General features: G+C 47.2%; 1 protein-coding gene across 1 annotated transcript; it reads left to right on the top strand.

The window, feature by feature from the left end:
• The first annotated feature begins 14,397 nt into the window (after window positions 1–14,397).
• On the top strand, window positions 14,398–200,592 carry LOC144752979 (E3 ubiquitin-protein ligase TRIM39-like). The gene is made up of 6 exons (XM_078640787.1): window positions 14,398–14,897; window positions 45,613–45,708; window positions 97,892–98,122; window positions 114,043–114,065; window positions 157,320–157,372; window positions 199,776–200,592. The coding sequence occupies exons 1-6, from the start codon at window positions 14,484–14,486 to the stop codon at window positions 200,285–200,287; spliced, it is 1,329 nt and encodes a 442-aa protein (XP_078496913.1). The 5' UTR covers window positions 14,398–14,483; the 3' UTR covers window positions 200,288–200,592.
• The last annotated feature ends 87,766 nt before the right edge of the window (window positions 200,593–288,358 follow it).

The raw sequence follows: 288,358 nt of genomic DNA on the forward strand, positions 1-288,358 counted from the left end.
AGGTAACTTTGTAAACAAAGTTAAGCATAGAAATCGTATATGTGGCACTCGTACTGTCCAGAGACTAGACCCGATCCAAGAAACCAAGGGTTTGAAAGGGATCAGTGGAAAGCAAATAGATACGATATTATGTACGGAACTAAGAGACAAATGTCCCTTGTAAATAAGGTGAAGAATTACTTCAAAAAGGACAAGCCGATTAAAAGCAGAGAGGGCGTTATTGTTCCACCACCAAATACTCCCGCCTCTTTCATGATGTTTGATCGAGGATACAATACCTGTGTGTGGTTGGAAAATTGGGTAAAGTACACCAAAGATGACGGAATATTGGCTTTTCCGTTAGACGGTACCTTCAATGGTAGGATTTTATTTAATTTGAGAACCCGAATGAATGAATTGCATCCCAGACCGAGACTAACGCAGTATGAGGCATTAGAGGAATGGGAGATTGAGGCTTTCGAAAGAGAAAAACCCCGAATGGACAAAGGTCTGACCAAGTGGTACCCAAGGCTGAAACAAGAGACCAGGGATAAAAAGATTAAACAGTGGAGACAGAGCATGATTGTTGAGGGTCTGTTTCCCATGATGCCAGCCGGGAACCCTTCTGTGGGAGAGAAAAGGACAGAAAAGAGTAAACATTGGGGGCCCCTTGGGGAGTCAGACGATGAATTGTTAGATGACATCTTTACGAGAAGTCCGCCCCCTTATAATGAGGGAGCCCGACCTTCCAGTGCAGGAGAAATTACCCAGCGTCCATCTATTAAGGAGGAGGACAGATCCCTAAGTAGGGGGGGAGGTTGTCAGACACCGCACTATTTTGAGAATCCCGGACCCGCGGAGGTAAGAGATATATATCCTAGAGTGCCCGTGAGCCCGGAGGAAAAATATTCCCGTGAGAGGGTCTTTTTCCCCAGACCTCTTTATGAAAACGAAGAAAAACCATCAAGTTCAGGAATGCCCTTTTTACAGCCTCCATATGAGGAAGAGCGTAGGTCATTTGGCACCGGAACTTTGTTCCCAAAACCAAATTATGGTGGGGGACCGAGTGAAACGCATCCTACTGCCCCGAGTTTTACCCCTCATCTGACCCCACAGATAATACCTGACAGAACTTTAGGGAGGGTACTGGGGGAAAGGGAGCAGGAGGCTCTAGCTAAACAGAGAACAGAAATAATTCAGAAATTCTCCCAGTTAAATACCAGTCCTGAGGCTTTGACTATCCCGGTAACAATTGGACCAGTGGTTCCGTTATATGGGAATAATCAGGGAAATTCAAACCCTCCAGTTATGACCCCAATCATGGCACCACCCAGACAGGAACCCATAATAATAGATGATCAGTCCAGTGAGTGCAAGTCTGAAGTTGTGTTCTTGGACCTGCCAAACAAACCGACCGGGAAGGGAGTGCAGAAGAGGCATAATCCTTTCAATGCGAAAGAAATTAAATTAGAATCAACGTCAGGTACTAGGAGTGTCTCTCTGGTAACTCCGGAAGAAATAGAAAATTGGAGTCGTGAATTAGAAAAACAGACTCCGCAAACGAAACCTTTAGACCTCTACAAATTGAGGATAGAAATAGAGGAATTAATGGCAGGAAATGTGGGATTAGACAGATTAAATACCTACTCTGAAGAAGAGTTGATGTTTATGTGTAAGAGCCTTACCAGAAGTACCAGAGTGCTCCACGAAAAGCTGACAGACACCGCAGCTAGTATGGGGGTAGATATTTCGAAATCCAAGCCCTTGCAAAAACCTTACAGAGCTGATTTCTCAGACAAAGATATAGAGAACCTGAATGTGTCAGGGAAGAAGTTGCAGATTAAAGAGTTGTTAGCAATTTTGCAAAAATGGGGAGATGTGGAAAAATGGAAAAACAGGTGGGCACGAAAGAAAGATGAGGCTCGATCCAGACAAGCGACCCCTGAGTTCGCTTTGAGAGAAGTAGACAAACCTGAGCAGTTATGCCCCATGCGTGAAGTACCAGGTGGGAGGTATGTGCACGTTCCATGGTCCAGACAGGATATTGTGTCCTTTACTAACGATTTCCCGAAATTGCGCGAAAAGCCAGTTGACTGGTACCGGCAGGTGGAAAGGTTCGTGAAGGTGCAAAAATGCCTGTGGAAAGACCTGGATGGGTTTTTCGACATTGTGGTCCCGGTAGATCTATGGACCGAGTGTAAAATTGCCATAGCCTGGCCCAGTGAGGAGTACCCGAGGGACTCTAACACAGGGGAACCGTCGATTGAAGTGATGAAAAAATATGAACAAGTAATTCAGAATTTGAAAAATAAGGTGCCCGCAAAGGAAACTGATTGGACCAGGATAGATAGAACCACGCAGGAAAGAGACGAGACAGTACACTCCTATTATGAAAGGCTGTTGCAGGTGTTTAAAACATACAGTGGTATAGATAACATCGAGATGAAGGATATGACGCATTTTATTTACAGGTTTGTAAATGGTTTAAGGCCCGAGATTTGTCAGTGGATAAAAGATAACAAAATTTGTTGGCAATCCAAAAAGATAGACGAGGTCCTACGGTATGCAAAGTACTGCGAGGACGAAATGGCAGAAAAGAAAAAGGCTCTCAAGGAGAAGGTTATGTGGGCTCAAGTGAAGCTCGCAGAACAGCAGGAAAAACAGTTGAGTGAGATGGCCAAAAACACTCAGAACAAAGGTCCTGGGGGTGGGGGAGGAGGTAAGCCCCGGCCCAGAATGAGCAGAGAAGAGGCTATGAAGAAATTTCCCTGTCACCAGTGCGGAGAAATTGGACACTGGCGAAACGAGTGTCCTTATTTGCCAGATGATAACCCCAAAACACCTGATTTAACTCCACAGACGCAGAAAGAAAGACCGAGAAAGACTCAACCACAGGTAAAAGCGATTCAGGTGCCCCGAGCTCCAAAGCAAGTATATAAGGGAAAATCGACAGAGGGTGATGAGGTAGAAGTCTGGGAAAGCAATGAGAACAGAAATGCAGCAACTTCGCAGTATTTGTTAAACGATACCTTCCTTTGTGATGACCAGTACTGACGGGGCCTGAGAGGGGAGGACGAGGAGTGCGTACTTGGCGCCTCCTTGCCGGTAGACCAGTCTGGACCATACATTGAAGGAAAGGTTGACGGAAATGATGTCACTTTTCTGTTGGACACTGGCGCTACCCGTTCTACTGTGAGAACAGTGGACGTTCCAAACCTACCCCTCTCGGGAGAAGCCATCCAAGTAGTGGGTGTATCTAATCAATTGATTAGTACTCCTGTTACCGAGCCCATGGAGATATCAATTGGAAACTTTAAGGAAATGCATAGATTTGTCGTTTGTGACACCAGTCCAGTGAACTTCCTGGGACGTGATTTGCTGTGCAAAATGAACTGCACCATCTTTTGCACACCAAAGGGAGTTGAAATTCAGACCCCAGATGAAGATGGCATTTATAAATTAATGTTAATCAGACCTGACTCAGAAATTAAACGGATGACTATGCAGGATTTGCCCAAAGAACTCCAAGAAACAGTGAAGCCAGATGTTTGGGACTTTACTGGGAAAGATGTAGGGTTGATGAAAAACGTGGACCCCATACAGATAGCAATCAAGGACAATGCAGTATACCCCAATACTAAACCCTACAGAATGAATGCAGAAGTGAGAGCTGGTGTTACCCTGGAAATACAGAAATTGCTAGAAGGAAACATCATACAGGAAGTAATGAGTAGCCCATGTAACTCACCGATTATGGGCATCAAGAAGCCTAGTGGCAAGTACAGAGTAGTGCAGGACCTAAGAAAGGTAAACATGATAGTGGTTCCCTGCTGCCCTATTGTCCCGAACCCAGCAGTGATTCTGTATCAGATTCCCTGGGATGCTGAGTGGTTCACTGTGATAGATTTATGTCATGCATTCTTTTCCATTCCCTTGCATCCAGACAGCAAATTTCTTTTCTCATTTGCCTTCAATGGTCACGTGTATGTCTGGAACAGGGTCCCCCAGGGGTACACAGAGAGCCCCTCTATCTTTAATCAGATCTTGAAAAAATGTTTGGAAACTTTGGTCTTACCTGGAAACTCTGTCCTAGTGCAATACATTGACGACCTCTTGGTGGCGTCTAAAAGTCATAGGGATTGTGTGATTGACACCATTGCCCTACTGAATCACCTGAGTGAGAAGGGACATAAAGTGGCCCCTGAGAAATTACAGTTCTGTAAAAATTCAGTGAAATATCTGGGGCACCAGATAGAGAAAGGTGTCAGGAAAGTAACATCAGAAAGGGTGAGAATAATTCAAAAGATGCAGTTACCCCGTACTCAGAAAGAGATCAGAATGTTCCTGGGAGTAATAGGATACTGCAGGCAATGGATTCTGGGATTTGCAGTCCTAGCTAGGCCCTTGATAAAAATGACCAAGAGAGGAACACCGGATATTGTACAATGGGATGATGAAAGCTTAACAGCCTTCACAAAACTACGGGATTGTCCGTGTACAGCCCCTGCGTTGGGAATGCCAGACTATACCAAGGAATTTGCCCTGTTCTGCGACACTCGCGATAACTGTGCATTATCTGTCCTGACACAAGAACATGGCATGACCAGAAGGCCTGTGGCATATTTCTCTGCCACCCTGGATCCAGTGGCTGCTGGATTACCAGGATGTCTGAAAGCAGTAGCTGCTACTTGCACAAGTTTAGAGCAGAGTGAGTCCATTGTCATGGGACATCCTGTAACTGTGTATGTTCCACATGGAGTGGTAATTTTGCTGACCAGAACGAAAACTCAGTACCTCACTCCTAGTCGGCTGACTAAATACGAGAGGATTCTGGTGGGTGCTGCAAATGTAAACATTGTCAGGTGCAGTATTGTGAACCCCGCCACTTTGCTCCCCGACCCAATGGATATGGAAGATGGGGAGGAGGATGAGCATAATTGCATTGATTTAACAGAATTCAGCACAAAGCCACGCCCAGACATTAGAGAAACACCATTGCCTATACATGACAAGGAATTGTTTGTGGATGGTTCATGTCTAAGACATGAACAAGGAGGCTTGAGTGCTGCCTATGCGGTAGTCTCCTTAACTAAAATTGAAGAAGCAGGTTATCTATTTGACGTAAAGTCTGCACAAGTAGCCGAATTGATCGCTATGATAAAAGCTTGCAAAATTGGGAAAAACATACGCATAACAGTGTATACTGACAGTCAGTACTGTTATGGAGTTGTGCATGACTTTGGCCAGTTGTGGCTACAGAGGGAGTTCCTGACTTCATCAGGTACCCCTATTCGAAATGGAAAAGTTGTTCAAGACCTTTTAGAGGCAATCCAGTTGCCAAAGGAACTGGCAGTGGTAAAATGTGTCGCCCATAAGAAGGGCATTGACACTGTATCACTGGGAAATGATTTTGCTGATCGAGTGGCTCAATGGTGCGCCAGAGATCGATATATCATAAATCCAAAACGGGGGGGGCCCGGAACCAGCTGCCAACTTCAAGTGTTTGAAGAAGTGCCTACATGGGATGAAGTGAGAGAGTGGCAGCAGGCGGCACCATGGCAAGAGAGAGAGAAGTGGAAGGAAGACGGGTGTAGACCAAGACGTGTGGATGGTGTCATCTTGGGCCCAAATGGTATGCCTGTGTTACCTAGACATTTACTTGGCACAATGGCGAGATTGATACATGAAGGATCACACATTGGTAGGGACGCCATGATTCTAGTGTTCCAACAGACTTGGTACAGTAAAAAGTTCAGTAAAGTAGCAGAGTCTCTCTGCCAGAGGTGCCTGTCATGTCAAAAGATGAACCCAGGCAAGAGAACAATGGTGGAACTGGGGAAAATAGGGAGGTCAGGTGGTCCCTTTGTGAGAATACAGGTCGATTTCATCACCATGCCCCGTTGTGAAGGGAAGCGATATGTCCTTGTCATGGTCTGCCTATTTTCAAAGTGGGTGGAGGCTTTCCCTACTCCCCAAAATGACGCACTGACAGTAGCTAAGTGTTTACTGAAAGAACTGATACCTAGGTTCGGGGTTCCAGTCACTATTGAATCAGATAGAGGCCGACATTTTCAGAATGAGGTAATCGACGAACTCTGTAAGGCCTTTGGAATCGCACAAAAACTCCACTGTGCATACCGTCCAGAGGCTTCTGGAATAGTGGAACAAGTAAACGGAACTATCAAAAACAGACTAGCAAAACTGTGTGATGCATCTGGCATGACCTGGGTGAAGGCCCTGCCCCTGGTCCTGATGGGACTCCGAAGTACTCCAGACCGAAAGACAGGCCTGAGCCCCCATGAAATCCTGATGGGAAGAGTGATGAGACAAGCATGGGTACCAGGAAGCAAACTGTTGAGTATTACTGATGATTTGGTGCTTGAATACTGCAAGAGATTAGGTGACCAAGTGCGTTCTATCTCTCGCCAGATCGGAGAAGACGCCATCCTCAATCCAACGACTCCTCTCCACAAACTGGTCCCGGGGGACTGGGTCAAGATAAAGAAGCATACTCGGAAGAGCTGCCTGGAGGCCAGGTGGGGAGAGAAGCGTCAGGTGATCCTGGTAACAACCACAGCAGTAAAGTGTGCAGGGGTTCCACATTGGATACACGCCAGCCACACCCAGAAGGTATTACCAGACGAAGAGCCTGAAGAAGAAGGGCGTCCAGCAGAGGACTCTGCAGGAGCCAGACCGGAAGTAGCTGACGACGTACAGCCCAGTATCAGTCAAGCTGCGGGAACAGCAGACGTTGGCCCAGGAATAGTTGATAACGAACTACCAAGAGTCCAGCCTGCTGAAGGGGTCCAAGAAGCTGAGCCAGAAGTAGCTGAAGACGAGCTGCCGAGCATATGGCCAGAGGAATGGATACCATTGATTGATCTCACCGAAGACCCCATCAGAACAAGAGAACGACTTTTGGAAGGTAGAGAGTGGACTAGAGAGGAAAAGCAAGGCACAGGCGAAGCACCTCAGGATCTTGAGATTCACATCAAAACTGAGGAAGGAAAAGGTCAGACAGGGACAGAACAAGTGATTGATACTCCTCCACTGACCCCTGATGTCTAGAAGGGACAGACTAGACATAGCGTAATAGTTCGAGCAGAAGAAAATCCAGAGATCGAAGTGCTTGAACAGGATCAGATAGGATTAGAAGAACGCGTTCCGGAAACAGAAACAGAGACACTTGAAAGGCAAACACAAAACTGTCCTGAACAAGGCCAGATTAGTAACCAGGCAGAAGAAGTAGATGCTAGCCCTGGAACTAGTCAGATAGAAGAGGAAGAAACTGAAACAGAATTGCCGCAAGTTAATGAAAATAAAAGGGCAAGAGAAGAAAACGAAGTCCAAGTGCCAACTAAAAGACTTAAGAAAAGAAAGCACATAGAGCCTGGCTTCGTAAAGAAATTGAGGCTAAGGATAAAAACGGTGGAAGAAAAACGTGCAGAAGAAAGGAGAAGTGCTCGCATAGCTGAGCAACAAGAAGGTACTTCCAAAAGAAGGAGTGATCGAATAAAGAAACAAAACAAAAGGTACAAGTCTCCTGAATGGACGCTCGTTTTGGAAGAATTTGAAGATCTTGATATAACTGACGAAAGCGACGGGGAACCCGTCCCTGAGTACTCTGCCGAAGAAGAAGACGAGCCACCGTGAATTTGCACAAAGTAAGCTACTTGTGTTAAGACACAAAGAGGGGTTGAGAAACTTCTTCTGAGCCAAAATGTCTGATTCAAGCGTGAATGGTAGACCTAGTCGCAGCTGTTGCAAAACATGCTGCAAGGTATGTGTATGTAGTATAGTTATATTGATATTAGTTTGGATAGGACTAACTGTCTTCATTCCCTTTGCGGTGAGCAAAAATACTAATATTTACCCTACTGAAATTGTAAATACTGACAGTGAGGAGCTGACAACACAGAGTGTAGCAAGACATGAGAGAGCACTGAAACAAACAAAACGAGACTTAGAAGCATCAGATGAGGGAGGACTACATTATCATGGAGTTAAGAATAAGACACATTTAAATGTTTTCGCAAACTTGTTAGTACATTATGTAGAGACTATGGAAATTGAAGATTGCTATGTCTGCATGAAGCTACCTACCTCTGTAGCTGAAGGCGTGACATACCATCACCTGCCCCTGACATATGGAATATCCTGTAGCATTTTAGCAAGTTTATTTTACAAAAGAGGACCGTTACAGTACTATTACTCTACCAATGACGTGATCTTTTCTGAACTTCCTATACGTGGGAACTTGAATCCTGTACATACCAAAAGTGACGTTACTCGCTATATGGGCGAATACTTTCTGACTATAGGTAATATCGACATAGGTGAAGCACACAGAGATAACTTGACTTGTTCATTGCGTGAACAGGAAAAGATGTTCCTGAACCTGGCAGAGAAGAGGAGAATTAAAATACAAAGAAAGGCAGATGACGAAAAACAGAAAAGGCCAAAATGGGCGGAGAACATGGAAGGCACCTCAAATGGTGGGGCGGGTCCTGCTCTGTTGCTGGATTTTGAAAAGAAAGGCAAGCTATGTCTTCACCGCGAGAAGACTAGCTATTATAATAACATTTTCATTGGTTCCAGTGAATGCGAACATAATTACAAGGTAATTGGAGGTTGGGGTTTCAAAAATGGGTCAGAGCCTGTGTTTCCTGGAATTTATTATATTTGTGGGGACAAGGCTTATTTCAAATTGCCGGATCACTGGTATGGAAGCTGCTACTTTGGCATTGTCTTCCCGAAAATATACCATGTGAATGGAGTTGCTGGAAGCAGTGAAAATACTAATGGCTTAGTGCGTAGTAAAAGAGAAAGTGTAGGTGAAATAATGGGTAGTATTTTCAATGCACTGATACCTGGAGTGGGAGTGGTTCTGAACACTCACAGAATTTGCAAATTGTCCACTATAGTGGATGTGTTGTCTACTGACACAGCTCATGGATTTCTGCTGGTCAATACCGAAATGGTTGCAATCAGATCAATGGTTTTCCAGAACAGAGTTGCTCTTGACACCTTATTAGCAAAAGAGGGCGGAGTCTGCCGGATGTTGAAGGCGCAACATTGTTGCACTTATATTCCGGATAAAAGTGTGCAGCTCAAATGATATGTGAAAAACATTACTAATTTGGAAAAGGAACTCAAACCACTCGAGGTTGACAGTGCCTGGAAGAGACTGGTAGATGGTCTCTCAAATGTAGGTCATTGGCTTGCTAGCTTAGGTAAAAGCTTATTGTTTAAGGTACTGATGCCAATTGGAATTATAGGTCTTATCCTATTCTTCATCTTTGTCTGTTGCAAATGCCGTAAGCACACCAGAAAGCATCAAGTGAATGCGAGAGGAGTGAAACGAAGTGTGGATGAGCTTGAACTGGAAGAAATAAATAATCAGATATACAAAAGGGTGAAAAATTCTCACCCTACAAAAACTGAAAAAGAGAAGCTGAATCGATTGCTGGAAGAGATAGAGCTGTATAAAGTGTGAGAAAGTTGGCATCTGGTTCCATTTACTTTGTGATGATAGTAAATATCATCAAAGAGGGGATTGATGAAGCAAAGCTTCGCATTTGCGACTTGCTTTAGTCATGAACCTCGTACATGTGTAATCAAGTAATAATTTGTACGTCTTACTAATCTTTATTTCATGTTTGAAACAAGGTAGATGAAGCTTGCCTATGTGTATTTCTAATACGATTAATTCAAGTCTTTAAAATGGCCGCTGCTTTTAAATAGCTTCTGCGCATGCGTCAGTCACTCTCACGTGTCATGACGTGTTTGCAGGCTTGGAGGGAAAAAAGATGCGCATGCGTAATACATAGCTTTGGTCATAACGTGGTACTGCTCGTGCAGTTGCTCTTGTGCCTGTGTATATGTAGCTAACATTTAAACTGCATAGTATTTTCTTATAATGATAAGTTCAAAGTACAAAACCAATGTTGTGTTTTCATATCGTTATTTCTATGTATTAATTTGTTCTCGCTTACTTTTCATGTATCCTCGACTCGGAGGGGTGCTGGGCTGGGGAGTCCATCTTGGAGGGTACTTGTGCGCAGACTCGCCAGGAGCCATGATGGCATTGAACTGAGGCCAAAGAAGGTTGATACCAGAGCCACCCTGGGAAGCTGTACCTTCGCCCAGCAGCATCATGACATTGTTCTATTTTGTTGCTAAAATGTATTCTTTCACTGTATTCTGCGCGATTTTCTCATGGGAACCCCAATCTTGCTAGGCGGTACCCAGAGATGTAAATAAGGCCTCCAAATAGTCTGTTCTGATTGGTGTGTTACCCAAATCCTACTTTAGGACCAATCCAAATTGAGGGATTCTGACACTTTGCAACATTGGGGGGTGGTACACCGTCCCAAAACAGTATAACTACCCTGGGTTCACCTAGGGAAATTGTCCGACTTGTCTGGTTTAGCTGACCTGTCACTGACCCAACGCACTCAATAGGTGACTGAAGATACAGAGTACTGCGGAGCACTCTGTCCGAAATTGACCATAGACTAAGGTTTTACTAAACCTTAAAGTGCTGGCGGAGCACTTTGCTGGGAGTTCGCTGACTCAATCGGGGTCTTGATCGATAGCTGCAGAGAGGGTGGAGCACAGGCGTTGCTTCCGAACTGCGGGTGCGGTCCTGTCCTGAGGGGTTCCTCTTCTGAGGTCCTGTCCTGATTCCTAATCTGAGGGTTTCCTGTCCTGTCCTGGGTGTCCATTCTGCACCTGCTGTCCATTGAGGGGTATCCTTCCTAGAGGGTTTCCTGTCCTTAACTGACCCGTGGCCAGGGTTTGGTTTCCACACCAGTCTAGGTAAATATTGCTCTGAAGATCTTTAAACCTTGCACCTTTCTATTTTCCGTCTTTTGCTTTAATAAAGACACACCTTTGCATATGTTAATTTTCCATGCTTTCCGCAACTATTGAAACGAAAAGTCATTTGCATTTATTTCATAACGTGTTCCCATGTTACCCTACCTGCTAGAAATTATATTTTGCATTGCAGTTTGTCATTTTCTGATATGGTCTAGAACCTCCTTACTTAAACTGTCTAAAGAACTTTTGCCCTAAATGCATAATTTTCCCTGTTGCATTCTATATTAGCATTTCCATGATTACCCTGACTTTATTTCTCTATAGTTATGTATTTTTCATTATCCTGATTATCGATTGTCTTATTCTTGTAAATCTCATGATTTCCGAAAACGAACTTTAGATAAACATTTTAAAACTTCCAGTTGTCCGTGGTCATTATACAGAATAATTGAATGTTATTGGTTGGGTTTGTATTTTGCTGCCTTTCCTTTACAGCTAGCTCCCTGATCCATTGTGGTCATAGGTACCCGTATCGGTGGATGGTAAGTCGGGTACGCTGAAGAGTAACAGTAGGGAATTCACACAAATTGGTAGTAGAGCGTGAAGTCACCTGATCAGTGTATATGGTGAATTGAAATATATGGGCCCGAAGCTGGAAGCGGCGAAATTATTGGTCGGGTGACCTCGCGCGCTCTATCAATGTTGACTTTGGTTGCTGTATTAGTTATGTAAGATGTCAATTTAATGTTTCGGTGAAAGCAGGTTCCAAGGTTTCTTGAAGTAAGGGCAAATGTTAGGGTCTGGGTGAAGCAGAGTGGGTCAGTTAGAGAGAAGGTAGCTGATGATGCTGGAAACGACAGGACTTTAGTTTCCGAGAAGTTTAAGGAGTGGGTGGTGGTGAGACAGTCAATCACGCGACTGTAGGTTTGATGTAAAACTAGGAAGTGTCTTCGGCACTCAGACGATATGAGAACCCAAATGAAGACACAATGTCACCAAGGAAGGTGGAATACAGCGAGAAAAGGAGTGGTCCTTTTGATATGCCCACTGGAGGTGGTGGGGCGGGGATGGTGTCTTGGAGTTAATGAGACTCCTGATGACAGTTAAGTTGAGAAAGGATAGTTGTGTCACATGGTCAACTATGCCAAAGGCGGCTGATGGCTCTAGATAGAGGAGCATAGGAGAGAGATGAATGTGATGGCCAAGGAGATCTTATTGGATGGGAGCAATGCTTAACTTGAGCTGGTAGTTTCCTGTGCTGGGCACTGGTAGTTAATTGTCAACACTGGCACTTATGACAGTTGCCCATGGTGGTGCTGTTTGTGCAATTTAGATATGAGCAGAACCTCAATTGGTTATTAATTCATTATTGTATTGTAATTGCATTTATATAACACTTAGTATCTCTGACGAGGCGTCGAAGCGCTTTTTCGGCGAGTAGCACACGACTCCGGGACCCATAATGGATTAGTGTTGAATTAGTATTGTGAAATATGAAAATGATTAAAGTGGTGGATAGGTTAGTCAGTTATTTGGATTGGAAAGGATAGCGGAAGGATAGAAAAGGAAAAAAGGTTTGTATTTATATAGCGCTTGTATACATCAAAACAACTAACTTCCTACCACCCAAGCCAGTTTTTATTGCTTTAGGGGCCTCGACCTGTCTTAATTGTCACACTAGTAGCAGTTTGATGGTTAGTAGTTTTTATACGTACTGTCATTGGCAGCACTGGTAGTGGCAATAGTGTGTGCTAGGTACAGTAGCCTCCTGACGAGGGCCCTTGCACTTATTTTTGTACAAATTAAGCACTGGCATGGGAGTTGGTAGGTTGTTAGAGAAGAGATGGGTGTGGTGACGAAATTAGTTGTTCCTATTTCTTGAGAAGTAGGGAAGTAGAGACACTGGGGATGGTTGAGAAAACAGAGGGGTCAGCAGTAGGGCTTTAAGTGGGCCGGGTCTCGAGGGGTCAGAGCACCAGCAGTTTTTTTTAAGGGGGGCTCGATAAGGGGTCTCTATCGTGCTCTGTTTTGAGCCCTGGCACAGGCGGTCTGTTGTTTTTCCGGACTGCAGTGACAGCAGTTTGCTGTCACTGCAATCCGGAGATAAGTGCCAGGGTGCAAACAGCCTGATAGAGACCCGTTTTGAGACAGCAGGCACGTTGATGTGCGTTGCCCACACTGCACACTTCTCACTAGTGAAGAAGTTACGGCATGACGTCATGCCAGGTGAGCGTTGTGGGGGAAGGGAAATCCTTTGAAGAGTCATTTTCTTTCTGGATTTCCCTTCTCTTTCTAAAACGCAAGAGCAGAAACATTGTGGTAGGGTCACCAGGGCTTTTATTGGAAGCTTTTTCAATATTATATGTAATAACCATAGTTGCAGCTTATTTATATTATGCAACAAATAACCATTGGCAAAGCCAATAGTCCTTACTTCTTGTTGTATCATATATCTGGATGCAATGACAGATACAGCAAAATACAAGTCGGGGGGCATACTATGCTAAACACAGATCTTTAGCGTAAGTGTTTTAAAGCCATGCCCCTAATTACACTGGCCCCTTTGAGAGACCCCCCAGTTTTTTTTATCCCACTTAAAGCCTTGGTCAGCAGTGATCTGTTTATGTAAAACACTGCAGATTTTAAGCAAGTAGGCCAGGTGTCAGAGGTGCGGAAGAACAGAACAGAGAGGTCGGAGAATGGAGGGCCTTGGACTTCAGAGCGAGAGGTTCATGTCCTGAGGGCTGAACAGATGAAGCGCAAGAACTGACAGCCTTTGCCACTAGAACGAGTTCCCTGCGACATGTTGTGACAAAGTGTGAGAAAGCTGGTGGATGAGGCAATGAAGGGGCCAAAGGTCACAAGTGGAAATCATGGCAAGACAGACTCCTGCCTGAGTTCTTTCGAGGGCTGTACATTGAGTGCCATAAATGTGGTAATACTAGTATCTGTTATTTACAGTACTTTGAATCGGCAGAACTGTAGCAGAAAGCGTTCAATAAAAACATTTTATTACTCTGTGATGCAGGAACAATCATAAACTCTCACTTGGCCTGTTCCATTATCTGACGAACATTTGGAGCGCCTAAAGGCGATTGGATTTTCAGGGAGTGCTACACAAGAAAACACACCTGACGTGAGCCAATTTATAATCGCAGCATGGGAGGTGGGAGGTGAGTGCAATGGAATGAAGGGGATTGCTTCTGCTGCGCACCTGGGGCAGCGCACTGTGAAACAAAGGCGGGGGGTGGGGGGGGAGCTGCATCTGCAAGCAGTGAATGGGCGCCTTTCTTTGGCGGCGGGGGAGCTTGCAAAAGCACCCCTCGATCCCCGCAGCCCTCCTCGCCTTTGAGCGGGCCTCTCCTGGGAGCCTTGGCCGGGCCCAGTGGCAGCCGGAGCCAGCGCAAGGCAGGGGCTCTCCTTGGTGAAGCAGTGGTAGTGTTCGCCATTAGATCTTGAAAGCGCATGCGTGCAATCACACGCATGCGCAGTAAACGGGCTGAAGAGCGGGGAGCTTAAAAATACATGCAGACAAGATATGGGGGGGGGGGGTGTAAAGACAGATGGGGTGGGTCTATCGATAGTACACTGGCGCAGTCAGGCAGGGGCAGACGCACAGACACACCCACTGCACAAAGAGAGAAACTGAAACTTACCTTCACTTCCTGCATTTCTGCATCATGGCGGTAGCAGCTCAGCTCGGGAACCTCCAGGAAGAGGCCACTTGTTCCATCTGTTTGGAATATTTTAATGATCCGGTGTCCATAGAGTGTGGACACAACTTCTGCCGCTCCTGCATCACCCAGAGCTGGGAGGGAAGAGATGGAAACTTCCCCTGTCCACAGTGCAGGGAGATATCTTCTGGGAAAAACCTCCGACCCAACAGGCAACTGGGGAACATGGTGGAAATGTTAAAACAGCTTCATCTGCCCCCCGTGAAGCCCCCGGGGGAGAATCTGTGCGAGAAACATGATGAGAAGCTGAGGCTGTTCTGTGCAGAGGATCAGAGGATGATATGCTGGGGCTGCCGGGAGTCCAAGGAGCACAAAACTCACTCAGCAAGTCCCATAGAGGAGGCTGCAGAGGAGCACAAGGTACGTCTGTGGATGATCAGGGATCACAAAGTCGCTTGGTGAGCCGCACCAAGGGGCAGCCGGAGAGCACACGCTGTGTGTGAGAGTGTGCAGAGATCATAAGTCATCCTTACAATAAATTTCAGACCAGACAGCTCCGTGTTACCGGGACACTACTTTTCCATTCCTGGATTTTGCTTTTTAAATATCATATTCATCTGGTGTGTTGAAGCAATGGCGTCAAGTAAAATGAACCAAGACTACAACTCCCAGAATGCACTGATAAGTTAAATCAAAAGCCCTGAAATGGAATACGTTGTGTCCCAGTGGCATGGAGTCATCTGGTCACCCTCACTGTGTATGTCATTGAGGAGGCAGCAGAAGAGAACAGGGTGTGTCTGTGGGTGTTCAGGGAATCAAAGGGCACCCGAGAGTCCATAGAGGAGGCTGCTGAAGAGCTCTAGGTATGTGTGTGGATGTTTATGGATCATACTGCACCTGTGGGCCCCAAAGAGAAGTCTGTGCAAGGAGTGTATGTGGGTGTTCACGATTCACAAGTGAAGACAGTGTAAGTTCTACAGAGGAAGAAGCTGCAGAGGACCACAAGGTATGTGTGTGAGTGTTCGGGGATCACAATTTGATTCACTTGTTAAGCTTTTAGGAAGATACAAAGTATGTTTTGCAGTGTTAAGGGATCAAAATTCACCCCGTGGGTACCATAGACAGTGATGGCCAAGATCACACAGTATGTGTGTATGTAGTGAGGAGTCACACGTACAGACACTCTGTGAGTCTCCCTGAGGATTACAAAATATATTTGTCGGCTTCAGGGATCAGAGGTTGTGCACTATGAGCCCCATAGAAGAGGCTGCAGAGGAGCACAAAGTATGTCTGTGGGTATTCAGGGATCACAATGAACCCTCTGGATCCCCCACAGAAGGCTGCCCTAAAGCACAAGGAATGATTGTGGGTGGGAGAGACCTACATCGGAAGCTGCACAAGAGCACACAGTGTGTGTGTCAGAGCGCTGAGATCACTGGCCGTATACACTTTGAACTACAGAGGCGGCGGCAGAGGATCAGAGGCGTGTGCATGTGTGTTATGGTATCTCAATCTGTATTGAAAGGATTCAGTGTGGCGGTGCAGTGTGTCGTGCATGGGTTCACACAGTCATCGGTGTCAGAAGACGCAATGCAGGGTGTAGCACATGGGCACACATGGTCATGGCACATAGCAGAAGAGGTGCATTAATGCAGGGTGTAGCACATGGGCACACATGGTCATCTGACAAAGCAGGAGAGATGGAGCAGTGCCGGGTGTGACATATGTGGTCATATGGTCATGGCACTCAGCAGACAAGATGCACGAATGCAGGTTGTGGCACACGGGCTCACATGATCATGGAACACAGTAGGAAATGTGCAGCAATGCAGGGTGTGGCACAGGAGCTCAGATGGTCATCAGACGCAGCAGAAGGTGCAGTAGAAGAGCTGAAGCAATGCATTGTGAAGCGCACAGGGTCACAAGGGCTTCAGCGCAGATGACTCCCCAGCAGTGCAGGGTTCATCAGACACAAAGAGGTGCAGGGTCCAGGCGCTAGACTCACATCCTCATTGGACACAGAGTGAAGATCTCCTGTAGCTATGGCTGAAAGAAGTTCACTGGCGTTGGGGACCCCTCACAGGAGGAAGGGCCATCTGGCAGGGCTGCGATCACAGGCTCCTGGTCTGGGGAAGCTCAGAGTCTTCAACCTCCTCACTTTAAGATGCTGAGCACAGGACTGGGCTCCGGATAATCAGGACAAGTACTCTCATCTCAAGCAGCCCACCTAATGGGTCCTTCCTCTGCAGCAACAGAGTTTCTTCCTCAGTCCTGGGGGTCTAGCGCCTCCTGTAGAAGGGAGACGACCATCATTCCCGTCTCTGGTCTTCAGCGTTCTCTTCAGGAGAGGTCCTTCCTGCGTCCTGGGGTCTAGCGCCTCCTGTAGAAGCGAGACGACCATCATTCCCATCTCTGGTCTTCAGCGTTCTCTTCAGTGCTGGGAAGAGCTCCATAAAGTTAAAAGGGGACAGTTTATATCCCGTCTTAGGATCGTTCACTTAAATCCAACTGTGCAATAAGATTTACAGTTAGCCCCAGACTTTTGGAAGGAACCTGTGAACTTGAGAGTGAACCACACACAGTTTCTGCTTCCATCAGGATAGATATTCAACCCAGATGGTTGTATGTGGCCCTAAAAGAATTATAATTGAGGGTGGGGTAGGGGTTGTTGTGAGGAGCAGGAAATGGTGGGGCGGCTACAAAGAGAAGGGGGACTTTACGCACTGACTGTAACTAAGAATCCGATTCACTCCGTGGCCCCCCATTACCGCACACTTGAGCCTCACCTCACATGTTCACAAGCACTGCATCCTTTAGACCTTGGGCTGAAGATACCTGAGCCTGACAGCACTGTGAGCCCATATTATTGGTAAAACAGTGCTATACAGACATGTGTCCCAACATGTTTCCTGCACATACAGGCAGATGGAGCCAGTATATGACAAACTACACAGATTCAGAAGGTAGTGTCAGTAGGCGCTCTCCACTCTGAGTTTGAGGAAACATCTACCCACTTTGATATATGCAGCTGCCACCATTAGTAGTGTCATGGCTGGTCATGGGTGGGGGTTTCACTTGGGTTAAAAGCAGGACCTCTGTGGGTGGACTTCAATCTCATACTTTGCTGAGCAACACGCCGGATGTAAAACACTTGTCAGGGCACTCGTGGTACGAGTCTCCGGCACAAGACGATATTCCGGGCCAGGTTAGTAAAGCCGAAGCAGTTTGTCACATGGACACTGAGCCAAGACCTTTGACCCTACTGTTCACAGTCTCTATCTGACTGCTGCCATCCTGCCTCTTCGAAATGGTGTCTCTAGTTGGCAGTGGTATGCACCCTGTCCACGCAGGAGCCCTCACTCTAGTCAGGGTAAATAAGTTGCATGCGTGGTGCAGGGGAAGTGATGTGTTGTTTCTGAGCTTGATACCTTGGTTCCTTCCTACGGTGGTGGGTCGACGAAGAAATCGGCGCTCAGGAACAATGTATCGGTGATGTGTTGAAAATCAAGTTGTGCGGCGTCGATTCGACAGTGTCGAAGCAGGTGCTGTGTCTCAGTTGGAGTGGTGCGTCATGGACCTCAATTATGCTGTACTCGAGGCACCCGCAGCAGTGGTTTTTTCAGAGGTGCTGCGACACAAATGTGGGGGCCTGCGTTATAGTAAAAATGTTTTAGCCGTAACATTACTTAAAATCTTTGCATTATAAAACACTTGGACAACACCCATCCGCCCTCCCCATGCAGCTTCTCCGCGCTCTGGGAAAAAATGCGCCGTGCCTACGTGTGCCCTAATTACTACTTTCTTCCTGTATAAACTCCGCAGGGCCGAGTTGGAGGTCACCCGTGATGGGTGTGCTCCTTTGTTTTTTGCTTAGATTGCCTTCTTGAGAGCATTTTTTAAATTTTTTCAGGCCCTTTGGTGCTCTTGGCTCCTGAGAGGGTTGTTTTACATCGAGGCTCCTTCTTGTTTGGTAGGCATTTCCCAGGTTCTTCTGTAAGTCCACTATCAGCATTTCCCAATGACTTGTGATGTTCATTGTCTGCCATGTCTCAGTAACCTCCTCCTATGCAGCTAAATACCCAGCAGTCTGTTACTAAGGTTGGCAGTCCTTTTTAGTCTTAAGGGCTATATATCATTTGTCGCCCGAGGTTGTGCCAGCTGTTTCCTGGGATTCTGCTAGTTCCAGGGCCAAACCAAAGTGGCACAGAGTGGCCTATGATCGCTTTCCTCTCTGTCATCCACTTCAAAATCACTCGGCTTGTATGCCTGCATTTCATTGATTAAAATGTTGTCTATGGCTTGGACGGCAGCGGTAAAGTCTGCCGGAACGCGTCGCTCGGCAGACAGAGGAGCGACTAAGGCCGTTTTCAGGAGATTGAGTTCAGCGATTGTCATCGGAATACCGGGTTTCATCTCATCAAACCAGGTGGCTCTACATGGCGCCGCAAATTTCGACCTGAATCGCCATGGGGAAACTGTACCCACTGTGGCACTAGCGGTTCACAATCCCGAGGGATGAAGCCTTAAGATGGAGGCGCAACGCAGATCGAGTCTGTCCCTCACCGGCGCCTATTCCTGGATCCACTGCTCGAACATCGTTCTGGAAAACAGCGCTTCTTCAATCTACCTCAGCGCTACAGGAGGTGGGTGCCCTAATTTTCTATCAGCAAACGCAAGAGTCATGTATTCGACACATCGCTTCACATTGCCTGACCTTAATATGGCGGACGCCCTTTGGCAGCATTGAATATTTCGGCGAGACAGCACTATGCTTACTCTACAACCTACATCATAACCTGCACTCCAAAACCTTTGCTGATGTGGAATTCAGCATAAATGTTTCGTGGCGTACACTTGCCTTACTCGACCAGGGGCACCTGCGCTTGAATTCGAACCCAGAGTCCCCAAGATGGTGGCGCGACACTGGATGAGTCTCTCCCAACCTGGTGCATTTTGCTAGCGTCGTCGTCCCCTTGTCTGCCTGCCCACCATTGCTCTTCTCTTCATTCCTTGTGCCAATGATGGTGGGGGCTCTAAACTGACCAATGATTGCTGTGCCGGCTACCGCTCCCAACGATTTCAAAATGGCGGCATGAAGCAGACGCGTCTTTATTAACCCGACACATAGCCTCAGCAATACCATTCCCGGGACAACCGGCCAGACTCCAGCGCTAAATAAATGTGTCTTTAATCACCAACAGCCGTGGGAGACACACATCTACACCCCTGCTCCACGGTGTTTGTTTTCAAATAGCTGCTGCAGCGAGACATCGTAGAGTTCTCATATCTGCTCATATATGCTTCCACCAAGACCTGTGCTTATAAAGGACATAACTGTAACAAATCTATAAGAGACCCCGCAATCCTAGGCCAGTAGAAACGTGGACTTCCCTTTCTCAGCCGCAATTTGATAGTGTGCTCTGGCCGTGTTACAGCCTTTCTACTGCAGTCTGACTTAATTTCCACATTAATGACCATACAGCAAATAGGTAGTCTGCTACGGTGGTGAACCCGCTGATCTTGCCTGTAACCTACCAGTTGGGGATCGAATGCCAATAATCTGCCTCGACATTCAGCCCCTGGTGTCTGCCTCTTTGCAATCTCTACCGCCTCCTGTTGCCTGGTGTCACCCTTCAGGCAGGTGAGACACCAGTGATCTGACAGTGAATCACTAATTGGCCCATTCTGCCTCACTTCCACTATCTGTGCTCAGATTTTCACAACTGATGTAACACCTGATGTAAAACATAATTCAAAGTGGCGAGCGAGAGCGACAAAGCGAACTGTGGCGAGTTCCCACACACCATCAACGGCAACCACATCAACTCATTTCTGCAAATACCCTAATTCGGTCGAACAATGGCTGACGGACAAAGTAGGACCAACAATAAGAAGGTGTGTCCGGAACCTTCTCCCTCAGAATCCCCTATCAAAGCCAGGTTGGACATAACAGCCACTATGGATATGTTCCTAAAGAAGCTTGCAGAAGTCCACGATCTAGCTAAATCTACCAAGACCAACACTGACACCATGCAACTTGAGCTTACGGCAATCAGGGCGGATATGAGCACTATGAATAAAAGCATCAGTGATATAGAGGACAGGTCCTCTCACTCATCAAAGATAATAAAGCACCTCCAGCGCACCACAGACGACCTCGGAAGACGAAGCGCCAAACTGGAAGATCGTAATAGAAGAGGGAACATTCGCATCTTTGGTGTTCCAGAGAAATCAGAGAAGGATGCAGGATCTTGTGTGGCATTCCTAGAAGCTTGGATTCCAATGATAACGGGGATCACATTCCCACACGGCCTAGAACTGGACAGAGCACATAGAATACCAACGTTCAATGTCCAAGGGCGGAAAGGCCCTCGCCCTCTGATCTGTAAACCTCTCCGATACCAACATGTTGAAACTATTCTGCAGTTCACAAGAAAAAAACACCACGTCTCCTGGGAAGGCCACCGTATAATTTTCACCCGAGACTACTTTAAAGAAACTGTTGAGCTAAGAAAAGGGTTCCTCATCCTGAGGGATAAGCTGAAGGCGAAAAATATCCAATTTTCCTTTGCTGGTCCATCAAAATTTAAAATGATCGAAAATGGTAGACCACTTTTCTACTCAGATCCTCATGAACTTGCACGACACCTGTAAGATTCTCTGACACAGAGCATGGACCTATGAAGTGGCTCTACCAACAAGAGAAAAACGGATACCCAGGACTCCGCCATCACCTGAAATACCTTGTCACTGTCCACCACTGGTGCTGTTGTATATTGATTACTGACTTTGTTGATTTTACCTCAACAGCATACATTGTGCCTTCCTTTAGTCAATTGGCTATCTAGTCTACTTCCTATTAGAGCTCTAGATTCCCATAATAGTTCCTGCTAACTTTTAGTGACAAAGACCTACAGAGCCAACCGTCCGTTTTCATCTATTGACAACTGTTTTCAATAATTACAATGTTAATGTCTGTTACCTAGTATTCTGATGTCACAATGTTAACGATTGTTGCCTAGGAATATGATTACCATAGGCCATTATCTGCCCATTCAGGGCAAATATATCATTTTATAACAACATACTAGAATTTCTAGGGTCAGGTTAGACCATCTTTATAGGCCATGTAATTCACTTAGTGTGCACATTTTTCCACATCGACACCGTTTGCATTGTTCGTGGCTCAACTTTTGCTCTAAAGGTATGGCTCTCCATATCCTTGTTATCACCTATGCCCATTGTTAATTTCCACATGCTAAATGAGGTGTAGTTCTAAAACCTTGATTCTCATGAAGCATTAATGTTACATCCATTTTCTCTGTGCTACCCTCAGACTGGACTGCCGTCGCAGCTCCTAAGTCCGAATCTTTTGGGAGGGAGGGGGTGGACTGAGAGGGATGAAGGGATAAAGGAGGGGGGAGGAGGGGGAGGTTCGGGGCTGGGGCTGGGGATAAATATTGTACTGGTTGTTTCCCTTTGTTTCTTTTTCTGTTTCCTTTTTTTAATGAGAATTACCCTTCAGTAGTATCCCACAAGGCGCGTATTGCTGACAGTTCCCAACCTAATCTCCACAAGTGTCCCAATAATAAGGGAAACCCACAAACTCCACAACTAGCTGGTCTCATACCTTGCCGAAACTGGTACGCAGAAGGCGGCACTCCAGTTCTACATTCTTCCTGCTACAAATCCAAATATCTACTACCCTCTCGGCGACCAGCACTCCCTAGATGGCTAAACCCAAATCACTACTATAAAATCTTACTGTAGTCTCCCTCAACGTCAAGGGACTCAACCAACCAGTGAAAAGACAGAAGTTCTTTGATTACTTATCAAAATCTAAAGGGGATGTCATCCTACTCCAAGAGACTAAGCTCTCAGAGGAGGATATAAGTTATATAAACCTCAACTGGATTTCCCACACACTTTGCTCCTCGGCCGTCCACAGGTAAAGGGGAGTGATCACCCTAGTCGCAAAGAAATCAAACCTCTCAATTACTTAACACACTCATGACACAGATGAAAGGCTATTAATCACCCACCTGATGAGAGACGAAGACCCTATTCACGTGGTTAACATATATGGTCCTCACTCGGACGACCCAGATTTTTGGGATTCTGTCTCTTTAGCCATAGAGAACATTCCACAAGACGAACTCCTAATTGTAGGCGGCGACTTCAATCTCCCAATAGACCCCCTATTAGACCGGCAATCAAAATGCACATTCCACCCATCTCGCTCTCACGAATCACTCACATGCCTGTGCACCAAATTTCTCCTAAAAGATTCATGGCGCCTCCAACACCCTGATGGGAGGGACTTTACATTCTACTCAGCCCCACACAATTCATACTCCAGAATTGATTACATTCTAATTTCTAGCCCTTTCACCCACCTCATAGAAGAAACGGACACAGCACCTAAACTAGTCTCTGACCATTCTTGTATTAGTATTAAACTCGCGGGCTCTCACTCTATTCTTCCCCCAAAACGCTGGCGTTTTAATGAGGAAATACTTTCGGATCCTGAGGGCAAGCGACAAATAGAAGACGCCATTAAGGACTATATCGCATTGGATGATTCCCCAGACACGAACATCTTTCTCGTCTGGGACGCCCTGAAAGCCACAATAAGGGGAGTGATTATTGGCTTGAGAGCAAGGACTAATAATAAACTAAACGCAGATCTCGACACTCTTGAAAAAGATATAAAGGCCCTAGAAACTGCCCTTTTAACTAACCTGGATAACAAACTAGCTCTCGATCAACTAATCAAAAAGAAATACGAATATAACACTATTGTGAGCAGATGCACCGGTGAGTGGATCAATAAATTTAAAGCCATGAAACTATATGAGGGGAATAGAGCAGGGAAATTGCTTGCGTCCTATCTCAAACATAGACAAAAACTACTTACTATACATCGATAAAAGACTCCGCTAATAACATCCACACCAAACAAAAAAACATTCTAGCCTCATTTCAGGCCTTCTATGAGGACCTCTACAAGAACAAAATGTCTTTCGACTCGGACACATGTACTAAGGATCTTGACACTCTGAACCTTCCCAAGCTCTGACAAAGACAGTCGGCGCTAGGGTCCCCCATCACGGACAAGGACATTTTTACCTCTGTTAAATCCCTCAAGAGCAACAAAGCCCCTGGCCCAGATGGGTTTTCGGCGGGCTTCTACAAAGCATTTGACAAGTCCATCACCCCCATACTATTAAAATTATTTAACTCGATTGCTACTTCAGGCAGTGTCTCTGAGCCAATGGGCGAAGCCACTATAATAGTTATCCCTATTAACTAAAAACTATCGTCCTATTTCGCTCATAAACCTGGACTGCAAAATGTATGCGAAGATCCTGGCCAGCAGACTCTATGCCGTCCTTTCCAAATTAATTAGTAATTCTCAAGTGGGTTTTCTAAAACACCACATGTCCAACGATAATACAAGACTATTGTGCCACATCCTAGAGAAAGCTAAAACAACACCCACCCCATCGGTAGCCATCACCTTGGACCCGGAAAAAGCATTTGATAGAGTATCTTGGTCATTCTTAGAACAGTGCATGAAAGCCCTTAATCTGGGGAACTCTTACACTAAGATGGTAATGGCCCTATACTATTCTCCATCCGCTTGAATCGCCATAAATGGAACCCTATCAGACTCATTTAGTTTACAACAGGGCACCAGGCAGGGCTGCCCCCTCTCGCCAGCTTTGTTTCTCCTGGCCCTCGAACCGCTCTTATCAGAAATAAAACAAAATAAGGACCTAGCGGTAGTGAAATTCGGGGGGGGGACAGGTGAAATTAGCAGCCGACGCTGACGATATTCTAGTAGTTACTGAGAACCCAGAGACCTCCATCGGAGCTCTCATGTCTACTATAGAAAGATACTCTTTACACTCTGGTTATAAATTGAACAGGGACAAATCAGAGGGCAAACACCTAAATGTACACAGCACCAGGGACATGCTTGGTAGCTCATGTCTCACATGGCAGACTGGTTTTATTGAATACCTGGGTATTGAATTTTGCAGCTCCCTTCTCGAAACCCTTCACCACAATGAATCCATCACACTAGATAAAATTAAATCACAACTTGATGGCTGGTCTCCCCGTTTTATAACTTGGTGGGGAAGGGTCGAGACCATCAAAATGATGATCTCCCCCTTAGTTAATTACCGTATTACCATGCTCCCTCCTACCTTGTCCCAAGACTTCCACCATAAGCTAGATCCTCTACTCTCTTAAGTTCCTATGGAAAGGGGAAAAGGCAAGGATTATCTTAAAAAAGCTACGCCTCGACAAATCCCTGGGAGGGGTCAATCTAGCGGATTTTCAAAATATATCAGACAGCCTTCCTTGCCAAACAAGGCTCTTACTGGCTATCACCTCCCGCTGACTACACTCCTGTGTGGTTTACCGTAGAGAAAGCCCTTTTTAGAAATCTTGCACCAGCGTCCATCCTTACTGCTAATATGAGTACGGCCAATTGTTCAAAATCCATCTGTAAAAATACAAGACTCGCCCTGTTGAAAATTGATAAACTCTTGAATAATAATATCAGACGTTCTGACTGGGATTCGATATGGTGTAATCACTCAAAACTCTACAAAGGAAAGCCACTATACAATGAGCTATGGATTAATAAGATATATTCTTCCCGCATCAACTGTTCAGTAATTCTTACCCCCTCACCTTTAAAGAACTCCAAGCCAAATATGACCTAGACTCGTTGGAGTTTTACAACTTTTTGAACATTAAGACAGCGATCTCCAAAGCAAAATTGTCCACAAAGCCCCCCTCCCTTCTGAGATATCTGTCTAATGTTAACAAACTGGGACACCAGGTCTCCAGGCTCTACAAACTCCTACAGCCACAGCAATCCAATCTCAATAAAGATCTTATACAGTACTGGGAATCGCACTCCTCATTACCAATTTCAGACTTGGATTGGTCCAAAACCTGAGAATTGACCATGAGACATAAAATAAGCCCTACACTCTCCCAGGCGAAGTTTTGGCTTCTCCATAAAGCTTTTTGGACACCGGCGCATCTCTTCTCACATAATATTAGTGACAATGCCATTTGCTGTAACTGTAACGAGAAAGATGGTGACCTAGTACACCTTTTACTACAATGTGTATGTGTTGCACCCTTTTGGGACAAAATCTTCGTATTCCTCACAAAGGTTTTCTCCTTTTCCCCTGCCAGAGAGCTATCCGCCTTGGTACTCTGCTTTTTAAGAGACGATTTTCTCACAGATAATGACAGGGCCCTAGTTGACCTTCTTCTCACCGCCGCTGTGAAGATGGTTCGGAACAATTGGAAAGACACTCGCAAAGCCTCTTTCAAATGTTGGTTAAATTGGGTCACCAATCTGAGAGGTGCTGATAACATCTTGCTCCAAAACACTCCATGGCGACCTCCTCATAGACAAATGTGGGTTTCCCGTGACAACTATTTTAGTGCACACAAACCTCCTTGAACTCCCCACACACTCCCTCGTCCCCAGTCCTGTACGATCACACACTCTCTTTATACTGGGCCTGACCGGCAACATACTTAACTGCCCCCTTTATGCCAATCCAGCTATTCCAGCAATCTCGAGGACTGTACTACCTGAGGTCCACTCTCCTTGTGTTGATACTTCATATATGATGTATATGACTGAGGTTATGTTGTTTATCTCTTCTTTCTTTTCTGTTGACCTTATTAATACTTATTTTATTCTGGTCCCCCGTGACTCATCGCCCACGCAGATATTTTCTCACTTATAATATTGTAATCACCCATCACCCTGTTTGTACCCATCAGTGTCACATTTGTTTTTATTATTTGTTCATGTAACTGGAAACAACAAATAAAAAGTTTTGAAATAAAAAAAAATGTAGTCTATGCTGGATATGTTCCTAAAAGTTGACTTGGGAGTCCATGAGGGGCAGCTGATTTTTTTAATTCTATGGGTGGATAACAACTTAACATGTTTAAGAAGGGCGATCAGCGGCCCATACTTTTCCCGGTCCTGTGTATAGCTGGTATGTGGTCCAGGCATCTCGTGTGGAAGTTTCCAGAAATAATCACGTTATGGTGTTCAACTTTAATGAGAACACCTTCCAGAATACTGATAAAGGTTTCCATAGCGAGTAGCGTTTCACACTTTGTTAGCTTGTTACAACAGTTTATTAGCAACAGGTGATGGGGCTGTTGCCCCTTTCCCAGCCCTTCTATTGTTATGATTTGGAGGTCGGGAGTTTCCACTTTTATGGCTGTGGTTTTAAGTTTGCAGGCGTAGCTTAGGAAGATGGATAAACCTCCTGACGGGCGTCCGAAGATGGTCTTTTTTGTCGCAGGTGTATGATGTTCATAACAGTCGCCAAATTGGGTTGTTGACTTGGCCCAGGTCTTGTGAAAACACAATATATCCCCCTTTGCGAGGTAATCTTGCATGGGCTTGTCCCTAAAGATGCTACTTAACCCAGCGATGTTCCATGAAATGAGGGTTAATTTGCGTTGTTGATCACAAATTGAAGGTAAACGTCCTCTACTGTTGTTGCTATCCCTTTGGTTAGGGACGCTGTTGCCATGGATCCCTCATATGGGCCTGCTCTTGCTTGTGTGTCTGCACTCTGTGCTGAATGACACTGTATGAGATCCTGATTTTTATTGGAGTTCTTGGTTGTTCAGATTTTCCTGTTCGTTCAGAGCTTTTATTCATTGTGCCTTTAAGAATGGATGTAGGCTCCCGCCTATCATTTTTAGGAATAAGAACGGGAGGGTATTTCGGCAAGCTGAGCGGGGTGACTTCTATGCCCCAGTTTGCGAGATGTGGTGCTTCGCCTAGGACCGTCTGTTGTACGTGCTGTTGGGTGAAGCCAACTGAGGTGGAGTCACCGTGGGTGTCACGGTCTAGCCTTCTGAAGTTTACCCACTCGATGTTTTCAGAGGTTATCTGTGCCAAGCTATCGATATGTCTGAATAGACATAAGATGTTAGAACTATTTAGAATATTGTAGGAGCCTTTGGCTGTGTACCTGGGGGTAAACAACGCCTCATGGATTACTGGATGGTTTTAATGCTTGACCGTAATCAGTGTTGATCTATCCTCTCCCAGGGAGAGCCGCTGGTAGTTCTGATTTAGCTGGTTATTAAAAGAGTCTCTTACCTGGTGTCTGCCTGTTACCCCATTTGGCAGTCCAGCCCTTCTTTCATCTTCATGCCTCTCGCCCTGATTGAATTTAATGTGCTTCACCGCCCTGTGTGAAGGCTCCGATCCCGGGGAGGCGGCAGCCCTGACCTGTGTGCTGACAGGATCCTGTAATGTGGGTTGCCCGACTGCCTCTTCCTGAGTCTTGTCTGTAATTCGCCTTGCTATTTGTGGAGCCTCCCAATGTGTGAATGTCGGCTTCGATCCTCTTTTACCACGGCATTTTCTTCCCTTGTCACCTCTGCCTTATTTGGCTGTTTAAAATTGAAAATGGGGAAGAATGGTTTTAAATTTTTTATATTCGCTGTGCTGTCGGGGTTCAACATTCCCGGTGGTACTGATCTTTTAATTTTCGATTTCTACAGTTGTGTTTTCACCTTTTTCTTAACCCTCCTTGACAGAGGAATTCCGTTTTTACTAGTGCTCCTTCTGCCTTCTCAAAGAACAAAACAGTTTGCCATTACTGCACTGATACTTAACCATTAGTAGAAGCGACAATGAATAAAACAATTGCCCTTTCAAACCAATCTTATGGTTGGAATTTAATCAAAATGAATTTTATTTATATTTATCAAAAATCTTTTATAAAATTTTTACAATTTTCTCTGGTTTCTCAAAAGCTAGAATTAACTAAATTTGATTTTTTTTGCTTATCTTGGAGCCCCATTATAGAAATGAAATTCACAATCATACTCTAAAAAACCTGCTTTATATACACCATATATACAAAGTGACTCAGTATACACTTGGAAAACTATTTCACACATTCGTACAAACACTCACACACCATCCATACACAGAATGCCCGCCCTGGGAATGTTTTGCTAAACCCTAGTTTTAGTGCGGCATTACCAATTCACTAAAACGAAATTTATAAACACAAGGCCATCCAACAATATAACAAAATTCAAGTATTCGCAAACAAATGAAACAATACAGTTTGGCCTAAAGCATGAAATAAGGTCTACACGTTTCGAATCGCCCTCCCTAAGCGGATTCTCCTCAGGACCAAAGAAGTTTCTTCCTATTCTGGAAAAGGAATTTCCATGGCGAAATTTTGGTGAGAGTTCAAGAAGGGATCAACCTTCGAGTATGACGCCGTCAAGATGAACTTCTTAAGCTTGTCTTTAATCGTTCTCTGATTTAGATCGTGTGGTCTTTTACTTTTTTTGGGATTGCATTCAAGGCCGATGACATCAATTCGGACCTTGTTCGTGATCCAAGGCTCCCGAACGTGGCTACACGGGTAGATAGCCTCCGTTTGTTTCCTCAATGGTGGATTGACTTCTCAGCAGGAGCTGCTTCTTCATGTGCGACGTCAGCTATTGTACTGATTAATGATACCGCTAAGCCCCTCTTCCCTTCCCTTGGGCATCCGCGATGTTTATGTTGCTGGGTCCTTCCTGAGGTGCTTTGATTATTCGGCTATTTGCAAGAAGGTAGTTTCCAGTTTTGTCTGGTTTTACCTTCGTCCCAGCTAATCTTTTAGGGGTTGTTTGCTTTGGAGGGAACATCTCCCCCTGTCCCTTGGCTAATGCCACAATGTCCTTTAATACTTCTGGTAGTTCCGCCCATTTTTCTATGATGTCGGCACAAGAGCTTGTGAGATCTGAGACAGGTTTATGAATTTCGAGGGTGGGCTCTAGTTTTCCAACTTATCATCTTGTACGCCAGATGCTGTGCAATTGATTGTAATAGATCAAGTTGAACTAACAGGTTTAGAGCCTCTTGGGGTGCTTGTGTCTCATCTTGCATGACTTCTTGGCCCATCAGGCTCCAAACCTCTGTGTGGGGCTTCCACTCGTCTGAATTCTTTCCTAATTTTTTGGGGGTTGAATCCAAGGTTCTTTCAATTGCCGGCTCTAGTTTTTGTAGGAAAGAAGTGGTACATCGTCTATTCCTGGGTTTTTCCCGGATGTCGCTGTTAAGACTGGTCTTGTAAAAACTGTCATACAAGGGTTGGCAACAAGCACCTCTTTGTCCTCTTTGGGCCACTGGTGGATTTATACTGTAATCAAATGTGGGGCTGTTGGCCTTAGCTGCAGACTTTAGAGAGGAGAGGGAGAGGAGTTGGCCTAACAGCTAGGGCGGTCCACCTCAATTCTGGGGAACCGGTTTCGAGTCTCGGCAATGACGCTGAACATCCTGTGATTCTGGGCAAATCACTTAATCTTCCGTTGCCTAACCAAAATGAATGGGTCCTTATGTAACACAATTGGTGCTATGTTAAGCACTCTGATACCCAATACTGGGTCAAGTTCGCGCTATATAAAACTCAGTAAAAAAAAAAGTGTTCTCGGGCTCCCTGTTTTTGTGTGGCGGCGGTCTTTCGGGTGCCCACACTGGAATGGTGTCCATGCTGACCCTGGTTGTCCCCTAGAGATCCTATTGGTTTGGTTGTGGTCTCTGCCTCCTCTTTCTCTCCTTCCGGAGAATTGTCCGGTATGTTTTTTGGCTGCCTGCGGCTTTAAAGAAGTGAATAATAAGCCCTTGATGGGGAGAGTTGACTTCGGTGTGCTCCTGGGATTGTAAAAGGGCTGCGCATCTTGTTACCAATTTTGTGCAGATCCTGCGGGCTCATCCTCCAGCGGGTCTAGACCCTTGCTGTTTAGTTGTTTCTTTTTAAGTGTCATGTTTGTGTGCCGTCGTCTGGAAATACGTGGTTCGTACCTTCCTTCCTCCTGATTGACTTGTGCCTTTGGCCGGAGCACGGGATCCTCGTGGGATCCTCATGGTACTTGCGGGTGGAGGGACTCAGTCTACCTTCCCTCCAGCCCTCCCTCCTGCTGTGCCAGCTGAGTGAGGCTCTCCGGCTCGGTTGACAGACCGTAGGCTTTGCTCTTTCTACTCCGGCCTTCTACCTTTGCAGCTCCTTGCTGCGTTTGTCCCTTTTCCTTATTCCTTGTTGCTGTTCCTCCAGCTTTCCTGTTTGGAGTTTTGCTGCACTCTTCACACCCGTGCCTTTCTAAGAGCAAGAACATGGAGGTGGCAAGCAGAGGCGGGTGTGGCAGGGTTGGTGGGGTATGGTGGGAGGTGTGGGTGTGCAGCGGGCTTTACTTTACGTGCTTGCGAGGGGTGGGGCTCCAGGAGGGGACAATCGCTGCAGCCTGCTCTGGCTGCCTCAATTCCACCCTAGGAGCCTTACCTACTATTGCTTTTGAGGCTGCTACCTTTGCTCCTTGCCTCACTTCGCAGGTTGGACAGGTGGACAGGTAAATGCCAAGGCGTCGTTGTTAAGGCAAGGAAAGGAGCCACAGCGCTGTTGGATCCGGTAGCCGAAATCAGGAGGAGCAGGGAGATCTCTCGGCCTTTACACTGCCTCTGCCGCTGTACCCCCGCTGTTCACTATGGTCCTGCTGTTTCACCGCCCAACTGCTGATGTAAGAGGCGGAGGTCGGTGCTGCTCCTACGTCTGCCCTGTCAGCAGAAATGGCTGAGGGTGGAGGCTGGTGAAAGCAGAGAGCGGAGTTACCCGAGCAGGAGCTACAGGGCCACCACAAGCAGCACCCAGACCTAGCTGAGCCGCTTCTGCGGCTCCCAGTTGTCACTCTGCTGCGGCCGCTGCGCCGTGGCTCTCAGGACCCTCCATGTCGAACTCCGCCTCCTATAGCACCTGTAACGCCAGGAAAGCGGAGCCCTGTGGGGGCTGATGCTACTCAAAACCCCCATCGCTATTCCAGTCCTCTGCCACGCTGGGCGGGCTGGACAAACAGGAGAAAGAGTTCCACTGGCTCTAACAGACTGCTATGCGCAGCATCTGACTCGTCAACCGCTTACCCGTAGCTGCGTTGTAGTCATGGTCATTGCTTCGTGCGGGGACCACCCTAGGGTGCAGGCAGTGGTGGTGCATCAAGTTTTGTGATGATACCCACATTCTGAATGACACTTGGAGTCGATGCTTTGATTTTTCTTCTTGGTGCAGCAGAACTCGCTTCCAAGGTCCTAGGAACTAAATTTGGCACCACTCGGCAAGGCAGGGCTCACAGCAGAAGAGCCCAGATGCTGGTAGGTGAAGTCTTTGATGGCCCTGAAACCTCCAACAGGAGGCAAGCTGAACTCTATCCCTTTTGAGAACCTTAGAAAGCAGGATGTAGAACTCCCAGCAAAGAAGCAGCAAGCAGCAGGCCAGCTCAGCAAAGCAAAGAGGCAGTCCCGCCTGACATCAATACAGTTCTTCTTCCTAGCAGAATATCCTCAATCAAGAATTGTTCTGAGTATATGGTGTCATACATCCAGTACTTATACCCATTTCAGCCTTTGAAGTAGGCAAACTTCAATGAAAATTCTTTGTAGTACACAAGACCCTGCCCTTCCCTGCCCTGGCTCCAGACACACTACAGGGGTCGAAACGTCTTGTGTGAGGACAGGCAGAGCCCTATTCAGGTGTCGGTGTTAACTCCTCCCACTACTCTAGCTCTGGAAGACTCATTAACCTGGTGATGGGCCATCAGGATATGCAGAGCACACCTCAGCTCCCTTTGTGTGACTGTCTAGAGTGAATGCACAAACAGCCCAACTGTCATCCTGACCCAGACGTGTATTCAGAGACAGTCAGAGTCACAGAATGGTTAACGTAAGAAAATGGCAACGTTCTAAAAGTGCCATTTTCAGTTTTGCCCTTCAAAACCCAACTTTACTAAAAGATGTATTTTAAATTATGAATCCCGACACACCAGGGGCGTGGCTTGCGCGCCGCGGTGACATGGCGGTCTGCGCTTGAGCTCCGTGATGAACAGGGGCCCTCAGAGCTTTTTCAGCTGATTACAGAAACCCCATATCCCAGGAGAGACGTCTATGCCTGCAGGAACACGTCGTGTGTTATTTACGATCTTTCTCCGTCCTTGACAGCTGGTGGAATGCTGTTTCTCTCCGGCTGTTTACACTGCTCGGCACTTCTGACGGATGGTCGCCATCTTGCATTCCTGTGACGGAGATCGGAATTTCTCCTCAGCTGACAGCACGCTTGTCACACATTTGACAGAAATACGTCGGAACAGACTCTGGTTGGTTATTCTTGACTCCTTTCGTGACTTTTTGCGATGTTTCTCATCTGGTCAGTGATTTTGTACCTTTTCAATAGTGCATTTTGACAGCGCTTTATTTTATTACGCAGTGGCTTATTTTGGAGGAGTTCTGCTATATCCTGTTTTTTCCTCGCATATATTTGGCAATATATTTTGCTCTGCCCTGTTGGTTGTGGAGGCGCTTTATTATTGCTTTTGGCTGAGAATTTCTTCGAGTGACGTGGGCTCCTTCCCACTCACCTTAATCTTTTGCTGTTTTTAGATATCTGCAGTGTTTGTTACGCTGTTGTTTTTTGGTTCTTTACCTGTATGGCTGAGAATATGGGCTTGCCCTCAAATGCCAAAGATACTAAAGCCTCTTTAAAGAGATTGAAACAACCATCTCCCACGCCTGAGTCTTCTCAGAAGGACACTGCGTCCACGTTAGAGACTATTCTGACGCGTTTGAATGATGTTCATGACATTGCTCAGTCAACCAAAACAAACACGGATATGCTGCAAGTTGAGGTGTCTGCCATCAGGAATGAATTTAAGGCTCTTTCCCTGCGTGTCTCCCGCACAGAGACACGGATTAGCGGTGCAGAAGATGTTGTGCAGAAACACTCTAGATCTATGGGCCAACTAGAGCGTTCAATGGCGGCATTGAGGAGAGACCTCACTGAGCAAGAGGATCGCAATCGTAGATCCAATCTACGCATTTTTGGCCTTCCTGAGGAAGTTGAGAAAGAGGCTCTCTCTATGATTGATTTTATATCCAATTGGCTTCCGGCTACATTGCAAATTTCTTTCCAAAGAGACTTTGAGATAGAGCGAGCACATCGTGTCCCCACCTTCCGCTCCAAATCGGCCTCACAACCAAGGGCTATAATTTTTAAGCCACTACGTCATCAGCACACGGAGCAAATTTTGGCGCACATGAGGAAGGTTAAGAATGTTTCCTGGAATGGCCATCGTATTTCCATTTCTCAAGACTTTGCCAGAGATACAGTGATAAGAAGGAAGGGCTTTCTAAACCTACGGAAGCGACTATCTGAGATGAATATCCCCTTTTCCTTCTCTGGTCCCTCAAAGTTTCGAATTACCTTCAAAGGCCGTTCCTGAGTTTTCGTTGAGCCTGCTGACCTGGCATCCTTTTTGGATAATCAGATGGAGCTTCAGATGGAACTTCAAATGGACGCTTCGCGTACTTCTAGTACTTCCGGCACTTGAGATAGATGTCCAGGCCTGTCATGTGTTTGTTCTTTCTCAGATCTCTTAAGTTTGTCTTTTTAGATCTGGGTGGTGGCATGATGGTCCACCGTTCTTACTGCTTCTCTGTGTTCTGAAGTTTTCTGTTTGATGTTCTCAATTATATGTGCGATATGTTTTCTTTCTTCACTCTCACTCCTCTTCCTCCCTTTCTGCTGTTTCATTCGTTACCACGTTTGAGATATTCTCTCATTACTCTCTATACTCTCCTGTGGATTGTTTGTTTTCTATATTGCCTCTATTGTGTTGATTACTCCTGTACCTCTCTTTTCTCTTGGTGCAGACAGTTCTGCAACTAGTGATGTCGTTTATACCTGACGCCTCTGTGCCTGCGACAGTATATGTCAGAGTAATGTGTTTGTCCTTTTAAAGAGCTGTTAGGTTTGTTTCTTTCCTTGGTGTAGTGGTGTCTGGGTACACGAATATTGTTCTGTTTTGAGTCACTTAACTTAAATACGATGTTTTATTTTCCTACGATGATGTGGTTCTTCTTCTTTTTCTTTGTTCTTTTCATACCTGTCCCCCTCTCCCTTTATGTTACAGGTTGTCCATGGCTCGGTGTACTCTCTTTGTGCCTTTTTCGAATCTTTTTGTGGTACTGCTTAACTTTCTAGGTTAATTTGACTGTCCTGTTAATGTTTCTTTGTCTTTCTTGTTTTATTTTTGGTTACCAGTGGTTTATTTTAGTTTTCTTTTTCTTTCTTATCTTTATTTATGTTTTGGTTCATTCCTTCTCTGCAGTTTCCATGATATTTCTTTGTCTTCCTGTTTATAATTGGCCTTTCTTTCCCTTTGCTCCATTTAATATGAGTTGGATTGATATATTCTGGTGTTCCTTTTGCTGTTCTGTATTTTGACTCTTCCATCATTTATTTCTTTCCGGTACTGTCTTATGGATTGTTACTGGTATTGCTACAATGATCCCTATTTTTTCCAGTTATGTTTTTAGTGATATGCTTCTTATACTTGTCTATTTCACTTATTTATTTTCTGCTTGTTCACTCAATGAATGTATATTTCTTTCCTTAATGTATAATTTTATTGGATTTAAGGATTATGTCAATAGTGCAGTTTACAGTTCTTTAATATTTTATTGAATATTCAGGTACATTTGTCATATTCTCCTATGAATTCCTACATCTCTCATAACCAGCTTTACGTATTTTACGTCCATTGAGTGATTAATTGTTTTCTCTTGCTTCTTGCATAGTGCGTAATTGATATAACTCCTTCTATGTATTTTTCCCCGATAGATATATAGCGTCTTCTGGATGTGCTTTATTTACTCTTAAACATGTCTTTATACCTATCCATTATATTGTTACATGCATGTTATACGCAGGTTGTTCTCATAGAATTTCATGTTGATATATCTTATAATCGTCTAATTTCACTTTATTCCATAGTCATGTTTTATCTCTTCCCTATTAATTATACTTCGTCCTGCTACACAGTGGGGCTGTAAATTGCTGATTTCTATTCTATTTGCTCCTTATGATGGCTCCCCTGGTTGTCGTCCCACGTTCCCCCCTAGTATGAATTTGGTCTTTTTCAGACCCTCTCTGCTGGCTCTTCTCTTTCTTCTTCTTTCTTTTCTCTTTTCTCTTTTCGGATTTCCCCAATGGTTTTTCCTTTTTAGGGCTCGCCTGGCGTTGGAGCGCAAAGCGCTCCCGCCAGCGAGTTCTATAGTCACCTTCCTCCCTGCCAAGGGAGTGAGAGCTGTGAACGAGCAGCTCCAGACCTGTGAACGAGCCGACTCAGGTCCGTGAACGCGCGGGAACGTCAATGTGCACGTTCACGCGCGTCACGCTCCTGTCCTCCCGCGTCTCTGCCGAGGCGCGCTCCAGGCCGACTTGCGGTGTGCGTCACAGCGTGTTCCAGCGGCCGGAGGTAGGTAAGTGAGGGCCGGGGGGATTTGTTTGCTTGTTTGGAGCATTGAAATATTTTAACCAATGCTTGTCCCCGGTTTTAAGTCAAAAGTGGCACTGTTGCGATCAAGAACACGCTGCCTACCTCCTTGCACAGCATTTGTAATATTCCCTTCTTTACAAAACGTGAAGAACCTGGTTGTTCTTTATTCTGTTCTTCCTTGAAGATTCTTTCACATGGAGATGAGCCCTCTGTTTTTCTTATAACCAAGAACCCATGTTTGAGTGAAAGTGCTCCATATAAGAATATCTTTGTTTACTCGTAAGATGTCAAGTGGGGTAGGAAGCTCCAGGAATTTTTGAGATCACAGCACTACTTAGGCTATAGTATTGTACTCGCAATCTTTACTTTTTGTATGCACCTTTGCCTTTGGTAGAGTATTATTTTCCATGGAACTCATTTAATTTCTGCCAGTTTGTCTGGCGTGCTATCTTGCCAGAAGTCTTCCTGTCAGAATGCAATTAGCAATTCTGGATTTTAAAAGTGCGCATTTGATGAACTGCCGTGTGTGCGCTCTCCGAGGCAACACGTGAAATGTAGGTCACATTTACTCCTTATTAAAACATGCATTAGGAAGAACTTGTTTAATTGAAATGCCTTGTGTGCAGTTCATGGTTTTGTAATCAAATCCGGAACCAAAAACTTGTGCTTCCTCCCCAGTTTCCAGTTGAAGTTGCCGTGGAGTAAAGCGAAGCCACATTATTCACGAGTGTGACTGGAAGGAACCCTACTTGTCTGCCCGTGAACACTGAGGCATTTCTGGCAAGGGTGTGCGCAATTTTGGAGGCTAGAAACCCCCCTCCCCCCTTCATGGTAGGGTGACCAAGTGCCCTCAATTTGCTCCTAACTACAGTTTTTTCAACATCTGGTCTGTCATTTAAAAAAATGTTTTACATTTAGTAGAAAATACGTTTTTAGAGAAGGTCGACGGGACAAAGAGGGAGCCACGTCCCAATGTGTTTTAGAGCAGAATTACGTAGCAGTACCAAACAGACTTCAATTTACTTAACACAGATAATACTATGTTTCAACTTAGCATTTAATTTCCTTTAGTGCCACAATATCTGTGCTTTCAATATTGATCAATGCCATCAGTTAAGTCATTCTTCAATCCTGGGTCGTACAAATTGTAGTCCTACTTCTATGTTGTTGGAATGACTCATAGTTTCGGTCACCCTATCTCATGGCCACCTGGGTTTTTGCCTGTGGGCATTGGGCAGTTAGGAATATTACTTGGTAGCTCGGAGCACCACTTCTTTTGGTACCTCAAAAGTACCTGTCCTGGGCAGTTAAAAAAAATTCTTCCTGAAAAATAGTCGGCTGCTAAAATAGAACATTAGCCACCAATGTGCTCATTTTGAGCAGCGTGAGGGGATCCTTCTTAGTCAGGACTGTGCTTAATTTGTGTGGCTAGGTTTTTGCAGAAGTTACACTGCTGCAGCTCACTGGCAGAAACTATTCCTAGCTAGGAACCTACTCTCTTTTGACATTGGTGAGGTTCAATGTTGGCCTAGCCAGGAGTTTTGTTGTGTTTAAAAGCACAACCCTTACTAGACAAAGCTCTGCTGTGGAGCCTGGAATGCACCCTTCATAGCCTGAATCACCCCCGCTTTGAGCCGTTGCTGCCTAGGCAGCGGAGTTCCTACTTGGCAAATTTTCAACATGCTGCATAGCTTACAGACATTGGCAAAGCCAATAACTCTGGCTAATCACTTATAAGGTCCCAAAGGCGAGACCTATTGGCTATGCCAATGCTTGTTGGACATTGTTGTTGAATGCTTGGACGGTTGTCTTCATGTGGGTTGCTTTCTGTCTATTATTTTTAACCTATGTTATTGTTTGCTATATTAGTCAATGTCTGGCTTGAATGTTTTATCCCTTAATGTTAAGGGCTTAAATCATCCTGTGAAACGATCCAAGATCTTGGATTATTGCAAATCTCTCTCTTCAGATTTAGTCCTATTTCAGGAAACAAAAATATCTACCAAAGAAGCATTATTCTTGAAGAAGGATTGGGTTTCAGACGTGGTTTGTTCTGATGCGTGTGGCAAAAGAAATGGGGTTGTCACTTTGATTTCCAGGAACTCAGGTTTGTCCATAGTTTCTTCTGATCACGATTCTGAAGGTCGTTGGTTATTAACTAGATTGGCTGATGGTTCTTCTGATCTTTATGTTATGAACATCTACGCCCCTAATAAGGATGATCCGGCCTTTTGGAAATCAGTTGCCAAAAAATTGAATGATACGCCTCATTCCGGTAACCTTGTTGTTGGGGGTGATTTTAATTTGGTAATGGATCCCATTCTTGATAGGAATTCAGCTTTCCAATTTCGTCCTCCCAAATCTCATAAACAAATGCTTAATATGTGCTCCCTTTCTCATCTGCAAGACATATGGCGCCTTCATAATCCTACTGGTAGTGATTTCTCCTTCTTCTCTTCACCTCATTCCACTTTCTCTCGTATTGATTACTTACTAGTTCACTCTTCCCTTGTTCCTGCTTCCTCCTCTCCGACTATTCATCCTATTCTGATTTCTGATCATGCCGCGGTTACTTTTACTCTCTTGTCCTTTGCTCCCAAATCGAACGCTAGGTCTTGGAGGTTAAACACAGAACTTTTATATGACACTACCCAGGTTGATGAATTTTCTAGCGCGATTGACACTTTTTTTCTGGAGAATGAAGGATCAGTTTCCTCCCCGATTGTTCTCTGGGACTCGTTCAACTGCACTTTCCGAGGCCAGGCTATCAAATGTATGGCTAAAAGGAATGCTGATATTAAAAAAGAACTTGCAGATCTCGCTACCAACATTAAATCTCTGGAATCTTCCTTTCGTCACTCTAAAGATACATCTTGCCTACAGTCAATTAAGCTCCTAAAATACAAATACAACACCATAGTTACTAAGAGAGCCTATATTGGGGTTCAAGCTCAGAAATCCAAAAGGTTATGGTTAAAAAATAGAGCGGGAAAGATGCTCGCAGCTACGTTGAAATTCCAAGATTCTTCCTTTAAGTCTTCCCAAATCTCTTCTATTACTAATCATCTAGGTGTTAAAAAATTTCAGACCGGGGAAATTCTTGAGGTTTTTCGTGATTTTTACAATAACTTGTACTCACCTTCTGATCAGGCCTCATTTGAACAATGTCAAGAATTCTTAAAATCTGTTCCTATGAAATCGGTTTCTCTGGAAGATACTACTCTTTTGGGTGGCCCTATCACTCCTGATGAAATTACTTCCGCAATTAAGGCTACTCGCTCGGGGAAAGCTCCAGGGCCTGACGGTTACCCTATTTTTTTTTTATAAAACCTTTCTTCCTGTAATTGTTCCCAAGCTTCAGTCTGTGTTTGATGCTTTTATTCAGAATGGATCTGTCTCTGGTACTGCGGCGGATGCTACGATTGTGGTTATCCCTAAAGAGGGAAAAGACCATTCAGATCCCAAAAACTTTCGCCCCATTTCCCTTTTGAATATGGAAGCTAAGATCTTTGCTAAGATTTTGGCCAAGAGATTAGAATCCTTCATTCCTACATTGGTACATTCCTCTCAAACTGGCTTTGTGAAAGGCCGTCTTGCACGGGATAATATTCGCACATTCTGTCACATTCTTGGAGCTGCCAAACGTTCTACTCTCCCTGCTGCGGCCTTGGCGCTTGATGCTGAAAAGGCCTTTGATAAGGTTTCTTGGCCATTTCTGCGGGCCGTCTTATATGCACATAATCTTGGTGACTCCTTTATTAACATGGTTATGTCCTTATACGCCCAACCCAGAGCTAATATACGTGTTAATGGTGCTACGTCTTCTTTTTTTAATCTTCGCCAGGGCACCAGACAGGGTTGTCCCTTATCCCCTCTTTTATTTTTGTTATCCATTGACCCTCTCCTTAGATTGATTGAGCTGAATCCGGATATTAAAGGTTTTTCGTTTGGTTCTCACTGCATCAAAACTGCTGCATACGCAGATGACGTCCTTATTTTTTCAGATGATATTGCAGTGGCTATACCTGCTATCTCAGATACGATTGCCCTTTTCTCAAAGGTTTCTGGATACACCTTAAATAAAGAGAAAACAGAGTTGTTTCCTTTGAATGCCTATTGCTTCCCCACACATATGGGTTCTGCTGGCTTCAAATGGCAGTCTAAACACTTAAAATACTTGGGTATTTATTTCTGTTCTACTTTATATGACACAATTGCCTATAATGAAAGCCAGACTATTCTTAAAGTGCGCCGTCTTTTAGATACCTGGTCACCGAAACACATTTCTTGGTGGGGTCGTCTTCAGACTCTTAAAATGATGATTACACCTATTGTTAACTTTGTATCCTCTATGCTTCCGGTGAAACTTTCAGATTCCTTTTTTCATGAAGTTGACGTTCTGACGTCTAAATTTTTATGGAATGATAAACGAGCGAGATTGGCTTATAAATTCTTACGGAAGCCCTATGATATGGGAGGGGTTAACCTGCCTGACTGGGATAAATACCAAACTGCCTTTTTGGCTTCCCAAGGCGCTCTTTGGTTTTCCTGTCCCGTTAGTCACGTGCCTTCCTGGCTGTTCATAGAACAGGAATTGGCTTCTCCGTTACCGACTGCATCTTTTAGCACTGCGTCTACCTTATCTATCCCTTTTTCCCGCTCTATCATTTTAGACACTCTGTCTGCGGTTCGAAAAGTGGACAAGTTGGTAGCGTTTCCACTTCATAAATCTAGATGGACGTCTATTTGGCGGAACTCTAAAATTAAAATTAATATTGATCCTTCCTTGATTTCATACTGGGCGTCTAAAGGGATATCGTTGGTTAAACATCTTTATGGTCCTAACGATGAGCCTCTACCCTATTCCTCTTTAGCTCAACAATTCTCCTTAACTAATTTCGATTTTTATACTTTTCTTAAAATAAAGGTGGCACTTGCTAAAGTACGTCTTTACCCTACTTCTTCTACGGTTACTCTCTTTCAAATTTGGTTAAAATCTGGTCATGTTGCCTCAAAAATTTATAAATTTTTATCTACGCCTTCATCTTCCCCTCATACGGTTGCTCAACATAAATGGTTACGTCATTTTGAACATAGTATCATTGAACATATTTCTCCAGATACATGGCAGATGATTGGCAAACTTTCTCTTCGCAATAAAATCGCCCCATCGTTAATGCAATCTAAATTTTTCTCTATCAATCTTCTTCATTGGACACCTGTGCGCCTACATTAGCTCAATCTCAAAGAAGACAATCTATGCTGGAGTTGTGGATTATCGCCAGGAGATTTTGCACATATGTTTTTTAACTGCTCTCTACTCCAACCCTATTGGGACCTCATTCATAAGCATATTATGCTCATCTTTGATATTAAATTCCAACTTTCTCTCCCATTAATTTTATTGGGCCCTCTTGCGGCTTCATCTCCTCTCCCCTTAGCACCCATGGAGCTACAATTATTAGATCTTCTCTTGACCGTCGCTGTGAAAGTAATTCTTATGGAATGGAAATCCTTCTCCTCTGTTTCGTATCATACTTGGTGGGCTTGGGTTTCCTTCTTACGCAGTGCTCATACTTCGGTTGATCAAGCTCATCTCTCTCCGTCGATTGCTAGTGGGGTCTGGACCGCTCTCGACAATTACATGGATTTGTCCTCACAAGGGTTGGTTGACCAATATCCCTTTCTTATGTCTGGTTGAATGGTGTCTTGTTTGTTCAGATTTATTCCTTATTTTTAAGGTTTATTCATTGGGAAATCCTTCTTTCCTTTTTCCCCTCTTTCTTCTCTGTATCCTCTTTTTTCCATCTGCTCCCTCTTACTCTCGCTTTTCTTCCTTCTTTTTCTGCTTTTTTCTTCTTCTGATTATATCAACTGATAGTGATACATTTGTGAATGGTTTACATATATGCTAAGCTGATTGATCTTCATGAATGCCTATTTTTATTTCTAGCAGACTACTTTTATTTATTATATATGGATGCATTTCATGTTTTATTATTGGATGTCATCTTCTGATGGTCTGTTATATTGCTCACAAATGTATCACTTTATTTACATTCTGTATCTTCATTTGTTTATTTATAACAATAAAATCTTTTGAAAAAAAAAAAAAAAAAAATGAATCCAGACACACCGAACTCTAATTTTCTGTCTGCTCCCAATGGGACATTAAACTCGAAAGATGTTTCAAGGCAATCCTTGTTAAACTACGGGAAAGATAGGTCTTGCTTTAGTGAAAAACGAAATTAGCAGTATTTCACTAATAGTACATTTAAAACACAACAGTACATGCCTACCTTTTAAAAACACGGCACCCTGCCCATGGGGCAGCATCCGCGTACATTAGGGATGACTTATTTGTAACAAAAGGGAAGGTTTGGGCCTGGCAAACGGGTGCACTTGCCAGGTCGAAGTGGCAGTTTAAAACCGCACACAGACACTGCAGTGGCAGGTCTAAGACATGTTTTGCTAGGCTACTCATGTGGGTGCACAATCAGTGCTGCAGGCCCACTAGTAGCATTTGATTTACAGACCCTGGTCACACACAGTTCACTGTACTAGGGACTGACTAGTAAACCAAATATGCCAATCATGGAAAGACCAATTACCATCATACTTTAGACATAGAGCACTTGCACTTTAGCACTGGTCAGCAGTGGTAAAGTGCCAGAGACCCAAAACCAGTAAAAAGGTCAGAAAAAAACAGGAGGAAGGCAAAAAGTTGGGGGATAACATTGCAAAAAGGGCCTGGTCCACTACTGCCATACACCCTGCTTGGGGTCGGTGACTGCTCTCCTGGCTGCCTGTTCCTTGTTGCGGACTCTGCATCAGCATGTTGCCTGCTCTCACTAATCCTGCCTGATCCCAGCTGCAGCCCTGTAAAGGCTCTCTCATTTTGGCAGGTTGCTTGTCACAGACCCTTCATGAGTCTGTTGCTTGTTTTCTGTTGCAGGCCCTGGAAGAGGCTGGTGTCTGATTCTTGTTTCAGACCCTGTAAAGGGTTGGAACCTGCTCCTCCTTGTAGCAGACTCTTTCTGAGGGCAAGTGCCTGACTCTTGTCATAGACCCATACAGGGCTTGATGTCTGCTCTCTCTCTCTCTGGGTGCCTGTTTCCATTCTTCTACTCTGTAAGGTGTCTGCTGTGTGTTTTCTCTGACAGACCCTGTATGAGGCTGGCACCTGCTATTTTGTTGTGACTGTGTGTTCTCTGTGACAAACCCGGTATGGGGTTGCACCTTCTCTCTCTCCCTTTAGCTGTCTGTTTTTTCTGTCACAGACCCTTTATGAGGTTGGTTGCTCTCCTGCTGTTCCTGTCTGTTTTCTCTGTCATAGACCCTTTATGAGGCTGGTTGCTCTCCTGCTGTTCCTGTCTGTTCTCTGTCGGAGATCCTGCAAGTGTCTGGTAACCTCTATCCCAATATGTCTATTCTCGGTCACCAACATCTTCTCTTTCTCTGACTGTTCTCAGCCACAGACCGTGTAAATATTTAGTGCCCACTCTCTCATTTCGGTTGTCTCTTCTCTGTTGCAGACCCTGCCTGGGGTGGGGTCTGCACTCTTCCTGTGTCAGATTTCTGTCACACTCTATGATCATTTCTTTGGGTGTCTGTTCTCTGTCATTGTCTACCAGGTCACCTGGGGTCTTGTTGGTGAACTCCTTACGTGATGCAGCTGGCCATGAAGATGATCTGGGCTGGAAGGGGAGCCAGTGTAGGACTTTTACTGCTGTGTTGATTTGATTTCTTCAATCCCTTGATGAGCTGCGCCTTTTCATGTATGCTGCCTTTCAGGGGTGCTTGGGTGGTGTTGAGGAGACCGATGAACAGGGCCTTGCCTCTGCCCCATGGGAAAGGACTTATGCATTTGTTTTGAGGTCATCTTCCAGGAGAAACCCCTTCTTTAAGAGGGAAAATTGGAAACCTCAATAGAGCGTTACTTTGTGTTGGGATGCTGATGAGTTATTTTATTTCCACTGTGTTGAGAAATATGTACAAGGCTTGATTTTGTGTTGGAGTTGCAGGGAAGTGGATGCCTCAGCTCAGAGGAATGAGAGATGGCTGTGTTGGATGGAGGCAGAGGTGATGATGGTTGAGATTTCTTCTATTAAGTGCTTGTTTGGTCTGGGTCATCTGTAAATCCGTTAAAAGGATGCTAGTTTGGAGATTGATAGAGGGAAGTGGTAAGGAGAGGAGTTTGAAAGAGTTGGGTATGGTAGAGTTACTAAGAGTGAAGATCAGAATATCCTGTGTATGACTTCAAGCCCCCCCCCTCCTCTTTTTTGAGTATGTGATCTACGTGTGGAAACGTTTGATTTAGGGATGAGGACATCCAGGATGTGCCTGAAAAAGGGTGTGAACCAGGTCAAAGGCGGGAACTAGGTTAGATTGCTGTACAGCATGCATTCATTAGCATTAATTAAGATATTCACAGATAATTGACCTTTTTCATGCTTTGAGTCCCAAAATGTTCTGTGCTAATATTGGTATATTAAATATATTATTATTCTACCCCCTCTTCTCTTTCTCTCTCTTTTTGTATGGTGATTGGAACCAGTTGTGGAGATATTTAAGCACAGAAAAAGTATTGGAAAAGGAGATCGGCTGATCTCTGTTTATTAAGGTAACTGAGGGAAACACAGAGTTGTTTTGTGGAGTGTTTGGCTTTGGCTAACAGATAATATTATAATGGAGTGTCATTGTTATTCATGCAGTTATTGGTCCTGATGAGAACCCGCTGCAATATCAACTGTGTTTGAAACGCGTCGACCACGTAGTTTTTTTTACAAGTGCAGCAAAACGAAAAAATTCCCTGTGTCAGAGAAACAAGACATTAAGTCAAGAGAATAATTTGCTCGCACAGATGGATATCAAAAAGAGGCACTGTTGTTTCCATGATTGTACAGTGAAATTTCGAACAAATAATCTTTTTTTTGTACATAATAATTTGTATATGTGGTTTTGTTTGTATTTTGAAAATTGTTTTGATTTCTTTTGTCCTTGTATTGTACCTAGGTAATGTCTGAAATGTCATTTTTTGCTGTTTAATGTGTATATATATGTAAATTGTGGGTGGGGGTTGTAGATATGAAATTTGTAGGAGTCAAAGAAATTGTTTTGATACTAAGAAAACAAACAAAGAATTGAAAAAATAAACAAATGAAATGAGATAAGCTTGGTCGGGTTAACATTGATTCATGGGTGTGACCTAACACATGAAGTAAGATAAAAAGTTATAAGCAGTATTGCCATTTGTAGGGTTATTTTTGTCTAATGGACCGAGGCCGAACCTTCGTATTGTTAACAGATATTGGTATATTGGCAGCATACACGGTTATTGCACTTAGTTTGGTTCTGTGTTGGTCTGGAATATTTCATTAAGTCTCTAGGGCAAAGTTTCTTCTTTTACGTAGTGCCTGGTCTAAATGTTTCTGTGTTTAGGCATGAAGTGGGCACAAGTCAAGTAGCAGTAAGTGTCAGTGATAAAGCTAGCAAGGATTCTGGTGTTAGGTTCTTCTAGGCAAGAACAGGGAGAACAAGGTGACATCACTGACTGAGTAGTTCTCTGTGATACTTGGGACTGGTCATTATAATCTGGATATGTGTGGCTTACAATATGGATACTGGTGCCTACAGTCTTGGCACATGTGGCAGGACTGTAGGGACTCTTTTTTTTGTAAGTAATTCCACACTCTACCAATCTACACTTATGATTCTTGCACTCTCATCTCTGCAGGTAAAACTTCAAGAGGAGCTGCGTTTTCTGAAGAAAGTGGAGGAATATTTTCTGGAGTCTAAAGTCAGGGAAGAGGAACAATATAAAAGCATGAGGGTGAGTGGCAGCTGTGAGTGCTGTGTCTGCATATGTCTGTGCCCAGTCCTTTGTGTGGCCTCTTAAAGTTCAAGACACACCGAGCCGGATGAGTCGCCCTACAGACTAGGTCATGGTCCCCACCAGACAAATATACGGACTGGAGTCCTTTCACTTGGTTGTTGGGACTAAACTTGGCCAAAGGCTCGTCCTAAAATAATTAAAAGCAAGAATTACTCTTCTGACCTTAAGGTAGTACTTACATTGTTGCAGGGATTCTGCTCCTACACAGAACTGTGCGCAGAGACCCAGGACCTCAGTGAATTATGGTTGACCAAAAAAACTCACCTCAGTACCTGGAAACCCTAACCAGCTAGAATCGGTGTCACATTAGCTCTTCGTCCTATAGCAAAGGAACTATTGATTAGACAACCCAGAACATGCGACTTAGGTTATACTCAGGAATGGTGGGAAGCAAGAACACCCTTTTGATATACTCTCATACCAGTCCACAATAGGAGTAAACAAGCATTTACAATGCAATAGGTCTCGCAGCATTAAAGTTTGAGTTACTGGCATTGTAAATGACAATGCTTTGCATTAATTTTTTTTTATTTGCAATTGGTATATAAACATTGTTTGTGAATGGTTAGCTGTTGCTTAACAAAAGACAACAGTGGATAGAGGGTCTACAGGGGAACAAGAGTGTAAAGACCTATATACACCCTAACCCCTAATCAAACTAGTAAGAAACACAAAGGGGTTCTATCGGTCTGTAATGGCTAGAAAGTGTTGGTTTTCTAATAGATGAGTGTATGTATAAACTAATAAGTGTGACAAAGGGGAGAGGAAAGAGTAAGAAAAGTAAACCCATCAGCCCACCCATTGGCGGAACATCATCATCTGGGATTTCAGAATACAAACTGGTATCCACTAGGTGCCTCACCATGGAATATTGTGAGGGAACTCTAGTATAGGATCCACCAGTGATGGAAAGCCAGCAGTGTATCATGAGCTGTGGGAAATGAAAAGTTGCAGTGCTCAAAAAGAATATGTGCTAATAGGAAGTGTAGGTTTAAAATTGACTAACATGGTGCCTAATGACTAATTTTATTGAGGCTGTCACCATGGTGACAAGGTTAAAAGCAGAGTGTGGATGGTTGAAAACAAATATTACCATCCATAGATGAATCAATTGGTCGACAGGTTTCAGCCCAAAATGGCTTTCTTCAGGACCTATTATTATACTACTGCAACTGTGTAGAATAGTGAAAATTATGTACCATGCAAAAGCAATAGACCTACCATTCAGAAGCCATATGGTCGAATTTAGAAGGAAAGTAAAAAAAATTTCTCCACATTAGTAGTCCAAATGCAAAATCCATCATATCGTAGGTGGTAAATGCATTCAGTCAGTACACAGTCCGCAGGTGTGCTCAATCCTCAGAGGAAGATAAAAGTTTAGATTAAACCAATGCTAGATCGTGTGACAACAATAGGGTCTGACGTCAGGACAGGTGCCATTAGGTGCTAAATTGAAAGAGAACGACAGGGGGAGGGGCAGGAAACGGCAAGAGGTGCTTACACAGTCAGTCAGTCAGAATATCTTTATTCGACTTATTCAAAGTCATACAAAGAAGCAAAAGCAATAAAACATGACATAAAAAACATAATTAAATTTCCTAACATCTAAAAAGCATCATACTCGATGTACATTATAAATACTATTTACACAGTTTAAAAAGATACATTTATATGTAAGACGATACACATAATCTCATTACGATAAATAATCTTTTAGGGCGGAGATTGGCCAACAGCTTTCGCCCTCGCAGCGGCGACTAAAAAATTTGCAAGACTAAACGCTGTGCGTGGGTTTGTCATTAGCTGTAAATGGAGCAGCGCGGGGCGCACCTGTGTGAACCCTGCTTCTTTAAGTATGGGGAGCAAATATTTTTTCCTCTGCTCATGGTATAAACTACAAAACATGACAAAATGCATTGTGTCCTGCACAGAGAAATGGTCGCTTACACGGAATCTTAATGCGCTGCTTCAACGTCAGGTCTGACACAGCTTACGTAGATATTTATAACATGCAGACTAGGTTTTATACAATACTTCGCAGTCCCCGAGGCCCTGCTGAGATGCTCCTTGCTAATTTAATTTGTATCTTAATTGGGACTTGAGATTTTGTAATTTTATTTGAGGCACTGCATGGAGGGTGAAACTCTTGCATGCTCGGACACCACCAGACCCTGAAGAAAAGACACCCACCAATCTCAGACTGTTACAATGGAAAATGAAACGTTTCTACATTTTCTACTTCAGTCGTGGGTTCTTTTCTGTAAAGTAGATACTGTGGGTTAAAATGGTTTGTATGTAAGGAAAAGCACCCCTATCAAAAGTTCTGTGTATTTGGACACACCTCAGGAATCCAGATTGTAGCCGTGTCCGTTAATTAAAACGCAAAGGACTGGGTCGATTCAGATTATATGCTAAGCATAAATAGTTTTTCATGTCAGTTTTCGGTTTAATACACAGAGCGAAATACACAAGGACGCCAAGGCCGTACAAAGATGTAGGCACTGGGGGCAGCTCCTACCGGATACAAGGGATACGAACCCCACCGTTTGCTTTCATACAGCACCTGCGGGTGTCGAGCTTTCTGGGATTTCAGCTTCGGCATGGGATTATCTGTTCCATGTTTTAGGAAATATGCGCGTTGGCAGACTCAAATTTGCGTGGATTTTCTACCTGTATAACGAACAAACAGCATGAGCGAAAACATGGAGGAGAGGGGGTCATGGCAGCAAAACATGATGTCGATCAAATACAAATCATGTCCGCCCTTGTAATTGCAGGCTCTCTGTTCGTTCAGGAGTGGGAGGAATGGGACGAGGGTAGGAGGAGTGTGCGTTTCATTCTTCCTTTTATATGTTACTGTGTAAAAGCTACTGTTTTATTCTGTACAACTGTGCGAGGCTTGCTTGAGGAGTTACTCGGGGCCTAGTGATGGTGCAAGTTATCACCCGGTGGCCCCAGCGGGCACCCACAGAGCAGCAGTGGCAAAAGTCACCTTCAAAACAGACGCCTGGACCTAGAAGCCTCTCGGAAATAACTGACCACACGAATTTGCTTTAAAAATAGCATTCCTATCCAAACTTCCCTTCACTCCCTCTCTTCAGAGTAATTATGGGCGGGTTTAGGCGCCACTCCTTCCGGCGGCAAGGTATACTTAATAATCTAACATGCGTTTCAGTGTCACATAACTAGATTTGAACGATAGATACATATTAAAACATGGCTGCCGCTTTGAATCCCCGTGGCAGATGTTAAGTCTTAGTTCACCGTTAAATACAATAGTATGTTGTGGTAAATGTATTGTGTGTTTCTTCCGATTGAGGATGGACGGGAAGAGGCCGGCTGCGACAGAACTCTCCCATCACACGGGCCACAGCTGAGACTGCTTGTCACACATAGAGCGCCCCCTGCACAGGAAAAAAAACCTCCTGGGTTACAAGACACATATGTTTCATTATGTCTGCTGACACCAGCATCGCTCCTCTCCCCTTCCCCGCAGACTGGATCACCTCATACATATGCATGTCCATTATTTCCTTTCTGCTGTCCGGGCTTTGAGTTAACAGGTGTTTAGTTCAAGTGTAAACCACAGGGTGTTCTTGTAAGAAAGGTTTCTGATGTGTCCACTGGACTTAATGGGTAATGTCTTGTTAAAGTAATATGTTAGATTTGTATTAAAAGCAGTTAAAGCACAATTTAGGTCACTTGGCTTGACTTCAGTGGAGTTGGTGGCAAGGATATATGTAATTAAATCACTTGCTCATTGGTTAAAGAAGCATCTCCAACATCTGTCTGTTGTTCGGACCTTCCTTCCTTTGGTTTTCATTGGTTTAGATGTTTGAGAGTGAAAAAGACTTTGTGATGGTCTAGCTGTGGTAACAATATACAAAGGTCTATGGTGCACCCTAGGTCAGAAGAGGCAAAAATTGCAACTAAATGTACTGGAAGATAAGCGGTTAATTGTTCATGAGTGATAGATTGCATATCTTGAGCTTTTAAAAAAAATACAATGTTCTACTGCAACTGGGCTTTCTAAATGATAGTTGAAGTTGCTCAGAACAATGGACTGATCATTATCAAGGGTGGTACGTGATATACCTTCTTTATTGGAAGTGGAGACTTAGGCAGAAAATTGTGTGTGGTGTGGGGGAGAGGCGATAAAATCAAAGCAAATTTATTGTTATATGCCCAGTTTAGCATTTGCATACACAAACCTCTCCTTCAAATCTTCTTTGAAAACTTTTGGGTTAATATCTATGTTCTTCTTACAAAGAACAGCTACCCTGCCTTTGGGTTTATGGGTTTATAAGCTTGAGCACCTCTGAAGATCTAATAGTTAGTTGGTAAGAGTTGGTAAAAATGTAATCTGAATTTCCCTGTACCCAAGAGTCCGCTAAGCATCAGAGGTCAAGACTTGGAGATTCACAGTGATAAGCATTTGAAGGATATGTGTTGCCACTGACTGCACATTGTTCAACATAACCTTCAGATTGTATGTGAAGAATGGCAAAGAAGAAGATGTTGTAGAATTAGGAGGCGAATAGAATGACATTTATTTTTTACAGTGGAACAGTGTGGTATGAATTCTCAGAATTGTGAGACCTTTTGCTAGCATGAGAAAGCATATGAGATGGAGGTAAACAACATATGTAATTCATTTACGCTAGAGATAAGAGGGTGAGCTACATCACCATCAGGATTTCTGATCCCTGCTAAAAGTTGCTCGGTTGGGCAGCATGTCGGGAGGTGGGTAGGAGAGAATGGTAAGATTCTGCATGGCTCAGAGAAACAAGGTAAAATGAGTTTGCAATGACTGAGCTTTTAAAAAAAGTAGACTGCAAGAGCCAATGGTAAAAAGTAGAACTAATCGCTCATCACTATTGGGATGTCAAGCAGGTAATGGAATGGCCATGTACATCTAATTTGTTCGATCCTGTACCAATTTAATTTCACACCAGCTAGGTGAATAAAGAGACTGTTGCGCCACAGCCAGGGCTAAACAGTCACTTCTGACTCGACAAATCGAGAGCTAGAGCATGACAGAGCCAGAGAGTGCTGAAGCATGATACGCCTAATACAGCGAGCACAAAAAACGTGAAGGTTCCGCACTGCTTGAGGACAGGAGAGTGGGGAGTTTACAGTTCCGGAATCTCAGGGTTTCCGAGTGATCGGGTTGCTAGGGTGGTGCTTTTCGTTTTTGTTTTTCTTGCAGATTTATACAGCGCGAACTCGACCCTAAGGTATTGGAGCGTTTTCCATGAGCAGCAGTTATGGTACACCAGGGCACATTCGTTTTTTTAGTAGGCACGGGGAGATTAAGTGATTTGCCCAGAATCAGAGGCAGATGAGCACCCACCGAGGCTCGAACCTGCTTCCCAAACTCCAAAGTCGGCAGTTCTGGCCGCACAGCCACATCCTATCCCAATTCTCGGGTAACGGGCTCAGTACTGGGAGAGCAGCAGGGCTATTGCAGGTAAGGGACGAAGTGCATCTGCAGAGCGGTGGGTGTGTCTCTCGGTGCGGCAGTGCCAGGTGTTCCCGGGATGTCTCCTGCTTGCAGAGTGCCCGCCTGCTGACGTCCTTGCCCATACGCCAGTACCCTAGAAACACAATTAGCAACGCCATCCAATCAGCGCTCCAGGATCACCTAAACCTGTGGGGGCCACTCGGGCTCTAGAAGTCATTACAAAACCGTTTGACACTCACCGGGCTGTTGTGTGGACGGGGCCTCCTCCTCCCGTGGTGTGGCAGCGCTTCTCCTGCGGAGCTTCCCATGGCTTCTGGGAGCCCCGCGCTGCAGTCGGCGGCCTCGCCGCCAGGTCTGTTCACCCGGGCCCCTCCTGGGACCCGGGGCTTGCTCCCTGATGCCGGGGGTCCACGGGGCTCTCTCCTCACTAGGAGAGCCTCCGTACACCGGCAGGGACACTTTCGGCGCGGGGCTTCCCTCTCCTCACGGGAGCCCCGCGCTGGCATCGGCCGTCGTCCCCCTTCCCCCGGACCCCCTCCTAGGACCCGGGGCTTCTCTGGGTATCTCCGGTCTCCCTCGGCATTCGGGAGACCGGAAACGCGGGCAATGGCTTCCCCCAGGCAGGGGGAAGCGGAAGTGAGTCACTCCCGGCCCCGCCCACAGTCAGGCAGGCGCGGGCCGGACTTCCGGTTTTGCCGCGGCGGCGGCTTCTCGTGTCGGCAAAAGGGGTGGGCACCCTTAGTAGGTAATAAAAATGTAGAAGCGAGGTGGGCACTCGCTAAGGGTGTGTGTGCGGCGGTGGGGGTGGTGTGTGTCTCTCTGTATGTGTGCGTGCGTGTATGTGCGCTCGTGTGTGTGCGCATGCGTGTGCGAAAGCAGGGGGAGGTGTGGCTGTGTGTGTTGGAGCTTCCCAAGAGACAGGAGATGTGCACACGCGCGCGCGGCCCGCTCCGTTTCTGGAAGATGCGCGTGGCCACCTCTTGTCTCCTGGGAAGCTGAGCCGGTGACTATAGGTCTCTGGCGAGACCGTGCTTCGGGCGGTAATCGCCACAAGACCTAAAGAGAGACACCGGAAAGGTTAAAATATTTGTTTTAACAACGTGCTCTACGATGCAGTATCTTTGCTAACATAAGCAGACACATGATTAGAAATAATATGAACAGCATTGTTACAATTCCATAAAACACAAAAGGAGAAATCATATTACAATGATGATGAAAAAAGGTCATATAGGGCCTAGTATCTCACCCTCCCTAGCTAGGAACTAGGGGGTCGATTAGGATGGCGGACGGAAGGACGACCACCGGCCTGGAGTAGGCGGAAAATGCCATTTACAGTCCGCAACCCACGGATAGTCCGTCCGCCATATTAGGATGGGAAGCACAGCCGAATTTCCGTACGCCACGGAAGAGCGTGATCCGCCGCGTAAACACATCCGACCCAGCGGCAGACGGAACCAATCCAGAGACACTGCCGTACGGAATGACGTCTCGACCGTCCTCAAAATCACAATGGCGGAAACCACACAGCAAATCGCTGCGGAAAAACCACCAGCCCGAACACGGCGGAACCACCACAGCTGAGAGAATAAACATTGCAGAGATACCCACCACAGCCAGGCCACCGTCATGGACCCAGCTCTACACGCATTCCCGGTACTCTTCGTGCTCCACCACCAGCAAGTCATGGACCGACGACGACGCAGGTACGCAAACACACAACACACACACCACGCACGTGTCGAAGCCCCTGCCCACAACAGACCCCCAGGCTTGGACATGAACACACATACATACACCCCCAGCAAAACCACCTGGACAGAACCCACCCCACGCACCCGCGAACAAACAGCCACACCACGGACGATGCAACGTAGCGGAGCTGATGACGGAAACCATGCCTACAATCAACAAGGCAGGCAGGAATGGCGAGGCCACACAGCTCATACCATACAGAAAAGGGGGTGGTGATGAACAGAGTGTCTGAATTAAGCAGACCACTCTTACCCAGTCCAAAGATCAGGGCTTGATCCATCACCGTTATTTATCTCACTGCCCCATCCCAGCTCAGAACCTGGCTATATGCAAATTAGTCTGTCCCTGGCCCAGTGCATCATGGGAACAGGGCAGACCAAACTACCAAGCCAATTCTTCACCAGAAAGGAGACAAGCTACCGGGGACCGGTTTCTGGCATTTCAGCCTCTTCGGCCCGGCTTGCTTGAATCCTGATGGAGCAGTGAGAAAGGGACTCATGTCTGAGTATACCCTGCCACACCTATAGTGGCCAAAAACGATACAGAAAAGGGGGTGGTGATGAAGAGAGTGTCTGAATTAAGCAGACCACTCTTACCCAGTCCAAAGATCAGGGCTTGATCCATCACCGTTATTTATCTCACTGCCCCATCCCAGCTCAGAACCTGGCTATATGCAAATTAGTCTGTCCCTGGCCCAGTGCATCATGGGAACAGGGCAGACCAAACTACCAAGCCAATTCTTCACCAGAAAGGAGACAAGCTACCGGGGACCGGTTTCTGGCATTTCAGCCTCTTCGGCCCGGCTTGCTTGAATCCTGATGGAGCAGTGAGAAAGGGACTCATGTCTGAGTATACCCTGCCACACCTATAGTGGCCAAAAACGATACAGAAAAGGGGGTGGTGATGAACAGAGTGTCTGAATTAAGCAGACCACTCTTACCCAGTCCAAAGATCAGGGCTTGATCCATCACCGTTATTTATCTCACTGCCCCATCCCAGCTCAGAACCTGGCTATATGCAAATTAGTCTGTCCCTGGCCCAGTGCATCATGGGAACAGGGCAGACCAAACTACCAAGCCAATTCTTCACCAGAAAGGAGACAAGCTACCGGGGACCGGTTTCTGGCATTTCAGCCTCTTCGGCCCGGCTTGCTTGAATCCTGATGGAGCAGTGAGAAAGGGACTCATGTCTGAGTATACCCTGCCACACCTATAGTGGCCAAAAACGATACAGAAAAGGGGGTGGTGATGAACAGAGTGTCTGAATTAAGCAGACCACTCTTACCCAGTCCAAAGATCAGGGCTTGATCCATCACCGTTATTTATCTCACTGCCCCATCCCAGCTCAGAACCTGGCTATATGCAAATTAGTCTGTCCCTGGCCCAGTGCATCATGGGAACAGGGCAGACCAAACTACCAAGCCAATTCTTCACCAGAAAGGAGACAAGCTACCGGGGACCGGTTTCTGGCATTTCAGCCTCTTCGGCCCGGCTTGCTTGAATCCTGATGGAGCAGTGAGAAAGGGACTCATGTCTGAGTATACCCTGCCACACCTATAGTGGCCAAAAACGATACAGAAAAGGGGGTGGTGATGAACAGAGTGTCTGAATTAAGCAGACCACTCTTACCCAGTCCAAAGATCAGGGCTTGATCCATCACCGTTATTTATCTCACTGCCCCATCCCAGCTCAGAACCTGGCTATATGCAAATTAGTCTGTCCCTGGCCCAGTGCATCATGGCAAGCTACCGGGGACCGGTTTCTGGCATTTCAGCCTCTTCGGCCTGGCTTGCTTGAATCCTGATGGAGCAGTGAGAAAGGGACTCATGTCTGAGTATACCCTGCTCTACACGCATTCCCGGTACTCTTCGTGCTCCACCACCAGCAAGTCATGGACCGACGACGACGCAGGTACGCAAACACACAACACACACACCACGCACGTGTCGAAGCCCCTGCCCACAACAGACCCCCAGGCTTGGACATGAACACACATACATACACCCCCAGCAAAACCACCTGGACAGAACCCACCCCACGCACCCGCGAACAAACAGCCACACCACGGACGATGCAACGTAGCGGAGCTGATGACGGAAACCATGCCTACAATCAACAAGGCAGGCAGGAATGGCGAGGCCACACAGCTCATACCACACATAAGGAGACATGCTGGCCCACCCTCAGCAAACCGCACACCTACCCCACCAACAGACAGGGGCCCATACACCACACACCACAAAAAACAACCCTGCTGCACACACAGCAACAACCAACACACACACTATGATCCCTGACATGTTGACTGACCAAGGGGAGACTGAACAACCTACTGGGTAGCCACAAATCATGAGTGTGAAATGCACCATATGAAAAACATCCACATAACCTGCAGTGCATGGGAAGCCACTGTTGTCCCAGAATAAGCCTCAGAGTGCCTCCCCCACCCTTACACAGTCCACAGCCATATTGTAATGACTGCCACCCCTGCCAAACGAAAGAAAACAGTGCTGGGCAATGGTCATGTGGAAGTGGAAGACACAACATGTACGACAGCAGCAATATATCAACAATGCAAGGAGACAACCAGGAATGACACAGATAAACCACAACACAGGATTAACTTGCTTTATTGCACAGCACAGAGGTTGACCTTGTGAGTAGCCAGGAGCATGCACATTGGATATAACAGAGCAGGTACATCTGAGGCAGCACATGACAGGGCCCATTGCAGCATCAGAACAGCAACAGGGCAGTGTTCACAACAGAACAGGTACATCTGAGGCAGCACATGAGAGGGGCAAAGTGCATCAACAGTCCATGGTACAGAACAGAGCAGGTACATCTAAGGCAGCACATGGGAGGGGCAAAGTGCATCAACAGTCCATGGTACAGAACAGAGCAGGTACATCCGAGGCAGCACATGAGAGGGGCAAAGTGCATCAACAGTCCATGGTACAGAACAGAGCAGGTACATCTGAGGAGGCACATGAGAGGGCACAATGCAGCATCAGAAGAGCAACAGGGCAGTGTTCACAACAGAGCAGGTACAACTGAGGCAGCACAAGGACGTGTATCATACGGACAGTCCCATGGACAAGAATATTGCAAGGGTGGTTACCATGAACAGTCCAGACATAAAGTACAATGAGAATTGAGTGATGGAAACTGCACCTCACAGCACAGAATCAGGTGGACTGTGGGACCTTGTAGTTTCGAACACAGTGGCAGGACCTGATACAGGAGTGTGAGAAACTGCCACAGCTCCAGTGACTGACACATGAGCGATAGACCCTGAAACACGGGCATGACCTGATACAGGAGTGTGAGAAACTGCCACAGCTCTAGTGACTGAAACATGAGCAATAGACCCTGACACACTGGCAGGACCTGTGCCTGGACACTGACCAACAAATAACATGCCAGCATCTGAGACATGAGAGTGAACTGCAGCTGACCCACTTGGATCACTGAAATGATGTGCCACAGGGCTGTATGGGCCAGGAGGCAGGGTGGCTCTGGGAGCTGGGGACAGCTGTACTGGAGCGACATTGGGGTGTTCAGGTGTCACCGGTGTGTGTTTTCCGTTTCTTTGGGATTCGGAAGGGCACCCTGGACCTGACTGGACTGGTAAGTGGTGCGGGCTCATCTGAAACATCACCCATCAAAGGTGGATCATGTGCTGGTGGGGGTCTGCTCTCTGAGGACGTGCTGGACCCTGCTTGACGCTTGCTCTGGCCCTGCCTTCTGCCCTCTGTGAGTACCTTTTGAGGGGGATGCCTGTGTGTCCCGTGAATCTGTGTCCCCCATCACACCTTGAGGGTCCTGTGTGTCATCTCCAGGGTAGCTGATGTTGTGTTCTGGGAAAGAATTCCTTTTCCCAGGGGATGGTGTCTGTGGCCTCCATTGCCTGACTTGCTGCCTGTGCCTGTGCCTGCTTCAAGTGCAATACCCTGAAAATGAGGCATGGTCAGAAATGTCACTCTCCCCTGAGACAGTAATTGGTGTGGATGGGGGAACTGAAGTTGAACCTTGTCCATGTGACTTTTGAATGAATGCAGACACTGTGTTGGATAAGGACTGTACTGTCCTGTGTAGACCAGCAACATCACCATGCATCGCCTCCATGAATACTACCATCTGCCCCAACTTCCTATCGTGGTCCAGGAATACATTTATCATGTTGGTTTGCCCTACACAGCTGTCGCAGCAGATCAACCGCCTCAGCACTAAGGGCAGTTTGTGTCACAAGGGCAAGGGCAGCGGTGCCTGCACCAAAGGCCACTCTGCTCCCCCTATGCTGGCGAGCACGAGCAGTACTTGTTGCAGTTGGTGGCAGTGTGGGCCCAGTGTGCTGTGTACCAATTGAAGGTGTTGATTGTCCACTCCCTGTGTCTACTAACAGTGCTGACTCACCACCGCTGTCTGAAGATGAGGACGATGGTGTCTCCACATGTGAGTCCTCAGGGATAGTTCTGTCCCCCTCTCCGGGGCTGCTCTCTTCCATCTCAGTCTGCGTTTGTGTGGGCTCTGATCCGGATGCATTGCCACCACTTCCCTCTGTCGTTTGTCTGTCAGTGCCTTCGTCCAAAGCTGAAAGAGAGAGATCAGAGGTATACCTAAGTGCCACGCTTACTTACAGCAAATTACAAAATCCAAACTTCCTTGACTGCTGAACAACATGTCGCACCCATCCTGCACATGAACCACCCTTCCCAGACGTCCTCATGTCAAAGAATTAGTGGTTCCTGTCACACATGTACATGATACAAACAGGGCAAGTGCATGCAGACCACCACACATGTGATGCCATGGGACCACAGACATGAATGGCATGTCCTGTGCCCCTGCACTACAATGCATCTAGTATGTCCAGCTGGCTGACATGGATGCTGACATTCAATCTGCTCACCGCTAGTTTGCTGCTGCTCCCCTCTCAACCGTGCGGACAGGTCAGGAAGTGTCACAGCTATGATACATAGCATCAGAGTGGTCATGGTACGTCGTGCAAGCCTGCCTGATCGGTCAATCAGCCCCAGTGTCATCTCTGCCACATTCTTACTGAGCCTGGAGATGTCGTCCCACCGTTTGTGGCAGTGTGTGTGTCGCCTGTTGCACACCCCCACTGCCCGTACATCACGTGCTATGGCCCTCCACCCGGCCTTTCGATGGTGCAGCTTGACCTACCATCATGGGAGACAAGAGGGGGCAAGTCAGTGAACAGTTGGCCATTCACACAGATAGAAGGTACAAGTATCTGTCAGCAACCATGCACAGTACAACATATGTGACTGACCGGACAATATGGCATTAGTTCATCATGGACAGCAGGTGATGTACACACACACAAGATAGCTGTGATCTGTTGTGACCCAGCACAGCCACAAGACTACACATGTCATGTTTATGACCACTCAAAGATAACACTCCGCAGCATAGAGGTCAATCAGTCAGTGACAGAACCAGGAACCCATCACAGCGTGCCTGGCCTGCTGGGGCATACCCACACTGCCTCCCACAGAACACCGCCCAGATTGCAGGGGTCAGGAGTCATGGTCCACCTCATGCACACCAACATGTCCCCCACTGCACTTACCACCTGTCCTGGGGCACCGTAGAGCCGTTCATAGTGGCGGAGCACACCGTCCACAAGGACCTCCAGCTCCTCTGCACTGAAGGGACGGGAACGATCTGTCCAACTCTCTCCATGGCAAGGTCCAGGACACTGGCACAACAGCAGCAGTTGGTGGAGTGGGCAGCAGCAGCAGCTGGAGGTGATGGGTTCAGGCAGCAGTGGCTGGAAGCAGTGGATGCATGTTGCTCAAACTCACACATTTATAGGGCCCTGAGCTGACATCAGTGGCACACGTCTGCAGCAATTGGTGTTCCCGGGCTGCCTCATTCAAAATGAGCCAATGACTGCCACCGCCGTGGCGGTGCACGACTCCGCTGTTTTTGAAAATCGCTTACCCGTCCCGCGGTACCTGTTTCCATTGGCTGCATGTGCAAGGACCATCACGGTCACACACCGCCAACCGCATGTGCGCGCTACCGCGATGGTGCATCATTTGAAAATCATCACGCGCTGGCATCGCAATGGCGGAGCACGCATTCCGCGGGGGCGGGGCAGGCTAACGGATACATTTGAATGTGCTAGTGGCAATGGCAGTTGGTATCCCCATCCAGTCACATAGCGGCACCCACCGCCCGGCCCCGGCGGTGGCTGCCGCTATGTGTATTGATGTTACCGTGGCATTGATGCCCATGGGCGGTCACCCACCGCCCGGCCCCGGCGGTGGGTGCCACTATGTGTATGGATGTTACCGTGGCAGTGATGGACAAGGGCGGTCACCCACCGCCCGGCCCCGGCGGTGGGTGCCGCTATGTGTATTGATGTTACCGTGGCATTGATGGCCATGGGCGGTCACCCACCGCCCGGCCCCGGCGGTGGGAGCTGCTATATGTATTGATGTTACCGTGGCATTGATGGCCATGGGCGGTCACCCACCGTCCGGCCCCGGCAGTGGGTGCCGCTATGTGTATTGATGTTACCGTGGCATTGATGGCCATGGGCAGTCACCCACCGCCGGGGACGGGCGGTGGGTGACCGCCCATGGCCATCAATGCCACGGTAACATCAATACACATAGCGGCACCCAACGCTGGGGACGGGCGGTGGTTGCCGCTATGTGACTGAATGGGGGGATACCAACTGCCATTGCCACTAGCACATTCATATGTATCTGTTAGCCTGCCCCGCCCCCGCGGAATGCGTGCTCCACCATTGCGATGCCAGCGAGTGATGATTTTCAAATGATGCACCATCACGGTAGTGCGCACATGCGGGTGGCGGTGTGTGACCGTGATGGTCCTTGCTTGTGCAACCAACGTTACGCACAATTGCAGTGGCAAGGATCATTTTCTGTGATGGGGGACCGCGTGCCCTGACGCGGTGTGGAGACACACTGCATGTCTCCGCACACATCTAATGGTAATAGGTGTACACGTGTGTCAGGGCATGTCCGTATGCCTCCAAACCCATCATGTTCTGTCAATGGCCCGTGTCCACGTGTCAACAATGTCCATTTGTTGCATGTATGAGCACACTATTCACATTGCCAGTGGTTGTCAATGGCCAGTGATGTGAGCTTAAGTTGCGTCAGATGTGCATTGGAATGTGGTGACATCTTGGTTTTGAGGTCACATGTTTCAAACTGTACACATCTCAACAGTCCATTAAGGCTGTCTGCCCACAGTCTGATCCAGTCGTGAGTGTGTGTTTTGTTTGTGCAAGATGCAGTGATGGGGGGATACATGCAGTTTGTGTATGCGTCTGTGTGTCGTCTGTTGTATAACAATGCCTGTCATGTGAGCATGCACAGCATTGTTGGTGGTGTCATGGATGCATGAAGACAAGGAGGGTGTGTTCCAGGTTCGTGTTGTGAGTGCACATCCATGTGTGTCTGTGGGGATGCTTGTCCACACATAGGCCCTCCGTCATGTGATGTTGGCTGTACTTGCAACATGTGTGCACGTAGCATTGTACATATTTGCACACAGGATGTTGTTTGTGGGTGTACATTGTGTGTGTTGTTGGCTGTAGTGCCTTATAGTTATGTCACGTCACACATACAATCAGTGTCTGCAACATGTATTTTTTTGTGGTGTGTTGGTCAAGATGTGATATTGTGGTTCAGCTGTGCCGTGTCTTACATTTGACATCTGCTCCCATCTACTCCCACACAGGAGGGCTCCAAATGTGCATCGACCATACACTGTGCTGGAGGACATGGTTGAAGAGGAGGTGATCCGCAAATTCCGGCTTGACCGACCAACATTGCAGGACCTTGTGGCACAATTGGCACCGCACCTGCAGCCACGCAGGCCATATCCTGGAGCAATTACACCCACAGCAAAGGTGATGGCGGCACTTCACTTCTTCGCTACGGGCACATTCCAGTACACAGTTGGTCATGCCGGGGGGATGTCCCAATCCATGTTTAGCATGGTACTGCGGGATGTGCTGGAAGCCATGATGCATTACAAGGATGATTACATCCATTTCCCACGTCAGGCAGAGTTGGCATCCGTTAAAGGGGACTTCTATGCCCTGGCCCAGATTCCCCACGTAGTGGGTGCCATTGATGGCACACATATTGGTTTAGTTCCACCCAGGCACGTGAACCCATCTATCGCAATCGGAAGCCCTACCATTCAATCAATGTGCAAGTGGTGTGCCTGACTGACCACATCATCTCCCATGTGTGTGCCAGATTTCCAGGATCCGCACATGACTCTCACATCCTGCAGAGCAGCATTGTCCCCCAACTGATGGCTAATCTGCGTCAAGATCGTGTCTGGCTTGTAGGTGAGTGTGCTGTGATGACTACTGTGCTGTATGTGTGCCATGCTGTTCACACCAGTACTGGTACTGATGTATGTGTCTGTCATCCCCCACCTAGGTGACTCTGCGTACCCTAACCGCCCATGGTTGTTGAGCCCCATACGGAATCCAACTACCCCAGGTGAAATGCGCTATAATGAGGCCCATGGGAAGACACGTCGTGTGGTGGAACGTACATTTGGACTGCTGATGTTTAGGTTTCTCTGCCTGGATCAAACCGGAGGGACTCTGCCATACTCACCCGGCAAAGTATGCAAAATCGTGGTTGCCTGCTGCATGCTCCACAACCTGGCCTTGCGCAAGAATATTGAAGTGATCCTGGACCCTGCAGACCAACAGGTTGCTCCACCTCCCATCCCACCCATGTCCAGTGATGAGGATAGTGGGGAAGACGAAGGTGTGGACCAGAGGCGTCAGCTCATTGACCACTACTTTCCTTGAATGTGAGTAAATACATCTTGTGCTGCTGTTCAATGCGTGATGTATGTTTGCTGGTGATGGGTGGATGTGGTGTGTGGATGCTGCCTGTTCTGGTATGTTCTGTTGGCACATGGGTGTGGAACATGGTGTACATGCAATGCTCAATGAGGTGTGCCCTGTGATCCTCTCAATTTGTGATGAGTGTGGTTTGTGGGATGTTGCAGTACGGTGTGGCGTGATGGCTGTGATTCCTTTTCCTTACCTGTGCTTGTTGTTCTCTCATTATCCCTAGGTCACTCCCACAGAGCCATGATTCCAAACAACATTGATCCCTGCACCTGTTAATGACAACAACTAAGACAGACCTGTGTATGAAACATGGAGGTCACACAGCCTTGAGTGTTTCCGTGGTGTTTATTTACAGGGGGTGGATTATTGTTAGTACATATTTACAAAATGGTGGTGGAGGGGAAGAGTGAGTTGAAGGTCATGTCAGATTATCCCACCATGTAGACACCACATTGTGTGGTGTAAACCTAGTCCAACAGACATGTGCCAATGCTTGGCAATGTGGGGCAAGATAGTTCACAGCGTGTATGCCAGGCTCAATGAAGAGTGAAGACAGTGCCGGCTCCTCTTCTGGCGGTTGGCTGGTGCATTGCCACTGCTCCGTCCTGGATCCAGCCTTGGACGGCCCTTCCGTCATCGAGCCGGAGTGGACCCAGCTGGGGGGCAGCTTGTTCGGGTGACACCTCCCTGTCAGTGGTCTCAGGTGATGGTGGTGGTGGTGGTGTCCTGTCCCGCTGGCCACTTGGGGAGGGGGAGGTGGTGTGCTGCGGGATAACCACTCCCTCCAAACAGATGTTTGCTGTCCTATGAGGTCCACCATTTGTCCCATACGGCTGTCCATGGACCTCAACATCTGGCGGGTCTCCAGTGAGTCTTGGCAAGCAAGATCGGCCAGTGCCTGCGACCGCTCGTACAATGCATTCACTCTTGCAATGGCATCCAGGGTCTCGGACCCAGTATTGGGTGGGTCTTGTCCCCCACCTGGCCTTGCACCTGCCCTCCTGTCACAAACCTGGGACCTCACCTGTGTCTTCACACGTCCACTCTCCCTGCTAGCCTGTGATGTTGTTGGTCCGCCATCGTCCAATGGGTCAGGGTGGGTGGCACAGGCAGGAGTGGTGGTGGTGGTGGTGGTGGTGTTTGCTGCACAGGTCCCAATGGCAGGAGTTGCTGTGGTTCCACTGCCCAAGGTGGTGGGGGCAGGGATGTCCTGGGAACCTGATGTCCGGGGGAGTATAGGCAGCCCGTCATCGCCCTCCGCATCCGAAATGTGTCCTGGGACTCATCACCGGAGAGTCCATGATGTGAGGGGGTCGACTGGTGCTGGCGGTTGCTGGCTACTCCTGCCAGTTGTCGGTCACCTGAGGGACAAAAATTTGAGAATCAATGCTGTGGACATGCCTTGTTTGTTGTTGTTACTTTTCTAATTTCTAGGGATTCAGGACATGGTTATTGATGTCATCACATTGGTGTGGTACACAGTACTGGGCATTAGGGTGGTGTGGAGGTGGGGAGACAAAACATGGATATGTGTTGTGCTTTTCTGATATTTGATGTTAACCCTGGACTCTGTGTAGTTTTGTAGTCATTTTGACATTGTTGCTGTGGCTCAGCAATGTGGACTAGGGCATGTTCACCAGGGCTGTGGACAACTACCCTGCTACTGTACCTGGTGTAGTCCTAGTCAAAATAGGAATATGTTGGTCTTTCATGTGGATGGTCTACCTTGTGTTAGGGACAAGCTTTGGACATTGCATCCATGTGCCTTGTGTCAGGAAACACATTGTACTTGCTGTTGTGGGTATGCCAAGTCTCACATCATGCACAGACTGCCTACTACATGGATTGTATGGACTGCCACCATGCCCAAGTTTCCCCTTGCAAGTTCTTTGATGTGTGCAGATGTGACGCTTCTCTTCCATGTGTCCAAGGGTCTGTTATTTGTGTGTCCTTCTGTGGACATATGGTACTTGTTTGTTGTTAGACAAATGCAGTATGCAGGCACTGCATACTCACCTGTCCCATGTTTGCTTTCACATTTTAACCATGGAGTTACTACGAAGCCATGTGTTGTTTTGCTCGTCGCTGCAATCATGAGGGTGGAGGGTGCACATTGGAATTTGTATTTCAGACTTCCCACTCAAACCAACCCCTCCCTGTGAAGATTACTACCTACCTGTAAGTTTGAAGAGGGAGATGCACTGGTCAGCACATGGTGGGGGGACTCCATCTTGCTCTGGGGTGGGACATGGGGGCCTGTTGGGAGTTGTAGTGCTGGCCTCTCACCCACACCCACCCTCCCTATGGACATGGGGGCCTGTTGGGAGTTGTAGTGTTGGCCTCTCACCCACACCCACCCTCCCTGTGGACCTGGGAGCCTGTTGGGAGTCCCACACCCACCCTCCCTGTGGACCTGGGAGCCTGTTGGGAGTCCCACACCCACCCTCCCTGTGGACCTGGGGGCCTGTTGGAAGTCCCACACCCACCCTCCCTGTGGACATGGGGGCCTGTTGGGAGTCCCACACCCACCCTCCCTGTGGACATGGGGGCCTGTTGGGAGTCCCACACCCACCCTCCCTGTGGACCTGGGGGCCTGTTGGGAGTCCCACGCCCACCCTCCCTATGGACTTGGGGGCCTGTTGGGAGTTGTAGTGATGGCCTCTCACCCACACCCACCCTCCCTGTTGACATGGGGGCCTGTTGGGAGTTGTAGTGCTGGCCTCTCACCCACACCCACCCTCCCTGTGGACATGGGGCCAGTTGGGAGTTGTAGTGTTAGCTGCTTGTCCACATGCATTACTGGGAACGTAGGGGGATACATTTGTGGTTGATCATGGTGGGTGCATTTGAGCCCTGGGGTTCACATTTGGGTGACTGTGTGGTCCACATGCATGGATTGTAGCCTGGGAGGTGTGTCTTAGCTGTTGTGCACGGCAGGACATGACAGTGTGATGGTGGTCATTGGTTTGTACTTACCAGCCTCCACTCCCTCATCTATTCCTTCCAGGCTCTCGGGGTGCAGTGTGTGGCTAGCACCTTCTCCTCCCATTGGGTGTATGGTATTGGATCCATGGGGGGGCCACCGCCAGTCTGGTGTGCCCGTAGCTGGTTCTTGGCCCTGATTCCTTTCACCCTTGCCTTGAAGTCGTGCCACCGCCTCTGGATGTCGTGTTTTGTGCGTGGCACGGTCCCTGAAGCATTCACTCTGGTCACTATCCCGTCCCACATTGTGGTTTTATTTGCCAAGGTGGTCTGCTGGACTAGGGTACCGAACATATGTGGTTCTACACGGATGATTTCATTCGCCATGACCTTCAACTCACTCTCTGTGAACTTGGGGTTTTTCTTGGGGGCCATGGTGTGTGATGTGCAAGGTGTTGGGGGTGTGCAGGTGTGCAGGTGTGTGGTATGTAGCGATGGTGTTGTGGGGGTTGGTGTGGTGGGTGTGTTGGTGTGCAGGTTGTTTGTGTGTTTGTGTGTGTCTGTTGTGTGCGATGTGTGCCTCTTTCTTGCAGCTGTGCTGTGATGCAAAGGATTGTGGTAATGGGAGGGATTCCTTTTATACTCTGTGTGGTGGTTGTGTCCCAATGGCTTTTTGCAGTCAGGTGTTCTGTGGGTGTGGACACTTGGATGCTGTTGTTTGTGCTGGAGGGGTGTCAATGGGGCGTGTAGTTGTTGGGGGTGGGTGTTCCAGGTAGGTGTGTGTCCTATTTTTTTGTGTTCACTATTTACTTCCGTCAGCCATTTTTGTTTCGGTTTGACGGTAGGGGTGATGTTAGTTTGGTCTTTCCGCAGACAATTTCCATTTGTCGAAGCTTTTTTTTCCGCGGCGGTCGTGGACGGTGAGTGAGTTCCGTTGGGATGGCGGGGTTGTCCTAATCGTGCGGGTGGTCCCTCCGCAGGCCTAGCGGAGGTAGGGCCTCTTTCCGCGGGCGTTGCGTCCGCGGCGGACGTTTTTTCTGTGGTACCGTCCACGTTCGGCGGTCTTTGGTGTGATCCGTCTGCTGCGGTCGGTATGTGCTGGCGGAAAAATCCTAATCGCACCACCGGTTTCACAGCGGTGCGGTCGGGAGTATATTTTCCGCAACCATGGCGGTCGGACCCATTTCCGTCCGCCATCCTAATCGACCTCTATGTTTTATAAAATATAGAAGGTCTCTTAGGCTTGTGTGTGGGACCCCATACCTCCAAGATCAGCAAGAGTGAATCACATCAGGATCTGCAAAATCTCTCTGTCTCTCCGGAAACAAAAAACCTTCCAAGTGCTGAAATCATGCTTACAGTGCAATATTAAAGGCCCCAGAATCTCCGTTGGACTGCAGCTGCATGTATGTTATGTCTAAAACGTGAGCCAATCAGCCCTAGCAACAGCTACCTTGTTATGATAATCTTGGAGGCTTTAGCACTCACTGTGCAGACTAGGGTCATGATGTAAGTCTAGGGAGGCTGAAAACAAGCCTTTCTCATGTGAAATAATTCACGCAGCCTAACTTACAACAGCTATATGCGATGTTGTGTGCAAAAGCAGCAAAATGTAAAATGTCGTTTAAACTTTTAATAAGCCTATGCTAATATAACAATGTGCGCAAACAAGGCTCAGCCCTCACTACACCCTCCCTTGATCGGTGAAAGCACAATAAGTGGGGGGGGGGGCAATTTGTAGAACGCAAAGTTCAAGTTCGAATGAGACAGAACCAAGTTTAAAATTTTGCCAAACTGGATAATTGGGAGTAAATTCCGAATTAGTAACCATAAAACCTATGAAACCCAACAGGGGGGCATAGTGTTAAAACACATGTAATGCGTAGAGAATAAGAATGAAGGGAAAAATTCAGGAGTCCAGTACGTGTCTACGAAGCAAGAGAAAAAATCGTCCCTTCAGTCCAACAGCGTATAGGCACAGTACGTTGCAACTGCCTCTATTAGGAGCCTCTAGCACCATCAGAGGACAACTCGGATGTTCTTTGAGATAAGTGCGTGCCAGAAAATCATGGACTACCGTCCATATATTCCAATTGCCTAGGACCCCATGCGCTGCTGCGCAGGCCATAATCCCGACACCAGAACAGTCTAGTTCATGAGCTACTAAGGGACTCCGTAGTAGATCATAATCCGGGTTAGGAGACACCATATTGCAGAGACACAAATCCAGAGACCATTCAAAATTGCAATCCAGGCATTGGAAAACTGGCTGCAAGCATGTAAAGTACAAAAACCGGAAAGATAAACCATGCGCCACACTCCAAGTTGCCAGAGGCAGCGATCCATAGAATTCAAGCATCCGGTCACGAAGTTGGAGCAGCTGGGGTAGGTCATCGTGGGGCACAGGATGTACAACCATTCTGGAGTAAGCAAATTAACAGCAGTACACCAGCAGCCAAGGCGAGAATTAACGGTAAACCACCAAAGAGGCTGGAAAAAATAGAATGAAAAAATGCCGGTATCACACCAAATATAGTTTGGAATGAAGTCACAAGGCCGGAACTCACCACTTTAAAAAAGTGCGCCAAGCCCGAGGTCGACGATGCATTGAATATAGTGTGAATCAGTGCACCAAAATGCAGGGGGAGGTCTGTATTTAGTAAAGCATGTACCTCGGTACGAGTATTAGCCACGTGAAGGCCGAATGTTTTATGTGCGGATGTGCGGGCCACTTTCTTTTTAGACAAAAGAGCCTTTATTCGACTCATCTTGTTGAACTCTGCTTTCAAGGTCGGAATGGAAGGTCAGATGGATACATCGAGCTTCCCATGCGGAGCAGGAAACAGCACATTCTTACAATAGACTACACGTTGGGAGACAGTCACTATGTACGGTGTTCCTGCCAGCATGCCACAGCAATCTCCATTATTTATTAATAAATAACTACTGTTTGCTAACAACGTGAAAGTAGGTGTAATAGGGGCGGGTGTACCTTTTAAAATACAGGCTAAATTCGGGGCTTCTGAATTACACGAGCCGTGCAATTGTATATTCCTGCAGACCAATGAGTGATCGGGTGTGGAAGTGCAATCTTCACCTTTCAAATAAACTTCTTTACCCTCCCTCAGGCACCTGAAGGTGAATGGAAGAGACCAAACTTCATGGAGATATGCGCTACCTAATGGTTCATATCTGCCTATGGCAAAATGCTTCATGCATGCTTCAAATTTAAACAGTGGAAAAGGTAACATTATTAAACCATGAATAAGCCAAACTGCAGAATTTGTTTCAGCAACAGAAAACGGTGAAGGTTCTAACTTTTCAATATGCAATAGTAAAAATTTAGCATCTTTCATTGACATGGACTGTTGTTTAACAGTCAGATTAAATGGTAAAAACAGTGAAGAAGTGTTCATACAGTCCCAAGACACTTTCCCAGCCTTCAACGTTTGTAAAGTCCATGCAAACTGCATAATAGAACGCAGTTGATTTTGACCATGGTCAGAACTGAGACATCATCTTGCACAATATCAACGACAGAAGAAACGATGTTATCTAATGTGTAAATGTGGGAAAAAAGTGTGTTAATGCTATTATCTACAACTGCAAGCAGCTTTTCTAAATTAGCTTGATCAATAGCCCTCAACCTAGAAGCAGCTTCACTTTGGGACAGTTTCCAAACTTCGTTGTAAACAGCGTAAACCCATCTCTTGAATCTGCCTGTGGGAGGACCTTTCACAAAGTCATTTAAATCAACCTCGTCAGTCAATTAGACAAATGAAGCTTAAGTGACGCTAAAGTGTAGTGTTTGAGCCAGTTCTGACATAGCTTGCCTACAGAATAGTTAGTGACAGAATGGTCACTCTCGAAACGGGGATCCACCCTAACCTTTGCATAGCCAGGGGCCAAACCCAGAAAACGATGTTGGCATGAATCTGCACTCTTTTGCCATAATAACCAGCCATGGGGATCCAAACTGGAAATGTTAAAGGACAAATTCTGTAGCAGAGTCTGTAAAATCAGTAAGGGACCTACTGGTGTGATTATTCCAATTGGTGTATCCACCTAAACCAGGAATAGAAGGAGCATGTTTTAGACGTAGCCAATCCAAAGCAGGTGGTTTGTGAAATAGTTGAATTCAGAAACAACATATGGTTCGGAATGAGCAAGCACGATGCAAAGCCTCAATGCCTTGCACTTACCAATCTTTAGAACCCAAACAGATTTAAGATCAATAGTATCTTTCCACAGCTCATTGTTCGATAAAGGTCTTCGAATACAATAACTTTGTGTGGGTGAGTCTCACCTTGGAAGAGGACTTCTCAGTCATCTTAAAATAAAATGCATCAAGATTTGATTGATTAAAATCAGTAAAATAAGTAAACTTTTTCAAAAGAATTTTGGAGCTGCCTTCAACAGGAGCAGAGAAATGTTCCCATTGTGTGTAATTAACCACATTCCTAAATGTGTTTGCTTTGTGCAGAAAATGATTGCCATAGTGTTGGTAACATAACAAGTCAGCATAATTTGCAGAATCTAAGTACACGTCTTCAGCATCAAAGGCAGCATAATATGTCAAATCAGAAAATAGACCCTCTACAGCTTGGAAGTCCCAATCATCAGAGCGTATATTTTGTTTAAACACATCTCCATTGAAACACGAAGCACATTAGGGAACATTAGGAAAGTTTATAACCTTTGTGGGACCATGTATCTAAAATTTAACAGCATCCCATACAATCCCATCTAAGACAGGCCAAGCAGTGATAGTCACAAAAGTCTGGTCCTTCTTCATTCTGTGTGTTGAGGAATGGGGTGCCAAAAATCCATCATTTTGCCTAATTGTAGTACTTTCTTTAACATATTGTCCATTCACAAGTCGGAAAAAATACACCACAAATCCAATGGACATGAATAAAAAAAAATTAAAAAGCACCTGCCAAATGTAAGTCCAAGGGAGAATTTTTTTTTTTTTTTTTTAAACCAAATGAAAGACGTGATTGATTAGCCACACAGGTCTCTAAATCAGGCATAGATAAGTCTGTGGGATAAGTGTACTCAGTATTATCAAGAGGATCACCAGCTGGTGGATTCAATAAAGGATTCGTAACTGTATTCATCGCTATGGCAACATCAGGCCTGGTGGTAGGTGCCAGAGCCAAAACAGAGTTTCGCAGCATTGCCGGACAAGAGAACGCAGGTGTCATACTAAGGAGAATCGGCCACTCTGTGTAGTTTGACATTATCAATGGACATGTACCTGTTTTCCTTTCGACCAGGAAGTGGAGGTAAAATAACTGTTCTTGTACCCTGCACGCCAAGCACAGGAACTGGACACGATATGAGGGGCCGAATTCCGTCTTGTTCTCGACCTTTTCTCAGACCTGTTCTCCAACTCTGGGTAGCCAGCCAACTACCGGAATCTGCAAAGCAGCATCAGATGTGGAGTGCAAGTGTTCATTTGCAAGACTGTCACAGGTCTTTTGTAGATTCTGGAAAACAGCACAATGTTCATCTACGTCAAAAGGAGCGGCAGATGCCGCCTGGTCTAGCCCCTCAAGGTCCGGAACAAAGATTTTGATACCAAAGAGCCTCTCGTATGGGGTCCGCCCACCCAGAGACCTTCTGGGTAGATTATTAAGTGCATGCTGAACGCTATTGAGGTGGGCTAGCCAGTTCCGGCCTGTACCCAAAACCCTAGATGTCAAGGATTGCTTTAAGTCACGATTCATCCGCTCCACAACACTATTGCCCTCAGGCCAATATGGAGACGAAAATTTGATTTGGAATCCCAATGAACGCATGGCATCCTTGTATGCCTTAAAGGCGAACGCTGGACCCTGGTCCGAGTGGAAGGTACCACATGTAAAAATTCCCACAAAGACACACGAATCCCTTATGACAGTTCGAGAATCAACACTCCTTTGGGGCCACTCCCACACAAAGCGCAAGCAAGAATCAACTGCAACTAAGATGTACTTCTACGCAGTATGAGAGGAAAAAGGACCGCAGTGATCTAAATAAACACAGCCAAGTGGTTTATTAGATATCTACAACTGTGTCTGGGGCGGGCGTGCAGCAGTATAAGGCTTAATCTGCTGGCAAAAGTCACAATGAAGGTCATAATCACGCATTTGTTTGTACAATCCGCACCACCAGTAACGCTGTTGTAAAAGTGACACAGTCGCAGAGACGCCGGCAAGGGCGGATGCCATACCCTCAAGAGTGGCTGTAATCCGTGTGGACCTGCAGTCCACGTTGGGAATCAACCTGTCACCAACGTCATTAATTCTCACATAAGGAACTTTATCAGGACTTAAATGATAAGAGTGAGTATCTGGAAGGGAAACCCTTTGGGTAATTACCTCCCTTCTCTGTTGCGGCAATAGGTGCCAAGATGTCATCATCAATCTTACTTTTGGAACGTGTAACTGCTGCTACTAAGTTTGTTGCTACTGCTGCCTTCGCCGCTTCATCGGCGAGACTTGTAGTTCTGAAAATTCTGGACTCGAGAATTAAACTTCATCATAGCATGACGATTTTTATGTCAAAAGACCGAGAATGGCTAGTACACTATGTATAAGCATTTTCGTCTCATTCGAGTGACGATTTCACCTCGAAATCGTCATTTTCGTTCTGAACCCTTGACTTCCATTTTGTGTACGGAAGCCATTTTGTGAGTTGCCCTTTACATACGCTTATAATCCAGCTAAATTCGATTCCACAAGGACACGTACACCTTAATTGACTTTTCTCTGACCTGGGCAGGTTGGAACCATTGCCCCAGGCCAAACCTGTTTGGTCAGTTCCTCTCCCAGTGGCCGAGCAAGATAGCATCAAGGCTCAACAGGCCATAAACCCTTTTCATCGCACACACACCCTGCCGAATCTTGCTCACACCTGTCCCTGCTCTTTTTTCTCTTACTTGCTTTATGATGGGGAGGTGACCGTTTTTATTGGGGGTCCACTGATATCTGATGAGAATGTTGGGCCTTGCCGGGTAATTTGTTATGGGATGGACAAACTGAAATATGGTCTTGTCATCATTACTCTGCTTTTTCTTTGTAATGTGAACACATGAATGGTATACTAAAATTCGAAGAATGTTTGCCTAAAGCACAATATTTTGTATAAAAAGAGAAGCCTGACTTTGTGAATTTGAGCAGTCTCCTGAGAATATACTTCCCGTGTGTTGTACTTCTAGGACGCCTGTTACATTGGTTGCAGCCAATAAAATCGATCCTTGACTTCACCTAGAAGACTCTGAGTTTCTGTGGTCTGAATCAGGAAAGGACTCGAGGTCTTTGGGTGTGTTCCCTGACACCGCTGGGTTACCGGTTCATTACCGGTTCTGAAAAACCCGGTACCTCAGTTGGCGCCCAATGTTTGGGGCGATTCCAGCGGTACCGGTCCAGCCAGAGGTTCGTGAGGAGCTTTGTGTGAAAATTCCGGAGGACGGCCAACCACTTCATCGACCCCTGCATGTCGACGTGGTCCGAAAGTCTTTGCTGCGAGGTTCCCCGCTTCCCGACGGCTACAAAGGACTGCTGCCCTGGCTATCGCCCTGATTTGGACCCTTGAAGTTTGGTAGAGCGAAACACTGAGACGAGTCTTCTGGTGACGTCATCGATATTTCAGTTAAGTATAAGTGGAGCGTCTCCCAGTCCTTAGTTGTTCTTAGTTTTTGGTATCCTTTGGGAACTTTGATTTGGTACTTGAAAGCGCCAAAGCCGAGGGACTCGTGTATTCACGAGAAAAATCGTAATCGATAATCCTTTGAAGTTTGAAGCTAGACTAGAGAGCGAAGATGCCTGGTCTTAGCAGACTTGGAAATTTGTTTTGTCTTGGTTGTAATAATAGGGACTCCCGATTGGAGGACTCGTGTCTGGTTCCTCCGATTGGAACTCCAACATATGAATTATACGTAAAACATGGAGTAGGTCCCATCACATGCAACGAAGTGTGGATCAAATACACCAGAAAAGATGGTGTTTTAAAATGGCCCCAATACGGTAGCTTTGATACCGAAATCCTAGATAATCTTGAAGTTAAACTTTTTAAGAAGAAAGCCCGGCCGGCAATGTTTGACTCTTTCTGCCTATGGCGTAAGGAAGCCAAACAGAAGGAAATTAAATTAGAGAAGAAAAATAAGAGAGAAAGGGGTATTTCGGTAATACAAGCTGCTATGCAGTTTAAAGACAATGAAGAAGAACAGATAAGTGACCAGTTGCACAGGCAACGTAAAATGGTGATAGATAAGTGCTATCCAGTTTTGCCGCATCCCCAGCAAGATGCAGCAAAAGACATTGAGAAAGATCCATTAATGGGGCATTTATTAAGTTCGCCACCCCCCCTATGTGCAAACTGCCACGGCACCCCCGCAACCTTTAGTTGCACAACCTGTGATTGCATTGCCTCCTGTTCCTCCACAGCACCCACCAGCTGTTCTTCAGCTGGCTCCTGTCCCTTTGGTGCAGCCTCCTCAAGGCCCACCGATCACATCTGCTTCAACTGTGTTTTCTACGACTTTGCCTAGTGCACCTTCCACTTCTCCTAATGCTCCCTCTGCTATTGCCTCTGCTCCTGCCTTATCTCACCCTGTTTTTCCGCCCGTTCTTCCGTCAGTTTCTCCTTCCGTTCGACAGAGAATGGCCAACACTGTTACTAATCTTCTCTCACCTTTTCTTGGGTCGCCTAATACGACCCCTAACACGGAACGAAGACAGTTGCGGAGTCAACTGCCTGACTATAGAGAGAGAGATTTACTGAATCGTTTAGCGCATAAATGGGTTATGGACACTGTAAGATACGATGTAGAGTCTGTCATGGAAGTCTTCCGTCAATGGGAAGCACCAAAGCAGAGATATGTTTTTGAACAGATGTGTTTTTTTCACTGTGAGGATTTGGAAGACAACGATCTGGAATGCAACCCGCCCGAGTTGTGTCGTGTGCGGTTCGATTTCGCAGAGGGCATGATTGTAGGTCGCGATGTCGAGAAAGCAGTTGAGATATTGTTGTCGTATCGGAGTAAGGGGAGCACTTCTCGATCGCAATCTGAGCGTGGTGCATCCGGTAGGAAAAAGGCACGACAATACCCCATGAGAGAGGTTCCCCCACAATGGAGAGAGGGTGACGCAAATGCTAACCCACCTATTCAGCCTCATTTTCAGCGTGTGTGGGTACATGTTCCATGGAAGCGAGCTGAAGTTTTAGCCCTTAAACAGACATTACCTGATCCGCGTAAAAATCCCGCAGGATATTACAAAGAGTTGTCACAGACTGCTGGGTCATGTATAATGAATTTAGCCGATATCGATATGTTATTTGGGAATGTTGTTCCACAGCCTTTATGGGGTAAGATTCGTCATACAGATCATGATCAGGAGTTAGATGACTCATGGGCTAATATTGCTGCTGCAGATGCTCTACAAATTGGTGGTGCTAAACCTGAGCCTTTAGTAGCAGAACTTCCTGGTAAAATCATTGATTATATGAAAACTATAATGCCTGCGATACGTGTAAACTGGGATAAGTTGTCTGCGTGTAAGCAGAAGAAAGATGAAACGGTGTCAGATTTCTTCACCAGGTTTGAAGAAACTTTTGCCGACCACAGTGGTCAAGATATGAGCACAGAAGGTGGTCAGAGATTGTTCGTCGATAAATTCGTGCACAATCTGCTTCCAGAGTTGTGTAAAAAGTTGAAAGATTCAGAGAGTTCTTGGGCAGTTTCCTCTTCAGCACAGATATTGGCTACTGCACAATATTATGAAAATCGAGACAAAGACGAGAAAGATAAAGCAGAAAAGAAAACTAAAGAGTTGAAAACGAAGGTTTTGCTACAGCAAGCTTATCCGCCATGTGGTGGTGGCGGCCAGAATAATGGTGGTCAGAATAACTATCAAAGTAATTTTCAGCAGCCTCAACAGTATCAGAGGAACTCGCAAAGAGTCGAGTATACTCAACCACGTGTCCCTGTAGGTCCCAACCAGTGTTCGTATTGTAAGGAAGAGGGTCATTTTAAGTATAGTTGCCCTATTCTGTTACAACGTGCAAATGATGGTTCAAACACAAGAGATAGAGGTGCTCAGCAAGCGCCTAGAGGTAGAGGACGTGGAAACGTTCCCCAAGACGCACGTCCCCTTCCACCTCAAAATTCTATGAATAGGTTTGATCAGCAGAATAACGTGTCTCGTAGGACAGCTCAGTACTATGCTGATGATTACTATACAGAAGATGAGCATTGGGAAAATAATGATTGCTAGGACAGCCATAGACAAAGAGAGGGAGTTGTTTCAGTTCCAGTAGATCAAAGTGGACCATACGTTGAGGTGATTACATCAGGTGTGTCAGAACCTTTTCTGTTGGATACTGGTGCTACAAAGAGTTCTATTATGCACTCCAAACTCCCTGGCGCACCTTTGTCTGGCGAAACGAATGTTTCTGTAGGTTTTTCTGGCGCCCCGGTTAGAAATCCGATTTCTGACCCTTTGTCTCTTTCTGTTGGTCCTTGTGAATTAGAAGCACCCCTTATTCTGACAACAGGTTGTGGTGAAAACTTGTTAGGATTAGATCTGTTAAAAAGATTGTATGCGACTTTGTACTGTTCTCCTTCAGGAGTACAACTTACTTTAGGTAAGAAAGTGGTTTCTCCAATGTACTTGTCGAGGGATAAACTTCCAACAGAATTGTCGCTTCTTCCTGATATTCTTTGGGCTACTGGTTCTAATGATGTGGGTCTTTTAGAAATTCCACCATATGTTGTAACATTGAAAGCCAATGTTAAAATGCCACGAATTCCCCAATATAAAATATCTAGTGAAGGTGAAAAAGCGTTGTTAGCAATCGTTTACGAGCTAATTGAAAAAGATGTCATTGAAGAAACAAGAGGCAACGTTTGCAATAGTCCTGTTCTGCCTGTCTTGAAACGAACTGATCCTTCCCAGCCACCTGTGTACAGATTTGTGATTGATCTTAGAGAGGTAAATAAAATAGTTGTGCCACAATTCCCAGTTGTTCCCGACATTACTGCCCTGTTAACTATGATTCCAGCTTCTGCAACTTGGTTTTCGGTGATTGACTTGAAGAATGCTTTCTTCAGCATACCGATTGCTGAGGAGAGCAGGGAAATTTTTGGCTTCAGTTTAGGAGGACGCAGCTTCCGCTTTAAACGCGCTGCCCAGGGCTACTGTGAAAGCCCATCAATATATAGTCAAGCTCTAAAGACACAGCTTGATACAATTGTTCTACCTGACGGCGCTACACTCATTCAGTATGTTGATGATTTGCTTGTTGCTGCAGATACAAAGGAAATATGTAAAGAAGCCACGTTGTCATTGTTGCGTCATCTGTGTGATTTGCATCACAAGGTGTCACTTTCCAAACTGCAATATTGTCGACAAGAAGTGACCTACTTAGGTCATCTCTTATCGAAGGAGGGAAGGAAACTGACCCCAGAGAGAATTCAGGCAATAGCGAAATTGAGTGTGCCAAGAACACAGAGAGAAGTGCGTGCTTTCTTGGGCATTACATCATATTGTAGGCAATGGATTCCAAATTTTTCGTTATTAGCCAAACCTTTGGTGGCATTAACGTGTAAAGATACACCCAATCCCGTTCCTTGGTCTGAAGAGTGTCAGAACATTTTTCTGAATTGTGCACAGCATTATGTTCGGCTCCTGTGTTAGGTACCCCCAACTACAGTAAGCCCTTTACATTGTATGTCCATGAGAAACAAGGCTGTGCATTGTCAGTACTGACACAGTTGTTTGGAGATAGGCAGCGCCCATGTGCGTATTTTTCATCGACTTTGGATCCGGTAGCTAGAGCGTTGCCAAGTTGTTTAAGAGCCACAGCGGCAGCAGCTGTTTCTATTCGACAGTCTGCTGGTCTAGTAATGAATAATACGCTAGTCGTGATGGTTCCACATGCAGTAGACACGTTGTTGAACAGAACCAAGACACAGCACTTAACTAGTGCTCGTTTGTCGGGTTACGAGTTAACATTGTTAGCAAGTCATGTGCACATAAAAAGATGTAACGTGTTAAATCTGGCTACCTTGTTGCCAATTGTAGAGGAATTAGATGCTTCAGAACAGCATGATTGTTTTCTTAGAACAGAAGAAGAAACGAAAGGGAGAATAGACCTCCTAGACACTCCTCTTGCTGAATGTGATGGTACTTTGTGGGTAGATGGTTCATGTTTCAAGCTCTCGAATGGTGATACGACTGCAGCATATGCTGTCACGACTTTGCATACGATTGTTGAAGCTGCACGTATTCCACATAATTCAGCTCAAGCAGCAGAATTGATTGCACTCACGAGAGCATGTGTGTTGTCGAAAGGAATGAAAGTGACTGTCTATACCGACAGTCAGTATGCATTTGGAGTGGCTCACAGTTTTGGACGATTGTGGAAAGAACGTGGGTTCCTGACTTCGCATGGAGCTAAGATTCAGCATGGTCAGTTGGTGAATGAGCTTCTTGAATCACTGACCTTGCCTCTGCAAGTGGCGATTGTGAAATGTAGTGCTCACAAGAAGGTGATTGATGATGTTGGTCGTGGAAATGCGTTTGCTGACGAAATCGCGAAAGAAACTGCAAGGAATGTGATGAGCCGAATGTATGTTGCAGGTCCTGCAAGATGGGTTTGTGATGTTGGAATGTGTGAAGACACGATAGAGAGTGTGAAGTCTATTCAAGCTGAAGCTACAGAGAAAGAGCTGAGCACGTGGAGAGAAAGTACGGGTAGAATGGATGCAAATGGTTGTTGGATTGAATTGTCAGAGCATCAGAGATGGTTGTTACCCGATGCGTACGTGCTTGCAGTGGTTACAATGGCTCATGGAATGGCTCACATCAGTGTGAAAGGGATTTGCAAGTTGTTGGCTCCAGTATGGCAAAATGCAGGAATTCCTAAGTGTGCAGAGAATGTGGTCAAGAATTGCATGGTGTGTCTGAAACACAATCCTGGTAGGGGAACCCCAACTCCAGCTGGTCATTTTGCGCCTCCTACGTATCCGTTCGAGGTTTTGCAGCTAGATTTCATCCACATGGAGAGGTGCAACAACTTAAAATACGTACTCGTTGTTGTTTGTGCCTTCTCAAGATGGGTCGAAGCATATCCCCATAAAGACAATACTGCCTTATCCACAGCGAAAGCCCTTGTAAAAGAGTTCTTCCCTAGATTTGGAATGCCTAGAATGGTCTGGAGTGATAATGGAAGTGAATTTGTGGGTCGAGTGATGAAGAATGTATGTGAAGGGCTAGGCATTCGACAGAAGTTCCACGCTGCAAATCATCCCCAATCAGCTGGACTAGTAGAATGTTACAATGGCACGCTTAAGTTGAAACTGGCCAAAATTCAAGCGAGCACAGGTCTTAAATGGCCTGACGCTCTACCCTTAGCACTCCTGTCCACCAGAATGACTGTGCATTCGCGAGTGAAACTTAGCCCCTATGAGATAGTCTTTGGCCGCCCGTTCAACATATGGGGAGTGCCTAGACCCACGAAGTTCAGCGAGATAGAACACCCTGTTTTGCTTGATTACCTGTACAAATTGACGGCTAAATTGCGTGTTTTGCATCAACAGGTTCACGACACCCTGCCTCCGGTCTCTGAAACTCCAGGACACGCAATTAATCCTGGGTGCTGGTCAGGAACTTCCAGAGAACGAAGAACAACCAGCCCAGGTGGACCGGACCGCACCTCGTCCTTCTCTCCACAAGATCGGCAGTTCGAGTGGAGGGAAAGAAGCACTGGATCCACAGGGTCCATTGTAAAAGGATCCCTTTTCCTCTACCGTATGACCAGTGGGTCCAGGAGGGTGTCGGCGACTCAGAAACTGAAACTGTGCCACGTTTCCTGCCTTTCAGTGATGCACATGTAAAAGGAACTCTGACTGAACAGGAGAGTGACACTATTTTGCAACCAGCAGTATCACCATCAAAGCGATTGAACACTACCGAGCCTGAACTCCGGTTTCAGGATCAGACAGTACCTAGAAAACAAAGATACAATTTGAGACCGAGAAATACGAACTAATAAAAGTTATTTTTTTCTTCCCCCAAGTACTATTTTTGAAAGTGCAGCTCTCCCATCTGAGAAACTTGCTTATTTTTGTTTTTCGAACCACCATCCGGGTTCCGCTGCTAGGGCCGCGATTGCCCAAAGTCTTTAGGGTGCAGCTGACGACGTTAGGTCGGCAGTTCTGGTTGGTCCAAGGGAGTTGCCCTAGACTGACAGAAGCATTCTTTAGCAGAATCAACCTCCCATCGCGGGCAGCACCTTAGAGAGGATGGAGTTTCGCGAGATGGAGAGACCTGCCAAGGAAAAGAACTTTAAAGCCAGAATATGTAATGTAATGACAAAGAACAGCTTCTTGATATTGTGCATTTTTATGTTATTCAGTGTGATGATATTTTTAATAAGTTATGTCTTATTCTCTTTTCAAGTGACATTTGCACCCACTACATCGCCCATACCTCCTCCTTCTACTGTTTTCCCACACTCTTTTCAACCCCTTCCTGAACACGAATCAGCTAGGAGATTAGAGTTCATTAATAACTCCTTTATTCAGCTCTTGCACCAACACCAACTTGTAATGAACACGACTAACTGTTGGGTGTGTGGTCTTATGCCCCACACCACGGATAGAGGTATCCCTTATCTGGTCCTGCCATTCAGTCACAATGGTTCTGTGTGGGCATACAGAACAATGTTCATATATGCTCGTGAAGTCCACCCCCTACGTTCTATAACAGACAATCCTAAGAATAGTGCTCTAGTCAAGGGTATAGTCGACATGATTAAGGAAGTTATTTCCTATGAGAATACCCCAGACGATGAGATATTTGCATATATAGGATGGAACGTGACCGGATATGGAGCTACTCTGAGTGAGAAACAGCAAGCTAACAGTTCGTCCCCAATTTGGATTGTACTCCATCAGGGCCACCTGTGTCTGCAAGGTATTGGCAAGAATCCCAGAGCTCAGTTAGGGAAAAGTGTTTGTACAGAAACGTATGTTTTTGGGTCTCGGACTTCCCCAGCCTTTTTAGCAGCTAAGGGTACATATTTCATCTGCCATGATAGAGCCTATACATGGTTGCCCCCTGACTTTTCGGGCTCATGTTTTGTTTTGTTCCTGTTGCCTCCCACCTACACAGTAGCGGCAGATTACCACAAGACAAGGATAGTTAGAGGTGTCTTGAGTAAAGAAGACACTGCAGGTCAAGAATTTGGGGACTTCGCAAAGGGTTTTCTGCCGTTCTGGGGACCAATGGTTAACAGCAGGAACATAAGGCAGTTGACAAGGGTAGTTAAGTCCACAGTAGTTGAAACTGCTGGTGCCCTTAGTAACTTGACTGCTGACCTCCAGTCGGATCGTCTTATGACCCTTCAGAACAGGGTCGCTTTAGATGTCATACTTGCAGACCGAGGTGGGGTATGTAGATTGATCCAATCGAGTTGCTGTGTTTTCATTCCAGATAACGCTCCAACAGTGTACCAGGCCATCTCTAAACTGCATAAGATTTCCGAATCTATTCATGTGGATAAAGGAGATTGGTCGTTAATGGGATGGTTCTGGGAACTGATATTCGCCTGGGGATGGAAAATTCTGATGGTCATTGGGATGGCCTTAGCCATTCTTTTCCTGTTCTGTCTGTGCGTGCAGTGTGCTCCTGCAATATGTGGCCTCTGTGCTACATCATGTGTAAGGAAGCCTGTATCAAGAGACGAACTAAGTACTAGAATGATGTTACAGCAGCATCTCAATGACTTTAGGAATATAGATCTGGACTCAGATTAGCATGAGGATAGATTAATTGCCTATGTAAGGGCAAAAGGAGGGTTTGTAGTTCTGAAAATTCTGGACTCGAGAATTAAACTTCATCATAGCATGACGATTTTTATGTCAAAAGACCGAGAATGGCTAGTACAGTATGTATAAGCATTTTCGTCTCATTCGAGTGACGATTTCACCTCGAAATCGTCATTTTCGTTCTGAACCCTTGACTTCCATTTTGTGTACAGAAGCCATTTTGTGAGTTGCCCTTTACATCGGCTTATAATCCAGCTAAATTCGATTCCACAAGGACACGTACACCTTAACTGACTTTTCTCTGACCTGGGCAGGTTGGAACCATTGCCCCAGGCCAAACCTGTTTGGTCAGTTCCTCTCCCAGTGGCCGAGCAAGATAGCATCAAGGCTCAACAGGCCATAAACCATTTTCATCGCACACACACCCTGCCGAATCTTGCTCACACCTGTCCCTGCTCTTTTTTCTTTTACTTGCTTTATGATGGGGAGGTGACCGTTTTTATTGGGGGTCCACTGATATCTGATGAGAATGTTGGGCCTTGCCGGGTAATTTGTTATGGGATGGACAAACTGAAATATGGTCTTGTCATCATGACTCTGCTTTTTCTTTGTAATGTGAACACATGAATGGTATACTAAAATTCGAAGAATGTTTGCCTAAAGCACAATATTTTGTATAAAAAGAGAAGCCTGACTTTGTGAATTTGAGCAGTCTCCTGAGAATATACTTCCAGTGTGTTGTACTTCTAGGACGCCTGTTACATTGGTTGCAGCCAATAAAATCGATTCTTGACTTCACCTAGAAGACTCTGAGTTTCTGTGGTCTGAATCAGGAAAGGACTCGAGGTCTTTGGGTGTGTTCCCTGACACCGCTGGGTTACCGGTTCATTACCGGTTCTGAAAAACCCGGTACCTCAGACTATTGCCCACATCGTGAACTCCAACACGCTGGTGACCAAGAGTATGAATCACAAACACGAGTGGCAGCCGTTCTTTAAGCTCAGCCACTCCAACCCAGATCATCTTGTGTTTTATTGTACTACCTTTGGAATCACAATAGTCATTTCGAGGCCAAAAGAACAAATTGTCATTGTAAGACTGTACACAGTAGTAAGAGTCACTTACGTTAAGAGTCGTCACACTGGGATCAGCGTACTCCAATGCAAGCATTAGAGCACGGAGCTCTGCCAATTGGGCGGTACAGTCCCCTAATGTCTGTGTAAGCACAACATCGGACTTGAACTCTCCATTCACCATAGTACCAACCACTATAGCGCAGGCCGAAGAATATGCGTGCTCTGAATCTGTAGCCGGTTGCGCCGAACCGTTAGTGTAAATGATACAATGGAAATCCTCCAGTGGGTGCATGGCCAGAGGAGCCGGATGAACAAATTCATGCTGCAAATACTCCTGAGTCTGCAAAGAGGAATCGAAAATGAACGTGACATCCGGAGATGTCAAGGACGTGGCCCATTGTATCCACTGTGGGTGCAAAGCCTTTGAATTTGGTACACTGGCTTTCGTCACTGCCTCCAAGGCAGGACACGGAGTAACAACCAAAATGCGTTTTCCCTGCGACAATGCACGTTCTTTCAGAATCGCCATTTGCACTGCCATCAAAACTTTTTCCATAGTGGAAAACCGCGGCTCAGCCGGTGTACAAGTGTGACTTGTAAGCGATAGGTACTGGTATACAACGTTTACAAGGCAACTTTTACAATGCACTACCATTACAACGAAACTTTTACAACGCAAAAGCTATTACAACGCATACATTTACAACGCAAGTTTTTACAACGCATATACCTTTACAACGCATACCATTGCAACGTAAGTATTGGTAAGTATATAATTATATTTAAAATGTTATAGGTTTGGGTTTTTGGGTAAAGGGGTATTTTTAGGGTTCAGGGTCAGTTTTGGGTTTTTGGGTAAAAGGGTATTTTTAGGGTTCAGGGTCAGTTTGGGGTTTTTGGGTAAAGGGGTATTTTTAGGGTTCAGGGTCAGTTTTGAGTTTTTGGGTAAAGGGGTATTTTTTGAGTTCAGGGTCAGTTTTGGGTTTTTAGGTAAAGGGGTATTTTTAGGGTTCAGGGTCAGTTTTGGGTTTTTGGGTAAAGGGGTATTTTTAAGGTTCAGGGTCAGTTTTGGGTTTTTGGGTAAAGGGGTATTTTTAGGGTTCAGGGTCAGTTTTGGGTTTTTGGGTAACGGGGTATTTTTAGGGTGCAGGGTCAGTTTTGGGTTTTTGGGGTACAGGGGTACAGTGTAAAAAGAAAGTAAAATTACATTTTAATTAATTTAATGAAATGAAATGAAATTAAATTATATTATATTAATTTTAATTAATTTACATTAAAAAAAATATTATATACTTACCAATACTTACGTTGTAATGGTATGCGTTGTAATAGTTTTTGCGTTGTAAAAGTTTCATTGTTAAGGTAGGTGTAAAAGTATGCGTTGTAACGTCATACATCCATAGGTACTGTGTCACCCTCATTAAAAGTCAGGTAAGTGAAACCCACCGCCCCAGGTACGATTCTTATCATAGGTTGGTGTGGTTATCACGAGTCAATAAGAATTTTGATTCAAGAAGATCAGCTTGCAAAGATTGCAAGATGGCTGAATGAGCAATCAGCCAGCATGATTTGGAAAAAGTAGGTTGTATCAAAGCGTAGAGAGGCTTGACACGCTGGGCATATTCGGGAATGTATCTACGCCCAGTAAAGACTGTAGTTTCTTCAGCGTTGTAGGAGCGCGCAGCTGTGCGCATTTCTCCAAGAAGTGAGGTGCTAAACCTCAACCTTCATTGTTGAGCTCTTATCCCAGGAACAACACTGTGTACTCTTCAAAGTGTGATGTTGAATTTATAGCCAAAGTCTGCAAAACTGCAAATTATGCGGACAAAGCGACACAGATGCTACCATAATTCGTCGTCTGTGAGATAAATGTCATCCACATACGAACATGCATCTGGGTCGAGTCCCTCCAAAAGAGAGACAATGCAGGCAGCAAAGATGCCTGGACTGTTCTTATAGCCCATAGCCAATTTTCTGAATTGGCGTTGTTTGCCACCACTGGTTAAAGCTGTCCATTGACTACTAATACTGGACAGGTAGTTGGCGTAAAAGCCATTGGATACGTCAAGTGTGGTCTTGAACCTTTTGCTCACGAGACTATCCACAAGGGCAGAACTGTGAGTGTTTTGTACCGCGCACGTACGACAATGAGTTGAAGTGCTGGTAATCCAATTCCAAACGGTACGAGCCATCAGGCTTAGTCACAGTAAAGAGAGGGTTATTCATCGGAGACCCACACATTTCAGTCACACCTTGATATTCCAATTGTTCAAGGATTTCTGCCACAGGAGCTTTTGCTTCACGCTGCATGGGTATTGGGGTTGAGGCTGTGGCATAGACCGCAATGGTATCTCATGTTGGGGGGTGGGGGATTTATCCCAGCCACAGTGAGTACAGTACAATACTGGTGCAAGCACCTTAGCCCAATCTTCTGCAAAATGCAGTGCCTGCTCCTTCGGCACACTGTGCGCGAAACTATGGAGGATTACCTCCTCCACTTACGGCTAAAACAAAAGGTGGGGGCCAGTCGACCTCCGCCAACAAAATGTCAAAGGTACTAGTCAGATTCTCCCAAAATACCCCTTTTATGGTACATTGTATGTCACCTTCAATCAAAAGGACAATTTCAAAAAGTCTCTCAGGGGGACCCACTCTAGTGTCAACTGTCTCAACAACAACAAACGTGTTAGTTGATGTCACCTTCAGAAGTGGACGCAGCACCTCCCGCACTATGGTAATTTCCGCCGTGCTGTCTAACTGTGTCAGTGCCCGCGTCAGGTTCAGAAGCTGTGTTCTTACTATCTATGGCATATCTCACTGTTAAAGCAGCAACTTTCTTTTTCTAAAACTGGGGCCTTTGAAGTGTAGAGTTGTCCTGCTTTCCTTTACCGTCTGTCTTCCGGGGTTGCTCCTGTTTCGCACCCTGTCCTCTGCTGCTGTCTCCTCCACCGGTGGGAGAGACTGATGTTTCCTGCAAAGAGCGAGGAGAACCTTCATCAGGAACCTGAAAACGATCAGGTTACTTAATAGTAGCGCGGTCGCCAATTCATATGTGCACTCAGGAGACGCAGGTATTGGTGAAGCGGGACGGGACCCCTGTTTCTGTTGCTGTTTCCCCTGTTTCTTATTCTTATTCCAGTTCTGCTTTGGAACATTGGGGCGATCATCTTCATCAGATTTCGCCGCCTGAGTTTGCTTTTGCGTTGTCTTGGCAGAAGGCTTAATGCCCAAACTATTACGGCCAATGGTCTTATAAGCCGCCGTGATAATTTTCGGTAACTGATGGGGTTTCTCGGCATCGGGGACATCGCACAAAGCATTAGACACCTGGAAGCTTACCGCATCTCCCTTTACATTGGAAAGGATGAGATCGGAAACTACGTCAAACATTCAAATGAGTCTCATTCCCAATTCAACAGCCGCCTCCGATCCATGCTCCTCTTGAACACGCTTCATGACGGAGGGTAGGACAGCCCTTGACGGAGTGCCGAAGCACTTCGCATAGACTGTCACAAAATTCATACCCCATGTAGCACAATCAGTCACTTCTGGCACTAAGTCTTTCTGCAAACTAATAGTAGGAATCCTGTGTTTCTCCACAGGAGTCGTAGTAGGAAATACTGCCTCAGGTTCGGCAGATTTCTCGGCAAGCCAAAAAGGCATATCATCCTTATCTTGTGGATGCTTGCCCATAACCGCATTAACCATGACGGGACTTCCCGGTTAACTGGATTTGCCGCAACAACAGGGGCCCAGCCCTGTATGTTGCGGGATATATACTGAACAAAGGCCCTTATAACCCCTACAGCAGAGGTGTGAAGCAGCCTCAATTCACCAACGGGAACCGTTGCTACACGGGGGTACGGGGTAAATCCAGCCAAAACAGGCCAAGAAGCACCTGGGATGGACAAAGGACCTAATCGAACCTCCGTTAAAGAGTGGGGGAGGGTGCCATTAAACCAAACGCGGTGCTGCCAAACAGAAATCAGAATCTCCTGTGTCCTATATGGAGTGTTCTCCATAGGCACGACAGTGTGACTGTAAACATGAAACATATTACTATCGGCATTCACCGCGGGAAAGGTAACCCACGAGTAGAAAAGCTCAAATGGGTATGGCGCGTCTGTACTCACCACAAAAACAACTGCCATGCCCTCTAAGGGGACGGCCTAAGTCTGCAAATGATTGCGAACTGCCATCCGACTATGCTGGGGTATTTCAACATCGCCGCGCGAGCAGCACCCGCAAGGTAATAACAGGAACGGTAGAGCGAGTTAGGAAAGATGCTTAGCAAGCCGGTGGGCGGACAATCATAGAACATCGGGCTGTTAACAACCCAAGCGTAACAATGGCGATTACAGCTAACGGCAGGAACACCTTCTGTTTTAAAATATGAATCCTGCTTTAGCGAAAGATTAATCTTTAAGCATGGGAGAACGAGAGTCAAAAACAGCCATTAACTAACGCATAGGGATTGCGCGTAAACGATTATGATGTAACATGCATTGGGATTAACAGAGGACTCGCTACTAAGAATGTTTATTTGTACATTCCAGATTGTCCCTGATGAAGGTGCAAGAAGCACCGAAATGCATTGGAATTTGATGAATATGCCTCATATGATCGTAAAAGTTTGGAATATGTGATTCATAACATATCAAGATGGAATAAATGATCTTTGAAATAACGACATACGTACCATACAGTGAGATCATTCAATGTAAACTTTTTTGTTGAATTTTGTTCAACCCAAATACCTGTGCCGAGGGTGAGAGGCTTATGGAGCAATAAGTCTGCTACACTTTGAATGATCAGTTACACTCCAGGAGGGGAGTGATACCCTTGAGCACGGATTAAGCTCAATACAACACAAGGCGGTGCCCATCCCAAAACTTTAAGCTGTATTTCAACATCACCCATAATGACACAGTTGAGATAAAAGGCAATACAAAGTAACGTAGCATAACTGGGTAGCAATTCAATAGAAACCATTTTAAATTATCCAGCTTGAAAAGACCTATTTAACTATAGGTAGGTATATCCGTCACTACTGTCAACCGGAAACATTAGTGAGAGGGTCGTGGACTGATATAAGCACTACTCGAGAGTCTCAAAATAAGACCACTAAGTTGGGTGCGCCATGTTGCAGGGATTCTGCTCCTACACAGAACTGTGCACAGAGACCCAGGACCCTAGTGAATTGTGGTGGACCAAAAAACTCACCTCAGTACCTAGAAACCCTAACCAGCTTGCATCAGTGTCACATTAGCTCTTCGTCCTATAGCAAAGGAACAAATGATTAGACAACCCAGAACATGCGACTTAGGTTATACTCCGGAATGGTGGGAAGTAAGAACACTCCTTCGTTATACTCTCATACCAGTCCACCATAGGAGTAAAAAAGAGACACGGGACAGGTTAAAATATTTATTTTAACGACATGCTCTAAGATGCAGTATCTTTGCTAACATAAGCAGACATATGATTAGAAATAATATGATTAGCATTGTTAGAATTCAATAAAACACAAAAGAAGAAATCATGTTACAATGATGGTGAAAAAAGGTCTCATAGCGCCTAGTATATAACCCTCCCTAGCTAGGAACTATGTTTTATAAAATATAGAAGGTCTCTTAGGCTTGTGTGGGGGACCCCATACCTCCAAGATCAGCAAGAGTGAATCACTTCAGGATCTGCAAAAGCTCTCTGTCTCTCTGGAAACGGAAAATCTTCCAAGTGCTGAAATCATGCTTACAGTGCAATATTAAAGGCGCCAGACTCTCCGTTGGACTGCAGCTGCATGTATGTCATGTCTAAAACGTGGGCCGATCAGCCCGAACAACAGCTATCTTGTTATGATAACCTTGAAGGCTTTAGCACTCACTGTGCAGACTAGGGTCGCGATGTAAGTCTAGGGATGCTGAAAACCAGCCTTTCTGATGTGAAATAATTCACGCAGCCTAACTTACAACAACAGCTATATGCAGTGTTGTGTGCAAAAGCAGCAAAAGGTAAAATGGCGTTTTAACTTCTAATAAGCCTATGCTAACATAACAATGTGCACAAACGAGGCTCAGCTCTCACTACAACATACTGACATGTTGTGTGTTAGAGTATGTGTACACTGTTGTGGTATTATTTGGCTGTGAATATTTACCTATGTGTGTGTGCATATTTTTGTGTGTGTGTGCATGTTCAGGCTTAGGTGTACGTTTCTAAGTATTTGTTTGTGTATGGATGGTCCTGGAGTTATCTGTGGAGTGTACACATGTCTGCGCATCTGTATGTCTATCTGTTTTTTGGGCTTTGATTAGTGCTGTTTGGTCACTGGAGAAAATGTGGCCTAACAGCTAGAATGGTCAACCTCAGAGCTGGGGAACCGGGTTCGAGTCTCGGCAGGGACGCTCAACATTCAATGATTCTGGGAAAATCACTTAATCTCCCCGTGCCTACCAAAAATGAATGTAACTGGTGCTCATGTAAAGCGCTCTGGGTCTAGTTTGCGCTATATAAAACTCCACAAAAAAAAGAAGTGCTTGTGTGTGTCTGCATATGCATATATAGATTTTGAGCCACAGAATATGCAAATCCATGTGCTTGTCTATGTGCATGAGTGTTTCAGGGTTGTGTATGCTTCAGTCTGGATTTATTGACTCTGCGTTTGTACCTCTATATGTGAATGCCTATCTATGGGTTTGCATATCGCAAGGTCTGTTGGCATTTGTGAGTGTGCAAATACGTGTGCATCTGTGAGTTTGTATATGCATGTCTGGAGTTCACATCCGTAAGATTTTATTTGCATGTGTGTGAGTATATATATATATAAGTATGGATGTCTGCTTTTGTGAGTCTGTGTATGGATAGATTGAAACTATCCATTTGTGGGTTTTTACAAGATTTGTGTGTGTGTTGCAAATTAATGTGTGCATCTGTATAAGTGTGTACCTTTGTGGGTGTGTGTATGCATGGATCTGGCATTATTTATTCATCTCTGACTGAGCGAGCCTAGTGTAAGGCCCTTCCTAAACAAAGGTTTTAGCAATGTAATCATGCTACAGTATTGTATATACATCATCAAACCACAGAACATCCAACAGAGTTCATCTAAGTGATAAAGCGAGCATGGAAGCTCCAACATTGTGTAGATGAGTTTTAACCCACGATAGTTCACCTAAACCAAATGTCCTCTAATCTTAACACGTTTCAGGACATGTACATTCCCTTCTTCAGGACATATGCATTTCTAATTCTAGAAATTACATGGGCACTGCTGAGCTTTAGCAACTGACCTTGGACACTCTCTGTTCTTCTCAATCCTCATTGCAAGGTTTTCCTGCTACAATCTCATTAATCGGTCATAGTTTGACGTGTCAGTTTTTATGCCTTTATTAGACCTCTTACAGGGATAGGCTACAGCTGATTGAAATGCCCCAGTATAACTAGTGCAGTTAACCCTGCCTCAGGAAAGAAGAAAGGGCAGGCCACTAACATGGACTCCCCTTCAGCAGTGGTGCACATGTCTCACTACTCTAACACTCCTAAGTGTTCATCAATGGTGCCTATAGTGATAAAGGTAATAAAGGTGTCATTACCATAAACAATTCATGGTATCTGATAAACTCTCTCACACTTTTAGTGAAGTATTTTTCCTCATGTGCACCCTTCATTCTTTGGTGGTTGTTACCTCACTTGTCGCTATAACCTCTGATAGTACTGACAGCTGGGGGCCTTTTCAATGCTGTAAAACACTGTGCACCAGATCGCAGCTCTGTGCACCAGACTCTGAGTGTGAGCACTGTCAGACCACGATCAGGGGACGAGGGATACTGGTCAGAGAGGGGCTAATGTTCATGTTGGTTGAGGTCGTTTGCCTCTAGTGCCCTGAAGTTTGTACTACTATAGCTCCGCAACGGGCCAAGGACATCTCTTCCTGCACTTGACTCCCAGGATAGCGAGGTCGAGCAGTCAAAGGCTTTATGACGGAGGTAGAGGGTGGGGCAAGCACTCAGAACTCAACAATCAACCAACAGACACAATAATGTTATGTTTAGCTCAGTACCTATTTTTAGTAAGGAAGAAAATCTTTTAATCTCACAACAACAAAAAATACTACCCAGTTCAATAAAGGTACAATTAAAGGGTTGCATTGTACGATCCCCCTGAGTAGCGTATGCATGACATGGGTCTGAGGGGGACGGTGTTCAACTGGTTTACATCTTTTCTTGAGGGCCGCCGACAAACGGTCTTGGCCTCCCCGAGCTCCGCTGAGATGCCGCTATTGGGAGTCGGAGTTCCGCAGGGATCTGTGTTGAGCCCGACTCTTTTTAACATCTTTATGACCCCTCTGGCGGCACTGGTGGAGTCCTTTGGGGCCCAGATCGTGTCCTACGCGGATGACACTCAATTGCTCTTCACGTGTGGGAAAGATCAGGCTTTTGATGGAGAGAATATTCGGGGCTGCTTAGGGATGGTCTTTAACTGGTTTCAGCTGAACAGCCTCAAAGCCAATTCCAACAAATCGGAGGTGTTGTTCTTTGGCTGTTCCTTAGACCCCGACTGACTGGCCTGGTGGCCACTGGATATGTGTCCCCCTGCCCAGGCATCGCAGGTGGCAAAAAATTTGGGAGTGAAGATTGATAATAATCTGACGCTGAGATCACATATTCTTGGTTTGACGGGCACCTGCTTTGGCATTCTTAAGATGCTCCGGAAGTTCCTGCCTTTGCTCACAGAAGAGCATAGAAAGATCACTGTGCAAGCCTTAATTGGCTCCAGACTGGACTATGCGAACGTCCTTTATTTAGGTCTTCCGGACTATCTTGTTCAGCGGCTGCAGGTTGTGCAGAACTCTGCGGCTCGCGCCATTTTTGGCCTCCATAGGCGAGTGAGAGCCTCCGGTTTGGTGCAGTCGCTTCATTGGCTGCCCATCCGGAAGGGGATCATGTTTAAAGCATTGACCCTAGCGCATAAAGCGCTATTCGGTGCCGGAGCAAAGTACTTACAGCGCAGGCTTGTCTTCTACCGCCCGGCTAGATCTCTGCGGTCAGAATCTCTGTTTTTGGCTGTGGTTCCTCGAGTGAGGAAGGCACGTACCGGGGGGCGCTCCTTTAGCCTGAGGGCCCCTCAGCTGTGGAACACCTTGCCTCTGGCCTTGCGGCGCTCATCTAATCTGCTCCTGTTCAGGAAGAGCCTTAAGACCTGGCTTTTTAACATTTAGGATGTCTCTTTTTCTCCCCTGTTAGTGTCTGTTTTATGGTGTTATGTTTTTTATACTGAGCTGCCTAAATAAAGCGCCGGGACACTCTTTTTGAGTAGCCGTGCGCTATAGAAATAAAATTTAGCATAACATAACATAACATAACATAGGCTCTAATCGAGCACCGACTCTTGGTTACCACCCTGGCTGCTGTGTAGATCAGTTCAATTACCTTTTCTTCAAAGAGTTCACACGAGCAAAACTATATTGCTCAAACTGCAGATTTTGTTGCCTGCTATACCTACTCGGCGGTGGCGTGCTCGGTGTACCCGTTCCTGTAGAAGTGGCTTCAGTTGTGCAGGAGCTCCAGGGAAGTCTCATTCAAGTCAAGGACCGCTCGCGATAATCATTTTATCAGGCCTCAACGGCGCCAATTGTGTTTGATAGTTGTGGCCTTCCAGGCCAGTTGCACACAGATGCTCAGTGATAGAAGTTGCAACTGCAAAGTCGGGTCTTCAGTGAATGGTTGTAATTGGCAGTTGCGGCTTTCCAGGCCGGATCAATGATCATTGATGGTGGGTCTTCAAAGGCCAGTTGTGACGTCCGGCACCAACGACATAATGTTGATTCTTCCTTGAATGGTTTGGCACAGCTCACTGTGGGAAATGCTCAGGGAGACTGGGAGACCCCACACAACACAGATCGGTCCTGTCCGCTCTCCGACTGGCAGTCCGCTTTCTTTGCATGTTTCTCATGTTGAGAATATGCTCTCTTGGACAGACTGAACTATTTCATCACATAGAAGACTCCTTCTTTCAATTAACCAGGCAGGTTTCTAGGTGCTAGGCAGACCCTCAACTCTTTCAGCAAGCAGTGCAGACTTTAGGTGATTTTCCCTCACCTCTGGGAAACTGTCTGTTATGCAGACACCAGCCCTGGTCACACTGCAATCCCAGTGCCATGCAAAGCACTCCTGCCTTGGGTCAAGAAGAACATGGAATTAGAACAAAGAGAGATGATTTGGGTCCTACTTTACTGTACTAATGGGAGATGCTGATCTGCCCTCTAAGGCTTTGAAACCGGTTTGGTTTGACTCTCTTTCAAATGTCATTTTCTGGAGTCTCTCAGATGCAGCCTTTGTGCAAGGTGATGACACTCACAGGAGGCAGCAGTGATGCTCGCTTCAGCAGGAGTACCCGCGACAGGGGTTCAATGAAGTGTGCGATCTCTCCACCTGACTGTCATCAGCCTTCCTGAAGCTGTAATAAGGGTCAGATGAAAGGACAGGTTTTGCCTAGAACATTCCTGTCCTAACAACAGAAAGTGCTCTCCCACCCATCACTGTTACCATCTACTAAATGGAAGTGAGCAGGAAAAACTAAGCAGCACCCTTTTGCTAACAGGGACTTACACTTAATTTCCTGTAATAAGTGCTGTCTCATCCTCACTCACTTTAGTATAGGGATCTCCACCCTCAAACTACAGGAATGCAGTCAATACACTTCCATTGTCTTGGAAGCTGTATCCACCCTCCATCTTGTACCAAAGTGATACAAAATGGATGCCACTGGCCCCAATCCTCTGAATCTCAGCATACACATATGCCTTGTACCACACATGTGGTACTCATCCACCGTACCTACATGCACAGGACATGTACACAGAAGGTTAGTATAAGGGCCTGGGGCTCACGCCAAAGCAGGACAGTAGACTGCACTCTCATCGGACCAGGAAAAAGGTCTGGCCATAACTAATGATCCACAAAACTTTACCCTCATTTGCAAGGAATTGGCATAGGGCAGCGCCACAAGTTATTTTCCAGCGCTGTCCTATGCCAATTCGAAAGGGCAGGAATGCACCCTATATACAAGATACTGTTAATACCAGTCCTTTCAGCAAGTGCCGGTGCACAACCCACAGGCTCCTGCTTAAGCTACAGTATGACTTACCCCACCTGATAACACACAGTATGACTTACCCCACCTGATAACACACAGTATGACTTACCCCACCTGATAACACACAGTATGACTTACCCCACCTGATAACACACAGTATGGGAGAGGTGTGGCGCCGCGGCGACTGACGCTGGAATCTGGGGATCAGGGTTCGATCCCCGGCTCCGGCGGCAGGTTAGCCCAGCACCATGTGACTCTGGGCAATAGCTTGCTTAATCTTCCCGACGCCCCCCAGCGCCTAGAGACCCTTACGGGTGATTGTGCGCTTTACAAATGTGGATTAATACTATTATTACCCCACCCAATAACACACAGGCTCCTGCTCTAAGCCACAGTGTTATGTTATGTTATGTTATGGGTGTCTTATATAGCGCTCGGCTACTCCGAAGAGTGTCCAGGCGCTTTCTAACCCACAACAAACTGCAAAGGGCAAGCACAAGGAGAAAAAGAGCGAACAAATTACTGACCACAGAGCCACGTCTTCAGACCCTTTCTGAAGGCCAGCAGATTAGATGTACTGCGAAGCGGCAGAGGCAGGGCATTCCAAAGCTGGGGCGCCAAGCGTTTAAAGGAACGTCCCCCCACCCTTGCTTTCCTGACAGCAGGAACAACGGCAAGGCAGAGAGATTCCGATCTTAAGGCTCTAGCCAGTTTGTAGAAGGCAAGCCGTTTCTGAATATATTCAGCTCCCACAGCATGAAATACCTTATGCGCCAGCGTAAGTGCTTTAAAAACAATCCGCTTCCGAATAGGCAGCCAATGTAAAGAATGTAAAAGATCCGAAGCTCTCGCTCGGCGATGCAAGCCAAAAATGGCCCGAGCCGCCGAGTTCTGGACCACCTGTAGTCTTTGGAGAAGGTATTCGGGTAAACCCAAATATAAGACGTTTGAATAGTCCAGCCTCGAACCAATAAGGGCCTGGACCGTAATCTTCCTATGCGCCAGCGGGAGCAGGGGAAGGAACTTACGTAACATTTTAAGGAGGCCATAACAGGTGCCGGCCAATCCAAGGATCTGGGACTTGAGCGTCAAGCCGTTGTCAATCTTGACCCCCAAGTTCTTGGCAATCAGAGAAGATGACAAGGGAGGGAACATATTCACCGGCCACCACTCCTGCCAGTTCGGGTCAGACTGACACCCGAAGAAGAGCACCTCCGATTTATCTGGGTTGCACTTGAGGCTGTTTCGCTGAAACCATTCGAAAACAGCCCCAAGACACCCACGGATGCTCTCTTCGTCAAACTCAGCCCCCTTCCTACAAGTGAAAAGGAGCTGGGTGTCATAAGCGTATGACACGATCTGAGCCCCAAAAGACTCCGCCAGCAACGCCAGAGGGGTCATAAAGATATTAAAAAGAGTCGGGCTCAACACCGAGCCCTGCGGGACTCCGACCTCCAGAGGCGGTACTTCGGCCGAGTACGGAGGGGCCCAGATCACCTGTCGGCGACCAGCCAAATAAGATTGAAACCAGCTCAACACCGTCCCTCTCAGACCGATCTCATAAAGCTTGCTGAGGAGACCCTCATGAGGGACGGTGTCAAAGGCCGCCGACAGGTCTAACATTACCAACATGGCTCTTCCCCCTGCATCAAGCACTTCCTTGATGGCCTCATTGACCTCCAAAAGCACCGTCTCGGTGCTTAGGTTGGGCCGGAAGCCAGACTGGGTGGAGTGCAGCAAACTGTGGGTTTCAAGGAAAGTAGAGAGCACAGTATGCACATGCTTCTCTACTATCTTTGCGAGAGCAGGCAGGAGGGAAATCGGCCTATAATTGGCATGTAGCTCAGGGTCCAGACCCAGCTTTTTAAGTAATGGTACAGCCATCGCCTGCTTCCAAACCACAGGCACCACACCCCTAGTCAAAGACAGATTAAGGATGGGATTAATCAGAGGATTCATAACTTCTGCCACCCTAGCCAAAAATTTAGCCGGGCAAGGGTCTAAAGGTGAGCCCGATTTAAGCTTGATCAGGAGATCCTGAGATGCGGAATCAGAGAGAGATGGAAACTCCGAAAGAGTGGGTCCGGATTCTGCTATCAAATTCAGCTGATCTCCCGGGCTGATGACATCACTCGGGCCCGAAGAAGAAAAAGAGTCCTGAATCCGCTTGATCTTGGTGGTAAAAAAGCTAGCTAGCGAGATCACCCACGTCTCAGAGAACTCATGATTCGACGCATTTGCATTAGGGGTCACAAACTCCTTCACAATGGTGAAAAATTCCCTACAGAAATTTGAAGCAGTCTCAATTCTCGTAGAGAAATAATTCTTCTTTTCAGACAGGATGCTCACATGATAGGCTTTAATGGCCGCCCCATAGACTGCCTTGGCCCCAGGATCATACTGCTGGCGCCAGAGCCTCTCTGCCACCTTTCCATTACGCCGTGACAGAGCCAAAGCTTCCGTATACCAAGGAGCAGAGGTCCGTCTAGATGTTTTCCGGGGAGCAGTCTCAGGTGCTAGTTCGTCTAATCGCTCCACTAACCACCGCTGCAGCAGATCGAGATCCCTCTCTAGGTCTCCTGACAGCAGGCAGGGATGATCCAAACAAGCCTGGGCCAAACTTTCTGGGGTCACCCGATGAAATGCCCGACACGTCTGCCTAGGATGACTCAACGTTACACAGGAAGATTTGCTCATACCCAAAATCTGAAACCTAATCAGAAGATGGTCCGACCAAAGGACAGGGACAGGGCTGGCCATATCGAGTGGAATGGTGGAAAACACCTGATCAAGGGTATGACCCTTGTTATGAGTCGGCACTGCCAGGTAGGGGGTAAGGCCCAGGGGGGAGGTGACATCATTGATTTTAATCGTGTCACCGTCTGTCCCCACGTCCATATGAATATTAAAATCCCCAAGCACAATACAGTGTTCCGTCTTCAAGCAAAGCGCCGATACCAGCACCTGCAACTCCTCGTGGAAGGACCCCAATTGTCCAGGTGGTCTATAAACCAAAAGCCCGGTAAAGGATTGATGAGGAGATAAGGTTAAAGTGAACGCCAGAGATTCGCAAACTGAGATGGCCTCCATAGGGATAACCACACAGGGAACAGTTCTCCTGACCACAATCGCCACCCTTCCACCCCTCCCAGTCAATCTGTCGTGCCTGAAAATTACATAATCCGGAGGAATAGCAGTCACAATATCCGGATTAGAGGCCTCCATCAGCCAAGTTTCAGTAAGCATTAGGCATACAGGTTTTTCAACAGCTAAAAGCTCATAGATTTCGAGAGCATGCCTGCTCAAAGAGCGGGTATTAAGTAAGAGGCACAGATGTTTCACAGTGGCCTTAGTGCAAACAGCCCCCCCACCGGGGATTTGCCTGGTAACCAACCACATCCCTGACACCGCCTTTTGCCTCTATATCGCCCGGGAAAGACCACACGCCACGCATCCTTACCTTCCCTGAATGAAAGTAGCTCCGCTGCCGAATACCTAATCCATGAGCCAGCCCCTCCCGCCACTCCGTCCACCTCCGGGACGCTGACGGGCGCAGACGGGCTGAACTCAGGCGTAACTCCGGCGGTACTACGGCTACCTCGCTGTGCGTACCCGCTGCGCGTCAGCATGACCGCCTTAATTGCAGGTCAAGTGTCCGTTCTAGCGACTAGCCCGACAACAAAAAGTCAGAGGGATAATTAAAAACAAGGGGAAACTAGGAACCCAAATTAAATAATAAAGAAAGCAAGCAAGATATTTTTTAAAATTCACGCCGCTCAATGCACATTTGCTCCTTCAGGCGCAGCGCGCTAAGCAATGTACTGCAGGTTTCAAGTCAATGGGCGCAGCCGAATTTACCCGCCTTAAATGCAGGTCAAGCGTCCGTTCGAGCGACTAGCCCGACAACAAAAATGGCGCCGCCAAGCATCCTACTATCCCCCAAGATGTCAGCCGAAGTGGAGGGGAAGGAACAGGGCCCGCCAAAGAAGCGGTGGGTAATCACTTTTAAAGTGCAAGTCAGAGGGATAATTAAAAACAAGGGGAAACTAGGAACCCAAATTAAATAATAAAGAAAGCAAGCAAGATATTTTTTAAAGTTCACGCCGCTCAATGCACTAGTACTCCTCCAGGCGCAGCACGCTAAGCATTGTACTGCAGGTTTCAAGTCGTGACATACCTCACCGGATAACACACAGGCTCCTGCTCTAAGCTACGGTGTGACATACCTCACCTGATAACACACAGGCTCCTGCTCTAAGACACAGTGTGACATACCTCACCTGATAACACACAGGCTCCAGCTCTAAGCCACAGTATGACTTACCCCACCTGATAACATACAGTATGACTTACCTCACCTGATAACACACAGCCTTCTATCTTAGAATAGGACCAGATATCTAACCAACCTCCTCACTCAACCTCTATAGACACAGTGGACGTACCTGCAGTAGCCAGTGCAGTAACATTGATTTATCTGATCATTCTCCATTTTGTAACAGAAGAAACATAATTTATTTATAATTTTGAATGTGAAATTACCACATCAGTGATGCCCCATCACTTGGAATGTGGATCATAGTAGGATACGCCCTCAGCATCTCCTTCTGGGTGAACACAGCCAGTGTTCTGGCAGGACAGGGGCAGCCCGCACTGTCCAAATCTTGTTTCTTTTATCACAAGGGCTGAATCTTCCTGGCCCCCCTTCTTTTACATTCTCTCCTGTCTTTCACATCAACCCACACTTGACTTCAGCCAGTCTCTCCACTCAGTCTGTCTCTGGGTCTTTGACTGTCTCTGCCTGCAGTGGGTTCTTTTCCTTGCACTCGCTCCATGGATTGAGCTTCTCTGCAGCTTCACATATTCTGACCTCTCTACAGTTCGTGAGGTGTCTGAGGGAAGGGGGAGGGTTGAAGTGTGAGAAGGACGGAAGACGGTAGAAGGGAAGGTAGTAAGAGGCTGCAGTTCAGAAATTATAAAACGCCTGTTAGTGTTCTGATTTAAGAAAGAAAGTATCGACCCCTCCACCCTCCCACTCTAGTGACAACTTGTAGGAAGCTTTTTAATATGCAACCAGCTTTTCTTTGCTTCTGACAGAGCAAGCTAAGAACTGAGAAGAAGAAAATTGAATCGGAGTTTGAAAAACTACAGCAGCTTCTGAAAGAAAATGAGCAAACACTGCACAGAAGACTGGAGGAGATGGAGAAGAAAATGACCATGATAGAAAATGCAAATATCACCAAACTGTCCAATGAAATCACCGCTCTCAAGGCCCTGATAACGGAGATAGAAAAGAAGTCTGAGGCGCCAGCGTGGGAACTCCTGAAGGTAAGATACTGTTTGGTAAATACCACAAAAGAAGGAAGTGAAATATTCATATTTTGTGTACATTATTAAATGTATGAGCGGAACACACATGCTCTCCTAGCAGAGTCAATGCACAATGACCCTGTGCACTCAGACAGCTGCACACAATATACAGACATGGATAATTTACATTGTCCTACTTGATGCTGAAAGCCTAATGCAATATACAAACAGTGGGATGAACATTGACGTCTCACAGTGTTATATTCAATTTAATGCAACACACCAAGCAATTCCAGTGACCTCAATGAACATATGGAGACAAAGGAACAAAATGTGAAAAAGCTGAGCCAACATCTTAGAGAATTGGAAAGAAATCACATTTCTCATTTCTTTGGAAGTTTGAAAACATTTCTATTCTAAAGCAGTTATTTTTCTCCTGGTACAAGTGTCCACTTACTTTCACACGCACCGATCTCTTGGTAAGGTGAACAGCTATATAATTAGGCATTTGGAATAGATAATGGCAGCTCCCTGGGTTTTCTTGTCACCCCAGATAAAGATAGAGATTGCCACAGAACTCCATATTTTGAAGAATAGTGACCATTTTATATCATGGGTAACCCTTGGTTATATTACGGAGTATGTGAAATGAATGTCCACAAATAACTGCCCGGCAGCAAAAGAACATGATTTATAGCTGGATTATCTTGACACCCTACATGGGAACCAAATTCCTCACCAATATGGCTTAGGGTGGGATTAATAAACCACCTTATTGTGGTCATACGCTGTCAACTGTTTTCTAATTATTTACCAGTTTTATTTTTATGTAATGCTGATTTATGAGTCCCTTAGAGTAGTACAATGAATCTTTACTAATATCTCACTTAAAGGTACGACAAGGAACATCCCCACCTGGTTCAAGAGTCTGTTCTGAAACTGTCTAACTTGAAGTTGTTTGTAATGACCATGACCTGTCAATGTTCGTACAAACATGTAATTCACCAGTTAGCCTAAACCAGGGCTCTTCAAACTGGGAGGCGGCACCACTAGAGGAGCCTCAAGTGATCCCAGGGGGCACCATGCTCTAGCCGAAAGAAGCATTATCCTGATAGCAGTACTTTTGTTTTAAGTGAAAAGAAATGAGTGGCAGTAAGACCCCCTGTTATGGGCCATCACTAGCATCTTTTGTCATTTCCATCCTGTCTGGTAAAAGGTTTCAAAAGAGAAGGGACTCCAAATATTCTTCGGAACCCCCATTTCTAATAATCACACTGTGGATATGTTTACACGTAAGTAAGGCCTGTCTGACTAGAATACTATGTTTGTTAACCATGTATTTTATTGCATTTTTAAAAAGGTAACATAACTTAACTGCAATGTTGAAGTAAGTCTAGACATATTTAAACATTGGCAGTTTAATAGACTAATTGTTAACAATTTTGAGGGAGGCCCCGGTGATGTTTTTTTTCCACTGGGGAGGGCGCGGCATTAAAAGGTTTTAAGACCACGGGTCTAAACACATATTCAAATGCCGTTTCAGCTTCGAGGAAAGTTATAGATAACAAATCTATGTCTCCCCGGGTGACCAATTTGGCAATGAAGCCCATCACCAACATAGCTAAAGGTTTGGCGTATAGTTTTGCGTCTGTGTTGAGAAATGAAATGGGACCAGTAAGACCCACAGTCCAAGGGAGGCTCATCCTTCTTACAAGAGAGGACCACTCTTACCTCCTGCTAGAACGGTGGACCCTGACCCGTTGGTATGACCTCGCAATTCAGTCTAGGATGATCTCTCGTGACCTTTTGATGTAACTTCTCTTGTAAATACAGGAAGATGACTCTTAACCTGTGGATGGACTTATTTTGTCTGCCTATGATGATGGCCCACAACCTGTTAATGACCCTTAAAAAATCCTATTCATTTAGTTTGTCTGATAATAGCGGTCCTTTGCTTGGTACTACTCACTAAGGCAGTAGCCCTATTGACTTATAATTTCAATAGACAATACTCATGTTGGGAGCAGTACTCTCAATGATCCTAGAATTTTAGAGAAACGTGAATAACACACAATTTTTTTTTCATGAAATAAAAAACAATTAATGTTTATTAGAAAGATATTTATCTTTGACACATTCTGATTCATATCAAACGTAAAACGCCATTTATGTCATTAATGGTCATGAATTGCTGTAGTAGTACCATGTTCAGCTCTTCCTAAAAGCTCTGATGTCACAGAGCATTATATCACAAATGCTGGTCCTTGGAGGGTGATCATCACTGTTTAGACATTTGCTGTGAAGGAATACAGCCACTACAGCCAACACACATCCCACGGTTGTAAACATTGAACCCAAAGGACCTCCCAATTATTTCTTTAACAGTTTACAGTCTAGAGTTATACTCCATTTTTAAAGAGGGCACTTTCCATTCGGCAGCTGTCTAACTGGTGTCACCCTCTAAACAGTATGTTTGAGTCCTTATACTGATGTGAACTTGTAAGTTAGCCACGCCGCATGCAGGTCACAGACAACTTATCATAAAGAATCTAATATTCCAAATCCTTTGCTCATACCTGGTTCTTCTCCAACATTTTATAGAGGGTCTCCCATCTCAGCCTCTTCACTCCAACAGCTCGCCCCTTTCTGGGATGAATTAATCCAGTAACTGGCGGGAGCTTCACAAAAGCAGATCCTTCAAAAGTCCATAACTGCACAAGAGGTGGTCACAGTTCTTTGTTCTTCCTGGGCAGCTGTGATCTCGGTTCCTAGATGGCTTCCACTTCCACGCACTCTTCTAATACCTCATCTGCTCGTACCTCCTCCTGAGCACACTTTCAGTACCTCTTCTTCTCTGTGAGTTGGTCTCTTTCACCGAGGTAGATCCAGCTCCTTCAGCAGGGTTAGGACCCAAGTCCCTTGCACCGCTCCTTACTCACCAGTCGGAAGGGCTGATGACGTCACAAGGCAGACTTCTCACTTGGGGGTTGTAATTCACCAACCGCCTCTCTCCAGCAGACAGCTTCTCTATTATATAGGTAGCCCTCAGCTTTCCTTGCAGGAGTCCTTTCTGGGTTTCCCTCACTGGTAAGTAAGCCGGCAATCAGGGATCCTGGCTCTGGAACTGATATATTTATCTCCATCAGTGCTTTAAGGGTCTTGACACAGGTCAATGAAAATCCTGGCACAGAGACCTGGGTTTCTCACAAGTATTTGTTCTAGGTTTTTAGATGCAGATGAAAATTTGAGAGCTCCTTCTCTGGAGCTGGTTTCAGGCAGTTCTAACATTTGATTTATTAGCACAGACTGGTCAGGTTAAAGTCTTTGTCACTGAATCTTGGCAGGAAGAGAGAGTAGAGCTGTGTGTGCCGTGACAGAGGAATCTGAGACGAAGGCTCCGAAGAGAGGCCTTCCCACTCAACTGCTGCCCAGAACTGTATTAATTCTTCTGGGGATGAAGGATGCAGTAAGTGGGATGTGAATGTCCTTCAGAGCATCACTTGTCTCCATCATTCCTTTCCTTTCACAGATGTCTGGTCCGCTTCAAAGACCTCAGGAAGGTTTCCACAATCCACCTCCCTATCTGGCAGGATCCCTCCATCCTCCCATCATATGTACCATTCACACACCGGATCCAAAATGGAGTCCTGTCCCCATACATAAAATCACAAAAGACACACACTCCATGCTCACCTTAACCCCCACATGTAGCATGTAGGCAACATGCACTCTCTCTGCAGGTGTCCAGGCGCTATAGATTATAGCTAGTAGCTCAATTATAACAGAGATTATAGTGGATGAGACTCCATTAGGAAGGCTCAGATCACTGCAGAGGTCCAAATACCTGTATTCAAAGCGTGACATACAGAGGGTTCATGGGTAGAAACCAGTGTCCATTTGTCACTCCAGCTGTGCTCTCAGTGTGTGCAATATCACATGTAGGTCTTGTAAAATGTCTCCTCTACGGGTGGAAATCATTCATGAATTTAATATTATGTGAAGTTCGCCAAGTGCTTTGTCATGTGACACAGATTAGAATATAACAGACAATGCGGTGTCATGTGACCCCATTCAGAATATCACAGACTGTCATGTGGCCTCATTCAGAAAATTGTAGACTTCACTGGTTCATGTGATCACATTCAGAATATCACAGATTGTGCCATGTGAACTCATTCATATGACCCACTGCTGTGTCATGTCACCAAGGACATTGATTCACCAAAATGCCAGCGATAGTGGAAGTGACATCACACACTCGCAGACCAATGGCCATTTTAGAAACCATCTATATTATGGTGATCTTTGAAAGTGGTGGGATGTAATACTTACCCTGAACCAGATTTCTTCTCATATGCTTGAGGGGAGAAGGAGGGACTGGGGAGCGCTCTCCCTCCGACAAATGTTTTTTTTTATTTAAATGCAACTAATAGTGTACTATAAAGCACAATTTTCACAGATATTTGTTAAAAAAACAGCAGTTCTGAAAGAGCACTCATTTATATTCAAGATGTGTCAAGCCAATGCAACATGACCCTCTTAAGGAGTTCACCCATTGTTTACAGAATGTGCTGTGGATGCCCCTTAGGTCAAAAGACACCTCCATTGTGCCAGGGCCAGCGTTTTATCAGGGGTGCCCCTTAAATGCAATACATGCCCCTTTATGCCACAAATTACCGACAATATCCCAGTATCAGAATTTTGCAATTAATGCCATCACATACCTTAGGTTACCCTTAGGTCAAATTACATCTAGTACATCAGGACTAGAATGTTTTAATGGTTGCACCCCCCCCCATATGCCCTGGTTTTCCTCCCTTATGGCAAGAAGCATCTCCAATGATGAGCTAGTGCCAGCATTTTGTCATGGGTGCCCCCATGCCAACAATTGCCGCCAGTGTGCCAGTATTTTTCAATGGGTTCCTATCATGCCAAGATTTACCTCCAGCATGCCAGTACCAATATCTTTCACAGGTGAATGTCATTTTAACAATTGTCACCCAAATGCCAGCGATAGAATTGTTCCATGGTTCCCTCTATAAGCCACAAATTACCCTCAGTGTGTAAGGGCCAATGGCAGACTAGCAAGCATAACATCAAATTTTCACACATTTACGTATATTAACTCAACCACACTCAATCATTCATTCTCACAAGCCCTCATTTATTCTCACTCAGTCTAAGTCACTCTCACTCATTCTTACTGACACCAACATTCTCACTCATACTTGCACTAACTCTGTCATTCTCTCACACTTTCACTTACTCATTCCCTCTCATTAATTCACACTCACTCACATTCTAGCTCTTACACACTCATACTTTCTCACTTGTGGGTTACGTTTTATTGTCACTCGTTCTGGCTCACTCACACTCATTGACACTCAATCTCACTTATTTTCACCCACTACCTTCTAGTTGCTCTCACTCAGTACCTGTCACTGACTCTCATTCACTTTTACTCTCACACACTCATACTCACAAATACATACACACTCTCACTCACAAGCATGCACACTACATACATTGAAAAACATGTTTAACTTAAGACATCTGCCACTGAAGTTCACATTCTAGGTCCTAGTGCAGAATTTTGTTATTACACTTATAGTGAATAATAAACTTGTTATTCACTATTAGTGTTATAAAAAATTGACAGAAAATGTAGGTGGTGCATGACTCCCTTAAGGAGAAGCTGTCTCGATCTTCCTAGCACTGATTTTGCCATCTCTGAAGCCAGGGGTCACACAAGCAGTGGCAGGGCTTACACAAGCAGTGCCAGGGGTCTGAAGGGGCAATCCAGGAGTCGCAGCCGAGACCCCTGGGAATCCCTAAAGTTCGAGGCATGTGGGCTGCTAAATTCATATCTATTGCATAGATCGCCGCCTAGTGTTGGGTCCGGATGATTGCACATTGTTGTCCTGGAAGAGTCTTCGAAGTATCACGAGATAGGTGGCTCCTCCCCTGGACTACAGTGCGCATGGGCATCGGCTCCATCCCCAGATTGTTTTTTTCCGCCATTGGGTTCGGATGTGATTTCGACGTCTTTGTCGGAATCGAAAAACGTACTTCCTTAAGGCCAAAAGGCCTTCTCTATTGGCGTCGGTATTGTATGCGATCGGTCCCGAGCACCGTCCGACTCTTCGTGTCGGAATTCTGCGGAGTACTTTACTCTTCGGACATCGAGGCCCTGTACTCGCAGCAAGACCCCGACGACCTGATCATGAAACGGACTCCGTTCAAGTGCTGCCCCGTCTGTGGATCCAAATATCCACACATCGACGTGCACCCAGTCTGTAATAAATGCCTCTCGCCGGACCACGATGAGGACAACTGCATGGCCTGCTCAAAATTCAGGTCCAAGAAAACACTCAAGCATCAGCACGGCGCGCCTCGAGGCCCGGCGAGCGGCTCCGGCACCCGATGACATCTTCTACGACCCCGCAGAGGAAGGCAGAAGCCATCATCTTGAAATTTCACCGCCGTCGACGGAGGTCGAGCCCGATCCAGACGAATACATCGAAGAACAGGGCCAAGACCTTGAATACGTCGAGGAGGTAGGGGACGACGAAGAAGTCTATGGGGCCGCGGAAGATAGCTCAGAGGAAGAGCTATGCCCCGAACATTACATGCCTCAGGCTCAGGTCACAGGATCGCCACTCGGCCTTACCCACGACCCTGCACCGCTATCCCCAGCCCCGCCTTCTGGCCCGGCCACGGATACACCGGTGGAGCCGCCATTGCGCGTATCAAAAACGAAACCGCAACCGTTGCAGGCGACATCGTCAAAGATGGCCGACGTCCCACCGAAAACGAAACCGAAACCATCGGTCTCGGCAACACCTAAAATGGCCGACGTCCCGGCAAAAACGAAACCGAAACCTACGGCTTCAACTACATCTAAAATGGCCGATGTCCCAGCCAAATTAACAAAGCCTGCTCCATCTTCGACTCCGTCGCCCTCAGGCCCTCCGAAGTCGAAGAAGGCTGTCGAGTCACCAGCGCCACAAACGGTGGCCAAGGACACGTCCTCCAAGAAGGTAGTCCATCACGTCTCGACGGCTGCAGCGTCGACCACCAAACGCACGGTCGAAGCAAAGTCCACTAAGGCCCACGACCCAAAGGCCGGAGTCACTGCGCATCGGCACAAAGATGCCGGATCTGCATCAACGGCGTCGGCGCCTCAGTCTACCACAGGGCCGCGAACCGTAGGAGTCGAGGATTCATCGGTGGCCCCTTCAGCCGCGCCGAAGTCCTCCGAAGCGGACGAGCATGAAGCATCGGCTCGACAACAATGGGAGAGATAGGGAAAAAAGAAGACACTCTCTCAGTCCCCAGTTAAATGCAAATAAACAAGAAAAGAGAGGTCAGATCAATCTCTGAAAAATCTCTGAAAACCACAAGTGATGGAGTCAAAACAAGGTTCACACACCCACTTTGGGTGGTAAAGAAAGCCCTCACACACCGACCTAGTCAGTGTCATGCTTCATCATCGGGCCCCACCAAAGAGGCCGAGTGCCTCTTCGGTGTGCTGCGACGCCAGAAAGACTGCGGAGCTGGTTGTGTGGGGAGGGCGTGCTATAAAATACAGTGGAGGTTAATAGTGCCTTACAAGGGTATCAAAAAATAAATTTTAATAAGTGATCCCTAAGGCACAGAACAAGGAGTATTATGTGTCTGAATTTAGCTGCCAAGGTATTAGGGTTGGTTAAATTCAGAAAATACTCATATTAATCTTAGTCAACATGTTTCTGCCATATGGGTGGTTTTATTTACCAAGGCATTCGTCAGGACTAAACCCCGGCGGTATGGGCTCTCTAATCACCCACCCTAACCTGGGGACGTGAAAGTGAAAATTAAAAAGGTGAAAAAGTGCTTAAAAAAGGGAAGAGCAAGATGCTCATTCCAAAAATACTCCGAAATTTTTGGAGTGTTACAGCACCTGTAACGTGAAAGACATAGACAAACAGAAGACAAACATACATATTGTTAATATGAGCCTTATTGTATAATCATAGTGCTCCATAATACGTGGCATATATTGTGTTCCCAAAGTAAACACTGATTTTAAACACCATCCAAATAGCCCCTAGAGGATGATAGCGGGTAACTCTGGGAAGTGACGTGCTAAAGGTGTCTATTTACAAGAAACATTCTAAAAGGGGGTTAAAAACACAATGTGTGTACTCCTTATGAAGGGATCAATGGACCTAAAAGGTCAGTGCCCCTCAAGATGGTATTTCAAGGTTGATCTCTCACTTTAAAATAGGGCGCTACTAGCACCATGGGTCTCGGGAGGGGGGTTGGAGCGAACCTGGCACATCCTAAAAGGAAAAGAGGTACAGTTGAAAACAACGAGTGCACGAGTGAACACTTAGCTTAATTTGCAGGAATTTCGGCGATCTCGACGGCAGTGTCTACTCACGCCCTCAGCGCTCACAACCCGCCGTCAACCTAGCTGTGGCCTCAATACCGGACCCCGAGGATGAAAAACGGGGCCGGTAGCATTGTTTTTAAAGGATTCAATTGCCGTGTGTGCCGCTCTTCCGGGTGGGCGTGTCCCGCCAAGTCGAGGCTTGGGACACGCCAGCCCTCCCCGGGAGGCGTGGTCAAAATTCAAATGGAGGCTTGGATGCCGTCTCCTGTCGAGTCCCCGTGTAAGCAAATGGTGCGATAGTGATCACTATGTTGGGCATTAATACAATGGATGCGCATCTTGGAAATTGTATGCAGCGAGGGTGCCTAGATCCATTTAATGTATTAAGTGCACAAATTTTGTGAATGTCAGATTTTATTAGGGGAAAAAAAAAACTGTATGAATTAGACTACATGGCTGATTCAAAATAATTACGAAAGATACTGCAATTATAGAGAACTTTGTAGTAAAAAAGTGAACAGGTCAAAACAGAGTACGAAGAGAGCACTATTTCTGTTCAGTTAGCCACTATGTGGAAAAAACAGAGTCATAGGTTAATGGGCAAATCACGGGGTAAATGCCAATCACTGCATTAGGGAGTTTCTCAGACGTTGTGATATCCGTATGAAAAGCAAGAGATTGATCTCAAGATAGTACTGTGTTCCATGGGATGTCATCATTCAGCCCATTTATATTGGTGCCCAAACGATACACCCAGCGTTGCTCCTTTTCAAACAGTCTGCTGGTTATGTTGGTTGTGCCACTCACCACTTCAATTACCGTCCACCTCATGTCATTTGGAGTGTGGTTACTGTCCAAAAAGTGACGGCTCAGTTTGGTAGTCACTTTTTTACATCTGACATTGCTCCGATGTTCGCAAATGCGTTGTTTTATCTTGCGCGTGGTCATGCCAACATAGCGTTGCTGGCAGGGACATGTGATCAAGTAAACAACGTTCATAGTGTTGCAATTTGTATGTTCTCTTTGTGTCCATACTTTTCCTCCTTCAAGCGACAGAGTTTTGGTAGCTTCAGTCAGGTGGCAGACACTACAGTCAGAGCAAGGGTAATGACCTATAACTCTGGGCATACCCCAAGCAACGGTAACTGTGGGTGTGGAATGGGGTGGCTTTTCCCTGGGACGAGTGTGCACCAAGGCATCCCTAAGGCTCCGTCCTTTTTTGAAAGAAAAGAGGGGTTTCTCCCAATTTTCTTTGTAGGAAGTCAATATGTTCCAATGCTTGTTGATGGATTTCTTCATCAAATTAGAGAGACTACTGTATGTGGTAACACACGTGAGTGGTATTGACTCAGAGTTAGTGATCTTTTCTTCTAAAAGAGCCTCTCTAGGTTGGTTCCTTGCTCTTTTGAAACCCTTGGTTAGGATAGGTGCTGGATAGCCTCTGTCTTTCAGTTTTTCGGTGAGACTTGAGGACTGTTCTTTGAAATCCGAAAGTGAGCTGTAGTTTCGCCTCAGTCTGAGGTATTGCCCATAGGGAAGGTTCTCCTTCAGTGGGCGAGGATGGAAACTACTAAACTCCAGAAGGTTGTTTTTCGCAGTGGGCTTATGGTGGGTCTTAGTTGTAAGGCCAGCTCCATTCACAGAGATTACAACGTCAAGGAAGACTATCTCCGATCTGCTTTTGGTATTTGTAAACCGCAAATTGTGGTCTAGAGTATTGATCCATAGTAGGAAGGATTCCAGGTCGGTGTCACTCCCTGTCCATAGTAGTAGAATGTCATCTATGTAGCGCTTCCACAGGAGCATAGATGACGAAAAAGCTAGGGTAGATGGTAGGATGTATTTTGCCTCAAAATCAGCTACATACAACCCAGCCACGCTGGGAGCAAAAATACTGCCCATGGATGTCCCCGAGCACTGAAGAAAAAGCCTGTCTTTAAAAGAAAAAAAGTTTTCTTTTAGGGCTATGGTGGCACACTCAATGATGAAGGCTTTGGGTGTCTGATAATCCCATTCGATCGAGTCTAAGGATTCTGTCAGGACCCTAATCGTGTCGTCCTGTGGGATACTTGTGTACAGGCTTTCAACGTTCAGAGTCACTAGGGTGACTGAGTTTTCAGGGTCACATCCGATAGTAGTCGTAAGAGGCTTTTTGTGTCTTTGAGGTAGGTAGGAGTGGATTGTACCAAAGGTTTGAGGAAATAGTCACAAAATTGAAGCATCGGCTGCCAAACCCTCGGCTTCATTCACAAAACAGGTCACCGACTCCCTCCAACGTATTCGGGAGAAATCTCTGCCGTCGGCGTCTACCGCGCCATCGGATCCGAGACCAATGGACACACCTGCAAAGACGTCCTCCAAGCTACTCTACACTCTACCACCGAAGGTGGCGCCGAAGGCGTTTGCACCCAGACTGGTGCCGAAAAACACAGAAATGTCGGAATATTCGGCGCCCAGTGGGCATTTGGCTCGACAACCAGCGTCAGAGGACCAATCAGAGCATTACATCGATGCCCACACAGGGAAATTGACACTTTACAAAAGAAAGATCACTTCCCAGCCATTGGAGTCATATGTTATTCCACTAAAGAAGAAAAAGGCACCACAGGACATACCTGCCTCTGTTGTACCTCTTCAGCCACCTCCGAGGAGGAGTCCATCACCTTCCCCCAACCAATCAGGGGGTGACGATGATGACCAAGATGACCAATACAACTTCCCTGCTGGCAATGACCCTGATGTACAACAGGACCCATATGACGACGCTGGGGACCAGGGAAGTCATCAAGTGATACAGGACCCACAGGGTTTTGGGACACGTACATCACCTACTGAGGATTTGGCAGCATTCAATGCTTTGATAGAGCGAGCAGCTGCAAATCATAATGTAGACATGCATGCTGACCCGGTGGAGGAAGATTTCCTGTTTGACACTTTCTCTATCTCCGAAAGAACAGTCAAAACACTTCCTATGTTAAAAGGGGTCCTTAAACATGCACCAGAGATCTTTAAAGAACCTACAAGGGCAAGAGTGGTGAACCCACGTATTGAAAAAGAAATACAGGCCAGCACCTGGGGACCCTGCCTATATTCGGGGACAGTTGCCTCTAGACTCCTTGGTGGTCGCAAATGCCTGCAAGAGGGCCAACTCCCAAACGACGGGTGAAGCTCCTCCCCCCGACAAGGAGTCCAAAGTGCTTGAGGCATCCGGCAAGAGGGTGGCTGCGCAGGCTGCCAATGTCTGGCGTATAGCAAACACACAGGCACTATTGGCACGTTACGATAGGGCGCATTACGACACCCTAGAACAGCTCCTTCAACACCTACCTGATCAGTTTAAGGAAGGGGCCGAGATGCTCATACAAGAGGGAAAACTCATCTCAAACGCTGCAATAAAGTGTGCGCTTGATGTAGCTGATACAGCGGCTAGGGGTATTAACACCAGTGTCATGCTGAGAAGACAGGCTTGGCTTCGCATATCTGGATTTAAGCCCGATATTCAGACAACAATACTCAATCAGCCTGTCAATCCTGACAGACTGTTTGGGCCAGATGTTGACACCACCCTAGAAAAAATTAAAAAGGACAATGAGACTGCTAAATCGATGGGGGCACTTCAGTCTCAACAATTCAGGGGAAACACTTTTCGTCGCTCAGGAGCGCGTGGTGTTACCAGAGGACAATTGGGTCAACAAACACAATTCACAAAAGGTGGTGCACAATCCTCGTACCCCAAGCAAGGTAGAGGGGGTTACCGAGGTAACAGTGCCAAAGGCAGGGGCAGAGGGAACAACAACTCCCGTTCCTCTGCCGCAAACAAACAGTGACTCCCTGTCACTGCCCCCGACCATCCAACACCTGTCGGGGGGAGACTCCAGCAGTTCCTGCCGGTCTGGACGTCCATCACCACAGACAGGTGGGTGAGAAAACTAATACAGTACGGTTATTGTTTGGAGTTAACATCCACTCCTCCCAACATTCCCCCAAGACAACGTCCTATGTCGGCAGAGCACTTGCACTTATTGCAGCAGGAAGTGCTAGTAATGCTGCAAAAAGGAGCAATCGAACTCGTGCCAGTGGAGGAGGAAGGAACAGGGGTCTATTCTCTGTACTTCCTCATCCCAAAGAAGGACGGATCCCTCAGACCCATTCTGGATCTACGCCCTCTCAACATGTATATACTGTCAGAACACTTTCACATGCTGACACTGCAACAGATCCTTCCCCTTCTAAACCAAGGGGACTTCCTGGCAACATTAGACCTCAAGGATGCTTACTTCCACATCCCACTCCACCCGTCCCACAGAAAATACCTCAGGTTCACCATTCTCAACAAGCACTATCAGTTCAAAGTCCTACCCTTCGGGGTGACTACTGCCCCCAGAGTGTTTACAAAGTGTCTGGCGACAGTGGCGGCGCACCTCAGGAGACAAAACATACATGTCTACCCGTACCTCGACGACTGGCTCGTTCAAGCAAAGTCGGAAAGAAAGTGCGCCTCACACATGTCCCACACTATTCAACTCCTTCACAGCCTGGGGTTCTCCCTAAACTACCCAAAGTCGCACCTTCAACCAGCCCATGTGCGGCAGTATCTGGGCGCGACAATAAACACCCTGACTGCTATGGCTCAGCCAAACACAGTCAGAATCAACAGCATTCAGTCGCTGATCCAAAGGTTCAGACCGCAACACTCCCTGCCAGCGAGAGTGTTCATGCAGTTGATAGGCATGATGGCCTCCTGCATCTTCATAGTCCCGCACGCAAGGTTGCACAGCGTCCCCTCCAAGAATGCTTGGCAAATCAATGGACACAGGCTCAGGGACAACTGACAGACCTAGTGTTGGTGACCGGTCGGGCATACAACTCTCTGTATTGGTGGAATCCACACAACCTTTGCAAGGGACGACCGTTCCAAGAGCCTGTGCCACAGATTGTCCTAACAACGGACGCATCTCTCCAAGGGTGGGGAGCGCATGTGCTCCACTACACGGTGCAGGGACTGTGGTCAACCCAGCAACAACGATTGCACATCAACTACCTGGAATTGATGGCAATCTTCATGGCGCTCAAGTCCTTCAAAGTACATCTGTGCAACAAGGTCGTGTTGATCCGGACGGACAACATGACAGCCATGTACTACATCCAAAAGCAGGGCGGTACTCACCACAGCTGTCTCATCTGGCTCAGAGCATGTGGAAGTGGGCCATTCAGAGGAACATCTTCCTCATGGCAGAACACCTCCCGGGCAAGGACAATCAGATGGCGGATCTGCTCAGCAGATACAGCCATCAAATGCACGAGTGGGAGATACATCCATCAGTACTCCACCCGTACTTCCAGCAGTGGGGTCATCCAGAGATAGACCTGTTTGCCACAAGGGAAAACGCAAAATGCCAAAGCTTTGCCGCCAGGTTCCCTCACCCGGAATCGCAAGGGAATGCGATATGGATGAACTGGTCAGGCAAATTTGCGTACGCTTTTCCCCCAGCGCCTCTCATTCCGCTGGTGGCAAGAAAGCTAAAGCAACACTCGATGACTCTCATCCTGGTTGCTCCAACATGGGCACGCCAACCATGGTACACCACGTTTCTAGAACTTTCCGTGGTACCGCATCAAAGGCTGCATCTCACATCCAGGCTCTTGACGCAGAACCATGGCGACAATCAGCATCCAGATCCGCAACAGCTCAATCTGGCGATCTGGCTCCTGAGGTCTTAGAATTTGGCTACCTCAACCTGCCTCCAGAATGCATGGACATCATCCGAGAGGCAAGAAAGCCCACGACCAGAGCTTGCTATGCGGCGAAATGGAAGCGGTTTGTCATTTACTGTACTGACAACAATATCAACCCGCTAGATGCATCCATTCCTAACATCATCTGCTATTTGTTACATCTTTACAAATGCAATCTAGCGTACGCTTCCATTCGGATACATTTATCCGCCATAGCGGCTTATCTCCAGAATAGGCAGCACCTCTCTGTTTTCAGGGTGCCTGCCATTAAAGCCTTCCTGGAGGGACTGAAGCGAGTCATTCCTCCAAGAACACCACCAGCTCCAGTGTGGAACCTCAATGTAGTCCTCACTAGGCTGATGGGCCCACCTTTCGAGCCACTGCACTCCTGCGAAATTCAATTTCTGACGTGGAAAGTGGCTTTTCTCATTGCTATCACATCGCTCAGACGTGTTAGCGAGCTGCAAGCGCTCACAATCCAAGAGCCATTCATCCAAATTCATTCTAACAGGGTAGTGCTCCGCACTAACCCCAAATTCCTTCCAAAAGTGGTGTCACAGTTTCATATCAACCAAACTATTGACCTGCCTGCATTCTTCCAAAACCCACAAACAGTAGCAGAAAGAATGCTTCATACATTAGACGTTAGGAGGGCGCTAATGTACTACATTGACAGAACTCAACACTTTAGAAAGACACAACAACTTTTTGTTGCCTTCTCACCACAGCACAAAGGCAACCCCATTTCCAAAGCAGGAATAGCCAGATGGATCGTTAAGTGCATTCAAATCTGTTATCAAAAAGCTAAACGCACTTTAACAATACCCCCAAGGGCGCACTCCACACGCAAATTGGGGGCCTCCATGGCTTTCCTGGGGAACATTCCCTTGGAAGACATTTGTAGAGCAGCCACTTGGGCTACACCACACACGTTTACCAAACATTACTGTGTAGATGTGCATTCCAAACAGCAAGCAGCTGTAGGACAGGCTGTTCTCAAAACACTTTTTCAAGCTTCTGCAGCTGGCACGGGCAACCGCTCATAATGGAGGGACTGCTGTGTATTCTATGCAATAGATATGAATTTAGCAGCCCACATGCCTCGAACTGAATATGCTACTTACCAGTATGCATCTGTTCTTGGCGTGTAGGGCTGCTAACATTCATATCGCCCGCCCTCCTCCCCGGTGCCCGTAGCGGCTGCAGACACTCTCTTGCATTCATCATTAGCATGGACATCATTTACACTATTTCACTCCATCTCTGCCACAATGGCTAAAAACAATCTGGGGATGGAGCCGATGCCCTGCGCACTGTAGTCCAGGGGAGGAGCCACCTATCTCGTGATACTTCGAAGACTTTTCCAGGACAACAATGTGCAATCATCCGGACCCAACACTAGGCGGCGATCTATGCAATAGATATGAATGTTAGCAGCCCTACATGCCAAGAACAGATGCATACTGGTAAGTAGCATATTCATTATATCCATGCATGTGACCCTGTAGAGAACATCATACAACCTCTCGAGTGACTCCATTCAGAATATCAGAATGTGCTGTGTTTTTGTGACTCCATTCAGAATGACACCGTGCTATGTCATTACCATTCAGAATATCAGTTTCTGCTATGTCATGTGACCTCATTCAGAATATCACATTCTGTGCTTAGTCATGCGAAACCACAAAATGGGCTGCGTCATGTAAATCCCTGTCACTGTTTTCTAACCATAGGTAGTTAAGTGTTTCACTACTAAAAATACTGCCATAAATGTAACATCTCCTGTGGAAACTGATTTTACACTGTTTGTTTCTCTGTTTTGCAGGATGCCAGAAGCACCCTAAGCAGGTAAGGCTGGTTTATTATCATCCTGTCATTGTGTAAGGAGCAGGTCTCACTGCTGTTGTGTGTAAATGCCACTACTGAGCTCACACAAAGTGCTACAAAACTTACAGATTCTCATAAAATCACTTTGCATCCTCCAAAAATAACCTTAAGTCCTCAGAAAATTCCTTTCATACCCCTGAAAGTGTAAGTCCACGGAAAACCCCCTGTGTCATCAGGAAACTCTCTTACATTTTCATAAATCCCTTCAAGTCGTCGGAAAACTCCTTTGAGTCCTGAAATAATTGCTACAGAAATGAGATGCTGTCCTCACAAACATATTTATATCTTTAAAACTTGACTGAAGTATTCTGAAGGGTGCCCTGAACACACACAAAACTCAAGCACATTCTGGAAACTTACGGTCAGATTTTCCTCAATTAGGAATTGTGCAAAAACTCATTCAAGATTCCCTAACTAGGATGCCAGTCTTCAAAACATCCCTTCAGTGACTCCAGACATCATTGAAATGTCATTAAAGCAATATTCAGCCCTCATTCATTAGTAAATTCCCTCCAATGAGAAGAGGTCTCGTCCAGTTCTCATAAACCTCATTGTAATCCTCAAATCTTCTCCTGGTCCTAATAAATCTCTTTCCGGTCTGCAGTGACCTCCCTCCAGTCCGTAGCATCCTCTTGAGTCTTCAGAAGCCTCATTTCAATCCTCAAACCTCACTGACCACTCATTCCAGGCAGCAAATCCTTCTTCAAGTCCTCAGAGACTTCCTTGTGTGTCTTCCGAAGCCTCATTTCAATCAATTTTTTCAAAGACTATATTTATCATTTTTTGGTAACAATACAGATTCAAACAATAAACATCAATGGATCATCGTCATCAGTCACATGTTGTGAACAATGCTTCTCTTGACAACGCATGCCTGAACCACGCAGGTTAAACCACAAACTCGTCTTTACCATGCACGCCTCTGCAACGAATGGGTTTAACACACAATTTTGTGGCAAAGACATGGTTGGTAAAGGGACATCTGTGGTAAAGAACACACCCCTGCCTAAACCCCTAAAATGTATCTCTCCTGCAGTGTATTCTACCCGCCTCAGCCCTGTAAACTACCCCGACCGCCAATCCTGAGCCTTGAAACCTGTACCCTTGCCCCAAAAAACTACTGCGACCCCAGCATCCCCACCCGAGCCCTAAACCCAGCCCCCACCACCTAATACCTACCCGCACCACTCCCAGCCCAACTACCCCCTAGGCCTGTAAACTGCCCCTTTCCTGCCCCCTCCTCTGAGCCCTAAAACTCAGCCCCCTAAAAACGACTCCAACCCCAGTCCCCTGTGATGGGGAAGGGGCCGCGTGCGCACGTGTAATTAGCGCCGCAGCCGCAGTAATGACATGAGGCAGCTTATTTACTTGACCGCGTTGTCCTGACTGCCAGAGCCGGACCACACCCCTTTATGTATACCCTAGCGTGAAGCCTCAGACGCAGGTAGACTGCACCGCTATCCCGCGTTGCAGGACACTACATTCCTTCCAACCTTTAGTAAACAACAAGCGAAACATTGAATATGTAGACCTGTTACCAGTCACTAGAATTCCGGTCTTTGGTTCGTCACACCATGAAGTCTGCCAGCCGGGAGGCTGGAGCGGGATTGCTTCTCAGGCCATATCTCCCCGTGAGGATGGCAATGACCGGGTCATTTCCTGCGAGACTTCACCCTCCGGGGATCTCGCTGGGGAATTTGGCAGTACTCCGGCTGGCGTTCCAAACAGTGAAGGGGTGCCATGGTCGGATCGGTCCACATCTTCAGTGGGGGTCGTTCCTTGGTCACCATCTGTTCCTTTATCCCCTGGCTGTTGACGTGGTCTGACTTCCAGGTTGTCCGATAGCTGCTGGTCTGGAGTTCCGGCGTGTACCTTTTTGAAGAAAGCGATGTTGCGTGTGATTTCCTCGGTTCCACTTCTGGCTGTAATCATAGTGCCGGTTCGGAGGATAACTGTCCATGGATGATGTTCGAACGGAAGCCAGAACTTGCTCCCAGGGTACCTGTCCTTGACATAGACTCTCTCTCTTACTTGAATGACCGACATCCGGGGTTGTCAGTCGGCGCTGGCTTGGTCATTGGAGATGGTCCTGTTGCCTAGGACCTTTTCAGCTTCAATCTGAGACCGGACCAGCTTGGGTGATGCGGGATGGTGTTTCGCACTACTCGGCCCATGCCTGCCGGTCCCGGAGCTGCCTGGTCGTGAGATGGGGCGTCAAACGGTATTCTCTCAGGAAACTGTATGTGGCCCTCTCGAGTGGTGATCCATCCGCATGCGCATTACTTTGTTGCTTGGGGCTTGGGGCCAGCGCGGGGTTACTTTCCGGTGCTGAATTCCCCAGGCTTTGAGATAGTCTGCAAGTTCTTGTCCATGGAAGGGTGGGCCTTTGTCTGTCTTCACCACTTCGAATATTCTGTGGGTAGCAATGGTTTTCTCGAGTTTTGTAATCACTTCCGTGGCTGTCTGACTTCCTACAATCTTGACTTCGGGGTACTTCGTGTAGTCATCGATGATCACCAGGGCATAGCGTCCACTCACTCGCATGGCCGTTGGGGGTTTTCTTCAGTGATGACGGGGGGAGGGCCATCCGGTTGGCTTGATGCCTGGCACTATGAGCATGTTCTGACTGTTTGTTCAACCAGTGGGTCCATCCCCGGGAACCACACCTTGGCCCTCAGCCGACTCTTTGTTTTTACCATGCCTTGATGTCCCCTGTGTGCGAGGTCCACGGCTTGTTGAGCCAGGCTTGATGGGATCACCAGTCGCGGGCCTCGGATCTGACAACCGCTGCTGTCAACCAAAAGTTCATCCTTGACCCGCACAATTGACTCCAGGACGGTCTTCGTTTCTGCTCCTTGTCGCCAGTGTGATGGGGGAGGGGCCGTGTGCGCGCGTGTTATTAGCACCGCGGCCGCAGTAATGACATGAGGCAGCTTATTTACTTAACCGCGTGGTCCTGACTGCCTGAGCCAGGCCAAACCTCTTTATTTATAGCTGGCGCGTGACGACACGCGCTAGCGCTAGCGTGAAGCCTCCGACGCGGGTAGACTGTACCGCTACCCCGCGTCGGAGGACACTACATCCCCCTCCCTGATTTGTAAAACCAGCCCCCACCCCTAAAACCTACCCCACCTCCCCAAGCCCAACTTACCAAGCCACGTTCTGGACCATCCTTCCTGCTGCATGCCTTCCGTTTCCTCTCCCATCCGCTCACACAGCTGCCACGCCGACCGCTTTAGCTTGCGGTGAAACCGCATGCATGATTAAGGCCAAGTTGTTAAGGCTGTTTCGCATACATCATTGAAAACATAGGGTATGGTTCAGGGGCATCAGTTTATTGTAATCTTTCAATTCTAAAATAAGATAGAGACATTTCTATACAACTATTGCATCGTGGTCAAACCGTTGGCCAGGATGTCTGTCTCCACACATCTCCGTTCCTATGGGGGGAGGGGCTGACTCCAGCCCACTCAGCCACCTTCCCTCACCTGCAGAGACTGCCCCCTACATCTTTATTTCCTGTGGAGTGTCCATTTCCGAGGGATCCTTCCAAGGGCCTCATGTCAATCCTTGAACCTGTAAATAATTTTCCAAACCTTCATCATGAGGTAACACACAAGCATGTGCTGCTTGTTCACAGGCTGGACTTGCAAACTCATTGTTAACAGAGCTTAATGAGAGATCATACTTCTCAATGATGTATTCTGTTGTGTAGCTAACAATGCAATCTCCACAAAGCCTTAACAGATACACGCCTTCTGGATCCTTTAATGAAATAATCCATGATGGCGGTGGACAACACAAAATAATTGCACATGGTTTCAACACTGATCCAAGAAGTGATGTTCCAGTCAGTTTCACAAGGAGTGTGCGCCTGGCTGTTTGGCTGTTGTGGCCCAGAAAGGTTCAAGGTATGAACAAGATTTAAAATATATAACGCGTTTGTCTTCTTGAGATTTTAGTAGTGAAGTGAGAGTCCAAGTCTTGCTGCTCTGATGCAGTTTTATTCCCCTATGAGAACCTTGCGTCCAGCAGACTGGGCGGAGGTTCTTTCCATGTCTTTGCCCCAACCCTAGGGAACTCTTTGCTATCTTCGCTAAGAACGACTCAAAGCCACTTAAGTTTTCAGAAGCAACTCAAGACCTGTATGTTCTCCTCCTTATCCAAGCCTGCCTTCCTCTTCTTCTGTCGTCTTACCTGTGACCATCTTTGGAAATCGTTTTAACATGACACAACATTTAAAGAGGCACTTTATGTAATGCAGCCAGGTGCAGTCTACTTATTCCTGACTCCAACTTCTATTAAGCATTATTATCATAATCAAATAATCATTTTCCACAATAAGGCACTTTGCCAAAATGGCTTACCCTTTCACTCATCTTTGATTGCCACTTATATACTTTTGGGCCTTTAATATATCCTTTGCATGGCAGACATCAGTGAGTGTGTGTGGTCCAACCCTGTCCATATATGCACAACTAGTGTCTCAAATTTATTAGTGAAAAACATCAACAAACATAAGTTCTTCATGGCTTGTGTTGTTATCTGTTTGGGCAGAATGTGTCAAATAAGATGGGGTTAGATTCTAGAAAAGTGCAGAATTTCTATGCCTCATAGGACTCACTAATATTGGCAGCTGCCAGTAAATGAGACACAAAAAGTATTAAGAAGAATTAGCCGAAGTTTTTACAAAAAGAGAGGGAGGCCGGTTTCTATTTTGGTTATTCCAGCTTTGCTTTAAACTCACAGTTGCACTTCCATAAGCACTGCAGACTCTGCTGCTCGCTTATGATTGTTTGACTCGTCAGTGAATGAAAGAGAGGGGGGGATTGAACTAGGGAGAGGGTACAGATTTGGAGCTTGGTTATTTATTAGAAACAGGGATTCATCAATTGAGAAATGATGTGATCTGAGAGTAGTAGGACATAGAACGTGTCTCCGGATCATTGAAAGAGAGTTGGGGGTAAGGGCCAGTCCAGAGAAGAACTGAGCCTTCTGGGGAGAGGATGTAACCTTACGGCTAGAGCGGTCGCCCTCGAACCTGAGGAACCGGGTTCGAGTCTCAGCAACGACGCTCAACATCCTGTGATTCTGATTCTGGGAAAATCATTTAATCTTCCTGTGCCTAACAAAAATGTATGTGTCCTTCTGTAACGAAACTGGTGCTCATGCAAAGCGCTCGGAAACCCGATTTCTCGGATCTAGTTTGCGCTATATAAAACTCCTAAAATAAAAAAGTACAGATTCCTGTAAAATCTGCTTGATGTTTGTAGACATCCTGTGATCTCATGAGTCCTGCCTCTGTTGTTACCCCTCTTGTAGTCTCATTCCCTTGTCTCTGTTGTACCCTCCTCCAGCCTTGAGGCCTAGGTATGCTCTCCCCTCCTGTGGTGTTGTAAGGCCTGGCTGAGGTCTCGCTCCATCATATTCCTCCTGTTTTTGAGACCTGTCTCAGCTGTCCTTTCCTGTGATCTCAAGTCCTGTCTTGGTTATACTCCCCTGTAGTCTGACCAGGCTTGTCTCCGGTGCACCCTTCTCTGTTCTTACAAGGTATTTCCCTGTCTAACGAGGTCTTGCTCTGTTGTTCCTTCCTATTGTCTCTTTTTTTTTTTAAACATAGTTTTTATTGTTTTGTTGCCAACTTACAATGCAGTACTAGTACGTGTCATAATAATCTTGTATATCGGCAGTCCCCAGTGTACTCAGTAAGAAACAGAATCATTTATACTGTTAAGTCTATTGCTTTGTCTGCAGCTGTCTCGATCTTCCAGTCCTGGCGCAGTTTGTGAGCGGTGCCGTGCTAGTATCCATTCTCAACTGCCCCCCAACCCCAATCCCAGCCCCAACTCGGTCACTCCCATCCACCTCCCTCCTTCCCTCCCCAACCCCCCAGGCGTGTCATAGTGGAGTATTCGCCGCTGCCCTGAGGGGCCAAAATCATGAAATGAAAGCGCTGTGGCATTAAGCGTCCCACATGTGGGGCGGGTGCAGCACTTCGCCGATAATCTATAGTGCAACCCTACCGCCTACTGTGTTGTGCTATGTGGTGTGTGCCTCGGGGCTATCCACTCGGACATCATCATCTGCATCTTCAGGGGATTTAAGTCCATAACTAGTCTCTCCCAGGCTCTCACCCTCTCCAATGCCTTCTCATTGCCCGTTCTACGTGCAATTTGTAACCGGACAGTGCCCTCACACTCAGCCCACTTTCGAAATTCCGCCTTCCACTTATCTATACTAGGGCCCTTTTTCGCTTTCCAATGGGAGGTTATAGTTCTTTTGGCCAATAGGAATCCCAAATCTATGAATTTGCTAGTGATTTTGTTCTTTGAGGTGTGGGGAAACCAATGTAGGATACAATGTGCCATGGAGGGTTGTAAGTCTCTCTCAGTTACATCCATCAACAGGGCCGTCACCTCCCTCCAAAAGAGGTCAAGAGATGGACAGTCCCACAACATGTGTTTAAAATCCGCTTCAGCCGTTGCGCACCTCGGACAGGATGCAGACTGGGTCGGGAAATATTTATGCAACCGGGCTGGTGTTAAGTATGCTCCATGTAGGATGTGAAAGTGCACTAACTGAAATCGTGCATTTCTTGTGCTTTTCCAGCCCCTCTCTACTATCCCACTCCATGCTGCATCTGGGATGTCCTTCCCTATGTCCCGTTCCCATTTAAGCTTCAGGGCTGCCATTGGTGACAGGGATTCATGTGTCATGCGGTGTATTGTAGAAAGTCGCCAGCTGGCAGGTCATATCGGGCTCATAGATCGTCAAAAGGTATCAGGGCTCCGTCCTCGTAAAGGTCCCCTATTGTCAGTAATCCCTGCTGTTTCCATGTCTCAAATTTCTACCAGGTGCCCCCATGCGGTAGGGCCCTACACATCTTCAGCGGTATGTCTGGGGCGTAAGGGGTCCTTATAGTCAGTCTCCGCAGGTATCTGTTCCAGCATTTCCGGGCTGCAGCAAATTCCAGGGTAAGGTGTGTGGTCCCGAGCGGGAGCCGTATTACTATGCGGGATAGGACAAGCAGGGGACCCAACATCTCTCCGGGTCCACCTTCTTCCCTAGTGGCCCTCGCCACCCATTGTGTAAGCCATTGGAGCTGGGCTGCTAGATAATACATTTCATAATCCAGGACGGCTAGCCCTCCCTCCGCCCGGGGGCTCATGAGTGTGTCTAGGGCTACTCTGCGTCTGCCCTTACCCCACAGAAAGAGATGACGACCATTGCTCTGAGCCCTTTAAAATACGCTGTCGGAACCCAGATCGGCACGGCCCTGAAGAAGTACAGTAGACGCGGTTCCTTCCTATAGTCCCATGAGGCATAGCTCTATTTTCCTTTCATGTCCTCTCACAAGGACTTGCTCTGTTGCATGGCTCCTAAAATTCTTATGAGCCCTGACTCTGTTGTATCCTGCAGTGCTGTCATCAGGCCTCGCTCTGCTGACCCCCTGTTATGGCCTCACAAGGCCTGGCTCTGTTGTACCTCCTCTTGTAGTCCCCTAGGTCTCGCTCAGTTATACCTCCTCCTGTGGTCTTAATGGGTCTCGCTCAGTTATGCTTCCTGTGGTCTTTCTAGGTCTCTCACTGTCTTACTTGTGCTGTGTCTCACTAGTCTTTGCACTGTTTTATTTTATTTTTTAGAAATTCTTTTTATTAAACAGTAGAGAGTCAACATTTGTTATAGACAAATAAAAGGGAAACTACCAGTCTCAAATATACATACATGGATAGTTACATCATGTGCTTATTCTTTGAATCACTCAATTATAACCTTTATGGAGTCGCCGGATCTTCGAGTATGTACAGGGTAGGACACAAATGTTGCCACAAAATGTATTCCATTTGCACCACATGAAAGACCACTTTAGGGGACAGCCCCGTGCAACGTATACGGTGTTTCTCTGAGCATACACCAGTCCATGTCTTCTTTCCAGGTCGCAACTCCAGGCAATAACCCGGAACCCCACAACTGGGCTATATTTCGTTTGGCCACCATCAACCCCAGAGTGACCCATATTTTGTCCTTACTATTTAAGTCAGTAGGTTCCTATACATCCAGCAAGCATCTTTTGGCTTTGAGTCCGATTCGTACCCACAAGACATCACCAATACAATCATGAACTCCCTTCCAGTAAGACTGGATAGTGACACATTCCCACACAGTATGCATAAATGCACCTATTAGGCCGCAGTGCCTTCTGCACAATCCCTCGCCTGTTTTACCCATTCTGACATGTTTAGGCCTGTGATGTATATTCTGTGGAGAATCTTAAGTTGGACCAGCTGCAATCTAGAAGAGATTGCGACCTCGCGGGGACAGGTCACCGCTTCCTGACATTCCTCATCATCTAGCTCCAGCCCATCCCTCTCCCAGTGTTCTCGGACCAATTCGAGGGGGTCCTGGGTGTTATTAATCAACTTTTTATAAGCCTGGGGTATTGCTTTCGTCAGCAGATAGCCATTGAGCAATCTGTCCTCCAATGGCGAGGATTCTGGGGGAGAGTCGCCCTTTGGCAGACATGACCTTAGCGCATGTCTCACCTGCAAGTACCAATAGTGTTCTGTAGCGGCCAGCTCGTGTTCCTGTTTCAAATATGCAAACATGACCTCACCCTTTTTCCACAGGTCTCCAATCTTTGTGATTCCGATCAGATCCCACTTGTCAAACCCCTTCGTGGTCCTCAGGGCACCCAGCTGTTCCGAGTCCCACAGAGGAGCAGCGAGAGTGAGTTTCCAGTCCCACCCCATACTTCAAGTGGTGAAATTTCTGAGGCTTGGCGTATAAGGCTGAATTGTAGGTACCACCTGGCAGTAGACATTTGTCCATCCTAGAGGCTGGATCATCCCAGCAGCATTATGTACAGTGATTAATTGCAATCAGATGCGCTGCCCAGTAGTATTTGTTGACATCTGGGAGTGCGATCCCTCCGTCATACCAACTCAGAGTTAGTTTTTGCAAAGCTGTGTGGGGTCGGCCATCCCAAAGCAACTCCCTCTGGAGGCCTTCAATCTCCTTGAACTGCTGTGCCGGGACAGGACCTGGGAAATTTTGGACCGCGTAGAAGAACCGTGGTAGTGACATCATTTTGAACAGTGCAGCCCTACCCAGTAAAGAAAATGGGAGCACCTTCCAGCTGGCCACATCGCACTTCAGTCTCTGCAGGGGCGGGAGTAGGTTGCGTTCGTAGCAAACCCATGAATGGGACGCGATATAGATGTCAAGGTATTGGAAGCCCTCCCTTACTACTTAAATAGGACATCCCTACGGTAGGGGGGTGTCCTTAGTGACCGTACTGAAAATTTGGATGCTCAGACACTCCTGACCGACCTTTCCCTATTAGGACTAGTTCAACATAATGTAGGCCCCACACATGTAGCCGGCCACACATTGGACATGGTATTCTCCAATTCTACCACAATTAAATGTGAACCCCCAAGACAAGTGAACTGGTCAGACCACTCCATCATTGAATTCCACATGTATGACCTCATTGTACACAAAAAATGGATCCCGGCCACATCTTATTCACGGAGACAGTGGCATAAGGTCTCAGCAGACAACTTTCAAAGTGTGTTCACTGAACCTCAGTTTGAAGCTGCTGACAATATTGAGACAGCCCTATCTAAATATAACTCGGCTATTGCCAAAGCCATCAACCAGATAGCCCTCCTAAAAGTCTGTGTGAACCATCCTAATCAGTGCCAAACAGCGTGGTTCACAGATCAACTGCGCCTACAAAAGCAAGCCTGTAGGAAGTTAGAAAGGGTCTGGAGGACCCCACATACTGAGGCGGACAGAAACCAATACCAACTTTCTTTGACCAACTATCATAAAAAGATTAAGACTGCACTGAAGGTGCATATATCATCACAATTAACGCGAGCTGGAAACTCATCTAAAATGCTGTATCAAATTTTACAAACCTTCATCAAACAAACTTAAGGCTTGTGAAAGCATCGAACTTTCCTCTCAAAAATGTATGACGATATTTCTTCTTATTTCTCCCATAAGATTGAGGTGATATATGATAAAATCTTGATGACTGGAAATTCGGTGAGCAACTCTGAGTCCTCACATGCTCTCAAATCGGTCAACCATGTGCTGCTCAGTGATTTCCCTGCCATCCCTATAACTGAGGTTGAACCATTAATGTGCAAGATCAAATCTAGCTCACCATCTGACTATATCCCCGCTAAAATCCTCCCATCCCTGGTTAAACAACTAGGCCATATAGATCAGTCCCTTGTCAACCTCTCCCTCACACATGGTCTGGTGCCACAGGAATGGAAGACGGCCCAGGTGAGACCCATTCAGAAAAACTCCAATATCCCATGGTCAGAGCTGTCGAACCTCCTCCCCATCATACTTCTTCCGTATCTGAGCAAACTCACGGAGAAGCACGTTAACACCCATCTATCTAACTTTATCGAACAAACTGGATGTTTAGATCATTCCCAGTCCGGGTTTAGGCCCAACCACAGCAACGAACAATGAATCTGCACTTCTTTCAGTGACGATAACATCAGAATGTCCCTTGACAAAGGACACTCTATGATTCTGGTGCTGTTGGACCTATCCACGGCATTCGACACGATGTCCCATGACATCATGCTCAGCAGATTGGAAGAGGTGGGGCTAAGGGGGCCAGCTCTGCCATGGATGAGGAGTTTTCTGTCGGGGTGCTCGCAGAGTGTCATTCTCGGCCCGTATCGCTTGACCCCCATGGAACTGACTAAGGGGGTGCCACAGGGCTCCTGTTTGAGCCCTACGCGCTTTTCAACATATATGTCGCCCCCTTGGCCAGTCTCCTAAGGACATACGGGTTCATCCCCGTCTCATATGCTGACGACACGCAGCTCTTCTTTCCATTCAGTAAACTCACAACCACGATCCAACAGGCCTCTCTGATGGAATGCGTGCTGTGTCCCAGTGGATGGTAAACAACTATCTACAATGTAATGTAGGAAAGACAGAGGTGATGCTGTTTGGCGAGGCCCCTCTTCTGTGGACTCCTGAATGGTGGCCATCAGATCTGGGTCCTAACCCTGTCCCCAAGCTTGTTGTTAAAAATCTAGGTGTCCGCCTGGATCAGGCCCTTAGTTTAAAAGAGCAGGTGACTCAAACAGCTGGTTCATGCTTCCACATAATCGGAATGCTCCGAAGAGTGTTTCCTCTACTCCCTGACTCCACCCGAAAAACTCTGGTCATCAGTCGCCTGGACTACTGTAATGGGCTGCTGATTTCTGCTAATGACTCTTTACTAAGGAGACTGCAAGTAGTCCAGCGGCCAGACTGGTCCAGAATGCGCCACCTAGGTCACCTTCGCGACCTTTGTTGGTGAAGCTCCATTGGCTGCCCATCCGCCAACGGATCAAGTTTAAAACTTGTTGTACTATCCACAAAGCACTCCAAAATATGGGCCCCTCCTACTTGGCGGACAAATTCCTACCTTACACTCCCTCACATGCTCTTCGTTCCAGCAGTAAAAATCTTCTCGAGATACCAATCATTAAGAGGGCAAGATTGGGAGGGAAGGCCCTCTCTTACCTTGGCCCACGCCTCTGGAATGATCTCCCTGACTCCCATAGACTCTGTCCAGAACACACAAAATTTAGGAAACTGTTAAAGACTTTTCTGTTTCAAACTGACTGAGCATGCTAGTGTCCTCAACCCTCCTCAAAGCCCGCTTAAGCGCAGAGATACTCCTTTGGGAGTCGATTCAAGCGCTATACAAACATATAAATAAATAAATAGGGGATGTCCTATTTAAGTCTCCGCAATGTTCACGGGTGTTCTGATGGCCCTCCAGCCTTAGGGATGCAGGATCAGTGTGGCGGATCTCAGGAAAGTGATCGGGCGTTCACGGAGCTAAGCAATCTAGCCATCATTATGCTTCGCAGCGAAGCCACTCCCCAGTCTTTGCACTGTTATACCTCCTCCTGTGGTCTCACCAACTTTTGCAGTGTTGTAGCTCCTCCTGGAGTTTTACAAGATCTGTGCTGTTATACCTCCTCCTATGGTCTCACTAGTGTTCTCTCTGTTGTACATCCTGTGGACTCACTAGTACCTCCTCCTGTGGTCTCACTTGGTCTCAATCTATTGCACCTCTAATGTATTGGGTTATTAGTTGAGGAGTGAGAGCCCCACTCAAGCAACAACCACAATCCTTGATAGTTGAGCCATAAAAATCACTAAATCAGTGCCTAACTGTAGGAGAGTAGGGTCTGCAATCCTATGATCACCCAGATTTTTGCTTTTTGCTGCACTGGTTTACGACTTTCCCTGGCTGTGGGCCTGCTAATCAGACCCACAGCCTAGCTGTTCTCTCTATCCAAATTGTACTTAGGTACTGAATTGGCACTGGGCCCTCTCCAAGTCCCTGTACCCAGGGCTGAGGTGCACCCAGAAGTCTCCCAGGGGCTGAAGCATGTATTGTGCCACCCCTGGATTGACTAACTAAAACTGACACAACTGGCTGCACGACAGCTGGGGCAAGGTGGTGTACTCACCCTTTGCTTTAGATATAGTATACCTATATCTAACCCTAAAATGGACACACAGATCTCCTATCAGTCACTCCTATGGCAGGCCTTAACAATCCTGAAGGCAGAGTGCTTGGAATCGTGTGAGATGGTGCTCTGGCATGAGCTGAGCCTGTCTGCGGCTTTCGGGATCCATCCCTTAGCCGTTTCCATGATATCGCATACCATATACTCTTAAGTGCATTATAATCCTCGCGGTTATGTGCCAACTCTGGTATCGCTTTATCAAAACATGTCGAGTAAGGTGTCATACGAATTGGAATACTAACCCCTCGCCAATTCTGGCGACGGGGTTAGCATTCCACCCTTCTAGAGGGACACGACATGCATGTAACCTATAACCCGGTTAAAAGTCAGACAGAGCCTTAGCATCCACAAAATGGATGCTGCCACCGAGACACAAGTCTGCCCTCCTGCTGCTGGGAGTCCTCCCAGAGCAGGAGATAAGGACAAAGGGTTTCCTGCCAGGGGCGGTGCCAGCACCGTCCCAGACAGGGTTTTGTGTATTGTAGGTAGGCAGGGCTTTAGAGGAAGGTGACTGCACGTGGCACCCCGGTGCTCACTGTGCATAGGCTGGCTGGAACCAGTTCCAGGGTCACTCCAGACCCTGTGCTGGGGAAAAGCCCGCCAAGGAAGTGGGTGTAACCACCCCCCTCCTAGTCCCACCCATAGGGCAGGACTTAGTCGCGTGCCAGCCCCTTTTTACAGGATAAAGGTAGAGACTGGCCCCCTTCCAAATCAGATCATCTTTGAATCCTGAAACTACTTTCTGCGAAAGGAACTCAAGACTTCTTCCTAAGATTTCTCCCTTGTGACTAAGGAGTAGTCACCCTGCATCCGCAGGCACCATCTAAGAACACTGCGGTCTGCTGTAAGTCCTTCCTCCGGAATCCGACTGCCCAGCTCGACGAGAACCGGCTTCCCTGGCACCTCTGACCTCTACCCACCTCTACAGCCCAGCTGAGAACCGTGGGTGCGACGAGACCTCAAGGGACCGGCCATCTGCAAGACTGCACGACTTCTTTCCAGCAAGCCCGCCGAGTAATCTACTGGTGAGTGCTTTGGGGTCCGAGAAGCCCCGACTCTGAGCAGCTCCAGCTCCGAAGTGCAGCCCCCCAGCATCTCCACGATCTGCGTGGGGCCCTTCTGCTTTCCGCTGCTCACCGCGTTGTTTGGCTACTAGCCCGTTGGCTTGTGGCCTTCCTGACGACGCCCGACGACATTTCTGCTGCTGGTCTGGTTGCTCCAGACTGGCCCTTGCTCCCTTCCAGAAGAGGAGCACCCCGGACCCTCCTGGTCCACTCAAGACGCCATTTTGAGTCCACCGCGTGGGCTTGAATTAGCCAAGGCTTGTTGCCCAATCCTGGGTAACTTCGACGCCAACGACTTCATCCTTCGTGGGACAGCTCGCACCTCCATCCTGGTCGCCGACAACGCCTCCTGGTCCGAGAGACTGCAGAGCCCAGCAGCGCCCACTCACCTGACTGCGGTGACTTCGCCCGGTGCCATCCTGGTGCCCACTTAATCACTGGCTAGTGATTCGAGAACTTGGTCCCCTCTGCTTTCAGGTTTCCTTCTTCCTTGATCCAGGCTTGGATCCATCGAACTTTTCTTCACTGGTCGCCTGCCAGCAACTTCTTCCTTCCAGGCTCCTGGTCCGGCAACGAGATCCCCGACGTCTTTTCAGACCTATGCAGCTGCAGCCCCTGGGCTAGGTAACTTCGGCACTCCGGTGTCCCAGCATAGCCTCACTATCCAAGGGTCAGGATCCACTGTCGTTTTCTCCCTACCAGGTCGGGTTCGCCCATGAACACTAACTTTGTGAATTCTAGCTTCCATAGACTTTGTCCCGCATCCCGCGTGAGAGTGCACACTCTGCACCCGAGTCCCCTAGGCCTCCTAGTAGTAATCTAACGATTCCCTAGTCCAGTCCTAGCGATTCCAAAGCCTATTAGAACTGTTACTTACCTGCTAGTAATTCGCATTCCACTTTTAGCGTATATGGTTTTTCGTGCCCCTCGGGCATTTGTGTAACGTGCTAACTTAAAAGTATTTTCGTAAGAGTTTTGTTGTGTGCTTAGCTCCCTGTCTCATAAAGAGCCAGGGTAGTCTTGTTATAAATAAATACACTGTTTATTTTCATAACAACTTGTGTGGTGTCCTTTCACTGGGTGTTCAAGGGGTAATGTGATGGTAAAACAGCTGGCTTAACACGCCCTCTAGAGTCTTAGCCTTAGACTGCTCGTATCCATGCTACTAGGATAGCTGGTCTATAAGGTTGACTTACAACCAATCATCAATAAGGGTTGTTTGGACTGATATATAGTGATCACTAGAATAGTGAGCACTGCACATCAGGCCAACTTCTCACACTAACCCTCTGGTATCTTGACACAAAAACAGCCAGGCCTAACTTCGAGGCGATGTGTAAAGTATTTATTCAGCAGAAAAAGTAAGAAAGTAAGAATACAAAACTAATAAAATCCCAAAGCAATTTAGAAACATAAAGTACATTTTAATTAATAAAATGATACCAAAACAACATAAATCTAATAAATCGAACTGAAGTTTTTAATTTTTAAAGTTGCTAGTAGAAATAGCCCCGAGAAACACATAGCACCAATTTCAGTTATCTGGTAACAAGGAACTGGGATAAAGTTGCAAGTTCAGGATGATAGCAATGGAGTGAAGATTGGACACAGGGACCAGAGTAGTCCCGCTAAAAAGTTACTTTCTCAAGTCTGCGCAACAAGCACTTTCATGTTGGCAGGGGCCTCTCATTTGAAGTGAACGGTTGTTGTCGTAGAGAAGATCAAGTCCCACTGGAGCTTTGCGCTGGCGGTCCATTCTCGGCGCAAAGAAATGACTTCACTGCCAAAAAGGAACCCAAAACATCTGTTTCTCACGTTTTCTGCACGCGGCACTTCCATTGATGCCAGCCAACAGTCCAGGACCAGAGGTCACCTGTTGTGGATCAGGAATCGCTTCAGGCAGTGGCCAACAGCAATTCCAGGCAGGTCAAGTTGGTACTGGTCAGCAGGGCAATTGCAGGGAGGTCTCTGGAAGCTTGTGGTGTCACTGTAACTCACACAGGGCATCATCTGACTAACCTGTGTGATCAAGGCAAGCAGGTCCAGTTCCTCCTTCCAGCAGCATGACAGCCCTTCTCAATCTTCCACACGACCAGGAGTGTTCTGATTATAATTTGAAAATGGATGGTGGGTGTGTCACCTCTGTACTCAGAGGCTGTTTTGGGTGTCCCGTATTCGAAATGCCATTTCTGTGTGTCAAAGATAGTACGTAATCCCACTCATCAGCGTTTCACATGTGTCCCAAATCATTACATATAGGCTGTCATTTGTGACCTACAATTGATAAAAGGCCTTCTTTTGGGGTCAAATATGAACCACCATGATGCAGGGATGCACTCTGTGACTCCAGTCCCACAACATGAGCAACATGGACGTAAAGGGGAATCACTGCCCCTACATTCGTCAATGCTTTCATACGTGATTAATCATAGAACTCCTCAGGGCCCCATACAGGGAATCCAGTCAAAAGGCACCACAAATCGTCCAACGTCCAACATCCTTGAATGGATGAAGCACCTAACAGCACTCAAAGGACAACTGCTCATTGTTGAATCAGCGAAATCATTGGGGGTGACACTGGACAGAAACTTAAAGATGCAGCAACATATCAGCGTCTCCGCAAAGGTGCAAATTTCCACATGAACACCTTAAGAAGACTGAAACCCTTCCTGCCAGCAAACTACTTCAAACAAGCAGTTCAAGCCCTAGTAATCCCAAGAGTGGAATATGGGGCTGTAGCCCTTTGCGGCCTCCCCAGGTCAACGACAGCCCGCTAAGATCCGCTATCAACTCAGCTGCAAGACTCATCACAGGTTCAATAAGAAACACCCACATCTCCCCAGACCTTAGAGCCCTCAACTAGCTACGGTTCGAAGCTAGAATTCATTTGAAAATTGCATGTATGACACACAAGGCCTTACATCACAACATTCCGAGCTATTTAGCTCCGAAACTGGTACTCTCCACTGGTAATAGGTCCTCTAGGAGCTCCAGGAATCCTTTACTGAAATCACAACGATTTGCCAAGAAGAAAACGCACAACCTGACCTTCTGGCTCCTAGGATCTGGAATGCTTTGCCTACAGAAACAAGATTGAACCCTTAAAATGCCTACTTCAAATAAGGAGTGAAAGCGGTTCTCATGGCAAAACTCACTTGAATTATGTACTTTCCACTGTGATATAAGTAACAGTCTTTATTAATGATCTCCGGTTATCAGATTCACATATATGTATATGTTTTCTATGCATGCACCTGTGTCCAACATCTTCCTTGTAAAGCGCTCTGATACCCCTCAAGGGTCTTGTTTGCGCTATATAAAACCTTCAAATAAATAAATACTAGTGTCAGCTTTGGGTGGGGAAATTCCCCAATGAACCCTAAAACTGGTTCTGGTCAGTTCTTCCCCATCCCCTGGTCTTCTCCAAACTGTCCAGGGTGACAAATGCAAGGCCAGGTCTGATGTCAGGTTCCTTTGTGTGAATCTTTATAAATGTAATTTGGGTAGGGTCCAGCTTCTCCCCAGCCATTCTCTCAGGCAGGACCTTTCCCCTCACATCCTTTGCTCAGTGTCTGGAAAGAATACACAACCCACAATAGGTGAGCCAATCACAGTCATGTGACTCAGGACACTGGTATAAAGGCACAAATGGTTTGAGCAGAAAAATGCATAATTTCTATAAAAGTGCAAAAATAACTTTCTAAAAGTGGTGTTTTCAAAATTGTAACTTTAAATTCAACTTCATCATTACAGCTGATTTTAAATTCAAATTGATTTGAGTGTAAACACTATTTCCCTATTGTGGAGTATGGGTGCGGGCGGACTGGAATAACAGGCTGGGAGGCCGGATATAATGAGCTATGATCAGCGACTTTTATTGACTTCAGGACAATGGTCTTTTCGTAGGGGAGTAGGATGAGAGTGTCCCGGATAGATGGGTAGGGCAGGGTTAACAGGAACGATGGTTTGGTGCGGCGAGGTCGTCTGGAGGGTTTCTTCTCCGGGGCTGATGTCGTCTTTACTCCGGTGGAACACTGGTACTCCTCGGAGGAATATAAGGGAGAGAGGAATACAGGGCGGTTAGTCCTTGACACAAGGTCTTCAGAGTGCCCCCACCTTCACCGGGGAGTGAGGGGATTGAGATACGACAGTGAGGAGGGGGCGGTAGGGAAGGCTGGGAACAGTCACGCAAGAGGAAACAGGAAGTGGTTTAGCGTGTGTCGGGGTATCGGTGCTCGGGTCTTCTCAGTGCAGGTGCTATACTACTACATACAGTGCTTGGTGCTCGTGAGGCGAATGTACACTATGTTCGAGGCATGTGGGCTGCTAAATTCATATCTATTGCATAGATCGCCGCCTAGTGTTGGGTCCGGATGATTGCACATTGTTGTCCTGGAAGAGTCTTCGAAGTATCACGAGATAGGTGGCTCCTCCCCTGGACTACAGTGCGCATGGGCATCGACTCCATCCCCAGATTGTTTTTTTCCGCCATTGGGTTCGGATGTGATTTCGACGTCTCCTGTTCGGAATCGATAAAACAACTTCTTTAAGGCCAAAAGGCCTTCGTTACCTCGTCGGTATTGTTCGCGTTCGGTCTCGTGTTTCTTCCAACTCTTCGAGTCGGATTTCGGACGAGTCTAGTAACTCTTCGACCATCGAGGCCCTGTCGTCGCAGCAAGACCCCGACGATACTACGATGGAACGGAGCCCGTTCATATTCTGCCCTGTGTGCGGTTCGAGGTACCCACATATCGACGTGCATCCTGTATGCAACAAGTGCCTCTCGCCGGACCACAACGAGGACAACTGTATGGCCTGTTTGAAGTTCAGGTCGAAGAAGACGCTCAAGCTTCGGTGTGCGGCGCGCCTCGAGGCCCGGCGAGCGGCTCCGGCACCTGTCGACATCTTCGACGACACCGAAGCAGAAGGCCGAAGCCATCCTCTGCAGATTTCACCACCATCGACGGAGGTCGAGGCCGATTCTGAAGATCCCGTAGAGGCCCTGGACCTAGAGGAAACCGTCGAGGAGGTAGGGGACGTCGAGGAAGTTTATGGGGCCGCGGGAGATAGCTCGGAGGAAGAGCTATGCCCCGAACGTACACTAACTCAGGCTCGGGTCACGGGATCGCCACACGGCCTTACCCACGACCCTACACCGCGATCCTCGGCCCCGCCTTCTGGCCCGGCTACGGACACACCAGCGGAGCCTCCATTGAGCAAATCGAAACCGAAACTGAAACCTTCGGAATCGAAAACAACAAAGATTGCCGACGCGCCATCGAAACTGAAGACGTCTGCTACGCCATCGACGCCGTCGACTTCAGTGGCTCCAAAGCCGAAGAAGGCTGTCGAGCCGACTAAACTACCGAAGGTGGTCAAGGAGCCAAGCTCGAAGAAGGTCGTCGAGCACGTGTCGAGCACGGTGGCTGAATCAAAATCGAAGAAGACTGTCGAACCGCCTTCAGGCAAGACTACCGCGCCAACAGGCAAATGCCAGGTCGAAGCGCAGTCGGCGAAGGGCCCCGAGCCGAAGTCTGGAGCCCCGACGCAGAAAAAGACACCTGCCGATCCGAAGCCATCGGCGTCGACGCCTAAGGCCGTGGCGGAAGCCCGGACCACAGCGGTCGAGGATTCGTCTGCGTTTCCGGCGACCAAGGAAAAATCGTCGACGCTGGGGTCTTCCCATGGTGGCGGACCGAGGTCATCGGTCGGGCCGACTAAGCCCTCCGCTTCTTTCACTAAACAAGTCTCGGACTCCCTCAAGAGAATACGGGAGAAGAGTTTGACGTCGACGACTCCAAAGCCGTCGGCTCCACAATCGATGGAGGCACCGAAGAAGACTTCAACGCCGATCCTCTACACTCTGCCGCCGAAGGTGGCGCTGAAGGCCTTTGCACCTCGGTCGGTGCCAAAAGGATCGGGAGGTTCGGAGCATTCACTGTGTGAGAAGTTGGCCTGATATGCAGTGCTCACTATTCTAGTGATCACTATGTATCAGTCCAGACAACCCTTATTTTTTTTTTTTTTTATATAAACCTTTATTTGTACAGAAAGGATATACAAATCTGGGCCTACAACCAAACTGGCCGGCCACAATACGAGAAGCGGTCGAAAAATCCAGAGTAAACAGTACAGAAGCAATCATAAAGGAGCATGAGCAATACAATCTTAAAAAGGGGGGGAGGAAAGAAGATCTAGACGGCCAGCAAACAGGAGCAAAGAAGGTTAATTTTATAATAGAGCGATAAGGAGTATGACAGGCTCAGTGACAACATGGAAGAATCCGGATTCCCCAAACAAACCATTGGTAACAAAAAAGGGTAAAGGGCCGCAATGCAGGAGTGTCAGTACTGCATACATCGATATAAAAACAGATGCGGTGAATACAAATCAATATGCAATTACTATCAACGTTGCATACCCACCACCCAGTAGCACATCGGAACCAGGACAAAGGGGCCGGATTAGCGACTTCACCAAGACTAACCCGTCATACTGACCTTGGGTGAGAAAGAAGGGGGGGGGAGGGGGGGACGGGGGACGGGGGAAAAGAAGAAAGGGAAAGGAAAACACAGACTGAAAGAGAAGAGTGCCGTGCCGAAACAAGCGTCCCGTAGCGAGGAACACAGAAGAGAGCAGGAATATTAGCAACGAGGAGGGTATGGGAGTCGCAATGGAAAGCAGCAGAACTATAAGAAGAAGAACAGCGACGTTACAGACCCCACCCAAATCATACCACGGAAGGCAAGGACAGACGCGGCACTCCAATAAAGAGACACAAATGGGCCATAGAACTGAGGAAAATAAAACATCAAATAAGACCCAACCCACCCATCCCACCCTGCACCCCTGCAGAAGGCTACGGCCTACCCTCCAAACAGCGTGCCCGTCGCCCTAAACCAGAACCCGAAATGTAGTAGAGAGAAGAGAGAAGAGGAATAAAGAGACAAAAAGAAGGACATGAAAACAAAAGAAATAAATGGGAGGGAGGAGCAAGAGGGCAAAAACAAATACGGTCGTCCACAGCCCTCTGCCCAACCATACAATCATATTACGTGTGAACCAGAACGACACGATCTCGAGCACCATAAAACTTACAGGGGGGGTCTCCCACAGCGCTATGAATATAAGCAACTGCACCACGAATCCGTACACCAATAATCCACCGGGAGTCGCGCATCTCACCCCAGTCCTTTCCTAACCACAATTCCCACCCACCACATGACAATGTGAAGTGTGCAACACGAAGCGAGGCAAGCACACAATTGAAAGAAATTACGATAAAGACGTAGACCAGGGAGGTCAATCAATCTGCAAGTGAACAAAAGTTCAAATAGGTAGTTCAAATGTCTCAGCAATAGCAACACGGGCAGTAAAAGACAGGAGTTCAGTCTCGCAGTTCGGAAAAGCGGGGGTTCCCCTGCAAAATAGAAATACGACCTCGTCAAGTCAGAAACAGGCAGCAGTCCACCATTTTTCTCAGGCATCCGGGGGGATCGGGCCCCCGCACGATATCCAAGTCCCCAAACTCCAAACATCGAAGAGCAGGAGGTTCCAAAGCCACTGGCCTACAAACCCGTCGACGAACAGCGGTAGCAACCCTCGTAGCAACCGAGGGGGGTGAGGCAGTGGCATCACTGGGACAAGAGGGGACCATGAAGAAGCGTCCACCCAAGATGGCGGCGGATCGCAACGAGTTTCCAGGGGCACCGGGGGCCAAGGACGCGTGCAAGGATCGCAAGGCATCAAGAACGTCTCCAATCGTAGATTCACGTACACATGTCCAGGCCCCCGTGCAGTCCAGTAACCTAAGTCCGCCATCACGAGGAGATCTACAGCCCAGATCGTCGGCAGCCATTTTGTGAATTCAGCCTCTTCACCACCCTCCGCGACTCTCGGGACAGTTCACAAATGCGGGCCTTTACAGATGTCCCGGGGGTCCCAACAATGGCGGCCTTGGTGCAAAAAGGAGAACCGCCCAATGCGGGGGCCCGCCTGTATTATCGCTGGCGCTCCTCACGAGTAGAGTCCGAGCGCGAGGGTCCAGGGTCACCGGACGGAGCAGCGGCGGGGGGACCCCTTCACACGATCAGTCCCCGGAGCACCGCGCCCCGCACCAGCCTCACGGCCACCAAGGCAGGCCCGGATCAAGGTCACCGGGATGTTCGCACAACGGCTCTCACCAGTGGCTCACTCTCTCGGCCGGGGCCGACGGTCACAACAACGCCAGGCCGGATCCCATAGGCGAGGCCCCGGTCCCAGCCCCACGGAGGCCCCGGTCCCTTCGGGGGGGGCACAACTTCGGAACCGCAACTCGCCGGAGCTTCCAGGTCAAACGGTGAGTAAGAGCGAAATGTTGCGTTCCTATTTCTTCGGAAATGTGTCGTCTCTGGGCAGGATATGCAGCAGGATATACGAGTCAGGCCGGAGGGCTGACGGAGCCGAGCTAAAAGGCGACCATTACGCTCGCGAGCTTGGCTCCTCCCCCCGACAACCCTTATTGATGACTGGTTGTAAGTCAACCTTATAGACCAGCTATCCTAGTAGCATGGATACGAGCAGTCTAAGGCTAAGACTCTAGAGGGCGTTTTAAGCCAGCTGTTTTACCATCACATATACCCCTTGAACACCAAGTGAAAGGACACCACACAAGTTGTTATGAAAATAAATGTATATTTATTTCTAACAAGACTACCCTGGCTCTTTATGAGACAGGGAGCTAAGCACGCAACAAAACTCTTACGAAAATACTTAAAGTCGCACAATTTACACAAATGCCCGAGGGGCACGAAAAACCATATACTATACAAGTGGAATGCGAAATTACTAGCAGGTAAGTACTACTCTCATAGACTGTAGAAACGCTAGGCCTACTATGCTAAACCTTTGGATTAGAAGCAGGAGGCCTGGGGACGTCGTGTGCAGAGTGGGAACTCTCACGCGTAAGGCGGGACAAAGTCTATGGATCCTAGTAAATGCAAAAGTTAGTGTTTTCGGGCGAACCCGACTAGGTAGGTCAAAAACGAAAGTGGTTCTAGACACTTAGAGAGTTGGTCTACGCTGGAGCACTGGAGTACTCGGTTTACCTAGCCCAGGGGCTGCGGCTGCATAGGGTTCAAGTGTCGTCGGGTTTCTTCGTTGATGAACCAGGAGCCTGAAGAAAGAAGTTGCTGGCAGGCGACCAGTGAAGAAGTTCGTGGTGATCCAAGCCTGGATCGGGGAAGAAGAGGACCTGTAAGCAGAGGGGACCAAGTTCTGAATCACTAGTCAGTGATTAAGTGGGCACCAGAGTGGCACCAGACGAAGTCACCTCAACCAGGTGAGTGGGCGCTGCTGGGCTCTGCAGTCTCTCGGACCAGGAGGCGTTGTCAGCGACCAGGATGGAGGTGCGAGCTGTCCCACGAAGGTATCTGCTGTCGACGTCGCTGGACCCAGGATTGGGGCAACAAGTCTTGGCAAATGCAAGCCCACGCGGTGGACTTAAAATGGCGTCTGGAGTGGACCAGGAGGGTCCGGGGTGCTCCTCTGTTGGAGGGGAGCAAGGGCCAGTCTGGAGCAACCAGACCAGCGGTGTTTGTCGTCGAAGTTCGTCGTCAGAGGGCCACTAGCCAACGGGCAAGTGACCGGGACAACGCGGTGAGCAGCAAAGAGCAGAAGGGCCCCACGCAGATCTCGTGGATGCAGGGGGACTGAACTTCGGTGCTGGAGCTGCTCAGGGTCGGGGCTTCTCTTACCCCAAAGCACTTGGTCGAGGGTCACTCGGTGGTCGTGCTGGACAAGCGTCGTGCAGTCTTGAAGATGGCCGGTCCCTCGAGGTCTCGTCACACCCACGGGTATCAGCTGGGCTGAAGATGTAGGTTGAGGTCAGAGGTGCCAGGGAAGCCGGTTCTCGTCGAGCTGGGCAGTCTTGATCCGGAGGAGAGACTTACAGCAGACCGCGATGCTTGGTTGGTGCCTGCTGCTGCAGGGTGACTACTCCTTAGTCACAAGGGAGAAATCTTGAGAAGAAGTCGAGAGTTCCTTTCGTAGAAAGTAGTTTCAGGATTCAAAGATGATCTAATTTGGAAGGGGGCCTGCTCCTACCTTTATCCTGCAAAAGGAGGCTGGCACGCGACTAAGTCCTGCCCTATGGGTGGGACTAGGAGGGGGGTGGTTACACCCCTCTCCCCTGCCGGACTTTCCCCAGCTCAGGGGCTGGTGTGCCCCTGGAACTGGTTCAGACCGGCCTATGCATAGTGAGCACCGGGGTGCCACTTGCAGTCACCTTCCTCTATAGCCCTGCCTACCTGGGATACACAAAATCCTGTCTGGGACGGTGCTGGCACCGCCCCTGGCAGGAAACCCTTTGTCCTTGCCTCCCGCGCTGGAAGGACTCCCAGCAGCAGGAGGGCAGAATTGTGTCTCGGTGGCAGCATCCATCTTGTGGGGCTGAGGCTATGTCTGACTTTAACCGGGGTTACAGGTTACCAACATGTCGTGTCCCTCTAGAAGGGTGGAATGCTAACCCCGTCGCCAGAATTGGCGAGGGGTTAGTATTCCAATTCGTATGACACCTTACTCGACATGTTTTGATAATGCTATACCAAAGTTAGCATATGACCGCGAGGTACATAATGCACTTAAGAGTATATGGTATAGCGTTATCATGGAACAGCTATTAGGACTTGGTTCCGCAAGCTGCAAACGGGCTCAGCTCATGCCAGAGCATTATTTCACATTATTCCAAGCACTCTGCCTTCAGGATTGTTAAGGCCTGCCATAGGAGTGACTGATAGGAATATATGTGTCCATTTTAGGGTTAGATATAGGAATACTATATCTAAAGCAAAGGGTGATTACACCACCTTGCCCCAGCTGTCAAGCAGCCAGTTGTGTCAGATTTGGATGGCCAGCCAGGGGTGGCATAATACATGCTGCAGCCCCTGGTAGGCCCTGGGTACACCTATGCCCTGGATACCTAAGGTATACTGTACAGGGTCTGATAAGGTGACTCAGTATCCAATTAGATATGTACCTAAGGTACATGGAATCCATTTTACAGAGAGAGCAGTGGGCCTGGGGTCCTGAATAGCAGGGCCCCAGGTCACCTAAGTCAGAAAACCAGCAAAACACCAGGCAAAAAGTTGGGGGCAACCATAGTCAGGGATCTACCTTCCTACACACTGCTAAGTGGACGTTCTGGTCGACAACATGCATCAGAAGAGCAGTCTGTGCAGTATATCGACGCCGACACGGGAAAATTGACGCTCTACAAGCGGAAAATTACTTCCCAGCCATTGGAATCGTTTGTGATACCTCTAAAGAAGAAAAGGCCAGCACAAGACATTCCTGACCTTGTGGAACCTATTCATCCACAACCTAGGAGGAGTCCAACACCTTCACCCAATGCCTCAGAGGGAGATGAAGGTGAACAGGATGAGGAGTACAACTTCCCTGATAACAATGACCCTGATGAGCAACAGGACTCATGGGTGGACACTGGTGACCAGGGGGACCAACAGGTGGTACATGACCCACAGGTTTATGGTGTAAGGACATCTCCAACTGAAGACTCGCCGGCATTTAATGCCTTGATTGAAAGGGCGGCTGCAAACCATAAGGTGGAATTGCATGCCGACCCTGTGGAAGATGACTTTTTGTTTGACACTTTCTCTGCAGCAGAAAAGACTGTGAAAACGCTTCCAATGCTTAAAGGGGTTCTAAAGCATGCCACGGACATCTTCAAGGAACCCACAAGAGCAAGGGTGGTGAACCCGAGAATAGAAAAAAAATACAGACCGGCACCTGGGGACCCGGCATATATACGGGGCCAGCTGCCTCTGGACTCTTTGGTGGTCTCCAATGCCCGCAAGAGGGCGAACTCGCAGACGACGGGTGAAGCTCCTCCCCCAGACAAAGAGTCAAAAGTGCTGGAGGCATCGGGGAAAAGGGTGGCTGCACAGGCAGCCAATATCTGGCGCATATCTAACACACAGGCCCTGTTAGCACGATATGATAGGGCGCATTACGACACCCTAGAGCAACTCCTACAACACCTTCCGGACGAGTTTAAGGAGGCAGCTGAGATGCTGATACAGGAGGGCAAGCTTATTTCCAACGCTGCAATCAAATGTGCGCTTGATGTGGCAGATACGGCGGCTAGAGCGATCAACACCAGTGTGATGTTGAGGCGCCAAGCATGGCTCCGCATCTCGGGGTTCAAGCCTGACATACAGACAACTATCCTCAACCAGCCCGTTAATCCAGACAGACTGTTTGGCCCAGACGTTGACACCACCCTCGAGAAGATCAAGAAAGACAATGAGACAGCTAAATCCATGGGGGCACTTCAGTCTCAGCAATTCAGAGGGAGCACTTTTCGTCGCTCAAGTACAGGTGGTGTTAACAGAGGACACTTGGCACAGCAGACGCAATTCACTAGAGGTGGCGCACAATCCTCGTACCCCAAACAGGGTAGAGGGGGTTACAGAGGAAACAGTGCCAAGGGCAGAGGCAGGGGCAACAACAGTTCCCGTTCCTCTACTGCCAACAAACAGTGACTCTCTGTCACTGCCCCCCGACCATCCAAAACCTGTTGGGGGGAGACTCCAGCAGTTCCTGCCAGTCTGGACGTCCATCACCACAGACAGGTGGGTAAGGAAACTTATCCAGTTCGGTTATTGTCTAGTGTCTAGAGTTAACGTCCACTCCACCCAATATACCCCCAAGACAACGTCCTATGTCAGCAGAGCACTTGCACTTATTGCAGCAAGAGGTTCTTGTGATGCTGCAAAAAGGCGCAATAGAGCTCGTACCGGTGGAAGAGGAGGGAACAGGGGTTTATTCCCTCTACTTCCTCATCCCAAAAAAGGACGGTTCACTCAGACCCATTCTGGATCTACGCCCCCTCAACCTGTACATCCTCTCGGAACATTTTCATATGCTAACCCTGCAGCAGATTCTTCCATTGTTAAACCAAGGGGACTTCCTAGCAACCTTGGACCTCAAGGATGCTTATTTTCACATACCACTCCTCCCATCCCACAGAAAGAACCTCAGGTTCACCATACAAAACAGGCATTACCAGTTCAAGGTTCTACCCTTCGGAGTGACCACTGCCCCCAGAGTGTTCACAAAGTGTCTGGCGACAGTTGCGGCGCACCTCAGGAGACAGAACATACATGTCTACCCTTACCTAGACGACTGGCTCGTTCAAGCAAAGTCGGAACAGCAGTGCGCCGCAGACATGTCCCACACCATTCACCTCCTTCACAGTCTGGTGTTCTCACTGAACTACCCGAAGTCGCACCTTCAGCCAGCCCATGTGCGGCAGTATCTGGGCGCGACGATAAATACGCTGACTGCTATGGCTCAGCCGAACCCGGTGAGGATCGACAACATTCAGTCGCTCATCCAGAGGTTCAGACCGCAACACTCACTAACAGCGAGAGTGTTCATGCAGTTGATAGGCATGATGGCCTCCTGCATCTTCATAGTCCTGCACGCAAGGTTGCATATGCGTCCGCTCCAAGAATGCTTGGCGAATCAGTGGACACAGGCTCAAGGACAACTGACTGACCTAGTGTTGGTGACCGGTCGGGCATACAACTCTCTGCATTGGTGGACTCCACACAACCTTTGCAAGGGCCGACCGTTCCAAGAGCCTGTGCCGCAAGTCATCATGACGACGGACGCCTCTCTCCAGGGATGGGGAGCTCATGTGCTCCACTACACGGTGCAGGGACTGTGGTCGACGCAGCAACAGAAGATGCACATCAACTACCTGGAACTGATGGCAATCTTCATGGCGCTCAAATCCTTCAAAGTACATCTGTGCAACAAGGTCGTGTTGATCCGGACGGACAACATGACAGCCATGTACTACATCCAGAAGCAGGGGGGTACGCACTCTCCACAGCTGTCTCATCTGGCTCAGAGCATGTGGAAGTGGGCCATTCAGAGGAACATCGTCCTCATGGCGGAACACCTCCCGGGCAAGGACAACCAGATGGCGGATCTGCTCAGCAGGTACAGCCATCAAATGCACGAGTGGGAGATACATCCATCAGTACTCCGCCCGTACTTCCAGCAGTGGGGTCATCCAGAGATAGACCTGTTTGCCACAAGGGAAAACGCAAAATGCCAAAGCTTTGCCGCCAGGTTCCCTCACCCACAATCGCAAGGCAATGCGATATGGATGAACTGGTCAGGCAGATTTGCGTACGCTTTTCCCCCAGCGCCTCTCATTCCGCTGGTGGCAAGAAAGCTAAAGCAACACTCGATGACGCTCATCCTGGTTGCTCCAACGTGGGCACGCCAACCATGGTACACCACGTTTCTAGAACTTTCCGTGGTACCGCATCAAAGGTTGCATCTCACACCCAGGCTCTTGACGCAGAACCATGGCGACATTCAGCATCCAGATCCGCAACAGCTCAATCTGGCGATCTGGCTCCTGAGGTCTTAGAGTTTGGCTACCTCAACCTGCCTCCTGAATGCATGGACATTATCAGGGAGGCAAGGAAGCCCACTACCAGAGCTTGCTATGCTGCAAAATGGAAGCGTTTTGTCATTTACTGTACAGAACATCGCATTAACCCGCTAGATGCATCAATTCCTAACATCATCTGCTATTTGTTACATCTTTACAAATGCAATCTAGCTTACGCTTCCATTCGGATACACTTATCCGCCATAGCGGCTTATCTCCAAAACAGGCAGCATCTCTCTGTTTTCAGGGTGCCTGCCATTAAAGCCTTCCTGGAGGGACTGAAACGAGTCATTCCTCCCAGAACACCACCAGCTCCTGTGTGGAATCTCAATGTGGTTCTCACTAGGCTGATGGGCCCACCCTTTGAGCCTCTACATTCCTGTGAGATTCAATTCTTAACATGGAAAGTGGCTTTTCTCATTGCTATTACATCTCTCAGGCGTGTTAGTGAGCTGCAGGCGCTCACAATACAAGAGCCATTTATACAAATTCATTCAAACAGGGTAGTGCTCCGCACTAACCCCAAGTTCCTTCCGAAGGTGGTGTCACAGTTTCATGTCAATCAGACTATTGAACTGCCCGCATTCTTTCAAAACCCACAGACAGTAGCGGAGAGAATGCTCCATACATTGGACGTAAGAAGAGCATTAATGTACTACATTGACAGAACACAACCATTTAGAAAGACACAGCAACTTTTTGTTGCCTTCTCAGCCCAGCACAAAGGCAACCCTATTTCAAAAGCAGGAATAGCCAGGTGGATCGTTAAATGTATTCAGATTTGTTATCAAAAAGCTAAACGTACTTTAACGATCCCCCCAAGAGCACACTCCACACACAAGTTGGGAGCCTCCATGGCTTTCCTGGGGAACATTCCTTTGGAAGACATTTGTAGAGCAGCCACTTGGTCTACACCACACACATTTACCAAACATTACTGTGTAGATGTGCACTCCAAACAGCAGGCAGCTGTAGGACAGGCTGTTCTCAAAACTCTTTTTCAAACTTCTGCAGCTGGCACGGGCAGCCACCGTTAATGGAGGGACTGCTATGTATTCTATGCAATAGATATGAATTTAGCAGCCCACATGCCTCGAACTGAATATGCTACTTACCAGTATGCATCTGTTCTTGGCATGTAGGGCTGCTAACATTCATATCGCCCACCTTCCTCCCCGGTGCCCGTAGCGGCTGCAGATATTTTCTTGCATTCAATCATTAGCATGGACATCATTTACACTATTTCACTCCATCTCTAACACAATGGCTAAAAACAATCTGGGGATGGAGTCGATGCCCATGCGCACTGTAGTCCAGGGGAGGAGCCACCTATCTCGTGATACTTCGAAGACTCTTCCAGGACAACAATGTGCAATCATCCGGACCCAACACTAGGCGGCGATCTATGCAATAGATATGAATGTTAGCAGCCCTACATGCCAAGAACAGATGCATACTGGTAAGTAGCATATTCATTACATTAACTACAGGGAGAAACACGGAGAAAGGGTAGAGTGTACTCACGTGCCCCGCCGCACCTCTTCTTCGAGTTGCGGCCGCTCTCCAGCCACCTCCTGAGGACGCCACCAGTCTTCGGTCCAGACGTCCTCCTCTTCGTCCTCGTCGTGGTTCTTCACCTCCGCTCGGCTCTCACCGTGGTTCTCCGCTTGCTGCTGCCTCCTGCCACGAGTCCGCTGCTGGGAACCGCTTGTCCTTCTCGATGTCGGCTTTTCTGTGTTCCGGGCAGGGTTTCAGCCTAGCACTTCCGGGGTCGGGGCTGATGGTTTCCGGTTCCTCGAGGGATGCCTGACTTCCGGGTTCACGGTAGTTCGCTTCCGGTTGCCCGCGTTCGGCTGATGCTGCCGGGTCCTGTAGGGGAAGAGAGAGAGGAGGGGTCCTGGTGGTTAGGGACGCTACATGACCGGGCCCGGTGGTCAGGGACCCCATGTTCGGACGCCGCCCCGGGGAGGTAAGGGCCGCATCATCTCCACACCTATCTGTTCCCAAACTGAAGTTATTACTTATTAAGTGTAATAAGGTAACCCAGTGTTTGCCTATGGGAATGATAGGCCTACTCCGTGAAAAATGACTTTAGGAGTTTTTCAATGCTAGGACATGTAAAACGTAAACACCTATGTCCTACTTTTTCAATACAATGCACCCTGCCCTTGTAAGTATCAACAAGCATGTGCAATGCAATAGGGATCGCATTTACAAGAGTTAGAGCTATTGGCTCTGCAAATGACAATGCCTTTAACCTATGTGCTTTAGTATGCAGTGCAGTGGCCTTGGGGACCTCATAAGTGTGCCATGCAGTCTGATTCAGGAATATATGCTTGCCCCTGGAAACATTTATGGACACATCTCAAAGCTTGAGGACCTGTGATGGCTAACTGAAATGTGACTCCTATGGCTTCCTTCCCAGCATGGGGGCCATAAAACAAAAAAATATACATTTGCCTTTTCCGGTCCTGTATGGCATACACCATAAAAAGAGGCGATCTCCTGCTCTCTGGTCGCTGTAATCATCTGTCTCTTCGCCTCACAACCGCAAACCTAGTGGACCTAAAGGCGTAATGCAGGGTTTTCTCTCTACCTCAGATGATATAATGAGGTACAAATAAAGTGTCCAGCAAATACCATTAAATGTATAAGCCAATGCTGATATGTTTTAGTCAACCCTTATTCAAAAAGACTCGTGATCAGTAATTTAGAAACAAAATAAGTTTATTAAAATATTAAAGTGCAATACAGAAGGTAAAGAAATAGATAGTCTCAATTGCATAATATGTGAGTCATTGGGAATAGACAGCATGAGCAAAATGAGAAACAATGGTCTAAGTCCAGAATATGCAGCAAATCAATAGAATATCAGGCAGCATCCCAAGCGGCTCGAGAAAGAGTCTAAAATATCTATCTGGCTCCACCGCAAACATGCATCCTTTTATAACAAAATGAACCATAACCACAACTTAAATCGCGCAGTTAGCATAGGGTATGCAAATATAAGGCACATTGTCCAATCAGAGTACCAATTTTATAATGCCTCCATCCTAGCACTATTTCTCTAAGTTGATAATAATTAGCTCTCCTTTGACCTGAAGTCATCGGACGTTTTAGCACAAACCTGGCTACGTAAACAATATCAGCCTTAGGAATGGATAGGAGTACAGTGAGTGAGCAGGAAGAGGCAGAGAAAAGCAACAATTCAATTAAAGAGAAGTGTATCAACACAAAGCATCACAGTACATTTTGCTTTGAGCGGTGTCACTGAGAAACTAAAACATGGCTACTTCCCAATCCAAGATGGAGTCAGAGACTAATTGAGGCCTTATTTGCCTATGTCAAGAAAACACAGGTTTGAGGCATGTGGGCTGCTGAATTCATATCTGTGCATAGATCGCCGCCTAGTGTTGGGTCCGGATGATTCCAACTTGTTGTCCTGGAAGAGTCTTCGAAGTATCACGAGATAGGTGACTTCTCCCCTGGACTACAGTGCGCATGGGCATCTTCTCCATCCTCATATTGTTTTTTCCCGCCATTGGGTTCGGATGTTATTCCTATCCTCCAACTTCGGAATCGAAAGTAAACTTTCCTAGAGGCCAAAAGGCCTTCCACTTCGACGGTATTGTTCTCGCTCGATACCAACTTGACTCGAAAGACTTTCCATCTCAACCCGGTCATCGACGCGGGCCATTGGGCCTTTTCGACGCCAAGTGGGCCTGCTGTCGATGGAAAGGAGCCCGTTCAAAAGGTGCCCACAATGCCACTCCAAGTTCCCGCATACTGACAAACACACAGTATGCAACAAGTGCCTATCTCCAGACCATAAGGAAGAAACCTGCCCAGCCTGTGCCCAATTCAGTTCAAAGAACACCATCCGGAATCGACGGGCCGCTAGGCAAGAGATGCAGCAACAGGCACCGGAACCAGACAACATCTTCGACGATGAACAAGAGCTTCCATACGCGGAAGAATCGGATCTAGAGATCGTCACTGTCGAGGACGAATCGGACTCCGATGACGAAATCCCACCGGGGCAAAACGTGAGTACATTGCCACCAATCACCCCGTTCCAAGAGGCTCAGGTCGAGGCATTGCGTAAGGGCCTTAGCCAAGATCCAAAGAACTTTTCAGCAGCCCCGCCGTCCGGCTCGGCTCCGAAAACAAATATTAAGCCTACCGGGACTCCACGTCCAACTCACATCATCCCTAAGGTCATCGAGCCAAAGAAAGCCGCCGAGCCGAAGAAGGCCGTTGAGCCAAAGAAAACCGCCGAGTCGAAGAAGGCTGTCGAGCTGAAGAAAGCCGCCGAGCCGAAAAAGGCAGTCGAGCCGAAAAACGCTCTTGAGCCCAAAAAGGACGCCAAGCCCAAGAAGGCCGCTGAGCCGAAGGTCGGAGTACCCAGCAAGGCCGTCGACCCGAAGGCCGTACAGCCAAAGAGACCACGGTGCCGAAGGTCGCAGAACCAAGAAAGGTCGTCGACACAAAGGGCGCTATATCATAGCCTGTGGTACAACCAAGAAAGGTCATTGAGCCAAACAAAGGCTTCGAACCGAAAACCAGCGCTCCTAAAACACCAGTCGATCCGAAAAAAGCCGTCGACTCGACTAAAGACAGTCAACCTAAGAAAACTGTTGAGCACAGAAAGCGCACCCAACCTAACGCTCCGGTCGACCCGCACATCGACCCGAGCAAACAGGCAGAGCCAAAAAAACAGCAATAAGGCACCAAAAGTCGTCGAACCGAAAAAGATTGTCGACCCAAAGGCAACAGTCGATCCAAAACAGAAAAAGTCAACACCAAAGCCACGGACTGTGGAAGAAGACCTCTTCCATCCAGATCCAGAAGAGGAACAAACCAAATTGTACATTAACCCAGAAACTGGTAAAGTCACAATCCTACACAGGAAGAAGAGGCCATTGGACGACGACTATTACTCCCCTATTCCTCTGAAGAAAAAGGACTTTGGGACTTTTCCCTATAGACCTTTCTCACCTTTCTCCTTTCTATCCTACCATGCCTACTACGCCTTTTGCTCCTCACTCTCCTACAAATCCAGATTATGATGAGGATAACACAGGGGAAGAACCTCAGGAAGATTACTTCTATCCAGAGGATCCTAACCCCCAAACCGACCCATATGATGACCAGAATGATCCATATAACACACATCCCATCCCTGACACCTCCCCATACCCAACAAAGCTGTCACCTACTGACGACACCTTTGTCTTCAACCAGCTAATAGACAGGGCAGCGCAGTACCACAACGTAGACATGCACAATGACCCTATAGAAGAGGACTTTCTCTTTGATACCTTCACTACTTCAGAGAAAAATGTCAGAACTCTTCCTATGCTAAAAGGAGTATTAAAACACGCGCCAGATATATTCAAGGATACAGCCAGGGCACGGGTGATCAATCCCAGGATTGAAAAGAAATATAGAGCAGCCCTTACCGACCCTACTTACATTAAAGGTCAGTTACCATTAGACTCACTAGTAGTGGCTAATGCACGCAAAAGGGCCAACTCACAGACAACAGGAGAAGCTCCACCTCCTGATAAGGAGTCAAAAATACTGGAGGCCTCTGGCAAAAGGATAGCATCACAAGCTTCCAATTCATGGAGAATTGCTAACACACAGGCTTTACTAGCTCATTACGACAGAGCACACTATGACCAGCTTGAAGATTTAATGCAACACCTGCCTGAGCCTTTCAAAGCCCAAGCTAATGACCTCATACAGGAGGGCAAGTTTATTACTAACGCCTCCATTAAATGTGCACTTGACGCGGCTGACACTGCAGCCAGGTGCCATTAACACCAGCGTCTTATTACGACGACATGCATGGCTACGCATCTCTGGCTTTAAGAATGAGGTGCAATCTACCATTCTTAACCAACCAGTCAATCAAGACTTCCTTTTTGGGCCTGCTGTCGACACCATTCTTGACAAAATTAAAAAGGATACCGAAACTGCAAAATCAATGGGTGCATTGCAGTTTCAACAACACAGAGGTTCCTTTAGACGCTCCTCATATAGAGGAGCTACACGAGGAAATACTTCCCAATCCTCGTCCACATACAAAAGCAACACTCAAAGTTCCTTTAACAAAAACTCCAACAGAGGAGGTTATAGAGGCAACAATACTAAGGGAAGAGGACGTGGAGGCAATAACACCAGAGCCTCAACTGCCGCAAAACAGTGACTTCATCACACTAACTCCAGACCACCTAACACCTGTCGGAGGCAGAATACAACAATTCCTACCAGTCTGGAACAACATTACCATAGACAGGTGGGTGAGACAAATTATCTGGTATGGTTATTGCCTAGAACTCACTTCTACTCCACCCAACATACCACCAAGATCCCGCCCTATGTCCAAAGAGCACATCACCCTGTTGCAATAAGAGGTGCAATGCATGCTAGAAAAGGGGGCCATAGAGCCAGTCCCTCTCCAACACCAAGGGACAGGAGTATACTCGCTATACTTCCTTATTCCCAAAAAGGACGGCTCTCTCAGACCAATTCTGGACCTCAGACCCCAAACCAAGACATACTGTCGGAGCACTTCCATATGATTACACTACAGCAAGTGCTCCCGTGCTACAGCAAGGAGACTTCATAGCAACACTAGACCTAAAGGATGCGTATTTTCACATACCTATCCATCCCGCTCACAGGAAATATCTCAGGTTCACAATAGAAGGGCATTTTGTAATCCTACCTGCAGTGGTGGGCAGCCGTGAGGGGAACGGCCAACTGAATCCTGCACTCGTCCAGCCGTGAGGGAAACGGCAAACGCGAAGCTGATCCTGGGCCGCTCCTGGCCAAACCGGGCATCAGGAACTCCATTACCCAGCAGCCCCGGGACCTGGCGCGCTCGTGACGCTCCCGCTGGGCCTGGAGGCGCCTCAAGAACGCGGAGCACCGAGCGTGCATGGGGGCATTTTCTAATCCTACCTGCAGTGGTGGGCAGTCGTGAGGGGAACGGCCAACTGAATCCTGCACTCGTCCAGCCGTGAGGGAAACGGCAAACGCGAAGCTGATCCTGGGCCGCTCCTGGCCAAACCGGGCATCAGGAACTCCATTACCCAGCAGCCCCGGGACCTGGCGCGCTCGTGACGCTCCCGCTGCGCCTGGAGGCGCCTCAAGAACGCGGAACACCTCCCGCCACGCGGGACGCGCGCGGGAGGGCGCCGGGCTAAGCACGGGCAAAGGGCGGGCCCTCTACGGCCCTCAGAGGCCAGAGGAGGATGGGACGGGCCACCCCACTTGACTCTTTTTAAGGAGGAGGTACAGAGACGCTTTAACTCTTTATTCATCTCGCATTGTACTGCCTATTGTCGCTTTTGGAGTTCTTCATTCCATTAACCATGTCCATGTGGGAGGAGCTGAATGCCCTGTGTGGCACAAAGTACGTCCCGGACGTATCAACCCCCCCTATAATGGGTAGAGACATTGACCAACTAAACGGCACTCCACGGAATGTACCTCTATCTCCCAATATGGTCCAATCTCAAGTCAACACACTGTCCTGGGGTTTAAACTGTAAAAGGAAGCACGAAGAGGAAAAAGATAATGTCAATGAGATTCAATCTAACGCTCATAAATCGTGCACCAGCCCTTCATCAACCCGCTCTAGCCCATCTATATTTATGTCGGATAAGGCTGTGAATAGAACATATGACCCTGTATCGCCCCTCCAATTGTCCTTACTGGCCCAGTTTGAGCAATTGTTAATATCTGCATTATCACCTCTGGTCACAAAAATTTATGATTTGGGGGACAGGCTGACCAGCATTGAAAAAACACTTAAAAAGAACTCTCTACCAACTGAAAAAACTGCTATACCTATTTGCCCTAATCCTCCCATCAACCATGAAAAGTTTAAGTCCACTGCATGCAGGAAAGTCCAAACTCTTGAATCCCCTTTTACCACACCTATTCCAACTAGCCCTAACGTTACTTTTAATCCCGCATTCGTACCTCATAGAGCTCCCAGGGTCGCTCTCGAAAGAAGGCACCACATTAATCTACCTCCCGAAGCCGCCCCGTACGTGACTGTCCTCTCTGGGGTCCCTGCACTTAGCCAGGGCAAACTCGAAACACACCAGGACCTGCTAAATAAAGTCATTTTTTGGCTAAAACACAACAGACCGTTGCCACCTGACCTAGATGGTGGAATCCTGAGTGTCAGGAGGGTGGGGTGGCTAGGTACGTTGCCCAAAGACATCTCGGGGGACCTGATTTTAATCAAATTTAAGAATAGGAACATTGTCCCCTACCTACGATTTTGCCAGCCCAAAGAAGGAGATAGCCCTATTCGCATTTGGGACTTGTATGATTTTTATCCCGGCTCCCAACATATTCCGCTACCATGACAAATGACAATGACAATGAATTATAATTCTTGGTAATGGGGATCCCGTGTACCCTGTGCTATTAACCCTCTAGCCTCTAACTAGTCCTGAATATACACGAACATTGATTATCTGACTCGTCACATTTATTTAATCCTATTTTAATAGTTGATCTTAACTCTGTAATGAAATGTTGAGATATCTATGCATGTATGTATTGTTGTTGCTTTTATGGTTTTTAACTAAAAATCGAATAAATCTAATCTGAATTAGAAGGGCAACACTTCCAATTCAAAGTTCTCCCATTCGGGGTGACCACAGCTCCAAGAGTGTTTACAAAATGCTTAGCGACAGTAGCTGCGCACCTCAGAAGGCAACACATCCACGTGTTTCCATACCTAGACGATTGGCTAATACAAGCAAAATCGTACCAACAGTGCGTAAAAGACATGTCTCAAACACTTCAGCTGCTACACAGCCTATGTTTTTCAATAAACTACCCAAAATCGCATCTAGAACCATCCCACATACAGCAATATCTGGGAGCAACTCTAGATACCTCGGTGGCAAAGGCATATCTAACCTCAGCAAGGATAGCCAGCATGCAGATGCTCATTCAAAAATGCCAGCCTCAACACTCTTTGCCAGCTCGAGTCTTCATGCAGCTCATAGGCATGATGGTCTCTTGCATATTCATTGTCCCCCATGCCAGACTTCAAATGCGTCCATTGCAGGAATGTAAATGTAAATGTAGTATACTTGTAACGCGCACAGCTGCCCCAGCAACGGGGCGTCCCGGCGCTGTATAACTCTGGGGAACCCGTCCTGGCTTTCCCTGTGGGATGGTCCCTGCTGGAGTCCCCAAGGTGGAGCCAGGCATCCCCGGAATTGGTGGGGCCGTTGTAGAGATTAGACAAGCTAATGTCCAGAGTTGCCGAGTGTGATCCCTGATTAGAGTAAGCACCGAAGCGAGAATTATCGAGTCCGCTGACCAAGGTCCACGACCCTGCCGCGTCGGGAATCGAACCCTGGTCCCGGGCCGACTTCTGCTCTCGGGTCTGCCGCCTCTAACTAGTGAGCCACACTACTCCACTAGGAATGCCTAGCAGGGCAGTGGAACCAAGCTCAAGGACAACAAAAAGACTAAGGGCCAGATGTAGGAGGCCATTTACCGACCGGTAAGTGGGTATTTGGGATATAGGGGCATCATTTTAAAGATTCGGTAAATTTACCGAATCGGTAAATTTACTGAATCTGTAAAATACCGAATCGGTAATTTTACCGATTCGGTAAAACCAAGATGTAGGTAGCACTGTGTACAGTGCTCCAGGCCTTCAGAATTCGGTATTTTACCACACAATCCTATTGTGTGGTAAAATACCGAATTCAGGTGTGCATGCACATCTGTGGGCATGTCTGTGTACCACATGGCGCACATGCATGTTTTGGGGTGCTAGGGGGTGTCAAAGTGACACCCCCTGCACCCTTGCTGGAATCGGTATTTACCGATTCGGTAATTACCGAATCGGTATTTCCTATTGACTCCTATGGGCTGTGAAGCGAATCGGTAAATACCGAATATTAACGATTCGGTATTTCAAATCCTAGAAATACCTACATCTCCCCCCTTCATATTTACCGATTCATAAATACCGAATCAGTAAAATTCGGTATTTATGAATCGGTAAATACCATTTACCTACATCTAGCCCCAAGTGTTGGTGGACAGTCGCCCTACAACTGTCTGCAGTGGTGGAACCCACAAAACATTTCCAAGGGGCGACTGTTCCAAGAGCAAGTTCCACAACTAGTACTAACAGCGGACGCATCACTGACAGGTTGGGGAGCCCACCTACTTCAATACACAGTCCAAGGGCTCTGGACAATCAAACAAAAGAAACTGCATATCAACCAACTGGAGTTGCTAGCAATATTTCTAGCCCTAAAAGCTTTCCAAAAATACTTGTACAACAAGACTGTGTTGATCCGGACGGACATGACAGCCATGTACTATATCCAGAAACAGGGAGGAACACACTCTCCACAGCTGTCCCACTTAGCGCAGAGCTTAAGGAAGTGGGCAATTCCAAAAAACATCTTTCTCCTGGCAGAACACCTCCCAGGGAAGGACAATCAAGTAGCCGATCTGCTCAGCAGACACAGCCAACAGCTACACAAATGGGAGATCCACCCCCAAGTTCTCCACCCATTCTTCCAGAAGTGGGGGCATCCAGAGGTAGACCTGTTTGCCACAAAAGAAAACTCAAAATGCCAGTACTTTGCCGCCAGGTTCCCACTCCGTTGTCACAGGGCAATGCCATATGGATGAACTGGTCAGGCAGATTTGCGTACGCTTTTCCCCCAGCACCACTAATTCCGCTGGTGGCACGCAAACTACGGCAACAGTCACTCACAATGATCCTAGTTGCTCCCACATGGGCGAGACAGCCATGGTACACAATGTTCCTGGAGCTTTCAGTAGTTCCACATCAAATGCTGCGCCTCGCAACCCATCTTCTAACTCAGAACCATGGAGAAATCAGACACCCAGATCCCAATCAGGATGAACCTAGCGATCTGGCTCCTGAAGTCTTAGAATTTGGATACCTCAACTTGCCCCCAGACTGCATGAATATCATTAAGGAGGCAAGGAGACCAACTACTAGAGCATTCTATGCAGCGAAATGGAAGAGATTTGTTATTTACTGTAACAATAACCAAATCAACCCACTAGATGCTTCCATACAGAACATTGTTTGTTACCTGCTGCATCTTCAAAGATGCAACTTAGCGTACTCTTCTATAAGACTACACCTTGCTGCTATAGCGGCATATCTCCAAAACAGACAACATCTTTCCCTGTTTCGAGTACCAGCAATTAAAGCTTTTATGGAAGGTCTCAAAAGAGTAATCCCTCCAAAACACCCACCTTCACCAGTCTGGAACCTTAACATAGTACTCACCAGACTTATGGGACCTCCTTTCGAGCCCTTCCACTCATGCGAATTACAATTCCTAACATGGAAGGTGGCATTCTTAATTGCAATTACTTCACTCAGGCGAGTTAGTGAGCTACAAGCACTAACAATTCAAGAACCCTTTATGCAAATACATGCTAATAGGGTAGTACTTAGAACAAACCCTAAGTTTATGCCTAAGGTCATATCCAATTTCCACATTAATCAATCCATTGAACTGCGAGTGTTCTTTCAAAATCCACAGTCGGTAGCTGAACGAGCCCTACACACACTTGATGTAAAAAGAGCTCTGCTTTATTACGTGGACAGAACTAAATCCTTCAGAAAAACAAAACAATTATTTGTTGCTTTTTCACCACAACATAAAGGCAATCCCATATCAAAATCAGGAATAGCCAGGTGGATAGTTAAATGCATCCAAATATGTTATCATAAAGCAAAACGCACGTTAACTGTCCCCCCACGAGCACACTCTACGCGCAAAATAGGGGCATCCATGGCTTTCCTTGGGAATATTCCTCTTGAAGACATATGTAGAGCAGCCACATGGTCTACAATACACACTTTCACAAAACACTATTGTGTAGACGTACAAGCAAAGCAGCAAGCTGCTGTAGGCCAGGCTGTCCTCAAAACTCTCTTTCAAACTGCTGCAGCTGGGACAGGTAACCACCGCTAGAGGAGATACTGCTATACAGTCTATGCACAGATATGAATTCATACAAAAGGGGATGATGGACGGAGCGTTTGAGCAAAACAAACACTCACCCCCAGTCAACTGATCTGGGTTTAATCCACCACCATTCTTTAGCCCACTCAGCCACCCCATTTCAGACATGGCTATATGCAAATCAGTCTGACCCTGTGCCTCATGGGAACAGTACAGCCCGAACTGCCAAGCCATGTCTTCCATGGACCGGAAACAAGCATCCTGGGACCGGTTTCGGATTCATAATCCTCATCAGTCAGGCTATCTTGAATCCAGTGGCCAAGTGAGCAAGGGACTCACGTCTGAGCATACCCTGCCACACTTAGGGCGAACAAAGCGATACAAAAGGGGATGTCTGAACTGGGGTGACTTAGTGAACTAAAGAATGGTGATGGATTAAACCCAGATCAGTTGACTGGGGGTGAGTGTTTGATTTGTTCAAACGCTCCGTCCATCATCCCCTTTTGTATCCAACCAAACTGCCTGCACAGCAATGAACCCTTTTTAGGCACAATCTGTGGATGCAGCTGGCTTGTACAAGGCTGCAGCTCTTGTAACATAGCAGGAGGGGAGAGAGATGGGATGGGAGCACCAGGCACAAGGAGGAGTGGGAGGGGCTGCGGTGCCTCATGCCTTCTTACAAACAAGACTTCAACAAGCCCAATTCCTCTTTAAAAGGGAGCACAAACCAAACGAATATCCTACCAAAAATGCACAACTGACAGTGGACATCAAAAAGTGCACAAAGGCTAAAAAAAAGTACAAGCAACGGAGGGGGAGGTACGGCGCGGAAGGCAGCACTAACACAACTTTGGCATTAAGAGGAGATGGGAATGATGAATGCTATATTTAAATGTAAGCAGCTATGGTGCCGAAGCTGAACACAGGCACACAGTAACACAGTAGGTAACCAAGAAAAACATTGTCCCCCAAAGAACAGATAAAGAACCAAAGCGGAATGAGACAGTACTAAGTCCTGCTCAATGGGAGGAACGCAAGAGTAAAGGGGGGGACAAAGAGGCAGGACTGATCGCTAGCAAGCAAGATTTTGTAAAGGACACAAATAAACAAATCAAACGCAGGAGGATGGCTTTAAGCCCACAAAAGAATTATTCTAAATTATACAAGAGGTCGTATGCTTACACTCAACCTAAAAAGGAAGGTTTAGGCCTGGCACTAGGCTTATTTTTCCAGGGCAAAATGTCAGTTTAAAACGCAGTGGCAAACCTGAGACATGTTTTAAATGGCTACTTTACTGAGTCGCATAATGGGTGCTGCTGCCCACTTGTAGCATTTAATTTACAGGCCCTGGGTAGAGGTGGTACCATTTACTAAGGACTTACAAGTACATTAAATGTACCAATCGGGTGTAAACCCACAGTGCCATGTTTTCAAAGGAGAATCAGTGGTAGCTGGGGGGCTCTGACTGCACAATCCATGCAGATAAAAGCCCAATGCATTGCATCTAATGTTTTACCCATTAAAGATAATCTGATGGATGGATTTTAGGTGTAGCATAACCCCAGCCTAGGATTGAAAAAAGGGTTTTGGATGCACATCCTCCTCACGTTGGGACTTCCAACGGTAAATGTGCCTCCTACATAGGAAAAGTCTATTACCGGTCGGTAACGGCCGATTTCGGCGGTTACCGACCGGTAATATCCTTCCTACATCTGGCCCTATGTCCTCCGCATACAGTGCTCTGTCGGTTGGTAACCCTGCAGCTTCAAAGGGAAGAATGGTCTTATCCTGCCGAATCATCTGGGAGCTCAATATGTAGATGAAACAGAATTGATGATGAAGGACACCGCTGTCTAGTTCTCCCGGATTTCTGAAACGAAGCTGTAACTTTGCCGTTAACCAAAATCTTGGCTGCCGGCACCTCACATAACATTTGTACAACTCAAATAACATTCTTGCTGAAATCATAATTCTGCAATACCTCCCAAAGACAGACCCAAATACAGCTATCAAAAGCTTTAGCAGCATAAATTCTTGTGATTGTCAACAGGAGATTGAAGGCCTCGGCCATATCATTCGCACAGATAAGTCAATGGGTTAATTCATACAGCTGTCGGTCTGCGCAAACCCCGTGATCAAAATGGATCAAAGTTTGCGAGACATTTGCCAAACTCTTTGCCAAGATTCCTGTGATAATTTTGTAATCATAGTTCAATCACAATATAGGTCTGTGGGAATCTGCTAACCTAGCTTCTTTACCCGGCTTAAAGATCATAACCACAGTTGCCTGATCATTGGGGAAGGGGTATTGAATAGCCCTCCAGAAAGATCTCAATAAAATAAGATACCCAGAAAGAAACCAAAGAGTTTAACAATTTATTATAGAATTCAGATGGGATCCTGTCTGGCTCTGCTGCTTTCCCTTTACTGAGCCTCCTAACCTGTTCCCTTATCTCCCCCTCTGTGATCCTTCCCCTAAGGCATAAAATATGCTGTTCTGTAAAACACAGGAATTTTTGTTTTGCAACCAGTTTTTCGTCACTCGGGGGTCTGAGCTCAAATCTTCCTTATATATCTCAATAAGGCTACCCATCTTTGTTGTAGAGGAATGGTGACACAGTTTACACTGGCAGGGGTTGGGTGTGGCAGTGTTGTGTTGTGGGCGCTGGCAGGAATTCACATGGACCCCACTTAAGAAGGGATTTATTAAGTATATACTCGAGACTCCACCAGGAGCAGATGGAGCAGATGGAACCTGTTACTCAGCGCTCATCTCACTGAGCTAACCGCGGCTCCTAGAAGACCGATGTGTGGCACTCCATAGCATCACACGAAGCACGCTTGTCTCACTGAGCTATCTTCCTTAGAACAACCACATCCTGTCATAAGATATTAAAGGTGCTTTTGGATATCGTTAGAGCTTTGACTGTTGTGTATGAACAGTAACTCACACTGAGCTCTAGTCCGCATGCGCTGCTATTAATACTGAATCTTATTTCAAACACGGGTCTTATGTGATGTTCATCCTCTGTTCCTGTTGCTGTCATTGCTCTTTAATACAAAGATGATGTGTGTGTTATTTATTACAGGTGTAATAATGTGAAGATTCAGGGCCCAGAGATGGTGGTGAAGCATTATAAAGGTAAATATCATTGTGATGAGGAGCTTTGTATATAACTGTTCATGAATATGATGAGGTGTGGTATGGGATTGTATGGTATGGAACGTTATGATGGGATGATGTGGTGTGCTATGGGGTGGGAACATGGTATAATATGGGATAGAATGGTATGGTATGGTATTTAATGGTAATGTGCACTCGAGTCAGGGTACAATTACTGTAAACTTTGTCTTTTCCAGATTTTTCTAGAAGTTTACATCTCTCCATTCTGTATATGTGCAGCTTCATTTCCTGGGTTTAAATCATTCTTCTCACTTGGACATTCATGCTCAGTTTATCAGAAATTCAGATGCGGTAATTTCACACCTCACATTAATGATACTGCTAGGATGGCAAGCAACGGTGTTATTGCAGTATTCTGGGATTTTCAGTCTTGCATGGGAAATTACGTCAGAATTCGATATTTACCGCATAACACATTCTATGTTCCAGAGTTCTAACATCTATACTGACGTAGCACATGCACCTGTACTGACACCACAGCGCATGCACATACACTGACCTAGCACATGCACATACACTGACCTAGCACATGCACATACACTGACCTAGCACATGCACCTACACTGACTCAGTGCATGCACCTATACTGACTTTGCACATGCACCTACACTGGCCTAGCACATGCACCAACTCACACCTATTGCATGTTCCTACACTGATCTATCGCATATATCTACACTGACCTATTGCATGCATTACAGTGACCTAGCGCATGCATCCACACTGACCTATTGCCTGCACTTAGTTTATAAGATCTTCCCTCACAGTCTACACTCGTACCTTGCACCCACAGCTGGGCCCATCGCATCACGCACATCTGCGCTCATGCCATACAGGCACACTCACCACACAAGACAACAGTAGAGTACTGCTGCACTGATGGCTGCAGATAATTCTTAAATTCCATTTGTCATTTTCTTGCTACAATTTCTGTAATTTCTGCAAAAGTGGAATGTATCCCCGCTAATATCTGGTGCAGTGGTACAGCATGTAGTAATACTGCATGTGGCTATACTGCATGTGGTAATACTGCATGTGGTAATACTGCATGTGGTAATACTGCATGTGGTAATACTGCATGTGGTTATACTGCATGTGGTTATACTGCATGTGGTTATACTGCATGTGGTTGTGCTGCATGTGGTTATGCTGCATGTGGTTATGCTGCATGTGGTTATGCTGCATGTGGTTATGCTGCATGTGGTAATGCTGCAAGTGGTTATGCTGCATGTGGTTATGCTGCTCATGGTTGTGCTGCAGCACTGCAGGTTGTACTGCACGTGGTTATACTGCACGTGGTTGTACTGCACGTGGCTGTACTGCACGTGGCTGTACTGCACGTGGCTGTACTGCACGTGGTTATACTGCACGTGGGTATACTGCACGTGGGTATACTGCACGTGGGTATACTGAACGTGGGTATACTGAAAATGGGAATACTGCACGTGGTTATACTACACGTGGTTATACTGCCTTAGGTAATGTGTGTAGTTCCTATAATATTTATACAGGATCTGCGCGTTTAGACAACATACACTGTAGGATTGGTGCCAGACTGATTCTGAACACCCCCACTGGGTATGTTGGCTTTTTGTACCAACTAGCTCACAGTGCCACTAGACTCTCCTCTTACCTAGGAGAGAATAGTTCTTGGCAACCATCGAACATCGAAACCTTGATCCCTCAGGGCCATGGAAACAATATACTACTTATCGCTCAGTCACTCGTGCTTATTTAGTCTGTCTCAGAGATATACACAGAATAAACAGTCTGGACGTTTTCAATAAGTATTTACTGAACAGTTCCTATTCTGGTGTAAAATAGATGAAATGCAACATCTGTTAGACGGTATAAGATATAAATGATTAGCAGTGCTAAAAAGGTAAAGGGATGGTATAGCTCTACCATTTTACATTTTACAATGATCATGAATACATACGAGTATATAAAACACATGATAAAAAGATGCGTACTCCTACGATGCTTCCCTAACTAGCCTTACCTAAATGTACCTAGCATGTGTATAGGTGTTAAGCCAAGAATCCTTTTAGGATTTAGTGAACCCCATTACTTGAAGTGAGAGACAATGGGACTCCGCCCTGGTTTCGAGCTGGACACCCCGCAAGGGATGTTAGACCACTGCGAGCTGTAGTGTCTGCATGCAGGAGCCTCAGCGTCTCTGGTCAGTGTGTCGGCCGGGAAGTCTCGGTCTCCTCTGATCTATCTTAGCAAGATGTGATGTATATATACCCATAGGTCTCCCCACGGGTCCTACCTCGCTGTATTACTGTGTCGGCCTAAGGAGGACGTTGGGCATGAACTTTATACATAGATATTTTACAGGAGATGGTTGTCCTGCTTTGCTCCAAGAATCCTCATGCATAATGTATGAGATCTCGAACCAGGGAAAACGTGCGTTCTGAACGCAGTGTTGTATCTGGGTAAGATGTCAGTCCATGTAAACCGTGACAATTGTAATGTAGGGAAGAATATAGGTGAAGGGTATTGAAGTTACCGGGACCTATATTATGGTACCTATATGGAATGGAACAGTAATACTGTATGTGGTAATACTGCATTAGGTAATCCTGTATGTGGTAATGCTGCATTTGGTAATGCTGCATGTGGTAATGCTGCATGTGGCTATACTGCACGTGGCTATACTGCACATGGCAACACTGCATGTGGTAATATTGCATGTGGCTATACTGCACATGGCAATACTGCACGTGGCAATACTGCACGTGGCTATACTGCACGTGGTAAAACTGCACTTGGTAATACTACATGTGATAATACCGTGTCACTTGAAATACCAGTTGGGCAGAAACTCCAATTTTTTGTCAAATTGGTGTTGACAGAAAACTGTAAATAGGAATCTTTGGACTGTGGCTTCTGACAGGGTGGTGGAGTTAAGTAAGATGTTCTGGTTCAGCCCCTGTAGTGTTTCTACAGGATACCTGGGTCTCAAATAAGTCTGTAAATAATCAGATACCCACATTTTAAATGTGTTTGTTCCCACTGTAACTTTCTAACCCACAAATGATGTGCTGTGCTCCATTTCCCTAAATACTGGGATTTTAGAATAAATTCATTGAGAAAAGTGAAAACCCTGCCACACAACATTGTAGTTTTGACTTCACTAGAGCTTAGCTCAGGCCTAGGACCGGCCCCTGTTTGAAGGTAATCAGATTAAAATGATCAGACATTCCTAAGACTAGACAGGGGTCCTGCAAACATGTCCCTGAGATTGGACCTCCAAAGAGATGGACCTCTGCTTTCTGGCCTTCACGTTACAACCAAATGTCTTTCTTCCACACCACTTCTAATCAGAACCTTAACTGCGACCCCCAAATCCTGGATTAGGTCTAGTAGGAATCGGGGAGCGTTGTCTGTAGACAGCTAAAGCTGAAGGCAGTGTCGGCAGAGTCTGTGAGAATTTAAAACACATGGGGTCCAACAACAAGATCTGCAGCGTAGTATCTGCATGAGTTTACCTGCTGCGGTCTTACGCCTGTATTAACAGCTGTATCTACACTCACTAATTCTACTAATGCCAACCAATCAAACATCCCTAAAGGATGGTATCTACCTCGGTCACTAAACTAGTACAGTTTACCTTCTAGTAGCTCTGTCATTCTGTACCATCTGATACTGTGTGCTCACTAGTACAGTATACATTGTAGTAGTTAATTTACTATGTACCATCTAATGTAGAGTACCGACTAGTACAGTATACCTTAGGGTAGCTTGACCACTCTGTACAATCTAATATCGTGTACTAACTAGTACAGTATAACTTCGAGTAGCTCTGTCACTCTGTTCCATCTAATATAGTGTACTGACTAGTACAATATACCTTAATCTAGCTCTGCCACTCCGTACCATCTAATACGCTGTAACAACTAGTACAATAGGATAGGATGCAATGTTCGAGGCATGTGGGCTGCTGAATTCATATCTATAGCATAGATCGCCGCCTAGTGTTGCGTCCGGATGATTGCACATTGTTGTCCTGGAAGAGTCATCAAAGTATCACGAGATAGGTGCCTCCTCCCCTGGACTAAAGTGCGCATGGGCATCGACTCCATCCCCAGATTGTTTTTTTCCGCCATTGGGTTCGGATGCATATTTGATCACTCAAGATCGGAATCGATAGAAACTTTCCTTTAGGCCCGAAGTCCTTTCCTATAGCGTTGGTATTGTCTTGCGGTCGGTGCCCAGCTCTGTTCCGGCTCAGTTCCCGAGTCGGACATCCAGAGGAGTCGCGTGGCTCTTCGGTGCTCGAGGCCCAGTCAACGCAACCAGACCTATTCGACGACATATCATGGAACGGAGCCCGTTCAAGAAGTGCCCCGTGTGCAACTCGAAGTATCCCCACATCGATGTCCACCCGGTGTGCAACAAGTGCCTGTCGCCGGATCACGATGAAGCCAACTGTATGGCTTGTTCCCGTTTTCGCTCCAAGAAGACTATTCGACTTCGGCGCGTGGCGTGCCAGGAGGCCCAGCAGACGGCCCCTGACCCGGTGAACATTTTCGAGGGGGAAGAAGCAGACGAGCAAGAAGATCGAGAGCCAATTTCCACTCCAGCGGAAGAGATCGACTCCAACTACGTCAAAATGCTCGATACAGAAGATGTCGTCGACGAGGTAGGAGACGACAATGGGGCCACGGAAGATAGCTCAGGTGAAGAGCTATGCCCCGTTCGAACAATCACTAAGGCTCAGGTCGAGGGATCGCCACATGGCCTTACCCAAGATCTTACACCTGGATCCACGGTCTCGCCTACGGGCCCGGCAATGGACACTTCTACGGAGCCGCCATTGGTCAAATCGAAACCGAAAGTGAAAGCTTCGGTCTCGACAAAACCGAAAGTGATAGAGGCGCAGTTGAAACAGAAAACGCCTGTCGCTTTGGTCGCCTCCACGTCTTCAGACCTGTCGGGGCAGCCGAAGCCGAAAAAGGGTGTCGATCCGGTGAAGTCGCTCAAGGGCGTCGAGCCGAAGACCGGGGCACCGAAACAGATTGTCAAAGCCGCCGACCCGAAAACCGTCGGCGAAGAAGGCCGTCGACACAGACAGAGGACTCGGAGCTCCAAAAGCTGTCGATCCTGCACGTCGGCCAGAAACGGCCAAAAGTACTGTCACCCTCGAATCGGCACATGGTGGTGGATCGAGAGCACCTGTTGGGTCGACGAAACCGTCCGCATCCTTCACGAAGCAGGTGTCGGACTCGTTGCAACGGATCAAGGACAAGGCTTCCGCGGTCGATCCGAAGGATACTTCCACAACGAAGCCTGCTGCCAAACCGCCAAAGTCGCCGGCCCCGATCCAGTTCACGCTACCCCCGAAAGTGGCGCCGAAGGCGTTCGCGCCCAGGACGGTCGTCGACGCGTCCATGAAGGTGGCCACGGGGCCGAAGCCTACCACTGCAGTTGTAAGCACAAAACATCGACAACCCCTAGTGGAGGAGCAGTCGGAACAATTTATCGACGCCGACACCGGAAAACTTTCCATCTATAAGCGAAAGATAATGCCGGCACAGCCCATGGAGTCCTACACAATTCCTTTGAAGAGGAAGAAGGCTTCTACGGATTCCCCAGTTCTGGTTGAACTGATTACTCCACGGCCTCAGGACACTGCTCCAACCTCGCCCACTTACTCAGATGTGGAGGCTGGGGAAGGGGACGATGAAGAGTACAACTTCCCTGCCGACACTGATCATGAGGATCACCATGACTCATGGGCAGATGCTGGGGACCCAGGAGATCCACAAACTGCCCCGGACACTCAGGTATATGCTGTCTAAACCTCACCTGCTGAGGATTCTGCGGCATTTAATGCACTAATTGAGAGGGCAGCTAAGAATCATGACGTCCAGCTGCATGCTGACCCTATTGAAGTGGACTTTCTGTTTGATACCTTTTCCACCTCTGAAAAGACTGTCAAGACTCTGCAAATGCTGAAGGGTGTTTTAAAACATGCTGCAGACATTTTTAAAGAACCCACAGGTGCCAGGGTTATCAACCCCAGAATTGAAAAGAAGTATAAGCCGGCACCTGGCGATCCTACCTACATCAAGGGCCAGTTGCCGTTGGACTCCCTGGTTGTTTCTAATGCCCGGAAGAGGGCAAATTCACAGTCTACTGGTGATGCTCCTCCCCCTGACCAGGAATCTAAGGTGCTAGAGGCATCAGGGAAAAGGGTGGCGGCTCAAGCGGCCAATATCTGACGTATTTCTAACACTCAGGCGCTCTTGGCCAGATATGACAGGGCACACTATGATACACTTGAGACCCTGTTACAACACTTGCCAGATGAGTATAAAGAGGCAGCAGAGATGCTCATTCAGGAAGGGAAACTCATCTCAAATGCTTCAATTAAATGTGCTCTGGACGCAGCGGACACCGCGGCCAGGGCAATTAACACCAGTGTGATGTTGCGGCGTCAGGCCTGGCTGAGAATCTCCGGGTTCAAACCAGAGATACAAACCACCATCCTCAATCAGCCTGTAAACCCTGATCACTTATTTGGACCTGAGGTGGATACCACCCTGGAAAAAATAAAGAAAGACACCGAGACTGCCAAGTCCATGGGAGCTCTCCAGTCCCAGCTGTTCAGGGGTAGTACTTTTCGTCGCTCAAACAATAGAGGTGTTTCCAGAGGCCAAATGTCCCAGCAAACACAGTACACTAAAGGTAGTGCGCAAACCTCTTACAACAAACAGAGTAGAGGCGGCCATCGCGGCAACAGCACCAACGGCAGAGGTCGTGGAAACAACAACTCCCTATCCTCCGCCACCAACAAACAGTGACGCCTTGTCACTGCCCCCCGACCATACAACACCTGTCGGGGGGAGACTCCAACAGTTCCTGCCAGTCTGGAAATCCATCACCACAGACAGGTGGGTCAGAAAACCTATACAGTACGGTTATTGTCTGGAGTTAACGTCCACTCCACCCAACATCCCACCGAAACACCGTCCTATGTCAACAGAGCATTTGCACTTATTGCAGCAAGAGGTGCTCGTCCTGCTGCAAAAAGGGGCAATCGAGCTTGTGCCAGTGGAGCAAAGAGGCTCGGGAGTGTACTCCCTGTACTTCTTGATACCAAAGAAAAACGGGTCCCTGCGACCCATACTGGACCTCAGGCCCCTAAACCAGTACATTCTCTCAGAACACTTTCACATGCTCAAGTTGCAGCAGGTTCTTCCGTTGCTCAATCAAGGGGATTTCCTCGCAACATTAGATCTAAAAGACGCATATTTTCACATTCCACTACATCCATCACACAGAAAATACCTCAGATTCACCATTCAGAATCAGCATTACCAATTCAAGGTCCTCCCTTTCGGAGTGACCACAGCGCCCAGGGTGTTCACAAAATGCCTGGTGACAGTGGCTGCGCACCTCAGGAGACAAAACGTTCATGTCTACCCTTATCTGGACGACTGGCTTGTCCAAGCAAAGTCAGCCCAGCAGTGCGCTGCCGACATGTTCCACACCATTCACCTTCTTCACGATCTGGGTTTCTCACTGAATTATCCGAAGTCGCACCTTCAGCCAGCCCATGTGCGGCAGTATCTGGGCGCGACAATAGATACTCTGGCAGCCACAGCTCAGCCAAATTCTGTGAGGATCAACAGCATTCAGTCGCTGATCCAGAAATTCAGACTGCAACACTCGCTTCCAGCACGAGTGTTCATGCAGTTGATAGGCATGATGGCCTCCTGCATCTTCCTAGTCCCGCACGCGAGACTACATATGCGTCCGCTTCAAGAGTGCTTGGCACGTCAGTGGAATCAGGCTCAGGGACAGTTGAACGACCTAGTGTTGGTGACTGGTCGGGCATACAACTCTCTGCATTGGTGGAATCCACACAACCTTTGCAAGGGCCGACCGTTCCAGGAGCCTGTTCCACAGATCATCCTCATGACGGACGCTTCTCTCCAGGGTTGGGGAGCTCATGTACTCCACTACACAGTGCAGGGACTATGGACAACACAGCAAAAGAAGATGCACATCAACCTCCTAGAGCTGATGACAATCTTCACGGCAAAGTCGTGTTGATCCGGATGGACAACATGACAGCCATGTACTATTTTTCAAAAGCAGGGAGGTACACACTCTCCACAGCTGTCTCATCTGGCTCAGAGCATGTGAAAGTGGGCCATTCAGAGGAACATCTTCCTCATGGAGGAACACCTACCAGGCAAGGACAATCAGATGGCGGATCTGCTCAGCAGGTACAGCCACCAAATGCACAAGTGGGAGATACATCCATCAGTACCCCCTCCGTACTTCCAGCAGTGGGGTCATCCAGAGATAGACCTGTTCGCCGCAAGGGAAAACGCCAAATGCCAAAGCTTTGCCGCCAGATTCCCGCACCCACAGTCGCAGGGCAATGCGATATGGATGAACTGGTCAGGCAAATTTGCGTACGCTTTTCCCCCAGCACCTCTAATACCGCTGGTGGCACGAAAGCTAAAGCAACACTCGATGACGCTCATCCTGGTTGCTCCAACTTGGGCCCGCCAACCATGGTACACCACGTTTCTAGAACTTTCCGTGGTACCGCATCAAAGGCTGCACCTCACACCCACACTTTTGACGCAGAGCCATGGCGACATTCAGCACCCAGATCCGCAACAGCTCAACCTGGCGATCTGGCTCCTGAGGTCTTAGAGTTTGGCTACCTCAACTTACCTCCTGCATGGATATCATACGGGAGGCAAGAAAGCCCACCACCAGAGCATGCTACGCAGCAAAATGGAAGAGGTTTGTCATTTATTGCGTGGAACACAGCATTAACCCGCTTGACGCGTCCACGCACAACATCATTTGTTATTTGCTACATCTTTACAAATGCAATCTGGCGTATGCTTCCATTTGGATACATTTATCCGCCATAGCGGCTTATCTCCAAAACAGGCAGCGTCTCTCCCTTTTCCGAGTGCCTGCCATTAAGGCTTTTCTAGAAGGGCTCAAACGTGCCATTCCTCCCAGGACCCCACCTGCTCCTGAATGGAATCTTAATGTGGTACTCACCCGACTGATGGGTCCACCTTTTGAGCCTCTACACTCATGCGAGATTCAATTCTTAACATGGAAAGTGGCTTTCCTAATAGCCATTACGTCACTGCGACGTGTTAGTGAGCTTCAGGCGCTCACTGTACAAGAACCATTCATACAGATTCACTCCAACCGGGTGGTGCTGCGCACTAACCCTAAATTTCTCCCTAAGGTGGTTTCATAGTTCCATGTCAATCAGACTATTGAACTGCCTGTGTTCTTCCAAAATCCAGAGACGGTGGCGGAAAGAATGCTCCACACTCTTGACGTCAAACGAGCATTGATGTACTACGTTGATAGGACCAAAGATTTTAGGAAGACGAAACAACTCTTTGTTGCCTTTTCTGCCCAACACAAAGGCAACCCCATTTCCAAGGCAGGTATAGCCAGGTGGATCGTTAAGTGTATTCAAATTTGCTATCAAAAGGCTAAGCGCACTTTAACGGTCCCCCCCAGAGCCCACTCCACCCGTAAGTTGGGGGCCTCCATGGATTTCCTTGGAAATATCTCTTTAGAAGACATTTGTAGAGCAGCCAATGGTCTACCCCACACACATTTACGAAACACTACTGTGTAGATGTGCACTCCAAGCAGCAAGCTGCTGTAGGGCAGGCTGTTCTAAAAACACTTTTTAAAACGTCTGCAGCTGGCACAGGCGGCCGCCGCTAATGGAGGGACTGCTATATATTCTATGCTATAGATATGAATTCAGCAGCCCACATGCCTCGAACTGAATATGCTACTTACCAGTATGCATCTATTCTTGGCATGTAGGGCTGCTGACATTCATATCGCCCGCCCTCCTCCCCGGCGCCTGTAGCGGCTGCAGAATTTACACTTACTCCTAGCATGGTCATCCCTCACACTGTTGCACTCCATCTTCGCCACAATGACTAAAAACAATCTGGGGATGGAGTCGATGCCCATGCGCACTGTAGTCCAGGGGAGGAGCCACCTATCTCATGATACTTCGAAGACTCTTCCAGGACAACAATGTGCAATCATCCGGACCCAACACTAGGCGGCGATCTATGCTATAGATATGAATGTCAGCAGCCCTACATGCCAAGAACAGATGCATACTGGTAAGTAGCATATTCATTATAAAGCGCACTTATACCCTAGGGTGTCAAGATGCTAAACAGACAAACAAGACTCTAAGACGAGAAGTACAACAGCAGCCACTTATGACCTAAAGAGCCAGGTTTTCAGATGTTTTTTGAAAACCAGGTAAGAGTCCACTTCGAAATGAAAGATGGCAAAGAGTTCCAGTGCTTGGCGGTTGCTACCGAGAAAGGGCGGCCAGCCCATCTAGTCTCGCGGAATCTGGGAGTCAAAAGTTTTTTCTGCAAGGAAGATCCCAGGAGCCTTCCAGGGGAGTAACAGTTGAAGAGGGTTTTCAGGTGAGGGCCTTCAAGTCGCTCTGTTACTACGCGCCATCTAATATAGTGTGCTGACTATTACTGTATACCTTCTAGTAACTCTGTAATACTGTACATCTAATTCAGTCTACTGACTGCTACAATATGACTTTCAGTAGCTCTGTCACTCTGTACCATCTAATGCAGTGCACTGACTAGTACAGTATACCTTGGAGTAGCTCTGTCACTCTGTACAATCTCATACAGAGTACTGACTAGTACAGTATATGTTCTAGTAGCTCTGTTGCTCGGTTACATCTAATATAGTGTACTGACTAATATACCGTCTAGTAGCTCTCTCACTCCATAACATCTAATACAGTGTACTGACTAGTACAGAGTACCTTAGAGTAGCTCTCATATACTCGGTACAATCTCATACAGTGTTCTGACTAGTACAGTATATGTTCTAGTAGCTCTGTTGCTCGGTTCCATCTAATACAGTGTACAAACTAGTACAGTATACCTTCTAGATGCTCTGTCACTCTGTACAATCTAATGCAGTGTACTCACTAGTACAGTATATCTTCTACTAGCTATCTCACTCTGTACCATCCATTGCAGTGTACCGACTAGTACATTATACCTTTTAGTAGTTATGTCACTCATTTACAACTAATACAGTGTACTAACTAGTACAGTAACAATAAAGCAAATGGGTAGTATTGGTTACAGATTATCGCACCACGTCAGAAAGAAAGAGAAATTAAAGTGGGAAAAAAGTACATTGGGAGAAAGTCAGAATAATGATGTGGTGATGTAATTTACAATATATATCGCAATCCATTTCGACTTTAACATAATACTTCCAGATTTGCGCCCCTATTACAAGAGACACAATCTTGCTATCACATGCTCCCAGTTTGTGACTATTTTCCTTATCGGACTTTTTGCATTTTTGAATTTATTTATATCTTTTTCGCTTTGTACCATCTACTGCAGTTACTCACTAGTACAGTAAACCTTGTAGTAGCTCTGTTACACTGTACTATCCAATGTAGTGTACTGATTATTACAGTATATATTTTAGTAGCTCTATCACTCTCTACCATATAATGCAGTGTACTGATTAGCACAGTGTAGTAATTGAGCCCGAAACTGGAACAAGTTTACCTTAGTTTATTTGTAACAACATGGTCGTGGAGCCACTAACCAGAGACTCCACCAGGCTCTGAAGCCCAAGACCAACAGCTAATATAAACATTCTGTCGTAGTAAGCAACAACAGAGTTCTGAATATGACATACAAAGCATTCTAGACATAACTACATTACTACACACATTCCCTTCTTCTCAAAAGAAAGAAAACAACAAAAAATTTAAAAAACCACAATAATAAAATAAACATTTACCTAAATTAAGCAGGTTTTGTACAAGATCTGGCAATCCTTCTAATAGAGACAGGAGTCACAAATGTTGTTGAACACATGAACCTGAAACATTGGAATTAGGAATAACATTTGACAAATCATCAAGATAACAAGAAGAATTCAAACTAAAACCATGCACCACTTTGGACAAATTCCACCAATGCCCGCCTTCAACTTGAACAGCGTTTTCATAGATTTTAATGACACAAAGAGGCTTGTCAAATTTGCTTTCCCCTTTCTTAGCATATACAGGAGACTTAATTCTGACAAAATCATCAACATTTAGAAAAGACAACTTAACACCTTTCTTGGCATCAAACCATTCCTTTTGTTTGGACTGGGTCTCAAAAACATTTTCTTTAAATAGAGTCATGAGACTATCAACACTGGAAACAGATCTCAACACTTTTGTCATCCACCCAGGTCTAAAAGTGGTGTTTGCCTTCGTTCCATCATGCGCACAAACGGTGCAACCTTAGTGGAGGAGTGAAGAGTGGTCCTATCGACCAAATCATGTCGTTGAGGGAATGCACAACATCGTGATTGGCCGCTCTAGCCCATTTGACACACTCCCCAACTACCTGATTCATTCGCTCTACAAGGCCAGTTGATTGGGAATGATAGAGAGAACTCCTTACATGTTTGATAACTTAAGACTGAAGGAAAAGCTGAAATTCACTGCTCACGAATTGCTTGTCGTTATCAGAAACAAGGACTTCTGGAAACCCTTCCCTCAAAAGAAATCAGTTAGAAAATCAATGATGACTTTAGTGTTGGCCTCCCTCCGTAAGAACAAGGATGTACTTATTCTGTCCACATAAAACATCATATGGTCCATGGACGTCAATGCCAACCAATGGCTGGACTCACCCAGGGGCTCCCAGGCCTGGGGACTGTGCTAAGGGGGCCCTCTGGAGCAGGCCCCCCGCACTGCGGGGGCTCTGTGGGTCTTTGTTACGCCACTGATACCCACCTTAACCCACGGACCATCATGACAATCAATAGGGAGTAAAGGAGGTGTAAACACTTTCATAGACTTGTCAGAGGAACTGCAAACGCAATACTCACGGGCCAGCGTCCATACGAGGCCACCAAAATGCATCACAAATGCAACATTTCGTGAGTGTGGCGCCTTGATGTCCTTCATGAGCATTTCTCATGATGTTCAATCTGAGAGAAGACGGAGGGATGAGCTTCTCCTTTCTCAACAATAAACCATCCTCTAAGGATAATTCACTTTCAATCTTGCAAAACGGTTGCAACAAAGGAGAGAAAACTTTTTCACGTGGCCAACCTTTCATTACCAATTAACGAACATCTTGGAGAACAGAGTCTGCAAAAAAAGAAGTCCTCCAGTCTTCTTCAGAACCAACTCTGAGTTCATGAATATCCATAGTGGCGACAAAGCAATCTTCACAGTCCTCATCAAAAAGATCCTTAAGATTAATTTCCTCTCGTTCATTGCTACCAACTGGATAACGAAACAGAAAATCTGCCCTGAAATTCTTACCCCCAGAAATGTGCTTGACATCAAATTGTTTTCGTAACAGGCTAGTAACCATTCTTAGAACTCTTGGTGTACAGCACTTACTCATGTTGTCACTGAGAATGTTCACAAGAGGTTAGTGGTTAGCTGGACATCTTCCAGTTTTAGCATGTGGAGGGTTACCACACCACAAACGGATATTAGGATTAATACCATCAAGTTTTACCGGTTTGAGAGAACCTTTTGTACTAAAATTCTTGGCTTTAGTATGTAATTTACTAGTACTGACCACATTAACACTTTCATTAACCTTGTTGTTGCTTTCGTCATCAAGCTCTTTCAAGGATTCCATAGATATTTCAATGCTCTTAGCAATTTTGATGGTCTCATCTAAAGTAGGATCACCTAAACCTAAAAGTTTTTGTCTAATGTTTTTATCTTTTCATTGACAGACAAATTGATCTCTTATGAGCTGATCTGTAAAATTTTCAAATTTGCAGACTGCTGCCAATCTTCTCAAAACAGAAATGTAAGAGTCCATGACTTTATCATCTGTTTGTTTTCTCTTGAAAAATGTACGTCTTAGAAACATAAGACTTGGCTGTTTGTTTTGAAATTGAAAAATAGATTCAACAGTCTTGCGATATTCGTTTATGCCGTCACTTTCTTCCAGAGACAAATTGGGTGTTTGTAAATAGATCTTCCTTCAAAACCTAAAGAATGAAGGAGACATTTTTTCCTGTCAGGACAAAATCTGGTTGTCCACTTGGCTCCTAGCAAAGTTTTGAATGCATCATACCAGATTTCCCAACAGACGGGAAGTTCTTCTGGGGTGTCTAAAAATGCAGGAGTTGGGTTGACTGCTTGCGAGGTGCACATATTGTAGAAACACAAAAAGAAGTCCTTAAAAAAAAAAGTAGGTGTGTGTATCACCGCCTGACACACAAAAGCAAAGGTTTCATAAGTTTCGAAGATAGAATTGTGGGTGCGTGTGTCACTGCGTTTTCAAAAATGATGAAGCCAGACGAAAATGAAGAAAACTTCAATTACGAAGACAGCACTTCGTTTCCATGGTAATGAACAACATAAAGATGTCCACCGCTGCATGACGTGATGACGTTCCTGGAACGCAGCGTAAAGTAACAGAGTCGGAGAGATGAGGCAGAAGATCGAGGAGCGGAATGCTCTTGACTGAAAATTCCCTGGTTGCCAGATAAGGCGTAATGAATGCGGTTCTGAATTGAAGGGAGAATTTGAAAAGTGCTGTGAGGGAAAAACAAGCACCAGTGTACCCAACAATTGTATGTACCCTTGTAGAAGGGTAAAGAACCAGAAGCTGGGACGAGCAGCTGAGCCACAATAAAAAACAGGACACAATTTGGCACCAGGCACAGGCAAAGTCTAAATAAAGTAAACGTAGCTCCCTTTACCGCATAGGTTAAAGATCACAACCAATGCGTGGAAAAGTACAGTTTACACGCTGGCACAGCCACTGGCAAAGTCTAAATAAAATAAACTCAGCCCTCTTTACCTCATAGGTTGAAGATCACAAACAATGCGTGGAAAAGTACAGTTCGCACGCTGGCACCGGCACTGGCAAAGTCAAACAAGAGCAAAGCGCAAGCGCCCCACCGCAGAAGTAGATGATTGTAGTCACGGCGTAGGGATGTGCTTAGGTTGCCAAATCAGCTCCACTTCAGGTAAACAGCTCGATGAAACAGCACCACTCCAAGTAGAGAGTAGAAATCTTCCTTCCTTGGAGAGTAGAAAATACTTGCTTCTGATGGAGTTGTAGCTTGATAGTTTATACTGTGTTGAAGTTGCTGCACGCACAGTGTGTGACCATGTAGTTCTCAAGCTCGTCGCCAACATTTCTACAGTAATTGAGCCGAAAACTGGAACAAGTTTATCTTAGTTTATTTGTAACAACATGGTCATGGAGCCAGTAGACAGAGACTCCACCAGGCTCAGCAGCCCAAGAACGACAGCCAGTATAAACATTCTGCTGTACTAAGCAACAGCAGAGTTCTGATTATGACTTAGAAAACATTCTACACATAACTACAGTACTGCACACAGTTATACCTTCTAGTATCTCTGCCACTCTGTACCATCTGATGCAGTGTACTGACTAGTACAGCACACTTTCTAGAAGCTCTCTTACTCTGTACCATTGAATGTAGTGTACTGACTAATACTATATGCCTTCTAGTAGCCCTATCAGTCTGCACCATCTAATACAGTGTACTGACTAGTGTAAGATACCTTCTACTAGCTATCTTACTCTACCGTGCAATACAGTGTACTGACTAGTGCAGTGTACTTTGAAGTAGCTCTGTCACTCTGTACCATCTAATGCAGTGTACTGAGTAGTACTATACGCTTTGTAGTAGGTATGTTACTTTGTACCATCTAATGCAGTGTAGTGACTAGTACTGTATACCTTGGAGTAGCTCTGTCACTCTATAGCATCTAATGCAGGTTACTCACTATTACTGTATAACTAGGAGTAGCTTTGTCACTCTGCACCATCTAGTACAGTTTACTGACTAGTACTGTATGCCTTCTAGTAGCTCTGTCACTCTGTCCCATCTAATACTGTGTAATGACTAGTACAGTATACTGTGAAGTAGCTCTGTCAGTCTGCACCATGAAATGCAGGGGCATATTCTCAAGGATTTATCGCCGAGTTAGTGGCACTTTATCTCAGCCAAAATGGCGATAAAGTTATCGCCCTATTCACAAGCTGGTGCTAACAGCCGATATCCCCAGTTTTCCTGCGATAGTAGGCGCAAAAAACATTGCCACAGATGACACCGGCAACTAACACTAATGATATGCAGAGTAGGCGTTCCCGTGCAAAAAGCCACAACAACCCCACTTCGCAACATTCTCAACAAACAGCCAGATCGGCGATAAGATCCCAAAACTGGCGATAAGGTGCGTTAGCAGCAGGGATTTCACACCTGTTCTTACCTGGTGTTTAGTCGGATGACAAACTGCACCATAAAAGGGAGCCCAGCCCAGAGCCACACCTGAAGAACAACAGATGCCATGGAGCTACTGATCATGCAACTCTGAGCCCCAAGAGGGCCACAACACCCACTGCCACCGCCCCTCCCCGGACTGCCACAGAGGCAGGGCAGACAAAGACAGCGGACCTTCAGAAAACGCACCAGCCTCACAGACTTAACACCAGAGGATGTCATTGCCCACCACAGGCTCAAAAGGACAATCACCCTCCGCATCCTGACCATCATTGCCCTCAGGCTAACTGTACCAACACAGTGGACAACCAGCATCCCTCCGCAGACAAAGCTGCTGGCTGTGCTGCACCTGTTGTTCTCTGGTGCCTTCCAACCAACAACCGCCAGAGTCGGAGGAGTTTCACAGCCAGCCCTATCAAAGTTCATCACAACTGTCTTGGATGCCATCATCAGCTTGGTACCCCAGCACCTTCACTTCCCCCACACAGCACTGGAACAGCTGGAGACCAAGCAAGGCTTCTACGCCATAGCTGGTTTCCCACACGTGTTGGGGAAATTGACTGCACACATGTCCTACTCGTGCCCCCTGCCGACACTGCATGCAATTACCACAACAGAAAGCACACGCATTCCTTCAATGTGCAGGCAATAGTGGACCACCGGGGACTCTTCACCAATGTCGTCATCGCCGACTACCCAGGCAGTGAGCATGATTCCTTCATCTTCCGACAGTACATCATCAACCAGCGCTTTGAGGCTGGCACCTACAGAAATGCACTGCTCGTTGGTAAGTACCAAATGAACACACCTCAACTCCACAATCATGCAACTCACCACTCTGGGAATGCACACATTACAAACTCACATACAACATTCCAAATAACATGCCCACCTACCAGATACAACAGCACAACTTACTGTGGTAACCTGGGCTAGCCATGTACACAAGCCATCAACGGCATGGCACCTCAGCCACACAATAGCAGAATGTGGGGAGAGGTGGGAACCAGGCATGTGCAAAAGGAGCAAGTGACCCATGAATCAGAATGTACACAATGCCAAGTGTGGCGTGGATGTGCTGGCCAGACTGCGGTATGCAGACCACAGACATGTCCATGTTGACATACTGCTGATGTTTGGAGTACAGTGGACAGTGGACGCAACCATGTTACCCTGGTTGTGGGGAAGATCGTGGAAATGTAGCTTGTTATGTCCCCCCCCCCCTGTAAACGTGAGCGGAGTGGGCTGGCCCGGCGTACGCCAGGCCAGCATAGGGGTGTGAATACAAAGCCTGTTGCACTGGGCGTGGTTCTCTTCCGTAATGTCCAACGTGTCTGCCAGGGCGGCGTCTCTCACCCCGCCACGAAGCCGACGCCGTGAGCGGTGGTGCCTGCGAACCTGTGTACCTGCTGCACACCCAGACCCGTCTTAGCCGCCCCTGCGCACCGAGGCCTCACTGCTCACCTGCCGACACCGGCGTGTGTCAAAGAGGGCCCACCACGTGCTGGTGCAAGCTCCAAGCCTGAGGCCCGCGACCTTGGCAGCCTCCTCAGACCATCGCTGGCCTCCGCGACACAGGCCCCCAGCACTCCTCTCTCATTGACGTACTCCACCGCTGCCTCCGGTCTAGTAGGTCCCACATTTGGAACGGAGTCTTGATCTCATAATGGCCGAGTTCATATGTTAATGGGAGGCTTGATATCACTATACTCCCTCGATGTGGTGCGACCAACTCTGTACATAGCATTCTAACGACACATGTCTGTGGTCCCTTGCTGACTACTGCCTTCGGCCTACACTGCTGTCAAGTAGGTCGCACATTTGGAACTGAGTCTTGATTTTTTAATGGCTGAGTTCATATAATTGTATGCAAGGAGATGAGTAAGAGGAAGACGCGGTTCAGTCCGCAGGAAAAAGGGATCATCGTGATGGAGGTGATTGAACACTACCAACAACTGCTCTGGTGCCACTAACTCTGTGCAACGACACATGGTTGTGGACCCCTGCTGATCGCTGCCTCCGGCCTACACTGCGGTCAAGTAGGTCACACATTTGGAACTGAGTCTTGATTTCTTTATGGCAGAGTTTATACCATTGAACAGGCCTCATTGCAGACTGCATCCCCTTTCAGCTCTGGTGCCACTAACTCATGGACACTCTCTGATTGAACTTTGGTGGCGTCTGAGTCTATGGCCTGGGGAAGTCTTCATCATCATGTAGCTGATACTGACTTGGTGTAAAACATTAGTCTGTAGCATTCATCTCCTCCATATTGCCTGTTTCTTTTTGGTTCTGCCCTGGAAGAACACCTTCCACTGTCCCCCAAAACACTCTGCGAAATTCAGCTTCAACATCAACGAGGACCCGCTCAGCTCTCGTGACCCTACCTCAGTGCACCACAAGTCACCGTCCCTTGGCAGTGTGCCTGTGCCGGCCGCAGTGCATCCGGGGCCACTAACTCTGCGCAGCTCAAGTCAATCAATCAATCAATCAATCATGCCATTTGTATAGCGCACTACTCACCCGGGAGGGTCTCAAGGCGCTTGGGGGGAGGGGTATGCTACTGCTCGAACAGCCAGGTCTTGAGTTGTTTCCTGAAGGCGAGATGGTCCTGGGTCAGCCGAAGGTGGATGGGGAGGGAGTTCCAAGTCTTGGCAGCCAGGTAAGAGAAGGATCTTCCTCCGGCGGTGGCTCTTCGGATGCATGGTACGGCTGCGAGGGCGAAGCTGGTGGACCGTAGCTGGCGGGTGTGCGTGTAGAAGGTCAGGCGGTCGTTGAGGTACTTGGGGCCCAGGTCGTGGAGAGACTTGTGTGCGTGGGTGAGGAGCCGGAACGTGATCCTCTTGTCGACGGGGAGCCAGTGCAGGTTCCTCAGGTGGCTGGAGATGTGGCTGCGTTGGGGGACATCCATGATGAGTCGGGCGGAGGCGTTCTGGATGCGCTGGAGTCTTTTCTGTAGCTTGGCTGTGGTTCCGGCGTAGAGGGCGTTTCCGTAGTCCAGTCGGCTGGTGACGAGTGCCTGGGTGACAGTCTTCCTGGTCTCGGTCGGGATCCAGCGGAAGATCTTGCGAAGCATACGCAGGGTGTTGAAGCACGATGAGGAGACGGCGTTGACTTGTCTGGTCATCGAGAGGGAGGGGTCCAGGATGAAGCCCAGGTTGCGTGCGTGGTCGGTTGGCTTGGGTGCGGTGCCACCAGGAGTCGTCCCAGGCGGAGGGCGAAGATCCCAGGATGAGGACTTCCGTCTTGTCCGAGTTCAGTTTCAGGCGGCTGTCCTTCATCCACTTGGCGACGTCTTTCATCCCTTCGTGTAGGCAGGTTCTGGCGGTGTCGAGGGAGAGGATCAGCTGGGTGTCGTCGGCGTAAGAGATGATGTTGAGGTTGTGCTGGCGTGCGATGGCTGCGAGAGGTTTCATGTAGATGTTGAACAGGGTGGGGCTGAGTGAAGATCCTTGCGGGACGCCGCAGGTGACTTTGGTGGCCTCGGAGCGAAACGGGGGGAGACGGACTCTTTGTGTTCTTCCTGCGAGGAATGAGATGATCCACTCCAGTGCCTTCTCTTGGATACCGATGTTGCTGAGGCGCTGGACTAGGGTGCGGTGGCAGACCGTGTCGAACGCTGCGGAGAGGTCCAGGAGGAGGAGGGCCACTGTTTCCCCTTTGTCGAGCAGGGTCCGGATGTCGTCGGTGGCTGCGATGAGGGCGGTCTCGGTGCTGTGGTTGGCTCTGAAGCCGGACTGCGAGGGGTCGAGGGATCCGTTCGTCTTGAGGAAGGCGGTCAGCTGTCTGTTGACGATCTTCTCGATGACTTTAGCAGGAAAAGGCAGGAGCGAGATGGGGTGGAAGTTTTTGAGATCGGTGGGGTCCGCTGTAGGTTTCTTCAGAAGGGCGCTGATCTCGGCGTGCTTCCAGCTCTCGGGGAAGGTGGCGGTGTTGAAGGAGGCGTTGATGATGTTCCGGAGTTGGGGTGCGATGGTGGAGTCGGCCTTGTTGAAGACGTGGTGTGGGCAGGGGTCGGTCGGTGATCCGGAGTGGATGGTGTTCATCGTGCGGGCTGTGTCTTCGGTGGTCACTGTGGTCCAGGTGCGAAGGGTGGCGGTGGGGGGCGCTGGTTCGACGGTTGGGTGCGTGGGTGGGGCGCCGAAGCTGTTGTGGATGTCGGCGATCTTGCGGTGGAAGAACGAGGCGAGGGAGTCGCAGAGGTCTTGTGACGGAGTGATGTCGTTGGTGCCGCTGCTGGGGTTGGAGAACTCCTTGACGATAGTGAAGAGCTCTTTGCTGTCATGGGCGTTGTTGTCCAGTCGTTCCTTCAGGGATTTCTTCTTGGTGGTGCGGATGAGCTGGTGGTGCTTGCGGGTAGCGTGTTTGAGGTCGGTCATGTTGTCGGTGGTCCGGTCGAGGAGCCAGGCTTTCTCGAGGGTGCGGCAGGTCTTCTTGGAGTCCTTGAGGTCGTCGGTGAACCAGGATGCCTTCTTGCTTCTGGGTCTGCTGGGAGGGTTCTTTAGTGGTGCGAGGTCGTCGGCGCAGGCGGTCAGCCACTGTGTGAAGTTGCGGGCTGCTTCGTTGGGGTCCGTTGTGTTGGCGGGTGGGCTCTGGCTGAGGGAGGTGGTGAGCTGGTCTGCGGTGATCTTGCTCCAATTCCTGTGAGGTACCTGTTGCGGGTGGTGGTGGGTCGTGGATCTTTTGAAGCTGAACTTGGACGCAGCTGTGGTCGGTCCAGTGGAGTCTGGTGGCGTGGCTGAAGGTGATGTACTTGCTGGAAGAGAAGACTGGATCAAGCGTGTGGCCGGCGTAGTGGGTGGGGGTGTTGACCAGTTGCTTGAGTCCGAGGTTGGAGAGGTTTCCCAGCAGGGCGGTGGTGTTGCGGTCCTTGTTGTTCTCCAGGTGGAAGTTGAGGTCCCCGAGGAGGATGTAGTCAGTGGAGGGGAGGGCGTGCGGGCTGATGAAGTCTGTGATGTCTTCGCTGAATTGTGTGCGCGGTCCCGGGGGTCTGTAGACGAGGGTGCCTCTGAGGGTCGTCTTAGGGTCGGTGTGAATCTGGAAGTGGAGATGTTCGGCTGCGGCAAAGGAGTCGTTGGCGTCGGTCGTGATGCGGATGGTGTTCCTGTGGACGATGGCGATGCCACCTCCGGTCTGGTTGATGCGGTCCCTCCTGATGATCTTGTACCCGTCCGGGATGGCGATGGCGATGTCGGGTGCAGAGGAGGCGTTCATCCAGGTTTCCGTGAGGAAGGCGACGTCCGGTGATGTAGCGTCGAGGAGGTTCCAGAGTTCCACGGCGTGTCTGTGGACGGAGCGGGTGTTGATCAGGATGCACTTTAGGTGGTTGCTGCTGGTGTTTGTCTTGGCGGGTGCGGGGCAGGTTCGGAGGCAGGTGAACTTGCAGGTGCAGCAGGTGAAGGGTCCGTGGGTGCGTCTCGGGGTGGCTCGGCAGCAGGCGTGGGTCCGGCCGGCATTGAGTGCGTTGAGAGTGGCGGCGTCGTAGGTCAGTCGGGTCGTCTTGCCTTGGCGGGGAGGGCCAGGGGTCCTGGCGCTGGGCGCGGACCAGGCGCGGACGGGCGCGTACGGGCTTACCTTTGGCGCACCTTCGGCGCTCAATCGGCGCTCCTGCTGCGCGCGTCCGCTGCGCGGTCGCTCTGGGGGCGTCATAAGTAAGGAGCCGGGAGGGAGGAGCAGCTGGGTGGCTGGAGAGGGGCGGCGAATGGAATCACAGGGGGGCAGGGCCGCAGGGAGGCAGCGGCGGGAAATTCCAAGAAGCAGCGGGCAGCGGGAAATTCCCTGGAGCAGCGGGAAATTCCCAGGAGCAGCGGGCAGCGAGCGAAGGAATCTGCAGGCAGGAGGCGGCAAAGGCAGGCAGGAGCGGCAGCAGTGAGTGGGGCGACCAAGCCCTCATGGACCCTTACTGTTTGAACTTTGAACTTCTGATTGTCTGATCACTGTTGTAGTTGTTGCCAGCACCAACCACTCCCTGAGGGCTGCCTTACACTCACCCCACACCCATCCAGCACAGGCATTACTGGACATGTGACCTTGGCAGTAAAAGGGGCATGGTGCACGTGCCCGTAGCTAGTTCCACAAACTATCTAAGTGTGTCTGTGTGGTCATTATGTATGCATGAGGGCCCCGGGCCCTACCAAATTACATTTTGCTGTGTACAGCGGATGCAACCATGTCACCTCAGGTAGTGGGGAAGACCTGGGAGATGTAGCTGTCGTACCCCCCCGTAAGCGGAGTGGGCTGGCGTACAACAGTCCAGCATAGGGGTGTGGATGATCACCCCGGGGCACTGGGCGTGGTTACGTTTGGGCCTTGCCAAGGAAGTAACTAATGCCTGTGTCTCTGTTCTAGTGTCAGCGCCACCCATCCCTCAATGAACAATGTTGCAATGTAGCATGCCCCCGGAGGGGGTACATCCTTTACAACGCGGTAATAACACCGCAGTGCCATTAGAACGCGGGTTTCACAATGCAAGTCGTTACCACGACTTGCGCAGGAGGGCGCTCTAGGCTAAGGAATAGTAGATTTACTATTCCAGCACCTTCCCTACTGTACGTAGGCTGGTGTTGGAATAGTAAATATTACTATTCCTAAGTCCAGCACCATACAACGCAAGTCGTGGTTACGACTTGCGTTGTAAAACCTGTGTTGTGATGGTCTGCGGTGTTTTATACCGCGTTGTACCGTCATACATCCCCCCCGGAGTGCGGGCTCGGCCGAATAGATAAATGAAGGAGCACAAGCTCGCTCGGGGACCAGGATCATACAAGTTAACTGTTGTGTGTGCCGCTATCACCGCAGCATAAGCCAAAGGTCTACCCTCAAACGCATCGCGAGTTCAGCCAGTCATGAACTCTACATCTATGTCCGCCCTATCCTTACCATAGGCCTACACACACGTGGACGCACACCTTCAACACACAACATCACAGTGTCGTTGTCAGGCTTATGGACATTCGCAGATAGGCATGACAATGGTGTGCCGTAGGGAGTGCAAGTGATGCAACCGCACTGCACACACTAGTAAATAGGCTCGGGGAGAAGGAGGTGCAGCAGTGACGCTACGTGATACACATTGATGCCGCTCGTTTTCTACAAGCAGTACATGTCAAACAGGAATCACTAAGCCACACACATCACACACCAATGAACTAGTGAGCCATGCCAACACATCATGCATAACCAACTATTGACTCATTTCGCTCTGCACTGTCACAGGTGATCAAGGATATGCACTCTGCCCTTGGATGATGACACCCCTCCGAGCCACGAACACACACGCCCAGAGGCAGTACAATTTGGCCCTCAAACGCACCAGGGGCATCGTGGAACACACATTTGGCGTGTTGAAGTCACGTTTCAGGTGCCTGGACATCACAGGTGGAAGGCTCCTGTACAGCCCAGACATCGTGTGCAAGATGATCGTTGCATGTTGTGTGTTGCACAACATATGTGTAAGCACCAATGCCCCATGGCTACAAGTGCCAGATGCACCGCACGATGATGAGGAAGATGAGGCAGGTGGACCACACCCCACTGCAGCTGCAGCAGGAATAGCCGTAGGAACACCATCATTGACAATTTCTTCACCCGAGCACGTCACAATGTGACAGTCCTTAGCAATCATGGGACAGTCCAAAATGCCCACAGGCTCAGCATGTGCAAATACATTCATTACAACACACATTCCCTGAGTGCATGTTACTCCTCTGTACAAGCACATCACTCTGACAAGTGTAAGTGCAACATGTAGTGCTAACGATCTCATCATTTGAAAATGGATGGTGGGTGTGTCACCTCTGTACAGAGAGGCTGTTTAGGGTGTCACGTATTTGAAATACCATTTGTGTGTGTCAAAGATAGTACGGAATCCCACTCATCAGCGTTTCACATGTATCTCAAATCATTACATATAGGCTGTCATTTGTGAACTACAATTGACAACAGGCCTTCTTTTGGGGTCAAATATGTACCACCATGATGCAGGGATGCACCCTGTGACTCCAGTCCCACAACATGAGCAGCATGGACGTAAGGGGGAATCACTGCCTCTACATTCGTGAATGCTTTCATACTTGATTAATCATAGACATGACACGTCTGTGTGTATTAGTATGTATTATTCACGTTCTGTGGAGTGTTGAAGCTGTTTAAGCACTGGGCCATGCAGACAACACTTTACAATGTTGTCCCGTGGAGGGCCAGCCAGAGTCCTTTAAGGATTGACAAGTTACTTAGAAGGGGAGGAGTCCAGTCCGCAGGCTGATAGCTGTGTCATTGTTAAGCAAACAAAATATGGCAGTCCATGGCTAGGTCCAAGGTTAGTGTCGCAGAGTGTATCGGGGGACAGTGGAAGGTGTTATTCCAGGGCATGATGCAGAGGGCAGAACCAATCCGAAACAAGCCATATGGCGGAGAGGAGTCCTACTGCTTCCTTCTTACCACTTAGGCAGATTCATCCTCCTCTTCATCCGCTGACATTTCATGTGCCTCACGTGGGTGGTGGTGTTTGGTCTGCAGCACTGTGTGACACTGACCTATCAAGGGCCAGACATGTGGATGTAGAAGTAGCAGCAGCATTCATCCGCGCCATGTCTTGTGGCATCACTCTCATGTTGAGGATCTGCAGGGCATGGAAGATCCCATCTACAGCTTTCTGATGTGGAGCCGTGGTAGCCATTCTTTGCGCCTGCATCCGCTCCATGTTCTCCATGACCCTCCTTATGTTTCCCAATTCACGGATGACATCGCTGTAGCCACTCTGACTAGACAGTTGTTGTTGTCTCCCAGTAAGACTCCAGCGACGCCAGCCATGGATTGTTGGAGGGCATGAGGCGGACTGTGGTTGTCCATCAGGGAGTGTAAGTGGTCCCTGATGGGATTTAGACACCCACGTATTGCATCTAGTTTGGCTACCATGAGGTTGAACCCCACCGCACCTGTTCAGCCAGCTCCTTCTGGCGGTCTAACACACGGCATTGGAACGCCATGTGTGCGGTGCTAGGAGCCAGACGTGGCGGTGGGTGCTCCCTGCTCTGTGGTCTGTGCAGGGGGTGGGCTCACCTCGATGGTGCTGGGCTGCCCTGCTACTGGAGGTGGGGTTTTGAGGCTGTCCATGAACCATTGGAGTTCGTCGTAGTCGTTGTCCTGGGGGTCGTCTCCACCATCACTAACGTGATGTAGGGTCTGCTCTGCAGGAGGTGCTGGTTGTTTCTCTGCAATGTAAAGGAGAGATGCAGTTTCACAGAGTGTTCCATGTATGTATGTTTACGCAGGGCTCGAAAAATCATAAAAACTGCACTAGACCTGCAGGTCTAGTAACCTACAAAATCTCCTCGGCCTAACTGAGAGGCACTTGACCTCTAACTCTGAAAGCTGAGCAAATGTGACAAATTAACAAGATTTAAAATCATTTTTATTGCTCATTTACTTTGTGCGCAATAAAGCTGTCTTTAAATCTTGCTATCTTGTCACATTTCTGCTTGCAGAGGTCAAGTGTCAGTTTGCATTCCTACTCGCCAGAAAGGGCGAGTAGGACCTACAAATAGCTCGTCCTGAAATAATCTGACTCGCAAGTGCGAGCGGTCAAGTACATTTTACGAGCCTTGGTTTACGCATTGAGGAAGTTTACATACAGACTGCATGACAATGTACATTGTGACTGTTTGTGAGGAGATGCCTATTTGATGCGGGACAATGGACATTTGTACTACATCATGGATGTGAGGTTGTACTTGTACATTGTCATCTCACAGTTTTTTTTCTCTGCTTTTATGGTGCATTTTACCGCATGATGCGTGGGAATTGCAGGCCTGTCGCTGGTTATCCCTGATTTTTGTATCGCGGTTTGGGACATCGCCAATTTTTTCGTGTTTTGCATTTTTTAACGCAGTCATTTGACGTGTTATCGTGAGACTATCGCATGGTCCCGCCGTGTTGACAATACAACGTTAACACAGCAATATTTTCCCACGATACACTGCGATGTGAAAAGTTGTGTTAAGCTAATTTTGCGATAATTATCATACGTTCTTGAGAATATCCCCCGAAGTGTACTGACTAATATAGTTTACCATCTAGCAGGTCTGTCACTCTGTACCATCTAATGCAGTGTACTGACTTGTACTGCATATCTTGGTGTGACTTTGTCACTCTGTACTATCTAATGCAGTGTACTGAATAGTACTGTATACCTCCTAGTAGCCCTGTCACACTGTACCATCTAATACTGTGTACTGACTAGTACTGTGCTTCTAGGAGTAGCTCGGTCACTCTTTGCTATCTGACTAATATAGTTTACCTTCTAGCAGGTCTGTCACTCTGTACCATCTAATGCAGTGTACTGACTTGTACTGCATATCTTGGAGTAGCTTTGTCACTCTGTGACATCTAATCAGTGGCGGCTGGTGACATTTGAAAGTGGTGAGGCGTAAAATTATTGGCATTAGTGACAGGGACAATGACGGGTTTTTGGGAGTGTGAATTTGCAACTGAAAAGTACCTGATGCTAACACCACGTGCCTCTGTGCTCCATGAATCAGTCACAATGAAGGCTGTAGAGCATACTTCTCTGCGTGTTTTCTAGAGGAGCTCTCATTACTGCCTTGTTTCGCTCTCTCTCAGGCACAGTGGGATGATAACAAATAATTACCGGCACAGATAGCATTAGGCAGCAAGCTTTCTGTTTGTGATCTGCAGTTTCCTACCTGTACACAGAATTGTCAACTCCCCCAATGTCATAATCACAACCACTTTGCATGCAAATCTAATGACCACAATCTAAGCTCCTGGGCGTATCCACACCGAGTCAATATGCAAATGTCCAAATGTAGTTAAGACTCATGAATACTGGTCTGGAATAGGGTTTGTTTTTTTGTATGCATTAGCAAATGTAACCAATGAACTGTGTATGTACTGCTGTGTTTTGTTGGAAAAATCAATTTAAACATTTAAAATAAAAAAAAAAACAGCATGAAAAAAGCGGCAGAAGTATTAAGCAAGCAAGCAACAAATGATTGACTACCACCAAAGTGAAAAAGACCTCTGCATGACAGCCAACAAACACAATACCAAAGCAGTCTCCAAAGCTCTGGAATCAGACGTTCAGCCTTCTTAAAAAACACGGGTTCTGGCTTCAATAAAAAGAAATCCGCATAACAGGCTCATTAAAACAAAAAGAACAGCCATAAAAAGGCATCACTCGCAAGAAGGAAGCATTTCATATGGGCTGGATTTTGTGACCGCAACGGAAGGTTCTCTTCTGACTGAAAAAAGCTCCCTCACTATATAAGGCACTGGTAGTACCGAGGCAATGTGCACGCACTTAGCTGCCAGTCAATGTAGCCTTATCATTAGAATCCATTCCAAGTGCTATCACGATCTGACTGAATCATACATTAGCTGTATATTTTGATGTGGGTTGTTCTCATGTTGTGTGTGTAGTTTATTTTGTTGCACAGTGCATTAGAAAACAGCCACGTGGTCACTGGTATTAAAAATGTGTGCTTGCAATTATCTCCAAAGTACGTGGTATAAATTTGACCCATAGCCCATTCCACAAATTGGTAACTAACTGATTTTGGCTTTGCAACTGCATGGAACGCTCCTTAAACCTGCTGAACGTCATTCAGGTATTACTCTTACTGTTGCGGCATGGCATATGGCACACATTTAATTTCACAGGGTTGCATAAGTCCTTTGCAGTCGTAGTCCATTGCTGTTTTGCAATAAAGGGATTCTGAAACGTGCAAATGCATTCTGCAGTGCCCAGAGGGGATGGGGGGAAGCGAGATAAATAAAATAATAAAAGTCAAACTTACCTTAAGTTCCCGCCTTCAAGTTCCGACTCCGAGACTCCAAACTCCCGACGTCCTGCGTTTGGAATTCCCAGGGTGCTGCTCGTCAACAGGAAGGCTGCAGGCAGCCTCCCTCCCCTCCACCACAGCGCAGCACTGTGATTGGTGGGGCCGGCTGCCCCACCCGCGTCATTTATCTCTGTATGCTACAGCATACAGAGAGAACAGGAGAGTGGAGGTGTTTCTCGAGGGCAGGGGGGAGTGGCTTGCCCACTTTTGTTAATACTGTCTGTTTGGGCGGCCTCAGGCTGCCCAAACAGACAGTATTAACAACAGTGGGCAAGCCACTCCTCCCTGCCCTCGAGTAACGCCGCCCACTCTCTCAACCAGGAACTTCTGCTTTCTCGCCGTGCTAGAAGGCAGAAACAAATGGTAGTTATTACGGTAATAACTACCATTTGTTTCTGCCTTCTTGCACGGCGAGAAAGCAGTGAGGCGGCGCCCAAACGCCCCCATGGACGAGCCGCCACTGCATCTAATGCTCTCTAATGACTAGTGCTGTGCATCTCCTAGTAGCCCTGTCACTCTGTACAATCTAATACTGTGTACTGACTAGTACTGTGCTTCTAGGAGTAGCTCTGTCACTCTTTGCTATCTAACTCAGTGTACTGACCAGTACAATATACCTTCTAGTAGCTCTTACTCTGTACCATCCAATGCAGTGTTCTAACTAGTACTGTATACCTTGGAGTAGCTTTGTCACTCTGTACCATCTAATGTACTGTAATGACTAGTGTTGTATAACTAGGATTGGCTTTGTTACTCTGTACCATCTAATGCACTGTAATGACTAGTGCTTTATGCCTCCAGTAGTCCTGTCACTCTGTACCATCCAATACTGTGTACTGACTAGTAATGTGTACCTTGGAGTAGCTCTGCCATCTAATGCAGTGTACTGGCTAGTACAGTATACATTCTAGTAGGTCTCGTACACTGTACCATCCAATGCAGTGTATTGATTAGTACTGTATACCTTGAAGTAGCTCTGTTGCTCAATACCATCTAACGTACTGTACTGAGTAGTATAGTTTACCTTCTAGTAGCTCTGTCACTCTGCACCATCTAATCCAGTGTACTAACTAGTACTGTATACCTTGGAGTGGCATTGTTACATTGTGCCATCTAATGCAGTTTACTAACTAGTTCAGTACATCTTCTAGTAGATCTGTCACTCTGTACCATTTAATGCAGTGTACTGACTAGTACAGTATAATTTGAAGCAGCCCTGCCACTCTGTACCATCTAATTCAGTGTCCTAACTAGTACATTATAAATTCTAGTAGCTCTGCCACTCTGTACCATCTAAAGCAGTGTGCTGACTAGTACTGTATATGTTGGAGTAGGTATGTCACTATTTGCCATCTAATGCAGTGTACTGACTAGTACAGTATCCCTTCTAGTAGCTCTTTTACTCTGTACCATCCAGTGCTGTGTATAGACTAGTACTTTATAATTTTTGAGTAGCTCTGTTGGCCTCTACCCTCTAATGTAGTAAACTGACTAGCACAGTTTATCTTCTAGTAGCTCTGTCACACTGTACCATCGAATGCAGTGTACTGACTAGTATTGTATGATTGGAGGGGCTCTGTCACTCTGTACCATCTGATTTAGTTTACTGAGTAGTACTGTATTGCTTGGAGTAGATAGGTCACTCTTTGTCATCTAATAAAGTGTACTGACTAGTACTGTATGTCTTGGAGTAGCTATGTTGCTCTGTACCATGTAAAGTAGTGTACTGTGTAGTACAGTTAACCTTCTAGTAGCTCTGTCACTCTGCACCATCTAATGCAGTGTACTGACTAGTACTGTATACCTTGGAGTGGCATTGTCACTCTGTACCATCTGATGTTGTGTACTGACTAGTACAGTACACCTTCTAGTAGCTCTGTCACTCTTTACCATCTAATACAGTGAACTGATTAGTAAAGTATATACAAATGTTGACAGTGAAACCCTATGCTGGTTCGCACCTAGCCTAATATCCCCAATATATCACTTTTAGAACACGGGGGAATGTACCCCAAAATGTGTGCACTCAAACCAAGCACCCACTGTCCAGGTGTGGTCCTACTGGACCCAACATATTCCACATATAGAACAATTGGTGCACCAACACATTAATACATTAACAATGATACAATCTGTATCCCAAAATTGTTCTTCAAGTTCTCTTTTATTGATCAGGAGTATCAAACAACATATAAAGTAGACCAGCCAACGCGTTTTGTCCAAAGAGATGGACTTCTTCTGGAACTCGGTCAACTCAATCACTTCAGTGATAATTTAAATAGTTGTAACGGCTATATGCAAAGACATATCTGATATGGATACTTCTTGCTGATTTCCCATGTGGTGTTCTACTTGTTGCTGGTTTACCCACAATTTTGGGCTTTTATATTCCGGAAGACTATAGACCATACCCTATACTCAGCATTGGCGTCTCATATGGTGCTGAGAAGTGTTTATCATAGGATCAGATTTATTTATCGACCTTTTTGAATTGTGTTTTCTCTTCCTGGATTAAGGATGAAGTATCTCTTTAGGATGCATTATATCCACCCAGCAACTGGTCTTTGGATATAGTCGTTATAACTATTTAAATTATTATCGAAGTGATTGAGTTGACCAAGTTCCAGTCATCCATTATGGCCACAGATATATTGGCCCATCGCTTTGAACTTTATCGCTTTTACCCTGAAGAAGTCCATCTCTTTGGACATGATAGAAACACATACTAATATTAGAAAAAAAAAACATTTTGTCTTTTAGAACGGGACTGATATTGTCCATTTGCTTGTCAGGTAGGACCAGTAGCCAGAAATTAGGATCACACTCTGCTTGAGCTGACTTACACCATTATAAACATGAATGTCATAACATGATCACAATAAATTGAAGATGGGAACGTTGGTCCTGTCTTTCTCTCTTTCACTCCAATTATTGCCATATTTTCGGCTTTCCCGTTCACTATGAGGTCTTTGGGACAAAGATGCGCCCATGTGGAATCTGTGCATGTCGATTGTCACGGATCGTTTCATTCGTTGTAATACTGAGCACATTCTGGAGATGTCAGGATTTTCCCACCGTTTGGGGCTGTAAATATAGGGCGACAATTATGCTCACTACAACTTTTTGTACGAAAAGGTCACATTGTTATGTGACATGTTTCACCTAAACATTCACTGGGTGTTCACTATGCCATGGTAAAATCTTTTAGAAGGTTGTATTGGATCGGCTGATCCTAAACACATTTTTCGTTCTTGTAGCCCTGAAGAAGTCAATTGGGATATTTCCCACGACAAAACACATGTTGGCTGGGCAATTTCGTTTGAAATAAAGGAAGAGAAGTACACCTAACGACTAATTATTGAAAAAGCTAAAACAATAATTGATCTTATTGTGTTGTACATGCTACATATATGCGATTATGTCATGGGATGTATAATTAGACACTAATAGTGGCAATACCAGCGTGTGTATAGGACAAGTGTTACAGTTCAATAGTGGACCGTGCAGACGGTCCAGTGGCAGTGTGTGTATTTCTGTTCGCCTTTTGCACCGCATAGATAGTGAACACCAAATTACGCACACTCAAGGAGGCGCCCGTTCCACATTTAACGCACACCACCCCGCCTTTTGTTTCACGACTTGAGGAACAAATTGGGAATACATATTGTAGACTTGATGTGTTGGCGCACCAATTGCTCTCTATGTGGAATGTGATTAGTAAAGAATACCTTTTAGTGGCTCTCCTACTCTGGGCCATCTAAATCAGAGAAATGACTGGTACTCTACACCTTCTAGTAGCTCTCTTCCTCTGTACCATCCAATTTCAGTGTACTGACTAGTACAGTATACCTTGGAGTAGGTATGTCAGTATTTGTCATATAATCCAGTGTACTGACTAGTACAGTTTATCTTCTAGTTGCTCTGTCACTCTGTACCATCTAATGCAGTGTACTAACTAGTACTGTATATCTTGGAGTACGTCTGTAAATCTGTAGACATCTAATACAGTGAACTGACTAGTACAGTACACCTAGTAACTCTCTTACTCTGTGCCATCTAATTAAGTGTGCTGACTAGCACAGTACACATTCTAGTAGCTCTCTTACTCTGTGACATATAGTGCAGTGTACTGACTAGTACAGTCTACCTTCTAGTGGCTCTGCTACTCAGTTAGATCTAATGCTGTGCACTGTCTAGTACTGTATACCTTGCAGTAGCTCTCACTCTGTACCATCCAATGCAGTGTACTGAGTAGTACTGTATACCTTGTAGTAGCTTTGTCACTCTGTGCCATCTAATGCAGTGTACTGACTAGTAATGTATACCTTTCAGTAACCCTGTCACTCTGTACCATTGAATGCAGTGTACTGACGAGTACTGTATATTTTGGATTAGCTCTGTCACTCTTTGACATCTAATGCATTGTGCTGACTAGCACAGTACACATTCTAGTAGCTCTCTTACTCTGTGACATATAGTGCAGTGTACTGACTAGTACAGTCTACCTTCTAGTGGCTCTGCTACTCAGTTAGATCTAATGCTGTGCACTGTCTAGTACTGTATACCTTGCAGTAGCTCTCACTCTGTACCATCCAATGCAGTGTACTGAGTAGTACTGTATACCTTGGAGTATCTGTCACTCATTACCAGCTAATGCAGTGTACTGACTAGTACAGTTACCTTCTAGTAACTCTGTCACTGTGTTATCGAATACAGTGTACTGACTAGTACATTCTACCTTTTAGTAGCTCTGACACTATACCATGGAATTCAGTGTACTGACCATACCTTGGTGTGGCTCTATCACGCTGTACCATTTAAGCAGCATACTCAGTAGTACTGTACACCTTGGAGTAGGTATATCACACTTTGTCATCTAATGCACTGTACTGACTAGTACAGTATTCCTTCTAGTAGCTCTCTTCCTCTGTACAATCCAATGCAGTGTACTGATTAGTACTGTGTACCTTGGAGTAGCTCTGTTGATCTGTACCATCTAATATAGTTTACTAACTAGTACAGTATACCTTCTAGTAGCTCTGTTACTCTGTACCATCTAATACAGTGTACTGGCTAGTGCAGTACTCCTTCAAGTAGCTCTGTTACTCTGTACAATCTAATATACTGAACTATCTAGTACAGTTCACTTTCTAGTAGTTCTACTGTCTCTACCATCTAATGCAGTACTGATTAGTACAGAATACCTTCTAGTAGCTATGTACCATTGAACACAGTATACTGACTAGTACTTTATACCTTGGATTGGCTCTGTCACTCTGTAGCATCTTATGTAATGTACTGAGTAGTACTGTATACCTTTTTTTAAATTGAAATCCATATAACAAGCTTTTTTAACCCATAAATACATCCATAAAAATTATTTAAATATGACGATAGTAATACAGATTTGTTGAATAGCACAGATTTACTGAGAGGGAGTAAATCCTAAAATCCAGAAGGATAAACAGTATAAACATTTAAGCCAGTGTACAAAAAGCAAAGAAAAAACAGTATCCCCTGCCGGTTATAAATATAAACTAAATAATTGATTAAACCTTGAGTACCCAAGCTTATACCTGAAAATTAGCGAGTATGTGGAAAATACTAAACCATCCTAAATTCAATCATGTAACTGAATTGCAATAGAATACCAAATGTTGCATAATGAATTAAGATCCTGGTATTGCCGGACATAGATATTAAACATAGTGCCACTACCTCCTAAAAATACGCTGAATTTTGAGATCTTAATCAAAATAAGCTGCCCAGATGCTCTCAAATTTCTTAAGTCCCCCAATTCGTAATGCATAGGTTCGTTCACTATTTTTAACTAGCTTCATTTTCCGGACCCATTCATGGACAGATGGTATGAGACCTGATCGCCATCTTTGAAGCAGAAGTGATCTGGCTACAGCCATTGCAATATATAATAATTTGACAAGCTTGTCTGGGAAAAGAAGGACTGGGTCGAAGCCAAATATTATTAGCTAAGTACTCGATCCTATTAAAATACCACATTCACGTTCCAGATAAAAAAATATATAATTCCAGAACCTCTGGATAAAGGGGCATTGTTGTATAATATGTACCCAGTTGGCTGAAGGATGTTTAAGGTAACGGAAGCACCGCGCTGGTTGGTTGGTATACATCTTAGTCTGAAAAAGTGGAGTTCTATAAAGTAGCCATTTACTAAAAAATAACATCCTTTGCCAAATAGCTCCCCTTGATGGAAGCTAAGCGCTTTTTCCATTCCCCAGGTTTCTTAAATGCTGTATCTTCTAGTAATTTGCATACTAAGGGTTTCCGTTCACTGATCTGGACCAAGTCAAGTTTACTCAGGAATTTACAAAAAATATTATACGACCCAAGAAGAAGGAAGTCATTAACGATCAAATGAGACATTTTAGCTAATCTCAGCAATCTTTCATTCCTCAAAAAAATTGTGAGATTTTCCGGAATCCAGCATTGGCCCATTTTTGTGTTATTACTGAAGACTCTCTAATCCCAGATAATAAGATAGGGCCAGATAACGGGGTTGAGGAGTTGATTGCGGGGATAGAGTATCTTCTATAAAAAGCCTGCCGTTTTTAGAAAAACCACTGTACACACTTATATCGTACTAATTTAGGCGATTTAACAATTGTTAATGGGCCGTGTATCTGATTTTCGTTGCAAATTTAATTAATAAAATAGCTAATAAAAAGATTTGATTGTAGTTCCGGCTTGAATCTTGATATATATTGTGCAAAATATGCAAAGTAATAATCACTCAGATTCGGGAGAGCTAATCCTCCGTTTTCCAGCTCTTTGCATAAAGTGCTTAGTGCAATTTGAGGGGCCTTCTTTGCCCAAAAGAAGGCCGTAAACATAGACTCTATTTTGGTACAAAAGGAGCTGATTAAAATACAATGAATTGCAGAGAAAAGGAAATTGAATAGTGAAAGGACAGTCATTTTAATCAAAGCAACCCTACCCACGATGGTTAATGGGAGAGAGCTCTATCAAGGAGTAAGTCCTGAACTTTTCGTAAAAGTGGGGCAAATTTCAAATTGTATAAATCAACTATTTGTGCTGAAAAATAAACACTCGGATACCTCTTAGGTTTTGTGTTTAAACTAGAAGGAATATTAGGGTGTAGCTCCATACATGCTCCGCCACACTATATGATTTCTGTCTTTTTTTAATTTATTTTATAACCACCTAATGCCTCAAATTCCTCAAAGATCTCAAAAGTTTTTGCTTGGGCCTCCTTCTCAGGCTTTATAATAAGGACGATGTCATCGGCATATAGTTTCAATTTCACCATAGTTGGAAGTGGAGGGCAGATATCAATACTATTGCTAATTGCAAGTGCTAATGGCTCGATAAACAAGGCAAATAGTACTGGAGACAGAGGGCACCCTTGTCTAGTCCCTTGTTTAACCTTAACCTGGCCAGCCTCTGCGGTGTTAATGATTACGTTGGCTTCAGAATTCTGAACCAACCCCGTAATTTTGGGAGGTATGCCAACATTTTGCAGAATAAAAAATAGGGTCTCCCAGACAACTAGGTCAAATGCCTTTTCGCATCTAAAAAGAAGACTAGAGCAGGTATCCTCTTAGTCTCAAAATAATCCAATGCTTCCGTTAAATAGTGCGTATTTGTTCCAAGCTGCCTGCCAGCAATAAAACCATTTTGGTCAGGGTGAATCAAATGCGAGGCATTTTGATTAAGACGATTAGCTAAAAGTTTGGGGATTATTTTATAGTCAGAATTTAATAACGTGATGGGGCGGTAAGAATTAGGATCTTCGCTATCCTTTCCCTTTTTCAAAAAGCTGACTATATTCCCATTTCTGAATGAAAATGGTATCGCCCCACCTTCTAAAATCGAATTAGCTAACGGTGAAAAATAATCCTAAATGGCAGTACGAAAGACTTAAAAAATTATGCAGGGAGGCTACCCGGGCTGCAGGCTATGCCGCTTGGAAGATTTTTTATGACCCCCTCCAGCTCAACTTTTGTAAACGACCTTGCCATACTCATTTTCTCCATATCCGAGAGTACCAGCAATTCATTTCTCTGGAGGAACCCTCTCAGGGATGTGATATCAATAATCTGTTGTTGGTCGTATATAGACCTATAATGTTGTAACATTATATCACCTATTTTTACCGGGTCGTCAGTACGGGAAGCAGTTGAAGGACATTTTAATGCAGTTATCTGGTTAGTAACAGCCTGTTCCCTTACCTGCCACGCAAGGAACCTACCAGTATAATGACTTTCTTTAGAAATGTTTTATCTATGGTGCTGGTAAAAGGATTCCCTCTTAAGATAGTATCTTTCGCTAAGATCCTGTTTAGCCTGATCAAGCTGCCGCTGGTTAAGAACTGTGGGGCTGCTAAGAAATGCGTTGAGAGACCTTTGTACTGTCTGCTCTAAGGATCGTTTTTCGTCCTTAGCTTTCCTAAGATTATCAGCATCTTTCCCAATGGCTAGCCCTCGAATGAAAGCCTTGAGTGAATCCCAAACCACATATAAAGGTGCAGAGCCATGGTTAAGCTTGAGAAATTCTTCAATCTCGGTTTCAATAAAGAGCACCCAATTTTCTTCTGATAAATATTGCCTATTTAGCATCCATCTATTAGGAGTCCTAATATAGACCCCTAACTGTGACATAAGAATCAACATTGCATGGTCTGAGAATCCATTCTGAAGGATTCTCTGCTGGCTGAGACTCAGTCTCCTAGAAATAAGAAAAAATTCGATGCATGATGAGGTATGAAATCTGCCTGACGAACAAGTTTAGGTGATCTTGGTTGGGAATGCCACCCTCCAAGGATCCGATATGTGCAGAGTCCAGCCGTAAGTTTGTATAACTCTTAGAGTTCTAGGTTTCAGCAGTTAAGATCAGTTCCGTAGACCTTGATGTAGGTATCTCACCCTTTGCCATCTAAGGCAGTATGTTGACTAGGTCAGTATACCGTTTATTAGCTCTTTTACTCTGTACCATCCAATGCAGTGTACTGGCTACCTTGGAGTAGCTCTGTTGCTCTTAACCCTATAATGTAGTGTACTGACTAGTACAATTTACCCTCTAGTAGCACTGATACTCTGTACCATCTAATGCAGTGTACTGACTAAGTATGGGCGCAAAATCCGCTCCGCTTGCGAAATGTGCGAATTTTCGGCAATTTCGCGATCCGCGAATCTCGCGAAATTGCCGAAAAGTTCGCAAATTTGCGAGCAGGCGGATTTTTTTTTTGGCCCCAGGAAGCACAGTTAAGGCAGGTGCTCGAGTTGAAGCTAACATTGTAACTAAGCTGCCAGAGTGCTTGCTGGCGCCATTCTAAAATGATTACAAAGTTAGCTTCAACTCGGGCACCTGCCTTAACTCTGTAAGTGCTTCCTGTGGGCCAAGAATTAAACCTCAACAGGAAGCACTTACAGATATAAATAAAGCAGCTGCCCGAGTTGAAGCTCAAATTCAGTAACGTTTTAATCAGCCCAAAAGCATTAGTGAGCACGGTCAAGGCTGGGCAAGTGTGCTTTAACCCCATATCTGCCATCGAAAATTAGCTGTAATACCCGAGGGAGGTCTTTGCATCCCTGAGTTTCTCGAGCGCAATCCCTGTTCCTGTGACCAGGAGGCTGCTTTCTCCTCACCTGCTGCCCTGCTCGCTCTCTGACCCTTTATATACGAGAGGCATGTGAACACGCATAGAAGCCCCGCACCACACACTAGCGGTATCATACGTCTTCCCGCCCTTTCCCAACTATGATGGACAGCTCACTCAAGGGACCTCGGCGCCTTTTGGCGCTGTGGCAAAGTTACAGGCACACATGGTCAGTAGAGACAAATCTTCTGGCCCTACGCAGCTGCAGTGTAGGAAAAGCACTATCATTTACCCAACGATGTAGCACTTACTGGATTAGCCAGTAGTACTCCAATTGAGTAGAGGTATTGCACAAAACGGTGGCATCTTCGTGGATAACTATGCAGGGCAGAATTAATTCTGGCACGAGGCTCCTGTCACAAAAATTAAACCTCAACAGGAAGCACTAACCGATCTAAATAAAGCAGGTGCCAGAGTTGAAGCTCAAATTCAGTAACGTTTTAATCAGCCCAAAAGCATTAGTGAGCACGGTCGAGGCTGGGCAAGTGTGCTTTAACCCCATATCTGCCGTCGAAAATTAGCTGTAATACCCGAGGGAGGTCTTTGCATCTCTGAGTTTCTCGAGCGCATTCCCCATTCCTGTGACCAGGAGGCTGCTTTCTCCTCACCTGCTGCCCTGCTCGCTCTCTGACCCTTTATACACAAGGGGCATGTGAACACGCATAGAAGCTCCGCACCACACACTAGCGGTATCAAACGTCTTCCCGCTCTTTCCCAACTATGATGGACAGCTCACTCAAGGGACCTCAGCGCTTTTTGGCGCTGTGGCAAAGTTACAGGCACACATGGTCAGTGGAGACGAATCTTCTGGCCCTACGCAGCTGCAGTGTAGGACAAGCAGTATTATTTACCCAACGAGGTAGCACTTACTGGATTAGCCAGTAGTACTCCAGTTGAGTAGAGGTATTGCACAAAACGGTGGCATCTTTGTGGATAACTATGCAGGGCAGGATTCATTCTGGCACGAGGCTCCTGTCACAAAAATTAAACCTCAACAGGAAGCACTAACAGATCTAAATAAAGCAGGTGCCCGAGTTGAAGCTCAAATTCAGTAACGTTTTAATCAGCCCAAAAGCATTAGTGAGCACGGTCGAGGCTGGGCAAGTGTGCTTTAACCCCATATCTGCCGTCGAAAATTAGCTGTAATACCGGAGGGAGGTCTTTGCATCCCTGAGTTTTCCGAGCGCAATCCCGTTCCTGTGACCAGGAGGCTGCTTTCTCCTCACTTGCTGCCCTGCTCGCTCTCTGACCCTTTATACACAAGAGGCATGTGAACACGCATAGAAGCCCCGCACCACACACTAGCGGTATCATACGTCTTCCCGCCCTTTCCCAACTATGATGGACAGCTCACTCAAGGGACCTCGGTGCCTTTTGGCGCTGTGGCAAAGTTACAGGCACACATGGTCAGTGGAGACAAATCTTCTGGCCCTTTACGCAGCTGCAGTGTAGGAAAAGCACTATACATTTACCCAACGAGGTAGCACTTACTGATTAGCCAGTAGAAAGTACTCCAGTTGAGTAGATGGAAATCGCAAAAAAATCAGCGATTTCGCTGGAAAATCCGCAAATTTGCAGATTTTTTTGTGATTGAGCGCGAATTCGCGGACCGCAGATCCGCAAAATTCGCCCATACTTAGTACTGACTAGTACTGTATACTTTGGAGTGGCTTTGTCTTCCTGTATCATCTAATGTAGTGAACTGGGTAGTACTGTATACCATGGACTATCCCTATCACTCTGTGTCATCAAATGCAGTGTACTGACTAGTACTGTATGCTTTCAAGTAGCCCTGTCACTCTGTACTATCTAATGCAGTGTACTGACTAGTGTACTAGACCTTGGAGTAGCTCTGTCTTTCTGTGCCATCTAATGCAGTGTACCGAGTAGAACTGTATACATTGGAGTGGCATTGTCACTCTGTGCCATCTAATACAGTATACCGACTAGTGCAGTATACCTTCGAGTAGATCTTTCACTGTGCGTCATCTAAGGTAGTTTACTGACCAGTACTGTCTACCTTGGGGTATCTCTTTCACTTTGTGTCATCTGATGCAGTGGACTGATTACTGCAGTATATCCTGAACAACTCTGTACCATCTAATGCAGTGTGCTGAGTAGTACAGTACACCTTCTAGTAGCTCTGTCACTCTGTACCATCTAATGCAGTGTACTGACTAGTGCTGCATACCTTGGTGCAGCTCTGTCACTCTGAAACATCTAATACATTGTACTGGCTAGTACTGTATACCTTGGGGTAGCACTCTCACTGTGTACCTTCTAATGGAGTGTACTGACTAGTATACTGTGGCTTCGAGGGTCTCTGTTAATTTGTAACATCTAATACAGTGCACTAACTACTACAGAACGCCTTCTAGTAACTCTATGACTCTGTTGATCTAATGCAGTGTACTGACTAGTAAAGTACACCCGCTGGTATCTCTCTCAATCGGAGCCATCTAATGCAGTGTACTGACTAGTATAGTACACCTTCTAGTAGCTCTGCTACTTTATACCATCTTGACTAACTCTATTAGTCTGTACCATCTAATGCAGTGTACTGAATAGCACTGTATCCCTTGGAGTTGCTCTGTCACTCAGTATCATCTAATGCAATTTACTGAATAGTTCTGTATGCCTTGGAGTAGTACTGTTACCTGGTACCATCTGACCCATTGTACTGACTAGTACAGTATGCCTTCGAGTGGATCTGTTACTCTGTAATATCCAGTATAGTGTACTGGATCTTACACCTACTGGTAGCTCTGCCACTTTGTACCATCTAATGCAGTGGATTGACTAGTACAGTATTCCTTCTAGTAGCTCTCTTACTCTGTACCATCCAATGCTTTGTGCTGACTAGTACTGAATACCTTGGAGTATCTCTGTTACTCTGTGCCATCTAATATAGGATACCGACTAGTATGGTATACCTTCCAGTAGCTCTGTCACTCAGTAGCATCTAATGCAGTGTATTGACTTGTACTGTATGCCTTCTAGTAGCTCTCCTACTCTGCACCAGCCAATGATGTGTACTGCCTAGTACTGTCAGTCAGTCAAAATACTTTATTCGGTTCATAACAAAAACCACAAAAGTATACATGGGTCCAAAAAGGGAAGGAACATTCAAATGCAATATGGGTAACTAAAAATAACAGTACTGTATTCTTAAGGGTAGCTCTGTTACTCTGTGCCATATAACGTAGTTTAACTGATAAGTACATTTTACCTTGCAGTATCTCTGTCACTCTATACTATGTAATGCGGTGTACTGTCTAGTACAATATACCTCGAAGTAGGTCTGTCACTCCACACCATCTAACGGAGTGTACTGACTAGTACTGTATACCTTATAGAAGCTCTCTCACTCTGTACAATCTAATACAGTGTACTCACTAGTACTTTTACCTTATTGTAGCTCTGTCACTTTGTACCATCTATTGCAATGTACTGAGTAGTACTGTATACCTTCCTGTAGCTCTGTTACTCTGTACTATCTCTTATAGATTACTGACTTGTACAGTATGCCTTGGAGTAGCTCTGTCATTCTGTGCCATCAAATGAGTGTACTGACAAGTACAGTATAGCTGCTAGTAGCTGTCATATTCTGTACTATCTATTATTACGGATTAGTAGAGAATGCCTAGGAGTAGCTCTGCCACTCTGTGATATCCAACGCAGTGTACTGACTAGTACAGTACACCTTCAGGTAGCACTGCGCTCAGTGCCATCTAAATCAGTGTACTGACTAGTACAGTATCCCTTCTAGTCTCTCTCTTACTGTGTACCATGCAATGCACGGTACTGAGTAGTACTGTATACCTTGGAGTAGCTCTGTCACTCTGTACCATCTAATGGAGTGTACTGATTAGTACTGAATGCCTTCTAATAGTTCTGTCACTCCTGACTTTCTAATGCAGTGTACTGACTAGTACAGTACACCTTCAGGTAGCTCTGCGCTCAGTGCCATCTAATGCAGTGTACTGACTAGTACTGTATACATCCTAGTAGCTTTCTTACTCTGTATCATACAATGCAATGTACTGACTGGTACAGTATGCCTTGGAGCCGCTCTGCCACTCAGTTCCATATAATGCAGTGTACTGACTAGTACAGTGCCCTATCTGCTGCAGTGCTTTGTGTAGTACAGTGTGCGCAGTGTGTGTGTGTAGTATACTGCATGGTGCAGTGTAGTGTGTAGTAGAATGTCCTCTGTAGCGCAGTGTGCTGTTTGGTGTAGTGTGAGCTCTAGATGAATGCACGCTTTAGTATAGTGAGCGGTCTAGTGCCGTGCGCTTTAGTGTAGTGAGCGGTCTAGTGCCGTGCGCTTTAGTGTAGTGAGCGGTCTAGTGCCTTGCGCTTTAGTGGAGTGAGCGGTCTAGTGCCGTGCACTCTAGCGCCGCGTGCTCCTTCCAGATGTGGTGTAAATTAATCATATGTAAAACAAAAGCAGTAATTACAGCCTTTCTTTGTGTCATTAAATCTCTAATTGTGAATCTCTTCTCTGCAGTGATGGTGACTCTGGATCCTGACACGGCTCATCCTGAGCTCCTCCTGTCTGAGGGGGGGAGACGTGTGATAGAGACGGGCACGGCACAGCGCCTGCCGGACACCCCCAAGAGATTCACCTACTGGCCCTGTGTGTTGGGGCGCGAGGGGTTCACCTCCGGCAGACATTACTGGGAGGTGCAGCCGCTGCAGGAGTGGGGAGAGTGGGAGGTGGGGGTCGCAGCAGAGTCTGTGGACAGGGAGGGACACTTCATATGGTCACCTGAAGGGGGAGTCTGGACTGGGCAGGGGTCGGGGGGTCGGTACAGGGCTCTCACCTCCCCTGACACCCCTCTGTCCCCTCGTGAGGAGCCCCTGAAGCTGGGGGTGTATCTGGACTACGAGGGGGGGCGGCTGTCCCTGTACAATGCTGACTCCATGGAGCTTCTCTACACCTTCCCGCAGGCCCCCTTCACACAGAGGCTCTTCCCGTTCTTCTATCTCAATGGAGGAGCGGAGCTGAGGCTGGTGTGAGCCCCCCTCCTCCTTCTGCAGTGATAACCGTGTGACCAGGAGCATGAGCAGAGACCCTTTTAAATAATAAAACGCTCCCTTAGGCTCAACTGTCAATCCCCAGTTTAAACACCGACATTCGAAATAGTCTTCCTCACAATGACCCTCCCACATGTTGCCATGACAACCAGAAGCCTCATGTGAAACTGACTGCTACATATCTCTTTTCCCTATACAATTTATAACAAGCCCAGAAAATGTTTGCCATGTGAATCATACACCAAATGTCATGTAAGATATAATAAAGTATCTGTAGAATTCAAAAATGTGTATTTCTTTGGCTTGCAGAGCTTTGATATTAATATATCACATTATGGCGCTGTACTGGGAAGTACTTATTAAAAGGGATTGTTTTGAAACATGACCTTTGATCCAGCGCTCCAAATGAAAAACTGTCTCAATAACCCTACCTATCACCTTAACACTCACCTATAAACTTAGAACATATGTAAAGGCCCATAACACCAATAAGACAATTTTGAGCGACTGAATCAGATGATCTGATTAACTAAACCCTCCATAAAATATTTACAAATTTATATACAACTGCAGTTTGACAATCTAATTTCTACCATTAAGCTTTTCATCTTCCATCTGCCAAAATGTAGACTTTGTATGTTTCGACATCTCATTTCGCTTGTAAATCGCCCTTCTCTCTTCCACCAAATTCAAGAATGATTTCTCTTCTGTTCTCAATTTACATGTTAAATTATTTCTAAAAGCATACTCATAAGTGAGTTCACTAGTCACCAGGAAAAATTCCCTCATCTGTTTAGCAGGTTTCACTTTATTCAAGCTATCTACAACTTTTAAATTTGCAAAAATCTCGTCAAAGTCAGAATAATAATATTCCAGACGACCAGTTTGATAAAACAAACTAGCTATTACACTACATGTTACACCATAAGTAAGAGGAAGCATATTATATGTTACACCTTCAGACACAGAAGTAGGTAATTTCACACAAATGTAGCAATCTTTTGCGTCCATCACCTTAACATATTCTGATAGAAGTCTATAAAAGGTATTACTAGAAAAATCTCCCACAGATCTATCTTGATGAATCTCTGGTTTATGTACAATGATCTTATCAGATTTATCAATTTCATCTCGATTAGCCACAACTTTACTAGTCATGTTAGTTTTGTACATCTCTTTGTCAATTCCAAAAGGAAAGATAACAGCTAAAATTAACCAAACTAAAATGATCAAGATTACACATATTAAAGATAATTTGCAACATCTTCTCAGAATAGAACATCTCGAATTATTATTAGTTAAAGGCATCTTTACCCTCAAACAAAAGCTTTAAAAATGAAAAACAAAAATGAAACATTTAAAATTACTAAATATACTCCCCTATTTTTTTTTTAACAGATCATTTTATAACCTAACAGCTTTACTTCGACCTTATGTAATACAGTGATATCTTTTCCTGCTAACACATTTTCTTCGACCTTGTGTCACCTATTAAACAAAATCAATTCTTGTCACTTGCATCACTCAAATTTTCATGATTACTGCTCACTTCAACTACTGGTGGAATAATAATATAAGTCCACTCAGGTGATTTGTACTTCTGATTTGGCTTTATTATTCTTTTTGCCCTGCTGTTAATCACTTCTATTTTCTTTCCTGTTTGATTTCTCTCATCTGAAACTTCTTCTTTTTGACTTCAAATCTCGTTAACCTGCTCTTTCCCCTTTTTCAATAACTTAACTTTTAGGCCTTCATTCTCATTTGGCCAATTATCTCCTTTTCTTGATAACTTCTTCTTTGGCTCTGCCAAATTATACTCCACTCTCCAAGCTCTTTTCCTTGATCGTTTCATTTTCGATTCAATTTCACTTTCCTCTATTTCACTTTCTGTGTTGTCAGCTGATTCTTTAATAATCAATTTTACTGTATCAGATTCTTCTTTAGATCCAGGAAGAACTTCTTTACTCTGCAGCTTCACTCTGTTAGGAACCACATCTTTATTACTGGAACTTGCAACTTCTTCTTCTTCAATAACTTCCAATTCTCCAGTTTCACAGTTTCCGTTCCTTCTTTCAGAGCTACTATCCTGCTTTTCAATACTCTCCTGATCTTGAATTTCTCCCTTTTCAGTCTCCTCTTCTGCTACTTGATCTAGCAGATCTCCATCATCTTCATTTTCTTCAGAATCTTGTATCACAATTTTTTCATTCAATGCCTCATTCGCATTTGAATTTTCCAATTGTCGACCCTCTTGTCGATCTTCAGGATCTGGATTTCTTTCAGGTTCTTCTTCTGAATCTGAATCAGCTGTTGTATCACCTTCGTCAGGACTCTCAAGTGTAGGTACATGTATGGTATGACTAGCATGTAGCCACCTCTTCAGCCCTCTACACTTCACAGCGTTTGTTGTCACAAGTATCACTTGTCTTGCCTTCTGCCACCTTGGTACTAGGCAATTTCTTTTTCGATGAACCTTTGTCCTGGCCCAATCTCCTGGTAACAGATCATGAGCTTGTTCTTTCTCTTTTGTAATCACTTCAGTTCCCACCTGATGGAACACAGAAATGACCACATCAGATAGAGTTTTGCAGTAGTCCACAATGATGCTATCATTAATGCTCAATAGCTTGTCAACTGGAACAAATGCTTGCCTCCTGACCCTGCCCATTAAGATCTCATGAGGACTCAAGCCTGTTTTCTTATCTGGAATGCTTCTCAAAGACATCAAAACAAGTGGAAGTGCGTCAGTCCACTTCATTCCTGTAGCTAAGCACATTTTAGCTATTCTGTTTTTTATTGTACTGTTCACTTGCTCAACAACACCTGATGCTTCTGGTCTGTAAGCACAGTGTAATTTTTGCTCTATGTCCAGTGCTTCACAAATCAATTTGTTTTCAAAATGTGTACCACGATCTGTCTCAACCGTTACTGGGAAACCATACCTTGGTATGATCTCTCTCAAAAGCAATTTTGCCACAGTAATTGAATCATTGCGACGTGTTGGAAAGGCTTCCACCCATCTTGAAAACAAACAGATTATCACCAAAACATATCTGAGTTTGTTGTGTGGTGGCATGTCAATGAAATCAATCTGCATTCTTGTAAAAGGACCACCCTCCCGTCCTATGGTTCCCATGCTCACAACAGTTTTCCTGTTTGGGTTGATCTGCTGACATACAAGGCACCTCTGACAAAGGGATTCTGCAATTATTCTAAACTTTGGATTGTACCATGTTTGTAATAATAATCTAATCATTGAATCTCTACCAATATGCCCTGGACCATGGTACATGCGTGCCATGTCAGAAATCATACTTTCTGGCATTACTGGTCTGTCATCTTTGTAAACCAAAACCTCATCTTCTTCTCTTTGTCTGCATCCTGCTTTTAACTATGTGTTTTTCTTCTCATCATTTGCCTCATCTTGCAGCTCTTTTACTCTCTCCCAAGTCTCAACTACAGATGTTAGCATAAGAGAGTTCAAAACATGTTCATTATCTTTTTCCCGATTCATGGACACATTATTTTTAGCACAGAATCTGGCCATTTCGTCTGCAAAAGAGTTTCCTTTTGTTATGAAATCCTCACCCTTTTTATGTGCTGTGCACTTTACAACTGCAATTTCTTTTGGTAACTGAATACCGTCAATCAATTTCTTTATTAACTGAGCATTTCTTATTGGTGATCCCGCAGAAGTTAAATAACCCCTTTGAGACCAAAGCTGGCCATAGTCATGGACTACACCATAACCATATTGACTATCAGTCACTATGATAATTCTCATTCCTTTTCCCAATTCACATGCACGAATCAAAGCAATTAATTCTGCCACTTGAGCTGAACGAATTCCTTTGAGACAAGAGGCTTCAATCACATCTGCAACTGTACACACCGAATATGCTGCACTCAACACACCCTGATCTGATCTCAAGCATGAACCATCAACAAAATAAACATAATCTGATTCAGGCAATGGGACATCTTTTATGTCCTGTCTTGCTTTGGTGCAATACTCTAATACATCCAGGCATTCATGGTCAACTTCATCTCTGATTTCTGTTTTAGTAGTATCAGGTAATAATGTGGAAGGATTCAAATTCACACACCTTGCAATTGACACATTATCTGAACCAAGAATAATTTTCTCATATTTTGTTAGCCTGTTATCTGTCAAATGCTGTGTCCTGCATCTTTAAAAAAAAAATTTTTTTTATTTGCATTGGAATTTAATAAACAACATTGCCTCCCTCCCCCACCCCTGCAGAACAGGTAGCAAAATCTTACATTTTATTGATTATAAGAAATATGAAGAAAAGTATATACATTTGTTCAGTGAGCATGAAGCTGAGATACTAAAAAGGAAAAAAAAAAATAACAAAAAAAGAGAAGAGAGACAGTAGATATAAAACCTAAGTGATTCAAACATTTCATTCCTCTTGCATCCAGTCTAACAGGGGTGCCCAGATCATCATGCCCTTATTCCGCTTTGTCCTCCCTTTTTTTTTTGCAGAGTTTTATATAGCGCGAACTAGACCCGAACTGAATCAGGTATCAGAGCGCTTTACATAGCACCAGTACCTTTGTTTCTATAAATCGCCACTTCCAGGTTGCAAGTTGCAAACAGCCTAGTTCTCCATTCTACAAACAAAGGTGCTAATGGATCTATCCAGGCTGACGCAATGCACAGTCTGAGAACAGCCATAGCTACGAAGATAAGCCTGTGCATTGAATGTGGTCGTGGTATGTTGGACGTACCTAATAAAATTTCTTCAGTTGATATGTGAATACGGCAATTTGCGAGGTTGTAAAGAAAGTCAGAGATTGTCGATATAATATTCCCTAATATAGGACATGTGGCAAACATGTGGGTTAGATCTGCTGATGAAAGGGAACACCTCGGACAGCGTGTCCCGTTTCCGTTCCCCCCATTTTGCCATTTTTTCTGGGGTATAATAAAGTGAAAAAAATGTTTTATACAATTGTGCTTGGAGTTTCATGGACATTAAGGTTGACATTGACATCTCCAAGGCTTCCAAGGAGGTTCGTGGAGAGATGCCAAGTCTACTTTGCCATGCCTCCGTATGTTTCTCTATGTCGTCTGGCAAAAGTAAATTAAGCCCTTCATATAGCTCGCCAATTCTAGGGGTTTTTATGGATAATAATTTGTCCATCGTTTGCCACGATTGGAATTTAATGCGACCTCCCCCTTTCTTTAAAATAAAATCCCGCACTTGGAGGTATTTGAAGAAATCTCTATTAGATAGTATGAACTCGATTTTTAGTTCTTCAAACGACTTAATACCATTCTCAGAAAAAAAGCACCCTAGTTGTTTTATCCCTAATTCGGCCCATCTATTCGATACTAAATCTTGAAATATTTCCAGGAGATCCAAATTCTGTATTGTAGGTGTATAAAAAGAGTACCGGCCTAGACCAACTAGTTTTTTAACATTCCGCCACACTTTCACAACGTTAGCCATAGTCTTGAATTTCACCTTTTTAAAATAGTCATCGTTTGAGTGGCGCCATAAGCAACCTGCACAGCCATCTCCCAATATAAGTTCTTGTGCAGTGGGAATATTATGGACATCGGTGTCTTCTTTTAAAAGATATGCACTATATCTCAACACTGTTGCCCAATAATACAGTTTAAGGTTTGGCAGTGCCCATCCCCCCCGATCTCTAGGTAAAGTGATCCACCTGAGTGCTCTTCGTGGCGTATGATATCCCCATATAAAACGTGAAAACAAATCATCTATATTTTTAAAAACTGTTTGGGAGAATTCTAGGTTTATTGTGCGAAAAAAATAGAGAAACTTCGGGGAAAAATAACATTTTGACGACATTAACTCTCCCCCCAATAGTGAGTTGTAAATTGTGTAGGCGTAGTAGTTCCTTCTTAGTGCGACTTATGAGAGGGTTAAGATTGTCGTCAACCATGTTTGCGATATTAGCGTTAATACTCACGCCTAGATAAATTGCTTTATTAATTATACGTGGATTTTGCATCGTAATTTTATTATTTATGATGATCTGAGTTTTACTACGATTTAGTTTATAATCCGAGACTTTGCCAAAGGCATGGGCTTCCTGTTCTATCCACTTAATGGCGTTATTGGGGTCACCTGTGATATTAGCTATATCGTCAGCATATGCCAGACATTTAGTTTCTATGTTACGAGCTTGAATTGGGGGAATTGAATTGTTATTTTCCAAGTTGTGGATAAATACATCAATATAGATAGCAAATAGGAGGGGCGAACAGGGGCAGCCCTGTCTTGTACCCCGTGTGATGGCAAAGCTTTCCGATAGAGCCCCATTAATTAATACGTGGGCACTGGGGTTTACATAAAGTTGTTGGACTGCTGTTAAATAGCGTCCGCCTATCCCACAGTTTGATAGGGCCGCCCACAGAAATTTCCAGGAGACCCTATCAAACGCTTTTTCTGCGTCGAGCAATATGAGGGCCATGGGGTCTCCTGTCACCCCCGTGTAATCAAAGAGGGAAATAACCCTTTGTATATGATCAATCGTAGACCTTCCTGGAACAAAACCATGTTGTTGTTCTGAGACAATATTATGAATTACGAGAGCCAATCGATCTGCCAGTATTTTTGAGCATATTTTAGAATCCCCGTTAATCAGTGTGATTGGTCGATATGAGCCTAGTTCTTTCTCATCTTTGTTTTTTTTAGGAAATACTATTATCTTGGCAATGGACCACGACCTAGGGGGGTTGCCTCCGGAGAAGATAGTTTGGAAAAGGAGGGTTATGATATTCTCGAGTTGGGGGCGAATTTAAGGTAAAATTCCGTTGGAATCCCGTCCATGCCCGCAGCCTTTCCAGTAGCCAGGCCCTTAATTGCTAGAAGTATTTCGTCATAAGTGATTGTACCATCTAATATCTCCTGATCAGCAATTTCCAAGTGTGATGGGTTAAATGATTCCAAATAAATATTGGGATCACCGCATTCGGTATTATCCTTGTGATAGAGGTTTTTATAAAATCTCTGAAAGGATGTTCTTATTTCAGATGGATCTGATCTTAGACCCAAATCCGGGTCCCTAATTTCTTTAATTAGAGCAAAAGATATATCTTTGCGGGTTCTGACAGCTAATTGGTGGCCCATTTTTTCCCCAAACTCATATATTTTAGCCTTGTTGACATTAGCTTTACTAACTGCTCTATCAGTTAATATTGCCAAGATCTTATTTTTTGCGATAGCCACTTTGCGCTCTGCATTAACAATTGGGTTACCTTCCTGTATCGTTTTAATAAGTCCTTCTTCGGCTTTACTCAAATCTTCTTCTAGTGAAGTCATTTTTAGTTTTTCGGTTTTATTATGGTGAAAGGAGAATTTCATCGTTTCGCCCCTAACCCCTGCTTTCAAAGTGTCCCAGACTATGTCGATGGAGGTAGACCCGATATTATCTGATAGGAAAGCGAGGATCCATGTTCTCATATGTGAATTATATGCGTTATTATATAGCAAAGCTCTTTCGAATGCCCATATATTTATATTAGATTTTTCAGGACCCTTCATTAGATTAAGCTTAAGCGGGTTGTGATCCGACAGAATTCTAGGAAGTTTATTGATTTGACATGTAGAGCGCAAGCTATTCGAAAGAAGCGTATAATCTAATCTTATATGTTTTGAATGTGGAAATGAATAATAAGTGTAACCAGGGTCGCCCGGGTGAATCATGGCCCAGCCATCTAAAAGGCCGTGTTGAAAACATAGGTCTTTAAGAGCAAGAAAAACCTTCGGTTTCCTGCCTTGATAGATAAACCCAGGATCTGTGGACCAATTACAGGGTAAATGAATATTAAAATCTCCACAAAGAATCAATGGAAGGGGCCAGTGAATTAACTCGTTGGACACCTTAATCAATACCTCCGGGTTGTCAATAATATCCCCATATATTGTACATAAGGTGAATTTACCTTCCCCATTTTGGACCGTGAAAATTGTAGCCCCCACCCTTTGCTAAAATTGCGACCCCCCCTGGTACGTGTCGCCTGTGATGTAGCTGCTATAAGTCGATATCCTAAGGATTTCAACAGATATTGCTGCGACCCTTCAATATGTGTCTCTTGGAGACACACGATATTCGGCCCAGATATTCTTAGACCCTCTGTGACTTTCTGTCTTTCCTTTATATCATTGAGCCCGCATATGTTCAGTGATAATATGCTAATCTTAGCCATTGGAGTTTTTCTCATATACTCTGGAAAAAAAAAACCTTTGCTTTTTTTGTTCTTTCTATTTTGCTACGGTTAGTATGTTCTGTGTGTCCCATGTAAGTATTTTCCAACCTGTTCTGCCCCCCCTACCTAGCTGTCCCTGCTTGCTCGACCCCCCCTTCCCACCCTAAGCCCCCCCACCCCCCTTTCCATCCGATGAGACACCCGGGTGTGGGTGTCCATGTGATCCGCCCGCGTTAGCACCCACCCTGTCCTAACCGTGTGTATCTAGAATGTGATAGTTAAGCTTTAAGTGGTTATGTATTTAACAAATTCCACAATTCTTATATTTATCAGCCCCCCGTGCACAATTTCTCCCCCAAATATACTTTTGTTAAAGTCACTAATTCACAATACTTATTGTGCGTTATCAGTCTATATTTGTACTTTTGCTGGTTTTTCCAGACTTCCTTGCCCCAGACTCTGTTATTTCACTCAGGTAATCTTGGGCTTGAACCTCGCCAGTGAAGCTTCTCGTTATTCCTTTATATATGATTTTCAGTCTCGCGGGGTTCTGAAGATAGACGGTAGCTCCAAGTTTTTCAAAGGGCTTAAACAGTTGGCGCATTCTCCATCTTCTTTCAACAGTCGGATGTGCAAAATCCGGTCTTACAAAAAATTTAAATCCTTTGTGTGCCCGCTGACTAGTTGGTCTTGCAAGATCATATATGGCTTCTCTCAGGAGATAGTTTCCAAAATTGATTAACATAGCCCTCGGATATTGCGGTGGCTTCTGAGAATATTTGGGTAACATCAAGGGAAATCGATGGGCCCGTTGTACCTCCTTGTCCATATCCCAAGCCTCAATTCTGGAAATGCAGTTTTTAGGAGGCCAATCATAGATCCTCTTGCGTCATTTCCCTCAAAACCTTCCGGAATTCCGAGAAATCTCAAATTATTCCTTCTGGACCTATTTTCCTGGTCCTCCACTTTTAGCATGAGATCCCTTATGATTCCATCATGTTCTTTTTCTTTCTTTAGAAGTTCAGTAACATCTGTTTCCAGATATTCGGTACGCGTTTCTACCGAAGCCATTCTTTCTGAGATTTCTGTACATGTGTTGCCAACCTTCTTAATTGCGCCTTGTAGTTTTTCTATGGCCACATGGTTTCTCTGACTGTCTTTTTTCACGTCAGCGTGAAAATTCTTGATAGAATTTAAGACTTCGCTCAATGATGGTTCTGGTGAGATACAAGGGGTTCCCTTCGACTTCCGATTTCTTTCCTCTGTTTCCTTCATGTTATGAAGTTCTTCTATTGATTTTCCGGTATTTCTCTCGAATGGCCTTTTCCGTGAGTGTATTGTTCTTGTTTTTTTAGCGTGATCGGTATTAATACCTGGGTCAGTAGTATCTTCGGCTGTATAATTTCCTTGACGTTTTATCCTCCTTTTCGTCAGATGTTTCTTTGAGTTTATGCTAAGTCCGGTTTTACCGGATTTACGAGAGTCGTAGGAGTCTTGCCCATCATGCATTTCTTCGTCAGGTAAATCTACATTGCTCTCCGAGCTCTCCGTCAGTTCACTTGATTCACTAGAAACGGACATCCCAGTATCGTAGATGTCTGAGTCCGATTCCTTCTCAATAGCTACATTATTTAGCGGTGACTGGCGATTCGCTGACAATAATGCATGATTTTGTACTTCTGGTGTCACAGTAGTCTCTATGTTGTACGCTACCCCTGGTGATGATGATTTCACCTCACCGGGTTCATTTTGGGTAGTTAGCTCATTTGTTATGTTTTTTTTTTAACCATTATTGCTGGCACGGTGTCTTCCTTTCTCAAAGTGGACTCCAAAATAAAAAATTTCACTGTTCACCTGCAACTGATTCCGAGTTGATGTCCTTGCTTATCTTTTTTATATCACTTATGTCGCGTTTATCATATGTCTTACAAATTAGATTTATATTCGTGGTTGATTTGTTCTGACTTTCTTTTGGTAATGGGCTAAAGATTTCAGAAATACTAGGCTGAGATATTGATGGTACGCCTGTGATTTTTGATGAAGCTTTCAAGTTTTTTTTATAGCCTGTAACCGTTGCGCTTTTTTGACCAGTAAGTCTATTTCTGTAGTGTCCGCAGATTCTCTGCTCTTATCTTCTGTACTTTCTTTCTGTTTAGTTCTGACTTTATCCCTTTCTTTTTGTGAGTTTTTCTTAACTCGCTCTGGGCCTACAAGCATTTCCTGCCCTGAGCTTCTTTCATTGTTGCACTCGGCGTTGTTTTCCTTAGCTTTGGCTCCTCTAGTTTCCGGTCCGGGCCCCTGTCCAATGTGTCTATTCCTGTTTCTCTTTTTTGGAGAAGCAGGTGCGATCTGGATATGCGAGTTTCCTTGGTTGCCTGTGGTGCCTTGGGAACTCATGACTTAAATTTTTTGGGTTTTCCCATTTTCTGGATGATCGAGCCGTAGAGTACTGGACACAGATGTACCTACAAGGCCGTCTTCATTCTCTTTCTCAATTCCTAGGGTGCATGTTCCAGGGGGTTCATCCGTCGTCAATCTCATTGTCACTTCTACTCCAGGATTTCCAGGACTCCCATCACTGCAGGCCATGCTCAGAAATTGGGATTGTACTAGTATTTTTGTGAGTTCAATACACCCAGCTGAATCTCCGAGCGTTGGCTCTAACTCTGGATGTGGATCAAGAATCTGATTGGTTCTTTTTTTCGCTGTCGTTTGTTCTATAGCCACTTTTTCTATGACCACTGCTGTAGTTACTGCTGTACTTGAGGTTGATTTTATACTACCAACCGCTGCTGCCCGGGCACCCTTTACTTTCTGAATGTCTTGCAGGCAATAAATAGTCCGGTCTGTCTTTACTTTGGAGTTTTTAGCCTCATAAATAGTGCAAAAAATGAGGAATATGTGCGTTTCAGAACTCCCCCAAAGATTGCTCTGCACCTTGTACTCTTTATGCGCTTTATTCTTGTCGAGCTCTTTATATTTAAATTTAAGTTTTGTTTTCTTCCTCTGCTTCGGGCTTCTTAGTTCCTTGCCCTGAGTTACACAGCTCGGTCTCCTGCAGTCTCCCTTGCTGTACCTTAGTTTCTGCCGCTGCCTCCGCCAGACACCACCCACGTGTAACATTCGTCACCACCAGTTTGCACAGCAGTTACCGTTATCCAATCGGAGAACTCGCTCACTCCCCGATGCGTGATAATTATCTGCCTGCGTTGTGTCAGCAGATGACGTGCCGACAGGCAGACAGCCGGTGGACGGTGAATGGTGCCGGTGAGCAGTGTGCCTTATCTGCTGAAGCTGCCTGGAAACTCGAGGATCGAAGGTCGGTGAGGGTCGACGAGGGTCGGTGCAGAGCGCGAGGGACTGTGAACCATGCGCCGAGGGTAGAGGCAGAGGTAGGTCACCTTGCCCCCCCCCCCGCACGACGTATCACGCTTTGAAATCCGAAACAAGCGTAGGGTTTTTCTTTTCCTGATTCAGTCGGCTCAGTTCGGTTCGGTTCTCTTGTTGACTCGTAGCCTTGCTGCCAGTATCTTTAAGATATATTTTAGATTCTCAGAGTGACAGAACAGACAGTGCAGAGAGTTAGTGAACAGATAGATAGGCAGATAAGTAAGTAAGCAAGTAAGCAGATAGGCAGGTAAGCTGGCAGATCAGTACTAATCGGTACTGATGGCAAATATGACACAATTGACAGCCAATTTAGCAGATAGCAATAGCAGTAGCGGTAGCTGATAGCAGGGGATTATAATGGATTATATCGGCTGTTGAGATGAGATGAGATGAAGCCGCTCTATGTCTTTAACGATGCAGCCACACATCAGGAGTATATAGTCAAAGCCGACAATCAATAAGAGTCTGCACCGGTCAATCAGGGTCAAAACAGAGTCATAGTAATTAGAAGAACTTACGGCAGCTTCTGTTAGTTTCCTTCTTTGGCCCCGTCTTCTATATTCAAATCCACTCTCAAGACTTCCCGGGTGCGTGATGCAAACTTTGATTAACTGTCAGGTAGCTGTTAGCCGGTAGCCGTGGTAATAGCAAGAGCCAAGCTATGAAAAATACTGTCTGATGTCGGATGTCTTTGATGTCTCTGAAGTCTTTGAAAGGCACACTGAATACCGAGATGCCGGACACCGGGCACAGGGGCACAAGGGCGCAAGGAGGCTGGCAGTGACACGATAACGCTTTTTGCCTCAGACTCGAAATCCTCTGCATGTGGGACAGCAAAGCCGCACCTATTCAGCGGCCACGAAGAAAAGTCTCAGGAGAGTGCATGGAGGATACATGAGTTGGATGATGAGTAGATGAGCAGAATCCTACTGCTTCAAGATTGAGTCATAACTCTTGCATCCAATATAGCTCCTTCAGCATAACCGTGATCCTAGGAGTGCTACCACTTTCTCTCGCACAGCACAGGGCAGGACCGACAGGCGAGGCTACTGCAGCGACCTCTCACTCAGACGCCATCTTGCCTCTGGTAAGAAGAATATCAACTGAATGTGGAACATATACCTTTACAGGAAATCCCATTATTATTACTTCACTTTGTTCCAGACTTACACTTGTTGCAACCACTGCTTTTAAGCAACCTGGTAATGCTTTTGGAACAGGATCAAGAACAGCTGAGAAATAAGCTATTGGCTTTCTCAGTTTTCCATGTCTTTGAATCAGAACTGACAATGCACAACCTTCTCTTTCACTACAATACAGCTCAAACTCTTTCTCATAATCAGGCATTCCCAATGCTGGTGCTTCACACAAACATTTCTTTAACTGCTCAAAGGCTTCCAATTCAGTTTTAGTTAAGCTAATCGGGTCTTTTATATCTGCTTTTGTCAGTCTCTGCAGTGGTTTTGCAATTACTGAAAATCCACTAATCCATTGGCGACAATAACCCACCATACCTAGAAACATTCTAACTTGTCTCTGTGTTTTTGGAGGTTGCATTGCCTGAATCATTTTTATTCTTTCTGTTGTCACTTGTCTGACTCCCTTCGCAATTCTGTGACCAAGCTATTTTACTTCCTGTTTGCAAAACTGTAATTTTGCAGGAGACACTTTATGTCCCTCATCTGCCAAATGATTTAAAAGAATAATGGTATCCATCACACAATTATCTCTTGTTTTTGCAGCCACAAGCAAATCATCAATATACTGCACCAATGTAGATTTTCCAGGCAAATCTAGATTTTCCAAAGATTTCTTTAACAACTGATTAAAAATAGATGGACTCTCGGTGTACCCTTGAGGGATTCGACACCATGCTAGAATACGCTCTTTGAACCGGAACGCAAACATTTGTTGATTCTCTGGATGCAATGGAACAGTAAAGAATGCATTACACAAATCAATAACTGTATACCATTCTGCATCATGCTGAATTTAATATAAAATTACAGCTGGGTTTGGTACAATTGGGCAACATGGGACAACAATTTTGTTAACCTTTCTCAGGTCTTGAACAATTCTGAAAGTACCATTTGGCTTTTTAATTCCCATAATAGGTGAATTACAAGGACTGCTTTCAATTTCTTTTAGAACACCTTGTTTTATAAACTTGTCTATTACAGGAATAACACCCTCAATCACTTCTGCTTTCATTTTATACTGAGGAATGTTTGGGTAATCTGCTCCTTGTTTTACTGATATTTTCACTGGATCTACATTTTTCATCAAACACATTTCATCTCCTGTAAAATCCCAAATTTCTACATTTACTGTGTCTTTTAATTCTTCAGGGAGATTATTTTTGTCAAACACAGGATATAATCTATTCTCTTCTGCCTCAACCATTGACATTGTTAATTTGTAAAGCCCATCTTCTTCTGGAGTTTGGAGCTCAATACCACCCGGTGAGCAATATATTGCGCAATTCCTTTTGCACAAGATAGCCCTTCCTAACAGATTTACTGGACTGCTATCGCAGACTATAAACCTATGCATGTCTTTAAATTTACCTATTTCACTTCCACCGGTTCTGTTAAATCTGTTTTTATTTGCTGATTAGCTACACCTACTACCTGGATTTTGTCACCCGAGAGAGGAAGGTTTTCTATTTCCACTGATCTGACAGTAGAACGGGTAGCACCTGTATCCGCTAGGAAAGTAATTTCTACATCATTTACTTTACCATTTACAAATGGACCAGCCTGATCTACTTCAAGAGTGGCTCCAAGCACACACTCTTCCTCCTTTCTCAGGCACCGTCAGAAGTAATCCTCAGATTCACTCCCTTCGTCTTCTTTCAACAAATATTGTTGAGACACATTTGACACATTCACTCTTGGTGATCTCTTTAAATTTACCTGTTCACCTCCGCTGAATCCTGTTTCTGCACTGTATCTATGCACATTTACACAGTTTGGAAGTGGCGGTTGTGTTATCTGACTCTGCTGAATCACTACCTGTCGTTGTAGCTGTTACTGCTGATTTATCTCATTCTGCATCTGTGAATTTAATGATGAATTTCGTGAATAATTTCTGGGCGGATGTTTACACTCGCGCTTCCAGTGTCCAATTTCGCCACAATTAAAACATGGGAGTTTCTGTTTTAACTCTTCTATATTTCCCATCAATTTTGGTTTAATATAATTACCTTTAAATCTCCCTTGATTCTGATCAACAATTTTGTTTCCTACAGTTGCCATCTGTTGTTCAGCCACTTTTACTTGTGCCCACATAGCTTTTTCTTTTAACTTCTTATGTTTGACATCTATTTCATCACTACAGTATTTTGCTTTTCTCAAGATATCATCTACCGTGTGTGATTGCCAACCAACTATTCCAGTTCTTATCATTTCACCAATTTCAGGTCTTAAGCCATATACAAACCTGTATACAAAATGGCTCATGTCCTTTTCACTTAGATGCTCATAACCACTGTATTATTTAAATACCAGTAGTAATCTTTCATAAAATGAATGTACTGATTCTTTTGGCTCTTGGGTTGTTCTGTCTATTTTAACCCAATCTATCTCTTTTGGGGGAATCTTGTTTTTCAAGAATACAATTACCTGTTCGTATTTCCTCATTACATCCGGTGAAGGAGCACCTGTTACTTTATCTCGAGGATATTCTACTCTAGGCCAATCCACAACAGTTTTACATTCTGTCCAAAGATCTGATGGGACAACTATGTCAATGAAACCATCCAAATCAATCCACAGAACTTTTGAAACTTTCACAAATCTGTCTACCTGTCGATACCATTCTACAGGCTTTTCTCTCAAACGAGGAAAATCATTAGTAAACAGTAAAATGTCCTGTCTTGTCCATGGGACATGTACATACCCTCCTCCTGGTATTTCTCTCATTGGAAACTCATTTACTACTTTTTCCTTTTCCCTTACAGGAAAAACTAAACTTGTTCTGTCTTCATCTCTTTTCTTTGTCCATTTTGCCCTCCATTTACTTAATTCACCCCATTTTCTCAAAATCACAATTAGGTCTTTTACGTGAGTTATTCTTCCTGTGGTGTTCATATTCTCAATGTCTTTTTCAGAAAAATCCACTCGATAATTTTTCTGCAAGTTCTTCTGCTTGCTCAAATCTACTTCTAATTCTAACGCCAAATCCTCTAATTGATCATATCTGTTTTCATTTTCCATGTTATGCTTTTGCAAATGAATAATAATTCATCATCCTGATATGCCTTTAATCTGTCAGGTCCAATTGTCCCAATTATTAATTCTTCTAGATCTTCTTTCAATTTTGGAACATCAAGCAATTTACATTCTGGGATTTGCGTTAAATCTATTTTACTCAGACTCTTCTCTGGAGTTCCAGAGTCAGATTCTGCACCAGTTGGAGTTTTACATGACAAACTTTGATAAAAAGTTGAATCAGGCATCATTATTTTCTCTCGATGTATTTCAGACAAATCTGAATAAAATTTTTCAGTCACTTTCTGTATTTCCGAATTTAATGGAACAGTTAAAGCTGAGTGCCTAATTTCTTTTTGATCAAATACTGGAAGAGCAGGTCCAATCGTTACTGGTACTGTTACTGCTTCCATGCTCTTAGTTAACTGCTGTATCAAATCATTTTTAGAACTAACATTTTCTGAGATATTTGGTAATCCCTCATACCTTTCTGTTCTTGGGGTCTCATTTCTTGATGTTACATCTCTCTGCACTGAGGATTTATTTCCTCCTGATATATTAGAATTACATCTCGTTTCCACTCTTTCAGGCGTTTTTCCATAAATCAAAGTTGTTTTAGGGGAAATTTCATCAATAATTTCATTCGGAGGAGCACTTGGAGATTCTCTTGAAGAGACATGTGGAATTTCTCCTGGAAGAGCACTTGGAGAACTCCATGAACAAGCCGGTCGATAAGGTGGCGGCTTTCTAGTATAAATTTCTTCTAATACTGCATCCTCTGAAGCACTCTCCTCACCATTATTATTTCTCTTTTGAGTACCCTTTTGTCCAGTTACCTCATCAATTAGTCTCACTGGGTACAAGCCATCACACATGTCTGATCTTCTCCATCGACGCATTCTATCCTCATGTGTTTCTCTATCAAGACATAATCTAGTTCCTCTTGACAATCCCCTATTCTCCAGATCTAATTCAAACATTTCATCCTCCCATTCAACTAGAGCTTCAAATTGAGTAGGTCTAGGCTTTGGTACAAGACTCATCATTTTTTCTCTTAAATTTTTCAAAACCGCTACGTTAAAAGATCCATCTTCCGGCCAAGCTAATACACCATCATTTTCAGTATACTTCATCCAATTCTCAATCCAAAGACAAGTATGGTAACCATATTCACCCAACATATAAGCTGCAGGTGTTTTTCCACCTCGCGTTAAACTTTTCTTGTCAGGTTTAAATGTTTTTCAGTTTCTGAAACCATGAAAGCTTCTTTTTCTCTTTCTTAAAATAGTAATCCATATTTTTAAACAATTTCCCTTACTTCGGAAAAGAATCGCAATAGTTTAACAAACTTCCGTGTTATTCTGCAACACCAACCAATCCGTGCGTGAAACTCACCAACAATCCAATCAGGTTAAGCTACGTCACTATTCTGCTCGACCAACAAAATGGCCACTTTTTAAGATGAGCCAATCAACTGTAGCTTACCTAGTCACGTGAACCAATCAGTGCATGAATACTGTGACGTATGTTAGCCAATCACAGCGCTACTCTTGTGATGTACACTGCCGCTGCAGCTTCTCTTATCTCTCGCTCCGCTCCTTAAACTGACACCTCCTTTACAAAATTTTCAAAACGCCATATTTACAAAACCCTTAATTGAATTCTGTTAATAACTCCATAAAAACAAACCATTCGCCTGTTTCGCTAAAAACAAAGTAATAGCTTTTCAAACATTCAAGTATTCTATTCACGTGAAATAGACAACGCTATTTTCACAGAATTTACATTCATCTGTAAAGTAAGGCTACTCTACCCTTCTAGCAGGTAATAACAAACTAGTTCATTTTTCTCTAAATGCACATACAGAGATATTTTACACCTCCTTAGAAACAATTCAGAGTTTCACTCGATCATGTATTACAAATCCATTTTCGCACATTTATACAGAAAACCCTAACCATACATACGGAAACCTTTAGTAGGACTCTAACCCACCAATAGAAATCCACACTCGCCAGTAAGAATAGACAACACTTCCTTACCCTTCACTCAAGCTTAGATAAATTCTACTACTCTTTTCGCAATGAGTTTTAAAACAGGACAAATGTCCCTCTTCTCGAGAGCTACGATTTCATAGACAATCCTCACTATACATTCTACCTTACTCACCTAAAATCCCTAAACTTGTGCTGTACGTCCACAACACTTGTGATATACGACAATACCACTATTTGAAACAGAACAAATGCACTGTGTAATTATGAAGTTACACTCCCTTGCCGGCAAAAAAACAGGAATTTTCACACTACTGGAAAAAACCTTTCGACTACATGTAACAACTGAACAAACTTAACATGTTTTAGACATTAATCCTATGTACTACCATGTAACATGTCAGTTACCATAGTAACCGAACTCTGCTACCAAGTAATTGATCCAGCGCTCCTAATGAAAAACTGTCTCAGTAACCCTACCTATCACCTTAATACTCACCCATAAACATAGAACATATGTAAAGGCCCATAACACCAATGAGACAATTTTGAGCGACTGAATCAATTGATCTGATTAACTAAACACTCCATAAAATATTTACAAATTTATATACAACTGCAGTTTATCTATTTTTACCATGGTTTTAACACATAACATTATTAAATCAGACCATCAAGGCGATCGGATCAACTGATGGTAACTAGATCATGAATAAACAAGACCAGCTTGTCATTTCAAATCCAATTTTTATTAACTTTATTTCTCAAGAAGGAAAAGCATTTATGTTAAAAAGTCTATATTTTATAAGCAATCAAGAAAGCAGCATTTTAATAAGGAAATGAATTAATGAACTGACATTTTAAAGCAAGCTCAGAAACATGAAATATTTTAGCAGAATAACAGTTTCCATTCCCTAAATCTATCTCCCTGATTATTTCTCTCTAAACCTAGAAAGCAAAAATCATTAAGGCCAGCTGTCCTTACGTGCGCCAAATGTCCGACAGCATGTCACGTCTTTCAGGAATCGGAAAGCAGAGAGGTTTTTTTCCTGCTCCAAGTGTCAGGTTTTATATCTTTCTTTCTAACTAAACTTTCTACATTTCTGCATTCTTTCGACCAAATCCAAGTTTCTCATTGGCTGTTCAGTATCAGTCCATGATAGAATATATTAGGTCATCTACGTTCCTTGATCAAGTCCAGGCCTCATATAAGCCCTATTGTTCATTCATTTCCATGTCTCTCGGCTTCCTCGAGAAAGTAACTTTTCCTCTGGTTTCGAACATTCACTTCCTAGCCTTGGCAAACACATTAAATTCCTGTCCTTGAGCCTTCACTGCAGCACGTTCATTTCAACAAAAAGGAAATATTTTCTTCTGCACTCATTGCTTTTGCAGTAATAATCCTCACAACTGCGCATGCTCGATGGCTCCACTCTGGTCAACTTCAGAGTCTGCAGCATTGTCAACCATATTTCTGAACAGTCTCTAGGCCTCACCTCGGAAACTATTATTTAAACAAACACAAAACATCAATTAATCAATGAATATGAAACCCATTCTGTTACCCACCCCCTTTACTAAATAATCCCATTAGCTATGTTATCTAGCATCAGCACATACAAGCAGCATTGATATTTACTTTCTCTTTAAGGATCCGCACAAACTCTTTTTGCTTTTGTCATGGAAAGGACATAACATAAGCACACAAAATAAGCACATGCCATTAGTTAAACAGCCGCATTTAATACTGACAAAGACAATAGACAAGGTCAGTCTATTATTTTTTCTTCTGCATATGCAACATAAAGCACATTAGTTAATCCTGTGTGTAATGATGCATGAATCTTTAAACTAGGTTGATTAGTATCACTCACCACAAACTCATTAATCAAATTACGGTTACAGGAAATTAACTTCGCAAGTTTGAACAAAACTTTGCTCATCACCTTGCTCCATCACCTTAGAAACCATTCCTGCCCCAGCCCCTACAACAGTGCTAACATTAGTGACCTCAGACACAAGACAGTTGTCACGTGAACCCTGTATGTAACCCAGATTCAGGGCGGCTTTAGGACAGTGCGACCGGTGCAGCTGCGCCTACTCTGACTTTCGAGTGGCGATGTGTTCAGAAATAACTTTGGGTTTTAAAAGCACCTGCTGCTTCCTTGCGTCGTCAGCAGTTTTCAGGTAACAATAAAAATGCCAAGATAACGCTGCTCATGAAGGTTTCTGCTGGAGAGAGATGGAGGTTTTTACTAGAGACAGTTTTGACTCATCATAAAGTAGCACAGAGGGTTAATATACCTGCTGCAAAGAATGTGTTCATGCAGATCACAGAACGGTAATCCTCATTGGTTTGTGTAACATTTCCTATCGACTGATTTACACGCTCATTGACTCTGATGATGCGTGCTTGGTGTAAAGTGCTCTGACACCCTAGAGTTGGCATGAGTAGCGCTATAAAACTAAAGAAATGCATGTGAGAAAGGGGATGTGAAGAGATGAGTGGCACTGTTGGAAGGTGGCAGTGATGGAACCTTTGGAGAAGGCAGTCAGGGCCCTCTCACTCTAAAGCTGGACCTCCCAGATTCTTATAGATTAAGAAACTTTATACTCCATTAAATCAAATGCAATAGGTTTTTGTAGTGCTGGTGTTCTAAACTTACGAATTTGAAGTTGCTTTCATATGCAATAGTGAAGATAATTGAGGATCAGTGAAGTCAAATATGTGCCTAGGGTCACAAAATGTGGTTAAGTGGCGTAGCCGTGATTTATCCAAGTTTTCTGGTGTCTCTTTGTATGAATCAGCCAATAAAGAGGTTTCTATGGTTCTCTCCTTTTTACTGAAAATGTTAATGCTTTTGTGATCCATCACCACTGAGTTAAGCTGATATTTCTTTGTCAGGCTTTAAAACTTCTATCTGTGTAACGTGAGCATAAGAATACAACACAATATCAGCCTCCTGCAGTGCATTTGTGACTCCACAAACATTTCCGGGTTGCACAGACATATTAGGTAGAATTATCTTGTGTCTACATGTTTTTTCCAGATGTTATCGTGCATATACAGAATCTATTTTTGTCATGAAACTTTAAGAAGAGCAGCTACATGTGAGACCCTCGGAAGCAAATCTGCCTTTCAAGGTAACACCAATGCATGCTGGGACTGAGATGAGAAGGTACTTAATAGGAAGCAACAAACCATATGTCCCAAAATGCAAAGTGATATTGACACAAAAAGTCAGGGGTGGGGGGGGGGGCAGGGGGGTCACTTGGAGTGAGGTTTTGACACCAGGTCAAGCGAAGCAGAATGATTTTGCTCTGAGTTTTAAATGCTGCTTCCAGGACGGCAGGAATATTGTGTAACACTCGTCACCTCTTCATCCCTATTTGAGGTTTCTGCTTCTTAATATCCTCGTCTTTGCTTCATGGAGATTGGGTGTAATTCTTGTCTCTTGGGTAAGACTTGGGCTGAGTATGTTCTCTTTCAGCTTTAGTGTCATGACATCCATTTATAAGGTAGCTCAGTAGGTTGAGGCACATCTGCGAGACCCATGATCTAGAAGTCCTAGGTTAGACTCCTGGCAGGGGCTTCTCTGACTTTCTAATGATTGTCCTGTATTGTATTATTTATATAAACCTTCATGCTGTTACCAATGGCTGCAGCTGACGTCACTGAGAAATAGACCTACAAGCCCTAGACATTCATTTAAGATCATTATGAATTCTGGGTTTGTAGTTCTGGTTTACTTCAGTACGAATATTAACCTTATCAGATTAAAAAGAGTTTTGCTGGTGATAAAATAATATTACCATCGAAACATTTTGCAAAAACATACTAAACAGATCAATTTACAGTACTTGATATTGTCGAACTTTTTCCAGGAGCTCTGTGTCAATCTGGGGTAACTGGACTCAAACTATAACAAAGAGGGCCTGTTACCACTGGTGTCCTGGGGCTTCACCTTACTGTGGGGTCTAAGACTGAGCACCAAGTGAACCCCTCGCCCCAGGACTCTCAGAGGAGTGAAGTCGATCAGTCTGAGGCTCACTCAAGGAGAAGGTGCGGGGTTAGAAACCAAGAACTCTCTAAAGCAGAATACAGTTAAATGTTTGTCCAGCCAGTGCTTTTACTCGAAAAATGAAAGGTGCTTTAATCACACAGCTCAGAACTGTACCAAAAAAATAGAGGGGGGAACAAAGATGCACTATTATACTCCGTGGTGGGGGTCGGGGGGGTGTTGGTCCCTGGGGGGGGATCATCAATGAGGACTAAGGCTCTCCCTGACCTTTCTATATCAGGAGTCTTGTGCTGTCGCAGTAAATGTGCAATAGGACTGGGAGCTGAATAGGATTTGGTCCTCAGGTTCTCACCTCTCTCTCGGGGTCTGTAGTTATTCCCCCTTTCCTTCTGGAATGGGCTGCGCCAGTTATGGAGCTGTAATGGTGCCAGTATCTGTGGTGGTCCCTTCTTACAAGGTCTCAGTTCACACTGAACCTTAATTCTAGTTCTCTAGAGGGTGTTCTCACTGCACTCGACAGGGGGCGCCACTCCAATAGTGCACGTGCTCACACACAGCTCCTGGGGCTAGCCAGGCTGACTCTGCCTCGGCCCTGCCGTGAGCACTTACCTCCGTGGGTGCCCAGACTCATGTCTCCAGCCCAGGTGAGGGGAAGGGAAGAGAGAGAGAGGGAGAGCTATACTGTGAGCGGGACCGAGATTGTGCGGGAGAGAGGAAGGCGATGGAGCAGAGAGAAAGAGAGGGGTGGAGTGAGGGGGGAGTGAGTGTGAGAGAGAGATAGAGGGTGGGTGGAGGGAGAGGGAGAGAGAGAGGGAGAGAGAGACTGCCAGCAGTCAGTCTACAGGACGAGTGACTGCTCAGAAGGCGCTGCTCGTCTGAGGGTTGTCCGGCTCCCACCGCCTGTGATGGACTGAGGGGACCGGGGCCCTTGGGATCTGCATTAAGAGGACACCATGCTTCTGACCTGCCCAGCGAGACCCTATGGAAGAACAGGTGTGTAATCTAGCGCCTCGGTGCCCCGGCCTGAGGATCATGGCAGCCCAGGTAAATATCACCAAAGCGCAGGAGGGGGCCCCAGGCTCCTGTCAGGGGCCCAAAAGCTTCCTCGATGCTTCAAGTATCGTCTGGTTCTTGGTGGTTCGAGAATAAGGTTCCTCGGATGAGGTGTTAGCGCTTCGTGCAGCGAGGAGAACCCCTCATTCATTCATTCATTCCTATAGAGGCGACAAAAGGGGAAGAGTTGAATATAAAACTGAACATTCACTTTTTGTGACTCTATGAAGGACTCTTGGACTCTGGGGCTGAAGTGCGACTATTTCACTAAATAAATCCCTCATAATGATATTATACTCCGTGGAGGGAGGGGGGGGGTGTTGGTCCTGGGGGGGGATCATCAATGAGGACTGAGGCTCTCCTTGACCTTTCTAAATCCGTGGTCTTGTGCTGTCGCAGTAAACGTGCAGTAGGACAGTTATACAATAGGACAGAAGGTTGAATAGGACTTGGTCCTCCGGCTCTCACCGCTCTCTCTGGGTCTGTAGTTAACCCCCCCCTTTCCTTCTGGAATGGGCTGTGCCAGTTATGGACTGTAATTGTGCCCGTGTCTGTGGTGGTCCCTTCTTACAAGGTCTCAGTTCACACTGTACCTTAATTCTAGTTCACTAGAGGGTGTTCTCACTGCACTCGACAGGGGGCGCCGCTCCAACAGTGCACGTGCTCACACACAGCTCCTGGGGCTAGCCAGGCTGACTCTGCCTCGGCCCTGCCGTGAGCACTTACCTCCGTGGGTGCCCAGACGCATGTCTCCAGCCCAGGTGAGGGGAAGAGAGAGAGAGGGAGAGCTATACTGTGAGCGGGAGCGAGAGTGTGCGGGAGAGAGGAAGGCGATGGAGCAGAGAGAAAGAGAGGGGTGGAGTGAGGGGGAAGTGGTGGGAGAGTGAGTGTGAGAGAGATAGAGGGTGGGTGGAGGGAGAGAGAGGCTGCCAGCAGTCAGTCTACAGGACGAGTGACTGCTCAGGTGAAGGCGCTGCTCGTCTGAGGGTTGTCCGGCTCCCACCGCCTGTGATGGACTGAGGGGACCCGGGCCCTTGGGATCTGCTTTAAGAGGACACCATGCTTCTGACCTGCCCAGCGAGACCCTATGGAAGAACAGGTGTGTAATCTAGCGCCTCGGTGCCCCGGCCTGAGGATCACGGCAGCCCAGGTAAATATCACCAAAGCGCAGGAGGGGGCCCCAGGCTCCTGTCAGGGGCACAAAAGCTTCCTCGATGCTTCAAGTATCGTCTGGTTCTTGGTGGTTTGAGAATAAGGTTCCTCGGGTGAGGGTTAGCGCTTCCTGCAGCGAGGAGAACCCCTCATTCATTCATTCATTCCTCTAGAGGCGACAAAAGGGAAAGAGTTGAATATTTAACTGAACATTCACTTTTTGTGACTCTATGAAGGACTCTTGGACTCTGGGGCTGAAGTGCGACCATTTCACGAAATGAATCCCTCATAATGACATGGCCGAGCCCAGGTCCACTGAATCCAAGTCATTAATGGTTCTCTCTGGCGCACAGATTCCTCTTTTTTTAATTCGTTTTTAATGTTACGCCCCACATTTTCCATCTTAGTTCAGTCATAATAACCCCACATAGTTCCAATATCAATATACTGATGCTTATCTCTGGGAGGAAGCAGAGCTGAGGCTGGTGAAGTGGCTTGAGATGCACAGAGGTACAGAGAGACAGAGCGGCACAGAGGTACAGAGAGACAGAGAGGCACAGAGGTACAGAGAGGCACAGAGGTACAGAGTGGCACAGAGGTACAGAGAGAGAGAGGTACAGAGATGCACAGAGGTACAGAGAGAGAGCGGCACAGAGGTACAGAGAGGCACAGAGGTACAGAGAGACAGAGCGGCACAGAGGTACAGAGAGGCACAGAGGTACAGAGTGGCACAGAGGTACAGAGAGAGAGAGGTACAGAGATGCACAGAGGTACAGAGAGAGAGCGGCACAGAGGTACAGAGAGGCACAGAGGTACAGAGAGACAGAGCGGCACAGAGGTGCAGAGAGGCACAGAGAGACAGAGCAGCACAGAGGTACAGAGAGGCACAGAGGTACAGAGTGGCACAGAGGTACAGAGAGAGAGAGGTACAGAGATGCACAGAGGTACAGAGAGAGAGCGGCACAGAGGTACAGAGAGGCACAGAGGTACAGAGAGACAGAGCGGCACAGAGGTGCAGAGAGGCACAGAGAGACAGAGCAGCACAGAGGTACAGAGAGGCACAGAGGTACAGAGAGGCACAGAGGTACAGAGAGGCACAGAGGTACAGAGAGGCACAGAGGTACAGAGAGGCACAGAGGTACACAAAGGCACAGAGGTACACAAAGGCACAGAGGTACAGAGAGGTACAGAGAGGCACAGAGGTACAGAGATGCACAGAGGTACAGAGAGGTACAGAGAGACAGAGCAGCACAGAGGTACAGAGAGACAGAGAGGCTCAGAGGTACAGAGAGACAGAGCGGCACAGAGGTACAGAGAGGCACAGAGGTACAGAGAGACAGAGCGGCACAGAGGTACAGAGAGGCACAGAGGTACAGAGATGCACAGAGGTACAGAGAGGCACAGAGATACAGAGAGACACAGGTACAGAGCGTTACAGAGAGGCACAGAGGTACAGAGAGGCACAGAGGTACAGAGATGCACAGAGGTACAGAGAGGCACAGAGGTACAGAGAGGCACAGAGGTACAGAGAGGCACAGAGGTACAGAGATGCACAGAGGTACACAAAGGTACAGAGAGGCACAGAGAGACAGAGCAGTACAGAGATGCACAGAGATACAGAGAGACAGAGCGGTACAGAGAGGCACAGAGGTACAGAGAGGCACAGAGGTACAGAGAGGCACAGAGGTACAGAGATGCACAGAGGTACACAAAGCTACAGAGAGGCACAGAGAGACAGAGCAGTACAGAGATGCACAGAGATACAGAGAGACAGAGCGGTACAGAGGTACAGAGAGGCACAGAGGAACCGAGAGGCAGAGCGGTACAGAGAGGCACAGAGGTACAGAGAGGCACAGAGGTACAGAGAGGCACAGAGGTACAGAGGTACAGAGAGGCACAGAGATGCACAGAGGTACAGAGAGACAGAGCGGCACAGAGAGGCACAGAGGTACAGAGGTACAGAGAGACACAGAGGTACAGAGAGGCACAGAGATACAGAGAGACACAGATGCTCAGAGAGGTACTGACGGGCACCAAGAGCTCAGAGAGCTGCAGTGAGGTACAGGGAAGCACAGAGGTGTAGAGCGCAACAGAGAGGTACTGGGAGCGACAAAGAGGTAGAACGAGACAGAGAAGCATGGGAGGCCCAGAGAGCCACAAAGAGGCAACAAGAGCACATAGAGGTACAGGGAGGGACAGAGAGACACAGATAGATTTGGAGACACAGACTGGTACTGAGAGACTCAGAGAGCTACAGAGAAGCACAGAGAGGTTCAAGAGCTCCGAGAGATACAGTGAGTTGCACAGAGAGGTACTGAGAGACACAGAGCGCCATAGAGCGGTTCCAAGAGCTACAGTGAGGTGCATAGAGAGGCCCAGAGTGTCTCACAGAGGCACAAGAGCCACAGAGAAGCACAGAGAGGCTCAAATTTCCAAAGAGCCTCAGCCATGCACAGCGAGGTACAGAGAGGTTCCAAGAGCTACAGTGAGGTGCACAGAGTGCCTCAGAGAGGTATGGTGATCTATTCAAAGGGAGACAGTCTCTCACCTCCCCCTCCCCAACTAGCTGATGGTTTACCTCATATCTGCAGGCCATCCGGAATTAATTCAATCAGACATCAAAATACAAAAAGAAGGGGCGTCGGGCCTCAACGCACCCTTCAAACCAAATGCGGAATTCTGGGGAGGATTTTAGATCCACTTTTCTCCATATTTCGATTCCTGGGCATACTCTCAGCTTCATGGAAAGGTTCGATAGTTTCTCCAATTCACAGAAATCTAGATAAGTCCTTGGCAAAAAAGCTATTGTTTGGTGCCCTCATCGACAATGAGGCAAACTACTTTGCAGGGACATTGCTAGAGGAGCTTATGTCCTGGGCATCTGAGAATGCCATAATCCCACTCATCAGACAGGGTTCTCTAAAACATCAGGCACTAGAACTGACATCTTGGCCATGCGGTTTCTTTTTGGCATGGCGAAAGTCGCCAAGCTGCCCCTTCATCTCTGTTTCATCGACTTCAGAGCAGCCTTCGGCCTTGTAGAACGGGGTATGCTCTAGGGCAGTGTTTCCCAAACTGTGGTCCGCGGACCCCCAGGGGTCCCTGACACATTCCCAGGGGGTCCTCAGGCAGCAGTTTTAAAAGAACTGCAAAGTATCTTGTTTAATTAGCAGTTTCAAAGAACAATAAAAGTGTCAAGATAACACCAGTGATTAATGTCCCTGCTGGAGCGAGATGAGAGTTTTGTCCAGTAGCAGCATTGACTTATCTGATGTAGCACAGAGGGTTAATATGCCTACTGCAAAGAACGTGTACAATGCATTTTAAAAAACAGTATTTTATAAGCATAGGTCAGTGGGTTACTGCTTTTGTCAGAGAGATTCTTTTGTTAAAGTGCAGTTCATAAGTGACAGTCATAATCTAGCACAGTGACCTATAGACTGTCATCAAAGAGCTGCTTGCAAACTGCAAGGTACAAGTTCATGACTTATGTTTTTTCCCAGTCTTTCATTATCCCGATGTTGCTCAAAAGATTTATTTGGATGGAAATGCATTTTTATTGGTAAAGTAAATGCTAACCACTGTGTTATGTTCTGAATCCTGAGTTTGTGCTTCTAAAGACCAAGCACTCTTTAAAAATGCCTACCAGTATGAATGACGTGAATTCTACACCTTGTAGTCCCCTTTGACTTATGTAACATTTTCTATACACTTATTTACACATATGATTCACTCTCTCTTTATGTGTGTGATGTAAATTGGTCTGACATCCTACAATGGTATGAGATATGCTATAAAAAAATGAAATACATGTGACAGAGGGGCTATGGAGATATGAGAAGCACTGTTGGAGGGTGATAGTGGGGGAATCATTGAAGAACCCCCAGAAAGATTTTTGTTTTCTTATACATAGTCAGGTCTTCATTTACTATTCTTTAAAAGCTAATACAATTCAATATATAATGATAAATGTGTTGTAGACTACACCATTCTTTCCTCAATTTCTTAGAGGAGAGCCTCCCAAAGCCCACTTTGTACTGGCCAGGCTCACTCACTGCACTTGGTGTGCACCGTATGGGGACTGGTCTGAAATCATTTGCCAGGGCTGCTTTGGGTTTCCAGTCTGGCCCTGGCAGGAGCAGGAGCATCGTACTGCGAAATAAAACCAACCATTGAAGAGTTAGTCACGGAGACGCAGCACCAACCTTCGCGTTAACCTTTTTTCGTTTTTTTGCAAATTCATATAAAATACAACAGAAGTAGCGGAGAGTTTCGTTAGCCTCCTTGGCTTAACAACACACTCCGCCACTTCAGAAACGCAGGGCTGCACCAAATGTACAAGAATATGGTGCAACCCTGTGTTTCCACTGCGCTGGCACTACACTTAACCGGGGAAGATTGTTTATGGACAGGAAGGTCCCCCTTCCTGCACATAAACAATTTTGAAATGTCGTTTTGTCACTTCTATGTGTGCTGCTTAATGCAGCACACATGGAAGTTACAAAATGTCATTTTTTTTTAAAGATTGTTGATGTGCAGGAAGGATCACATTCCTGAACATAATCAATCCAAGGCGTTTTTCAAAAACGAGGAGAAATGAAGAATTTCACCTTGTTTTGCAAGTTAAGACCAGGTTTTCCCTGGCCTTAATTTTGGCGCTGCCTCCCATTTACGCTACCCTTGTAAATAGGGGGCAGTGTCAAAATCAAAGAGTGTTGCGGAGGAAACGCCCACCGCAGCACCCACTGCCCACCCCTTTCACGCTAAGCATTGGGTGAAAGGGGGTCTTATTTACAAGGCACCGTTGACCCACGTTAAGTGGCTTAACTTTGCCTTGTAAATAAGGCGAAGCCCCTATCGCCACGGGAACATCTCAAAAAGTGATGTTCCCATGGTGATAGTGGCTTGTAAATATGTCCCTAAAATCATTAGTAATTCGAGTATTTGTTTTGTGTGTACACGTGTTAAATTTTTTTCGAATTACTGTTTTAATGTTAGAAATTTAAATCCTACAAATTGCTTGGGGGGTCCCCGGCTTCCAGTGGGGACTCAATGGGGGTCCTCAGGAGTCAAAAGTTTGGGAACCACTGCTCTAGGGCAAGCTGGCCCGCTGGAACATCCCCCAGGCTCTACTGGACTTTCTTATCCTGCTCCATACGTACACATAGGTTCAGTGAAGCTGGGTGTGGGAGCACCTCTCCTGATGAATACCAACAAGCAAAGGGCTGAAGCAGGGGTGTGTTCTTGTCTCTCACTTTATTCAATCTCTGAAGCAGATACTTAATACCTGCAACTCGCATGCCCCTAGGTTAGGGGGAATGGCATTGCCAAGCTGTCTGTATGCCGATGATGTGGTCTTGGTCAGTCACACTCAGGCAGGTCTGTAACATCTCAACACAATGGAGGAATATTCAGCTGAGAATAATCTCAACATCAATTTTTACAAAACACGAACAATGACGATCAACAATATTAGAAAAGGATACCAGTCGGGTATTGAGACAGCACACAAATCCAGACTGCATCTGAATATAAATACATACTTGTAATTGTCGACAAAGAGGGCCTATTTGCTTGTTAGTAAGAGGCAACCTAAAAGAAAGGGTTGGCACTGGCAGTAACGCTAAAGAATCTTAACTCCAAACTGGCAGGGCCATGCTGCCCCTTCCTCCCCCCCGCTGTATAATACATGCCAAGTTATTACCAACCATAACATATGGCACTGAACTTCTGAGAGGTAGGGATGTTACAGTACTGGACAGCACTCTAGTCAAAGCATACAGAATCATCTATAACCTCCCAAACTACTCCTCGTCAGCACAGATCCAACTGGAGTTCAGCTTCCAACAGCAGTCTCTGGACAGTCAAGGATCTTTTATAGTCTCCTGGAACAGAATCAAGAAGGAAAGCCCCAACACCTTAAATCATCACGTAGGGCAGGAGCTGCAGCATAGAGTTACCTCGCCCCCCAGAGCCCATCTCCAGGAATCCCCCACAGCCACTGGGCAGACCCAGCTGTGGCAAGCATCCATTAGCCACAAAGCTTTTAAAACAAGCATTTGCAAAGCAGTAGGTCTCCCATTTGTGAGAGTTAGAGCTATTGGTGTTGTAAACGTAAATCTTTTTTACTTCTGTGTTGTGGAGTGGAGTGGATGTATGTAGTGTGCAGTGGAATGGTGTGCAGTGGAATTACATGGGTAGTAATTATGCGGTGTTTAGTGTGTAGGAACTATGTGGAGTGGGATTGTGTGTTATGGAGACTAATTATATGGTATTGTATTTTGTGCTGTGGATTGTTATGTAGTGGAGTTTAATTGTGTGGTGTGCTGTTGAATTTTGTGGTGTGATGTGGAATTATGTGGTGTGATGTGAAATTGTGTGGTGTAAATTGTATGTATGTAGTGTGTTATGTAATGGTGTTTTGTATTATGTGCTTTCTTGTTAAATTATGTGGTGTGTAATGGAAATGTGTCAAGTTAATTTGTGAGGCATGGAATTGTGTGGCATTGAGTGAAATTATGTTGATTGGAATTATGTGGCATGGTGTGGAGTGTATTTATGTGGATTGTTTCTATGTGATATAGATTGGTTTTATGTTGGGTGTATTGATGTAGTGATGAGAAAATATATGCACTCTCAATGAGTGCTTAAGACAAGAAAGAAGCAGTTCTCTAAAAGTAAGCAATGGAATGACAAGTAAATTAGGAATGCTCCAGGGGAGGAACAGACACAAAATGGCCTAGGCACACCATCAAATAAGAAACATGAAAATTAGAGTGACTGTATAGCCAACCATTGGTTAGCAGTGGGCTGGCTGCAAGCCCTTTTATGCTCTCCGTAAAACCACAATCCGACAGCTGAACGAGTATGTATGTATGATTAAATATTTTTAAAAGTGCAAACCCATGTTTTATTAATTAAATGACTTTACACTTGTAAAAATGTATGACAGTGGTATACATTTAATAATATTTAATAAAGTAGCTTTAAATAGGGGCGTGGCTAGCAGGCCAAGATGGCGGACGGAGTCTGCTAGAGCTCCGGTGCCGCCGGGGGCCGAAAATCCTGAAAGCTGCGCTTGAGGGGCGCGGCACGACGCTAACCTGCGGTCCGTGAACCTGTGTCACCTTCGGCAGACTCAACGGCAGTTTGAGGGTCCTGAGGGCTACAGATGCGGAGTGAGCGGCCGGAGCGGACTTGAGGCCTGGGCCCACGCTGTGAGCCCGGACATCGCGTAGGAGCCGTGCCCGGACTACTGGTGCTGAGTGGCGGGTGATCCCGGAGCTGTCCTGGCGGGAGATTTCGGCGTCGCCCTGCCTGCGGGAGGCCTAGACCGGGCCGGGCGTTGACATCCTGAGAAGTGGCCCGTCCTGTTGTGGTGCGCTCCGGCCGGGGGAGACGTGTGTCTGACGGCCGTGACTCTGCCCAGGGACCTGCTACGGCGCTGGGAGGCGGTGAGTGCGGGGGGCTAGAGCGGACGAGCGGCCCTGCCTTTCTTCTGCCCTCTTTTCCCCCTGCTGGCGCTACCTACAGTGAGGAACCTACAGCGCTCGTGAAAGCGCGAATGCGGCCGACCTGGCCGCGGGGCCCGAGAGTGGAGAAGGCCCCGTGGCTGGAGCCGGGATCTGCCTACCCGGTGCTGCGCTGACCTGCGAGGGGTGCCTACACACACGCCTGGGACGGACGGGTAGGGGTGCGGGCTGTGGCGCCCCCCGCTTCGGCAGAGTCCAGCGGCCGCCAGACCAGGGCTGCGCCGGGCTGTGAGAGCCCGCTTGAGGCGGCTACGCACACACCTCAGGACGTGTGCTACCACACGGGGGCCCCCCTCTTTCCCCCCGCGAAGAACCGAGTGACCCCGAACCTGGGGACCACCTGCTTGCCGATGGTGGGCCTAACCTTGGACTTGAGCCAGACACCTGGGTGCTGGCGGCGCGGTGACTGGGTGGCGCTGCCCTGACCCGCATTCCTGCTCACTACTGTGGTCCGCAGACACAAACCATGGGCCGGAAGGGGGCGAAAGCCACAGAGGGCAGAGACGAAATGCCACCGGGACATGTCCTGGACACAGGATCGGGGGGCTCCACGCCGCGGCTGCTGAATCCTGCCCTGTCTGGAGACCAACCAATGGATAAACTGGACTTGATTCTCAAAGAAATCAGAGACTCCAGGGCCGTGATGGAGACACAGGTGGGCACACTTACCACTAACCTTTCACTGTTGAAAGCCGACAATGACAAGTTGGCGGATAAGGTAAAAGACCATGGGTCAACGCTGACGGACCTTGCCCCGACGGTGGCAGACCACACCGTTTCCATCCAAAGCATGCAACACCAAGTAAGATCCCTCATGGAGCGGGTGGAAGATGCCGAAGGCCGCAACCGGCGCAATAATATCCGCGTCATTGGACTTCCGGAACCAAGCGAGGGTGCCCATGCGGTGGACTTCATGGAGCAGTGGTTCCGAGATAACGTAGCTCCGAAGGCCTGTCACCGTTCTTCTGTGTGGCGAGAGCCCACAGGATCCCCACTGGACAACCAAAACCAGGATTGGCGCCTAGACCGTTGATTGTGAAAATTCTTAATTACCGGGACAGGGACGTACTGCTCCAAAAAGCGCGAATGAAGTACCTCATTGAATACGAGAATAAACGCATTTCACTATATCCGGACTAAACCAACCTGGTGCAGAAACAACGATCCTCCTATTATGAGAAAAAACAACGGCTTCAGAAAGCCAAGCTCCGGTACGCCCTACTGTTTCCGACCCGCCTCAAAGTGATCCACGACAACAAAACTCACTTCTTTGAGAGCCCTACGGATGTGGAAGAGTGGTTGGAGGTGATGGACATTGAGGAACACCCGGGCCCGACCCCGGGATCGTCGACCGGTGGATCCAGAGATGACACGGACCGCGCGAAGGGTGGACCCGGCGGACGAGCCACGGAGCCCAGGCGACGTGGACCTACTCCCTTCCAGCAGAAAAAAGGCCAGAACGACGCGGTCGCGACGGTGGGCTCCTTCAGGGAAGAACGGGAAACAATCAACACAGACATCGAGGACAGCACTTTGCACTCGGACTCGGAGCACAGTGTGGTGCTGTTCCCGACTGTAACACCTAGGGCAGCGGATGAACTTCTCGACAACGACCAGGAGTGACTGCCGGAATAGACGAGATCAGGGACCCTGCGACCTACTGATATCCTTTTGTTGTACACTGTATGTGTAATTGCGCTAGGGAGGGGGAGAGGGGTTATGTTCCCGGAGTACATGGCTCTGCGCACATCCATACATGCTACGGTCTGGGCCAAATCTGTTGTAGGTGTCACACACTGACTATGATTGAGGAGCCTACCCCACACTCCTGTGCAGCCAGCGATGTACATGGTTATGTGAGCAAGGAAAGATTTTCCCCCTTCTCTTCTTTTTTCCCCTCCATCCTCCCCCCCCCCGCAGGCTACCTGTAGACTGTAGTATGGCTTCCCGGCGGCGCCGTTGAGCCGGCAGCGCAGACGAATATGACTTTCTGGACATGGCACATGCTTAGCGAACCCCCTAAAAGCGTATGCAATGTTAACTGTTTAGTGATGTTTTGCACTTTTTGGTTCGGCACAGCAAAGTTCCATGGCTGCGCCTATAGAGTTCGTGTTTGGGTAAGAGTGGGGGACGTCTCCTGGCTAGCACTGACTGCACACTCATCACAACATGGGAAACTGTTCATTGTGACACTTGTACTGGACCATGGCTGATACCACAGGAAAGTATAGGCTGGTTACCTGGAATGTGAGAGGATTGGGGGCGATACAAAAACGACATAGGATACACGCATTTTTACTTTGCCAACAGGCACACATAGTATTCCTACAGGAATCCCATCTAACGCTGTCTGAAGCACACACATTACGGAAAAAGTGGAGAGGTACTATATTCTCCACAACGTACTCTGCCTTTTCCAGGGGGGCCACCATATGGGTGCGGCATGGCACCCCCTTTGTAGAACTAGAAAGGAAAATGGACGCCCACGGACGGTATATCCTAGTGAGAGGCACATTAGACAGTGTGATGTTGGTCTTGGGATGCATCTACGCCCCGAACTTTGATCAGGATGGGTTCCTTGCAACTGTAGGACGGGATTTGGCTGACTGGGGGGATACTGCCTGGGTGCTAGGAGGGGACTGGAATATGGTCTTAGACGTTAACCTGGACAGGTCGCACCCCCCCTCCAGATGTCCGGGGTACTCAAGTTGGCTGACTCCTTCAAAACATGGCTTCGGGATTGGGGGATGGCGGATGTGTGGCGTACATTACATCCAACACACAAAGAATACTCATACTACTCCCCGATGCACAGTCTACACACCCGCCTAGACAGGTTCTTGTGTACTAACTCATTACTGCCCAGGTGTACGTCCTGAGCCTACCTTGCCAAAACTTTTTCAGATCATAGACCACTAACTCTCGACCTACACTGGGGAAGGGTGCCTTCCCCTGTGCCCACCTGGAGGCTCAATCCCCAGCTACTAGAAGATTCCCCATTTCGCACGCATTTATCTGACACTCTGACTAATTACTTCCGAGAGAATTGGGACTCCGCGTCTTCGAACCTAGTGGTGTGGGACGCAATGAAGGCTGTGATACGAGGGGATGCGATCAGTCAACTGGTGGGTGCCCGACAGGAAATCCACAGGAAACTGTGCGACGTTGAGGACCGCCTGAAGGACCTGGAGACGGCAGCGGGAATAGACCCTGGGCGTAGAGGGGACCTACAACTCAGCAATATAGAGCATGCAGAACTTCTAGAGACCCTGAGAATTATGGATTACAGAGACCACCTGAGCCTTACTGACTCGTCTGATCCGTGATACCCCTGAAACCCTTGTGATTACGTGCATTAGGGAGGAAACGGGTAGAGAGTTGAACACGCAGTCAGAAATTAATGCTACCTTTAAAGTTCACTTGGAAAAGTTGTATGCCCCCCCTCCGGAAGCCGCTGATGGGAGCATGATGGAATTCTTACGAGAGCTGCCGTTCCCAACCCTGACTCGGGAGGCACGGACTGACTTAGCCGGACCCATGACGCGACATGAAATAAAAATAGCAATCCACTCGCTTACCCGGGGCAAAACCCCCGGAATGGACGGATTACCGGCGGAATTTTATCAGACTTACTCTGACTTGCTGATACCCGTCCCAGAGAAAATGTACGCGACTGCCTATGAGACCGGTCATCTACCTGCCACGATCATGCAGGCTCTGGTGATCTCCATTCCAAAGCCCGGCAGGGACGCCCTGGATGTAAGCAATTACAGGCCTCTCTCCATGCTCTCTACGGAGTATAACATTCTCAGTAAGGCTATAGCGCTGCGCATACAGGCCTATCTCCCGGCCTTGATCCACCCAGACCAGTGCGGCTTCCTGCCGGGGAGGAGCACCTCCCAGAATACGAGACGCCTCCACGCCCTCATGTCGGCCACACCGCTAGACCTGCCCCAGGCTGGCTGTATCGCCCTAGACCTCCGACAAGCATTCGACTCCCTAACATGGACCTTTATGTTCGAGGTCCTGAGTCGCTTCTGCTTCCGTGACACTCTGATACGGTGGATTTGATTACTGTATGAGCACCCAACGGCTAGGGCACGCACAGGCAGGTATACCTCGAGCAGCTATGACATCTACAGGGATACCCGCCAAGGTTGCCCGCTGTCACCGCTGCTATTCGTACTAACACTCGAACCTCTGGCAATAGCACTATGGACTCGGGCGGCTGCGGTGGGGATTCCGGTTGGAGGCGTACATAATCTGCTCTCTATATACGCAGACGACATCTTGCTATACCTCCGAGACCTGACTGGAGATCACTCGCACTTGGCGGTCATTTTTGATCATTTTAAAACCATTTCCGGCCTGGCCATAAACCCAACGAAATCCCTGGGCTTTTATTTCCGGGACGGACAGCGCCCCCCTCATATGCAATTTGGTGACTATGTAATACATGTAGCACCGTCCACATTTAAATACTTAGGCATTAATGTGTATAGAAGTCAGGAGGACCAGATCGAAGGTAACGTACGGAGAGCGATCACTGGTCTTCGAGGTAATGTGAAGTTTTGGACGTCCCTACCTCTATCTGTCATGGGTAGAGTGGCAATCTCAAAAATGGTCCTACTCCCCCGTATACTATACTACTTTGTGAACCTGCCGGTTCTTCTTCCACCGAACATATTTGCCTTGTTGAACGTGCTATTGATTGCCCTTGTATTGGGCGCCGGGAGGCGACGTATAAGCTTAAAGAAGCTGCATCTGTCCACCAGACGGGGGGGCCTAGGTGTGCCGGACCTACGCAGTTATTACTATGTGAGCCAACTGCAATGGCTGACACGTTGGCTGGCGGGTAGGGACCTACATGAGATCGCCTTCACACAAGACCAATTAGCGAGCGGGGAGCTACACTCCCTATTGTTGCCCATGGCTGCGATCCCCCGGGCCTGCCACCCCCTCCTACGCACTGCCTTGCTGTGCTGGCGAAAGGCGCTGATGTATACTGCGGGGACCATCCCTTATGCGGACAACATCCCCCTGTTGGGACTCCCAACGCCACAGGGAACCCTGTCAAGACGCAGGTTACAGCCCTGGACGGAAGCAGGAGTGGATCGGGTGGGTGACTTGTTTGGGGATGACGGGTTGATGGATCATGCTTCCTTTACGCAGGCCACAGGAGCCCCACCGCGACTGTACCTCCTCCACGCCACGGTAACCCACTACATACGGCGTACATGGGCTCCACAGCGCATCAAACTGACCAACATGAATTGGTACATCTCGCCCACTGCATGGGTACGGGAGGACACTTCGTTCGATGGCTCTGTGTGGGCATTAGAGAACACGCTGCTCCGCCCCTCACAACACTCAGGGATGCTTGGGCCACGGACACGGGAGAGGCTATATCAGATGGGGAATGGAAGGTTATCCTAGAACACCACAGGAGAGTATCCAGGACCGTCAAATTCAAATTCATACAGGCAATGATATTACATAGAGCGTACCTCACCCCCCGGAGACTCCACAGAATGTTCCCGACTTCCCCACATACCTGTCCCCGATGTCAAGCGGATGAGGCCGATATCCTTCATATGCTGTGGGCCTGCCCACGGATACGCCACTACTGGGGGATGGTCCGACACACACTGCATACCATCACAGGCCTACAACTCCCTGAAGGGGCACTGTCCTACCTGATAGGTCATAGGAAACGGCCCAAGACCTGTAAGGCCCAATTGAAGCTATTAGACCTGGCACTCTTTTTGGCACTCAGAGTTATAACTATGAGATGGAAATCGGCCAGACCCCCGAGTGTGGAGGTATGGCGCTCTGACCTATTAAAATGGGGACGGGCGGAGGGTGGGATACTGCGTAGGGAGGAGGAGAAGGGACTCCGTAAACACCCCATATCACAAGACTGGGAGCGAATGCTGATTGAAATGGAGGGTGTAGACCTGGAACTCTCACAAGAGAATGACACATGACCATACACACAGGAACCAGGGTGGTGGACTACGGAGATGTAGATGAGAATGCTATGTTGACGGGTATGCCCAGCTGGATGAATCTGCTTTGCACTAGATGGGATAAGGCCATGGTACCAAAAACTATAGAGTGTACATGCTGACAGAGCTAGGAGACGGGAGGGGTGGGAGGGACTTGGGTGGGAGGGTGTTTAATTTACCAGGCAATGTTGTAAGGTGCTTGCGAAAGACTACTGACATGTTAGACTGTTCCACCTGAGATGCTAAGGCGGAGGATAAGCACATACTTGTTCAGTTGCCGATAGTTAAGATTAAGAAAACGTGAAAAGGCTGATGAATGTTAATATGCTCCTCTGTAAAATGTAATTTTGGTACAGCCATGAATAAAGAGTTTTTTAAAAAAAGTAGCTTTAAATAATATAGAACGTTCTAGAGTGAGATGAGTTAGTACGTGTTAGACCTGGCATCATTGGTGTGGGTTTCCCCTGTATTTTTGCCTTTACCTCCTGTTAGTGTGGGTCGGAGTAAGTGTTTTTTATCTCTAGAGGCTAAGATATAACGCTAATGAGTCCAACTATAGGTTCTTTGTGTGTTTGAGGTGCAAAAGGGTGAGGGGATAAGCCCTATAACCCCCGGCAAAAGTACTAACAGATGTTAGTACTAGAAAGTGTACAAAAACGAAATACCCATGCACACTCCAAATTAAATATACAGTAGTATCGTTGACGTCACGTAAAATGTGCAGTGCATGTGAAAGGTAGGACATTCCTTGGTGAGTGTATTACTGCCAATTTCTTTTTTCACTATTGTAAGGCTATTTGTCCTCATAGGATGGAATGGGGAGTTTGATCATTATTATTATTATTATTAAAGAAAATTTATATGCAGAGAGCGCAACTAAACCCGGAGGCATCAAGGCGCTGAGGATGGAAACCAGAGAGCTCAAATATCGGCCAGGGAGGAATTAGAGATAGGCCTCTTTGAATAGCCAAGTCTTGAGTGCCTTGCGGAAATGTATGCGAGAAGAAATCCCCTTGAGGTCATTAGGGAGCGTATTCCAGAGTCTGGGCGCAAGGAAGCGAAAAGACCTTCCACCCCATCTTGCCTTGGCGATACGGGGGACAGTGAGTAGGCATTTGCTGGATGAGCGCAGTGTTCTCCCAGGGACATAATGGGCCACAAGGGCACGAATTGCCTCAGGTCCAGATTGATTCAGGGCACGATGAGTAAGGCATAGAGCCTTAAAATTGATCCTTGCCTGCATAGGAAGCCAGTGTGTGGTTCTGAAATTCTGGACCCTGCTGTTGTCCCGGTATCGAGGTCCGATACCCGTGTCCCGAAACATCAACGTACCATGGCGAATTTGGTATCAACAGACCGGTAATGATTAGGACATCATTCCTATGCATTTGCGTCATGATTGGGGGATGCCAACACCATTAAATCATAGTTTCCGTTCCGAACCCTTAGTCTCCATTTTGTGAACGGCATCCATCTTGTGTCTTGCCCTCATGATAAGTCAATTAAGTAAGCCCGAGTCTGATCTAAAAGGACACGTCCACCTTTCCTTGACTTCCCCCTGACCTGTCCCAACTGACTCCATTGCCTCCAGCCAAACCTGTTTGGGCAGCTCCTCGCCCAGTGGCCGAATACGATAGCATCGATGCACAACATACCACAAACCATTCACTACATCCAGATCGTGTTTTTACACACACACACACCTGTCCACGCACCCTGTTTATGGCCAGTTTTATGACTAGGAGGTGCCTTTCTTTATTGGGGTTTCGTCGATATCTGATGGGAGTTCCGGGCCTGGCCGGGTAATCTATCACGAATTGGACGTCTAAAATAGGGGCTTGCCTACATGACTTCGCTCTTTTGTATTATTGTAGAAATATGTGTATAGCCATATCATAAACTCAGGAATTCTTGCTTGCAGCTATTATTTTTGTATATAAGGAGACGGCTGGTTCTGTAAAAACGAACAGTCTCCTGAGAACACACGATCCGTGTTGTCGTGCTTCTAGGACACATGTTACTTGGTAGCTGCCAATAAAACTTGATCTCTGACTGCGACTAGAAGACTCAGTGTTTCTGTGGTCCGGAACAAGGGAGAACTCAGAGGTCTTCGGGTGTTATCCCCTGGCACCACCGGGTTCTCAAAAACCCGGCACCTCAAGTGCAGGTCTTTTCTGATGGAAGTGCCCGAGGAACGTTTAGGGGCACCTACAACAAACCGGGCAGCCGCATTCTGAACGGTCTGGAGGCGCTGGATAAGACCACTGCTAATGCCGAGATAAAGGGCATTGCAGTAGTCAAGTCTGGAGGCAATGACTGCTATTGCTACCTGTTTGCGTGCCCCAGGGGAGAGATAATGAGTGATCTTTCTCAGAATCCTCAGGGCATTGCAACAGGTGGACACAGTCCTACTAACCTGCTTGTCCAGAGAAAGGGAGGTGTCCAAAATGATCCCAAGGTTGCGGGCAGAAAACGTCGGCACAGGACAAGCCCCAAGAACAGACGGCCACCAATCCAAAGACCAGATCTCACTTTTGCCCCCAAAAACAAGGACCTCCGTTTTTCTCGCCATTCAATTTAAGGAAGTTCTTGACCATCCATCCGGCGACCGACTCCATGCAGTTTTTGAAATTATGCGCAGTGGAGCTCACAGATTGGGAGATGGAGGCCATAATCTGCGTGTCGTCGGCGTAGGAGAGAACTTCCAGCCCAAAGGATCTTATAAGCTTGGCGAGAGGGGTGTCATAAATGTTAAAAAGTGTCGGGCTCAGTGAGGAGCCCTGGGGGACCCCACACTTCACGGCCTTAACAGATGACATGTGCTCGCCTAGCTTGACCCTTTGCTTCCGTTGGTCGAGGAAGGAGGCAAGAAGATTAAGTGCAGAACCCTTAACTCCCAGCTCACTGAGTCGGCTAACAAGAATGGAGGGGGACAGGGTGTCGAAAGCCGCCGTAAGGTCAAGTAACACCAGTAAGGTGGTTTGACCGGTGTCGACCTTAGAGCGAATACTATCGACCACCACTGTAAGTGCCGACTCAGTGCTGTGGGTCCTCCGGAAGCCATGCTGAGAGGGATCAAGAGAGTTGGTGCTGTCAAGGAACGCACTTAGATGGAGGTTGAGATGAGACTCCAGAAGTTTAGCAGGGGCAGGGAGAAGGGAGATGGGACGAAAGTTCTTTAATGTCCCGGGGTCCAGTGTAGGTTTTTTAAGTAGGGGCTTTACAGTGGCCAGTTTCCAGGGGAGGGGATAAATTCCCTCTGAAATGGCCATGTTCATCACATCCATCAAAGGGGGAAGGATAGTGTGTCTGCAGTCTTTAAGGACCTTAAGGGGGCAAGGGTCCAGAGGTGATCCGGACTTTAGCTTGTCCAGCAGAGAATTCAAATGGGTGAGGGTGATAGCGGGGAACTGGGAAAAAGAGTAGGAGGGGGTGGGAACAGAGGCATCCGGAGGGGTCAGAAAGGAGGCATCATCATCTTATGAGCATTTGCTGCCCATGGGAACATGATAGGAAAATAAAGTTTGATATGCCTGAACTCATAATGTTAAGATGCATCTTTTAGTGAGGGTGATTTTTACATTCTGTGTTTGAAAATACCACTTTTAGAAAGTAGGTATTTTCTTGCCCAACCCTCCAGTTTGCCTCTGCTAGGTTTGTGTATTGCATGTCTGGCTTTCGAGAAGCAGGGGCTGGAGATGAGCATTCTGTTCAGACAGCCACTTGTGTGGGTGGGGGGGGGGTAGGTGTGTCCTGCCTTTTCAGGGTGAGTCAGGGATGGGCTGAATAGACCTGGGCTGCATTCAGAGTAGGGGGAGGAGATTTCTTTCACACCTGGGGGCTCGGTCTGCCAAAGACCATGCTGTCTCCTCCTCCTGCCAGTAAGCTGCACCTTTGAGTACAGAACTGGCTTTGGCTGGGCACAGACACTCTCTGCCTCCAAAGAACAACGGATTTTGTATGATAAAGAAGGGCCCAGAACCCAGACTTTTAGATCATTCTGGGAATCAAAAGGAACCTTCGCCAAGGAGAAGAGCTGAGAAACCAAGGAGAAGTACTTCCCTATTGCTGTGTGCTGTCTGGGGTTGTCCTGCAGTGGCTGTTTCTGCCAAGGAAAGGATAAAGGACTGTGCTGTGTGCTGTTTCCCTTGCTTGAAGAGATCTCCATGGGTTTGAAAGAAGAGCTTGCCACCTATTCTAAAATCCCAGTGACACAAAGACTTCACCACCTGCTCCCATGAACTTCCTTGCTGGGAGTTCTGATCTGCTGAGAAGTGCCTGCTGGGGTTTTGGACCTCTGGAGGCTGTTTGCCACTGGGAGCTGGAAAAGTAACGCCACTTCGAGAAGAGCGACGCATCCGCACCTGTTTCCAACACATGGAAACCAGCGCAACGACTGCCGCGGCCCGAGAAATTGCTGAACACCGAAATCCCAAAGCAGGTCCTGCTGTGCGGCTGCAAGAACCAGCGCATCGTGGGTACCTGGCTGGAGAAAGCCATGCAGTGTTGTGACTGCCGCATTGAAAACCGACACATCCGCGATCCTCACACAGAGCATCAGAGCGCCACGCCGTCAAGAACACTGGGTTCACAGTAAGAAACTGATGCATCATCTCCTCGCACAGTAAGAAACCGACGCATCACCTCCCCTTTAGTAAGGAACCGAAGCATCGCCGCCCCTGCTTGGCAGTAAGGCACTGACACATTACCTCCCCACACAGTAAGGAACCAACGCATCAACTTCCCTGGGTGTAAGGAATCAACACATCACCTTCCCTGCGACAGTTTTTGTTTGTGTGAGCGACACATCCAAGGTACTTTGTGTGAAAAGTGTTGCATCTGCAATTTGATTTGAACAGAACTATTTTATCATGAAAAGCCATATCTTTATTACTGTACTGTGGATTTTTGTTATTTTGGTCTTGTTCAGTTTAGATAAAGATTACTTATTTTTCTAAACTGGTGTGATGTCCATTTGTAGTGTTTTCACTGCATTACTGTATATGTTCACAATTACTTCACACACTGCCTCTGAGATAAGCCTGTCTGCTTGTGCCAACCTACCAAGGGGGTGAGCAGGGGTTATTTTAGCAGTGTATCCCCCTTACCCGGACTAGGAGGAAGGGTCCCTACTTGGACAAAGGTACCTACCTCTGCCAACTAGAGACCCCCATTTCTAACATCGGTGGTCAGCGGTGAGGATCTGGACTTGAATTTGTGTCTTCCATACAGTGATTGGTGTACACTACTAGTATAGTGAAAACCATCATGCGTCTACATACAATTAGTGAAACTTTGTTTTTCTTTGAATGTTTTGCAACTTGAGAACTGTCAATCTTCACCATAAGTAAACCTGCATCGCTTGCATCTGTGGATATTGAATTTGAAGCAGATAGGGTTAATACCTACACTGTGCCACAATTGAAAGCTGTCTGCAAAGAAATTAAAATTATCAGTAAGAGGCCTCACCAGAAAGGAGGAATACCAAAAGGCACTGAAGGCCTGGCTGGAATCAAGGAATACAAGTGAGCATACCAAGGGGCCTATGGTGGAGGGTCAGAATTTAGATGGGAAGTAGGATGGGCTATTGTGTCTGCCTGAAGGGAAGTTACTGCCCAGGTGGGGCAGAAGTGTATCTTCAAAGGGTCGGGCTCCAGAGGAGTTGGAGGACATAGAGAGAAGCTGAGTGCGTGAGTTGGAGCTCGCAAAGCTCAAGCTGGGAAAGGAGTGTGACAAGGAGAGTAAGAAATTTGAGTTAGAGAAGCAGAAACTGGCCATGGAGAAAAAGAGGGTACTTTTGGAACATGAGAGAAGTTTGAAGGAACTGGACATAAAGGCCAAGAGTGTGGCACCCAGTTCCATTGGTAGCAGCTTGTTGCCAGTGGCTGGAGAAGGTAGGGTGTACACCCCCAAGGAGGTCATTAAGGATTTTGTGAAGCAGGACGACATTGGTCAGTGGTTTAAGGCCTTTGAGGTCCTACAAAGCCCCTGAGAGAAAGGGAGCAGGGTTGTACAGCCTCTTTGTCACTGAAGGGAGGAACATGTTGCTAGCATTACCCACTGAGGACCAGATGTCTTATGCTCCCATGAAGGAAGCCTTAATTAGGAGGTATGGTTTGACCCCAAAGTTGTACAGTCAGAAGTTCAGTGCCTGTAGGAAGCTGGAGTCAAACACTTGGGTGGAGTATGTGTCCTATTTCTTCAGAGAATGAATATATAAACACTATAGTTATCACACTTGCACTCTATATTATTCCAGCGTCATCAATTGTTGCGTGCTCTAGGGCGTTTAGTTATCACAAACCTCGGCGAGCAGAGCGCGGTGACACTTTTCCGACACCCGATGCTAGCACATTGAAGAGTTTTTCCTTGAGTACGTAGATACCTCTTAAAGCATGTACGCTTTGATTTACGATACTAGCATGCAAATATAGTGACTTTCAGGAGGCTTTTAGCACATTTGATCGCCTCATGAAGCGCGCACAGCCTGTTATTACAGAGCCCGTTCTTTTTTTTTTTCGTCTAAATTCACTCGATATGGCACACCGTTATCTGCCACAGTAACTATTTCTGCCAACTAGATTATTATCACCACACAAGTCGGATACCTTATCGATTAGCCTCCTGGCAAATCGTTGACCTTGCAAACCGTGCATTGTAATAAGAGTACATTGTGTGTTAGGCACTAAAGGAAATGAAACACACAATTTTCTAGGACCACACTTTCCTCACTTATATATTTTTGGTGGACCTCTACCTGCACTTCTTATGTTGACTTCACTGCATGAACACCGACATCACGGACACTGATGGAATGATGGACACTAATTTGAGTAATGTGTTACTATCTTGTTGATATAGATACAATTTCCTTCGTATCCTCATGTTCGATAAACCTGTTTTATTTGTAGAACCCAGTCCCTGATGAAGGCTACCATATCGCCGAAATGCTTTGGACAATGCTCTGGGAATAAAGGAATGGATGTTACATTATCTTTCTTTTGAAGAACTAAGAACCATGAATACAGGGTTACACCTAATGGAATAAAAAATAAAAGATATCTGGATTACAGAATTTATATAGTTGTTTTTGGAGCTTTGATTTTTGGAACCTAACAACCCTTTGAGGGATGATGCTGTGACTAGGGGACGTCACCCAATTAAGGGGAACGCTATTTGGTCTATTTCTGCAGAGCACTGGGTGGATGGGTGAAGGGTAGCAAGGTAAATGATTTACAGGGGGCTCTATGATATGGTTGCATGGGAGCACTTGCCAGATAATTGTTTCCCAGAGCTACGCCAGCACTTGATTGACAGTAGGCTGACTGACCCCAGGAAACATGATGTGGAGGCCGACTGCTGGGTCAGTACCAGGGTCCAAAAAGGCTGTGTGGGAGACTTCACCAAAGGTGGGCAGGGTCCCCAGCAGAAGAGTGGGGGAAACAAGGGAAAACTGAAGGAGTTCCAGAAAGGGACCCAATGTAATTCCCAAGGGAACCATGGTAAGGGTTCCGAGCCCCCCAGTGACAAGAAGCCATGGGTCCTGGGAGGTAAGCCTGCCCAGAAGGCCCCCATAGCATGTTGTGCTTGTGGTCAGGTGGGCCACTTCATAGGTGATCCTAGGTGTCCCAAGAAAGCCACTACTGCACTCACAGGTGCTCTACACCATGAGTTGGCTAGTGCAGTCTTGGGGGAGGAGTCGACTGCCTAAGAGGTCACGCAGAAATGACCCTAGTCTCTTTATGAGACAGTGAGATGGTCCCAAGAGCTCATCTGCCTTATAACACAAACAAATACAGGCAGTGGGTGACCATCAATGGCCATAGTGTAGAAGCTCTGAGAGACACCGGAGCCAGTGTGACAGCTGTCAGTTTTCGACTAGTGTCTGAGGAGCAGGTGACCCCCTACACATTCTGCCAAGTAGTTGCAGGTGACAACTCGGAGTGCCCCTGCAAAGTGGCACAGTTTCCCTTTGAGTGTGCGGTGGGGATTTCGGCACCTTGAAAGTACCTGTGAGGCTAGCCATGCCTGATGACTGTCTGCTGGCCAATGATTTGGAGAGGTCCCCTTGGACGAAGGTGGAGCGGTGATCTCATTTGGAGATGTGGGTCTGCCTGAGTGGGCGTGTGTGACCGCTTGGTCTATGGCAGCCGGTTAGGGCAATCAAGAGTGCCTGGAGCCGAAAAGAATAGTCCAGGTGCCTGCCAGAAAGACATGATGCAGTGGGCACAGGAGACCGTCCCTGGAAGTTCCCATGTTCCTGGAGTAAGCAAACCTTGAGGGGGATGCCCTGGAGCCTACAGGGGAGCAAGTGGCCGAACTGGGGGACCTGCCTGAGCTGACCCATTGGCAGAAGGAAGGAGGATTTCTGCCAGGAGCAGCAGAAATGTCCTTCTCTTGTTTGTTTGCAGCAGCATGCTGTAAACCAAGCAGCAGGTGATCAGTCTGGATCACATTGGACATACTGGTAGAATTGTCTCCTGTATCGCGAGCCTAAGGTTGCTGAGCCTGGGTCAGCCCGTGTGCTGGGGTACCCCAGCGCCTCAGAGCCTTCCTACTGGATCATGCACATGATGTGCCTTTTGCAGGGCATTTGAGGCATGACCAGACCTGTGAAAGGCTTGTCACCCACTTTTACTGGCCCCAAATGTGTGAGAAGTCTGACACTCATTGTAGGTCTTGCCAGACTTACCAGGCAAGTGGTAAGAGTGGGAGGAAGTGCAAGACTCTTCTCCAACCTTTCCCTGTACTCAACACCCCCTTTGCGAGGGTGTACATTAACATTGTGGGGCCACCGGATCCCAAGACAGACATGAACAACATGTTTATCCTGGTCTTTGTGGAGCATGCCACCTGGTACACGCAAGCCATCCCTCTCTGGACTGTGATGGCCCTTTGGTGGGCCGTGCGTTGATGAGGATTGTCTCCCATGTGGGGTTACTCAGAGAGCTGGTGTCAGGCCTGGGTACCAACTTCATATCCAAGTGTATGAAGTTCCTGTGGCAGGAGTGCAGTGTTACTTACAACTTCACCACTTCTTACCACCCTCAAGGTAATGGGCTGATTGAGAGATTCAACAGGACCCGGAAGGGCATGATTATGGGTCTTGGTGAACCCATGAGGCGTAAGTGGTGTGTTCTCTTACCATGCCTGTTGCTTACAGGGAGGTACCACAGAAGTCCTTAATGTTCAGTCCCTTAGAGCTCCTGTATGGGCTTCCTGTAAGAGGACCTCTAAGTCTGGTCAAAGAAGGCTGTGAGAAAGCTCCCAGTAAACCTCCCCGGGATGTATATAGCTACATGCTGGCCTTCAGGAACCAGAAAAAGCACTTCAGACAACTCGCTCAGGCAAATCTGGAAGCCAGCCAGGAGGAGATGAAACTGTGGTATGATCAGAATGCCACTCTGATCGAGTTTCAGCCTGGTCAGAAAGTGTGGGTCATGGACCTCGTGGAGCCTTGTGTGCTCCAAGATAGGTGGACTTGGCCATTTGAGGTGGTGGAGCGCAAGAGTAAAGTTGCCTATCTGGTGGACTTGCAGTCTCCAAGGAACCCTTTGCGGGTCCTGCATGTGAACCGCCTTAAGCCTCACCTGGAGAGGTCCGAAGTGGGCATGATCCTGGCGACAGATGCTGGAAGGGAGGAGAAGACTGAGCCTCTTCCTGACCTCCTATCTATCAAGGAACATGATGGGTCAGTGGAAGGTGTAACCCTCTCCCCCGCCCTGACCCCTGAACAGCAGAATGACTGCCGCCACCTGTTGGGTCAGTTTGCTGCTCTGTTCTCCCTTACCATTGGTGTCACTCAGTAGTATGTCCATGATGTGGACACTGGGGACAATCCTCCTGTATAGCACTAAATTTACAAAGTGACTGACAGGGTCATGGCTTGCATAAAGGAGGAGGTATCCAAGATGTTAGCGCAAGGGGTGATTGAGCCCTAAAACAACCCTTTAGCAAGCCCAATGGTTTTGGGCCCAAAGGCTACCGCACCCGGTGCCATGCCAGAACTCCAGTTCTGTGTGGACTACCAAGGGCTCAATTCAGTCCCTAGGACTGATACACACCGCATTCCCAGGGCTGATGAGCTCATAGATCGGTTGGGTGCTGCCCAGAACCTAAGTAATTTTTTGACTTAACGTCTGGGTACTGTCAGATTGCCTTAACTGATGGGGCCAAGGAGAGGTCTGCACTTTCAACCCCAGCATACGAGCATACCTAAATGCCTTTTCTTTTACATAAGTTTTGAGATACAATCGCCTAGGGTGCGTAAAATATTTATATAGAGAAGCAAAATGTAAAATATATTGTGGAATAAACACAGCCATGGAAGATAAAACCGCTAAAAAAAATGTCCCTTTCTATCTCATTCGTGTCTAGAGTTTCTTGATCTTAATATTGCTCTTAAAAAATTTGTAACAACAAACAGTGTGCGGGCATTCTGCAAAAGTTGTAAATGCAAAAGTGCGAAACGAGCATGCCAGAATCTCATTTCTTTAAAAAAAGGTTTAAGATACAGTTGCCTAGGGTGCTTAAAAAATTGTCATAAAAAGACAAAATGTAAAATATGCTATGGATACCTACTGTCGCAGCCACAGTGCCCTCTGTCCTTTGTTTGTGAGACGAAGCCTGGAGGAGAGGCCACTTAATAATGGAACATATTTAATCTAAAACGAGCAATTACAAATCTATCCTGGGCACTGGTTAAAATGGCGAGATAAGTCTCCATACGCTGCACTGATTTGACTAGAGCATGTGCTCTTACCATTGATTTACTGAGCTCCATGCCCTCATGCTCTGCAATAGCTTTTTTGTAAAAACAGGTCTTTAATCAATGTTTTATCCTGTCGCTTCACTGTTTCATATTTCGTAAAGATGTCTGATCTTCCCGGGGCACAGAATGTTTCCTTAATATATTTAAACCAAGATATTTAAAAAAGCTGGTCCACTGAAAGGCAGTACAACATTATTGCTCGATTAAAAGATGCCTCCTCATCAGACCATACTGAAATTCAAACAACGGTTCAAGTGCAGCATTAAAAGTAAGACAGAATCAAAAAACAGAAAGAAGGAGGGAAACCTCAAACCATTTTGAATGAAAACGAAAAAAAGGGAAGAATCAAAAACTAGTGCTAGTCATATAATGGGAACAATCTAACTCCAATGTACCCATAGGGTGGCAGTAATGATTTTCAATCACATAGGACAACGAAGAAGCACACGGAAAAACCTGTTTATATGAAAGTATATTTTATATTCTAGAAATCAATTCGAGGGGATACATCAGAAAATGAATAATGAGCAAGAAGTCATGAACAGATGTTAAAACCAAACATCAACTCCTGTAAGTCAAAGAGAGTAACTAAGGCCAAAAAAACACTAAAGTCACTCTTAGACAAATACATTGCTTGAGAGGTGATGTAGAGGTCGACGTTTCGGTCTCTGTAGCAGTAGTCTATGAGACCATCATCAGGACAAAGTATATGCTGCAGAGGAAGCCCCTTAGCTGTTTATAGCACAGAAGGTCTGGCTAAGATCATATAGCTAGGAAGTGAGAAACAAGGACCACCGCTATCTGCTGCACCTATGCAGGAAATGTTGTTTGGATTCAAATGTGGCCAACCAGCAACAATGCAGGAGAGCTCTTCGGGTGAGGAATGAAACGTCTAAAATGTTCTACGTTCTCAGCGCACCGTCTGCAATCCGGAATCCGACCAAGATTTCACAAAATTGTTGCCTTTCTTTCCTTTGGTGATGTGGAATCGAGCCTCCGTCGAATATTCGCCGTTCACGATGGTGGTGCTGATCACTCCGCGCAGTGGCAGCGGGTCCGTGCCTCCATAAGTGTAGATGCGTGCGCTTGAGTGACATTTGTTCATATTGTTCCGAGTCCATGACGTTTACAAACGCCCCTGTGTCTATGAGTGCTCTCATCTCGGTGCCTTCAACGGAGACGGTGCACATGGGCAGTGGTCTCCTTTTCATGGATACCCTGCTGACATACGAGATGACGTACACTTCGTCGTCATCGTCATCCTCATACCGTGGTCTTCTTTCCTGAGCTTGGTTGTCAGGGGGCGGGCGTTCTGATTCTACTGACAATTGCCGGACTCGCTGTGTCAGTTGCCTGGGTCCATATCCTGCGCGGGGTCTTGGTGCGTTCGGCCTATATCTCCCGCCTTGGCATACTGCTGCAAAGTGGTTCAGACGGCCACACTTTTCCCTTTTGCACTGCATGTCGCGGTCGCTGGGTGGTCTTCCCCGCAGTAGGCGCAATGTGCGCCCCGGAAGGCCGTCTGTCACGGGCGATTGGACTGGGGCCTCCTTTGTATCGCGTCTACTCTTTCTTCTTTGATCTGCGCCATTTTGGACACAGCGGGAAGCGCCATCGGTGAGCGTAGGGCAACCTCCATTTCTTTGGCCCGCGCATCCAACAGCTTGTGCGAGCGGGCGAGAATTAGTATTTCATCGAGCGATATTCCAGGCTGCCGGAGGATGAGCTTTCTTAGCAACTTTGAGCGACACCCCACGATGATCTGGTCTCTGATTTCTTCTCTTGGATTGAGAAAGCAGCTGCTGGCCAGCCGGCGCAGCCTTGCATAGTACATGTCGACCGATTCTGACTCCGTTTGCCACGCCCTCTTGAACTTAAACTTCTCGAAGTCATTGTTTAGTTGGGGGTCGAAATGGGTGTTGAGCGCGTCGACCGCTGCATCATAGTCGTCCTCCTGTCCGGTGTTAGGGAGCGTTTCGAAGAGGTCATATATTTCAGGGCCTCCGTATAGGATGAGGAGGGACCTCTTGACCGTCCCATCTGTTTCGCGGGTGCCTTTGAAGTATAGGTTGACCCTTCCGAGCCACGCCTTCCACCTCGGTGCCGCTGTCGCGGGGTCAGCCGACTCACTGAATGGGGGAAGGGGCGCAATGCCTGTGTGAGCATGGCTGGATACCTGGGGCCCTGGTGCCACAGCTTGGTGTTGGGCGGCTCCTGTCGGGCCGGGCGGTGGCGGTATGGTCGCTGCACCCGAGTTCTGGCCAGTGGCTGGTTGGCCTGACCCTGTCGCAGGGTCCGTCATTGCGATCTCCTCCCGAGTCTTGTTGCTGCCGTCTGGGGTGTTTATGTCTTTTTTTTTTTTTTGTGGACTGTGTACTGCAACCCTTTTTGTGATGTGTCCCAAGGCAGCTCCGGCCGCTCTGCCACCCTGCGTCCCTGCGGGTGTGTGCGGATTACAGCAGAGGATTGCAGGAGGGGTGGGCCGAGGTGCCTGACGTGTCTCTGCTGTTTGCCTTTGAGGCGCAGTTTCAGTGTCCCCAGGAGTTGTCCTTGCTTGATGCCCCTTACTGTGCTACTTGCATTAGCCAATGCTTGATTGCCGTCGTAGGTGGCGGGGGGCGAGATGCGGTGTCTCACGCTGGCTGGGGAGAGGCGGGGGGCGCTGGCAGGACAGACGGAGAGCCGACGTGCAGCGTCGCTCTGGTTCACCCCTCCCCCGTGAGGCCGCGTGTGTGTGCCTCGCACGCCTGGGGGGGGCTGTGCGCCACGAGAGGAGCACGCGGGGCCAAAGCCGTGCAGGCCGCAGATCTTTGGCGCGGGTGGGGCTGCGGGGGAACCACTCACCCGTATGACGCGCTCGGCGAGTCCCGCCAGCCGAAGGCGCTCCCTGAAGGGAGACGCGTGGGCGGGCCTCGAGCCGGAGCGCAAGCAGCACAATGGACCGGGCAGGCTTCTTGGACGGAGCGGGTGGGCTCCGCGGCGTCCCTCTTCCGGTGCTGGCAGCGCGCCGATGTGCAGGCGCAGACGGCGTGCCGATGCTCCAGGCAGGAGGCAAGGCGGGCACGCGAGAGTTCCGAACCGGCCTCGTCGCCAATGGGACTGGGCCTCGCACGTGGTTGGAACAGAGCAAGTAATACACAGGTACAACTAATTATATGGTGCCGGAAAAGACCCCGAGCGGTCTTCCGCTTCTTTATTATATACCCCGGAGCGAGCCCGCCCCGAGGGTGTGGGGATGCATGTGTTGAACTGGCTACAATGTATAGAGAGGCCCGGATGGCTTGCTACATCTTTCACTCCTAAGCGGTTCTGCAGCGGCTGTGTTCTCTCCTGCCGGGCCCGGGGTGTGTGTTTCGCAGAGCTCCCTCGCCTGTCCCCAGTCCTGCGTTCCGCCCTCCTCCTCCCTCTCGGAATAACTTTTTGGGAGTTCTGGGTTGGACGGGGGAAGCCCAGCCCTGGCTCTCGTCAGACCCAGACTTTGGAAGTCTGCTGCACTCTCACGAGCAGACAGAGCTGCAGCACAGCCAGCTCCACACACACACACACACACCTGGACGGGGGGAGCCGAGGGACCACCGAAGGGACTAGTGGCGGGATCCAGAGCTCCTGGTGAGAAAGGACCCACCCGGGGGAACGGCAGCGCTGAAGGTGAGTGCCCAGCAGCCCAACTCTCAGACAGGCTGTGGAGCTGAGACCTGCTGATTACACCGTCACCTGGGAAGTCAGCATCAGGTGTTCTAGTCTCCAATCCTGGTGCCACGCGTACACACACCATGTGATAGTGGGCAAACGGTTCCACCTTCCATTGCCTGTCATTAGAAAAACTGAAAGTTATCTTATGGGTGTCCAGCGCAAGCACACGGGACAGGCTATGTGTCAGGTATGTGGGCTAATGTAAATTGTTTTCCTTTATATGTAAAAAAAATTCTGTGGATAGCCAGGAAAAATGAAAGGCAATCACCCCCCGTCCCCCCAAGCCCGATCTATATTCGACACCTTTGGATGTTTTCATTTTGCAACACATCTGGACCACTGTGCAGAAGTCAGACTGTAGGAGCGCCTGAGACTGACTCTGCCCCAGCTCTCTAGACTTGGAGGTGTTCTGACAAACCAGCTGCCTCCCGCCTGCAAACGAAAGAGTGAAACGATTCCCTCGTCTGTGGCAGTGAAAATGCGCCACGTTTAAAAGACGCCTTCGGTGAAATGGAGGGCAGCTTCTTGGCTGTGTGTGACGTGTTTTCACAGCCAAGGGCTCCTATGTGTACTCTATCGTACTGTTTGTTACAATTTAGCATTTTACTTCCCATCGAGGCCCGAGCGATTTTACATGACCTGTTATGAGGAGGAAAGTAGTTTCATATATTCACAGCAACGTGTATTAACGTAGCGCCTTCCATGGATTGTATCTGCTTCTAAGCGCTTTCATGCCGGTTCCTAAGGTAATACATAATACGTGTGCACTTGTACAGTGCTCGCTCGGCCACTGGAGAGTTTTAGCACTGAATAACAGAAAGTTATAGTTACCCAACTCAATGGTATTCCTTTAATCGCCCTCGGAAGGATAAAGGGCTGAGTGAACCTGCCGAGATTCAAACCTGTGGCCACAGATTTTCGAAGTGGCAATGGCAGACGTGTAATCCGCCTCGAGAGGATGAAAGGTAGATCTGATCCTGCCAGAGTCGATCCTGAGGTTACAGCCATAACTGAGTAGAGGGTGCAGTTTCCTCTGAACTACCCTACCATCTGGAGTACTGTGTTCACTTGTGAAAATCACATCTGGAGTAATGTGTTCACTCGTAAAAACCACATATAGAGTAATGTGCTCACTTGTGACAGCCACATCTGAAGTAATGTGTTCACTTGTGAAAACCACATCTGGAGTAATGTGTTGACTTGTGACAACCACATCTGGAGTAATGTGTTCACTTGTGAAAACCACACCTGGAGTAATGTGCCATGCTCTGGGAGCCGGTTAGCTTCACTGTGCCCACCCAAAAGATGCCACCTGCAGGTGTGTTGTGTGGGCCACCCCTGGATTATTGTTGTGTACAGTTGTGCCAAGCCTCGCCTGGAGTGTGGTGCCCAGCCCTGGAGGTCCCATCTCGGATGTAGTGTCCTGTGCTGCAAGCCACGGTTTGAGCACTGAGTCCTTCTCGAGAGCAGCGCTGTGTGCGTGTGTATTGTGCAGCACTAACAACAAGAGAAGCTGCCTTTTCAGAAGATCACAGGCGCCGTGTGAGTTCCAGAGGTCTGAGGCGGAGTACTGCACACAACTCCAGGGGGACCAACAGGAGAACTGTGCCAAGTTCAGGGGGTGACCTCGGGCACTTTGGCGAGTCTAGAAACTGCGTATGGCGCGCTCTGTCCAGTCCTGGAAGCCTCATCTCCACTACTCTCTGTCCAGTCCTGGAAGCCTCATCTCCACTACTCTCTGTCCAGTCCTGGAAGCCTCATCTCCACTACTCTCTGTCCAGTCCTGGAAGCCTCATCTCCACTACTCTCTGTCCAGTCCTCGAAGCCTCGTCTCCACTACTCTCTGTCCAGTCCTGGAAGCCTCATCTTCACTACTCTCTGTCCACTCCTGGAAGCCGCATCTTCACTACTCTCTGTCCAGTCCTGGAAGCCTCATCTCCACTGCTCTCTGTCCAGTCCTGGAAGCCTCATCTTCACTACTCTCTGTCCAGTCCTGGAAGCCTCATCTTCACTACTCTCTGTCCACTCCTGGAAGCCGCATCTTCACTACTCTCTGTCCACTCCTGGAAGCCTCATCTCCACTACTCTCTGTCCACTCCTGGAAGCCGCATCTTCACTACTCTCTGTCCACTCCTGGAAGCCTCATCTCCACTACTCTCTGTCCAGTCCTGGAAGCCTCATCTCCACTACTCTCTGTCCAGTCCTGGAAGCCTCATCTTCACTACTCTCTGTCCAGTCCTCGAAGCCTCATCTCCACTACTCTCTGTCCAGTCCTGGAGGCCTCATCTCCACTACTCTCTGTCCAGTCCTCGAAGCCTCATCTCCACTACTCTCTGTCCAGTCCTGGAAGCCTCATCTCCACTACTCTCTCTCCAGTCCTGGAAGCCTCATCTCCACTACTCTCTGTCCAGTCCTGGAAGCCTCATCTCCACTACTCTCTGTCCAGCCCTGGAAGCCTCATCTCCACAACTCTCTGTCCAGTCCTGGAAGCCTCATCTCCACAACTCTCTGTCCAGTCCTGGAAGCCTCATCTCCACTACTCTCTGTCCAGTCCTGGAAGCCTCATCTCCACTACTCTCTCCAGTCCTGGAAGCCTCATCTCCACTACTCTCTCTCCAGTCCTGGAAGCCTCATCTCCACTACTCTCTGTCCAGCCCTGGAAGCCTCATCTCCACAACTCTCTGTCCAGTCCTGGAAGCCTCATCTCCACAACTCTCTGTCCAGTCCTGGAAGCCTCATCTCCACTACTCTCTGTCCAGTCCTGGAAGCCTCATCTCCACTACTCTCTCCAGTCCTGGAAGCCTCATCTCCACTACTCTCTCTCCAGTCCTGGAAGCCTCATCCCCACTACTCTCTGTCCAGTCCTGGAGGCCTCATCTCCACTACTCTCTGTCCAGTCCTGGAAGCCTCATCTTCACTACTCTCTCTCCAGTCCTGGAAGCCTCATCTCCACTACTCTCTGTCCAGTCCTCGAAGCCTCATCTCCACTACTCTCTGTCCAGTCCTGGAGGCCTCATCTCCACTACTCTCTGTCCAGTCCTGGAAGCCTCATCTCCACTACTCTCTGTCCAGTCCTGGAAGCCTCATCTCCACTACTCTCTGTCCAGTCCTGGAAGCCTCATCTCCACTACTCTCTGTCCAGTCCTGGAAGCCTCATCTCCACTACTCTCTGTCCAGTCCTGGAAGCCTCATCTCCACTACTCTCTGTCCAGTCCTGGAAGCCTCATCTCCACTGCTCTCTGTCCAGTCCTGGAAGCCTCATCTCCACTACTCTCTGTCCAGTCCTGGAAGCCTCGTCTCCACTACTCTCTGTCCAGTCCTCAAAGCCTCATCTCCACTACTCTCTGTCCAGTCCTGGAAGCCTCATCTCCACTGCTCTCTGTCCAGTCCTGGAAGCCTCATCTCCACTACTCTCTGTCCAGTCCTGGAAGCCTCATCTCCACAACTCTCTGTCCAGTCCTGGAAGCCTCATCTCCACAACTCTCTGTCCAGTCCTGGAAGCCTCATCTCCACTACTCTCTGTCCAGTCCTGGCAGCCTCATCTCCACTGCTCTCTGTCCAGTCCTGGAAGCCTCATCTCCACTACTCTCTCTCCAGTCCTGGAAGCCTCATCTCCACTACTCTCTGTCCAGTCCTGGAAGCCTCATCTCCACAACTCTCTGTCCAGTCCTGGAAGCCTCATCTCCACAACTCTCTGTCCAGTCCTGGAAGCCTCATCTCCACTACTCTCTGTCCAGTCCTGGCAGCCTCATCTCCACTGCTCTCTGTCCAGTCCTGGAAGCCTCATCTCCACTACTCTCTGTCCAGTCCAGGAAGCCTCATCTCCACTACTCTCTGTCCAGTCCTGGAAGCCTCATCTCCACTACTCTCTGTCCAGTCCTGGAAGCCTCATCTCCACTGCTCTCTGTCCAGTCCTGGAAGCCTCATCTCCACAACTCTCTGTCCAGTCCTGGAAGCCTCATCTCCACTACTCTCTCCAGTCCTGGAAGCCTCATCTCCACTACTCTCTCTCCAGTCCTGGAAGCCTCATCTCCACTGCTCTCTCTCCAGTCCTGGAAGCCTCATCTCCACTACTCTCTGTCCAGTCCTGGAAGCCTCATCTCCACTGCTCTCTGTCCAGTCCTGGAAGCCTCATCTTCACTACTCTCTGTCCACTCCTGGAAGCCTCATCTCCACTACTCTCTGTCCAGTCCTGGAAGCCTCATCTTCACTACTCTCTGTCCAGTCCTGGAAGCCTCATCCCCACTACTCTCTGTCCAGTCCTGGAAGCCTCATCTCCACTGCTCTCTGTCCAGTCCTGGAAGCCTCATCTCCACTACTCTCTGTCCAGTCCTGGAAGCCTCATCTCCACTACTCTCTGTCCAGTCCTGGAAGCCTCATCTCCACTACTCTCTGTCCAGTCCTCAAAGCCTCATCTCCACTACTCTCTGTCCAGTCCTGGAAGCCTCATCTCCACTACTCTCTGTTCAGTTCTGGAAGCCTCATCTCCACAACTCTCTGTCCAGTCCTGGAAGCCTCATCTCCACTACTCTCTGTCCAGTCCTGGAAGCCTCATCTCCACAACTCTCTGTCCAGTCCTGGAAGCCTCATCTCCACAACTCTCTGTCCAGTCCTGGAAGCCTCATCTCCACTACTCTCTCCAGTCCTGGAAGCCTCATCTCCACTACTCTCTCTCCAGTCCTGGAAGCCTCATCTCCACTACTCTCTGTCCAGTCCTGGAAGCCTCATCCCCACTACTCTCTGTCCAGTCCTGGAAGCCTCATCTTCACTACTCTCTCTCCAGTCCTGGAAGCCTCATCTCCACTGCTCTCTCTCCAGTCCTGGAAGCCTCATCTTCACTACTCTCTCTCCAGTCCTGGAAGCCTCATCTTCACTACTCTCTCTCCAGTCCTGGAAGCCTCATCTCCACTGCTCTCTCTCCAGTCCTGGAAGCCTCATCTCCACTACTCTCTGTCCAGTCCTCGAAGCCTCATCTCCACTACTCTCTGTCCAGTCCTCGAAGCCTCGTCTCCACTACTCTCTGTCCAGTCCTGGAAGCCTCATCTTCACTACTCTCTCTCCAGTCCTGGAAGCCTCATCTCCACTGCTCTCTCTCCAGTCCTGGAAGCCTCATCTCCACTGCTCTCTGTCCAGTCCTGGAAGCCTCATCTCCACTACTCTCTCTCCAGTCCTGGAAGCCTCATCTCCACTGCTCTCTCTCCAGTCCTGGAAGCCTCATCTCCACTACTCTCTCTCCAGTCCTGGAAGCCTCATCTCCACTACTCTCTCTCCAGTCCTGGAAGCCTCATCTCCACTGCTCTCTCTCCAGTCCTGGAAGCCTCATCTCCACTACTCTCTGTCCAGTCCTGGAAGCCTCATCCCCACTACTCTCTGTCCAGTCCTGGAAGCCTCATCTCCACTACTCTCTGTCCAGCCCTGGTGACCACGTCTGGGGTGTTTCTGGAGGTCACATCTGTACTATCTCCAAAGTGTATGTTTGCCCTCTGTTTGAGGGGTGAGAGGAGAGAAGATCGGCACGGGGAACCAGGGAGCTGGGAGTAGCCTATATCCCCCAGCATCCCTTGCGGTACCCCCGGGAGACCCAGCGTGCAGCCGCCCACGCCAGCACCGCGCACAGTGCCAGGAAGCACCTTTAACCCCCCCTTGCGTACAGTGCCAGTAAAAGGCAGGGCTGGGCCACCCCTTTAACATCTGCTAACGGCGAAGACTGCCGAGGGGAGCGCTGCCATATTTGAAAAGGATAAAATCTGCCTCCATTTTGACAATAGGGAAACGCATAGGGACATTACCCCTCCGGCATGTCACCACAAGCATTGATAGTATGCTGGAGTGGGCAGCTAACATAGTTGCCAATGAGATTGAAATAACTGAGAGGCGCCTGTCCCTTGAAGTTGAGGCACCCCAGGCTGGTCCTGCGATAGAGGTGACCTCAACTAATTTAGTTGCCCTCCTCTCGCTCTGCAATATGAAGGCTACCGCCCTGAGTACTCTATCGTGCTTAGGATCTAGTTATACCAATGAGGACCTCCACAGTGAGACTTGTACTGGCGAAAGTACTGTTGTATCTTTATTAAATGAGGATCCGTCTAAAACTCCTGCAGCCTTAGGGGCCAAACGTAAAAGCAAGTCGACTAAACCCATTTGCTCGAAGAGGAAACAACCACGTCGTGCTAGTTCATCTCGCACCATCATGAGTTCATGGATACAGGCCCCACCAACCACTCAGGATGTGGAGACCATAAAAACGACCCCAATTAAAGAATAGAACTGATCCTTCTGTACCCAAACTGTCGTTGTACTCCCCTTTTCTACCTGCAGCAGCCATGGAGACACCTTTATTGACATTATCATGGACACTATTTTTGAACGTATTAAAGACTTAATTGATAAGACCTTTACCGCCCTTTGGAAGCGCTTCGATCGTTTGGATACTTTGTCAAACAGGCTAAGTTCACGAATTAAAACCATCAAGCCTGTTACTTCCAAGGGGCTGGATCTTAATTTTCCAATTAATGGTGTATCTAACGGTGTATCTAATTGTAATCCACTGTTCCCCATACCACCCACCTCATCCCTCGGGTCCTGTGGCACTTGTAGAAAAGTTAAAGAATGTTTCATCAGAGTCCATCACTATGCAGGAAAACTCCTCCAATGCTGAAGGTGTCAGTAGCCTGCCCGTTACAGCCCCACACATGCCCTCAGATCCTTGTAACGCACCTAGGGGTACCCTAGATGGGGCAAACCCAGGGGGTGCTAAGCAACAAGGTGGGTTTTTTATACCCCGGGAGAACAGAAACCACACAGGTTCGCAGGGAGGTACTGAGCTTACCTCCGGCAACATGCCCTTTTGTTCTGGTCCTGGCAGGGTTACCGCCCCCCCTCAGGAAATATCAAGTAGAGTCATGGGACCAGCTGCGTAACTAAAGTGCTGATTGCCTGTCAAACAGAAAGGGTTTAGCGTGTCAAACTTAAACAACATTATCATGGTGCGCACAGTAGGCTGGGTAGGGCCGTCTTCGAAGAACATCAAGGGGGACTGTATAGTTATTAACTTTCGAAATCCATCAATGGTAAGATAATTACTGATGGTGCAGGAGGTAAACACCATCACCTTAACCCACATGTGTTCATTTCCACTGGGTTACTTCTATAAACCAACCCTGGGGTTAATAACCAACGATGTTTTCTCTTTAACCACGCAGAATAGGTTTTTACCATTGTCTGGTTTGTATAACCAGGACTGACTGTTATCCCCTCGGGTAGCAAATGAGATCAATCCCGTATTAAATGAGCACCCGCCCTGTGGGCATTGTACTCCAACTTTGTCTGCTACTGACTCAAACCGAAATATATTACGTTGGAATGTCGCCGGTCTGGCATCCAAAATTAAGTTGCCAGACTGGGTAGAAATAGTCCAAAAACAGGATATCCATAATGCTACAGGGAACCTGGGCTGCACGAGATTTACACTTAGAAGGGTTTGAATGTTTCAATACTGTTGTCTCTACTCCTAAGGCAGGCTGCCTGTCTGGCAGACTTTCTATCTGGGTTAACATCTTCACAGGAGGCAGCACAAAGGGCTCTTGATACTAAAAATGATAAGTTTCAGGCTTTGATTTACACAAGGGGGGTCTCTATTTGCCTAATTAATTTTTATAACAATGACTTCCACACCATACCTAATATGAATTTCATTAATTTGTTCAAATTCATTCTAATCCTACAAAATCACAAGGGCTTCAACATTCTAGCTGGTATTTGTCTAGGGGGCGACTTCAACTTTAGGATTTCCATGGAAAATGAATTAGCGATGGATTCTTTCACCAACTTACCTCCATGTAATAGAGGGATAGAATTATTGGATCACCTATGTAATCACAATTTACTTAATGTTATGGAAATTGCTGCAGTACCCTATAAGGACAAGCACTTTGAGCCAACATATAGAGGCAGGGGCTGTGCTTCTATCATCAATTTGTTCTTTATTTTCGCTACCTTAGAAGACTCCTTGTTAAAATCTGAGGTTAAACCAACTGTTCAAGGTGACCATAATCCCATTAAAAAACTTCTGAGAGTTGCCCCAAGCCAACTTATGCCAAAGAGTGTGGTGCAAGGAATTTATCGCCCTCCACTGATAACTTAAGATTAGTTTGGCGGGGTATAGATAATAATGATTTGTTCCTCAATATGGTAAGAGAACACTCGCCACTTATCGACACCTGCCTGTCACTAAAAGATCATAATCCTGAGGCAATTGGTGCCTTTGTTCAACTCTGTGAGGGTATTAAACTCATTCTATCGAGACCCATAGTCAATACACACTCTTGCCCAAGATGGTTTAATATAGATTGCTCTGCAGCAAATAGAGAGCTTCGTAAGGCTCCGAGGCAACAATATAAGGTAGTTACTAGGCTACGGAAGGATGAAATTATAAAAGAGCGCTGTGATAACCTCGCATGTGCCGCCACATTAAAGAACGGGAATGGCTTTTGTGCCACAGTTTAAGATATGAGGTATATGGGACACTCACTGACTCCCATTAGTTGTAACATAACCAGCGAGGCATGGGAAGCCCATTTTTCTAAAATGTTTTAGCCCCAACTCAAAATGAGGATCCTTATGAATGCCAAGCTGCTACTAGGATTCAGATATCCCTGTCAGAAGTGGAGGACGCCATTCAAGAGAGTTTGGGGAACAAAGCTCCTGGCCCTGATGGGCTGCCCATTGATCCCATTAAAAACAAACCCGAGTTCTGGGCGCCCCTTTTATTAAACATTTTTAATAACTTAACTAATTCTATGATTCCAAGCACATGGCCTACCAGTATTATTGTACCTATTTTTAAAAAGGGTGATCGATCCAATCCAAGCTGTTGTAGACCAATCTCCCTGATCGATAATACACTGAAAATTTTAGGGAGGATCCTGTATAATAAGGTAAAGACATGGGCTGAGGAAGACCATCTCTTACAACTTTGCCAGTTAGGGTTTAGAAGTAAAATAGGTACAGTTGAACAGTGTCTAAACCTTAACTTGATTATTGGCAAATATACTAAAGCTCAAAAATCTCCTGTCTATCTGGCTTTTATGGATCTTACCTCATCCTTTGACTACGTTAACAGGTCACGATTATGGTCTATCCTTTTAAAATATGGCTTGGACGAGGTTTTAGTTCATTTTTCAGCTTATTTGCATAGGGACCTGAATGCCCAGGTGAGGATCAGTACCGCTGGGGAGGTATCAAAATGCATTAAAATCGGCAGAGGGGTCAGGCAGGGGTGTGTAGTGGCCCCCTCCTTTTTATTTTATACATCAATGACTTACATGAATCACTGGCAACACTTACTAACGATGTTCCTAGAATTAATGGCAATATACTCCCCGCCCTGGTTGTTTCGCAGATGATGCGGTCTTAATGGGCTGCACACCTAACACCCTACGTATTTTAGTACGTGGCTTTGTAGATTTGATGGCTGGTTTAGGTTTACGCACTAGTTTAAAAAAATCATTTTTAATGGCTTGTGGACCGAAAAAGTACTTCAACAATACAATCACCATAGACTCCAAAAGTCTACATTGCACTTTCACTTTTCCCTATCTGGGGCTGGTATTTGCAGCAAACGGTTCTTGGGTTGACCATCTGGCACATTGCAGGAGAAAGTTTTCAAATGCTGTCAACTCAATCTTCGGCCTTCCGCAACCCAAAAAGACAGAGGTGGTTTTAGCCATAAACAACATTTTTAAATCACAGTGTATCCCGACTGCAACATATGGTGCAGAGGTTTGGGGTTTTACAAAGTGCAATAGTATTCAGGGTGAAGAAAATAGATTCTGTCGGAGACTCCTGGGAGTTCTGATTTTCTCATCACAGTATGTTTGTCATAAAGACCTGAAACTGGTATATATCGAAGATTATATTGGGGCTCGCCCAGCTAAATTCTGGCTTGCAATCTGGAAAAACCCATCAGCGACCCTCACTAGAGATAGTATAACAGATTGCCTTAAGTACAAGAAGGGCAGGGATATACCTTAGCTTGCTGCTGTAAGAGAGAGCTTAAATAGCGTGAATTTTGTGCACATCTTCCTAAACCCCACCGATTCGGAGGGTGTAAACAAAAAAGCCTTTCAGGAGGCTCTGTATGCACAGTATAGTAAAGCAAGATACGGAAAGGAGGTACAGAAATCCTCCGTTGCCAGGTATATGTCCTTAGAGGATACCTCTCATCTGCCATCTAGCTATCTTTTAAAACCCTTAGGCCGATGGGAGAGAGAATTGGTTTTCCGCCTAAGGGCTGGTACATTAAAATTCTTACTTTGTTTTCCCCTAGGGTATATTGTTAACCTTGATCAATTGCCATGCCCCTGTGATGAGCGAGGCAACCAAACAATGTTACATATTTTATTCTTTTGTAACTTTCATCTAAAATACACCAAATAGTTTTTGATGCCATTCTTTAAAACAAGGATTGGCATAGCCAATAGGTCTCGCTTTTTGGACCCTGTAAGTATTTACAAGAACACCTACTGTTGCATGGCTAAACACTTATAAGGTCCCAAATGCGAGACCTATTGGCTATGTCAATGCTTGTTTGTTTTTGTTTTGTCACTAATGTGATAAATAAATACGGCCTGAGAGTAATTCTCTAAACCGAGACAGTCACAGTCCTGGTACGTTCACTGCATGGCTCCTTGCTCTTGGCATTTCTCCGGTCGCCGGGTCCCCTATCTGAAGCTAATTCAATGTTTCATATCCCACGACCTAAATAGAAATTCCCAACTTGATGTCTAGGAAGTTATCTAGCACTTCCTGCTATAGCAGTTTAAAACAGAGCTTTAGAAGGGCTTTGATTTTTGGCACGGGGAGGTGAGTGATTCGAATGTTGAGTTTCCTACAGGCAGGAACGGCACACTTAGTAAATAACAGTCCACCTATTGCACTTTAGTTTGAAGAGCGAGGCGGCAAGGATATTAAAGGCTTTATTTGGCTAATTGTAAGGCTCCTTAACATAAACAGAGCTCTTTGAAGTCTCCGGGGTGCTCATCCCGCTGGCCTCCCCATTTTGCCACACCTTGCCTCCGTGAAGAGAAGAACCCGCCTCCTGGGCCTGCACTCCCATTTTCACTACAGACAGGCACTTAGGTTCAGTGCTCACTGACAGTGAATGCAAACAGCCAGTTCCAGCCCCGCAGGTAAAGAGGATAAGTTTGTGGGTGGAGACGGTGATAAATGGCCCATTCTTTTGGTAACAGATGCTAAAAGCCTGCTCTGAGGTGAGTTGCAGGTGAACACATCATCAGTGTTGGCAGCCAGAGTGCTCGCTTAATTTCACTCAAACAGGCCTCTTTCTTGTCAAGGTTTTAGACCACGGAGGTTCTAAGATTACGGCGGTGTAAAAGGAACAAGCTTCTTCAGCGTGTAATGGTGATCCGCAGTAACAGGGAATCATTTCAGCTTGAGCCTGTCATTTGCATCTTGTTTCTAACCACATTACTGCCATTCAGAGCCCTCCGTAAAGTAAAAGAGGAGAAGGCTTGTTCTGGTTTGAAAAGCATGGAATACCGATAGCAAAATGGTATCTCTTTTGAGCCCAATTATGTTATTCTGTTCTGGGCAGATAAAAAATATCAATAGAGGAAGACCGAGAACATGCAAATAACCGGTGACTCTTTCTTAGAAAGCAGATCTTGAAGTGAATGAAGGTGGCTGGGCAGGAAGGACTTATGACAGGGGATGTGCAATTTGCTTAATATGTTTTAAAAAATGTGATGTGAAGCGGGGAACCTTACTCTCGATACAGAATTCGAAAAGAGGAACTACCTGACTCCAAGACAATTACTTTCATTAACTGTAAAAACAAAGAACAAAGTAAAACAAGCATTGGCCACGCAGCTCACTGAAAACATCAAAGCGTCTGAAAGGGGAGAAAGGAGGGGTGAGTACACGCCGAGGTGACAAGAAGGACTGGGCGAGAAGGGAGGAGGGAATGCCAGCAGCAGAGGGGGAAGAAGGGAGGGGGTAGGGGGGTAGTGAGAGCAGACAGCAAGGGAGTGGAGGAGGCTTAATGAGCCAGGACAGAAAGGCAGATGGCGGCTGAGGGGCTGCGGGCGTGCACGCTCACGTGCACTCAAGCTTTAGGCTCACGTGCACTCAAGCTTTAGGCCACCAAAAGCCTCTGGTGGCACTTTTAAAAGCCACTTACTAAATGTCTCGAAGAGACAGCATGCGCTTTCTCAAGCGAGACCTAAAAACTAAGTGGTACCTCACAAGGAGACTGTTGGACAGGCCACATGAAGGGCTCGCTCCCTCCCCGCAGGACAGGGCCCGGGCCACCGTCAGCACCATTGCCCGGCCCAGCCGCCATCTTGGACACGGCACCACGCGGCCGCGCGGCCTCAGCCCGACCCCAACCCTGGGCCTGGCCAGGCCCCGACATCCCGGCACCACCCTCCACCCAGGAGGTGAACGGCCCACTTGGCAGGTCAATGGGAGTACGAAGTGTCGATGGCTCTCCCCTGCCAGGTGCCGAGCACCCCCAGCCTCCCCGGGCGCTGGCTCCACCCCCCTGCTGGGTGTCTGGACTCCCTCATCCCAGACCTCCCGACCTCCAAGAGCGAGGGTCCGGACATCAAAGGGCGCCAGACCTATAACTGAGGCAGCCCCAGGACAGGAAGGCAGTTGTATCCTGGAGTCGAGAGACACCGCGACGAACTCATCCTTGACGGACTGTTGGCGCTGCCACAGCCCTGCCTTGGGAACTATTGTCCTGCCTGCTGGCGCTGCCGCGGCCCTCTGCAACCTTCATCCTCGTGGGACCTGCTGGCGCTGCCGCGGCCCTCTGCAACCTTCATCCTCGTGGGACCTGCTGGCGCTGCCGCGGCCCTCTGCAACCTTCATCCTAGTGGGACCTGCTGGCGCTGCCGCGGCCCGTAGTAACCTTCATCCTCGTGGGACCTGCTGGCGCTGCCGCGGCCCGTTGCAACCTGCATTCTCGTGGGACCTGCTGGCGCTGCCGCGGCCCGTTGTAACCTTCATCCTCGTTGGGACCTGCTGGCGCTGCCGCGGCCCGTTGCCACCTACGACCTCTTCGGGACCTGCCGGCGCTGCCGCGGCCTGACCCCTCCGAACACCGAGCTCGAGGATTGTGAGCTATCACCGTTACACCCCCGTACCCGTGGGTACCAAGACTGTCCCGCTACCCCCTTCCCTTACTAGAGACTAGAATTGAGAGGATCAGCGTGTCCTGATCGCCTTGTATCGTACCACTCTACTACCAGAAGTGCCTATAAAAGGTGTTACCCTAATCTTTGTGTGGTGTCCGTCTGTGGGGGGGGAAGTTACCTGTCTGTGCGATCACTGTGCTCGGCCGACCCTCCAGGTCCCCGTCTAACATTGGTGGCTAGCGGCGCGATCCGAACCAACGCGTACCGTACAGACAGTAACTCACCCTACGACTAAAACCACAATGACGACCAAAGAGAGCGGATCGGCGGAGAAGTTCCAGATGGAAAAGCTGGAAGAATACAACCACCGAGAGCTCAAACAATTTTGCATGGACTTAGGCATTGCTACCACCGGGCTAAGCACAAAAGAAGACTTCAAAAACGCCCTAGAGGCCTGGACAGAGACAAATACCGCAACCCCCCGGGACCCCGCAGCCCCGGAAGTCAACACCACCCGGACGGAGGAACGGAGAACAGGCCCCTCCCATGAAGAGATCCAAGAGCGGGAAAAAAATAGATTACACGAGTTAGACTTGGCACGACTCAGATTAGACGGAGAATTGAAACTGGCGGAACAAAAAATAAACTTAGAACACTTACGGCTCAGAGAAGAGCGAGAGGAAAAACAGAGACAGAGAGACCTCGAAGAAAAAAGACTGGCATACGAGCACGAGTGCAAACTAGCGGAGATAGAAATACGCAAACTGAACAAAAACCTAGGGGTGCCCGAGCAACCGCACTCCCCGGGTCCTACCGAGCAGAAAGTCCACATCCCCTAGGATGTGGTCCGAGAATATCACCGGAACGACGACATACAGCAGTGGTTCAAGGCCTATGAGATTGCCATGACCGCCCACCGGGTCGCTCGAAGTGACTGGGGAGCCGGTCTATGGGGGAGATTCGTCAACGAGGGTCGTGATGCCCTGCTGCAGCTTCCGGACCATCAAATGACGTCCTATGACCACATGAAGGCCGCCCTCCTCAGTCGATATGGACTTACACCCGAAATGTACCGCCAGAGGTTCCGCAACTGCACCCGGATCCCAGGTACGACGTGGTTGGAATACGTGAACTATTTCAGCCGAGCCTTCGAGGGGTGGATCAAGGGTAACAACGTAACCACTTACGAACAACTCTTCAATCTCATTGTGTGGGAGCACCTCTCCAACAACTGCTTTGTCGAGCTCAGGCAGCACCTCCTCGACAGTAAATTGACTGAACCCCGGCAGCTCGCCACTGAGGCTGACCGGTGGGAGAGCACCCGAGTGGCCCGGAGTGGGCCAAATGAGCAGAACAGAACCAACCAAGGTCACCATCGTCCCCGAGGAGGAGGAGGAGGCCCGGGCCGGGGCAGAGACGCCGCCCCGGCCGCACCAACTAACGCCACCCCGGCCCCAGCAGGCCGGGGAAACCCCCCGATGCGCCCGGGGTTCCGAGCTAACGTGATGTGTCATCGATGCCAGCGAGTCGGCCACTATGCCAGTGACCCGACCTGCCCGAAGAACCAGGCCCCCGGGCCCCGCCAGATGGCGGCCGCCGCCCTGGGAGAAGAACAAGTCTCCGAAGACACGGAGACCTATGAGTCGGAGCAGTTCGAGTGGGAACCCGCCGCCATGACCCTGGCATGCCTAGGAGGAAGAGACATGGTCCCGCGGACTCCCCTGCCCGCCAACACTCGGAAGTACAGCCAATGGGTGAGCATCAATGGGCGCAAGGCCGAGGCCCTGCGTGACACCGGGGCCAGTGTGACGGCCGTCCGCTGTCACCTGGTGACCCCAGAACAAATCCTACCAAACGTACTTTGCCCCGTCCGATCGGCAGATAACTCGGAGAGCCTGTGTCGGATGGCCTGCGTCCCCTTTGAATGGGGAGGAGTGTCCGGCATGCTGAAAGTAACTGTCCGTGACGATGCCCCCGTAGACTGCCTCCTGGGGAACGATCTCGAGAGCTCCCCGTGGGCCGCTGTGGAAAGAAGAGAGCATCTGGGGATGTTGGGTCTCCCGGACTGGGCGTGCGTAACCACCCGGTCCATGGCCACCCGCACCATCCCTAGACCAGAAGGACCAGAATGGGCAGCACCTCCGCCCTCGATCACTCCAGAAGAAGACTTCCTCCAGACCGACCACCCGGACCCCACCCCAGAGGGGTCCACACAGCCCCCCGAGCTTCCCGACCTGGCTCAGTGGCGTCAAGAAGGGGGGCCCACCCAGGAACAATTCCGGCAGGAGCAAAAGACCTGCCCCTCCCTCGAGGGATTGCGTCAGCAAGCGCTCGCCCAGAGCCAAGGAGACACCACCGGGGCCCACTGGGTTTATTGGGACAATGATCTCTTGTACAGCGAACAGAAAATCGCAGAACTGGGGGCCGGGCGAGTGCTGGTGGTGCCCCTCCACTTCAGAGACTTCCTGTTGAACCTAGCCCATGATGTCCCCCTGGCCGGGCACCTGGGCCAAGACAAGACCTACCACCGCCTGGTGACTCACTTTTTTTGGCCCAAAATGAGAAATGACGTATCCAACCATTGCCGGTCCTGCCCGACCTGCCAGGCCAGTGGGAAGAGCGGCCGCAAACTCAAGGCACCCCTACAACCATTCCCCGTGGTGACCACCCCGTTCGAAAGGGTGGGAATAGACATTGTGGGGCCCCTGGACCCCCGAACAGCACAGGGACATCGCTTCATCCTGGTCCTGGTGGATCACGCTACCCGCTATCCTGAGGCGGTCCCCCTTCGTACGATAACAGCCCCAGTAGTGGGTCGAGCCTTGATGGGGATCTTCTCTCGAGTGGGCTTCCCCCGGGAAGTCGTCAGCGACAGGGGTACGAACTTTATTTCAAAGTATATGAAATCCCTCTGGCAGCAGTGCGGAGTCACTTACCGATTCACCACCCCCTATCACCCCCAGGGGAACGGACTGGTCGAGCGGTTCAACCGCACCCTCAAGGGGATGATCATGGGGCTGGAAGAACCCCTACGCCGCCAGTGGGACGTGCTACTGTCGTGCCTCCTCTTCGCCTACCGAGAAGTCCCCCAGAAGTCCCTCGGCTTCAGCCCCTTCGAACTCCTGTACGGACACCCCGTTCGCGGGCCTCTCAGCCTAGTGAAGGAGGAATGGGAAATGGCCCCCCTAAAGACCCCTCCGGACGTCTACAAATACCTCCTGACCCTCCGTAATCAGACCCGGAAATTCAGGGAGATCGCTAAAGCCAATCTGGAGGCCAGTCAAGAGGACATGAAGAAGTGGTACGACCAACATGTCTCCTCCATCGAGTTTGAACCGGGTCAGCAGGTATGGGTGATGTCCCCCATCGAACCGTGTGCCTTGCAGGACAAATGGACGGGGCCCTTCAAGGTGATCGAGCGCAGGAGCCCCGTCACCTATCTCGTCGACCTGGAGTCCCCCCGGAACCCCATCCGGGTCCTCCACGCCAACCGACTCAAACCCCACTTCGTGCGATCAGAGCTCAGCCTGCTGATGGCTACTGACAGTGGCGCAGAAGGAGACTCCGAGCCCCTCCCTGACCTACTGAGGACCCGGGAAAGAGATGGTTCGGTGGACGGGGTCCGACTCTCCGAGGCCCTGACCCCAGAGCAGCGTCAAGATTGCCGGGCCCTCCTGCTGCCGTTCGCAAACCTGTTCTCTCTCGCACCCGGAGTCACCTCCTGGTGCCTGCACGACGTGGACACGGGGGACAGTCCTCCTGTCCGACACCGGCCGTACCGAGTACCGGATCGGGTACGTACATGCATCCAAGAAGAAGTCTCCAAGATGCTCGCCCTCGGAGTCATCGAACCTTCGGACAGTCCCTGGGCCAGCCCGGTCGTCCTGGTCCCCAAGGCCGCGGCCCCGGGCACCACCCCTAAACTCCGGTTCTGCATTGACTATCGGGGTCTGAACGCGGTCACCCGAACCGACGCTCACCCTATCCCCTGAGCAGATGAACTAGTCGACCGCATGGGGGCAGCCCGCTACCTAAGCGGGCTAATGGCAGATCGGCCTCACCCCCAGAGCCCAAGAACGTTCCGCTTTCTCCACCCCGGATGGGCACTACCAGTTCAGAGTGATGCCCTTCGGCATGAAGAACGCTCCAGCCACTTTTCAAAGACTGGTGAACCAGGTATTGGCGGGCCTCGAAGAATTCAGCGCCGCCTACCTGGACGACATCGCGGTATACAGCCGCCACTGGACGGATCACCTCCACCACCTCAGAGAGGTCCTGCAGGCCCTCCAACAGGCCGGCCTCACCATAAAGGCCAGCAAGTGCCAAATTGGCCAGGGGTCCGTGACCTACCTCGGACACCAAGTGGGGAGCGGTCTGGTGGCCCCCCTCCAACTCAAGGTAGCTGCCATTCAGTCCTGGCAACCCCCCGAGACACAAACCGAGGTCCGAGCCTTCCTGGGGCTCACCGGATACTACCGGCGGTTTGTAAGGGACTATGGCAGCATTGTGGGGCCCCTCACGGAGCTCACGTCTAAGAACCACCCAAAAAGAGTCAACTGGACTCCCGACTGTCAAGCAGCCTTCGAGACGCTGAAGGCCGCCATGTGCACCGCTCCTGTGCTCCAGGCCCCCGACTACAGCCGCGAGTTCATCGTGCAGACCGATGCCTCCGACCATGGTATTGGGGCCGTCCTCTCCCAACTGAACGCCGAAGGAGTGGACCAACCAGTGGCCTTCATCAGCAGACGCCTACTGCCCCGAGAACTGCGCTGGAGCACCATTGAGCGAGAGGCCTTCGCAGTGGTATGGGCCCTCAAGAAGCTCCGGCCGTACCTCTTCGGAACCCATTTCCGGGTACAGACGGACCATCGGCCCCTGCAATGGCTCATGCAGATGCGGGGGGAGAACCCCAAACTATTGCGATGGTCCATCTCCCTGCAGGGGATGGACTTCACGGTGGAACATCGCCCTGGCCAAGACCACGCCAACGCGGATGGCCTGTCCCGCTTTTTCCGCCTCGACGAGGAAAGTCCCCAAGGAGATGGGTGACTCTCCCCGCCTTCAGCTGGGGGGGACGCATGTTGGACAGGCCACATGAAGGGCTCGCTCCCTCCCCGCAGGACAGGGCCCGGGCCACCGTCAGCACCATTGCCCGGCCCAGCCGCCATCTTGGACACGGCACCACGCGGCCGCGCGGCCTCAGCCCGACCCCAACCCTGGGCCTGGCCAGGCCCCGACATCCCGGCACCACCCTCCACCCAGGAGGTGAACGGCCCACTTGGCAGGTCAATGGGAGTACGAAGTGTCGATGGCTCTCCCCTGCCAGGTGCCGAGCACCCCCAGCCTCCCCGGGCGCTGGCTCCACCCCCCTGCTGGGTGTCTGGACTCCCTCATCCCAGACCTCCCGACCTCCAAGAGCGAGGGTCCGGACATCAAAGGGCGCCAGACCTATAACTGAGGCAGCCCCAGGACAGGAAGGCAGTTGTATCCTGGAGTCGAGAGACACCGCGACGAACTCATCCTTGACGGACTGTTGGCGCTGCCACAGCCCTGCCTTGGGAACTATTGTCCTGCCTGCTGGCGCTGCCGCGGCCCTCTGCAACCTTCATCCTCGTGGGACCTGCTGGCGCTGCCGCGGCCCTCTGCAACCTTCATCCTCGTGGGACCTGCTGGCGCTGCCGCGGCCCTCTGCAACCTTCATCCTAGTGGGACCTGCTGGCGCTGCCGCGGCCCGTAGTAACCTTCATCCTCGTGGGACCTGCTGGCGCTGCCGCGGCCCGTTGCAACCTGCATTCTCGTGGGACCTGCTGGCGCTGCCGCGGCCCGTTGTAACCTTCATCCTCGTTGGGACCTGCTGGCGCTGCCGCGGCCCGTTGCCACCTACGACCTCTTCGGGACCTGCCGGCGCTGCCGCGGCCTGACCCCTCCGAACACCGAGCTCGAGGATTGTGAGCTATCACCGTTACACCCCCGTACCCGTGGGTACCAAGACTGTCCCGCTACCCCCTTCCCTTACTAGAGACTAGAATTGAGAGGATCAGCGTGTCCTGATCGCCTTGTATCGTACCACTCTACTACCAGAAGTGCCTATAAAAGGTGTTACCCTAATCTTTGTGTGGTGTCCGTCTGTGGGGGGGGAAGTTACCTGTCTGTGCGATCACTGTGCTCGGCCGACCCTCCAGGTCCCCGTCTAACAGAGACCTTTGAGTGATGGTTAAACTCAACATCTGTGCACAGTGTAATATGCTATTTATTATCATTAAGTGTGTTGAGGGGCCATTACTCATGGGAGGCGGAGCTTTAAGTAAGTCATGATTCCAATTACCTCCTACTACAATGGTAATAAATAACATCATACTCTGCACATAGGCATTTATGGTTTAACACACTGCATTCTTTCCATGTGTACTTGTTTTTAATAAAAAGTATTTACCCAAAACCAGGATCCAAGGGGTTAAATGTGTGCATTATGATAAAATCCCATCAAAGATATCAAAAGACTATCAGGAAGGCAGTAAAGGAATTATTGCATTCAGTATCTGGTGCAGTAAAGTGTTTTTGTGAATTTAGCTGTATTGTGGTAATTCACTGGAAATTTACTTTTGCCCTGTAGAAATAAATGTGCAATTATTGGTATTGTTGCTATAAACAACGAATTAGTGGGCCACATTTATTTTCCCTACCAAGGAATTAAAAAATATATAAATTAAGCATTATTTTGTCTCCTGTTCTAATTGGATTGAAACATCTATCATATAATTCCGCTGCATACTCCTCACTCTGGTCTGCTTAAAGGGAGACCCTTGTAAACCTACATTTCAGGAAACCCTGCGGGAAGCCCTCTTGCCCAGAGACGACTAATGTGAACCCTATACCTACCTCTCCAACCAGCCATTTGCTTTCATAACTCCATTCCAGCCCACTGTCTCCCCACAGGCCAGCATGTCCAATGCTCACCCTGCAGCACTGACTTCAACAGTACCTACAGCTCCTGTGAAAACTCCTGCTGCCAACCATAACACCTTCCTCTTTGCCCTTCCTCCCACCAAGTCTATGACTTCCATCATCCATCTCATGCCCAGACATCCTCTCTGTGCCCCTATATTCTTCTTTAGTATGCCGTTTGTGAGCGTTATGCAGCCTTCTCTCACCTGTCTCCACCATGGAACCCTCCTCCCATCTGTCCTGTAAACATGTCTACCATCTGTAAACCCAGCCACCCTATATATGTCTATCTTGGATCACCTGGCTCAAGGACACACAACACGTAAACATGCGACTGATAAAACATACCTTTATAAATGCACAATGTATATCTAGACACCAAACGGGTACTTCCTCAGTGGGTATGCCGCCACTCAGGTCTTCGTAGCAGAAACAGGATCATACTTGAAAGATACGGGTGATTTCCTATAATAGTCCCCAAATGTGGACGTACCCAACACAGATACCTTCTCCCTCAAGAGATAAAAGCATATGATTTGTAGAGTGGATTCTAAAGCAACACAGCTTAAGTTGACATGGAATTCTTAATTTTGTTCATATAGTTATCACTCCACGAGATGTGTTTAAAAAATAGTTTTACCTTCAGAGTAGAAGTAGAGATATGATGTAAAATGTGGACACACCGTATGCCACTCTTTGTGCGTATGTGTTGAGACATAAAATAGACTGTGAAACAGACATTGACATATTTTTTCTGTTCGATAGATATTAATGACATTTTTCATTTTTGTAATGAAGGCTGGCTTGCTCATAGAACTACAGACCTTTTGAATTTGAGTCCTCTAATTAAATGTCCAGAGGTCCATACTGCAGCAAGGCTTCCTCACAGAGCTGAAAGCTTTTTCTCGGAAGGTATCACCAAATGTTCTCTTCTCCTAACAGAACTCCACAGCACCAAAAATAAGCGTGTGTGTGTTTAGACAGTGGTCGCATAAGGAGACTAAATTAACACGCCAAAAGTGGAGATATCCCAAATATCAACCTTGCCTGGGGCAGTGCGAGGACTTTGTAAGCATTTATAACACGCGAGTATATATATTATTATTCCATGCATGCATTTTTTTTTATATAAATCTTTTTATTGAAGAAACAAGAAAACGAACAACAATAACAGGTGGCTTACATCGCGGAATGAAGGACCAATAATATACAGACAGGGCATATAGACGGAGAATCATCAAGAAAGTCTGCTCACGTGTTACATCTGGTATATGGGCGCACTACAATCAGGATAGTCAAAACAAACGCCTACCACCCACCCCATCTCCCCAGGAAATCAGGATAGACATTGAGTAACAGCCCAGAATAGAAGGGGGGATAACGGTGCAGCAATAAGAAGGTTACGATGTTCCATCCACATACCGAACACAGTGATAAATTACGCGACAATTGGCTAATTCACGCAAGTGATATCTCCACCAGGACCCGTCTACCCCATAACACAAATCCGCTACTCAATAAGACCACCTATATCAGGATTTTGAAGGATTTCAAACATAAGAACTACAAATACTAACTAAACAAACACCCCTCCCCCCACCCTGCACCCCAGCATATGGCTTGCGCCCTATCCCCAACTAGCTGCGTACCTGTCGCCCCATCTAACTAGGTACTAAGGGCCCGATGTAGGTCGGTCAGTAACGGCCGAAAATCGGTATTTTCGGCCGTTACCGACCGGTATTTAGTAAATGGTATGTAGGGCCCAGAATTTTACAGATTCGGTAAATTTACCGATCGGTAAATTTACCGAATCTGTAAAATACCGAATCGGTATTTATACCTATTCGGTATTTTTGATATGTAGGTGGGACTCTTCTGAGTCCCACAAGCCTTACAGAATCGGTATTTTACCATGAAATCCAACTTCATGGTAAAAAACCGATTCCGGTGTGCATGCACATGTGTGCATGCACACCTGTGCCATATGACAGGCAGACCTGCCCTTAGGGCAGGTATGCCTGCCACATGGCCCCCGAACCTTTTTTGGGGGTGCTAGAGGGTGTCAAAGTGACACCCCCTGCACCCTTGTCAAAATCGGTATTTACCGATTCGGTAAATACCGACCGGTAATGCCCCATTCATTCCTATGGGCTTTAAAGCCCATAGGAATGAATGGGGCATTACCGGTCGGTATTTACCGAATCGGTAAATACCGATTTTTACCGATTCGGTAAAAGGAACATCTGGATGTTCCTACATCTCCACCCCTTAGATTTACCGATTTTTAATTACCGAATCGGTAGGATTCGGTAATTTAAAATCGGTAAATCTATTTTACCTACATCTGGGCCTAAATATAGTAAAACTTGAAGGAGGACATCTCAGTACGGGCCCCCGGTCCCCTCTCCCACCGCCAGAACCAAGAATCCCCATAATAGACACACAACTCCATTGAGAAGCAAATTTAAAAACTAAACAGGGGAGACAGTGACCACCACCCTTCCTCCCGTAAATACAATGGTAGCGAATCCCACTTCAGAAAACCCATGGTGCCAACCCCGAACAGTCAGTCTCCTCCTTGACCCTTCCGATCAGTCGTACAAGCCCCTTCCAGACAGGCTTTCGCCTCCGCAGGATAGTCAGAATGTGAAAACAGTTCAGTAAAGTTCCGTATGAGGCGAGGCAAAGTTATAAAGTCCCTGGGAATCCCATCGGCATCAACGGTGACCCTCATCGACATAGGCTCCCAACGTCTTTGTCTCTGTGATGATATTGAAAGCGTCGAAGAGGGGTAAAACACTGAATCGTTCCATAGATAGTTACCATCAAGAGTGTCCGGAAGGGGAGCAACAATTAAACCACACTCGGTCGGCGATGATGGTGGGCTTGGCAATCCGTAGAGCACGACGAGTACACGGTTATCGGCCATTACATTGCCATGAAGCTCCGACACCTCTCGTGGCACAGGGCCCACTGCCGTTACAGGGACTGTCGTGGGCGATATAGGCTGATCAGGATATTGAGACGGTGCAGGGTCCGGTCCCACTTGTCCAAGTCCGTGTGCAACCGCAGTCATTTTCCGGACAATGAACTCCACATGGGAATGTAGTGCCCCGATCGCTGCCAATACAGATCATATCGACGGTTCAGACTCAGTCCGTCCCATCGAATCTTGTTCCGAGACACCCATATTCGCGTCCCCCCGAGGCCCGGCCTACCCCGAGGGAATCGGCAAATTTGGGACGGACTGTCACGGAGGGAGACCGAGGACTTACCAAGGTCGCGATCCAGGTTCCGGTACCACAAGCGTAGATCCCAACCCGGCAAACACCGGCGGGGGCAAACCGGGTCCCCGCGCCAGAGACCCACACCCGCAGTGCATTGTCGTGCCTCGTCAACCCTCCATCGATTGTAGGCTAGAGCAACAACCACCGTCAAAATCGGGCTTAAAAAGTTTTCCACGTCCAAGGACCGGACCCTGATGATCACCCACAGCCGATGTTATTCAACTGGAACCCGGCTGGGCCAGTACTCGAGTCCCCGGCTCACAAGCTGGTGTAGGCCCCAAACTAAAACTCAACGTAACTTCGTCCACCAAACTGGGAAAAATCCCGGGATCGCACCAAAAGACAACGTAGCAGTTCACACACCCGGAGGCAGGGTGGAAATTCAGGATCTGTAGCAGGATTGTCCGGCGGGGGACGGAGGTCGGTGGAGCCGGGAGCCTATGCGGCCATCTTGGTTGCAAGCGTAGCTCCTCCCCCCCATGCATGCATTGTTAACGTTACTTCCTAAACTCGGAGTCACAATTATTAGATGTAGTTTGATACATACAGGCAATTTAAGGAATATGTGAAATTAGAATTTCCGATCCACTCAGGATGCATCTTCTAAGGTGTATACAAAAAATATTAAATTGCGCACATAAGTAACATGTATCAATCAATATGTGATTTACAGTGTTATGTGCCTTTTCTTACAGGAAAATGACCAACAAATATATGTGCTGGAACGACTCCGATGTGTAGTACAGACGACAGACTCGTAAATCTCCTTTAGCTCAGGTTAAATAGAATGTCGATAAAATGGCATCATTCACCCCGGACTTGTTAACACAGACACTTGGGGGGGTGAGGTGGGGGGGGTTGACTCGCAACATCATGGAGGTGGAAACGAAGTGAACAAGCTTGAACAGAATTTTGATAGATTAAAATGCAGACTAGCTTTTCATTCTATGAAATCAATTAACATATGAGAGGAGTTGGCTTAATGGCTAGAGCGTTTGACCACGGACCTGAGGAACAGTGTTCGAGTCTCGGTAACGACGCTGAACATCCTGTGATTCTGGGCAAATCACTTAATCTCCCCATGACTAACAAAAATGTATGTTAACGTAACTGGTGCTATGTAAAGCGCTCGGATACCCGATTCGGTTGCGGGTCAAGTTTGCGCTATATAAAACTCTGCTAAAAATAAAATAAAAAATGTGGAAGTTTTGATAGGCGGGGTCCATGCCCGCAGCGGTCCTGAGCCGGAAATTAGGTTCTTGCTGTAATGCAGAGAGAAATCACCACCAGACATTCAGGGGCGGAAGGACTTAAGATGGAAGAAAAAGGCAACGCATCTAACTGAGCAAGAGAGGCCCAAAGGAAAAGGGACCCCCTTCCTGCCCCAGGGAGGGCACAGGAATCAGGGACCATGCCCGCAGCGGTCCTGAGCCGGAAATGAGGTTCTTGCTGTAATGCAGAGAGAACTTACCACCAGACATTCAGGGGTGGAAGGACTTAAGATGGAAGAAAAAGGCAACGCATATAACTGAGCAAGAGAGGCCCAAAGGAAAGGGACCCCCTTCCTGCCCCAGGGAGGGCACAGGAATCAGGGACACCCCTAACATACTCTAGTCAAACTGTTATCCCAAAAATAACCAAAAAAGGACCAGGAGCAGTAGACACCACTAACTACCACAGCAGGAACCAAGATGACAGAGAACATCACGAATCTAGGACCTCGAAGGAAGCCGAAAGCACCCAAATCAACAAGCAACAAACACGAGCGGGGGGGAGAGTAGGTGGCGGGCGCGAATCACTCGTGGGAACGATAATTGCGACCAGATGGGCCGCGCGCTCCCGCGAGTGAATCTCCTCATGTGCACGCGTTGCCATTGAAGACAATGGAACGCATGCACGTGTTTGGCTGAAAGGCCAATGCGCTCGGAAAAGGTTGTTTTCCTTTGCAGTGCATGCGCGCTGCGAAGGCTCGACCTAAAAAGCGCCACCATTCACTATAAAGCTGCTTACACAAAAATTCTTAAACTGGACGAGGATGAATTCATTTTTCGTGTAGGCTCTTTTTTTAACGAGAGGTACGTGCACGTGATACAATGTGTACCTCCTGAAGGCTGTTTTTAATGATTTTATTTCAATATTGTATTTTTGATTATTGTTAAAATATTCTGAACCCCGTTTATGGACGTAATCTATTTGACTTTTTATGACAGAAACCACATATATTCTACAAGTCCCTATTCAGAAAATGTTTTTATGGGGTTGCATCTCTTTTTAATCGACTGTGCTTTTAAATGGATTAATTTATTATAATATTGCTATTTGACCTGTGCTTTTATGGATATATGTGTATCCAAATAAAGATTTTTTTAAATAAATTGAATTGTATGTAAGGGATGCGGCTGTCCACGGCCCATGCAGGGGGCCATTCCCACGGGCGGTCCTTTAGTGCCATTTGGGCATAAACGCCACCCACTGGCCAAGGGTTGGACTCAGGAAAGAGTCCTTCGCCTTGGTGTGCTAGGCGGCTCACTTCCGGCGAACTGAGGTCGGGGAGGGTACTTATACCTCCCCCCACCTCTCAGGCGTCCTCTTTGCGCCAGACACTCCGTCTCCCACCCTACCGCTTACGCGGCGTGGGATTGGCAGGCAATGTACGTAGAACGGTGTAAGGTTTTCTTTTTTCATTGCAGGCGGAGTTACAGGGCAATCTGGAAGCAGACAGGTACAGTAAGGGTACCTCTGCGGCAGACGGGTACGGTATGGGTACCACTGCGCGGCACAGTAAGGGTGCCAGAGCCAAAGACCAGGAGCCTCAGGACAGGTTCCTGGAAAACTGCGGCAGCGCCCCGTTAGTCCTTCGGGCGGTTGGGGGCCTGACCAACCGGGGGTTTGCCCTGCTACGCTCCGCCTTGAAAAGGGCGTGAGTAATAGGAGACCAACGTGTCACATGATCCAGAAGAGGATCCCCAAAGGTGTAGCACACTCTGGGTGTTGTCCCACAGTGAGTGCTGGGTCATCAGGCGGGCGGGGGCAGCATAGGTTGGTACAACTGCCCGCCCTTGGATCGACTGTATGATTACCCACCATATTGCATACTTTTGTATGGAATAAACCTGCAGCAATATTTTCCCAGAACAAAAGTTGTCTTGTGTATTTATTTATTCTTACATGCTCAGACTGTGGGTGGGGGAAGTTGCCGATAATGGCACTATAATTTCTGAGGTGAAACAGTGCAATGAGGTAGATCCCCGAATTCCTTTGTATGATTTTGAACCTCTGAGGTGATTTACAATATCCAGACAGCATTAAATAGATGGTATTATAGTTCTTATTGTAATTGTAATTGCATTTATATAGCGCTTACTACCCCTGACGAGGTGTCGAATCCCTTTTTCGTCGAGTAGCCCGCTAATCCGGGATCCATAGAGGATTAGTGTTGAATTAGTATAGTGAAATATGCAAGTACATTTTAAGCCGTGGATAGGTTAGTCAGTTATTTGGATTTTGAATGATAGCAGAAGGATAGAGGAGGAAAAAGGTTTGTATTTATATAGCGCTTGTTACCCCAGAAGGGGTGTTGAAGCCTGCTACTCCGCTCGCCTCCTTAACACCCACAATGTTCCTGCAACCACGAAGACCCTAAACAGCCACACTCCAAGCGCCGTACTCGCTGCTACCAGCAAGTACAACAAGGTTACACTTAGCATCTGCTAAAGGCGGCGATCCTTCATATCCTTAAAACAAAGAGACTGTCCCTCATCAAAGGCAGTGCCTCCATTCTGCACTGCTACCCAGTCCCTGCTCACTCTGCGTCCACAACGCGACAAACCCCGCGTGGACCCTACTGCCGCGTGCACCGACCCAAGGATACAGCAGCACAAGGCTTGAGCTGCTTCTTCTTCCGCCCCATGTCGGGCACGCGCCGAGGGCCGAGTACTGCAGAGAAGGGGCAAACACAGAGCAGGCCAGACTGATCCAGAGGCCCCTGCCCAGCTGGGCGTTCCATGGGACAGCTCACTCAAGTACACAGGCCACTGAAGAAACAGCAATGCTTGGGTGTGGAGTGTATAAGCAGTACTACCTAGAGGCATAAGGCTCTGTGCACACGGGCTTCCCCCATCACAGGGTCGTTCTCAGTCTCACGCAAACTCCAAATTGACGCAAACATCATTTGCTTCAGAATCAAGATTCTAAGTTGTGCAAACTTTGCACACGGGCCCAGTGATTTCCCCGTGCAAATCGCACCAGATAATGCACGGAACAATTTGCAGGTGGAAAACGTGTGGGTAGGGGGTGACACTTGTGGTAAAGCCGCAACCTCACATTTTTCATAACTTAGAAAGCGCCCCACAAACAACCAAAGGTAAACCCACAAGAGTGCAGTGATAGCCTTTCCAAAAACCATGGGAATCAAATGAAGCCCTAAGCCTTAAAGTTCCTAGAATTCTGTTAGAGAGAAGATGTTCTGCACACACTGCTGCTCTAAGTCGCTTATATTCGTTCTGGTCCAAGTGCTGGATGGCAGGAAATGTTAACAAGAGCACTCACACATCCCTCGCAGGCAGCTGCACAGCCAGGTGAGGGGAGATACTCCAGGCCAGGTGCACATTGTCCTTCCACTGCTTCTCATTCAAGGTCATGTATTTGGACCTCCAGTTGGCTACACTGTTCTCTCCACTCTGGTCCAATTCCATCTCAAGGGAGGACAGCGGGTTGTACGCAGGGGCGTAACAAACGCCCCCGCGGTGGGGGGGGGGGGGGCGCTCTCTTCAGTTAATGACGGGGGCCCCAGGGGGCCCCTGCCCCCTCAGCTCTTCTGAGAGCTGCGAAAGAGGCTTGTGCTAAAGCAAGCCTCTCTCCGTCTGTGTCTGAAGCAGGTGCAGCCTGCTCGGAGCCCCTCGCCCCCTCCCTCTGACTGAATAGAAACAAAGTATCAACATTGTTTCTCTTCAGTCAAAGCCGGAGGCAGGCCCGGGACAAGGGTGGGGGTGAGGGCCCCAGAGACAGCAGTCTCCACTGCTCCTCTGAGGCAGCACAGAGCCCGGCCCCCATTCTCTCCTCTCCATAAGCAAAGCAAGCCCACCCCACAAGAGAAGAGAAGAGACGCGGACAAGGGTGGGGGGCCCCAGAAAGCAGGAGGCAGCACAGAGCAGGGACCCTGACAAGGAGGGAGGGGGGCAGCACAGAGCAGGGACCCTGACAAGGAGGGAGGGGGGGCAGCACAGAGCAGGGACCCTGACAAGGAGGGAGGGGGGCAGCACAGAGCAGGGACCCTGACAAGGAGGGAGGGGGGCAGCACAGAGCAGGGACCCTGACAAGGAGGGAGGGGGGCAGCACAGAGCAGGGACCCTGACAAGGAGGGAGGGGGGCAGCACAGAGCAGGGACCCTGACAAGGAGGAGGGGGCCCAGAGGGAGAGGAGGAAGCACAGAGGAGGGGGCCTGACAAAGAGGGGGGGCAGAGAGCAGGAGGCATCACAGAGCAGGGACCCTGACAAGGAGGCAGGGGGCAGAGAGCAGGCGGCAGCACAGAGCACTGCTCGGGACCCTGACAAGGAGGGTGGGGTGGGGGCCCAGAGAAAGAGCAGGAGGCAGCACAGAGCACCGCTCAGGACCCTGACAAGGGTGGGGGTGGGGGACCCCAGAGAGAGCATTCTCCAGGGCAAAGCTCATATGAGAAGGGATGACGCAGCAGAATGGTGCTCTCAGGTAAGCACTCTTGCTAGAAGCACCATGTGGGCGTCCACACGGGGGGGGGGCGAGAAGGGTGCAAGGCAGAGGGGAGAAGGGTGCAAGGCGGAGAGGAGAAGGGTGCAAGGCAGAGGGGTGAAGGGTGCAAGGCAGAGGGGTGAAGGGTGCAAGCCAGAGGGGAGAAGGGTACAAGGGGGAGGGGAGAAGAGTGCAAGGCAGAGGGGTGAAGGGTGCAAGGCGGAGAGGAGAAGGGTGCAAGGCAGAGGGGTGAAGGGTGCAAGGCAGAGGGGAGAAGGGTACAAGGGGGAGGGGAGAAGAGTGCAAGGCAGAGGGGAGAAGGGTGCAAGGCGGAGTGGGGAAGGGTGCAAGGTGGGGAGGAGAAGGGTGCAAGGTGGAGAGGTCAAGGGTGCAAGGTGGAGACGAGAAGGGTGCAAGATAGAGAAGAGAAGGGTGCAAGGGGGAGGGGAGAAGGGTGCAAGGCAGAGGAGAGAAGGGTGCAAGGGGGAGGGGGAGAAGGGTGCAAGGTAGAGAGGAGAAGGATGTATGACGTTACAACGCATACTTTCATAACGCATACCATTACAACGAAACTTTTACAACGCAGGATCCATTACAACGCATGCCATTACAACGTAGCTGCTATTACAACGCATGCCATTACAACGTAAGCATGGGTAAGTATTTATTATTTTTTTAATTAATGGGAATGTAATAGTAGTGTAAGTGTTGGATAGTGTAGGGGTTAAAATTACTATTCTAACTCCAGGGGGGTGTAATAGTAGGGTAAGTGTTGGATAGTGTAGGGGTTAAAATTACTATTCTAACTCCAAGGGGGCGTAATTGTAGGTAAGTGTTGGATGGTGTAGGGGTTAAAATTAAATTAAATACTGACCCATACTTACGTTGTAATGGCATGCGCTGTAATAGCAGCTGCGTTGTAATGGCACGCGTTATAATGGATCCTGCGTTGTAATAGTTTCGTTGTAATGGTAGTGCGTTGTTATAGTTGCGTTGTAAAGGATGTTTCCCGAGGAGAAGGGTGCATGGCAGAGGGGAGAAGGGTGCAAGGTGGAGAGGAGAAGGGTGCAAGGTAGAGAGGAGAAGGGAGCAAGGTGGAGAGGAGAAGGGTGCAAGGTGGAGAGGAGATGGGTGCAAGGTAAAGAGGAGAAGGGTGCAATGCGGAGGGGAGAAGGGTTCAAGGCAGAGGGGAGAAGGGAGCAAGGCAGAGGGGAGAAGGGTGCAAGGTGGAGAGGAGAAGGGAGCAAGGTGGAGAGGAAAAGGGTGCAAGGTGGATAGGAGAAGGGTGCAAGGTGGATAGGAGAAGGGTGCAAGGTGGATAGGAGAAGGGTGCAAGGTGGAGAAGAGATGGGTGCAAGGTAAAGAGGAGAAGGGTGCAATGCGGAGGGGAGAAGGGTGCAATGCGGAGGGGAGAAGGGTTCAAGGCAGAGGGGAGAAGGGTGCAAGGCAGAGGGGAGAATGGTGCAAGCAGATGGGAGAAGGGTGCAAGGTAGAGAAGGGTGCAAGGCGGAGGGGGAGAAGGGTGCAAGGCGGAGGGGGAGAAGGGTGCAAGGCAGAGGAGAGAAGGGTGCAAGGCAGAGGAGAGAAGGGTGCAAGGCAGAGGGGAGAAGGGTGCAAGGCAGAGGGGAGAAGGGTACAAGGCAGAGGGGAGAATGGTGCAAGGCAGAGAGGAGAATGGTGCAAGGTAGAAAAGGGTGCAAGGCGGAGGGGGAGATGGGTGCAAGGGGGAGGGGGAGAAGGGTGCAAGGGGGAGGGGAGAAGGGTGCAAGGCAGAGGGGAGAAGAGTGCAAGGGGGATGGTGATGAAGTTAAATATTTGCCCCCCACGCCCCCGGAAACATTTCTGTGGAGAGAGAGAGTGGAGAGAGAGAGTGGAGAGAGAGAGTGGAGATAGAGAGAGAGAGAGTGGAGAGAGAGAGTAGAGAGAGAGAGAGTGGAGAGAGAGAGAGCGGAGAGAGAGTGAAGAGAGAGTGGAGAGATAGAGAGTGGAGAAAGAATAGAGAGAGTGGAAAGAGAGAAGGGAGAGTAGAGGGAGAGAGAGAGAGAGGAGGGAGACAGTGGAGAGAGAGTGAGAGACAGTGGAGAGAGAGACCGTGTAGAGAGAGACAGTGGAGAGACAGTGGAGAGAGAGTAGAGAGAGAGTAGGAGAGAGAGTGGAGAGAGAGACAGTGGAGAGATAGACAGTGGAGGGAGAGAGTGGAGGGAGAGACAGTGGAGGGAGAGACAGTGGAAAGAGAGTGGAGAGAGAGACAGTGGAGATAGAGTGGACAGAGTTGAGAGAGAGAATGGAGAGAGAGAGAGATAGAGTGGAGAGAGAGTAGGGACTAACTGACTCAGAGACTGAATACTGACTGATGGAAAGACTGACTGGCTGAGAGAGAGACTGACTGACTGAGAGAGACTGGCTGACTGACTGACATACTGACAGAAAGAGAGAGATAGAGAGACTGACAGAGAGAGAGACCGACTGACTGACAGACTGACAGAGAGAGAGAGAGACTGACAGACTGACTGACTGACAGAGAGACTGAATGACAGAGAGAGAGAGAGAGACTGACTGACAGAGAGAGAGAGAGAGAGGGAGAGAGAGAGAGAGAGAGAGAGAGACTGTGATGGAATTGGGGTCACAGTGTGTATGAAGCTATGCAATGTCTCTTAAGATTGCTATTGTCTACTAATAAAAATTTATTATCAAAATGTGCTCTTTGTAGTTACATCTGCTTTTAAAATACTGCATTGTCGCATTGTCTAATGTTTTAAAACAGAAACGAGAAGGAACAGTGGATGCACTTTTGTCAAAACTGAACAATGAGTGGGCCCAATGTTGTATATCATGACAGGAGTCTGCATCAGGAAACCCACCTAAAATTGTGCAAACTTCCCCGGTGTACTGATGGCAGGGACCCTGTAATGAATGGACCACCACCTATGATAGCCTGCTGGCAGACTAAGCCCAGCCTTTAACTCCACCATCCAGTGTTACTTACAACGGCTGGATTGGTGACAGTGGCGTAACAATAGCCCCGCATCCCCTGCAGTATGGCGGGTCGCTGGCCGAAGAGCTCTAGACTGGCAAGGAGGATGGGAGGGGGGGTCTCCTTCATGTAGTTTGCAGGGGGGCCCCCCTCACGTTTCGTTACGCCACTGGTTGTACCATGTGATCAGACGTTCAATCTCAATCCTTCAGGCTTCCTCTAAAATTCTGATACATGCTTGGCACTGTGCTTTTTATTCTTATGAAGGATTAAACATGGTTGCATACATGAAATAAAAATGTGGGATTTTTACTGTGAAAGAAATATTATGATTTTCCGGTGTTTAAATTTGACTTGCAACACTTTTGAATGTGACTTCAAAAGAGTGTGTGGTAATATGCACATAGATTCTTGCTCTTTGAATTGAACCCTCGCATGGCAAATCTAAACATATTGCCATAAGTGCCTTGCAGTCAAATGACTAGTAACATAATTCAGAAGAACGGACTGAAAGGCAATCTCATAATTCATTTAAACACGCGTAATCTGAAAGGGTTTGCTGGCGGTGGCAGAGGCACTTTGATGTCCAAACTAGACTATACTAAAACATAGAAATAGGATTGTATACCGTGTTTGCAGTCTTTCATGAAGTAATGCAGAATAAAATACCAGCCACAGTACATTATAATGATGGGAGTCAATCAAGAGATTTAAATATGAGATAAAGAAATGAGGTCTTCATAAAGTCACAGAACTCCAAGGTGACTTGCAGCATCTTTATAATTATAGGAAGGGGGTGTTTCATGCCGTATAATTGAATATTTCAGCATTACTAGTCATCCCACCCCTTGTTAACTTATTAGTTTTACAACTACATTCTAAATATATATTTGCTTGATAGAAGTCACTTAAATAAGGGACTGTTAAGAATCTGTGGTAACTTGCACATTCTTGTTTTCCTCGATGAATTCTTGCAATGCAGTAAATACACAAACTGCCCTAAATGTCTCTTTATCAGGATATGACTGCGAATTTCTTAGGGGAAAATGTTAGGAAATAAGGAAACTGGAAGTCTAGTTCTCTCTTTGATTGCTTTAGAGTGGTTATGGCATTTTCTTATTATATTTTTTTTAAATGTATTTATTTTTATTTAATGCGATTCTCTATAGCGCGAACATTACCCAAAGGTGTCAGAGCACTTTACAAAATAACCAGTTGCGATACATAGGGATTTAGGATTACATGAGTTACATAAAAGATACAAACAGAAAAAAATGCAAATGTACAAGTTGTAAAGTCACACAGGGAAGAGATACAAATAGAAAAAATTGCAAATGTACAAGTTGTAAATTCACAAATGGATAAACTCTAAGAATCACATAGGAATGGAAGTGTGTACAAAGGTCAACTACATATACTAGTGGTTAGAGTTATCTCAATATATATATATTATCTATACTACTATTATAAAGAGAGAACACAAACTTTTGAGCCAGGTAAACTACAAAAGTAATGTACCAATCACTACACCCAATACACCATTTGAAAGGGGAGATGTTGCAGAAGGACATAGGCCATACATGTCTACACTGTCGTGCGCGAGGTCCGGGCCTCGCACAGGAGGTAATTAATGAAAATGATGGGGACACACACACAGGATGGAGGGTATGCCGGAAAGACCCCGAGCGGTCTTCCGCGCTTTTAATATATACCTCGGGGCGTGCCCGTCCCGAGGGTGAAGGCGTGCGTGTATGTGTATTGCTACAATGTTGGTGAGAGGACGGGTGGCTCTCTACATCCCTCCTTCAATTTAGTTCTCATGTAAACTGTCCAAGCACAATGGCTAAGGGGAAGTGCACATAAAGTCTCGGAGTCTTTGGCTCGGCCCAGGATTGGGCCGCAGGTGGTATCTGTGGTTGGACCGGGCAGGAGACTCAACAGCCCCAGCCGGGGTTGTTGCTTCATCTCGGGAGGAAGAAGTGCACCCAGTTGTTTCACTTCGGGGCCCAACAAGGTGACGCCTGTCTTCTCCTGGCTGGTCACGGCTCTGGAGGGGCACGATGTTTTGGGCCCCCGTTCTTCCATCGCCCGGACCATCTGCGCCGACATCGATGGTTTCGTCAGCCTCCTGGGGAATGCCATCCGACATTCCTATTCTTTTGAAGCAGGATACATTTCGTGTGACAGTCTGTTGGCCGAGGCGGGCAGTCACCATTGTTCCTCGAATTTTCTCCACGATCCATCGCTCTGGTTCAAACGGGGTTCTAAATTTCCACCCAGGGTGCCGATCTTGTACCACGACGATGTCTCCTACTTGCAACCCGGGGTGTCTTGCATGTCTTCTTTCGCTTGCTTTCTGGTTCGTGACAGTTCTCCGTGCCTGGATGGCAGCACCATCTCTCTCTTCAGGGGTCCATGTAGAGGACGCAGGGATGTTGCCTCTTGGTGCTCTTTTGAACAGGACATGCGCCGGTGCGCAATGGGTGGTGCTATGAGGGGTCTGTCGATATGCACTCAGGAATTGGTCCAGCGCAGCTTCCGGGTCTTTGCCATCGTTGACGGCGATGCGGAGCGCCCTGTTGACAGTCCGCATGAGCCTCTCCACTTCGCCGTTTGCTTGCGGCCACAACGGTGTGATCTTGCGGTGTTTTACCCCCAGGCCCTCCAGGTATGCTTGGAACTCTCGCCCTTGAAAAGGGGGTCCGTTGTCCGATTTCACCTCTTCTGGGAGTCCCATAGTGGCAAAGACGTGGTCCAACGCTTTCTTGACTGGTCCAAATGCTGTGGAAGAGAGCAGCTCCACGACGGGGAATTTCGAAAAAGAGTCCACGACCACCAGCGTGTGTCGACCGTCTGGGAAGCTCCCGAAGTCTATGCTCAGCTGAGTCCAGGGTGTTGTCGCCGCTTCTTCAGTGATGACTGGGGCTGGGGCTGGATCTGACCCCGTGATGGTGCAGGCATGACAGGAGCGCACCATCTCATCCACCATGCGATCCATGGCTGGGAACCATACCTTGTTGCATAATCTGGCCTTCGTCTTGGCTGTTCCTTGGTGGCCCGTGTGGGCGATCGCGAGGGTCTGTTGTTGGAGGCTTGCAGGCACTACAATGAGATGCCCTCGCAGTATAATGCCTTCATCACCGACGCTCAATTCATGGCAGATCTGCCATAGCTGTTGTCGGGCATGGCTTATTTCCGGACGAAGTCCTTGAGCTCCTTCCAGAAACCGAGTCCAGCTTCCAGTGTCCAGGGCATTCTTGACGCGGGTCAGAGTCTCATCTTCAGCGGTGGCTTTTCCGATCTCCTGCAGGGTGAGGGTCTCCGGGCAGGCAGCCACGGACACCATGTGGACGAATTCCTCCACCAATGGACCATCCGCCAGCGGGGTTGCTTTTCTGGTTACATCGGGATGCCTGGACAGATAATCCGCTGGATTATGGGCGCCGGGCCGGAAGACCAGGGTGAAATTGTAGCCTTGTAGCTGGACGGCCCATCGTTCAATCCGCGGTGGGGCAAGCCTGGAGGATCCGGTGAACAGGGGCAGGAGTGGTTTGTGGTCGGTCACAATGGTGAAGGGTTGGCCACAGAGATACAAGTGAAAGTGGTGGCAGGCCCACTTGATGGCTAACGCTTCTCGCTCGATTTGAGCATACCGTGTTTCAGTGTTCGTGAGGGCCTTGCTCGCATATGCGACTGGTTTCCAGTCGTTTTGGCCATATTCCTGCAGTAGAACTGCGCCGAGGCCTACGGGGCTGGCGTCCACGACCAATTCGGTCTTCCTGCGTGGTTGGAAGTAGGCCATCGTGGCCTTGTCCAGAAGGCTCGCCTTGATTTCCTGGAAGGCTTGGTTTGCTGCGCCTGTCCATTCCCATTCATGGTCCTGTCTAGTGAGTGCGCGAAGGGGCTCGGCCAGGTCGGCCAGGTTGGGTATAAATCGGCCACAGT

The sequence above is a fragment of the Lissotriton helveticus genome, chromosome 5_1 (genome assembly GCF_964261635.1).
Source record: "Lissotriton helveticus chromosome 5_1, aLisHel1.1, whole genome shotgun sequence".
Classification (NCBI taxonomy): domain Eukaryota; kingdom Metazoa; phylum Chordata; class Amphibia; order Caudata; family Salamandridae; genus Lissotriton; species Lissotriton helveticus.

Coding starts and splice junctions, on each gene's coding strand:
- LOC144752979 (XM_078640787.1), top strand. CDS start 14,484: ATGGCGGTAGCAGCTCAGCTCGGGAACCTCCAGGAAGAGGCCACTTGT. Junction 45,709..97,891: donor AACAATATAAAAGCATGAGG/GTGAGTGGCAGC, acceptor TGCTTCTGACAG/AGCAAGCTAAGAACTGAGAA. Junction 98,123..114,042: donor CAGCGTGGGAACTCCTGAAG/GTAAGATACTGT, acceptor TCTGTTTTGCAG/GATGCCAGAAGCACCCTAAG.